Source organism: Notamacropus eugenii, chromosome 7 (assembly GCF_028372415.1).
Source record: "Notamacropus eugenii isolate mMacEug1 chromosome 7, mMacEug1.pri_v2, whole genome shotgun sequence".
In the NCBI taxonomy this organism is placed as follows: Eukaryota; Metazoa; Chordata; class Mammalia; order Diprotodontia; family Macropodidae; genus Notamacropus; species Notamacropus eugenii.
In genome coordinates, this window is record NC_092878.1 from 105,797,907 (window position 1) to 106,086,264 (window position 288,358).

General features: G+C 38.3%; 1 protein-coding gene across 3 annotated transcripts; it reads right to left on the minus strand.

The window, feature by feature from the left end:
* Positions 1–20,511: 20,511 nt before the first annotated feature.
* On the minus strand, positions 20,512–188,387 carry FAT1 (FAT atypical cadherin 1). Of its 3 annotated transcripts, none has more exons than XM_072625188.1 (28): positions 187,834–188,387; positions 167,408–170,694; positions 115,323–115,637; positions 85,558–85,619; positions 81,604–81,933; positions 80,942–81,152; positions 76,954–77,093; positions 70,219–70,494; positions 69,924–70,134; positions 61,557–65,624; positions 60,705–60,901; positions 57,409–57,562; positions 56,237–56,470; positions 53,927–54,316; positions 50,442–50,656; positions 49,476–49,613; positions 47,870–48,013; positions 45,915–46,112; positions 44,135–44,936; positions 43,839–43,970; positions 43,589–43,746; positions 41,403–41,865; positions 38,564–38,717; positions 38,250–38,360; positions 33,393–34,024; positions 30,208–30,345; positions 23,202–23,237; positions 20,512–21,998 (listed from the first exon to the last, which is right to left on the minus strand). In XM_072625188.1, the coding sequence occupies exons 2-28, from the start codon at positions 170,673–170,675 to the stop codon at positions 21,370–21,372; spliced, it is 13,806 nt and encodes a 4,601-aa protein (XP_072481289.1). In that variant the 5' UTR covers positions 170,676–170,694; positions 187,834–188,387; the 3' UTR covers positions 20,512–21,369. The 3 variants fall into 3 exon arrangements, with proteins under 3 accessions (XP_072481289.1, XP_072481290.1, XP_072481291.1); XM_072625189.1 differs by lacking the exon at positions 187,834–188,387 and adding an exon at positions 184,812–185,029; XM_072625190.1 differs by lacking the exon at positions 23,202–23,237.
* Positions 188,388–288,358: the final 99,971 nt, after the last annotated feature.

Sequence of the window (288,358 nt, forward strand, 5' to 3'; positions counted from 1 at the left end):
TGCATTAATTACTAGAATATTGACACAAATGGTGATTTTCTTAGAAGAAATACTTGTCATTACTTTCAAGTATCTCATTCTATTTGCAACAGAGGCCAGAGACTGCTTTTGAGAGAATTAAATTCTGATGAGCAACTCTCTCTAGGTTGCTGAGCTAATTGAAATGCAACCTGATGAAGAGCCATTAAAACTCCGTGGAACACCAGATAGTACAAGTAAAAGCATCCTGACTTGACCTCCGAAAGACATGTCTACGTTCAACATAGTCATTTGTTTAGGAAATGGAATGAGAAAGCAATGACTGCACACATTTTAAGGGGGAAACACAATATTTTGCTCAATAAATTTTATTTTGATACCTCAAACGTTAAATTGGTGGAAATGGATTGTACTGCTGGACCAATGGTGCAAAATTGAATAATACCTTTTTATCAGAGCCTGAATAGGAATGCACTTTCTAGGAATTTTAGGGGGGAAGTCCCAGTCACTTATTTATGGGAACAGCATTATATAAAGTATAGTAAATACAGTCTCAAACTGCCCCCTTCCACCCTGACAGAATGTAAGTGCCCTGAGGAGAGAGATTATTACTCTTTTTTCCCCTCAGAATCCTGAGCACTTGGCACAGTGGTTTGCACCTATTAGATGCTTAGTAAATGTTTTTTTTTTTAATTGTATTTCCTGTGGATTATTACTATTTACCATTCTATTGAACAGAATACTCAATAAACCAAGTCTTCAGCCTAGTAACAATAAAATGATAGTTAATGCTCTTAAATACCCTTCAGCACCACAAGATACTTAAATATGTTCAGAATCATCAAAGATTAAATTGTATTTAGTATAGTTTAAATGGTAAGGGTATATAGGAATTTGCTCTGGTCTCACTTGCAGAGGTATCCCAGTTTCATCTCTCCCTCAGGGTTGCATATAATTGAGGAGTTGTGGCAATATTTTCTTTAATGCTATCTGCTCCAGGCCTCATTATGGTGTGTTCGGTTCCATTTAACCAATTAGCATCAGTCAGCTTTGATAAAAGAGTATTTACTTCGAAGATTCAGCAAGAGAAGTACAAACATTTATCCCCAGAACCTGGAAAGCATATTCTTCTCTATAGAACCTTAACTCTAGGAAAGAGCCCATTCAGACTTAATGGTCTCATTCCTGAGGGCTATGCTGGACTGTGTGGATGCAAAATTTGGCATAGTTTTTACTCCTGGCCTTCCTGGTGGTTCACTTTTCTGACCTCTTGAAGCTCACAAGGTCACAGCCATTTCCGATATCTATCACCTGAAGTGGTAAAGAACAAAGCAAGATGAAGACTTGAGGTCCACAGCCATTAAATACACATTGGCCTCAATTGGGCATAGCCTCAAGCTTCTTCTCTATTAAAGCATTGACCCTGTTCTCATATTGGAACAAAGCCAGACAGGATGTAGTCACATCAAAAGGACTGGCTCTGGAAGGTCTTTGTAAGCACCCTAGTGCTGGCTACGTAGCCATCATATAGCAATCAAACCAGAACCAATTCTAGTAGGTCTGAGCAGCTACACATCTCCCCAAAGCATTCCTGTTACATGTCATCACACGTCTTTGGAATCAGACTCTTTGGCTTCTTTCCTGTGAGAATTTCATGCTAATATCTCCCCTATTCCATGTATATTGCTCTAGTCTGTTAAATGTAATGGTCACCTATCCATGGGAATACATTAGTGTCATCATCCCTGGTTGTGATCAAAGATAAGAGAGTTTGGGGACCTGCATCTAGCCATGTGTGTCTCAGGGCTAAAGGAGCTGCACTTTGAGATAATGAAGTGGGCTCATATTGACTCATGTGGAACAAGCACAAATGATGACTCAGCAGATGTTTAAAAGGACACAACTCTGTTCCCATCCTCGACTCCCCTTGCTTCATCCCCCAGCTTTTTCCCCCCTTTACAGCTGTTAATTCTGCCAGGACTATATGAGACACTTCCTGAGATATGTGACATTTTTATTATTTTTTATTTAATCTGATTCTTCAATTTTTGCTAGCAGCCATACTCCAATACACCAATGACTCTGAGATCGCCAGCACTCTAGTGATGAAACTTAACAGGAAGACTGGACCAATGGATCTGTGATCTCACTGACATGGCTATTTCATCCATATCACAAACCATCCCATTATTTGACATTCATGCACATAGATCATTATTTGAAATATACTATAGGCTACTTGAATCCACCTTGAATCGTTCCATTATCCTTTGGGTCACTCATGATTTGATTTTGATGTTTCAAGATTTGCAATCAAAAAATATTGCTAGACAAGTGTTTCATTTAAAAATCAATGTCTTACTAAGGAAGAAAATGGCAAATGTTGAAGGGGGGTGTGGGAAGACAGGAACATTTATTCACTGTTAGTGGAACTAAGAATTGGTCCCACTGTTCTGGAAAGCAAATTGGAACTATATTTCTTTAAGTCGTTAACATTAGTCTAATTAATTTCCTTAAGTCATTAAACATTTTGATCCAGAAATACTATTATCTAAAAATATTATATTATATTATATCATATTATATGATATCATATCACATCATATTACATTGTCATGCTAATGTTACATCATATTATGTCATATACAATATTATACCATATTCTATCATATTATATTAATTATATCATTTCATGTCACATTATGTTACATTGTTGCATTGCATTATACCATATCATATTATATAGTCATGTTATGTTATATTATGTCATATTATGTCATATTATACGATATACTATATTAATTATATCATATCATGTCACATTACATTGTTGCATTATATCATATCATATCATATATCATGTCATATATCATATCATATCATGTGATATTTTTATATAATTTAAAAGCCAGGGAATAAGGACAAGTTATACCTTATAAAACTGTTGAAAGACATAAATTGCTAGACTGTAACTTAGAGGAAATTATGAGATAGATTATGCAAATTTACTTTCATACCTATGAAAAACTGCATAACAAAAAATAACGTGTCTAGAATATTATCATTCTTTGCCCTTTGTTCTCAAAGAGGACCATGATATGAAGAAGGAAATGTTATGATTTGCAAGTTAATTGGATTTAAGTGAGGGAGAGCTATGCAAAGTCACCTGCCTTACTTTCTCCTCCAGAGTCATCTGGTTCCAGTGGCAAGCTATATAGATCAGGATGACCAGGTAGTGCAGTGGATAGAACACAGGAAGACCTGAGTTCAAGTCTGTCTCCTGGCACTTACCAGCTAGATGACCCTGGGCAATTCTAGAATAAGTCATAATTATTTGCATCAACTCTTTCTGATGGAAGTCTAACATCTAGGATTTTATCAGAGACTGACAGACTTGTAATAGTAAAAGTCATTCTCCAATCAGTAAATTATTTTAGGTTATAAATAGGTAATTGTCAAGAAAAGAAATGCAAAATCTTAGCAAACACAAGAAAAAATGTTCAAAATCTGTAATGAACAGAGAAATGGTCATTGAACCCATTCTGAAATTCCATCTGACACTAACAAAATTGGCAAATATAATAAAATATGACAGAATCAATGCATGAATGACTCTAATAAAACAGGTTCACCCTTATGGGGAAGCAATATTGAATAACACACAAAAAGTTATGAAAATGTTCATGCTCTTTGACCTGGTTTTATACCCCCAGGATGCTATTGACAGGAAGAAAAGGTCTATCTACAAATTTTTTTCCTAATAGAACTATATATAATACCAAAACCTGGAATCAAGCTCGGTGTTCAACCCCTGGGAACTTGTTGAACAGATGATGGCCCATGAATGTCATAGAATATTATTGTATAAAAATGGAAAGATTTTATGAAATTACATGGAGTGATGAACATTGAATAATTCTAATGTAATCTAATTAAGACAATAAAATGACATAAATATGTTACATACGCAGAAAAGATGGCAAAAAAGGATCATAGAAACAAGAAGAAATGTAGTGATACTACTGAATTATGGTCAATATCTCTATCCTTTGGGCTGAGGTGAAGCTCTTATTTTTTTTTTCAAAGAGTGAAGGTTTTTGCTATATTTGTTCCTAGAAACCAACACAATAGCAGGTGTAATCATTCACAGTCTCTTCAGGGAGGGTCTCATTTTGTTTATTTCTCATTAACAACACCTATTTAAAACATAAGTTGAATGTAACTACTCTCTAGAGAAGATTTGTGAGACTTATCATCAGATTTCTTTTTCCTTTCAGATAGTGCTGCCTTAGTAGCAACACAAGGTCCATATCCTTTAGACACTAAAGGAATGAATTAGGCTTTAGCAGTTTAGCTATAGAATTCTCCTAACTGCAGTATCTATCTCTGAGAAAAGGAATGTTTTCAGGAATCATCTCTTTCTAGTGGTCAGTAACTGGACTGCCAAGCTCTCTAGCTCATGAGGCAAATGCTAAAGGTTAAAAAATCCATCTCAGAATCATCATCTTCACCTATGCTCAGGGAAAAGCTCAAAGCAGAAGAGAGAGAAACTTGATGCTCTCTAGGTGAGAACACAATCTTGTTTCCATATATATAAGTAACTGCTGTTACTAGAGAGGAGGAGAAAAAATAATCCACTTTTCACTTTACGCAGGGAAGTCCAAGGGAGAACTGCTAGAACCCTGGGAGATGTACTCAAAAGGAGAGAGAGAAGAAGACTTTGTCCTCTCTCTTTAAAGTGTTCTGAGTGAGAGACTCTTTCTGGCTTTGTCACAGATCATCATTAACATGTACCATCTCCTCTGTGCTATAGTATTCAAGGGACCAAGCAGGAGCGCTGACACATTATTCCTCATACTATATACATTCCCGTCTTTAAAAAATAATAGGATGCCAATCAGTAATATAATATCCTTCAGTATATTAGAGAGTGACTTGAAAGAGTTAATATAGCTCTTTTAGGTACTTCCTTTATAAAGAGGTAGAAAAAAATATCTTAACATCTGCCTCAATTTTCCCCAGCAGAGGAATGGTAGTTCTACTTTTCCATGATAACTTTTTTCCTATTTAGTTTTGTCTCCCAAATTAAATCTCCCTTTCCTGTTTGATGGAAAGAATTCCTTATTTCAGAAACAGACTTAAGAAAATATAAAACAAATTGAGTAAAACCGAAATGAAGACCGAAAAATTCAATTATTTCTTGCCTAGCATATATTTTTCTAATGCGTATTCAATACATAAATCTCTCTTCTCTCTTAAATGCAGCCATCCTTTCCTGAGCTAGCAGGAAATTAATGTCTCCAATAACAAGAAATGGCCCTCACATACAAACACATTTCAGAGAATGGTAGAGTGCAAATGAATTCTCTCTTACCCATCATTAAAAGGCAGCAGCATCCAAGTGAAGTGCCATTTAGAAATCCTCTGGAAAAGGCAGTGTCAGAGCATACTGCTTGAACCTTTGGAAGGTATTTTAGTTGGGTAGTTAACTAGACAAAAATGAACTCAGGGAGGACTCAGAGGTCATTCTGACTTTCCTGAGTTTGACTACATGTGGAGTTGGCTACAAGAGATGAAGAACTTTATTTCCTCAATCTTTGAAAAGGTGGACCATATAATAGCCGAGTGCCCACCGAATGTGGGCAGTTCCATAATTTCAATTCTAAAAAATGCCCATGGTAGTTGATGTTCTTTGAAGGCAGTAGTAATTTCCAATCCTCATTTTAAGACACTGCAATAAGAGACTTCCCTCCTGAAAGAGATCTTAGAGGTAATTTAATCCAATCCCTACCAAAAATGTGAAAGGCAATCTCTCTATTTGAAGACTCCCTGTGATGTGGAGCTCACTACCTTCCAAGACATCTCATTCCACTTTAAGACAGCTCTAACTGTTAGAATCTAATTCCTTAAATTAGCCTGAAATCCAACTCACTGTAAATTGTACCCTATTCTGTTTTTCCTTCAGGGGCAAGCAGAACAAGAATAATCTTTCATTCATGTGACAATTCTTCAAATATTTAAAGATGAACTGGCTATTTATGGGCTGTCCCTCCCAAACCCTCCCCCTCCCACACCAAAATAATATTCTATGCATGCATCCAGGTTTTTCAACCAATACTAGTATGGCATAATTTTGTTTCTTTCACTATCTTGGTCATCCAATCATCTCATTCAGATTTGCTCCAATTTTCCAATGCCTTTCCTAAAGTTTGGCCCCCTCAAGCTAGACAAAATCTTACAGAAGTGCTATGACCCAGACACAATACCTAACTCATTCTGAAAATGATCCATCTAGTAATGCAGCAAACGCATACTGAGATCTTTTCCCTACTATATTCATGTCATTTCTTCCTGTTCAGGAAGTACTTTTTCACCTCTAAAATGTTTCTTTTCTCTTCTTACCAACAATCTAAACTGCAATACCTAGAACTAAACACAGTACTTCAGCTATGGTTAAACCAAGGTAGAATACAATGGAAGTATTCTTTCCCTCATTCTAGACATCATGGCTCTCTCATATCTAGCATAGCAATAGCTTTTTAATGGGTCACACCACTGACCCATATTGGGTCAGGATCTCAATCCTGTAAAACTCTCAGGTCATTTCTCGGCATCTTCTTTCCCTTCAGCTCTTTTCCATCTCTCAAACTGTCTGAGCATCATCACTTTCCTGCTTTCCTCCAGTCACGGGAGAAAAAAAATAAGCTTATTACTAAACACTAAAGGAAAGCCTCTTATTTTCAAGTCTCCTGGTCTCCTAACTGTAACAGTCATCCCCTCTATCACGAGTTTTCATTCTCTCTCTTACCTGTGTCTCTTTCTTGCTGGCATATAAATATGCTGGGTGGCGCAGTGGATAGGGCATCAGGACTGGAGTCAGGAAGACCTAAATTCAAAACTAGCCTCAGATACTTACTTGCTTAGTGTCCCTGGGCAAGTGACTTAGCCTCTGTTTGCCTCAGTTGCCCCATCTGTAAAACTGGGATAATAATAACTCCTACCTCACAGCTTTATTGTGAGACTCAAATAAGATAATCACTTAGCATGGTGCCTGGCATATAGTAAGCGCTACATGAATGTTGCCTCTCATGTTTCTGCAATGCAAAACAAAACAAAGAAAGCTTTTCCTTGACTCTTCTACCTTGATCAAATATGGTCCATTCTCTCTCTCTCCCTTCACAATGAAACTTTTTGGGAAAAGTTGTCTACATAAGATATTTCTATTTCCTCACTACCCAGGGTCTTATCAAAACCTTTCAATCAATCTTTTGCCTCCACCCCTTTCTCACATTATTCAGTTCAATATTCTCCCCATCCCCATCCCCTCCAATCTTCATCCAATCCAATGTTCTCCCTCTTCCCCACACCCTCCAATCTTCATCCAATCCAATGTTCTCCCTTTCCCCCGCACCTTCCAGTGTTCAGCCTTCTTACTCTGCAGCTCCTGACAAAGTTGATCCTAAAAGATTGTCAGTCCTCATACTCTCCTGTGGTCCTTCTCACTAATTATTTTCATGTCTCTTTTGTGGACTCAATGAACAAGTATTTATTAAAGACCTACAGTTTGTCAGGGATTGTGCTACATGTGTGAGAATAAAAAAGACAAAAACAGTGTAGGTGTTTTTCAAGGGCTTGTCCTTGGCTCCAACTCATTCACTATCACAGCTCCAACTTTGTAGATTTGTGCCTCCAGGCCTGTTTTCTCTTCTGCTCTCTGCCTGGAATGCCCTCCCCCTCTATCTTCTTCTGTTAAACTCAAATTTAACCTTTAAGATATATCTCAAATGCCACCCCTTTCAGACAACATTTCCTTATTCCCTGAACTGGCATCTCAAATAGAGACTTGCTTTATATCCTATCATGCAGTTGTGTATCAATTATTTGTGCTGATGTCTTATTTTACTACTAGGTTTCAAGCTCTTGAGGGCAGGGTTAAGACCTTATTTAAACTTTTTATTGAGAGAAGTGACCATTTTTCTATTATATTAATTTATATCATTAATTCTTATTTATACTTATGTATACTTATATCATTAACATATTATCATATTAACAACCAATTATTAAATTAGGATTGAGGTTTTTCCTATCTATTTCCTCATTCAGGGAGCAGCCCCTGTAAGCCAGTTAGTCAGTCTCTGAAGTAGATGGCTGATAGATTAGATTGCCCAAATTTTCTGGGTACATGCTTTGTAGTCTTGGGTGGGACCCCATTCAACTAGAAGACATTACAAATAGACCTTAATCTAGGTGAATTATTGCACTTAGGAAATAAGCCCATGTCCTTGTAGCTTCCATCAGAGTCTAGGGAAAACCAGTTTATGGAGGAGAAAAACCAACCAGAGGGGTCTGGGTACAGATGAATTCCTTTGTCCAGATTTCTGGAGATGGTTGAATCTCATGATCAAGCCACATTCTCAGCAGGAGGAACTGAAGACTTTAGCCCACCCCCTCATTAACTATTCACAGTCTAGTTTTCACCTGTCAAGGGCACCTCCTTTGCCAAAGATATTTAAGTATTCAGGGATCTCCATGGGTTTGTCTTTGGTCATGGAGAAAGACCACTGACCTTCAATTTATTGATTATCAGCTAGACTAATTAATCAATTGATTATTAATAACCCAGAAACTACATCTCTCAGGCTTTTCATTCATCTCATTATCTTCCCTGGAACTCAGCATAGTGTTTCCAATACAGTAGAAACTTAATAAATGCTTATTGTATGACCTATAACTCAGGGCCATAGCTCTGAGGTCAAATGGACCAAATTCATCCTTGATGTCTTCTCAACAACAATAACTCTAAGCTTCACATTTTTCCTCAATGAACTTATCCCTTGGGAGCATCAGTTTCTAGCTCAATTGTCTCTAAGGATACTTAGCTCTCATACAAGCATGATGGCTAACAGTTGTGTTATTCCTCTATTCAAGAATCTCCCATGGCTCCCTACTGCCTTGAGGATATGATAGAAACTCATTAGCTTGGTATTTAAAGTCCTTTATGATCTGACTCTAGCCTATTTTTCCAGACTGATTCCACACGACCTCCTACACACATTATTTATTTATTTATTTTAGCAAAAAATGCATCTTTTTCTCACCTTAATTTCTTAGAATACCCTATTTCCTTCAGAGAAGCTAATGTGCCACCTCTCAGGAAAAGCCTTTCCTATTATTTTATTTGTCAAAGGTCTCTCTTCTCAACTGATCTTACATTTGTATGTTATATATTTATATATTGCATCCTCACAGTAGAATGTGAGCTCCTTGAAAGGACAGGCTATTTTGTCTTTGCATCTCCAGGACCTAGGCAGTACCAAGCATTTGATAGGAGCTTAAGAAATGCTTGTTGAATAAAACTGAATGCTAATTCCTAAACAGAATTAATACAAGGGTCATGTATGAGCACTTAAAAAGAAAGCCGATGGTCATATATGACTTGTATGGATTCATCAAGAATAAATTATACAAAATTAAATTTATCTAGACTATGTAAGAGTACAGTAGATAGAGCACTGGGACTGGAACCAAGAAGACCTGAGTTCAAATCTGCCCTCAGATACTTACTAGCTGTGTGTCCTCGGACAAGTCACTTAACCTCTGTCTGCCTTAGTTTCTTCATCTGTAAAATGAAGGTCATGATACGACTTACTTCCCAGGATTGTGAGGATCCAATGAGATAACTATAAAATGCTCAGCATAATACCTGGCATATAGTAGGTACTATATAAATGTTAGTTATTATTATTTCCTTTTTTTATATATCATTCAATCCAGCTCAGGTAAGTTTATAAAGACCAAATGTATCAATTGTTATTAACTGATACAAGAATTTAAAAAATATTTTTTCATATAATTTACTCTAATTTCACCTATCTGTACAAACATGTCTTAGGCACAAATAATTACAAGTGCAACTTATAATTCTGCTTTGAAATAAAAGTTTGAAGTGCACAGCAGAGAACAGAAGAAAACCTACAAGGAAGCAAAGAAAAGATGGAGAGTTTTCAACATAATGCACAGTATTTGATATATAACTTTTCTTGAAATGGAAAGTTATTGTTATATATTCTGAATCTTTCCTAGGATCTTCTATGCACATGACATTTTTCTTTTCTTATTTATATTTGTTCATAATATTCTTTTTTCTTTTTTATTATACATTCAAGTTTTAGTATTTGTCTAAAATAAAAAATAGTAAAAAAAAAATAAAAGTTTGAATCCTACTGTCTCTTGTAGGTGTACTGTGGCATCAATTGACAAAGCTTGGTGCTGGGTTCTTAAAGGTGGGTCCTTCTACTATGTTAAGCATATATGTACCAGGTACTATGAAAGGCATGGGAGATACAGAGATGGAAACAAGAAGGTCCCTACCCTCAAGGAACTTACACCCTACTAGAGAAATACCGCAGGTAGATAGATAGGAAAAAAACCAAAATATATACAAAAAAATGCAAAGTAATTTGGGGCAGGGTGGGGGAGGGAGGGTCAGGAAAAGTCTCTCATAGGATGCAGTACTTGAGTTAAGCCTTGAAGGGAGCCAGGCAAGTAGGTCAGTTTGATGAGAATACAGAGTGAAAGAGAATGTGTAAAATAAAATGGAGCCATGTTGTGAACAGGTTTAAATGTCAAGCAGAGTTATTATACTAGTAGATCAGGAAAATCCCATAGAAATAATATTAAAGGATCCATCAAAATAGATGACTAAAATAATAATTACTGCTAATGTTTATGTAATGTTTTAAAGTTTGCAGAGCACTTTACAAATATTAACTTTTTTTAACATTACAACAATCCTGGGGTACCATTATTATCTCCATTGTACAGGTGAGTAGAATGAGGCAGATGGAGATTTTGTGACTTGCCCAGGGATATACAGCTAGGATTTCAACTCAGGTCTTTCTAACTCCAGGTCCAACCTTTTACCCACTAGGTTTTACTACCTAGGCAATAAAGTCTCTCACAATGTCCTTGTGAACGGGATGAAAATATGTGCCCTGGAAGATGACAGATGAATTTGGAACTGGTAAATGGCTAGACCCAAAGAGCAACAAATGGATCAATAGAAAACAAGAAAGAACTCTCTAGGAGCATGTTCTTTCCTTATCCTTGATTGCACATTCTCTTGATCCCCTTGTGTAATCAAAACAGGTGAGCTAGTCATGTGTTGAGAGTAAGAGACAATTGCTGGATAGCCTACATGCTCCATTGACATCCTTGAGACAATAGGAGAACTCGAGGAAGACACCCATCTTGGAGTGACTTCTATGTGGTGAACTTGAGGCCCAAGCAAGAGTCTGCCAAACCTAAGCAAGCATGGATGAAGTGCGATCTGTATCACTTTCGGGATTGCCTACATAGACTCGTATGAGTGTCCTTTCACGAATATGCCTTTAAGCATAACATATTTTCCCTTTTTTCCTCAATAGTTGCCTTGTATAAGATCACGCTCGCCAATTATTTTTCTTTGGATTCCTTAGAATCACTCCTTTGCAGATGAAAGAGTCCCTTAGAGACCATTGAGTCCAACTCATTTTATTTATCTCTCTTTCTTTTTTTGAAATGAACATGGAATTTTATTTGGGACTTAAAGGAAGCCAGGGAGGTCAGGAGTAGGAGTCAAGGAAGGAGAGTGTTTTAAGTTTGAGGGACAGCCAGAGAGAATGCTCTAAGTCAAGAGATAGAGAGTTCTGTTCATGGAACAGAGAGGAGACCCAAGTCATTTGGTCTATTTTTTATTGATTTCTTTTACTTAGAGCCTTCATTTCCCTATATTTCTCTCTCCTCTCCAACTCAGAGGGTCATCCCCTATAATAAGCAATTGAAGAGAATGAAGAAAAGCATTGCAGCAAAAATATTCAACATATCATTCATGTCCAGTCACATATGCCATGCTTTACACCCACAGCTTCTTATGCAGGAAAGGGAGAAAGATGCACTCTCACATTGCTTCTTTCAGACCGCATTTGGTCACGGTAATTCCACAGCATTCAGTTTTACTTTTATTTTCTTCTTTCCATTTACTGTTGTAGTTTAGGGGTAAAATGATGTTTTCTTGGTTCTGCTTTCTTTGCTTTGCATCAGTGAAAAGTTTAGGAAATACAAGATCTTTCTTGTCCATTTATAGGCCTATGTAGCCACATGTCACTTTTTTTGCTCCAAGTTTTTTTCCCTTAGAACAGGAGCCATGCTCCCAGGTCTGAAGGCGCACAGGCATTTCAATCATGGATGTTTTGTTGCTTTGAACTCTGGCCCAGTTCATAGCTGTGGTGCATTCCATGTTGAGTCACATAGAGCCCATCAGATGCTGAACCAATTAGGCGCTAAGCACATAGATTTTCAAACTTTTTGGTGTTAAGCCAATCAGGGACCAAGTCTTTGTTATATATTTTGGGTGGTTGGTATTTTTCTTTGGGGCTCACTCATGGGAAGAATGTTCCTCTTGAGGTCTTTGTGATTTCCAGATGAGACTCTGAGTAGTTATTGTTAAGGGCTGCCCCACCTCTCCCCTATAAATGTAACTGTAAACCCAGATGTTGGTGCTCCATGGTCTGGTGATGTATGTACCTTTACTTGGTTGAGACGATCGGAACTCTGTCTATTGGATTCTTTCTTGGATACTCACTTCTCTCTACTTATACATCTTTATCTTTCTGTATTGTTTAAAGGAAGATTATTAACCCTTTTGAAGCTATCTTTCCTTTAGAAAAGCAGACCTGTGTTAGCAGCCCTCCTGTGTGCTGGTGTTATTGGTGCTACACCTCCACAGCACCTGCTAGTATCATTACAGATACAATCAGTTAATATAAACCCCCACTTGCTTCCCCATTTTCTTCATAGTTATCATTTTTTACAGCACAAGATTCCATCATATCCATATGCTAATCTGCAATTTGTGGACAGCTACATTGTTTCCAGTTATTTCCTACCACTAAAATGCTACTACTAAACGCTACTACTTAAAGGAAGACAGGGAGGTCAGCTGTAGGAATTGAGGGAGAATGTTCTAGGCATAAGGGACAGCGAGAGAGAATGCCCTAAGCCAAGGGATGGATTGTCTTATACATGGAAAAGCCAGGAGGCCAGTGGCACTGGATGGAAGAGTATGTGACAGAGTGTAAGGTGTAAGACAACTGGAAAAGTAGAAGGGAGATAGCTTATGAAAGGCTTTGAATACCAGAGTATTTGACATTTGCTCTTAGAGGCAAGTGAAGCTACTGGAATTTATTGAGTAAAGGGATGACATGATGGGACCTGCATTTTAGGAAAACCACTTCAGTGGCTGACTGGAGAATAGATTGAAGTGGGGAGAGACTTAAGGCAGGCACACCCACCAGTGGGGTATTGCAATAATCCAGGTGTGAGGTGATAATTCCCTGCACTAAAATGGTGGCAACGCCAGAGGAAAGAAGGGGGTATATTTGAAAAGGTCACACAACTAGTTAATGTCTGCAGTAGTATTTAAATCCAGGTCAATTCTGATTCCTAGGTAACTACCATATCAGCTATAACTTGGTATCTCTCCATTCAACTGAATATAATAATTTCTACCCACTTAATTTAACTGTGTACACCTTTATATTTTTTAAAATTAATTTGTTTTCAGTTTTCTACAATCACTTTCATAAGTCTTAGATTTTCTCCTTCTCCTTCTCCCTTCCCTCCCCAAGATGGCATGTAATATTATATGGATTCTACACATGCATTCTTCCTAACCACATTTGCAATCTAGTCATGTTGTATAGAAGAACTAAAATGAATGGGAGAAACCATGAGAAAAAACAAACCAGAACAAAACATAACACAAGAGAAAATATTCTGCTTCATTCTGCATTCTGGTTTCATAGTTCTTTCTCAGGATGTGGATAGCATTTTGCCTCAAGTCCTTTGGGAATATTTTAGTTCCTTGCATTGCTGTGAAGGACTGGGTCTACCAGAAAACGTCCTCAAACACTGTGGCTGTTACTGTGTACCATGTTCTCCTGCTTCTGCTCATTTTACTCAGCATTAGGTCACATAAGTCCTTCCAGGCCTCTCTGAAGTTCTCCTGTTCCTCATTTCTTATAGCACAATAGTATTCCACTACATTTATATACCACAACTTCTTCAGCCATCCCCAATTGATGGGCATCCCCTCAATTTCCAGTTCATGGTCACCACAAAGATCACTACTATAAATATTTTTGTACATGTAAGACCTTTTCTTATATTTATGATGTCTTTGGGATACAGTCCTAGAAGTGATATTGTTGGGTAAAAGAGAATGCACATTTTTGTAGCCCTTTGGGCATAGTTCCAAATTGTTCTCCAGAATGGTTGGATCAGCTCACAGCTCCACAGTGTTCTAATTCTCCCACATCTTCTCCAACATTTATCATCTTCCTGGTTCGTTATGTTAGCCAATCTGATACATGTGATGTGGTGCCTCAGAGTTGTTTTAATTTGCATCTCTCTAATCAGTGGTGATTTAGAGCATTTTTTCATATGACTATAGAGAGTTTTAATTTCTTCCTCTGAAAACTGTCTGTTCATATCCTTTGACTTTATCTATTGGGGAATAATTTGCATTCCTGTAAATTTGACTCAGTTCTCTGTATATTATAGAAATGAAGCCTTTATCACAGACACTAGTTGCAAAAATTCTTTCCCAATTTTCTGCATCCCTCCTAATCTTGGTTGCATTGGGTTTATTTGTACAAAAACTTTTCAATTTAACGTAATCAAAATTATCCATTTTGCACTTCATAATGTTCTCTGTCTCGTTTGGTCATAAATTTCTTCATTCTCCATAAATCTGACAAATACACGATTCCTTGCTCCCCTCATTTGTTTATAGTATCAATCTTTATACCTAGAATGTATCCATTTGGACTTCATTCTTGTGTACAGTGTCAGGCATTGGTCTATCCTCAGTTTCTACCACACTGTCATCCAGTTTTCCCAGCAGTTTTTGTCAAACAGTGAGTTATTATCCCAGAAGCTGGGGTCCTTGGATTTATCAAACAGTGGACTGCTATATTCATTGACTATTGTGTCTTGAGTACCTAACATTCCACTGATCTACCTCTCTATTTCTTAGCCAGTACCACACATCTTTATCTTTCAAGCATTTTTCCTTTACAAAGCACATTATTGGGTTTTGGTTTTTAACCTGGTCTTCCATTATCTTCTCATTATAGTTTACTTCATTCAAATAATAGTCACAGGTGTTTTTTTCTCACTTCCAAATTACCAAAAAAAATATGTCTTCTTTTCTTAAATTAGTACTAGATATCTACAAGTTATATTGCTCACCAAGTCTGATTTTAGTCTCTTTTCTTTTCCCAAATTTCTGGGTCTTGTTTCATTTTTTTCTTGTTTAGTCTGCAATCACCTCTCTGTAGCTGCAGTTTGTTTTGACTGAGGCAATTCCCTCTTTCTTTCAATGCCTCTTATTCCTCTACTCATCTCGGTCCAATCCTCTTCTCATTTTGTTTTATTAGTACTATGTAAACTCTCCTATATATAAAATTTTCCTACTGTATTATTTTCCTCCCTAGACCCAATGTGGCTCATGAATCCCTCTTCGTCCTTACCAGAACCTCATTGTTTGAATTATCTTCACCTGTGGTTTCCTAATTTAAAGAAAGAAGAACCTTCCTTCCTATAACTTCTAGAGAATTTACCAAACGTCTTAAGTTAGTAGCTCTACTGTTTTGGTTCCCTCAATGACCCTTAGACAAAGTTAGACTTCCCAAGGAAATAGCCTTTTCTTTTCCATTTAGAAAATCAACACTGCATTACTATCTAGCCTTTTTAAGCTACAAAAACTTATTTGCCTTTGTCAAGTTTCTCCTACATTGGATTTGCTTTTCAAAGACTCCCAACTTTGGTTTTCTCAAGAGAAACAGTTGAGAAATCAATTTTTTTTAATATTTTTTTTCTTTTTTATACCTCTATGCAATTTTACAGATATTATCCATGGATGCAAGCTATTTTCTTGTTATTACTAGATAATATTTTATTCCACATTATTGGTGAGTGGTCTTATTGTTATTTTGACTGGAGCTCCTGCTAGCATAAGTTGTCTCTTCATGGTTACTTTCACTATTTTTCTTTTTGACATAGGATCTCTGGAGCTTGGTAAGTATGTTTCTGAATACATTAAACTTTAGGCTCCTACTTGCTGGTGTCCTCACTATCCTATTGAACTATCTTCTTTCCCCCCTCCTGATTCTAATACTTCTGGGCAATTTTCTTTTGATTTTTCTAAACATGTCATAATCAAAATGTTTCCCTCATTATGTTTTTCTGGTTGTTTCTCTGGATTCTTGCCTTATGGGTCAATTAATCTCATCAAAGAAGACTTGTCTTCTTCCAAATTTGTTGTAGCTATCACTGCTTCACCACTTAATATGAGGGATAATTGAGGGAGTGGCTTAGAGTGCAGTTATGCTTGACTGTTTTGTTGTTTCTCCTAAGATACCACATACTACCAGACAATGTCTACAAATATACACAGGTATTCCTTATCCTTTTTCCCCACGTCAAACCCACCCATTCAATTATAATACTTCTTGTCTGCAAACTTCCTGACTAAATGTGCCCATCTTAATGCATGGTAGCCCTTATAGTAGGTGGTCCTTGAGCTTCTCCATCCCCTCCCCACCAACACTCATTGTGTTCATACAACCTCCTTTCTTTTTCCCATTTCATCCGCTTTATACCAGTTAGCATTTGCTCTGATTCTCTTCAGATCAAATACTCCTAGAAATAGACAACTTCTGTCCAATCAGTACTAATGACACTACTTATCCTGTACTTTCCAGAATCTTACTATTAAGTTTCCTTACAAATATTCAATGTAATGACAATGAAAATCACCTGGGAAGGCATATCAGTTACATGGGCCTAATTCAATTTCAACATTTGGAACTATCCTTGGATCACCCACAAAGTGTTGTACATATATAAATATATCAAGATATTTAAGGTAAAACTCAAGTTCTCAAAATCTTGAATTAGAGACCTCTAATCATCTCCTTCAAACTTATTCCTCTCTAGTTGTATTTGAAATTGACAAATAGATCCTTCCAGTAACAGTGTTTACATTTTCCATAATTTTCTATGATATGTGACAGAATCTGTTTTGAAAAGATATGTCTTAGAGTCTGAGCTAGGAAAATAATAATAATATTTATATAGTGCTCTGCAGTTTGCAAAGTGCTTTACAAGTGTTAACTGATTTGATCTTCACAACAAGTATGTGAGGTAGATAGGCACTATAAGTATCTCCATTTTTAAGATGAAGATATTGAGACACAGAAAGGTTAGACATGCCTGGGGTCTTACAGTTAAATGTTGGAGGAAAAACTTGAATTTAGGTCCTCCTAGTTGGAAGTCCCATGATTTAGCCACTATGCCAGAGGACTCAAGAGTATTCCAAGTTTTACTGCATGATTTTGGAAGCGTAGAATCAATGCAGTATTGAATTTCACTCTTCTGTGCTACTGCTGAATTACACAGAGAAGCTTCACTGACTGAAGCCAGTAGGGTGCTTAGTCGTTTCTGCTTCATCATATGGAAACAACCTTAAAGAGTTAAGACAGCTTTCAAAGACACCAGGGAAAAAAAGCTGACCATCTGCCTCATTTTTCCCAGCACAGGAATGATGACTCTATTTTCCTGACATACCTCCTCACATTTCATTTTTATTACCAAAACTAAATTTACTTTTCTTATTTGACAGAAAAAATCCCATATTTTAGAAATGGACTTGAGAAAATATAAAAAATAAACTGAGCAAGACCAAAATAGGGATTGAAAAGTTCAATTGTTCCTTGACTGGCACATATTTCCTAAGACATTCAATACATAAATCTCTCATCCTTCTTAAGTGGAGCCATCCTTTTCTGAGCTAGCAGGAAATTAATGTCTCCAATAACAAGAAATGGTCCTCAAATACAAACACATCTCAGAGAATGGCAAAGTGCAAATGAATTCTCTCTTACCTTTTGTTAAAAAGCAATAGCATCTAGATGAAGTGACATTTAGAAAAGAGGCAGAGGCAGAGCATGTTTGAGCCTTCGGAAGGTTTTATAGTTTGGGCAGTTAACTAGGCAAGACAAGACTGGAGGGAAACACAAAGGTCACCCCAACTTTTCTAACACTCAACAGATTGGAGAATTGGGTATATGATCAAGAACTCTGTTTTCTGTATCTTTAAAAAGATGGATCATGGAGTGGCCCTCCCCAATTCCATGTTGGTGCACAATTCCCAACGTCAGTTGGCATTCTTTGTTAATGACAAATCTCAACTCAGGTTATAAGATACCAAGTAATATTGGTAACTTCACTTATATTATCATGGTGTAAAGGTGACCCTGGGTTCTTGAAGGTCATACCTATAAGGTCTTATCAAAGTGGAAAAGCTTTTGTAAGATGACTGTTCATTAACTGTTTAGCACCTAGCATAATGCTTTATAAATGCATATATGTAAAAAAGCTTTGATTTCATCTCCCTAAAAATCTTGTGCGCTCCAAAACTCTCTCCACTAATACAGATTACACCCTTTCAATACCTGGAAAATAAGATATGCCTGCAACTCAAAGTTAAGCGTCTTGCCTAGGGTCACCCATCTATGTCAGAGACACGTCTTGAAACTTCAAACCCAGTGCTCTATCCACTGTGGCACATTGCTTTGCACACAGTAGGAGCTTAAAAAGTATTTACTGAATTTGTTGAGTATTGGCCCAGAGATCATGTTGAGAGTTTGCCTAGTATGGCTCATTCCCAGAAAGCTAGCCACCAAAAGACAAGCTTGTTTTTTTCTCCTTCAGGCATAAAGACCATTTGAATAATATATGCAAAGGCTGGAAAGAGGGAGTGGTGAAATTAATTAGTCAACAAACATTCATTATATAACTATTGTTTGCCAGGCATTCTGGATGCAAAATCAAAAATTAAACAGAGAGCATACATTCTATTGGATCATATGAATCTTTGAAGTAGAATATTTCTAATTATTCCTAGATCAGTCCCTATTAGAGTTCCATGGATATTATGAAATCCTTCACCTGTCCTTCCCCCAACCCCAATAATTTTGACGATTCTTTTAAGAGAAAAAAAAATCACATAGCTTTCCTAGGGGGAGGGTGTTGCAAATATTGACAAGATGTCTGGACCCATCTCCCTAGGGATAGGAATCATAAGCACCTTGTCTAATTTCTGGCAAGCACTGATTGAGTCTACATGAATGAAGAGATATGACAGAATTACAACTCAAAATCTCCTATTAGGAGGCACACTTATAAAGAAGTGGTGAGTTACTTGCAGGTGCTTTATCCAGGAAAGGCATCTAAGGTAGAAAAAATGGATACACTTTGACTACTGTTAGGAAATACCAACTGATCATGAGAATGAAGATATAAGTGAAGAAATTTGCTTCTACCACATTGCCGATCATCCAGAGCCATCTCCAGTCATTCCCAGAAGGCTAGAGAGGAGAAAGTGAGGCTGGTGACTTTGCACAGCTCTCCCTCATTTCAATTCAATTCACTTGCAAGTTGTGGAATCATCATCCTGATGTGATGGGCCTCTTCAAGAATGAAGGACAAACAACCTGTGAGTAGTAGGAGCTGCTCCACTAGGGACCTAACTGGCCAATTACAGCTGGGTAATGCAGTTCCTTCCCTCCTTCCTTCTGTCCACACAAGGAATCATACTTTTATCTGCCAGTGCTCTGCCCAAAGGAATGTAAATTTTGATCACCGAATCCTCACAAGATATCTTCAAGTTTATGGGGTAGATTTCTTTTTTTAAGGGACCATGTCTTACTTAAACCAAAATCACTCTGGCTCTCATTCATTGGCCAACAACAGGTCCCAGCTCAAGTCTCATTTGGTCATTGTTTGGCTCTGATGGCTAAGAGTGAGTGTAAATAGCAATCGTTTCCATTTTGGCCAGAAGCCCTGACTTTCTTCCCTTCTGATTTTTTTTTCCTAACAAGGTAAAAGAAGTCATTCTTTGCCTCATTTCTTCTTATCTAACCTTAAACACTGAATGGGTGTTGCCTCAGACAAACTAAGACCTAGGAAAGACCTTAGCTTAAAAAGTCAGAGGTCTCCCACTGCATCCTGGGCCGTCTCCAGTTGTCCTGATCTACATCTTGCCAGTGGACCCAAATGGCTCCAGAGGAGAGAATGAGGCTGATGACTTTGCACAGCTTGGTCTCAATGAAATCAAATTCACTTACAAGTCATGTCGTCATCTTCCCACGATCCTCTTTAAGAACAAAAGACCAATTACAAAAACAGCTAGACATTACTGGATAGCCTACAGCATTCTCCTAGTCCTGGGGATAGAATCATGTAGCCACATATTGCCATCTACTGGCCATCCTTGTAATAGGCTCTCCTTGGATTTAGGAAACTGAGAAAGAGTTCTTAGGGTAAGGGGGGCAGGAGCAAACAAAACTGAAAGCTAAATTGTCCATGTGAAAAGAAATCCAACTGCTAAAACCTGAAAAGGAGTGAAATACAGAGACAATAAGCAACAAAGCTAAAGTATTTTATTAATAATTTATTGTCAGTAAGAAAGACTGGCTAATGGTAGTTTTCAGTAAAAACCTTTACAAGACCATTGCAGCACAAATATACAGACACTATAAAAACTGTGTCATGGTGGTTTGGGTTCTAAACAGGTATGCAGAGGGTCCCCATTACACTTTCCAATAAGGGAAAAATGTATTTAATTCTAAAATACAGCAACCCATTTAAGACATCTCCATGTACCGTGTCTGACCTAGAAGTACCAGGTCTCCCTTCCTCCTATATACAGCTAGTATTGCAAGAATACAGTGAAATGTTTGCGTGAAGAATTGTACCACAGTGGAAATGGACATATAGCGAAAGACCGAGAATCAAAATCAGAACTCTGGGCGACGACAGAATAACACCAGTGAGAGTCGGTGGAAAATGAACTGACAAAATATCTACAAAACCTAATTAAAAATTATTAAAAACAAATATGTACATACATTTACAAAAAAAATCAGAAAAAGTTAATGTAATAAAATCTAGATGAATCATGCTAAAATGGTGATGAGGTCTGGCTGATTTTTGCTTTTATTACTTTAATATAGACAAAGGAAATAAAAAAAACCCCACATTTATTAATGGCACAGTCAATGAAAATCTTAAGTTCATCCAATCACACACAGTAGATCAGGAAATGGAACCCAGATAACGTGTGGAAATGAGCTGCTTGATCCAGGGCAGCCATGCCAGTTTTAGCTCATAGAAAACAAAGCATTCAAGCGCCGCTGCAAAGAAAATGAATTATCTTCAGGATATCGGTCTAGAATAGAAGTTCGTGAAAGTCCAGGCACTTTTTTTCCCCTAGAATGAGTGTCAGACTTCTGTATGCTGTTGTGTATCCAGTGGAGGAACGGTCACATCATCAAAATGACCATCCTCTCCACTCTCATAGTCACTCATCATGACCTCCGACTCCATTTCGCAACACGCTGACACATCAGAGCATGAAGCTGTCGAGGCGTACACAGACATGGACAAGTTGTCTACAGTGGGTGCTTCAAAGTCTCTGTTATACCCCGAAGGGTAAGGAGTGAAGGGTTCTCTACAACTACTGTTCTCTCCATTTGCTGTTTTTTGAGATTCAGACATATCTACAGGATAAAAACTGGGGAGAAACTGGTTGAAATTGAACCTCTGCCGGCTTTTCGTGGAAGAGCCCAAGCTCCGTACTGTAGCAGGCATGTCTTTGGGGGGTTGCACTGATTCAAACTGATCACTGAATTCTGGTGGCAATGGAGGGAGTTCATCAGGGGCAGGGAAATCTTCTGGAGGTGGTGGGAAGTCACTTTCAATGTCATAACCTCCTGGGTAATAGTCTGTATCGATTGCACTTGGATCTGTGTAGAGCGGGGTTTGCTCATCAATGACCTCATAATTGGGAAACTCCTGGATATCTGGCAGTGGAACACTTGGCATCCAATCGGAAGTATCCCAGTGATAACCTAGAAAGAGGAAAAATGGTACAATGTTTTAGGATTTCTTTCTTATAAACACTGAAGAAAACTAGAGACAGTGTAGTATTAAGCCATGCTGTATTTTTAGGTTAATTTGTTCAGCTGAACTGAATTCCTTGGGGACAATTTGTCCTTACCCATATACAACTGTTTCATGGTGCAAAAGCTTATATTTTCTGAAAGTTAGATTTTTATGGACATATACAACAGCCAAGCAAACCATTTTAACCTAAGTAATGGGCTCAAAATTGAATTGCGTATAAACTATTCAGAAGCAAACAAAAACCAACTGAATATGCTTACTACAAACTGCATTTTCATGTCAAGAACCCCCTTTTTTGTGAAATACATATGAGTTTAGTTTTGAACTTATTAATCTTGACAAATATTGTGTTAATATCAAGCATGAATTCTAAGTGAAATTTATTCATTAACTTAACAACATGCTTAAAAACCTTCAAGTCAATCTTTAAAATGCTAGATGCTAAAATGAAAAAATCCAAAATATGTAACATATTAAATAATGAATATTATTTTTGCACATGCATACAAGCAAGTCAGCTTTATCCCTAACCCCAGGGGTGAAAAGAATTATTCCTTTTTCATTTCTTAATAGATTGTATTTCTTTAAAGATCTTTTCCATAAAACCAGTCCGCTGTTCCCAGCTAACAGAAGCTAACAGGATTCTCCCCCTTCTTAAAACTTTCCTAGGATCTTCTAGATGAAGACACATCCATCTTCACAATCAGGAAGATAGACTTTCAAATTCTATCAGAACTCAAAGACTGGGCTTGTGGCCCTGAACAAATCATGTTTCCAGGCTTCCAGACAACTCTCTAAGTGTTCAGAGGAGAGGGATGAATTCCTAGTACTACTGAAATCACAGGTTGGACCAAAATCCCAAAATAAATGTTGTCTGGACCTCTCCTTTACCCCTGCTACAACCCTACCTAGGACTGCCTGTTTATGTGTTTATGCTGTATTACTATTAGACTATAAGCTCTTTTCATTTTTATTTAGAAAAACATGAAGAAAAGCAAGGTCATGAATGCTGTATACTTAATGAATATTACATCTACTTAATGCAGAAAATAAAGTAAAAAAAGTGAAATAAAATCAGCATTAAGGTTAAACCTTTACATAGCAAACTTTTAAAAACGTGAATTCCAATAACTGCATGCATAAGTCACCTTTTGACTTGGTGAGGTCAGGTGCAGCGAAAGACTCTTTAGACGGCAAAGTAAAAAGAGAAGAAAATATTTATAATTAGGAATCAAACAGGAAATGTAATTGAGAAGCAATAAAGACACAGTGGCTGCTGGTGGCACCAACGGGGAAACAGGGTTCCATGCGGACCCTTCATCACAAGATTCTAGTTATCCCACTGAAAGTTAGGGTTATTGCAAGAAAATTGAAGTCTTTTTGGAGGGAAGTAAGGACAATTGCTACGCAGTATAACCTCCTCCTTAAATACGTTATTTTGTTTTTCTTGTGATTGGGAATCTGCACTTGGAAGAACAAGTTTCGCTGACAGAATTGAAGAAAATGAGCCAACAAAAATCTAACCCTAAACAATTAAAATCTTACACTTAGGGCGCTGAAAACAAAATGGATATAAATTATCAGCTCTAAGTGCCTGCAGGAACACAATAATTAGCAAGGTTTTAAACTCTGCTCTTTGAAGTCATGCATAATCCCCCCCAGAGTCCAAGACAAATGAAAAACCACAAATGCACTGCCAGGGTATTCAACAAAAAGGAACAATTCTTCAGCCACCTGTGACCAACTCCAACGGTTAAATCCTGCTCATTAAAGATGGAATGTAATGGGATTTGACTGGCTTTAACATTTTTAACCAATTTCTCCGAAAATAATCTGAACAAGCTATTTTCTTTCCTCCAACCTGTAATTACACATATCCTTTGATAAGTATAAGTTGAGAAAACATGGCATGGTTGTGAGTTAAATCTGGAGCATTTTAGCAAACAGAATCCAAGGACTGGAGCCAGTCTCAATGGTCATGTATACAGTACGGCCTGTAGATTGAACAGGGATCCCTTCCTATCACATTTTTGTTAACAGATGGTTCAGAAGACCTCCAGGGGCAGAACTCACTACTGTCCAAGGATGCCCAATTCTACTTCTGGAAACCTTCAATGATTAGGACGGTTTTACTTATTTTAGGTTGAAAACTTCCTCTTTGTTGGAAGTTAGCTCCCCATAATCTATACCCTCTGGAACTAAGTCAAAAAGAGTTAATGTGGGAAAATAGAAAGAATGGTGGATTTCAAGTCAGTAGGCCTCCCCATTCTGCCACTGGTCACATGTTCTTGGGCAAATTAATCTCTGCATGGGTCTCAATCTCCTTTTCTCTAAAATGAAGGGTAGAGTGGACCCTTCCCATCGAGGTCCTTTCCAGTTCTAAATCTGTGAATCTATGACGGCCTATCAGATATCTAAAAGCCATTAGATACACCTCCCTGTCCCCAAGTTTTGCCAGGTTAAGTATTTCTGCCTCCTCTAACCAGACTGTTTTTTAAAATAATATAGACAACCATGTATTATAGCTATCTTCTGTAAAACTAAACTCATCATAACTGAAAATACTTTGGTGACCCTATGAAGGGTCTGAAAAACATTTACTGAGCACATTGCATGCCACAGAAAAAATACATTTTAGTTGTGAACTCCCAGAGGACAGGGACTGTTCTGCCTTTCTTTGTATCCCTAGGACTTAGCACCATCACTAGTATATAGTAGGAGCCTAAAAAATGCATATTGGTTTACTGGAAAAGTTGCTCGCTTTGGAGTCAGAAAACCTGAATTAAAATCCCAGCCAAGCCACTTAAACTCTGTGACCTTGGACAACTGCCTTTACCTGGCTAAGAATTAGTTTTCCCATGTATGTAATCAGGGCTTTCACTTTTTGGCACCTTTAAGGACCCTTCTAGGTCTAAGTAGGTGATCCCACCATCCTGTTACATACAAATCCTTAAATTTTAAGATAATACACAAAATGAAATCCTAGTTCAGTTTCACTTCTCTAAACTGTATTTGATATGGAGTGCTTGGCATATTCATTTGCTAAGGAATGCAAAAGAGTAGTAGATGTTGCGTGAGAATTCTAGCCAAGAGGTCTGAGGTTCAAATTCTGCCTCTGAATGATATTTTTGAAATTGTATGACTTTGGTCAAGTTGCTGAGCCTCAGCTTTTTGATTTGCAAAATGAGAATAACGATATTTGCCCAATCTATCTCATAGGGTTGTCAACCTCAAAGAGCCATGCCCAACATCAACAGTATACAAAACAAAAAGTTCAGAGACAGCCACTAGACCAAATCCGAGTTCTGTTCATTGTTTCCTTATTTAAAGAGACAAATGATCCACTAAAATATGAATGGTGCTTTTCTTAATCTGGTATACAACTAAGACCACTAGGACATGTTTTCCCACAGGAAATTAAACATCCTTGTATTTAGTACAGGGCTTAGTGCAGTGCCTGGCACACACTGGATGCTTAATAAATGTTTACTAATTGAGTGAGGAATTATAATTAGTAACTCTCATCTTAGAAACAGTGACCTTTTTTTTGACAGTCAAATTTGGCATGAAACTAGTCTATTGTGCCACACTATTTAAAAAGTCTAGAACACAAAATTCCTAAATTTAATAGAGGCTCCACAGAGCACAGACAAACTACTGCCACCAATAGGAAATGGGATTTTATATATATAGTATGTTGCTCTGCCTCAGTTCAGGGGTTGTCTACATCAGACAGGTAGGATGGTTTGGCAGAACAACACGCAGATGTTTTGGTTCTGCAACCCCTTTACATTTAATTGATTGATGACCCTCCAATGGATTCTTGTTTATATGTGGGTGATATCTACTGATATTTACCATATTAGAAATTAAAACATCTTAATATTATTATGAAAATAGTTTTGACTTCACTGATACTCCATCTTCCCACTCCACTACCCCCTGTCCTGGACCACACTTCGAGAACCCCTGGTAAAACAGACAGGGAGGTGTCGCTAGGGACCCTTACTACATCTACCGGCTGCTATCCTAGCAAACCTCTAAATCTCTCGATTCCCCACCCTTCCTCCACTCCTCCGCCCCAGATAACTGAATTACAGAGCAAGTACATTCGTAGGAGTATTTTCACACAGATGAAATCAGAAGATTGGTCCCATCCTATCCCAATCACTCCAACCAGTCTTTTGGAGACAATCTTCCTTTGGTGTTTAACAAATGGAGTCATGTTAGTGGATTTTCATGGAAATATTAACCATCCACCTTATTCTCCGATGCCAATGCCCAAGACTCCTAAACCAGAACTATCCCAGAGAAGGCCTCAGCTGCCATTTGGAAAGAAGGTAGGATGATTTTACTCCTGTTTTGGGGCTTGTGAATAAATATGTATAACAAACACATACCACAGAAAGTGAGTTTTGATTTCCTTTTTGTTTTGAGCACTCGAATTAGAGAGGTTTCTAAATGTCTTGGTACCAACCTATATGAAAAAGGAAGCCCTTTTCACTTGAATAACCAAAGAAAACAATGAGGTAACACTACACATGAAAGTGCTTCCTACAGCATTCTTACAAACATCAAAAAAATGCACATATGCAAAAAGAGGAGACAATAAGAGGCCTTTACATTTTTTGGATCATTATAGATCAACAAGGCATACAGGACTCTCCCTGTTGTATCTGAAAATGAAGCAGAATCTGTTAGGCCTGGACTGGTCCTTAGAACTTAACTAGACCAATCTCCTTAATTGTGCAGATGGAAATACTGATATCAAGAGAGAACAAGGCAGAATAAATCAATCGTAGAGACAAAGTTCTAACCTGAGTGTCCTGTTAATTTATTCATAGCCACTAAGAGAGGAAGGTGGCAGAATTTTTCTTAATCTTTCTGAAATAAAGGCTTCTGAAGACATGCTATGCTTACTGACTCCCCTTGATACATATAATACATCCAATGCAAGCAAAAAGATTTCACACGAGACACATTTTGAGGATGACTTCGTTCACATAAAGCCAATCATTAAGCAACTGTACCTATGGAGCCAGTGTAAACAATGAAAAGCGAAGCATCTATGTGTGAACGTGTACAAATAGATACCTTCTTTATCCACCATGTCAACGTCAACAACTGCATTGACAAGGTGTATTACCGTCACCAAGGAAGCTTGTAAGGGGTGCAAAAGTTAGGAAAAACTAGGGTTAGTAAAAGTATGATGAAACATGAAAAACAAACATGATTCCATCTACAAAAGATGGGTCTACCACTGCAGTCACTGTTACCTTTCATTAAAGCATAAACTTCCTAGCTTAGGTTGTTCTCTGTAAACTGCCTCCTCCATACATCTTGAGACTTCACTTTGTTCATCAATTAGATTCTGGCAAAGTTTAGTATTTCTTTTTGAGTAATAAATACAACAATGACAAATTTGAAACCTCCCACAGTTGTATCTGAACAAATGTAATACAAATGTCCAATTACTTAAAGTCAGCATAAGAATATGGTTGAGCCTTTTTTTTAACTTAAATGTCTCAAGAGCTAAACATAGCTAGTTTTAAGAGGCCATTAAATTTTTAATTCAATTCAACAAACATTTGTAAATCATCTACCATCTGCAAAGCACTCTCCTAGATGGAGGAAACACCAAGATAACTAAACAAGATCCTTGATCAGAATGGACTTACAGTTCAATAGGTGGATAACGTATTTACACAAATTAACATTTAGTGCCTTGGAGAATTCAAAAAGGCATGAGAGTTTAGGGGAAACGATATTTCACTTGTGGAGGAATGGAGAGATAACACTTGACATGGGTTTTGAAGGAAGAGAAGAATGTTAAATAATGGAGAAATAGAAAATGTTACCTGCAAGGCATGAGAGAGGGGAGGTGGTAATATGGAGGACAGACTGATGATGTGAGAGATAAGAAGCTAGTGTGTCAAGTAAGAAGACCATTAGAATTATCCAGGAGACAGAAAATACTTTAGATGGTTGGCTGCAATAGGAGTACAAAAAAGTAGGCTGTTAAAGAATCAACTGGATTGGGGTACTGACTATATATGGGATTGGAGGTGAGGGAGAGGGAAGAGTCAAATATGTTTTTGACATATAAACCTGAGTGAATAGGAGGCTCATAATAGTTTCAAAAAAATCATGAAATTATTAGGCAAATTGATAGGGTTTTTTTTGGGGGGGCAGAGTAAGTAGATGATGAGCTTATTTCAAACATGCTAATTTGGAGGTGTTGTCATGATACACAGAGATGTTTAACAGCTGCTGAACAGCTGCTGGAAACAAGAAATAAGAATTCCTCAAAAGTCAGGGAGGGAGATATAATTTTAAAAGTCACGTTCATGGAAGTGATATACAGGTGGAGGTATCTTACAGAGACCTCAGACATACAGCCCCTTAATTTTACAGATGAGGAAACTGAGGTACCAGAGGTCAAGTGAATTGTTCAAGAATACAAAGGCATTTAAGTGTAAGATCCAGGATTTAAACCAGTCCAGTTCTTCTCCGTCCAAATTTCGGACTCTTTCATGTACTAAATGCCAACATGGACTTATCCAAGAAGTCTTAGAATAAAATAAAAATCAAGTATTTTGTAAAGCATAAAAACTAAAAATGATCCTTTAAAATTTTGTATGGATAAAATTCTTATTTTACTCTATATTTGAACATATTCCTGTTTTTCATATTTAATTTTTTTCATGTTTCAATGTAGCATGGTTGGCTATCAATGCTATCCACAATGGTCAAAATCCAGATAAGCAAGCTTCTTTATCTCCTGCCTTAGAGTTCCCACGACCTTCCTTCATTACAAATCCAAAGGAACGCAGAAGCAGTTTCTTAAACTCCATTCCCAATAAGTACTAAAAGGATCCACATGGGAACTGAGGCCAAAGGAAAAGAGAAGAGGAAAAGAAACAGACAAATTCTTGTAATTCCGAGAAAAGTGTCCATGGAAGCTGACTGTGTTAGAATTTTCTATCTACTCTAAAAAGGGGACCTACTGTATTTACTGTTGGTTGATTACAAGAAAGTATCTGTCCCAGGCAAAAAAAATGCAGCCTTAGCTGCTAAGGTCAAACAAAACATTTTCTCCATGTATGTTAAGATCATACAAGAATACTATAATCAGAAATAATTTTATTCAACAATCCTTAGGGTAACAATATTAACCAATGCACAAACCAGGGACACCCAGACTCACTCAAGGTGCTCACCACTGTTATGTATGACATCTGGTGACAAATAAATCCAAATGGAAAAGGGATTTTCTATAGTTAGGGAGGTTCTATTAGATGCCCCTTTTTGAGGACATTATGCTAACTATACCAAGCCTCATAGTATACAGAGCTCCCTCAATGAGTTTCACAGCCACTCAAAAGAATCTGACCTTCTCATCTATACAGGAAGAATCAAGAAGATGAAGACTGTACATGGCCCAGATGATGATATGTAGCTGAATGTAGTCCATAGCCTCTATCAGTACATATATATTGGAGAGACACTGAAGATAGACAGTGAGCTGGTTAATGGAGAGCCTGAGTGCTGTACTGATACTCAAGAAATGTTGAAGGTCTTCAGCACCTTGGGTAGCTCCTTATGAATGGGGATTTATAGAAGGACATGAATAAGAATCAGGCATGAGTGGACAGCATGGATGATCTGTTACTGTTCTGGGTAAGGGATTTCCCCCAAAGACAAGGGGATAAATCCAATAAAGTTTTCTGAGTAAGTTTGGAAAAGCTTCATGGCTTTTTTCAAACACAAAACTGTGTTTATAAAAGTCATTTAAGCAAATGCTTGTTGAAATGAACTAAACTAACAACAAACCTGACATTTAGCTTTTGGATAAGATTTTCTATCGTGCTAATAACTCAACACTTAATTTTGGATTATTGGGGATGGGAGGAACAGTATTAACTTAGGAAAATTACTTAGGAAGTACATGCAAATTATTAAAGTCCAATTACCTGCTGAGTGTGAGTGATTTATATATTTGCTTGTAGCTAACATAAAAATGGGAGTACTCAGTTTAAGCAAGATCTTAAGGACCTTAAAAAGGTCATCCAATTCAAATATGAATAATATAAAAGAAATGAAAAACAGAGACAGCAGCAGCTAAGCAAAGTGGGAAAATTTTCTTCTACATACCATTGTCATCACATGATTCCGACTGGAAAGAGCTGAGAGATTGGACTTCCGATAAGCTTTCCCGAGCACTGTAAGGATGGGACACTTTTTCCTCTAGAGGTTTCTTTGAAATACAGGGTTCAAGCTCAACCACTTTAGCTATTGAGAAAAGTACAGGCAAACAGTGTGAACAACTTCAAAATAAACCCCAAGCTGACAATATTCCTGACAGAGATTTAGGGAGTAAGAAGGGGGAACTCTTCTCTTTAAAAATAGTCCCTGAGTGTTTGGAAACCCCGGTGGGGAATTTCCTCCACAGAGGGAAGGTTAAGTGCTATTTCTTGCATTAGAACCTTATGCTTTTAGGGATCCCTGAGCTCCTGAAGGTTCTGCCCAGGAAACACAAGTTTTCACAGGTCCTATTTAACTATCTGCTTAACTGTTCCAAATTCAGTCTGGCTAAATGTGGAGACACTCACGATCAGGCGATTAATTTTATGATTATAGTAATGAATCAAATTGTCTATTAAGGTGTGGAAGGTGTGATCTGCATGGGTAGAAAAAGAAAGCTAACCAGTAAAACCAATGATGGTTTTAAGCAATCACATTATAAGAGTCTATGTATCATAAAATATATAAAAGTGCAAATAAAAAAAATTTGGTCGTGGGGGGATAGAAGTATCCTGAATGACACCCATTAAGCCCAACATAGCTTTTTAAGAATTTGACTAAGCTAACATAAACTATTTAGATTTTCAAAAGGCAACTACCATATTATGGCACTACTTAGAAAATGTAGGACTGAACTTCATCCTTTCAAGAAAAAAAAATAATCCAACACCCAAAACAAATGCTCATCTGAATGCAGACTTCTAAAGCTTTGCAACTCACATGAGAAAACTCAAATGATTTCCGGGAGCCTTTCTTGACTGAATCCCTTCTTAACTACCCTATACATATTTGGGGAAGCTAGGTGGCACCAGGGATAGAGAATTGGGCCTGGAGTCAGGGAGACCTGAATTTAAATCCAGCCTCAGACACTTAGTAGCTGTTGGTCCTGAGCAAGTCACTTGACCTGTTTACCTCGGTTTCCTCATCTGTAAAACGGAGATAATAACAGCACCTACTTCCCACAGCTGTGGAAGATCGAATTAAATAAAAATGACAAAGTGCTTTGCATGGTGCCTAGCACACAGTAGGCACTATGAAAATGTTAGCTATGATGACGACTTGATCTACACTTTTATTCAGTTATGTTTCAGTTGTTTCAGTCATATCTGATTCTTTGTGACCCCATTTGGGGTTTTCTTGGCAAAGCTACTGTAGTGGTTTGGCATTTCCTTCTCCAGCTCATTTTACAGATGAGGGACCAAGGCAAAGAGTGACTTACCCAGGATCTGAGGTTGGATTTGAACTTATGTCCTCCATTCACATGTAGGCTATTTTAGGACAGGTCATCCCTAGTACCTAGCACAGAGCCTGGCATATATACAGCAGGTGCTTAATAAGTGCTTGTTGACTGATGGCTGAAGATGGATTTTTCAACAGGATACACTACATAATAATGATTTTGCTTCTATTTAGGTTCATTATTTTCAATGTCAGTGAACAGGAACTAACTCACGAATCACTTCTTGAGGGAAAATTTCATTGAAACCATAGGGATCAAGCAAGACCACTTCTCTGTTCAAACTTTTTAATGGTTCTCTGTTGAGAGTGAATCAACTATAAAATCCTTAGGTTGGCAACCAAGGCCCTTCATAATTTGAACTGACCACCTCCATCTTTCTTGTCTTATGTCATGTTTCATGCTCCCTATTGTACACTCCATGCTCCACTTACACTAGACATCTCCACCCTCCTCTTTTACCTCCCCTATGTTCCTGTTGCTTTTGTCTTGCTTCCTGATGCCACCAGCTGAAACTCAACTTTGTCCAGCTGGCATGCTGCCGCCTTCACAGTACTTGGTAGCACTGTTTTGCTCCTTTTCTGATGCACTTATATACTGTTTCCCTATTTTCTATCACAGTATATTTCCCATTCTCCATGTAAGTACAGACGGATAGACTGTACCTATCTATGGGGATAAGAACTGTCTCTTATCTAAACTTCATATATCGCTCAATGTGTATGTAATGCAATACTCTCTATATAGCAGGTACCTTATAATGTTTGTTGAAATCACATGTTGTCTCCTCATCCTGAAAAAAAATTTTAGTGTCTTCCTCTGGTGTAAAATATTAAATTCTTAGACTACCATCTAAGGCCAACCACAACTTGGTTTCATCTTCAATTTCTCATGTCATTTCACATTACTCAGCCTCTCACTCTTTATATTCTAGCCAGATTGGATTACCAGCCTTTTCCTGAACTTAACCATCTTATTTCCTACCTCTGTACATTTGACTTGGGTCATACTTGGAACATACTCCTTTCTCATCTTTGTCTTTTGCAGTTCCTTTCCTCCTTTAAGGTGCTACCTCATCCTTTAAGCCTTTATTGACCCTCTTGGCTGTTAGTGGACTCTCTCTTCTCAAATATCCCTTGACTACTTGCTTCATTTGATCTTTCCTTTGCTTTAACTTCACCTATTGCCTTACTTATCTAAAAATGCTGTAGAGCCTATCAGAATGTAAGTTCCTTGAGGGGAGGTAGGCTTTTCTTTTTTGTCCACATACTCACACTCTTTGCACAATTCACTGGTTATTCAGTCATGGAGCCAACAAGCATATATTAAGTGCCTACTATATGCCAGGCATTGGAAATGCTACAAAGGCAAAAAAATAGTCTCTCCTTGCAAGGAGCTCACAATTTAATGAAGGAGACAACATGCAAACAACTGTGTATACACACACACACACACGTGTGTGTGTGTGCCATGTAAATGGAAGGTAATCTCAGAAGTTCTACTGGGATGATGAGGGGGGAATGAGCCAGGGAGCAGGAAAGACTTCCTGTAGAATGTTGTATCTCAGCTGACTCTTGAAGGAAGCCAAGGAAACTGGAAGGAGCAGAGGGAATGATAAGTACAGAGGAAAACCAGTGCAAATGCACAGTCAGGAGATGAGAGGTTAGTATGGAACACTACCAACTACCAATAGTGAGCTGTTGGCTTGATTTGACCTTTCATACGATTAAAAACCTGGTTAATCTCAGGGATATTTTATTTAGGAGGAAAAAAAAAAAGAGAGGGGAGGTTTTCTTACTGTCATAATCAAAATCCCAGTTGGGTTTCTGAATCGAGTCACTGTCTGAAGGAGAGTTTGAAGGAGGTGGGGGAGGCAAATTGGGTGCGACGCTGCAGACGGCCACGGCTTTTCGATGTCCATGCATAGAATCTGGGTTGAAGGTACTAAATTCAGGATGTTCTGGAATGGCAGATCCTTCAAAGGAATTTCGGTCAAGATTGTTCCTGGAATCACTTGGAATGCTTGGTGTGTAAGAGATAGGGCGGACAGGCACCTGGGGCGGTACATCTGAGTAAATGTTCTTATTGAGTTTTGAATCAAAATATGGCCTTTGTAAGAAAGCTGCCGTGGGTCCCAAATGTTTGTCTTCAGGTTCCGCTGGGTGCTTCTTCTTTTTACGAATCATTTTGCGGCAGACAACAAATATTACCACTAGTAGAAATATGCCTACAATGAACACAATGATTCCTATCCCTTCAGCTAATCCAATATTCCATGGAGTAGACACATACTTATTGGGAAGTGAGTCTTCACAGTGCTTTCCTCGATAGTCAAGGCTACAGTTACAGCGATAGGAGCCATGGGTGTTCTCACAAAGAGCCCCATTATGGCAAGGGTTAACAGCACACTCATCAATATCGCTTTGACACCTGTCAGAAAACAAGTCAAGAACACAAAACCAATGACCACAAACCTGAGGATTTTTAGTGATGACTGAACCTCAAAAAACTCTTCCTTTCTTGGAGAATTCATTTCTAAAATCATATTTTTTTTTGTTTTTTTGAGAATATGCTGAAGAAAAGGCCGAATTTCTAATCTGTCCTTAATTTACTTAGATATTGAATTTAAATGTAAAAACTGAATAACTCAAACATACCTATTGGTTATAACAAAGAGGGGGATTTAGTCCATTTTTGAGCCCTATATTTAGGTTTTGGTTTTTTTTGCCTATTAGAACCTGTAATCGCATTAGTATATAGAACACTGATGAGGACATTCCCTACCCACCAAGACAAATCAACAACTCTTCCTGAATTTATCACCAGAGTTTTCTGTGTGACTTACATAGCTTTTATGTGTCAGACGTGCATCATGAACCCATGTTTTCTAAGCTTTGAAGCTGGCTCTCAATCCACTATGACACTCTGCTTTTCTCTATGACATGATAAACTATATAAAATATTGAATGAACTTACCCTTTTACTTGAAACAAGGGCTAATCCAGAATAGGAAGGCATAGGGAAGAACAGATGGCCAAGGCTGAATGGGCTCTTTTGACTGAGTAGATAACTTTTTATTAAGAGAACTCCAAAGTTAGGAAGCGTTCCCAATTCAATTTATTTTGTTTTAGAGAATATCTATTTTTTAAAAAATCATCAGTGTGGAAAATAGTTTGCAACAGAGCCTTAATGGTGAAATAACAGAATTTGGTGTCCAAGAACCCGGGTTCAAGTTCTAGATTAATCATCTGAACTTGGGCAAGTGGGTTTCAATTTCCTATAAAATGGGGGTGGGGGAGAGTGTCAGACTGGATGATCTTTACAGTCCTGTCTAGCTCTAAATCCTATAGACTGTTTAAAAATCGTTCGTATACAGATCACATTTCTCAGATTCAAGAGACTCAATGAATCACATGAAACTCAAAGGCTCAAATGAACTTTCTTGGTTTGCTAAGCTACTAAGTATTCAGAGATTTGGACTACACATCCTGATGTTTATGCCTGGAACATTTCCAGTATTTGGATTAAAATGGCTCTTCAAGTGCTCTGGCAACAGAGTAAGTTATATTGAAAAAAAACAAGGTAACGATGAAATCATTTCAACACTAAAAAAGTCACTCTCAATTAGGTTTTCTTGCTCTAACGCTTTAGGAACACACCGAATACTTCAATCACCCCAAAATTCAGTCCCTTCTCACTTTTTGCTAAATATGGTGAGCAAAAAGACTGTGGTGAACAATTTTTTTTCTTAGAAGTAGCTTTCATCGCTTTTTAATGTGGTCAAAGAAAGAAGCCACTTTACGTAATGCTTTGAGTCTAAGAATATCAAAGTCCCGTTCCAAAACTTGCAATGAGTCCTAGTTACTTACAGGAGAATAAAGCCCAAACTTACTTTACTGTGACATTCAAAGTCCTTTGCAATCTGGTCCAACCTTACATAAACCCTCCTCTCCTGCCAGACTATTTGATTGACTCTTTTGTGTACATAATAACCTGCTTCCTCCCAGTTCCATAACTGTTCTCATGCCTTCTTTATTTCTAAACAAATGCTAGCTATTCCCCAATTGATAAATGGTCAAAGGATATGAACAGGCAATTTTCAGAGGAAGAAATTAAAGATATCTATAATCATATGAAAAAATGCTCTAAATCACTATTGATTAGAGAGATGCAAATCAAAACAACTCTTGAGGTACCACATCACACCTATAAGATTGGCAAACATGACAGAACAAGAAAATGATAAATGCTGGAGAGGATGTGGGAGAGAGTTGGAACACTAATTCATTGTTGGTGGAGCTGCGAGCACATCCAACCATTCTGGATAACAATTTGGAACTATGCCCAAAGGGCTACAAAAATGTGCATACCCTTTGACCCAGCAATATCACTACTAGGACTATATCCCCAAGAGATCATAAAAATGGGAAAGGGTCCCACATGTACAAAAATATTTATAGCAGCACTCTATGTAGTTGCCAAAAACTGGAAGTCAAGGGGATGTCCATCAATTGGGGAATGGCTGAATCAATTATGGTATATGAATGTAATGGAGTACTATTGTGCCATAAGAAATGATGAACAAGAAGACTTCAGAGAGTCCTGGAAGGACTTATATGACCTGATGCTGAGTGAAAGGAGAAGAACCAGGAGAACTTTGTGCACAGCAATGACCACAGTGTGCGAGAGTTTTTTCTGGTAGACTTGGAATTTTGTAATAACGCAAAAACTTCTTATAAAAAAAAAATCCCAAAGGTGGTTCTCAAGGCAAAATGCCTTCCACACTCAGAGAAAGAAATATGGAAGTCATTCACAAAATGTAGCAGATCATGTTTGTGTATGTGTAAGTTTTTGTGTATCATGTTTTGATTTGTTATATGATTTCTTTCATTTATTTTAGTCTGACTACATAGCATGACTATAGTGAAAATATACTCAATAGGAAAGTATATGTAGAATCTATACAGAATTGTATGCAGTCGTGGGGAGGGAGGGGGGTAGCGGGGGGTAGCTGTGGGGGGGATAAAATCTCAATTGTATGGCAGTGATTGTTAAACATTAAAAAATAATAATAAAAAAAGAAATGATCATCATCATAAAAAAAAAAAAACAAAAAACAAATGCTAGCTATCCTTCAGGCCCACTTACGTTTCCACCTCCACCATGAAGCCTTCCCTGATGGTCCTTACCTTATTTTTTCAATTTCTGACCCTTTATCTGTCAACACCCACATGTCCATTTGGGCTTTATTTATCTCCTGCCATGAAACATCTCTTCTAATGAATGCTATGTAATTTTTCTTGTCTTCTCAACTAGGTGAGCTTTGTAAACACCCTCAAAGAAGAACTCCTATCCTTTCTGATTCTTACAGCGTTTAGCACAGGGATGTAATTTTAATAACTATCATAATTCATGATTGTGTAGTGCTTCTAAGTTTATAAAATATCTTCCTCACAACCACCCTATAAGGTGATGTTTTACCAGCCTCATTTTACAGATGAGGAAACCATGGCATAGAGAACTCCCGTAACTTTTCATGGGTGATTACACATCTTGTTAAATGTCAGATACTCAGATCTTCCTTATTCTGAAGCCAATGCTCTATATAACTAAGAGGTGCTTAATAGTTTGCTAAGTGACTACATAAAGAACTTATGCTGATTATGTGCATTAAAAGGATTAAGAAGTTATAGAATCAGGGACCATGTCCCAACCAAGAAGCAGTCTTATTAGAGCCAGCATGATGACAAAGAGCTGACATGAGTACCAAGAGGACTCAGGTCAAGGTCGACTCCCTGACACACATGGGATGTCAGACCCTTGCCAAATCACTTCTCAAGGCTTTTAGATAATGTTTTTCCCCACCTCCAACATGAGACCTTTCTTGGTCCTTCTAGCTTGTAGCATTTTTCTCTCTTAAAATGACTATATGTCTACCAATGTGTATATATTATATTACTCCAATAGAATATAAGTTCCATGAGAGTAGGAACCATTTTTATTTTGATCTTTGTGTTCATAAGGTCGAGCATATAGCCAGTCCTTAATAAATGTTAACTGAATTATTGAACTGACACAATCAGTACAATGTCACCCATAAACAGGCATCTGTGGGGCAGGGCAGACTCACTTTAGGAGATCTCTTTCCTTTGCAGACAGGGGAGCTCCTATGGTGATCATTTCTTAGCATTTCATGTTACATAACTTTCTAAGGTAATTTGTAGTGAAGGGTCCTTATTGGAAGCTCCTTTTATCAATATTATCACACGTCTAGTCCTCATTCCTAGAAGTTTTATTATACACAGTAAATGATAAATTGACAAAGAGGAAAGAAAGGTTCTTAGATCCGCTTGAATAACTTTTTCACTGAAAAAGTACCGTATTGACTGCCAATTGCACATCAATTATACATACTGAAGATGGGCTGTCCTTGACAAGTTGGTCAATTCACTTACTTTAAATCCTATCCAAACTAGTAATATGCTTAATCACACTTATTTTTTTCTTCGTATAGAAGTAGATTTTAGTAGATTATTGACTAAGTTGTCACACACTTTAATTATATGATCCAAATTAGTTAGCTTTTACTATATTTGTTAGTAGGTAGGATATTCATACAAAGCTACCAATGTAAAATGTGACTAATTTGATTCACCTTTCTCCATGAAAACCAGCTTCGCATTGACAGATAGCACCATCCAAGCTGTCAAAGCAGGTCCCACCATTTTTACATGGCTCATCTTTACAATATGGACTCAGCTGACACCTAAGAAATCATAAAACTGTATCAATAATAATATTTGTTTCAGGCTCAAAAACAAAAAGTAGCAAAAAAATCCCACAATGATGAAATGAAAATAGAAACAAACAGGAAAAACAAGAAGCAAATTTAGGGTTCAATAGCTGATGACAAAAATATCAGCGAGCACCAGAGATTTAAAACTACCAGGGAAAGAGCAGCCAGCATACCTCTGTCCAGTGTACAGGCCTCTGCACTGGCAGACAAAGTCACCATTGTCTCTAATACAAGTCCCACCATAGAGGCAAGGATTGGAGGCACACGGGTTCACACTGATGTCACAATGTGTTCCCATGTACAAGGCACTGCATTTGCAATAATAACCTACAAAAGAGAACAGAAAAATTATGCTATGATAGAATTCAAAATTTGTTAGCTTTTGCTTTCATGTGCAATTAATTTTAAAGGAAGGCTGAGGTCTGTACTTCATTATTTTAGAAAGCCTTCCTTTACCCTTATAAGTTCTCACTCATTTATGATCAATTCTTAACCATCAGAGCTATACAGAAGGGCAATGGGCTTGAGAGGTAAGGAATTCCCTAATGGAAGTCTTCAAGTGGAGGTTGGATAGAGGGAGAATTCCTGATCCATTACAGACTGGACGAAGTCGTCCCTACCAACTCTGAGATCCTTTGATTTTGATTTGTAAACCTACCTATTACAGAATTTGTGAATACACAAAGGATAGGTTATTGACCACTGTGGGGACCTCAGTGTTGGAATTCCCTCTATAGACACTGGTAACTTACTAGATCTGATATAGGAAGTTGCTGCTGTCAAAAGCAGAATCTGAACCCAGGTCTTCCTAACTCCACACTCAGCAACTCTACCAACTATGACACACCATTCCATCCTTATTTAGAATAACTACAGCAGACAGGAACTGAAGATTTAAGTCAGAAATATTTCATTATCTGTGCAAAATTTTTATCTAGAATTCTGAGACAAACCTAAAATGACCCCAAATAAAGGAAATGGCATGTGATTCTAAATCCATTACATTCACTTTTTCCCCTTTAATAACACATTTCTAAGTCCCTACGGTAAAGTGCATCAGGCACTCTTTACACTTATATGCTAGACAAATTTCAAAATAGCCATTCTAAGTTTTAGTGTAGCTTTTAGATTGTGGCTCTTCAAAGTTTCTTAAATCCATCTTTCTTTTCTATTCCCACTGGCACCAACCAAATAAAGGTCCTTCATCATACACATCAATTCAGGTAAAATTATCCTAACAAGGGCTCATATTCAATCCAAGGGAAAATGCTCCTGCCACAAGACAATATCTTTCATCAAGAAGAATGGAAGGACCACAAGATTAGGGATGGATGTCTTCAGAGGGACAGTTTGTGAACATTTAGAAAAAGAAACAATGATCACAGTGATCATCTAGAATAAGTCAGGCCAGACTTTGTTTCCGTTTTGACAGGGTTACTATTGCTAGACTGTTTGTTTGACTATCAGAATGCTTATTGATATAGTAAACCTACATCACTTCACAAAGTCTCTTATGCAATCCTTGTGGACAAGTTAGACAGATATGAGTTGGGAAATAATAAATTGGTGGATTCAAAACTGGTTAAATGATGAGACTCAAAGAGTAGTCATTCATAGATTGTTGTCAACATGGAGGTAAGTCTCTATCCATGGTTTTAGCTCTATGCTGTTTGAAATTTTCATGAATGACTTTGATAAAGGTATAAATGGCATACTAATGAAATTTGCTATCAGGGAGAGGAAACATGTTAGACAACAGAGTTGGAAGCCAAAGGATCTTCACAAGTTAGAATATAAGCAGACTCTATTGAGTTAGAATTTGATAAGAAAAAATATAAAGTATTAGACCTAGGGCTAAAACAACAACAGTAATAAATGATTAAATTACTAGATGTTGGGACCATACTTGAGGCAACCAGAAGTTAAGTTACTTGTTCAGAGTCAGACAGCCAGTAAATATCGAGGTTACATTTGAACTCAGGTCCTCCTGACTCCAGACCACTGAAGGGTCATGAATTCATTAACACTGGATTTCTTGAAGAAAACCTCTTAGAAATGTTGTAGAGGACCCAGTATTGATGACTTCTGAGCCACCTTCCATCACTTAAATGAATAAAATTTTTTTCATAAAAATGAAGAAATAATAATGGAACCATGTCAATTATTTATTAAAACTCATTTCTTAACCTGAAAAAGAAATCTTTTCTCTATTATTTTTGTAATAATTAACTATATTTTACCCTCAATGTGGTTGTGTAATAGTCTATGTCATCAAATCTGAATTCATTAACCTGACTTTCTTACCACTACAATAGGGAATCTCAATTTTTTCATGCAGGGCAGAAGCTGCACTCTATCACTGTCCTTTTAAAGTCTATTTTGAGATTCTGGCTTTTGGTCAGCTAAATATTGCCCAGGAAGACAAATGACCCATTCCTCCCATTCCCTACTTCTAGCAACCAGCCGATGGGCACCACAGCAGTGACAAAAGGGATTCAGCAACTGTTGCAAATTCAAACGTTCACATGCTGCAGTGGAGGCTGCAGCAGTCCTTGTTCATGGTTCCATTGGCTTACACACCAGTGTTCCAAGGAAAAGCTGGAATCTATTATCAGTGTGTGGGCTCAGTTCCAACTTTTCCTTTGGCACTGAGCTTTGGGGGAATTTCAAGGTCAATTATGCTTTTGGTGTCTTCCACACTGGAAGGCAGGTGTTGAAGTATGTCCCTTCTGCCTTCCCCCAGCATGTGACTGAGACTTAGCAACAGATGCTCAGCTAACAGATCAGCATCTGTTTCTTAAGCCCACTTGCCAAGAAGAATTCTAAGATCCGTAAAATCTGAGTGGCAAACATTCCACCATTAGATGTATGCACTGGCTGAATTCTTGTACTGAACTGTGATTTGGCTAAGTAGAGCGAGCAAATAAAAAAAGTGATATAGGGACTTGTCCTAAACAGCGTGTTTGTGTGCCACGAGTAGAATTTCAGAAAAAAAAATACAATAAAACATACCTCCACTAGGTGAGGGGTTACAAATGCCTCCATTCTGGCAGGGACTACTAGAGCAGTCTTCAATGGCCATCAACAAACATCCAGGGGACACATCAACATATTCCTCAATGTGGGCATAGCTCCTTGGCTTGCTGGTTAAAGGAAGTTCTTGACCATTCAAATAAATTGAGTCCATACAGCCTCTGAAACCATTGTTGACTTGAGGGTTTCTACCAGGCCTTGCTTCTTGCTGACGAATATGGCCTCCAAAAAACACATGATTATCCAGGTTCAGTGTCTTCAGGGTCCCTGGAGCCGTTCCTGATGCTGTATGTACCCTGTCTAGAACGAGCCGGGCATAGTTCCCGTTCACTTCAAGGGACACAGAATGCCACTGCCCATCATTTATTTGAATGCTTTGAACAGAGACAATTCCAGGTCCGCTTCCACAGTCAAATTTGTACTGAAGTCTCCCATTGTGAATCTGCAATGAAAGACCACTATTAACATTCACCTTACTCTTTTGGAATTTTCAACTACTCCCTTCCCTTTTCCCCTATCAAGGCTCTACAGGAAATATTCAGATATTTACATAAGAGTGAGAGACTAGGGGGAAGAAAAACATTTTTGAATTTAAGTACTACGGATGGATAGCATACAGTAGTCATTTAATAAATACTTGCTGAGTAAATGAATGAAGGGATTTGATCATACAGTAGTTCTTTTAGGAATCTAAACACTAATAATCTAAACAAATTATTCCTCCAGACAGTGTTTAAGAATAATCAATAATTGTATACCGTTACAGTTAAAGTACACATTTCAGCTAACATCAGTGTTAGTCTGATGTTAAAACACTGGTCATTGTCATTTTAAAGAGAAGAGACTCTTTCAGTGATAAATGGTTTGAATTCCAATAGCTTTAGGTCCAGATATGAAGGATAAGTTCTCAGTCCTCAAGATTTAATTCTTGCTGTTCAGTTGCTTTTCAGACTCTACATGATACCACTTTGGGTTTGTTTTTTTTTTCACAAAGATACTAGAGTGGTTTGCCATTTCCTTCACCTGGTTTTACAGCTGAGGAAACTGAGGCAAATAAGGTTAAGTGACTTCCCCAGGGTCACACAACTAATAATTTTCTGAGGCAGATTTGACCTCAGGTCCTCCTAACTCCAGGACTAACACTATATCCACTGTACCACCTAGCTGCCCCTTAATGTTTTTTAGCTCCTGAAATCCAGTCCTAATCTTCCCTAGGCTGGAAGTATAATAACCACTCATAGCCCCAAACCCAGTATGGATTGACACAAAAACTTTATGTTATATTTTTCCAACTCGGGCTGGTTCTTCCCTCCTTAGGCAGCCTGGTGGCCATTCATCCCCAAGAGATGTTACCATATTGATGCCAGACTCATTGAGGACCCCCATGCAGTTTCAGTCCTACTGCAGCTCAGAAGCCCTGACCTCAATCCACCCTCCTCCTGAACACCAGGCAGCAGAGACTACTACAGATGCATACTACAATGGCCCAGCTCAAGATTTAATATCAATGGAGTCTATCACTATCAAGTGATGCCGATGTATGCTAATGTTATTATGCTCAGTCATGTTCAACTCTTTGTCACTCCAGGAACCACGCTACATGGGTTTTCTTGGCAAAGATATGGAGTAGTTTGCCATTTCCTTCTCTGCATACTTACGTAATTAGAAACAATATATTTATACTTTAAAATGTCAAAATAAATTCTTAATAAATTACATTGCAACATCTATAAGTGCAAAGAAATGAAGACTCATTTTCCTATCTGTGTCTGCACTAATATGTTACTTAAATGTGGGATTTCATATTTCTCAAATAGTGATAATTAAAAATTTTATTCAAGAGAACATCTGGGATAATAGTTGAAAAAGCATTGGTGATGGAGTCTGAAGGTCTGAGTTCTATCTCTTGACAGTTACCAAACCAGTGTGAACTGTGGGCGAGTCAACTAACTTCTCTAGGGCTTATCTTCTTCCTCTATTAAATGCAAATAGTAACTCTTGCACTACCTACCTTACAAGGGCAGCAGAAAGAAATTTGTAAACTATAAATCAGGGATAAAGGCAAACTGTTACTATCACTATTACTGTTGGTGCTGTTGTTGAGAAAAGAAAATGGCCAGACCAAGACATAGAATTCTTGAATTAGGGAAAAGTTATGTGTGTACCTCTAAAATACTGTAGTCTGTTCCCCGAGCATACATAACGACTGCATGAGTGGAATAAGTCCTTAGCCTCATGGTGAGTTTCATTTCTAATTTGTTTTCATTTTCCATCAGACGGTATTTGACAAAACTATTCCCCGTAAATGTTACCGAAGAGCCAACTGTGAATCACAAAGAAACAAAGATGAGAAGCAAAGGGAAAAAAAAATCAAGGGCCAGTTTGTGCTTTGAAATACAGTAAGTGAAATCTCACCTGGGCACTGGCCAAATTTACCACCTGGGCACACACATGTATACTTTTCTTCTTCTGGATCAGCAATACATTCAGTTCCTTCAGGGCATGGATTGCTTTCACATCCATGATCAACCAGTGGGCATTTCCCTTCTGGGGACAGGGAAGGATAGAAAGAAAGGATTCTTTTAGTTACAGGCATTTCCATGGAAGTGGTAAGTCTGATGTCCCCTTCTCCCACTGTCCATACTGATACACACAGTTGGATACACACATACGTGCAATAGTGATACTGATTTTGTGAGACATTTTCTTACCTCTACAAAGACACACAGCTGTTCGGTGGTGACGGGGACTGACAAAGCTCAGCCTAGCAGTGCTATGAGTTGACATGACATTATCATCCAGAGTCACCTTTTCATCACAGAATTTTGATGGACAGTCCAGACCTGCACACTGCTTGTGGAAGACTTCCAAGATCCTCACGCCAATGATTTCTTCAATGTCAGCCACAGATGAGTTTATCTTGTGTAAGAGAGCTTTCATTGAGACATGGGAACTACCAGATTTCTCAATAAGCAATAAAACATCCAGGTTTGACTGAGGCTCTGAGGGCTGCAAACTCACCACCTGTATGTCGTTTCTCCTCACACCCAGGATATTCCGCAAAGCCCTCTGGAAGTTACGCCAATAATCTCCGACAAACTCTTCTGGGGTGAGGTTGGCAAAGCGGAGAGCAATGGTGTGGTTGAGCATTTCTTGTGTGATCTGCCTGATGTGCACCATGATGTCGGCCATGGTAGTGAATTTTCCATCAGTCACTGAGACATTAAGGAGGTACTGTCCCATGTCTAGCTTTTTGTGGGCTATCAGTTTACCACCTGTGCTGGAGACGGAGAAGAGCTTGTCCATTCTGGGATCAAGACTGTATGTTAAGGTGTCATAGACATCTTGGTCTGTTGCATGGATCTTCCCAATGACACCACCTGAATATTCTTCCCCAAAAGTGGTAATGAAAATCTCCAGTGGCAAAATGGCAGGGGGATAGATGCTTTCCTCAATAACCCTAATGTCGATATATGCCAAAGAAGACAACTGAGGTTTTCCATTGTCTGCCACCTAAAAGCAAAAGGCAAAGTCACTACTCTGATTGTTGCCAAGCTTTTTAATAGAAACTTCCAATAACCAAGAGGTTCCTAGCTCCTCTCAGTTGGACTATCTTATGAAACCCATGGACCCTTTCTTAAAATAATGGTTTTAAATGCATAAAGTAAAATGAGATTAGAAAGGAAATCAATTTTATTGAAATAAAAATATCAAAATATTGAAAAAATAAGCTTGGAGATCCCACATTAAAAATTTCTGACATAACCCAGTGGATTCTAAGCAGCTAGAAAGTACAATGGACAGAATACTGCTCTTGGGAGTCAGAAAGACCTGGTTTCAAATCATGCCTCAGACACTCACCAGTTGTGTGACTCTGAACAAGTCACAATCTTTCAACCTCAATTTCTTCATCTGTAAAATTGGTAGAAGAATAGCACCTACCTTACAGAATTCTTGCAAGGACCCAAGGAGATAATATATGCAAAATGTTGTAAAATATGTAAACAGGAAAGTGCTATATAAATGCCAGCTTTTCTTATTTTAAAACAAAATCATAAGCAAGCTTTCTCATACTTCATTTCATCCTAAGAAAATCAACATTCTTTTATAGCACTTATTCTAAAGCATTCTTAAATGCAGCTCTCTTCAGATGGAAATGGGACTGCAGCAATTTGTCTACTGTGAAAATGAGGTTAGAAAAACATTACTTGAAAAAGGTAATTCTTTGTAAGAGAAGGTATTATGTGAAAATAAACAGGAGAAAATATGAAGACAAGTGACCTATGAGTTCCAGTCACCATCTTGGTAAAGGTAAGAAAATGTTCATGGTTCATGCTCAAGTGCAATTTGATCAGTTAACTAACGGGGTGGGGGGAGAGAGTGACAGGGCGGGTTAAGTGGGGATAACAGGAAGGAGTATATAGACAAGCTCTTAGAGGAAGAACACATCAGTAATCATAAAACAACCGTGAAATCAGTTAAAGGCAGTACCTTGACATGAAGTAAGTAATGATCCTTTACTTTTCTCTTTATGACAGCTGAAGTTATAAGGACTCCTTCCTGGTTAACATCAAATGCTTTCTCTTCATTTCCACTCACGATAGAAAAGAAAAAAGGTGGGCCATTATGAGAAGAATCTTTGTCTGTCACCACCAGCTGCAAGACGCTGACACCCACAGGCTTGTTTTCCTACAAAAATTTATCAAAAATCAAATATATGCAAATATTTACAAATAAATGTTAACTGAGGGCATGTGCCACACTCCATCTTGCTTACCTCTTAAATTGCCCAGCTTCCTTTAAATACAGTTCAATGTCACCTTCCACAGAAAGCTGTTCCCAACTCCCCACCCCACAGCTAGTATGCTCTACCCTGTATGTCTTCTTTGTGCCTAGTAATTACACAAGAATATCTGATCCTTGTGGGTAAGAACTGTTTTTGCCTTGCCTTGTATCCTTAACCCTTAGCACAGTGCCTGGTACATGATCAGTACTTGCTGTTTTTCCTTCATTCTTGAAGAGGACTGTGACATCAGGGACGTGGTGCCGAGACTTGCAAGAGAATTGGATTTAAGTGAGGGAGGGCTGTGCAAAGTCACCAGCCTCACTTACTCCTCTGGAGCCATCTGGGCCCAGTGACCAGATACGGGGCAGTACGACTGGAGATGGTCCAGGATACAGTAGAGGACCTAGGCCTTTACAAGTGAAGGACTTTAACAGGTCTCAGTTTGAGCAGTCAGTACTTAATAAATACCTGATAGAACGATTCAAAGTGAAAGTCCAATGGAACTGGTGAATTATTTGAACTGCTGTTCAAAATGTTTGGTCCATGAAGAACATCTATTTTTTCTTATTATTTTGAAAAGTAACTTAAAAAAAGTCACTAAATGAAAGAATTTGCTACCAGGGAGACCAGCCTAATTTGAAATACTGTTTGCACACAGTGGGCATACGATAATTATTTGTCCCTCAAGGTACTCAATACCTTTACAAACAAATGTTTCTATGCTTGCTTCAAGGACAAGAAGAAAACACAGTAGCTGTTAGAATTCATTCTGTCTCTCATTGGGCCAGAGAAGGAAAGAAATCTGGGTCAGAACCAAATGAGAAGGTCAAATCTTTGTATGGTTAAGGGGGTGGGGGCAGGGAGGCCTCAAAGGAACCTGCTTAAACTTGGGAGCATCCCTAGTAGGAGGCCTTCCCTAGCCTCATAGCACTTCACTCTCTAGCTCCCATCCCAAGCCATGAAGTCAACATCAGTGACTTAGAGACTTCTGAAAAAAAATCAATAAATTCTGTGGCTATTTGGGTATGCTTATGTATGGCCAGGTAGAACTCTAATGACGTTCTCCCACTGATATCAACCTACCAATCGATAAGTGCTTATGAATCACCAAGTGTCATGCACTGAGCTAGGGCCTGGGGATACAAGCACAAAGAATGAAATAATCCCTACTCACAAGGGACATATAAAGATGTCTACAGAATAAATGTAAAATGGATAAATACAAAGATACAAAACTGGTAAATGTGAGGTAGTCTGGGAGGGATGGCACAAACAGTAAGGGGGGAATCAGAAAAGCTTTCATGTAGAAAATGCTGCTTAAATTGAGGAGTATATTGAGAGGAAGTATATTCCAAGCATGTGGTACAGCAAGCCCAAATAAACTGAGACAGGAGGTGCAATAATGCTGGGTTAGGTTCTAGAGTGTCAATGGTACATGTAGGCTTACTATGGATTAAACACACAAACGTGTTCATATACATACAGACATGCTTATTCCCCTGAGTGTGTGTGTATGTATCTGTCTGTACCTGTGCATATATATAATGGATTCACTCACACTGGAGGTCTCAACACAAAGGTTGGATGACCACTTCTTAAGGCTATGATAGAGGGGAGTCTTTTTTTCCTTTGATTCAGGTTCAGCTCTTGGTGAGATTACCTGGAGGATCACCGAATAGTTGCCCTTTGAGAAAACTGGAGGATTGTCATTAACATCAGATACGTCGATATTCACAGTGGTTGTGTTGGCTCTGGGTGGGTTGCCATTATCAGCTGCTTGAACTCTGAGTGTGTAACCTGAAATCTTTGGAAAGACAAAGACAAAGATTTGTTTTTAAGCCAGAGGAATCTATAACCTTAATTCCCAAGTTCATATAAATGATGGAAAAGCAGACTAACAAGAATATAATTTTTTCCTCATATATGGATAATATCATCAGTCTCCAGGTTAGAAAAGTGCCATTTCAAAAGTTCATCTTTCAGTTAGTGTTTTCTCACAGAGTTATTATATACACTAGTGGAGTTCTCAGACAAGCTCACAGGGCCTATAGTAATTCCCAATGTGGCCAAAATACTTTCCATTAGGACTTTTAGGAGTAGAAAACAATACCTAACCTACAGTGAATTAAACAAAACAAACCTAACTTGATAGACGAGTCTTTAACTTAAATAAATGACCATCTTCCTTCTCCTGAGGCTCACCTCTATTTCTGGTCAATTGACCCTAGCAAAGCACCAGTTGAACAGCTAAGAATGTTTTTTTCATACTCTTTCTGGCTAAACTGCACCCAGAATTTCTCCTTCTGATTTCCCCACAAACTTTAGGCTTTGTTTATGTTACTCTCTTGTGGTCTTGCTCCTAAGACCACCTGGGAAATGAGTCAAGAGCTAAGACTTCTTTTTCCTAGTGTCCAAAGGGAGAGGAGAAGATGCGTCATTTGACTCTTCTTTGAATGCTCTACCTCTCCTTTAAATGAATGATGGGAGGGACTTAAGAGGGCTGGTCTCCAGCCCACTGATGGGACAATCTCACTCCAGTCTACCACTACATTGGCATTCATATAGACCTTTACTTCATCTCATGAACATGGATTTTAGCCATGTTTTCAATCATCACTGTCACTTTGCAGTGATTTTATTTTCCTTCCCTCCAGAAATAAAACCCTCCCTGAAACAGGTAAGCTAGAAAAAAAAAAAAGAATTGGCCAGGCATGAAAATTTATGTCCCATTCCCCACCCAGAGTTTGTCACCTTTCTTCTGAGAAAGGTTGTATGGATTCTGGGGACCATTAGTTCCCTGATATTACAAACGGAACCTGATAAAATTTTGCACCGCGAGAGTATTCTCTGCCATCTGTTCCTTTTCTAAATCTAAATTATTGCCAAAGTCCTAGCTCAAATGCCTTCTCCTCTAAGAAGCCTCCCTAGACCGCTCCATCTGAGAGTGCTCTCTCTTTCCTCTCAACTTGGAGTACTTCTCACCTACACAGGTCATTTGACAAGAAACCATCAACTACTTTATACTATTTCTTGTGCGCATCTCCACTCATTTAACTCTTGCAACTGTTACTTTTCTTGTGGTGTGATGATAATTTCTCTCCCCAACTAGACTCAAAGACTCCTGACAGCACCCAATTCCTGGAGCTTTTCACAATCCCAAGCACAGTTCCTTGCTGGTCCCTAACAAGTCTTTTTGTTGTGTGACTTTTAACCCATCCACAAAATCTATACAACAACAAACAAAAAACAACAATGGTTTCACTTACCATTTCCCGGTCTAGAAGCTGAGTCACTTTTATTTCTCCTTTTACAGGATCAATAGTAAATGGGTTGCCCTGGTTGCCATCTATGATTGAATAACGAATGCGACTGTTTGAAGGTCCATCAGCATCATCTGCCATAACCTAGAGAACAATATAACCTGTTTTAGAATTGCTCGAGATGGACTGACCACTAATCCTAAGAGAAAGCAGCTGTTTGAAACAGTACTCTCAAAGCCCCCCAACCCCTCCTTAAGATCAGTCAGTATTCCACTAGTGAATACACACACATACACACACATATATGTACGTACACACATATATACATATTATACGTATACACATGTGTGTGGATATATATACACTCACACAGACACACAAGCACACAATAGTAATAAGTTCTAGACTCATGATTTTCTTTTTAGATGGAACTCTCAGGTCAGAAGCCTCTACCAATGGTAGAGTCACCATCTTCTTTCCAACTTAAGAAGCTCAGGGACCAGAGATATGCCTTGAGCACTGAGAGGGTGATTTGTGCAGTCTGTGTCTGAGGTGAGACTCAAACCCACATCTCCCTGTTGCCAAGGCCAGCTCACTACACAATGCCCCACTTGTATACACAGTTATCCCCTTCCACATTGAGATTTTCCTCACTGTGGTTTTGACATATTGTGGATCAGCATGAGAAATTAAATGAGAATTTTGTGGGAGTTTTATGGAAAATTCAGATTTCTCTAGTATGAAGGGAGGGCCAAAAAATTTTATGTGGATTTTCAGATTACGTGGGTGCCCTAACTCCCTCAGCATGGAAGGGATAACTGTATCACTAGAGTCACATATCAGTGAAGGCACTGGCAACATTTTAGTGTCCTTATATGGGTGTGTAAGCAAGATAATCTCACAGGAATCTCATGCAAAGACAAAACAAATGAAATCAAGGAGGAAAAAAGGAAGTAAAGGCATAACGCATACCGTCACAACGGATTGCTCGAGAACGGCATCCTCACTGATCACCGCAGTATAGGTGTCCTGGCTGAAGAGTGGGGTGTTATCGTTGATATCTGTGACATTCACGTTCACTGTTGCAACATCGCTCAGAGAAGGTGTGCCTCCATCAGTGGCTTCGACTGTTAGGTAATATTCATGGGAGCTCTCATAATCCAGGCTGTCAATAATAAATATGGCTCCTATAAAGGAAACAAATATAAAACTTTTAAGTTGTTAAAGGGACAAGAGCATTCTACTAAGATGATTTTCTCTCAATCTGTGACATTTTAAACAAGCTAAAAATATTGTTACATCTTCTTTATAGAAACAAGTCTCTTCACCATGTACTTTTCATTTCCAAATACAATACTCTGAAAATATGAATCCTCCCTCCCCACTTCTTGGTCTCTCCCCTGCCTACTTTTCCCCACTATTTTCACAGCCCTACATTTCTGACTGTAAGAAAAACTCAAGTCAATCCAACAATGAATCAAGAAAGCTAGCTTGGCTGTAGCATGTAATCAACCTGGAGAGGCTGGGATCTGATAAAAAGTTGTTTCAGTGCCAAGTGTCTGCAAGAATTATGCTAAAGAACTGAGGTTAAAATCAGTCCCTATTTCTTAGCACAGTGCTTGGCACATATGGAAGGGTTTAAGGAATATTTGCTGTCAGACTGACTGACATAGACTCTGCCTTCAAGGGGAAAGAGGTTTACAAAATAAGAGGGAGGGGATAAAGTATCCATACAGATAACTAAAATACAAGGTCGAGTGTGATAAATGCCCAGGAGAGGCTAAGACAAAGGACTATATATAAAACTCTAGGGAGAAATCACTTTAGATTGAAGCAATCAGAAAAGGTTTCATAGAAGAGATGGTCCCTGAATTAGTCCTTGAAGGAAGAGAAATACTTCAACAAATTGTGATAGGATAACGGTGTATTCCTTCATCCTCTACTGCTCTGTCCCTGAGCCCAGATCACCCACAGCCCATAGCGAGGGAAAGAAGCCCACCATCAGGAGGCATTCTTCTTCCCCCCCTCCCCTGCCTCTAGATGGGGGAGGTGGAGGAAGGAGGGTTCTGTTCCCCCTCTCCCAGGCCACCCATACTCTATTTAGGTCTTAAGTGTCATAGGGTTCTCAATCTTATTTTCAATGCTCCTTTTCATCTTGTCTCCTCCTGGCTGACCACTGATCCCCCCTCCCAATCCCAATCCCCTCTTCCATCCTCATCTCTGAAGGAGGGAGCCCAGAATCCCTGCTTCCACTTGGATCTTTCGGCCCACTATCTCCTGAGCAGCAGACACGACTCTTCACACAGTCCAATAAAGGAAGCTATTATCTTTCTGAAAAGCTGGATCTCTCCAAGCCTCATCATCTGCCCTCTCTCTATGACTTCCAAAGCCTTGATTGTTGCCATAAGACCTGCCCTGGAGACGCTTGGGGCTTACCATCTATCCTATTGTGAAGCCCTGAAGAAATCACTGAAGTTTCCCAAAGCTGGAGTAATGTGATCTGAACAATGTATTAGAAAGATTATGCAGAAAATAATAAAGGACAGATTGGAGAAGGGAGAGATTGGAAGGTAGAACACCAGTGATGACAGTTAATGAGAGAAGTCATGAAGACCTAGACTAGGATACTTATAGTGGGAGGAAAAAGGAGGGGATAAAGGTGATGTCATAGAGAGGAATGGGAGCTAAATTTAGAGTCCAAGAACCTAAGTTCAAAATCTGGCTCCATTACTTACTATTTATTAACTAACAAGAGCCAGTCAACTAATGTCTCTGGCCTCCAGTTTCCTCATTTATTTTTTAAAAAAGAATAAAGAGAGTGGGGAAAGAAAGGAAGGAAGAAGAAAGGCAGGAGAGAAGGGAGGGAGAAGGAGGATGTAAAGGATAGAAGGCTGTAGGGAGGAAGGGAGAAAGGAAGGGAGAAAAGAGGTAGGAAGGGAAGGAGGGTTGGCTCAGATGACCTCTAAAGTCCCTTCCAGCCCTAAATCTATGATTCTAAGGAAACTGATAGGGATTAGAAACTGACTGGAAATAAGAATGGATGAAAAAGGAAGACTTAAAAACTATGTAGAGGTTGTGTGGCCAGGAAGTCTTTTGATTCCCTTACCTGAAATAGTGAAGTGAAAGAAAGGAGTAATTTCTTGAGGGGAAGGGTAGAATGTATGAGAGACAGTGGAGTGCAGTGGAGCCATTGGGGTGCAGAAGAAGGAGACATGATTTTGGAGTCCCAGGTTAAATTCCATCTCTCTTACCAAGTAATCAACACATTTTTATTAAGGTCCTACTATGTGCCACGTAAGGACTGGGGATACAAATACAAAGAATGAAACTCTCACTTTCTCTAGGACTCAGTTTCCTCATTTGTAAAGTAAGAGAGATGGATTAGATCATCTCTAATTTCCCTGCTGGCTTTAAATCCTCGTATCCAATATGAAACAGGCCAAGGCTACCACCTACATGAAATCTTTCCTTGTCCTCCGAGAAATTGGTTTGTACCTATTCTGTAAGTATTTGCAATTACTTCATGTAAATTTACTTCATTTACTCCAATGTTTTTCCAGACATTATGAGCAATCTTGCATTTTTGGTTCTGCCTAGCCCAGTGCCAGGCATATAGAAAGGTACTTAATTACTGCTTATTGGCTGACTGATTCTCTTAAACTTAAAAAAAAAAATGACCATATGTTTAGAGTAATAAAATTCAATTTTCATGAGGTCACATTCTGAGGACCACAGATACTTTCAGAGGATAGGTTAACTCAAGACTTCCCATCTTAATGTGTGCTGAAGCTATGCCCTCTGACGTTAGTGGCAGCCCACAAGAAAATATGATTCAGAATATTTTCAAATGCTAGAGGAAGTCCTTAAATGATAAAAGAGCATATCACTTGGAAGGAACAGTCATTTGCCTGCTACAGAAACTTAGATTATGGAGGATGAAACTGATGACTCACCAGCAAGGCTGATTTACCTATCAGATGAGTTCACTATGGAGAAAAACAGGTAGCTAAGGAGGGAAACTTCTCAATTAAGTTCTATTTCTCCAGCCCTGACTGAAAGCAACGTTGCAAAAATTTCAACTGCATAATGCTCTAACTCCAGTGACAATTAATTTTCTCAGAGGGTTGTCTTTTTTTAAGTAAATCAAATATACCAGACATATATTTTCTTTAGATTCACATAATTTAAGACTTTTAAAGGATCTTCCTGACTCCTTTTCAGCTACTACTTAGGTAAAAATAAAAATGAACAAGCTTAGTGCCTTATCTCTTTAGAATTCTCTCACACACATATGTAATTCCTATATAAATGTATAATTTGTATAAATGTTATTTATAAAATATATAATTATGTAATATATAAATGATGTATCATGTAATTTAAGAGGTCAACCCATAAGAAACCAACTATTTAGTGGACTAATCTAAAGTTTCTCTTTGTGACAGATGCTAAGATACCTGTTGTGGAATCAATCCTGAATTTCCCATGCTCATTGCCACTGATGATTGCATAAGTGATCTCCGCATTGGCTTCAATATCCCGGCTGGCTGCATATACCTGAAGAACCTCTGTTCCAACAAGGATGTCCTCAGGCACTGTGGCTCCATACTCACGATATTCGAACACAGGTGGGTTATCATTTATATCCAAAACAGAGACAACAACAGTCCCAGTAGCGGTCAGTCTCCTTGGCACACCCTGATCTACAGCTTTCAAAATCAGATTGTACACAGCCTGTAACTCTCGGTCCAAAGGCTTTTCCAATCGTATAATTCCAGATGACTCATCAATAGAGAATTGCCCATCTGCAGAGTTCACCAATGAGTAGGAAATCTTGTGATTTAATCCTAGCCAAAAATTAAAAAAAAATTATATACATAGATGTGTTTGTGTGTATATAAAAATAAAAGAACACAGAAATGTCTCCACATTTTAAGATGCTTTATTAAAGGAAGCTCTTGCTCAAAAGCCTAAGGGAAGTGGAGGACCTGGAAGATTATGCAAAAGCAAGTTGTTTTTTTTGTAAGTATGAGGAGAAAATATTTATATTAAAGTTAATCTCAGGCTTATTTTCTCTAAATTTAGAGAATTTAGAGAATCTATCCCAAAATGTTCACATGAACTATCTGGGTTCGACTTGTGGTAGATAAAGCATTCTGGGCTCATACTGGACTGATCAACCACAATTGGACACACTGTGATGTCACATTTCAAGGACAAAGGCCAACAACCAACTAGGCTTATTACACTTGTAACTACTATGACAAACCAAAGAAACAGCTTTTTGTCTTTCTGGTCAAAATTAACCAATGTTTCCTGATCTAAGAATTACAGAATACCATGAGAAAACACGTGGTTCTTTGGAAATCTGAAGGATAGTGCGGTGTCAAATTCCAAGACATAGTACAGAGCTGTCCTTATTAATTCAGTACACTAACTAATTTCACTGATGAGTAATTTGCCCTCTTTGCCATTCTTAGACACTTTAGTGCTGCATTTAAGAAACATAAAACTTTAACTTCATGTCAAAATGCTTTGAAATTAAACTGCCAGGCCCTGCAGCACTGTTCTTAAAAGATATTACAACATGCTTCATGCAATTTGATACTTCTCAAAGTCTGCTGTTGTTAAATACTGAAAGAAATCATTTGCTCCTGTCATTCTGCTATAAAAGAAACTCTGAATTCTCCATAATAACAACTCCCACTTGTATAGCGCTTTAAGGTTCTCAAAGCACTTGACATGTCATTTAGAGCTCAGGTGCAAGATGCCACCCAGGATGATGTGTCATTTTTTATAATGTTTTAAGGTTCACAAAGCACTTTTCCTCATGATGGCTCTGTGAGGCAGACAGCAAAGGCATTCTCATCTCCATTTTACAGATGATAAAACTCAGAGGAATTAAATGACTTGCTAATAGATATATTATATATATAGGGGCTGCTAGGTAGTGCAGTAGACAGAGCATCAGTGCAGGAGTCAGGAGGACCTGAGTTCAAATCTCATCTCAGACACTTGACACTCACTAGTTCTGTGATCTTGGGCAAGTCACTTAACCCCAAATGCCTCATCCTGAGTCATCTCCAGTCATCCTGATGAATATCTGGTCACTGAATTCAGATGGCTCTGGAGGAGAAGTGAGGCTGGTGACTGTTCAGCCCTCCCTCACTCAAAACAAAGTCAAGTGCAAGTCATGTCTTCATTTCTCTGACGGCATGATCTTCTTCGGAAATGAAGGATGAACACATATTATATATATGTAATGTGTAATAATAATATATATTATATACGTAACATATATATGTATATTAATATAACTAGCAAGTGGCAAGCCAGGATATATACCTAGGTCGCCCCAAGGGCAGTTCTCTTTATCATTTTTGTCTTTGTAACACAAGGACCTAGAACAATGCTTGGTCCATAGAAGATGCTTAATAAGTGTACAGTGGCTTGATTTGCCCATGGCGATAGCTAGCTAGTAATTGGAGGCAGGATTCAAATTTCTGGACTCCACGTCCAATGCATTTTGCCACTTTAGTTTCTTCACCTGAAAAGTGAAAGGGCTGGACAACCAATGAACTCCAAGGTCTCTTCAAGTTATGATCCAAGAGGGGAGAGAAGGGAATAAACATTTATTTATATAGCATCTACTACATGCCAGGTGATCTTTATTATTTAATTCTCAGAAAAACCCTGCAAAGTAAGTGTTATCATTACCCCATTTTAGAGTTGAGAAAATGGAGGCAAAGAAAAGTTAAGAGACTTACCTGCATCTGCATCAGTGGCCTGTACTCTTGTCAATGGTGTCTTGGGTTCAGTGTTTTCAAACACAGTAATGGCATAAGGCTCAGCTGAGAATTCTGGGGCATTATCATTGACATCTTCCAATGTGAAGACAACATTCATCTGGCAGAATCTCCCTCCACCATCTGTAGCCTTGACTAAAAGATTATAAACTGCTTGCTGCTCACGATCCAGGGGAGCAAATGTTTTCAATTCACCTAAAAAACAAACAATATGCACTAAAGAAAGAGACTCACTTGAAATGTGAGAAGAGATTTTTGCCATAGTCATCTATAACATTATGTCTATTCAGGATCCCCTCTTTTCCCTTTGCTTCTGCATGCATACTACCTGAATAAATGGCCTTCCTTCAGTGAACAACTTTGTCAGCGCCTGAGTGAACTGCTGCACCAGCCTGACAAGTTCCAGGTTCACAGACTGTGCCAGTTGCTAAGGATTTTAATCTTAAAGATTCAAAGCAAGAGCCTCTTACAGATTTTTCTGTAAGTAAAATGTCTATTTTCTGCCAGTAAAATATCCATATAACTTATTCAACAACCACATTTTTGCACATCATAGAATCATGAATTCCTCTAGAGAAGTCCAGATTTGTATGTTTGTGACTAGTTCTGTGAGAAAATATCTAATAAGGACAGTATTAGTGACAGACTGTTAATGGAATGCAATTTGAGAAGGTGAAGATGCCAGCAATTAAAAGCCAAATTAAACACCATTTGTTATTTTAATTCTGAGTATTCCAAATCATATGCTTATGATAGCTAATTGATGTATCATGTTTCTGCTTTGGAAAAAAAATCAAATTCAAAATAATGAAGAATTTCAGCAATAAAGGCAACAAAGAAGGAAACTTAAGGTATGACTTTTAAGTTGAAAGAAAAAAGTAACTTGATATAAAGTCAAAGAAAATTTAAATTACGGCCTCATGGAGATTTTTCTTTGTTATTTAACTGTGTTTTGTTTTTTTTTTTCTCTCCCATGGACTCTTTTAGACTTTAAAAAATGTCATTCATGTAACATCAAAAAAATACATAAAAAAACAAGAGAGTTATCAGTAGGATTGCTGAGAGTGACCTAATTAATTGTATCTGACTTTGTCAGAAGTTGCAGTTCACTTGCAGACAAGCATCATTTTTACCTGTATCTGCATTTAGTTTGAATTTTTCTGCACCAGGACCAGACAATGTGTAAGTAATTTCAGCATTGGAACGGATATCTGCATCTGTAGCAGAAACCTGCATGATCAATTTCCCAGGAACAGTATCTTCAGGAATTGTATCGGAATAGACACTCTGAAACATTTGAAAGAGAAAAAAATGAATTGGTGATATTGACCAGGGATTAGGCTCTGAGGGAAACATCTGAGCCATTTTCAGTGACAGTTCATAACATATAACGAAGAGATTTAACTGCTAAAAATCAAAATCTCTACATTTTTCTTGCTCTAGACTATTAAGCAAGTTAATTAAACATTATTATACACATGATAAACTTTATCCAATTAGGAACTACAAAACACAATAAGCAGCTAGGCAGCTTTGAGCATGATTTTTTACCAGAAGTTCAAATTTGCATTTATATTTCAGAATATATTCTGGATAGGAAGAGACAGAATGGTATAAGAGACAGAGAGCCTGCTTCATAGTCAAGGAGACCTCAGTTCAAACCCCATGTCTGACACAGATTGCTAGTGTGTGACCTGGGTAAGTCCCTTCACCTCTGGATGCCAACGCAGTCTCTCCTAAGTAGGAGGTCTCTATAATAATGAAAATACAAGTGCTACTCAAGAAAAGTTTTGGATGACCTAATTTGTTAAAGCAGTTAATTATTTAGCTTTACTCCAGTGATCTTAAAGAGAAATTTTAAGTAGGCTATCTTGTCCAAATACACAAAAATGGATAAATATTGAATTTTTACAACCATAAAAAACCCTATTTTTTTTTTATGGTTACGTACATATACACAACTAGTCATCAGTTCTAGATATTTTGGAGTTTATAGTATAAACAACATATATGCAAAGTCTAGACTTTTATGAGTTCAATTCCATAACATCAAGAAGACACTTGTAAATACTGAACATTTTCCTTTATTAAAGTGGTATCAAATGTGATAAAGCTAAAAGACACTATGAAAATGGCAGACCAAAAAAGAAAAATCCTCATTTTTGATATCTGAGGGCTTGTTCCTAGACCCACAGTCAACAACCCTACATGGCAGATTCCCATCTTCCAAGAAGCCTCGGTTTTTCTATGTACCCCATTTCCTGCCTTCAATCTGGATTACAACCTCTCCTACTCACCACCTCTGATCCCTATTTTCTAGACCTCTTCCTAGTCCCCCAGACTGTCAGACTCCTGGCCTCTAGATCTTGTCATCATCTACTTTCAACAAATTCTGCCACCAGAGTGACCACAGACAATTCACTCAAATTCTTTAGGCCTTGTTTTCCTAATCTATAAAAGGAAGGGGGTTGAACTAGAGGAATTCAAAGGTCCTTTCCCACTCCAAATGGATGATCCCATGACTTGCTACAGTCACACATCAGTAAATTTTTAAACCTGTCTCTACTACAATGCTCTTGTCAGAAGGGCTGTGTTTCATTTAATTCAATTTAACTCAGTTCATTCGTTAAACACCTATTATGTGCACTAATGTAGTAGGGCTAGGCACTCACTATGCTAAGCATTTGGTGTGCTAAGATGGAAAATAGCTGGGTGGATCACTATTCTTAAAGAATTTACAACACTCCTGGGTAGAGGTGGGGCATACCCTGGGCAGAAATTAATACTACAAAAGTCATGGTGTAAATAGAGGAAAAGGAAATATCTAGACAAAATGTTGTAGGGGAAACTGAGGAAGGGGAGGAAAGAAAGAAAGAAACAAGTACCTACTATGTGCCAGGGACTCAGCTAAGCCTTTTATGAAGACAATCTTATCTGATGCCCACCACAACCCTGGGAGATAGGTAAAATTAGTATCCTAATTTTATAGATGAGGAAACTGAGGCAAACAGTGATTAAGTGACATGCCCAGCATCACACAGGTAGTAAATGTCTCAGGATAGATTTAAACTTTCCAGGCCCAACACTCTTACTTTCAACCATCTTCAGCAATGCCCTGCCCAGAAAAAGGACTCAATTTCTGCTGAATTAATTGGAAGCAGTGAGTAACAATAATGATGAAACATGTAAAGTTTGGTTTTTTTTTTAATGTGCTGTGACCTTATTTATTTATTGCTTCACTTGATTCTCCTCCACACAGATAAATTATATATACTTAGTAAACCTCTGCTGAATAATTGGTAAGATCCAACACCGTTGTAGTCTCTGGTCTCCATCACCAGTTTCGGGTGCTGGGTTGTAGTTCTGGCATTGTCAAATATAATGGCTTGATCTTAGGGCAGAGGTGTGGAACCTGCAGGCTCAAGGCCACATGTGGCCCTCTAGATCCTCAAGTGCAGCTCTTTGACTGAATTCAAACTTCACAGTACGTATTTGTTCTATAAAACTTGGAGTCAGTCAAAAGGCCACATCCAAGGAGGGCATGCTACTCCCATTCTCTGAGACTGAGATTCCTTCTCTGTAAAATCAGGGGATTGGATTAGATGATCAATCTCTAAATTCCTTAAGGCTCTGACATGGTGATATCTATTTTTCAAAGCTAAAGAACATGTTTCAGGAGCACTTCTGAAGCATTTTCTACTCCTACCCTCCCTGTGATGTCTACCTTCTCTACTGAAAGGAGAAAAAATAAAATCTGTGATGCTAACTCTGCTAAACTAGGTGCCAGACTTAGTTCTATAATACTTTGAAAAGGCCAAGCTCTCAACAAGAATGGGTATATAGTCTCTCCACCAAAAAAGGTTCTAATCCTTCTACCACTTAGTTTACTGGTCTTCCCAAATTCTGGGCTGAAAAAGAATTCACCAGGCAGTGAACCTTTACATGGAAAACATCTCAGTTGGGGTGGTCTTCAGAGGAGAGGCACGACGATCTCAATGACCCAGACTGAAGCCGCTTTCACTTAAAGAGACCTGCCAGAGGTGATACAATACTACCGTAGACTTTGAGAACCCATTGGAATCACTTCCATTCTATGATGTACTACAAAAATAGAGGATTTCAGTGGAAGATATGCCTAAGGGCAAATCATTAACTCTTTAGGAAGCCAGATTCGGAACCTGGTGCTCAAGACTGAAGGTGGTAAACAGGCATGATAGCAGCTATCTTCTCAGATAAACCATCCAATAAATTTTACTAAATGGATTTAATTCATCTTTGAGTATAATAGAAAGAAGAAACAATTATTTATTTGGAAGGGTCAGCCCATTATAAGAAACTCCTGCTTCTTCATACTTGACTAATTCAAGGATTAAGCATAAAATTCACTTTTAGATACATGATGGATGCATCTGCCAGGTAAGTTTCATACCTTTTCACAAATGGGGCTGTTGTCATTTGCATCAAGAACTTTCACTTCCACTATGGCTTTTGAAGAAAAAGCGCCATCTGTTGCAGTGATGGTGAGAAGGTAGCTGTCTTTCTTTTCCCTATCTAGAGGTTTCTTCACATAGACTTTCCATTCATTTTGTATATTTTCCACTCCAAACTGTCCTAATGGATCTCCTCCTATATTGTCAAGAGGGAAATTATATTATTAAATTAGCTGAAATAACACATAAAACTAATTATACAGAAGGTACTCAGTTTGTTTAAAAGAACTGAAGATATTTTTGTAAATGAAAACATAAAGTATTTTTACCTTTGTGTCAAAAAAATAAATGCAGCATGAATCAACCGACATGCACTTATTTAAGTGTCTATTACATGACAGACACTCTGCTAGGTGCTGGGGGTACACATTAAAGCAAGGTTTTTAATATTTAGTGTGGTACCCAAAATGGAAGTACAAATGCTGCCAAAGATTCATTTAAGCTGCCATCTATCTGCAGTTGTGCTATTAAAAATCATCATATCATTTATTACAGGATAAGTATATGTTTCATTGAAATGTGGCAAGTAATAAAAAATGAAACACAATCTAATAAAACAAATTTGAGTCTTATACAGGCAATAAAAAATGCCATAAAAGAATCTGAAATAGAATTTAAAAGGTGTTCTTTCCAACTATTTATACTGCATTTTACAACTAAAACCTTCTCTTCACTGCCCATTTACATATAACTTATTTCTCCAGAATTTCTGATTCCTGAAAATTGTGATTCATTGGCTTTGTGAAATTCGACAGCATCTATTAAACAATTGTTTCTATTATTCTTCTTACCTGTTATGTAGTAAGTCACTTGTCTATTAATCTCTTCCGTATCAGCATCCGTGGTACTTAATATAGCAATTACACCACCAGGTGGGTCATCTTCACTCACAGTCCCTTTGTAAATTTCTGCAGTGAAGCGTGGAGGATTGTCATTCACATCAGTTACAGAAATTTCCACAACTGCTGTGGAAGACAGCTGAACCTTCTCCCCATAATCAGATGCAACCACTGTGATGTGGTATTTGTCTCTCTTTTCATGATCAAGTTCTTTAAGAGTTGTAATCCATCCAGATTCCATATCTATGGCAAAAGACTCAATGACATCCAAGCTTTGTGACTGATCTAAACTATATAGGACTTGGCCGTTGATGCCTGAATCAAGATCAGTTGCCTTAACTTGGATGACTTTACTTCCCCCTGGTAGGTTTTCAACGATAAATGCTTCATATGGATTGGACTCTAAGACTGGACTGTTATCATTAGCATCTTTCACCTGAATGCTGATGTCTACAGAAGACACAACTTCAGAATCTTCATGAGTGCTCTGGGCTACTACTGAAAACTGGTACCATTTTGTGGTCTCATGATCAAGACTCTTCTCTAGTTTCAATTTCCCACTGTGTTTGTCAATGACAAAGAACTCACCCCCATTGCTTTCAGGTGTATTACCTTTGGTTAAGCTGTATAACACAGGCCGACTATGATCTACTCTGATAACATCCATTTCGGTTCCAATAGGCAGGTCTTCTGAAACAGTGTAGGTATAAAACGGCTCTGAAAATTTGGGAAGGGGGGTTTCCGGTGGGAGGATTTTCACATAAACTGGAACAACAGATTCTTTTGGCGGAGACCCACCATCCATTGCTCTCACAAAGAAAGTGAAAACTTCATTTTCTAAGCCAACCAGGCTTTCTTTTGTTGTAATTATCCCAAATAGTTTGTTGATTTCCAAATTCTCCTGGACACTTTCAGAATCTGCTTCTATGGAATATGTGATGTCTGCATTGGATCCCTCATCAGCATCTGATGCAAGCACTTTGATGACAGATGTGCCTTTTGGGGCATCAGAGCCAATGTTCACTTTGTACTTGGTTGCTCGGAACTGAGGAGCGTTATCATTATCATCTGTAAGGATTACATTGACGGTGCAGAATGCAACCTTCCCTCCAGTATCCTTGGCCATCAGTCGAATTGCAATTACTTTTTCTCCTGCAGTTTCACGGTCAAGTTTTTCAGAGGTAAATATCTGTCCTCTCTCATTTGTGTAAAATCTGTCTTTAGCAAAGTCATTCACAATATGGTAAGTAATTTGGCCATAAATTCCAGAATCCTCATCAGTTGCTTTGACTTCAATCACCAGGGTCTGCACAGGGGCATTTTCAGCCAGTTCAACCTCATATTCATTTTGCATGAAAACAGGGCTATGCAAATTGGCTTGGATTACAGTAATCTCAACATGGGCTGAGCTCCTGAAGACTCCATCAGACACAGAAACATTAATATTGTAAAATGGCTTTAACATCTGTCGGCGCAGGTTTGAAAGGGTGATTATGCCTGTCTTGCTATCAATTGCAAAATTCTTATGCTCATTACCTGACAGAATGGAGTATTCCAGTTTGTCAATATCTGAACTATCTGCATCATGGGCTTTCACACAGGTCACAAAATGTCCATGGGGGGCTTGCTCACTTATTTTAGCTTCATAGAGGAGCTGGTCAAATGATGGCGGATTATCATTGAGATCAGTGACGTCCACTGTCACGATCATGTCACTGCTCAGTGGGGGCATGCCACTATCAACAGCCCTTACCAGCAGCTTATGCTGGTGAGTCTCCTCATAGTCCAAGGTTCTCACCAATGAAATGAGGCCACTACTGCTATCTATGTGGAAATGGTCAGGATTCTTGCTGTGATTTCCAAACAAATGGTAAGAAATCCCCCTGTTAGGGGCAGAGTCTGAATCTGTAGCCTGAACCTGAACAACAGATGTTCCAATCACGGCTGCCTCAGACAGGGTTGTGGTATATGACTGCTGGGCAAAGACAGGAGGGTTATCATTGACGTCTTCAACTATTACGTCAACGAAGACCTCAGCATGAACCCCAGTCAAGGAGTCAGTTGCTCGAATGCTTAATTTATATGCAGGGTGAGATTCAAAATCCAAAGGAGCGATGACATTTATAACTCCAGTATTGAAGTTGATGGTAAACTGGCTGTATGGATCTCCATCTGTAATGCTGTAAAAGACCTTAAGTCCTTCGGGGCTGTTGGCTTGTACGTGGACAACTGGGCTATGCAACTGGATATTCTCAGGGATCTCAGCACTGTAGAAAGCCTTTTCAAAAATAGGCATGGCTTTGTTCATAACTGTAATTGGCACAATGACTTCAGCAGAGAAAGCTGGGTCACCGCCATCTTTGGCTACTATGGTGATGAGATATTCCTTATTTAAGGTGTCTGGCTCAAATTTCTTTTTCAAGGAGATTTCACCGGAAGGCCCAATTTGGAAGTGCTCATGGTGCTCCTTAAGGTAATAGTGCACTTCCCCATTTCTACCAATGTCTTTGTCAACAGCAGTCACACAGCGGATGACGTGTCCCACCTCAGCATCAACTTTGACAACAGCATAATAAGGAAGATTGACAAACACGGGGGCATTATCATTTTGGTCTTCTACGATGACTTTTACCACGACATGTGCCACCACCGAGGGTTTATGTTCTTCTGTTACTTCTACGACCACATCAAAAGCCTCTTGCTGCTCACGATCAAATGGTATGCCTGTGGTTGAGAGCACTCCCGATGTGTGGCTTATTTTAAATCTGCTGTCAGGGTTGAGGATGTGATAAAACAAAGGCTTATTTATTTCATTCCCAATGGTAGTAATAACAGCGATGGTTCTGGCCTCTGTAGAATTCTCCTTTACTGTGGCAGAGTAGGAGTTCTGGGTAAACTTCAGCTGACTTTCTTTGCTTTCTTTCACATTGATTTTTACAGAGGTGTGGCTTGTAAACCTGCCATCAGAAGCTCTCACTGTCAACTCATATCTGCTTCTTAATTGGGTGGTGTTTTGTATGGTTATGGCACCAGTCTTAGGATCGATTAGAAACTTCTCACCAATATTGCCTTCAGGAATGGAATACATTAACTGTGAAAAAGCAACTGAATCAGCATCTGTAGCATTTACTGTGATGACTTTTACTCCTTTGTACGTTGGCACCAAAACAGATGTTTCATATAATGTTTTGGAGAATACAGGAGGGCAATCATTAATGTCAATTACACGTATAGTCACATTGGCTGCATACTCTGCAAATAAACGTGGGGTTCCCATGTCATGGACTTGCACAGTAAATTGGAAAACGTGTGCTTCCTCATAATCCAAACTGAGTATGGTTCGAATGGCACCAGTGCTTGAGTCAATGGCAAAATATCTGTGGGCAGAAGACTCGACGATCTGATAAACAAGCAAAGCATTTGATTCCTTATCAGCATCCATAGCTCGAATGACTAATGGGACATTTTTGTCCGTTAAGACCACACTATTGATTGAGGCTGATTCACTAATGAGTCCTGTGTATTCTGCCTGCATAAAGACTGGCACATTGTCATTCTCATCCTGAAGATGCACCCAAACTGTTGTATTAGCAGACAAACCAGCCATGTTCGTTCCTTGCACTATCAGGGTGTAAAAGGGGAGAGTTTCAAAATCCAGAGATTTTTGAGTAATGATAACTCCGGAGTTGGGGTTGATATCAAATGCACCACCTATGTTTCCATCTTTTATTTCATACACCACAGATGACTGACTGTGTGCACTGACTATCCCAATAAAGCTACCAATGGAAGCAGCTTCGCTGATTTCAGCAGAATATTCTTTAGAGGTAAACCTGGGAATGGCATTATCAGAGATGGTGACAAGGATGTGCACAGAAGTCATTTCACTCATTGGAGGATTCCCTTTGTCTGTAGCTTTCACCATCAAATCATATTCTCCTTGGTTACTCTGGTCAAGCTCTTTGGCAGTCTTTATAGAACCTAAGATAGGATCTATAGTAAAGGAATTCCCAATATTCCCTGCAAAAAAAAAAGAAAAAGAAAAAAATTATTTTATGTATATCTTAGAGAAAAAGGGGAAAAGATCAAAAAGTATTTAGTGAGTGCCTACAACATGTTAGGCACTGTGCTAAGTTCTGGGGATACAAAGAAAGGCAAAAAAGCCAAAACACAACAGTTTGCATTCAGTCTCAAGAAGTTCACAGTCTGATGGAGTAAAGAATAAAGAACTTAAAAGATAAGACAAGCAGAGACATAAATATAAACATCTGAAATACAGAGTTAAAAACCAAATTGACAGAGGAATATGGTAAGCACTCAATATTGGAATAGAAGAGTCTTCCTGCTTAATTTTTAATCTACAGAAAATCTACTCAAAGTTCATTTTAAAATATCAGACACACTTTTAACACTTTCTCCATAAATTATTAATAAAATATAATATACAAAATACATACTGGGCCAAAATGACAGCCAGTCAAGCTCAGTTTTCCGCTGCCAGTGATTACCATTGGTTAGGAAGTATTCTATCTACATTATCCCTACTTTCCCAAATCTAGTACCAAACTATTCAATAATTAATCTAAACTGTTAGTGGACCTATTTATAATACAGAACTTCTTAGGACAGTAAGTTAACTTTACTATTCTCTATATAGCAAAAATTGTATTTTATTATCTTTAACATCTCTGAGTGCACTTTAGGTACAGGAATTTGAATAGATTCTGTGACCCAATAATTTAAGATAAGATGCTTATCTAAATGTAATCTGCCAATCACATTTAGAACATCCTCACACCTCGCTCTTAGTGCTAGGAATGTAGTAAGCACTCAATAAATGTGTTGATTTACTGATTATATTGTTAATTGTAGTGTTCTAACCTTGACTGTATTTAATGTAATTACATTTTCATAAAGAAATCTAACATAAAAAAATAGAGATTTAATGATATTTACAGTCTTATCACTCTAGGCAAGGTGCTGCAAAGATGTGACAATAATGAAATTGGAAATAGTTTTAAAGTATTGATCTAAACAAAATCTGTCTTATTGGAGCAAAACAAAATGAACATAATCAATCACAGGAGAAAAGCCATTTTTACATGTCTCCAGGGAAAATTCAACTAGTCACGAAAATGGTTTTTGGATAATTGTTTCTTCCCCCAGGGACTGATGTTGTACAGTCAAAAAAAAACACTGAACTCTAAGGAACTGAGCTCAAATTCTGCCTAAGGTGAGTATTATGAGTGTGATCCTAGGAAAGTCATTTGGGTAATTTTCTCAACTATGAAATGAGGCTAGACTAGATCAGGGATGCTTAACTTTGAATCACTGAACTTTTTTTTTTTAATTGGTAACTATTTCAATGTAATTGATTTCCTTTGTAATTCTCTATATTATATATTATGCATTTAAAAACCTTGTTCTGAGAAAGGGTCCACAGGTTTCACCAAGCTACCAAAGGTGTCCAGGACACAAAATATATTAAAGTTTCCTGGAAGTGGACTCTAAGATTTCTTCCATTTCTAGGTCTATGATCTTATGATTCCCCTTGAATTAGTTCAAACATTGGGCCCTTCTACTATCACCTTTTTAAAACACAAAGACCACATTCTGGATGAGAAATAGTGTGATTTAGTGAAAAACATGCTAGGACCAAGAGATACCCAGATTCAAATTCTGATACTAGTTATATGATATATTGGCACATCAGCACAACCCCTCTCAGCCTAGTTTTCTCCTCTGCATAACAAGGACCAATGTAGGTGAGATCATGTACATAAAATTCTTTGCAAAACTTAAAAGAGCTAAATAAATGCCAACTACTATTATTAAGACTTGTCTTCTGAAAATTACTGAGTGCTACAAGATGTGTATCAGAAGTGGGTGGTTATGAATAAAACCTTTATGTGAATGGAATAAAATAGATTTTTATCATACAAATGATGCCAACAGATACATACGAAAATTTCAGCTACAATTTAAATAGCAGCTGCTTCCTAGAAAGTAGCTGCGTAGGCCTATGAGAATAACTTTTATATTATCAAATCTATAACAATGACTTTTTCTAAAATGATGTTCAAATTATGCATGAGTAGGTTGCTGATTTATTATCTTTTTCTATTAACTGTGACTTTGGATAAAGTTCCAGTCTTAGAATACCAGATTACTAATCCTATCAGCCACTGCAAACATCTAAAGAATGTGCTTGCCATATGTTTCGGCACCAGCCATCATATTTGAACCTCCCAGTTGTTAACAATTATGCAAAAACAAAGCCAAGGAAAAGTTTAACATTTACTCCTACAAAAATTCAGTCTGTTTGTGTTTGTGTCCAAATTTTTCTACTGGAATGTTAAGGAATGCACCAGAGGAATGCTGGTCCTAGACTTTGGTCTAGGTGCTACACTTTTGGAAGGCTGAAGCCAACTTGTCTTAACTCAAAGGCACTGATTCTAAAGTATAATAAATTTTTAAAATTCCACTGAAGGATCACTATTACCCTTCTTAGGAGTAATGCTTTCTATTTTAAGTGTTTGAGAATATAAAGAAGAACTGGTCTTTAAGCAGATTAAGTAATAAAGTCTCCCCCCAAAAAATTAAAAAAGATAAGGATTTTGTTATGATCCTTGACTCCCATTTACTTAAATTTTGATTATATGATCTGCAGGTAAGGCCTCTGTCCCAATTATGCCTTAGGCCTAGGAAAAATGTAGAAATACAAAATATGGATAGGTATTAACTTAGAAGGAATGCTCAGGAAAAGGGACCCCCAATATTCCACCATCACTGTAAGAGGGGGAATGATTAGGGAGAAAGAACTCTCTTCTTCTCAAGCTCCAAAATGAGTATAAGTAAAGTAACCAGCTGCTGTTAACTTAAGAGTGGCTCTGAGGGAAACAAATTGCCAAGAAAAGTATGTTTTCTTGATACTTTCTTCATTTTCTCATAGTGCTTGGAAAGTGGAATCAGCATGAACATATAAATTCAAAAGCCATCCCTAATGAGCCCTAAAATGTGGGTTTTATCCTATTACCCGTATCTGGGTAACCCCATCATCTCTGTCCCTGCCTCAATTAGAGGTGACTGCGAATACCCTGAACCGCTAATGCCAGTGTGACTAGGAGGCTCTGAGCCCCTGCATCATTTTATTAAATGTTCTTTAAGAAAGTGGGAAAGACTCTTCTTCTACAGGCTTTTAATCATCCCTCTCTTTCTTTGAATAAGTCAATAAATAGCTGAACATAAAATTCTCTAATCTCCGAGGTTTTAAATAAACATCATGGCTATGCTCCTCAGTAACAGTGTCCCAACAATAAAACAGTTCAATAACTCTTTACAATATATCAACTCTGGAAAAGATCGCAGCCAAAGTCCCATTACTGTGTTTCAAATAAGATAATGTCTTCAAAGCATAATGCTTAAAGCGACATGGAACAGAGCCGGGACTATAATTTCATTCGTGTAACGAACTTGCTGCCCTCTACCAATTCTGATACGATTTCTGTTCTATTATTTATTTAGTTATCTGAGGCCCGGAGAGGTCTCCGGGACTTCCCAGTCAGTATATGTCTGTGGGCATGATTTGAACCCAAGATTTCTTAACTCTGAAGGCAGTTCACTATCAGGTACACCATGCTGCTTTTCAAAGACTTCAAGTATTAAAAGCTTAAAGCTGCACTAAGACTTTTAGCACACCTTTTCAAAGCAACTGTTACTGGATTATGAGAAACTCAGTGGCCCAGGACCACCCATACCCAGCAGGCAGAGGGCATACACTCTTTGCTAGGAGCATCAGTGCTCACTGACCTTTCTCAGCAGCCACTCTGACCTTCCAGACTCCAAACTATGAGGCAATATGCTGCTTGCTCCTCCTTGCCAACCTCACTGGAATTAACTCCTTTCCTGAACTAGCTATGCTGTATATTTTACTGTCTTCCTTCCTTTACTGGACTTGCTTGTGGACCCAAATGATTTACTGTGCCAAGGAATTTCCATCTTAGTCACACTCCCTTTCCTAGTCAATCAAGAAAAAATTAAGCGTCTACTATGTGCCACACACTGTGCCAAGTGCTGGGGATACAACAAAAGGCAAAAGAGAGTCCCTGCACTTGATGAGTTCAGTCTAATCAGCCTTATCATTATCTAACTTCTAGCATGATATTCAGACCTTGATGGCTTCTGGGAGGTCTAGGCATGATATCAATCTCAGATCTGTGATTTAAACGCTTTTCATAAAGTGGAAGTAAATAAGATGTTGGGGGTGCCAGTCCAATGAACTTAAGTACAAAAGAAATCTTTAGGTCACTGTAAACATACCTGATTCAATAGAATACAAAACTTCAGCATTTTTTCCTTTATCCTTATCTAGGGCTGTAACCTGTAATACAACAGATCCCACGGCAGCTGACTCATAAACCCGCCCTTGGTAGGAGGAGCTGGTGAACCAAGGGGCATGGTCATTCATGTCACTGACATTGACGATGACTCTGGCAAAGCTGCGCTTGACAGGCACATCTTGGTCTCTCACCTAAAACAATCAGTAACAGCTGTTAGAGATGTCATAACAACATACACATCTGTACCAGGGATAGAAGAAAGCTTGAAGACTCACCATCACAGTGAGAACGTGCTGGTGAGCAGCCTCATGATCAAGTTTCTCAGTTGTATAAAGTGAGCCAGTTGCCGGATCAAGACGGAATTTCTTGAGGCTCAGGGGGTCAGTACTACTTTGCAAAGTATAGATCAATTTGTTTTTTTCATCCTTATCCGTAGCGCTGATTTGCAAAATCTCTGTATCAGGCACTGTGTCTTCTGGAATGAGGACTTCATATTTTGACTTGGAAAACTGAGGGCGGTGGTCATTTGTATCAATCACTTTGATGAGCACCTGGAATTTAAATATGAACAATCTGAGTAACACTATTATGCTTAAAGAATAAAGAAAAGAGCAGAACCAGGAGAACACTGCACAGTAGCAGTAATACTGTAACGATGGTCAGCCACGACAGACTCAGCTACTCTGATCAAGATGATGATCCAAGAAAACTGCAAAAGACCCATGATGAAAACTGCCATCCACCTCCAGAGAGAGAACTGATGAACTCTGAAGCATTCTTTTTTCACTTTATTTTTCTTGCCTTTTTTTTCAACATGACTAATATGGAAATATGCTTTGCATGTACAATGGATACCATGCTGCTTGCCTTTTCAATGGGAGAGAAAAGTACTGGAAGGAGGTAAAGAATATGGAACTCAAAATTTCAAAAAAATGAATGCTAAAAATAAACAAAAAAGAATAAGGAAAAAATAAAGTATAAGCAACAAAATCCATTTTCTTATGAAAACAAATAAAATACATGAGATGCTCCTGCTGGGATGCCAACTCCAAACTCAATAAATGTTGGCAGAAAAAAAATCTGAATTAACTACTTGAGTATAACTAAGTTTAATTTTCCCAGTGTGAGAGTTAAAGTCACATTTTAGAGAGAGAGGTAACCTGAAAATTAGGAAAATTTGAGTTCAGCTTCTACATGGGATAATTACTGACTGTGTTGTCCTGGACAAATCTCTTAATCTGTCAGGATCACAGGCAGCTCTCTAGGGTTGCAGAAAAGGCATTTGTCAGCCTTGGTAGAGGGAGTTTCTTTACTAGGAGCTCCCTAGACCAATGAAATCATGGGTATAGTCAAAATTTAAAATCTCTTCCCAAATATTTCTAGAAATCACAGTTAACTGTGGGAAGTTTCAAAGACAGAAGGGTCAATGTTCTCTGTCAAGAACAGCCAAGCTACTATACCTGAATGAGAACATAATTCATATTCATATAGTGCTTTTAAGGTGAGCAAAGTTCACTCTTCACAACAATTCTAAGAAGGAATGCAAGCGTTGCTACTCCCATCTCAGAGGTGAGAAAATAGAGGGCCCAAGTAGTTGGTTAAATGACTTGCTCATGGTCTCAGAATCCCAGAAGCATGATTCAAATTCTGGTGCAAAGTCCACTATATACCATGCTACCTTCTTGTAGAATAAACCATAAGCCTTAAGACAAGTTTCAGCATTTGAATATATATTTTAAAAAACGGCCACTTATTTTTCAATCTCTGTCTCTATTTTTAACCACAAATAAAAACTAGTTTACTAATCTCTACAATGAACAATGACGTTTTTATAAAAGGAATTCCAAATAGATTTTTAAAAAGTTATCATAATTAAACTAAACTAATTGTGGCAATAACCTTAAAAGCTAATGAAGCCATAGGGAGAAAAAATTCTTGTAAGAACAAAAACAGCTGCTGTGAAATCAATACAGCCTTGTGCTAAATTAAGGGAAGCATTTAACTCTGGAGATGGGAAATTATTTGTAGAGTGAGGAGGTACATGGGGCAAGGAAATGAGAGACAGATTTGCTAATGAAATCAATTCAAAGAATATTATGGAAAGAATCCCATTACAAGCACCCATTTTCTCAGTAAAAGCAGAATGATCATGGGGGTTTTGTAAGTGAAGTACATGAAATCTAGACTGTTAGAATTCAAATGTCGGAAAATGTTTACACAAACATCCATTCACACAAAATATTTTTATTAGTTATTATTAAATTTCTAATACAGATACCTTTCTTAATAGAATAATGTGTTCCAGAAAGGTTGATTGTAAATCAAATTGTTTTTTTTTCCCCAATGACTTCCATCATGAAATGAGAAATACATTTTATTGTGGACATTTTTATCCTAAGAATATATTTTCTAAATCACACTTAAGACTGTAAAATGCATTCTAAAATCATGTATGCTAAAGGCAAAAATAATTTCCATTAATTATTTATTAAGTACTTGTCTTTCCCTTAGTATATCAGAATTTAGGTTTTGGTATAGGATTTTGTTTTGAGCATTTATTAAGAAAAGGGGTCCTACAAGTCTTTTTCATCTCATTTGTTGTCAAGCCTGGCACCTGGTAGGTTCTAAAGGTTTTCTGACTGATTGAGCCACATATCACCTTCCTGTGCATCCCCAACTTGCTCAGATGATTTTGGGGGGGGGGGTAATCAAGGGTTTCCATCCATCATTGTTGCCTATGTTATGGTCTTTTGGGTTCCTGATAGCATCATCCAAAGGTGTGAGGAACCTGGGGACTCGAGGCCACATGTGCCCTTTTGACTGAGTCCAAGTTTTACAGAACAAATCTTTTCATTAAGGGGAATTGTTCTGTGAAGTTTGGATTCAGTCAAAGGGCCGCACTACAGGGCTAAGTATGGCCTTGAGGTCGTAGGTTCCCCACCCTGATCTGAAGTGTCAGCTATGTATACCAGGTCCTTATTATGCCCAAATCAGTAAGCATACTATTTATGCTAAAATAATAGTTGGCATTTCCCTACATTTAAAGATTTGTTAAGCATGGTACATACATTATCTCATCTGACCCTTACAATACTGAGGTGCTATTAATATTATCATTATCGTTGCTATTTCCATTCTACAGATGAAGAAATCAAGGCTCAGTGTGATTAAGTGATTTTCCTGGTCACACTGCTAAGAAGTGTTCGAGGAAGGACTCGAAACTGTCCTACTGTTCTTTTCACTACAACATGATGCCTCATCCAGATCATAGATGAAAAATGCCCAACAGAAGAGGGTCAAGACCAGAGCCCTGCAGCACTCTCTCTTCAGAGAGGTTACACTTTGACTGGGGTGATCACACATAGCCAAGGAAAGTGACTGTGATCGAAGGTTATCATAAATGCTATGGATCCAGAGAGGGCAGAGATCACAGGGGGCTGGAAGAAAAGCAGTCTCCTAGAAGAGACAGGACCCAAACTGATTAGGGTTGGGATAGGCAAGGGGGGGTGGGTAGGGGTGTGTGAGTGTGTGTGGGTGTCAGTGTGTGTGAGTGTGTGTGCATGTGAATGTGTGCATGTGAATGTGTGCGTGTGTGCATGCACGCACTCTCTGGCCTCTCCACAGCTTCAGTAAGACCTTTGCTAACTAGCACTTTCTCCTTCCAATTCCACTTCTGGAACCATGAGCAAATCAAATCTTATTGATCCTACCTTGCCCATGTCCATTTGCTCCTTTATGGCTCCGCTTGCCATCACGTCCTACCCTTTGCATTTGTACCCCACTGCTTAAAGCAGAATTGTCACATTCTAAGAGCCTAACTATTCATCCCCTTCCCCCATTCATCCAATCGTTCGGGAAGAATTACAACACCACTGTTAGGAAAGGGGAAACAGGTGGCCTGGGCCCTGAGGGCCTGACCTCCAAGTCAGCCCATTAAACACCACCAGGTGCAGCCAAGAATTTAACTTTCAGGAACTTTCTTCTCTGTCTGTGACCTACACCTCCAGCTTACCCTCCTCCTCTCAGCCACCCTGGTTCTGACCTTCAGTGTTCCAGAATTTAGCTCAGCAAACCTGACTCTCCCTTCTCCTGCATTCCGGAATTTGCCCTGACAAATGACTTTTTTTTTTTCACATTTACTGAATCTGCACTCCAATTCCACAGGGTCTTATCTGTTTCCGAACTCAACCTAGTGACTTAACCCCAAACTCATAACTGCTCTTCCTTTGCTGGCTGATTTCATTCGCAACTTTGATTTGTCTATCTGTAACATGTGGCACAACAGGTAGGGCCCAAGTTTCCTTTTCTGACAGATCTGTACCCCAAAGTTACAGATCATAAATATGGAAATGAAACAGAAATCCCTATGCAAGAAATTACCAACCCTTGGGTCTAGCGCCATGACAAGGACAGAGGCCGTGAGGGTTCTACTTAGGCTCTATCTCTGTCTGCATCTTCAAAAAATGTTTTCTTTTTACATTTAAGCTTTTCCCTACACCATCTAAAAGTGCATTTATTTAGCAGTGCTGTTAGCGATTAGTAGCTCATGGAGTGCAGTTAAGGGGTTCTACTACTGGACCTCTTTATTATCCCTCATAAGATTGTTGTGATGAGAGCTAGTGGCCACACTACAGGGCCCCATAAACGGATCGTTTTCATATTTCATTTACTGCACTAAAGCATGGATTCCTAAATACTGGATTTTCTCCACATCGGGGTACACCACCTGCAGGTCATATAATATTCAAGACTCTTTAAACTATTTATTTCCTTATAAAACTTTTAAGCAATTTTGTTCTAATAGATGCACTGGGGAATTATTTTTCTTGATCAAGTTGTTGTTATTTTTGTTTTTCCTAAAGATTTTAGTTCCATGAAAACCACTTTATTCTGCTGCCCTCGATGTAGCACAGAGCAACAATTATTGGAAAAAATGAATATTTAATCCTGATCAGTATTTATCCTGGTCACTGTCAAACGGGCCCCAAAGCAGAATACTTCTATTAATTCTGCACAAATTCAGAATGGATATCCTGTGACTAAGGTGGAATGAAATAACCACAATTAGTTTTAAATGACCATATGTAATAACCCTTCTCATTGAAAACAGATTATCCAGAAAGTACTACATGTGACTGCATCCTCAAAAAAACCCAAACCCCCCAAAACAGCAACAAATTGTTCATGTGGTAGCAGACTCAATAAGAAAATAAATAAATCTTTCTTATTTAAGGTCAGAACAGAATGATTTAAAGCCAGAACACTGCAATCTAAAAGAATTTCATTCTCTGACATTTGCTTTTTTTTTAATGTTCTTCCTCCCCAGTCATTTCCAAGACTGTCAAACATCAGTACAAAAGGCTCCAGTCTGTTTGTTCTGTGTGTACATCATGCATTTGTGATTTAGCTACATATAAATTTAAAAGCTTTCCCACATACTGCCTGGTTATTTTTCCGCAAGTAATTTAGATAAAGCCATGACAATTAAATTATTTGCAGATGTGCACGGCCCGTAGCTATAGTACAAAGTCTCTAATATCAAAGTTAATAGAAAACATCATTTTTGTATAATGGAAATATTTTAGGCTTATTATTTTTAAACCAAAGCATTCCTAATTGGTACAACTTCTAAACAGTTTGCCTTCTTTTCAACTTGCAACACACTGTGTCATTGTGTACTTTCCTAGTTATCTTGATTTCCATGGATGAACAAGACATACTGTAGATTACTAGCATTCTTTTTATCTGCCACAAGGCCTAGCTCCTTATTTTAAGGATAGTGGGGGCTGAACAAATATTTGTTGTATGGATAGATTGATGGATGTCTTAGAGACTGATGGATGTCTTAGAGCTATACTACCCAGAAAAATGAAGGTGTAATAAAGTACACTGGACAGGGATGGATGGAGTAACCATATAACTCCATAAATCCATAGATGGAGCCACGACCATAATAACAACAGCCAGCATTTATATACCTCTTGCTATATGCCAGGTACTGCGCTAAGTCTTTATAAATATCTCATTGGATACAATCATATACAAATATAACTGTATAAGCATATTTGCTTTTGGACTGATTTCTGTGTATATGGAGATAGTTATATTAACCTACAGCTATATTTATCTATATAACTAAATAGCTATATACATTAATATTTATGTGTATTCTTAGAAGGGGAGGGGATGGAAGGAGGAGGAGTGAAATGTACATATTTCAGAAAGAATATGAAATAAGACCATTTCTTGGGCATAAGCCAGAATCTTTAAGATTATATATTGCTGTCATTATTGTTTTTGCAACAGGATAGGAAATTAAAACTTCAGAAAGACATTTTAAAAAGAGGGGGGAAGCTTTAGCATTTTTGGTTTCTTTTCTAAAGATATCTTGGTATAGGTAACAATAATTAAAAGATAGTATTTTGATGTTTTAAAGGTGTATATCATTCTAGCGTACCAAAAAATACCAACTGGCATGAAATAAAGTTTGGTTGTTCATTCATTCTTTTGTCTGTTTATTCAGGGCTGGGTGTCCTATCTCTCCCTAGGCTTGGAAGTGCAGCAGTTATTCAAGGACCAGACCCACTGAAGACTGGCAGGAAGCATTGGCTTGTTCTGTGTCTGATGTGGGCTGCTCTATCCCTCCCACCTTAGGCAGTCGGGTAGTCCTCCTCTCCTGAAGGCTCATCACATGGGTGATAGCCTTAGTTCTGAAATCCAACTGGCTTTCGCCCTTCTGTAGCTCCAAACTCAGTTTAACTGATCTAGCATCCTGAACCTGCACAGTAACAAGATCCACAGGTATAGACCAACAAACAATGTTTATAATGTAAATCAATTGCCTACTTTACATCATTTCCTTACTGAATGAAAATATTATAATCTACCAAGATTACTTAATATCAGAATCAATCTCCTCTGTTTTATATGGACATTACTTAGGAATATGACATTCACAGATCTGGAAAGGAACAATCTTCTTTCAACAATCACACTAGTAATTCAATTACCTGAGTGACGATGACTGTGGTTCCATCTGTTGCCTCCACTGTCAGGTTGTAGTTTGATTTTTGCTCTGCATCAAGAGGTCTGGCAACAATGATGGTGCCAGTGCCCTTGTCCACATCAAATCGGCTGTCGTAGTTGCCACCTTGTTTAAAATAGTGGAAAGATAAGTGTAAAGAAACAGTTGTCTGGTCTCATAGAATTTCTCTCTCTCTGTCTCTCTCACATACACTCACACACACACAACAGTGAATTTGTGAATTCTGGTACTTAATGGAGATGAAACAAATCTTTCAAACACACTGCTGGACTGGTTGACCTGACATCCTTTCCTATGAGGAGACTCTATGATTCTATAACTCCTAATTGGTTATAGAAATATACACAATTTATCCGGGCATTTAAGGTTTTCTATAATTTGGTTCAGACCTACATTTCTCACTTTATCTCATATTACTGTAGCCACTATATAAATATCCATCTCACATTCTCTTTCTGATCTCTTCCTTTTTGAGGACTTTGCTCAAGTTATCCTCCAAGTGTAGAAGGTTGGGACTGAACCATTTAAATCTAGACAGGTCATCTTCAACTTTCAAAACACTAGAGTGGCCACTGTGACAACAGCTGGGTACTAACTGGTAAGGAATTTGCTTTGACAAAAAGTGGTTCAGAGACTAGTATAGGTTGTGAGAGGAATGGAAATGAGAGTAAAGTGAAAGAAAAATTTTAAAATGGGAGAAATCCTGGAAACGGCAAGCAAGAGTGCTTTATACGTGACTAAAATCTTTTCTGGATGTAATTCATTTTATTACATTTCAGGTCTTCCAAACGTCCCTTGGAATTATTGGTCAATAACCACATTGAAACATCAATCAATGACAAGAATCAGTCATTTAAGATTTGAACTGCTCATAATAATAACTATGATGGTAGGAAGCAGATATTTCTAACAGGATAAGCCTGTTAATACAGTTAATGTTGATAAATATTGGTCCCTGAATTTAACAATGAATAATTTCCCCATTTTAAACATTGTCTAACCAATGTTAGATGAAACAAAAGCTATTTGTCCTAAATTGCACTTTCTTCAAATATGTCTCCAGTTATAATATCCATCCTTCATACGTGGGCATACAAACTTAAGGTCTTGCAAAATTAAATTTGGGGATTTCATTGAAATTTCACTGTTTATAACTATGAGATGAAACGAGATGGAAGTCGAAGAAATACTGCCAGACATAATCCAATGCAACGAGGACAAGAAGTAGCTTCTAATTTATGTTTGTAATCATTCAAGTTCATGTCTGAAATGGAAGACTATGCTTATGTAATGAAAGGAAAAAAGAATGAAGACAACCATCCCCCCCTGAAAATAAATGATTTCTACACCATAATTATTTTAGATCTCATAATCCAGTAATAAATTATGTGATCTCAGCAGATACCTTCTGCTGTACAGTTCAGGTCACAAGCCATCTGAAAGATGTAAAAAACTTCTCTAGCAAGACTGTCTCCTGGCACAGCCAAAAAGAAGCAAACAAGCGTGAAAGGCAAGCAGAGAACATGTGGGAAAGCAATCCAGTTAATTCAAACTGCAAGAAAGGAGAGTAGTGCAATGAGATCTGCACAACAGAAGCCCAAAGACTTAGCCATGGGACAGTACAGTAATAGTCCAACCGCCCTACTGCAATTATTAAACAATTCATTAAGTAACTGACTTTTTTTCCCTTATAACTAAACTACTTGTTAATACGACTAAGGATAAACGTTAACAACTTTCTACAATGGCCAGGGTAGGCAAAACAGTAGACCGCTATTCTCCGAGTTGAAGGCGCAGAGTCTAGATTGGGGAGTGGTTCATGTGCCTCAACTTCCTGCAGTGATGGGTCCGGAGGGTTTGGCCCTCCCCCACGGATTCCTACAAGCAGCCCCCTGAATGGCCAGTCATATGTGCTGCTAATCATCAGAATGTCAATGTCATCAAAAGACAATGTACTTTCAGGGGAAAAAAGTGAGTTGTCATCTACCTTAAGTAGCCAAGACACCTTGTATACACATCTTTCACTGTCTGAGAGCTTTTGTCTTAGTAACAGGAAAGAAAAGACGCTAGCGTAAGCAAATTTGTTCCTTTACATTTACAAAAAACAACAATAACTCGGAAATGATGAATTAGGATAATTTTAGTGACCTGTGTAGACAGGTAAACTACTTGCAGGATGACTTTAGTGAGCTGTATATTAATGTCAAGAAGAATGTGGCTCAAAACTCCTAGAAAGTCTGCAACTCTTTGTTATGCAGCATACTTCTTAGTCTATTCATATATGCAATAATTCACATTTCAAAATTATAATAATACAAAGGCATAATATTATTCTCTCATATATACATATATAATATTGGCTCTCATATACGGAAGGGGAAAGAGAGAGAGAAGGAGAGATGGGGAGGTGGAGAGAGGGAAGAAAGGAAGAGGACGGGGAAGGGGCAGAAGAGATATACACATTTTGGCCATGATGTCAATTTAATCAGCAAAACTTCTCCTGATGAAGAATGGCAATTTTTCTGTAACTCAGAGACCTAAATGGCCTGGGGCATGGACATTAAGCACTTGGCCAAAGTAACCCTGCTAACATGCATCAAAGACAGGAAAAGAACTCAGAACATCCTAAGTTGAAGGCCAGTCCCTTTACCATGCCACAAACATTGCCTTTCATGTTTTAAGGTGCCCAGGGCCTTAAGGTTTATGATGCACCTTTTTCATAATAGGTATGTAAGGTGTGCACATATTCATGCTCATTTGTTGATGAGGAAAGCAGGTGAAAAAGATCTGCCAAGGTCCCAGAGCTAGTAAGCAAGAGGTAGTATATGTACTGTTATACCCATTTTACAGACAAAACTGAGGCTCAAATAAGTGAAGACTTGCCAAAGCCATATAGCTCATAAGTGATGGAATGGAAATCTAATCCAGAGTATTTTGTTTGATTCAGTAGTCATACTGGCCTAGAGGCAGCTGGTGCTGCAGTGGATGGAATACAGGGTCTGGAGTAAGGAAGACCCAAGTTCAAATCTGGCCTCATACATTTAGTAGAGTTGTGTGATCCTGGGCAAGTCACTTAATCTTGTCTGACTCAGTTTTTTCATCTGTAAAATGAGCTAGAAAAGGAAATAGCAAACCACTCCAGTATCTTTGCCAAGAAAACTCCAAATGGGGTCACAAAAGAGTCAATCAGAACTGAAAAATAAATGTTTATTCCCTTGTCCTCCCTTCCCCTTTTTCATTTAAATTTCTTTCCTTAGACAGATTCCCAAAACTTCAGTAGCAGCAGGGCCACTACCAACAATTTTAGTACAGAAGCTCATCCCACACTCATAGTACTAACAACTGATGGTAAGCCACCTCACTGGGCAGAAAGTAGGAATTTATGGTTCCTCGTTCAGTCATGTTCAACTGTTCATGACCCCATTAGGGTTTTCCTGGCAAAGATATCTGAATGGTTTGCCATTTCCTTCTCCAGTTCATCTGACAGATGAGGAAACTGAGGCAAACAGGGTTAAGTGACTTGTCCAGGGTCACATAGCTAGTAAGCATCTGAGGCCAGATCTGAACTCAGGAAGAGGCCCAACACTGTACCAACTAGCTTCCCTAAGAATTTATAATCTTGGCTATAAGCTTTCAAATAAAAAAAGTTTTTAAAAAAGAGAGAAATTCAGCAGGGAAAAAGTTAGTTTTAACATCACAGATTTGCTGAATTATTAACATTTGCTGGGGAAACTCACAACATAATTTATATGCCCTTTTGAAAAAAATTTATTGATTTATTGCCAGACATTTTAGAATAAAAAGTTGCAGTATGGAAGGAAATTCTTTCTGTCTCTCCTTGCAGACTTTATTTGAGGCCAATGAGCTAACAGAAATGGAGTACAATAACGAGAAAAACCAGATCTAGTTCTATGAAGTTCAATCTATGAAATCCCAATTGAAGGCGTTCTTACCAATGATGTCAAACCAAAGGGGTATGCCAAGCGGTTCAACAGAAATCACCCCAATCATGTGAGCAACTGGATCACTCTCCATTACAGTGAAAGAAAAATAAGGTTCTTCAAAGGAAATTGGCTCAGGGGATGGTTTAGGCTTGGATATCCATTCAATATGAAGCCGGGCAGTTGAAGACTTTTGAGGGCGACCATTATCAACAGCTTTAATCTACAAAATTCAGGGCAAGGGGAGGGGAAGGAAAGAAAAAAATATATATTTATATATAACTTAAAAATGACAATCATTAACAAAATCAATGTTCCGCAACTTTCTTTCCATTAATTAAAGCTATGGTTGGCTAAGTTTCATAATGAGTTTAAACTCAAGAGTTTACTACTTGTGTCTGCTTACCATATGTCTAAAGCTTGATAAGAAGATAAAGTCCTGGATTAAATGAACTTAGTACAAGGAACAAGAAGAAGAAATCATAATTGAAAAGAAGAAAAAAAAGCAACTCATGTTTCTGATACATTATCAGGCAGCATCTGATGTTAGCTAGGACTCAAAACTGAAGTCCCTGATATGAAAGAGCAAACAGGTAAACAGAATAAACTAGATGAAGCCTGTTCTAATAGCTGCATAGTGTAAAAAGGAAGGTAAGACAAATATTCTGACTCACCGAAAGAATATCATATTCTCGTGCTCCTGAAAATTTCTTAGAAGAAACAACTCCAGTTTTTGGTTCAATGAAGAATTTGCCATGCTCATCTCCATCTTCAATGCTATAGGAGATCTCTGCATTGGGACCTTCATCTTTGTCTGTAGCTATCACCCGATAGATGGGTTCCCGTCTGGCACTTCTCTCACGTTCTGGTTTATCCCGTTCTGGGAGTCGGATTTTGTAGAATTTCTGTAAGAACTGAGGCTTGTTGTCATTCTCATCGAGGATTTTCACGATCACTCTTGCGATGGTTGACTTTGGAGGAGTACCATCATCTGTCACTGTCACCTGTTTTTTAAAGGGAAAAAAAAAGGAAAAGAAGTCAATCCTCACCTTAGATAAATAGAATAACTCTAAAAAGTGAATTTCTGTTTTAGGCAGAATATCACTCCTTCAAAGGAGATGTCAACACAGGAATGTTCTTAAACAGAGGACAGGGACCGTAATGGTATATTAGGAAGTACTGGCATAAAGAATGGATTGGGTAGAAGAGGAACTGAAAGCATGAAATACATCCACATAGTTTATTTTTAATATCAGGACCTTCAACTATATGCCACAGTTATCGTAAAGTAGCCCTTAAAAAAATTAAACCAATCAGTTTGCTATTCTGTACCTTAGTCTTATCATTTTAGTTTCCATGAGTATAACAGAAAGATTTTGGAGGAAAAAATTCTCACTTAGTTTTTGTTTTAGCAGTAACCCCTTAATATGTTTCAATCTATTACCTTCTCAGAAGATAATGTTTGCTTAATTTTCTTTGCACAGAAATATTTCCCTTCCTGTCTCCGATCAGGAAAGGATCACATACTCCAATATTAAAAGATATAATTTAACATGGAATGTGAAATCTAAGAGAATCTTAATGGGAATGAAATTTCAACTAGGTACGAAAATGTTTTCTTTTCTATGTCCTCCAAAGAACCTCACCTAAGTATGAGTACCATGGCAGTCCTCAAGAATATTGAGAGGAGATTATTAGAGGTGCACATGGAAATAAAATTATGCTCCCTTTGGGTTGGGAAGAAATTTTAGTAAAAGGAGGCAATGGCCTTGATATAACTCATTTTTCTCCCTTTTCTATTTTTCTAGAATAGATCACTTGAAAGGGATCACATACTTTTGGAGAATTAAAACAGCTAATTAATAATAATGTATATTGATATGGCACTTAAGGTTTTACAAAGCCCTTTACATGTATTATCTCCTTTGATCTCCAGAAGAATTCTGAGAGAACTCCAACGAGAAAATATTTGTAAAGTGCCTGGCACATAGGAGTAGCTTAATTCATTCTTCCTTCTTCCCTCCCTCCTTTCCTTCCTAACAGAATAATTGCTGACCTGCATTAGTAAAGTTCATTCATTACAACACAGGTCTTGTCTCTCCTCTAAATGAACAAGAAATAAGTGAATTTATAGAATATGTTTCTTTATCTTTTTAGACGTTTATTGCTTGATTATTGGCTACCAAGTAATTGGCATTCCCCCTACAATCACAACTGATAAAATCACCTAAGGTATGGAAAGATTCTAATCTACACCAGTGAAGTATGCAGTCATACCGATTAAATGATTCTGGAAGCATTAAACATTGATATCAAAATCATAAATTGCATTTATTTGCCTTGCAGGTTGATCTGTAATTTTTAGTAACAAATTCTATGACTCCATAAGTTTTAAATCTTCCATGGAGAGGTAGCAACCACAGTATGATGGTTCAAGATCTGTTCTAAGAGACAGTTCAAGTCTTCGGTTGTAGAAATACTGCTTTTGTTACTCTGTGCCAAAGATATTTTAGTGCCTTGGGCAACTTTCTCACACCCTAAGTTGTAGATCAGTTGCAGATCAACACACTGGGAGGGGGAGTTTCGGTGACATTAACTAGTCATGGAACCTTAGAAAAGAACCATCTCTCAACCTGTTTTTCCATTTGTAAAATGGGGATAATAATACCACTTACCTCCCAGGGTTCTTATGAGGATCACATAATCTTTACTGCTACATAAATACATGCAAATCTTTACTGCTATATAAATAATTATGATTATTAGGATTATTTTATCAAGATAGAAAGGCTTGGAGTATGGGCAAAGTGATGCACTATTTATGTCTGCTGACTACAGACTAGCAAAGATACATTTGGTGAGGCTTATCACCATTTTGGTTACAGAGCAAGAGATATTTTTTGCCACAGAAACTCCTAGAGATAATCTACTAGGTTTCAGAGGGAGTAGATAACTGCATCCATGGACAATATACCTGCAGGACTAAAATTATAGACACTTAAAATATTAGTTCCAATAACCAGCAGAGAATCTAGTCTACCACGGGCTACAAGAAATCTCCACCAGGGAGACCATAAAATCAATTGCAATGATGGTTCAATAACCAAAGACCAAAAACAATTATGCAGTTTCTGTAAACAGAGTACCATAGATCAGAAGGAAAGAAATAGGGATGCTTCCATAAGGAAAGATAGAGAATTATTAACAGAGAGTTCTGCTTCTCCACTTGGGGACCAGAACCTCCAAAGCAGATGCAGTCAGTTTCCAAGGAGGTTGAACACGCAATTTGTTCGGAACAGCGGAGATCTGAAAAGGTGTTTGGCTTTAACAAACCAAAAGCTTTTTGAATGGAATGAAAATGTCTTCTTCACCTAGTAAGCATTCCCCCTTTCTTCCTCCACACTTTTTTATCTGCTGTGATAAAAGAAAATGAAATGCAAAAATGTCTTCCCTCTTCCCTGAGCTGAAGGATTATGTGGGACATCAGTTACTATAGGAAGACAGATAAGATGGAACTTACTACTACTCTATATTCTTACGCAATCTCTTCCTCTTCCCTTATCTTCTACCAGATTAGTTTTGGGAACTGTTCAACTCAACACACAGACACAGACACACACATGAGGAATGCAAGGAGCCATGTTCAGTGCAACAAAAGACAGAATGCTACTCTGTGGAAGAGGACAGGGTTGTCCCAGGCCTGCCCTAGGAAGACATTCCATGCTGAAATAATTCTACTGCGGTAGTCATCAAAAACCACGAAATTATCACATTTTTTTAAAAGGGAGGAAGAAGGGGTAAAAATGAAATGGATACAGAGTACTTAAAACACACATAATTATTAAATGTTTATAGGCTTCAGAATGACGGACACCAGTGGAAGATCCATTTACACAAACAATTGACAAATGTACTCAAACAGTCATTCTTTTCCATGTATGACTGGGCTGGAGAAATAGATTTACTTTGCTCTGTCTCTTGCATCTGCTTTCCTTCTTCTTCTTGGTCTCTTCTCACTTTGCCCCTGACCTTATTCTCCATTTCTACTTTGGCCTCTCGTATCAGGATTTGTTTCATAAGGCAATGAGATGTCCCAGTGTCCAGGGAGCTACATCTGGAGTCAAAACAATCTCAGTTCAAATCTGGCCTCAGACATTTAACTAGCTGTGTGACTCTGGGGAAGTTGTTTTCACCTCTGTATGCCTCAGTTTCCTTGTCTGTAAAGTGGAAATAATCACAGCACCAAGCTCCCAGGGTTGTTGTGAGGATAAAAAAATAAGATAATATTTGTAAAGTACTTTGCAGATATGCTTGTTCTTGCAATTATTAATTCTTACCTAGTTATTCTGTGTTTTGTACATTCAACTCTGGCCCCTTCTGGGGCTAGTTTTTACAACCTAGGACCTTGGCTGAAGATAAACCCACCATAACTGCTAAGTGATAAGCTGTTAAAGGTTGTTAAATTAACACTGAGGAGGCAGAACCCTTTGGAGATTATAAACCTTCCCACAACGGACTACATACATTGACCAACTTCTTTGTTTGCCAGACAACTGATAACTCCAGCACAAAAGTCATATGAGCTTCCTCCTTTCATTTTTTTAAGAAAAAAGAAACAAAATGCTTACTTCTAGTATGTGTTCGTCTTGTTGTTCTCGGTCTAATTTTCTCGATGTGGTTGTGATGAGACCTATGAATGACAAATAACTCGTTAGCCCTCAGAGATAAAAGCAAGGTTACTGCAAATTGATCAGGGGCTCCTGAAACAGTGGGGGGAAGACTATTATCCCAAACTTTAACCTATTTTTCAATGGAAACCTTAACAAGCAAAGAAATAGGAACCAAGAAGAGCCATGTCCAGGATCCCAGGGAGATAATTTTGTTTGCTGGATAATCCTACACTTCACTGTTGGTAACAGCTCTCCTCAAAGGTTGGGGAAGATAGGTAAAAGGGTGGGGGGGAGGAAAAAGCCTCATTTGCTGATTTTGGCAGTTACGACAATAGTTAGTAGGAGCAAAGATTGGAAATAATCCCTAAAAATCTACAGGCATAGGAATAAAACAAGTTATTAAAATAAAGCCTGGGTGTAACCATATGGGATTTCATTTATTACTCTTAGTATCCCTTAATTTCCACAAAATTTATTAAGAAGTGATGGAAATAAGGATTTACATTATGCATGATACAATCAAAAAGCATTACTACTTATCACTGTCCACCACTCATTGCCTTCCACAACCTGGCGGTATCTTATTTTTCCAGACTTTCTTCCAGTTTGTTGCTTCTACTACTTCTACTAACTCCTTTCTACACCCCAAACATGCCCTGAAATTTCCTACTTCCATGCCTTTGTTCATACTAATCCCAGTGTTTTCAACATTCTCCCTCCCCTTCTTCTGAATTCCTGGGCATCCTTTAATGACCAACTCAGATAGACATTTCCTCCATGAAGCCTTCCCTCAATTGTCCCCACAACCCCAACTCTGCTGCAGCAAAGACTTTTACATCTCAAATAGCTTTTCCTTCTTTATCTCTGTAATATACTTATCATGCAATATTATGTATTATAGTTTTCTAGGTTTGTGTCCTATCTTATTCCTGTGACAATAAAAGCTTCATTAAAGTAGGAACTATGTTTGGACCATATCTCATCTAAATGTTACATCTCCTCCAGTGCAAAGTACAGAACCGTGCACTGAATGTCTGTCCAAATGAACTGTGGCAGAATTAAACATTATTAGTTAAGACCTTATTCTTGCAGTGACACCTAAAGAAAATCACAGAACACCACAAACTGAAAAACCATCACTGAAGGTGAATAAACGGTGATGACAAGACATACTGGCCAGAAGAAGGGTGCCATTATTTCCAGTGAGGCTGTGCAGACATGAAATGACATAAAAAGATGTCATCCAGGAAGTGTATGACCAGGAAAGATGGTAGGTCTTTCATACAGTGAGAACAAGGAAAAACCTCAGAGAAATAACCTAACTGCTGTACTAAGAAGCATGGAAAATTAAGGAGGAGGTAGAGGTAGGGGACAAAAAACCCTAGAAGGAATCCAATAGAATGTGTAGATCCTTTATGGATTACTTTGAGGATGTAGCAGAAAAGCACTTCAGAGAATGAAGGGGAACAGATAAGTTTCAATCCCTATCTTAACTGATGACCACTGATTGTCCCTCATGTCCTCTGCACTCCAGCTAAGCCACACACACACCCTTTGAAATTCCAGTCAGATGAGTCCATTTTCTCTTCATTATCCCATGGCATTCAATCTCCAGCCTCCAAGACCTTGTATAGGGAGCCTGAGAATGTCCTCCCTCCTCCTTTCTACCTTTTGAAAATGCTAGCTCCCTTCAAGGCTCAGTTTCAATACCACCTCCTACACAAGGAAGGCCTTTCTAGACCTCCCCCCCTTTCTGGTATGCCACCCTCACCCCACAAACTACAATTCTTTAGTGTTTATCTGTATTTGTTTTACTTCCTTTGATACTATTTCTCCCCATTATCATGGAAGATCCTTGAGGGGATAGTCTGTTTAATTTCTGTCTTTGTCTGTGCAGTGCCTGATACCACCCAGAAGGTTTTTCAGGAATATATGTTAAACTGAATTGGTTTTTAAAAATCAAGTATTAAAGTGTTGATTAAGTACCTGCTCTAAAAGTCATGGTCCCTGATGATGTTCAAAAACCTCCATTTCTTTGGCCACATTCCCCAAGATTTAGCCTTAACAACTCCCCTAAAACTTCACTTTTTCTTAGTCACTATGTAAGTCAAAGTCATCAACATGATTACCAGACTCTGGAAGAAGAATCAACAATTCAGAAATTTTAAATATTCTACTTACTAACAATAAGTCTCTTTATATGGACTGTGTATATGTAGGGTGTCCATAAAGTCTTTTAAGCAATTAAATCTTAAACCTTCACGAAGATTTTGGAAACACTCCACATGGGAGAAGTAGAAAAACTTGTTGAGGTTGCTTGAATTCTAGCCTGGGGTCAGGCTTAGCAACCAGTAACCTTGGATTAACAAATGGATCAAGGGTAAACAGGACTTCTGAAACTGGAAAGACCTCTACAGGAGTCACAGAGGTGACAAAATTTAGTACAGGTCAGCCTGACTTCAGAAAGGAGTCCTTGGGGAACAAATAAAAAACTGCCGTTGTGTCCTCCTGCACTGAAAGCAATGGAAGGAAGATGGTTCTGGCTGAGATGAAGGATCTCATTGTTACAAGTTGGCAGGATCTGTTTTTCTCAAGGGTGGGGAAGTGAGCTCAGCCAGCATGGCTAGATATGTAGCTCTAGGCTTAATCTGGGGCATACTTCATCATCCCTAAACTTTCAGGGGCTGGATTTATGTCTGAACTTGGCAGCACATTGATGGCATCACAACCTCAAGCTGAAAGACTTGGAAATATCTGAGTTGCTGGGCCATGGCTCCCAGAGAAATCCCAGAAGGACACACAGAGGCATGCTACTGTACTGCTTTCCTGATGCTAAGCTGGCTCCCCAGCTGGCTCTTTAAACATCACAGCAACAGACATTAGAATCTAAGCTCCTTGAACACCACAGGCACTACATGAATACTTAATGATATTCTATCTCCAGTACTCCTTCAGCTTAAGTAACCATATCCCTACAGAAGCATCATCAAGAACCATCACTTGTATTTCTAAATGGGAGGGTCTACCAGGCCTACAAGATAATCTCCCTCCATGCTGAAAATCAGAGTTTTATGATCTGTGAGGGCTAGAGGGTGATTGGTGTGTAGGCCCCAAACCCCCAAAGAATACTCCTGGGGCTGGTCTTCACTGACCTTGTAGTCATCTGCATCATCACTAAGAGGTTCTGGTGGTTCTAGGCCACTAATAATCATTTGATCCTCACAACACACGTGCAAGCGTATGATTCCCATTTTACAGATGGTAAAAGGCCCTGAGAAGTCTTATTCTTACTGCTATCCATGTCTGTTCTGAGGATGTGGACCTCTAAGTTAACCCTTCTGGTTTAAAGGTTCAATGTGTGTGTGTGAGCATGGTACTAGACCTACAGTCAGGAAGACCTGACAGCTGTGTGACTCGGGCAAATCTCAAAGCCTCAGAAGCAGGTAGGTGGCACAGTGGATGGAACCTTGGGCCTGGAGTCAAGAAGACCTGAGTTAAAATTTGATCTTGAGACGCTCACTGTGTGAGCCCAGACAAATCATTTAGCCTATGTTTGCCTCAGTTTCTTCAACTGTAAAGTAGGGATATTAGCACTCAGGGTGGTTGTGAGGATCAAATGAGAGAATATTTATAAAGCACCTAGCAGGCACACAGTGGGTGCTACATAACTGCTTATTCCCTTTCTTCTCAATTTCTTCATCTGGAAAATGGGAATAATACACTTTGCAGTGTTACAATGAGGATCCAATGGCTATTACAGTTTTAGGGCTTCACCCAGAAAGAAAAATTAGGAATAATTCAATCAAATCCTTAGGTCACCCCAACGTTCATAAAACCCCCCTTCTATTTGCTAATTTCATGACTCCTCAAAAAGTTCTTCTTTACAAATTCATAAATGCCTCATAGTGGAATTCAGAGCTGCCTCTGGAGGTAGTCATTGCCATTACTTTACTCAAATAATTTTAGGACAAATGAAGGAAGATTGCTATTCTTCCTTTGCAAAAATTACTTGTCTTTGCACTGCAGTGGAAACCTCACAGTGAGAAAGGGGAAAGGACTGTTCTGCTTCGGTGTATTAAAATACCAGCACACAAACCTTAACCTGTGACAAGGCAGACCTTAGAAAAGAACTCTTCCACAGCAGAAAGCAAAAGAGAACTTACAAGGAAGCAAACAAGCATGTGCAGCTCTGAATATAATGCATGGTATTTATTATATAGGCTTTCTTGACAAAGAAATTTATTGCTACATATTTTGATCCTATGTTCTGCTGTGCGCATGGCAATGCTTTTTTTTCCCTCTTTTCTTATTTTGTATTTAAGTTTGTTGTTCTTTTTTCTTTTCTTATTGTGCATTTAAGTTTAAAATAAATTCATTTAAAAAAGAAAAGAACTGTTCTGTTCCATCGAGGAGAGAACTTTGTATTCTCCATAAATATTACTTTTTGGGAGTAGGGCTACTGATTTTAAATTTTATCCAATAAAATTGCATAATTTATTGTGTACATTGCATATAATAAAATAATGATAAAGCTGTCCCTGTCTCCTCTGTTAGGGATACACGGCATTCCTAAAATCTTAATGCAGTTTTAAGTTATTCGAATTTAGGAAGACAAGAAAAGAGAGACTTTGGGGGTGGGGGAGACATGCTAGTTCAGCTTTTTCTCCGGCTCCTCTACTTCATTCCTGGTACCTCTTTTCATCTGTCCATTCCCTAAGAAAGGCTGGACGCTGGCTCTCCAGGACTTTCTGTCCAGGAAAGTAGCCACCATAACAAGAACACGTTGCTACTTGCCATGGAACTTCCTACAGGAGAACTGTATCGCATGCCCTGCAATCTGTAGGACTCTATACCTCATCTGCCAAATGACTTCCTTCAGATCTTTATTAAGAAGGCTTTAAGCACATGGTTAGAGATGTTGATATCCACTTTGTAGGAAAGAGATAAGGGATCATTAACCCCTTGAAGGATACTTCAAAGTCGTTCAAGCTAATTCAGAAGAGGGAGCTCTGTCAACAGAGAAAAGACACTTACTTTTTGGAGATGCAGAAAAGTTCATAACGACACATGGTGGCATAATAACATGCTTCATTACAACTACCAGTAAAAAAAAAAAAATAATAACCAAACTTCATAAATTTTTCTGTCCAAAATAAAATTGGGGAGGTTGGGCTAGGGAGGAGGAAATAGAGAAGGTCATCCCAGATCTGCCTGTGAGGAAAACTAGCAGTGTGGAAACTCCTTCTATCAACAAGAGCAGCAATTCTCGCTCTAATTTAGAGTCTTAGCGTCTTGGGATACCTAAGACTTGCCCAGCACCATAAAGCAGATGTACATCAGAGGCCACAACCACGTCTTGCTGACTCCAGAGTAGGTCCTCTACTGTCTGGGACACATTTCCCATCTAAAGAGCACTTTAAATTCCTCAAATGGCTTTAAACATAGGCACATGAATTTGGCAGATGAAGAAATGAGCTTAGAACTGACATGATTTGTGTGTTCCCAAGACTTGTGTAATCATATCAAAGGAAAATCCCCGTACATTAGCTTCCAATTGTAATTTCAAGCTAATCTGCAATTGTTCCTGGTTTCCAAAAGGTAAAACAATCTTTTGCTAACATGACCAACGTCAAAATGTGTTTAATAAGAATGTATGTGTAGAACCCATTATAAGATTGCATGCCGTCTTAGGGAGGAAATGGGAAATGAGGGGGAGAAAATCTAAGTCTTATAGAATTGATTGTAGAAAACTGAAAACAAATGAATAAAAAAGAATCTTTTGTAGTTCGCTTTATTTCTGAATTATGCCGTCTATGAAATAACTCAATGTCCTTGAAGTAACTCAAGTGTCTGTCCCTTGCAGCTTGAGAGTTCGAAAGGTTAAAATTAAAAGTTATAAAGTATAACATATCTGCCACAAGCAAAAAAAAAGGGCATATGCAAGTGTTTCTTTGCTGTTAACTATGTTAATTTCCCTTTTCAGCCAGAACCTTTGAAATTAAAATTGAAAACCTAAAGACTGACTTCCATGGCTGAGAAAAATATGATTCCACTCTCTAAATCAATAGCAATTTGAATTCTGTGGAATTGGGATGTGAACCTTCTTGGCAATTAGAAACTCCGGTTTTCCCCTGCGGCCCTGTGACAAATGCATGTGTCGTTGGGAGGGGGAGAAGAGACATCACTAGGATTTCGTGAAAATCGCTAAAAGGGAGGCAACCACAAACACTTTAATATCACTGGAGTTCTTTTGAACAGATTCCGTTCAAAGCGGAGTAATAGCTAGCTTTTGCCATAAGCCATCACTCACTAATACTTTATTATGTAGCATTTTTGTAAGGAGATGTCTAGATTTTATAGAATGATGAAATGGATGAATAACAGAGCTAAAAAAGATGTTATCTAGTCTAGGGGTTCCCAAAGTGGAGTACGTGCGCTACTGTGGGGGGGGTGGGTATGAGAACCTTGTCAAGCAGGTATGGGGAACAATAAATAATTTCATTCTCTACTGATGTGGGTATTGGGGATGGGTATGAACTGGAGTAGGAAGGGGGGGGAGAACAGAGTGGAGCAAGGGCTCCTCCCCCTGCCTTGCAGGCAATCACATTGTAATATATCTCAAAATTTTGAAAGTAACAATTGAAGGAATCATTCCTAGTGTAACTAGGTGGTGAAACGAAGAGAAAACAGTGGAACTGGAATTAGAAAGAACTGGGTTCAAATCTGGCCTCAGACCCTAACTAACTGTGTGACACTGGGTAAGTCATTTAACCTGTTTGCCTAGGTTTCCTTACCTGCTGAATGGGGATGATAACAGTATCTCCCTCACAGGGTCATTCTGAGGATCAAATTGAAATATCTGTAAAATGCTTAGCACGGTGCCTAGTATACAGTAGGCACCATATAAAAGTTTATTCCCTTCCATTTCTTCCCCTAATGACCAAAAACCAAACAAGGCTTGGATGTGAAATTCAACCAACACGTTAAAACCTTTTTTTTTTTTGGACAGCGCTAGAAACAAAATCATCAAAAATGACCCAGTGAAAGATGGGCTAATTGAACTCTGAAATAAACAGAAACAATTATTTTGTAATCGGCAAAGTCACAAATTGAGAAGCAGGTGCCATTCATTCATACTCAATTAATCCCTGTGAATCAGCAGTGGGGAAGTGGATAAGGAATCAAAGAGAAAAACTATAGTTCAAAACTTAACTCAGGCATTGACTCAGCTTGTGTAAATTTACTCAGGTAAGTCATTTAACCTCTCTCAGCCTCAATTTTCTCATCTGAAAAATAGGAGTGACAACGGAACCTTTTTTCCCTGGGTTATTGTGAACATTAGTAAAATAACATCTGTACAGCCCTTTGCAAACCTTAAAGCACTTTATAAATAAATCCACTAATGAGGATTCTCCGACCTGTGCTCAATCAAATGCAAAGTAAGAAGCCAAACAGACACTTTTAGAAAACAACTGTACCAAGAATAAAATTGTTGGCTAACAAGAATAAGAATTAAGGGTCACACTAATTTATGACTGTTTTGATAAACATTTCACAACTTGTTAATATTAAAAAATGCTATGTGCTAAATAAAGTTTTATTTATGAAAATTTAATCTCTTACTTTTATTTCTTATGTGTATATGCATGGTGAACTCTAGGATTTATTTATATCCATAGTGAATACAAGAAATAGGAGGACTTACTAAAAGCCAAGAGAGAAGAAAGACCAAAAAGTTTGGAAATTCATGATACCATCCAACTACTTCATTTGGAATGAGATGCTTCAAAGGCAATTAAAATGCTAATGAAAAACAACAAAGTGAACTATCTCCAGGATCTGCAAAACTGGGAAAGTTTAACGCAGAATGAATCTATATATGTGGAGGAGGGAGCATAACACACACGCACACACAATCTGTGTGTTCACAGACTGCAATGATTTCAGCCAATATTTTATATGGCATGAAAATAGCCTGGTTAAAAGCAAGGGCAATAACACACTAGGGAAAAATAAGATGCATAAAAAACTGGAAAAGAAAACAGTCCTCAGATTGGAGAGAAAATTGTATTCATATGTGCAGCCTAGCATGGCAGCAAACACAACTGGAGGCTTTACACAATACATTTAGAAGGGTCTATGCAGATATGGGGGTGATCAGTCAGTGAACAAGCATTTATTTAGCATTTACTTTGTGCCAGGCACAGTACCAGGCACTGAGGAGGTAAAGAGAGGCAAAAACAAAGAAACCAATAAACAAGTCCTACCGTCCTTTACTTGCCCTTACAGCCCTACAAGTCTCAAGGAGCTCGCAATCTAATCAAGAAGATATAAGCAATAAGATATATACACACACACACACACACACACACACACACACACACACACACACAAGAGTTAAGCTCAGAGGGGAGGCCTTAAGGTGGGTTCAGTTTCATGGCAAAGGCTCCTAGCAGAAGATAGGACTGAAGCTGAGTCCTGTAGGAAGCCAAGGTGGGCAACCAAGCAAGCCTGTCTTCTGGACTTCTGATCTGCAAGTCAAACTGCATTGCTTTGGGAGCACATCCCTATGCCTACAACCATAATGTAGCAAATGGTCCAAGTAAGACTCAAATCTACACCTTCCTACTTTCTTACTAAAGTCTAATGATTCTCTCCCCTCCTCCCCCAACTACATGACACGATTCCCTTTTTAGCATCACAGCAGTTACAATATATACATTCTCTTTCCCTGGTGAGGCTTGTGAAACTCTGTAGACTTTCACCAGCAAATTCTGTTTATAAAATACAACAAATGCCTCCAGACTTTCTCCCCAGAGGCCTAAGGGGAAAAAAAAAAACCTCCAGTGTCTGAGAGAAGTGATCATTCTCTACCTCTGTTTCTATCTTAACTGTTTTAAGGGGCTAAAGAGAAATTTGCTTACTCATTAACTACAGTTCACAACCTCTTGCAAAGACCCAAGAATTTGAGCTGCATAAAACCTCTTACTGTAAAATCATTTCTTTAGAACACCACCAAAATTCTGCTTACATCTAGCCATTTCGTGTGAAACTAAAACTTAATGGGGTCAGTGAAAGTGTCTATGAGTATTGTTGGACCTGTCATGGCATATCATATGCTTACAAGATCAAAAGGTCACTACATTCATTCATTCTTTTCATTCATTCATTCAACAAGACACTATTTTGATGAAGCAAACCGTTCCTCTGAAAGAGCTTTCCATGGGAAGCTAGGAGAATAAAACCCAACCACTGCCATCCACTATATATATATCTCAATGATCTGACTGACTTCAATTTCAGACCCGAATTTAGATGGCTTCTAAGGTCCCACCTTTGAACTCTAAATCTATGATCCTATGATTCACACAATGTTTTTCAAATGGCATTATATAATCTTATGCAGTTCTCAAAATAACTTTTGGAGATAGATGGGAAAATTATTATTTCTACTTTACAGATCAGGAAACTGGGGCTCAGATCTGAGGGTAGTATACTCCTCAACTCGGGAAGACTCAATGGCTCCCCATTGCCTTTAAGATAAAATATGAACTTCTGCTTTAGGCATTTCAGCTCATTATTACTTTATATCATGCACTGAACCCTCCAGACAAAGTGGTCTGTTTTCCATTCCCTCTACTGATTATTCCATCTCCCCTACCTCAATGCCTCAAGACCTCACTTGGCTAAAAAGCTTTCCCTCTGCACCTTCACCACTTGGAGATTCTAGGTCTCTCCAACAGTTAGCTTAAGATCTCCCCTTCCTCAGGAATTGTTTCCTGATCTCCTCAGGGTCTTAGAATCACCTTCCTAAACCACTATGTATTTATCTTGTCCACAGACTACACTTGCAACCATATTATATATCATCCTGGTAGAACGGGTGCCCCTTAAAGCAGGGACTATCTCATTTATATCCCCAGCACATAGTGGACCCTAAATAAGTGCCTACTAACTGACTGACATGTGAAATGACTTGTCCAAGAGGTCACAGATTGAGCAGCAGAGCTTAGATCTCCACACATCTTCTGAATTTAAGGGCAGTACAATTTTCATTATGTCACACTACTTCCCAATGACAGACAATAATTCATAGTTCTGCATCATGGTTAAGAAAGAGAAACATTAAAAGGCTGTATCAATATTTTCCACTTTTCTTCCAATACTGAAAATCTTTTTCCAGTTACTATGCTCAGTCAACTGAAAGAATGCCCTCCCTCCCAACCACATAGTCCTGTAAAATTTCAGATTTAATAATCATATTATTTGGAGAATAGTTAGGCAAACAGTCTATATGAACCTTTATTTCAGCCATTTTATTGATTTCTTTGAAGGGAGTCCTTCAATATATTATCTATTTTCTATAACAGGCAAGCATAGAAAGTTTATGGCACCTACACCCTATTTATTCAAATGGTTTAAGAACTTTAGTCCTGACATTTAAACATTATTTGGCAAAAAGAATGTATTTTGTTTTTGTTGTAGGCACCTTCAAGACAGGTATGATTTCATCAGGGCTCATTGTTACTCCGATCTGTCTATCTGGGAAGTGGTTTTATCTTATTTGAACGCTTCTACCTTGGCTGAGATGACTCCCAGGGTATCCATCATACCTTATGAAGAAGTGACATCAGTGACAATTACAGTAAAAGAATGATAATACCACTGAGTACAACTGTAAAAATGTATACTTGAAGCACTGTGGGGAGAGGTATTACTCCAATAAACAACCAAAAGCCATGGGTGAAAGATGAAGAAATGTTTTTGTTCCTGAAAAGCTAACCTATTTTGTTAACTACTATAAGATGGCAGGAATTTCCTCGAAGAAGTGAAAAAGAGAGGGTCAATACTTAGTCATGTGAGTAAAGTTAAAACATTTCAGAAAATTAAGAGTGGCATACGTGAAGCTGTTTTGAAAAAACTTCTTCCTTTGTCCTGGATCTGAATTTTAACAAACTGTCATATAGGCTGCTATTTATTTTTAACTTCTAGGTCCAATAAAACCAATTTTCTCTTCTTAAATAGGAAGAAAAGCTCAGTTACTATTTTAATATTTGTGCTGAATACTATCTTCCTGAAATACAATATGGATTACTTTTACTATTGTCTAAAATTTGGATTATTATTTTTTGGGGGGAAGGGAAGAGGTAATCATGGTTAAGTGGCTTGTCCAGGGTCACACAGCTAGTCAGTATCTAAGGCTGGATTTGAACTCAGGTCATCCTGACTCCAGGGCCAGTACTCTTATTCTTTGAGCCCCTTTTGTTAATGCACCTAAAAAAGAAATGACTGCAAGGGAACAAGCATTTTTTAAGCACCTTCTAGGTGCAAGGTACTATGTTAAGTGCTTTACAGACATTGTGGCACATGATATGCCTTTAAGAACCTGAAGGCTACCTAGTGGAAGGGATTTGTTGTTGTGCCAAAGCAGAGCAGAACCAAGAATGATGAATGAAAACTGCAAAGAGGCAACAGGCTGGAAGTTGGGAAAATCTCCCAACAGTGAGAACGGGGGCCTCAAGATGAGTACTCCCTCCTGGGAGGTCTGCAAACCAGGGCGGAATGATCGCTCCACTTGTATGTTTGTTAGGTTACAGGAGAAGTCCTTTCAGACAAGGGATGTACTGAAGGGCTACTTGCTGGTCCCTTCCAACTGTACCTTTTGTAATTCAGTGACCATCTAAGACACGTATGCAACATGTGCTTCGAAAGACACAAGCCCAGGCAAGGAAAGACATAGGAAGGCTAGATGGAATCCTGAGAGACTGAACAAAGTATCCACAGCCCAAAGAGGTGGCCAGGATATCTGTTTTATTAACTTTTATTCATAGGAAGTCCTAAAATCCCAGACAATCTGCCCAGTTACTTCTTTAATTGGAGAATGATTCACCACAATCCTCCTAAATATAAATGAAAGGTGCCGTATAATAAGAAATTAACACAGTCTTAAAAAAGAAAAGAAATCCCAGTACAGTAAGCTCCCAATTTAACTGACAAACAATTTCAAAAGAATAATATTCATTGTATCATTTAGTCCCCAAGATAGCTCAGAAAGCACAAAGTTCAAAAAGGGATGGGTTTTTTTTTTTTTAAATGTCCGGCTCCTGAGGCCAAAGCAAATAAATTCAGTTCTGAGAGCAAGGCTGACTCAGCAGATAACACCCTGAATACTAACTAAATACTGGCTGAGTCAGGATCAGCCTTCTCACAAACAAGAGCAGGCAGTTTCCCCGATCTCCTGACCACCTCGGGTTTGGGAACACAATTTGGAAAAGTCTTTATGGGAGGAGTCATAAATGGTGGGCCTCTCTCTAAATATTATGACCTCAGGAAATGTAAATTCAAACAATTTACAAAAATAACTTAGTGTTCATTATGTACACGGTCTTATTATGTATAAGTCCTACTAAATACCCTCAGAGCTAAGACAGGTGCCATATATGAGATAGAGTTATCTAAGCCTTATCATCGGAGAATCTCCAAATATAGAAATACTGACTCTGAGAAGATGAGGACGGTGCCAAGTATAGCCACAAGAGAGGTTTAAACACAGGCATGTATGCATAGAGCCTCCTCCTCCCCTGCCCTAAACTGTTTTCCCAAGATTCAAAATACCAGGAAAAAAGGGGGGGTTGGGGTGGGAAGAGGAATGTCCACGTCTGAGTATCCAGGCAGGGCAGGTCTTCCCTTTTGGAACAATAAAGACTCACCTAGGGTCCTGCTTTTCTAAAACAATTAAAAATCATCCCAGCGTCCAAAATTATAAACCAGTGTAATAGCAGCAGAAAGAACTCCTGATCCCACAAGAACAGCAGCCTTGTGCGGCTGAAGCCTGCTTAGCACTGTCCCACAGTGCTGTGGACCCTGCTCTGTGTTTCACCATTACCCTCTAGCCACCACGCTGGGTGCTAGGGGTATACAGATGAACAATACTCAAGACCCTGTCCCCAAGGAACTTACAATCCTTAGGAAGCATAATTGAAAGCTGGTCATACATTAAACCTTAAGGGGAGCCCAGAACAACATTAAAATACAAACTTCATCAGGGGCTCAAAGTCTAAAATAAATCAGATTGTGGTCAAAAATAAATTTAACTATCTCCCTGTAGAGTTTAGTTTGGTTGCCATGGGAATCCATGATGTTGGGAATATTTGTGTGAGGAGTACCAGAAAAAAAAAAAAAAGATAAAACTGCAGGCATAAAAGCCATAGAATTTTAGAGAGGGGGGTGAAGTGAGGGGGTGGGGGGATTTAGGGGGTGGGGATGGGAGGGTGAGGGGGTGAAGGAGTGGGGGTGGACAAGGTCTCAGAAGCCATCTGGCTTCACCCCTCCTTCAAGATATAAAGAAACTCATGTTTAGGGAGGTTAATGGCCTGCCTGTCAAAGGTCATACAACTAGTTGGGAGGAGAGCTAGAAAACACAAATTACTAAATATTCTACCTTTGAAAGCTACATTAGAAACTAATACATCTGATCTGAATCAAACTAGAATAACACTGTAATTCTATGGTCACAGTACTCCTATTTAGGCAAAGATTGCAATGAAAACACCACTGTTCTCTATGACAGTGGTTTCTTCTTCCTCAGATCTTTGGCTGACTTTGTCCTTTGGATCTGTGCCGAAAAAGCTTAGTAGAATAAAAAATATTCTCACTGTTAGACTGTCTGCCATAACCTGTGTTAAATCTCAGCAGAGGATATGAGACTAGGGGCAAGAGGAACAGAGGACGGAACAGATGGGCTAAAGAGGAGAAGAAAGGAGGGAAGGATCATTTCTGTTCCCTTTTTTTCTGATTGCCCTTTTGGAGAACTGAGGAAAGAAGGCTAAAGTCATTCTTCTCCTCCCCCAACCTTTCACTGGATTAAGTACTTAGTTACTACATGCTCTGCACTGTGCCTGGTGCTATGAAGGCAGTAAAGCAACATAAGGTAGTTCCCCATCCAGAGTGGACTAAGGACTGAATTTCTATCACAGAGCAGGCAGGGTAACTGTCCACAATGTTAAACTATGACAGATTTTCAAACTTCAAACTTTCAAATCTAATTTTTTTTTTTTTTAAGAAAAGTACAAGTTACCCCTTGGGCTATATCACTATAGACAACTTCCACTCAGGGCTATTAAGACTGTTACATCTTAAAGATGGGAATTTTATATATCCATAGATACTTGAGGGAGTTCTGCCTGGCCCCTCTGGTCTTATCTTAGAATCTGCTTGTGACTGGAATCTAGACAGCTGTTGTTTGCTCTTGAAGTTTAAAGCCAAAACAGGGGTTCTATTCAAAGAACCTTATAAATCCCAAACTCACTTTATGGAGAAAGAAACTGAGGCCTAGATAAGCCACATGACTTGCCTAGAGTGCCCAGGCCAGCGATGATACCACTTGGTCTCCTGAAATGAAGCCTTTGACTATGGCACGCTCACTCTCCTTGAAAACATAAGGCATTCAGAATAATCCAAGGACAAAATTGGCCAAGTCCACTCGGTGGGGAGTTAGGAGCATTTCATCACAATGCCTCCACAACTTCTACAGGTATCAGTTACAGCTCCCTGCTGAGATTTTTCCTACAAGGCTATTTCTAGATTTTCTCACATCTTATGTTGCACCCAAGAAAACTCTCTTAACATTGTATCATCTTCCAATATGAAATAAGCTCCTTGAGGTCACTGGCTATGTTACTTTGCACTACCAGCCTCAAACACAAGGCCTGGTGCAAGATTAGGAAAAACGTTTGCTACTGTTGAAAGAAATGCCAAGGGGGTCCTGGAGGGGCACTTGCATTAGCTTTTATAGCTAAATTTCAGGCCTTTCCAGGAATGTGAACATTCCTGAAAAGTAAATACAGATAAATGTTCATATAACTTCAAAAACAGATCATGAGTCAGGAAACAATAGGAACTTATTTGAAAATATGAATCACCATCACTGTAAAACCACAGGGCCTTTATTTCCTTCCTTCCTTGATATGTAAGATTACCGGAAATCCTCGGAAGTCATTTGCAGCTATCGCTATTTCCCAACGTGCTTTATTCATTTGCTATTTCAGCCACAAGGTAATTTCTATGTGCTCAAAACAGGGAAAACTGGTTGTAAACGGATACAGGACTACAGCATGGTTGATTAGATTACCTAGTCTACATGCTGGCTATTAGCATTTTATGACCCTACAACGTCTTCAGGACTGCATTAATCTATGGACAAACAATACAATATATCAAAAGTTACCGACAATCTATCTAATAGTATAGTTTAGCACTAAGGGCACAATAATTCCCTTGTTAAATAAAGTATCTACTATTTTTTTTATGTTAAAATAGTTTGGGGATATTATATAAAGGTATTCTTGACAAATGTCATAAAGAGTAAAGAAATGAAACAGCAACCTGAGTTTAAAAATCTGGCCCTAAGGGCAACTAGGTGGTACTTGGATAGAACACTGACCCTGGAGTCAGGAGGACTCGAGTTCAAATTCAGTCTCATAATACACACACACACACACACACACACACACACACACACACACACACACACACACACACACACACACACTCTAAAAGGAATGTGTGCTGACAGATTGGTCTCTTTTAAGAAAATATTCTGCTCATCCTCAAAGAGATGTGCCTTATCAAACTTACATGACTGCAATTTTAAAATGTACTTAGTGAATGCTTATAAAAACCTTAAAAAAAAGAACTTGCAGAAATCAATGATTGAAAAGGAAAAATTAAATATTTTAGGGAGCTGGGGGGTAGATTCAGAAGTGAAATGACTGCTAGAAGAGAAAATGCATAATAATTTTGAGATTTCATTATTTCTTAATTAGTAAGTATCTGAAAATACAATTATGATAAAATTTTGACAAGAGTCAACATAAAATAAGACTTATGTTTATATATTATCTCATTATTTGAGATTATACTTTGAAATGAGAAAAATATTCAGTATTATAATTAGAGATGATTTAGTCAAATACCAAGGGCAAGAATCCTTTAACCTATAGACCAGATAGATTCCAGCAAAATACATTTTCATTCATTACCATATCTATTTTTCTTGGCTTCTATTTTTTAAAAAATATGAGTAAAATTCCAACAAACTTCAGGTAAGGAACTGTTAACATGAGTAAGGAGAAAGAGAGAGTTTAGACCTGAAAGTCTTTCCAAGATCTGAAAAGAGGCTTTCACCAAGCCTGAACATTCAGCTTTTTTAGATTAACATGACTTGTCTACACTTCACTGGCACAACCTTAGAGATCCTGCAATGTTAATGTAAGGTTAATGGTGGGTGGGGGGAAGAGTTAAAGATCTTCCCTGCCCATTAATAGGCCTCAGGTGAAACCATTAAAGGAAGCTTGATTAGGGGAGATTTGTTTTGTAGGAAGGCCCACACCTTTGGTTTCTAATGAGGCACTGGGTCACCAGGGTCTTGCCCAGATAAGACTTTCACTTCTCTCTGGTAACTATGTATGTATGTAATGGTCAGATAGTTGGATCTGTCTGTTGACCTGTGATGTATGTATTGCTGATGGTCAGACAGTTGGAAGCTCTGTCTGTTGATCTTTATTTCCCTGCTTGTATTTTCTCTGTTGGTATATGTGATTAAAGAAGATTGTTGACCACTCAAAAGTTGCTTTCCTTTTAGAAAAACAGATCTAAGAACCTGTGCAGCAGGCCTTCCTGTGTATGCCAGGATGCTTACTGATACAGAGCCCAGGATGGGTCATGTCCACACCATGGAAGAACACGGACTGGGGGTGCTTTGGCAATTTAGCAGAAGGTCACAAGATCAGAGATTTAGAATTAGAAGGAGTGTTAGAAGTAATTGAATCCAGTCAGCATTTTACAGACAGAGAAATAGAAGCCCACACTGAAGCCACTTGCTCAGGATCACATAGACAGTAATAAGTGCTTGAAGTAGGATTCAAATCCAGGTCTAAGTACTAGAAAGTACAACACTTTCTCTAGTACTCCCTGCTGGTCTCTATACCCAATATATGACACACAGTTTGTAATTTTATACACAGGCAGCATGGAACAGTGGTTAGAAAACAAGCCCTGGAGCCAGGAAGAGCTGGGTTCAAGTCCTCCTTTTGAACCCTTACTGACTGTGTGACTCTGGGCAAGTTACTGAACCTCTCAGTACTCTAGGCCTATGGTGTCAAACATGGTAGAAACAGGACCTGTTAAATCATACATAAAGATCACTGTGTATAAAATGCAATATGGTCTATATTTTATTGTATTTTTTAGTTTAGTTTTTTAAGCATTTCACAATTAAGTTTTAATCTGGTTTGCACAGCAAGCAGCAATGTTGTGGGCCACACAGGACTCCTCTGCTCTAGGCAATTCTCTAAGACTACAATTTGCATAGAGAGTGTTGACCTGCATTGAAAGAAGTTTCTTCTTTGGAGATTGCCTATACCAAAGAAATCGCAATTCCAGCATCTGGGGGAGTCCCTAAACACACATCCCTAGGTATCTGCAGTGTGTAGGTGATTTGTGTTTTAAAATTTGGGTCCTTCTAAAGTGAGAATCAAGAAGACTGCACATTCCTAAGCAACACAGACTTTGGAAATTATCTACCAACTATTATTTACATATATGTATATATATGCATACATATATATACACATATGTATATATATGTATGCATATATATACATATATATATAATATATAAATATTACATGCCACTGCCAAGGTAAATTCAAACTGATAATATGGTCCTTTTTTTGGTGGGGGAGGAGAGAATGACATTTTACAATAATGAACTGAGTTGGTTTCAATTGCTCTTAGCTAAAGCAGCCTGACAGTTTCCAGAGGCCCTATCTGTTCAAGGCTCCCTTTACCTTCTTGTCCTTGACACAGACTCCACAGTACAAGGCTGCTTCTTGACCAGAAAGTCATTTAAAGCTCCAGTTGACAATTTAACACACCCAGTTTGTTTCTCTCATTTTCTTGAACTTTTGGAAACTTGGATGTTAATGAAGGTTAAAATTATAAATTATTACTAGAAGCTTTTATGGAAATGTGGATCGTCACCAAAAGACTCATAGCAAAAGTTGATAGTCAAAACTCCATAGGCTGTTCACCACAAAGAAAAACCTAAATTCTGTTATGTGTGTTCATACAGATGAGTCAGAAAGACTTGGGCTCCTGTCCCACCACAGTCACAAATTATGTGACTTAGCCAAGTCACTCTATCTCTTGTGCCTCTCTCCAAGGCCAGAATACATTTATTTACACGTGCCGGGAGATACATAGAGCGCTAGACTTGGAGTCTGTGAGATTCAAGTTTGAATCCTGCCTCAGACACTTACTAAATATGTTGCTCAGGACAAATCACTTAAAACACTCTGAACCTCAGTTTCCTCATCCATCAAATGAAGCTAATAACAGCACCAGCACCTCAGGGATACTGTGAGGATGAAATGAAATAAGACGTGAAATGTTTCAAAATCTTAAAGTGCTATAATAAATACCAGCTATTATTATTAAGTAACAGAACCCTTGCAAGTTTGTATTTTTAGAGGGTATTTCCTCCCTGGAAGTTCTCAGACTAATTAAATCACAGCTAAACACACAAATACACAGACACAGAACTGTGAGCTCATGTATCTTCCAAATCTGTCTGGGAGTCAGGAAGATATATAAATCCTCGCATCTTTTAGTAGTAACACTTCTAACACTAACCAAAATACTTAAATACATACACATACTCTCTAACTAGCTAGATCCATTCAAAGTTATAACCTAAAACTTAGGTTTTTCCAAGAGCCAGGTTCAAACCATCATCAGAAACTCTTGTTTCCTCTTCAATTTATTTTCTCCCTCTACTTTAAACTTGAAAAATGCTGTATGGGAATTCCTGTCCCCTTTTTTCTCAAATTGGTGTGATTAGTCTGACTTCTGGGTGAGTGCTACACATAATAAACACTTAATTAATGTTTGCTGAATTCAATTCAGGCTTATCTACCAAAGAAGAGAAAGTGTTCCAGGTGATTAAAATTCTCATAAGGAAATTGTTATTCATACAAATGGAAAGGTAAAGCCTAAAGTCTTCAGTCTAACATTCAAGATTTTTCATTAAATCCCCCGCCCCCCCCACAACTCTTACCAACTTCCCCTCCATGATGCAGTCTCATTATGCCTACAAAGTTGCCCCTTTTTGGATAAAGCTTTCTGTCTCTTGTCCACTGATCTATGATCAACTCTTGTCTTTAAAACTAATTCAGTACCTGTCGCTGGTCAATGCTGGTCAAAGAAATCAAGCCTGGGCTTTCCAATTTCTTTGTACTGATGTAAAGTTGGTATATTAGATTCTCTTGTACTAGTTTTTACTCTCTAGAATGTGTGTGTGTGAATATGATAGTTGACACATAGCTACCTTCTGAAATATACTTATTTCGAAATCCCCCAGGACATCACACAGTGGTGTGAAATACCTCAAGAGATAGATTCAGGAAACATTTTGCTCCAGAACACTGGGTTTACATATACAAATGACGAGCTAGAATTCCAACCTAAGATTTCACTCTAGTTCCTTCATCAAATTTTATTCATGCAAGAAGCACATATTTCATCTGGATCTACTAAAATCTAATAATTTTACCCTGTTTATGCAGTTGTTAAGAACAAACCACAATAGGTTAATGTTACATTGAATTTGCACATTCCAAAGATTTGCCGAGAAAACGCTATGTGTTCCTTCTAGAATCAATAAACTACAGGTGCAAGAAATGCAAATTCATTTTCCTGCCTTCCCTCTTGGATTATCCCCACTTTATTCAGGCTGTATATCATTAGTACAGAGCTGTTTCCACACTGTCTCCCTCATTAGCCTGTGAGTTCCTCAGTACAATAGCTAGCCCGTAGCAGGTGCTTAATAAATACCTGTTGACTGAATGCCAAAGGAGAAAACGCCTTTCAACCTTCTAGCTTCTCTGAAGGAAAAGGAAGTTGCCCTTAAAAGAATGTAGGAAAACATGCCTCTCATAGAAAAAAAGAAAAGACAAAAAAAGATGCATAGGTGAATCCAAGCCCCGTAACATGGAGAAGAAAGGCAAGAAAACAAATTGCTAGACAATTTCAGTTATGTCAAAGATTCCAGAGTCTTCAAAGGGAGAAAGAAACTAGACCTTCCAAATGAAAAGCATTTTTCTGTGCTCCATGGGGACTCGAGGAGAGAGGACATCCACTACTGAGCACAGGACGCCACATCCTTGATGACGGCAACTCCTTGCTGAGGACGACATATGTCACCGTGACATGAATAACAGAGAAACATGCTGTCTTCCTGGGGCAGCTTCTTAAGGGAAACTTGTCAACCTAATAACAATACCGAATTTGGATGAATCAAACACCAAAAAAGAACCTATAAAAGTTAGGGATTAGGAAAGAATCTTACAGTAGGAAACTGTAGACATAAAGGGGAAAGGTGGTATTTTCAGCACTTACTGCTGATTGAAGGTACAAACTTTAAAAGATAGAGGGAAGTAGATACAGGAAGCAAGTATTTAGCTAAGAAGACAGTGATAAAGGCAGGGGATTTGGATCTGTGAACTAGGTTAAGGTAGAGGGATGATAGGTTTTCGTATCTAATGTAAGGATATGATAAAATATATTTGCTTGAAGTCTTATGCCTCTATCTAGAGGAATTTAAACTGAAATTGGGGGAGAGACAGATGAAACAGCCCATATTCAATTACTAAGCCAGATACCACAGGGAGAAGCAGATATGATATAGGAAGAAAGACCACAGTGAAGGTATCACCGAAGTCACAAGAGACAATTTTCAGGTGGAGGGAAAGTAGTAATCCCCATGATTTCAGATGCATTGATGTGAATGTCCCTACTATGAGCAGTAAACAAAATAAGAGATCTTAATACACTGAGACTCATGATTGGAAAACAGCATTAGAATACTACATTTTATTCAAATGAAACTCATTAGACAAAAGACTGTATCCCAAGTCAGATGAAGAAGGAAGTCTAGACATCCTAGAGAAGAGAAGACTTTAGAAGAATTAAACGACTGTTTTCAGATAACTGAGAAGCTGTCACATGAAATGTTTTACTCTGCTTGGCTGCACAGGGAAGAACTTTGAACAATGTATGGAATAAGTAAGAAGACAAATTTAAGCTTTTGAAGTCAGTAAAAATTTCCAAACAATTATCCAAAAGTGGAAAGGGCCATCTTGGAAGGCAGTTGGCTCTCCTTAATTGGACGTTTTCAAGAGAGGGTTAGGCGACAACATGTTGGAAATGCTGCACAGGTTCATTTATGAGGATGGATTAGGCCTGCTCAGGGTTACAGACTATGGCTCCTATATCTCCTGTGGTTTGCAGACTGTCGGACTAGTGGATGGCCTAGATGTTTTAGCTCTAAATATCAGTGGTTGTCTAGCAGTTGCACTGTCCACAAAGGAGGTGTATTTCTTGTATGTAAAATGGGAAATAAGAGTGGCAGAGAGCATTTTGAGAGGACCTGAAGGAGTAAGAAACAGGAGCAAGTGTCTTAGGAGCATCCTGTCTACCACACCTGGCCAAAAGGAACAGAAGCAGTGCCATTGAGACATATATTTGTTAAATTCCTACTAGGTACTAGAGAACATGCTAAGCCTGAGGGAGAGGGGGAGAGGGCAAGAGGGATCATTCTTGGCATGAGCAGCAGCAGGGGAAAAGGCACAGAGATGGGAGATGGAGGGTCAAAATGTGAAGAACAACATTCGGGCCAGGATAGCTTGGGGAACAGTGTGTGGAGTGAAGTAATGTATAAAAATAAGAGAAAAGTAGAAAGGCGCCAGGATGGAAAGAGCTTTAAAAGACAGAAAAGTAAACAGGGAGTCAATAGAGTTTATTGAAAATGGGGCAGCTGGGCTGCTATTGTCAGATGTGAAGATACGATAGCATGAGGCTTTAGGAAAACCACTTTAGAGGCTGTGTGTAAGATAAGCAGGGAGAGATAGGGCAGGGTGACCAAACAAGAGGCTATTTCAATAATTTAGGCAGGAGGTGGTAAGGGGCTGAACTAGGGTGCTGGCTGTGAGTAAAGAGGCAGAGTTGTAAACAAGATATATTGTAAAGAAAGAAACGATAAGAAACAGTAAATTACCGGATATGGAGGATGACTGAGAGCCAGGAGTCAAGGATGACACTGCAGCTGCGAACCTGGATGACTCGGAAAGCGTAAGTTTGAAGAAAAAGATAATGAGGTGTTTCAGACATGTTGAATCTGAAACGCCATGACTGAGAACATCCTATGAGTACTTTGTGAAATGGGACTGGAGCTGAGAAGAGAGAAATAGGCTGAAACTAAATATCTGGGGGTCATTAATGGATAGACAAAGAAGACTAGGAAAGAGCTCCACCTACAGTGGATGGATCTGACATAGCTGATGGTCCAGCAAAGGAGATAGAGAACCTAGAAAGAGCAGATTATAAAGGTGACTCAACTAGAGCAGTAATGAGAAACTCTGACCAGCCAGACATTGGCCAACACTTCTCCACTAAGAAAAGAAAGAAAGCACAGCAGCTAAGAAATTATTCACTTGCCCTGGCTTCATCTTCAGAAGAAAGGATACAAGAGCACTGCTATTCTGGAACTGATCGTAACTAACAAGCAGGAGAACAATGTTGGAAGGAAGTGACCACACCATCTTAGAAGTTAGGACAGGTGAGCAGGGATTTGTCACTGCTATTCAGTCATTTCAGTTGTGTCCAACTCTTTGTAACCCCATTTGGGGTTTTCCTGGCACCTTCTCCAGCTCATTTTGCAGATGAGGAAACTAAGGCAAACAGGATTAGGTTACTTGCTCAGGATTGCACCACTAGTCAGTGTTTGAGTCCAGATTTGAACTCAGGTCTTCCTAACTCTAGGCTAGGCACTCTATTTACTGTGCCACCTAGCTGCCCAAGATGAGATACTGGAAATAGCACAAAATTTTTATTGGTGGTGGCAATGATGATGGTTCAGTCATTTTTTCATTTGTGTCTGACTACTCATGACCTCATTTGGGGTTTTCTTGGCAAAGATACTGGAGTGGTTTGCCATTTCCTTCTCAAGCTCATTTTGGAGATGAGGAAACTGAGGCAAACAGGGTTAAGTGACTTACCCAAAGTCACACAGCTAGTAAATATCTGAGGCCAGATTTCAACTCAAGAAGACTCTTCCTGACTCCAGGCCTGGAACTCTATCTACTGAGTCACCTAACTGCCCTGTTTACCCAAGCCTTTGAGATGACAGATTTCAAAGTTCTTGTGGTAGGATCCTGTGGTCTTAGATTCTACAAGGGAAGCCAGCTCAAGCTAGACAGAAAAGCTCTCAAAAAATAAAATAATTGTTAAATTAATAAAACAAAGAGTCACAAACACAAATGTTTCCAACAAGGAAGAAAAAGGAATCAGTCTAAAGAGACCTTCTTACACAAGGGATCACACAGATTATTTAAGATGTTTAAAAGATATATACATTAAGAGAAGCAGCAAGGTGCATAGGAGAGACAGTAGGCCTTCAGGCCACAGATCCAAAACTACTGGCTTCATCTCTCAGTGCCCTAGGTAGCTCTTTAAGACCTTAAATTGCAGACTGGCAAAAACAGAGTTTCTACATCTAAGAATTCTCTACTGTAATGAAGTCAAGAGTCCAGTCTCTCTTCTAGTACTTCCACAGAGTACATGGAAAAAAAGGTGGAGAACTAAGGAGACGCCAGATCCTCTAACCACAAAGTCAGGAAGGCGAAAGGCAGCATTAGTGGAGGGCTGTAAGCAAGGGAAATAAAGGTCTTTCTGGATGATAAAGGATGAGGATGAGAAGATAATAAGAGAAAAAAGGTAGAATATCCAAAATCTCATTCTGCTTCTGTTTTCCCTACTAAGAATTCATCTGCAGGCTGAGAAAGAGAGATAAAATATTGTCAATAATACTGAAATCCTAAGGTAAACAAAGAGATGGTGAGTACCTAGGCATGTCTTCAGTGGATTTATTTAAATTTACTAGGTCTGGATGATTTCTCCAAGGTGGTGAAAAGTACTGAAGAGGGCAACACTAAATTGTTCTTGTTCACATTTGAAAAACATGGAGTATGGAAGATGTGCCCAAAGATGGGAAATGAGCAGATGTCTCACTGGATTGTAAGAAGGGGAAGAACATAGATGCCTCAACCTATGGACTGAAGAATCTGACGTTGGTTTCTGGCAAAAATTTCAGAATACCTGTGTTAAGGGGCCGATAAGGAGCAACTGGAAAGGGATAGAATATTTCCTTTTTTTGGCAGGGTGACTAGACTACTAAATTAAGAGAATACTATTGATAAAGTCTGCCCAGATTTCAGCAGAGCATTTGAGAAGTTTCTTATAATATCTTTTTGGACAAAAGGGAAAGACACAGGCTAGACAGTAATAAGGATGAAGGTAGCTCTAGAAGTGTCTGAATGCATCATTAATCAATGATTAATAGATTGCTGTTCATTTGGAGAGCATTCTCTAGTGGACTGCTGCTGGGCTGTCTTGGGCCCTGATCTGCTCAGCACTTTTCATTAACGATTTGATTGGAGGCATGAATGTTTACAAGATTTCTCACCAGCTGCAACAAAAAGCTAAATAAAGTTGATGAAAGATGTGGGATTTTAAAAGATTTATCCAACTAGATAATAAGTCAAATCCAATTAGATGAAAACTAATAGGGGTCAATCATTCCACAAGAAGGCTTTCTCAAGCACTCATTAGGCATAAGTACTGGAGACTCCAACAAAAAGTGAAAGCAGTTCCTGACCTCAAGGAGTTTATATTCTAATGAGGGAGAAAATAAGTGTATCAATAGGTACAGACAAGATACATACAGAGTAGATTGGAAGGTAATTTCAGAGGGTAAGACATGACTAGCTGGGGAGAGCAGGAAGGACCTCCTTCAAAGAGTAGCATTTGAGTTGAATCTTGAAAGATGCCGACATTCTAGGAAATGAAGATGTTGGAGGGTATAGTAAAAGGGACAGTTGGAGCAAAGGCAAGGAGATGAGGAAGGAGGAATGTGTGTAAAGCATGGTAAGTAGGTGAGGGCATGGGGCAGCAATGAAAGACTACATATCTGAACTTGCGTATCCCTGACTCCAGCGCCAGTACTTTGAGAAAATTTGACAGTATTTCTATCTAAGTTCATATATGAAAAGAAAGACAACTGGACTGAGAGAATCAGGAGATGCTGGTTTTAGTCTTGGCTTTGCCATTAGCTTGCTACTTAATTTGGATTATAAGACTTCAACCTCTCAGGATTTCAGTTTCTTCATCCATAAAAAGGAAACTTTGAGATGCTCTGTACGGGTCTTTTATTTTTTTTTTTTTTTATAAAATGCTAGGATTTAGATATGATTTCTTCCCAAGAAGTGAAGAAATGTTGTAATGATAATTACAATCCAGTGATTTCCTCCCTAAGGTAGTAACTGAGATGACCAAGTTGTTTCATGATCAATTAACTAACCACACTTTCTTTGGCAATGGTTCTTTGTTGTGTTTTGTGGGGTTTTTTTTTTTTAGTTTTTTTGTTTTGTTTTGACCATCCTGCTACTATCACCTTCCACCTGATTACTGACCACATTTCAGTATTAGACGTAAGACTTCCTTGGTTTTCAAAGAACACAAACTTCTGATGTTCATAAAACTTTATGGAGGTAGAGACCACTAACTAATTTAAACATGGAGGGGTGGAGGTGGGAACCATTACCATATCCTTTGCTGGATCGTTCAGGATCTCTTAAAAGTGAGACACGGTGAAACTATTTCTCGTATGCCACTGAAGTATCCCTAAGTAGAAACATGTTTCTTCTTTATTATTTCACTAAAAACAAACTGGATTTAAGAAAGCTAAGTGCTTTCTAGCCTTAGTATGGTTGATAAATAATAAAGTCAACCTTGGAAATATAATACACAGCTTTCACTAACAGGTATTTCAATGTAACTGTGATGTTCTTCTCCACTCTCACTTACCTAAAGATTGGGGGAAAAAACAAAGCCCGTCTGTGAAAGCTAACAAATTACTTCCCCTGCTGTCTTTCCAGCCACTTGCATTTGCTTTCTATTTCAAAGTTAGCCTGTTCACTCCTGGGGAAGATTTGTTCCCACTGAAGTTAGTGTTTTCGAATTCTCAGGAGGAAGTTTTCTCTTGAGAGTTGTTAAAATGTAGATACTCAAAAGGAGTGGCCGAGCCAACATAAATCAAGTGTCTATTCAAAGGCATGACAACACAGAGGAGCTGCCACCATTTTACAGGGACCCTGGGGACAATGGAAGTTTCCTAGTTCTCCCTGGCAATCCTAGCCAAAAGACTTGAATTTCTTTGCTTCCTCCTCCTTTTCCTTCAGGAGGGTATATTAGGCAACCACTGTGTAGTTTTAGGAAAAACTTTGAATATATAACACTAGCCCATCCCCCTAGGTAACTCACACTAATCTGAAAGAAGGGAAGTGAGATGCATGGAAAATGTAACATCACTGGGTTAGTAGTAAACAAACCTGAATGGGGGAAATAATTATTTCTCTTGTTTTATCTCAAGGTCTTTCCCTGTAATTTCTCTTCCTTGACTCAAAAAAGCCACCATCCTTCTTCCGTAAAATTCCTTCCAAACACCTGGTCATCTTTCCATACTCATTTCCCCACAATGAACCTATAAAGCACTCGTCATCTAATCTTGAAAAACAATTAGAGTACAAAGTCTGCCTCTATACAGTGAAACCTGGTATACATCTATGCTGCTAAAAGCAGCAGAGCTTTAGTGAATGTTTTTCCCCTAACGACTGGTTTTTCTTTCTCTATTGGCACCTGGGTCTCAGTTTCTTCATCTGAAAAATGAGAGGACTAGACTACATTGGCCTCTGAAGTTCCTTCCAGCTTTAGCTCTATGACCTCAGGAGAAATAATAAGCCCTCTTTTGTGTGCCTACTGTGCTCTACCCCCAAAAAAGTTAGGAGTCTCCCAGGCTGTAAAGTCCTTAACGTGGGATTTTAAAAACCTACAAAAACTACGGCAATTCTGAGGCATCAAAGGACTAGTAACAAAGTGGGAACCTATCCATTGTAATGGCTGGACTGGAGTGTATAAATATGAGGGAATATTATCATGCAGTAAGAAATGAGGAATTCAGAGAAAAATAGAAAGATGTTTATGAACGGATGCAGAATGAGATGAGAACCAGAGCACATAAAACTAGTACAACAAAGTACAGAAATGAACAAACAAACAAAAACAAGGCCTGAGTAACTGTAAACCAATAACGGTCCTAGAAAACGGGTCATAAAACATACCGCCCTCCTCTCAGCAAAGAGCCTAGCAACTGGCAAGGACAACATGCTGTCAGCCTTAGTCGCGGTATTGCCTATCAGGCTGTATTCACTGAATTATTCCTTCTTTTTCAAGGAAGAAATCAAATGGTGTGTGTACATTACCTAAAAATAATGGCAATGTCAAAACCAAGATATATCCACCATAAAATTTATCTTTTAAAATGTCAATAATTATTCATTTAAAATGAGTCTAAATCCATGGTTGCTACTGTGGTTTTGGGTTCCGATTTTAAATAACAATGAATTAAAAATCCAATAGGAGGAGGAAAAACTTCCCAAAAATTTTTCTAGAAAATATTCTTAACCTATGCTGCTTGTACATGACCTTTAAGGGCTGGGTTAGAACAAAGCCTTGGGGAATATGCAGCCCTTAGCATACTTCATGGGTTACAACTAAATCTGTCACGTGATCTAAGAAATAGTCAAACCTAATGTTAGGGAAGATCTCCATATTTTCAGATGAAACTAATCAACATGCACCAGATCTGAATTTAGGCTCTTCCCAGAGAGACACAGGCAACATGGAAAAGGATGTTGTACTAATATCAATTATTCACATACAGATATTTCTCATTTTAGGTAAATTCGCAGCACACAAAATTCAACTTTACAAAAGAATTGTAAAAGAAATTTACATTACAAAAAACCCCTCTGATAACTTGTACAATACTGTGCTCTCGCTCTCTCTCCTCCCTTTCTCCCTCTCTCTCTCTCTCTCCCCCTTCTTCTCTCTATGTTTCTCTCTCACTCTCTCTCCAAACTCATTGACCTTTCCATAATGCCAGCTAGGTGGCATAGTGGACAGAGATCTGGAACAAGAGTCAGGAAGACCTGAGTTCAAATTAGACACTCACTAACTGTGTGACCCTAGGCATGTCACATAACATCTGCCTGCCTCAGTTTCCTCAACTGTAAAATGGGGACAATAACAGCACCTACCTCACAGGGTGTTTGTGAGGATCAAATGAGATAATACTTCACTCAACTCAGTGCATGGCACACAGTAGGTACTACATAAATGTTTATTCTTCTCTTTCCATTACCACCTCCTGTCTCTCTCTGTAAGATACTTTCTAGTTCTGACATCTTGCTTCTGGGCAAAATAGGCAGACTAAGCAAAAACCTCCTGAGTCTGTAAAAAGTGAATAGTCAAATGAAATGGCAGCAGATTGCTTGTCCATCTCTATCAGACGTTTTCAAATGGCCTTACTCTGAAGGCCTCAGGACAATGTGGCAAGGACTTTCCAATAAACATCATATTTCATATCTAATCTACTAGGAGGCTGCATGAGGCTCCCTGAAAGACAGGAGATGATGCCATGTGGACTGGAACAGTGACGCCAACCAAGCTGTTCAGTGCTTAGATCTACTGAAGGTAATTAATCTGTTAACTAATGTTTTTTTTCCTTCTTTCTACAAATAAATTCTGATATCCATTGTCACGTCACAGTATGTGGTTAACATTTCTGGACAGATGGGTGAAATAACACAAGAGCAGAAGTGGGAAGTCTTTCTCCCCCTTTTCTCATCCCCAAATCTATGCTGACTGTGCAAAAAGGAGGAGGCTCTGTAGCCTGCTGTGAGCTGATGGGCAAACCGACAAAATCCAAAGAACAACATGACCAAGCTAGATACACTTCCTCCAGAGGATAGAGGCTGGATCTTGGAGTTCATCAGTATAAGCAATGATGAGGAGGAAATCTCCACCTATTCTATTCTGCAACTTATATTCTTAGCTACTTAGGACATGGAGAAGCTATGGGATTTTGCATAGAGTCACAAAGCTAATATGAGTGAAAAGAAGGACTCCTTGACTCCAAGTCTGCCTTGGTACCCACATTAGAGATAAATCCTACAAACAGCAACAGGCTCCAAGTCAGAAGATAAAATGTTTTCAGCTGAAAGTACAATTCCCCTAATAAGAAATGTTATAAGCTTTATAGAAAGAGTGACCCTTGGGTATTCAAGAGGATGGTGAAACTGTCAGCTGTCACTGAAAGAACCCTATGACTGTCAAATCTCTCTGCCTGTTCCCCTCTCAGACCACACCCCAACACAAAGTTCTTTGTGATCTTAAAGTTTCCCATAAGTAAATTAAAGTTTATCCCCTTTCTTTTTACTACACTTGGCAGGGAGCAGGGACAGGAAAAGTAAGGAATGATAAGGCAGACAATCAAGGTTCGAATTCTACTTCTGATAGCTTTAAGACTGAAGTCAACCATTTAACCCCTCTTTGAGTCATAACTTCCTCTGCCATTAAAAAAGTGAACAAGACTTTCTCGGTGTCCATCAGAGATGCATACTGTGACTATTTAGGTAATGCATGGAAAAGTACTTCCTACTTTTAAGGCACTGCATCAAAATGTGTTAAAAATCACTATCTGTACATACCTGTTTTGGGATGTATTGAAAAAAAGCCTTGTGGGTTTCCACTCGTTATTTTGTAGGTCAGCTTGTCACTGGAGCTAGAATCTGGATCAAAAGCTTCAATCTGCACAACAGACACATCCTTGGGCGAATTTTCCATGACTTCTGGATAATAAACCGGCTCCGATGTCTGGGGTGCATTGTCATTAACATCCTCAACTTCGATATAGATCTCAGTGAATGATGAAAGAGGCACAACACCCTGGTCTGTTGCAAAGACTGTCAGCCAGTAATGGGAGACAGTCTCACGATCCAACTTTTCTGCAGTCTCTATGACACCTGGAGAGAAAACAGAGAAGAAATATTCTGAATAGAAAGTCAGCCAGCAACCTTTACTCACCACTTCAAAAAAGTTTTACAATGGGATGGTTTTACAAATGGATCACAAATGTGTTTATTGCTTAGGGCTGAGGGAAACAGAAGTGAGCGAGACAGCCTTTGTAGGTTTTCATTCGGTACACCAATTCTGCAGTAGGCAGAACTGTAACATGAAGCCCTGAATAAAATATAATTAACATGCCATCATAAAACATCCTAGCCTTTCCTAATGATAGGGAAATTAATAAATGCAGTAATGTACCTATAATAGGGGAAGGAAATCTTCAATTAGGGGACCACAAACTACACAGGAATGAAAGTTGAAAAAAGTCATAGAGGACATAATTCCAGTAATAATTACTTATAGCTACATCGCAAATTTCGCTCTACAAAGTTTTTCTTCCCTCAGAGCAGTTCAAAAACAAGTCTTATTGTTCCCATTTCACAGGACATAAAAAGTGAGACAGGCTGGCACTGTGTAGAGAGTCAGTCTTAAAGGCAGGAAGAATTGTGTTTAAGACCTGAAACATACTGACTTTACAATGCAGCTCAAGTCACTGAATATCTCAGTGAGTGTCATGGATGACTCAGTAACTCTAGAGACAGTACAGGTCTCAATTACACTAAGAATTCTGAGACAGCCTGTGTAAATTAAAAAGAAGGTGTTCACTGACTGGCACAGATGGAGGTTCCCTGAATCTGGAAAAACACAGGTCCACTACTCCTGTCCCCACAGATGAGGAAACAAAAAGTGAGAGGAAAAGTGCTTTCTTCATGACCACATATTTAATAAATGTTGGTGGCAGGATTGGAATTTTATATCAAAGCTCCCCTCTGCCACTCTAAGAGGACTCAAGATTCTATGTCTGGAGGAACAATCCAGAGGTAGAGCACAGCTGCAATAGAAACAGCTTGAAAAGAGTACTGGGCTTGGGTTCAAATCCTGCCCACTTGCTCTGTGATCTCAGCCAAGTTGATCACCTGACTGAATATGATGGTTTCATTACTTGAGAAAATAGCACTAAATATATTTATACTACTGATAGTAAAGTAAACGAGACAAATATATAAAGTATACTATAAGACATAAAGGGAAGGGGAAGAAAGAGCTGACATATGGTTATAAAGACCATGTCTCACTTTTTATGTCTTGTGAAATGGGGAAAATAAGACTGGTTTTAGATCTACTCTGAGGGGGGAAAACCTTTGTAAAGCAAAATCTGCGACGTAGCTGTAAGTAATTATTATTGGAATGTATGTCATCTATGTCTTTTTTCAACTTTCATTTGTGTGCAGTGTGTGGTCCCCTAATTGAAGATTTCCTTCCCTTATATTATAGGTATATCACTGCATTTATTAATTTCTCTATCATTAGGAAAGGCTAGGATGTTTTATGATAGCATGTTAAAGAGCTGATATATGGTTATAAAGACCAATGACGAAGAGACTAAACCAAAGAGAACAGCCCTGTATCCCAGGGGGAGTCAAACAGCTACCAGCATCTCAACGATGTCATCCCCAAAGGCAGACACCATCTGTTAATTTCCTATTGCTTCTATAACCTTCTCCTAACAGGTTAATGTGCTAAAGATGCAATTTGTTTTTAAGTTCTCTCCATATCATTCACAGTAAGAACATCTGAAGATCTAAACTGTCAATGCCTCCTCTTCCCCAAAGCCTTCCCCTCCTACCATGTCCCCCACAGTTAAAAATGCAGCAAGGGATGCTGGGACAGGGATCCCAAGTTGTCACGTAGGTACCCTGAAAGATTCCTCTTAGGCTGCAGTGTTATTTAAAAGTATCTTCAATTATGTTCAGAAAATGCAGTACTTTCTCACTATAAAAGCAAGTATAAGTAATTCCAAAATAATTAAATTAACTTGATGGAAAAGGCATTATTTCTCAGCATTAGCACTGCGTGTTTATAAAAAATCCTTTTAATCTCTGTCAGGACTCCATGAAAGGCCAAGCCTTCTATCTCTGCTTTATTCAGAACTCCTTGGCACCTGTAAAGCCCTGCCTTACTTGGCCTGCTGGCACACAACTAGGAAACGTTACCTTCCCAGATGCAGAAGGTAGCATAATCCCAGAACAAAGAACAGGCAGACTCTTGCCTATGATCAACAGCCACAGCCAATAGGACCAATCTGTCCCGGGCTCCGAAACCAAAATGCCTACTGGAACTCCCACTACCCAAATGTTCTGGCCTGCCCTGGGCTGCTTTCTTGGAACCCAAACCTGGCCAGCATACTTAAATGCCAGCTACCCTGTGTGCCCTGATCTACCTGTTCTAGGCTCCCTGACTTTGTACTCAGTCCTATCTGGCATTAGGCATTTGTGTGACTCTCGGCTAGATTACTAACCTTCTTCTCAGTGACTCTTTCTTTTCCAAAATGCTCCATTTCCATCAACATTCTATGACCATACCAGACTGCTTATCCTTATCTCTCACAGCTGGTTGTGTAGTAAACTGCTTACTAATCCTAAAAGTGATCATCTTCTAGATCTAATGGGCTAGACTCCCAATTTAATGCACTCCCGACCCTTACACATCAGCATTTTTTTCAGCATGGAACCCTAGCATGTGCAACAAGGGTATTATAACCCCTGGAGTTAAGAGGTCAGTGAACTTTCAAAACCATTTTGACAATTGTATTTCAATATCAATGGTTTCTGCTGTAATCCTCTGCATTTTATTTTGAGCATTTAAAAACATTATTCTTAGATAGCATCTGTAGATTCACTAGATTGTCAAAAGCATCCATTTCTCCCTCCCTCTCGTCTCTCTCTCTTTCTCTCACCTACCCTCCCCCCTCCACCCCAATACACATACCCACCCACAGATAAGAATCCATGCTTCTAGGGGGAAAAACTCATCATCCATGTCACAATCACCAGTTCCAACCCTCAAATCTATCCCTCTGAGATATAGTATTCATAGTATTGTGAAATGAACTCTGGACTATTTTAATTACTAAATGGCTGAAATTAGGCCTCAGTTCCTGAGAAAGTTAGTAAACCTCTTTATAACTTTTCAAAAAAATCTATTGTTAAATGACTAACTTGGAAACAAGAAAGTAATGAGGGAGGAGGAGAATGAAACACAATTATTTAGAAGTATAATCATATTTTTTCACTAATTATTATCAGTCTCTAAAGAAAGAAAGGGCAGCTAGGTGGTACAGTGGATAGAACATAGACTCATCTTGCTGAATTCAAATATGGCCTGACCTTGCTAGCTGGACAAGTCACTTAACCTTGTTTGCCTCAGTTTCCTCATCTGTCCAATGAGCTAGAGGAGGAAATGGTAAACCACTCTAGTATCTTTGGGGTCACAAAGAGTGGGACAGGGCAGAAATGACTACGCCACAACAAAAGAAAAGAAAGGTATTATCATGTCTCCCTTAGAGATGGTGAAACAATCTCCAATGACCAAAGAATCAGGGAATAGTAGATTTAGAGCAGAGGATTTTAACCTTCACTTTTTTTATATCCTACTCCTCTGGCATTCTGGCATACAGACTTCCCACAATTTAAATGCACAAAATAAAATACAAAGGATTACACAGGAAATCAATTAAATTGAAATCATTATTGAAAAAGAAATTTAAGCAAGTTCACAGACACACTCCCCCCACCCCCCGCCCCCCCAAGTTAAGAACCTTTGATTTGGAGTAAGAAGAGACCTTAGCAGCCAACCAGCCCAACTTCCTCAAACTGCACAAAGAGAACTGAGGGAGGTCCAGGAAAGTGACCTGACTTGCCCAGGGCCACAGAGCGAGTAAGTGTTTGAGGCAGGATTTGAACTCAGGTTTTCCTGATGCCAAATCCAACATGTAATCTATTCTGTACTGCCTCTCAGAAGCAGCATAACCCAATCTGAAAAATAACCAGTCTGTCTGCCCTAGTCTAAAAGTGCCAGAGCAAAACTTGAGCCCTGCCAACTTGTATTTTTTTACCCTGAACGGTATGAACAGTACTGAGTGGTGCAAAGTCATGGATTTCGGAAAAGATTACCTTTTTACCTTACTTTAACTTCACTTTGCTTCAGTCTCCTCAACTGTAAAATGAGAGGGCTGAACTAGGATTCCTCTAAAGTCATTTCCAGCTCTAAACCTACGATTCTGGAATAAGAAAATTGTCCTTTTTTAAATGTCCTTTAGCGTGTAAACAGACATGTACATAGTCACTCCTCACAATAAAGTCACCCCAGTCAACTACATTAGGGAACTCAGAGAAAAGTAATAAAGAATTTATTTCTCTCCAAAAAAAATGAGGTGGATGAAATAGATGAGATTTTCTAAACATCAAAACGAAGGATACAGAAGCATAATAAATGAACATGTTAGTCTGAGTTCTTTGCAAGGCCCCAACAATATCATATGATTTGTTTGACAGGGAAGGTATTACAAATTGTCCAAGAAGACGGAGGATGTGGATTCTTCCATTTCTTCTCCTCTTGAAGACCAGTCCTCTAATTGCTTATGTTACCAGCCATTTTTTGTTTCTCATCACCCTAAAAAAATGGCTTGTTATTAGCATACGTATCAATAGCTCACAAGAAAGAAAATCTTATCCAATTATGATAAAAAGATGTATATTTCACTCATATTTTTCAAATTAGAGATACATGCCTACATTCAAACACATGTTAACAGATATGCATATGTATGCAATATTGGTCTCTCACTGAGAGTTGGGAGACTTGGGGTTTTTCTGTCTTTTATGAAATTCTGTATTGTGGTGCAGTGGAAAGACGATCAGAGAAGAGAATGAGAATGAGGTATGTATTCCTTGTCTCGGCAGAAAGGTGAAGGATCACAGAATAAAATGGATTACAGAGGAAACTGATTAAATTGAAATACTTATTTAAACAAATTAAAGTAAGTTTAGACTCCCCCAGGTTAAGAAACCTTGATTTAGAGCAAGAAGAGATCTTAGTAGCTAACTAGCCCAACTTACTCAGACTGCATCAGAGTGAACCAAGGAAAGCCCATGGAAGTGAACTGATTTGCCCAGGGTCACAAAACTAGGATGTGGACCACTGTACATACCTAGATTCAGATCTCATGTTTGTTGGGTTTTCTTTGTCTTCCTTTGTTACACAGATTAAGGGAGAGGGAAAGGGAGAAGAATCAATGTCTGGGGGACACTGGGGAAGTAAATAGACACAAATTTAAAATGCATCAATGAAACTTTTTTTTTTAAATGAAACAATCAAAAAGAGCCCTCTATGTTGTCAGGCACTGGGGAGATACAGATAAAATATAAAACAGTCTCTGGCTCTCCAGAATCAAAGGTAAGATAACAACAGTAGCAGAATACAAATGCCAACGCATCCTCAGGCTGATAAGGTTGTTAGAAGACGATGGACAGAAGCCTGCTGGGGCCCTAACAAGATTCTAGGTTTGGTGGATAGGAGGAATTTGTACTTCCAAGATGGAAGAGTCTACTCAAAGTTGGAAACATACAGGCTCCTAGCCATAAATGATTAGGAAATTTACCTTCTGCTCCAGAATCATTCAACAAATAAACATTCATCCGTTAAGTGTCTATGTATAAAAGACTGTATAACATCCTGGGTACAAAGGTAAAAATAAATCAACAAGAAGACCTTATATCCTTACCCAAGGAGCTTACATTCTATGGAGAAGATGTACTACATGCACAGGTAAACAAAGTATAAGTAAATACAAATATATGGCACCTATTCCTAAGTTAAGATGGGGGGGAGGGGAAGGAGAAGAAGGAGAAAAGAAGACTTTACTAACTTGAGGGAGCAGGACAGGTCCCATGCAGCAGGTGGCACCTGAGTTGTGCTCTGAGGAAAGCAAGAGCTTCTATAAAAGTGAAGGAGTGCACGGAGAACCATGTGACCAAAGCTATGGAGGTGGGGTGGAGTGTTGCATATGTGGAGCCATATAAAGTTTGACCTGAACAAAGAGTACACGAAATAGGAACAGAAAGGGATATAGAAGGTTGAATGCGGGGAGCTTTAGATGTCTGGCTAAGGATTCTGTATTTTATCCTAGGAGTAACATAGAGTCAGTGAAGATATCTTAATAGTGGTAACATGATCATATCACCATTTTAGGCATGTCAATTTGGCAATTCACAGACAATGGGCCAGAGGCAGAAGAGAAAAGAGCCACAGAGGTCAATCACAAGTCTACTGAAATAGTCCCAGTAAGAGGTGATGAGGGCCCAAAGGCTACACGAATGGAAGGGGAAGCTGTAGAAACAAATCAATAAGAGGTGGCGATGACTGGATATGTTTAGGGAAGGAGAGAGAAAGACCAAGGGTAAGTGCAAGGTTATGAGCCAAGAAGGCTAAAGGAATGGTACGACTCCATTCTAGCCCCATTTGTGTTTATCTCAATCTAGGATTCTTCTTTTCTCCTGACTCCTTTCATTTACACCATCTTAGACACATACTCTCCATCATTATTTTCATACAGACCCTGCTTTAAATTCCACTTCTCTCTCTCTCTCTCTCTCTCTCTCTCTCTCTCTCTCTCTCTCTCTCTCTCACACACACACATACACACACACACACACACCCATCTGCCACTCTCATTCTTTGATATGTATCTTCTACACCTATGAGCATCTAGGCACTCTTCCTCTCTCTCCTGCCTCCTTCCTCTCCAAGTCTGCAGCTTTCCTTCTCTGACCTCTTTTCTGTTTCTATCTATATCTCTTCATTATTCATTCCTCTGACATTTCTGAGGCAGAAGCTAATCAGGGTGAGACTGAGTTGATGGAAAGTTTGGGCTGAGAAGTACAGGAAGAGACTTGAGACAAAAGTCTGGACAGGGCTGAATGGAGTTAGAAGTTCAAGGCCCAGGCAGAGTAAAAGCCTGAATCATCAAAGTACAAGGAGTTGTCCGCAGAAAAGAGAAAATGACAGGAAAACATGGTGGAGGGAGGTAAAGGGAAATAGTCTCATTCTTGGAAAGAGAGGTGTCAATGGTGGAAAATTACACGTAGGCTATACTGTGCCCACGAAAGAAAAATTTGGTTCAACCTATTATATGAATAGGATTATATTATCAAAAATTCCAATAGAACTAGCTTTGTGATTCTAAAGTTACAACAGTGGCATTTGGCAAGAGGTGGGTAGGGAGGAAACGACTAATATAACATGAGGAAATAATTTTAAAGAAGCACAAAATCTTGAATTATTAAGCAAGAATGCTTCTCATTCCAAACATACTGTTCAGGATTTCAAGACCACCACCAGATGTCACTATGGAAACTCACTGGAAATGCATCAGAAACAGAACTAGAACTGAGGGGAAAACAAACACACAGTACAATTTAAAATAGAACTTCATCTATGCCAACACACTTGAAAGCTGAATTCATCACACGTTTTCTTTCTAGAAGGATTCATTAATGCCAGTATTACAAAACCAGGGTATTAAATGTAGGTTGATGTTGTTTTCCCAGTCTGGATATCAGCACAGTTGTATATACAACAGTATAAAGCTGGTCGCACAAATAAATGATTCAACAGGAACACACAAGGTTCTAAGAATAAATCATTCTACCACTGACTATTGTTGACTAATGGTGCTGATAACTTGTATACAGCCCACCCAATAGGAAAATGGACTAAGCTTCATGCTTATGCAAAGGATCACAAACTAGGTTTAATTATAAAATCCCAGCTTAGCTACACAACTTCAATACAACTAAAATTTCTTTTGTAAAGAACTGAGATGAAGCAGCTGCCAAAAAAAAAATTTTTTTTTCTACTGCTTTCAATCTCGGAAAGACTGCGAGAAATGGAGTGTGGAGCCTTGGGTTCAAATTCCAGCTCTGATACTGAGTAGCTATATGATCCTGGAAAAGTTATTCAATAGCTCTACACATCAATTTCCTCACCTGTAAAATGGGTGTTAACAATATCTGACTAGCTCAAAGGACTGTTCTGAGTAAAAGACTCTGAAAATACAGTCACAAAAATGTGAACCTAACTACTTTTCTAAGAAATTATTACAATGGCCACAACAAGACCAGAAAATGCCTCAACCACAAAGTATTCATTTTCCTTGCCAAATAGAAAGAGACAAGTTAGAGTCAAGGTCACAAGCTCACTGGCTAAACATTCTGAAGGAGGGTAATCCTGATGAAAGATTAGGAGCAGTATCAACTCATAAAACATCAGACAGCTGTGGGAGGGGAAAATAAGAAAGCAGAAAGCTTGGTGAGAGACTTAAATAAACCAGATTACTCCCCAAAGCATTTAGACATGAAACTGGAAGGAAAACCAATGGCCACAGAAAGGAAGAGATAAGCCAGTATTTCTGAGGCTTAGTTTCATTATACAGTGACAGTGGAATGGCTGCATTTGGATATTCACCTTGGTATGTGAGAAAACCAGATGAGAAAGTAGAAAGAAGTAAAGTCCTGATGGGAAGAGGGGTTGTGAAACAAATACATAAAGAAGATTACTACACAATTTTATAAGAACTCAGATATGAATTTTTAAGATAGTCCAAAGAGAGAAAGATTACAAAAGAATGGGGAAAAGATATATAGATATCTAGCTTTATTTATAGAGAAAGGGTGAAAGGGACAGGTGGAGGAAGGGAAGGAATGAGGACAAAGAAGAGAAGGGGATCAAGATGGGAGAAAGAGGGAGAATATCAAAGATCCAGAGACAGAAAGAATCTTAGATCATCTGGTTTAACCCCTTCAATTTAACAAATGAGGAAAGGTGACTTGCTCCAATGTCACATAAGTAGGAAGGGTCAGAAAGTGACAAATAAACTGAGGTGGAAAAGATATGAGTGACTAATAACCTTTATATTTACCATTTCAACTCCATAATAATCTTTTTGAAAATGATCTCTGTTCATATCAAAAATGGAAGTACAAGACAAGGCCCAGCAGACTTTCACAGATCACAAGTTTACAAAAGATCACATCTTCATAGTTACATAATTGACTGTGCTGTGGAAAATGATGAAGGAGACAGTTTCAGAGAAACCTGGAAAGACTTGTATAAACTGATACAGAATAAAGTGAATAGAACCCAGGGGGAAGGGGGGGAATTGATACAATTTATGGCAACAATACAAGATGTTCCAAAGTCTAAGTGCAGTCTTAAGCTGTTCAATTTCAAAATGACACTAAGACTTTTCAGACACCTATACTACGTGAAGACTAAAACCTCTGAAAGACTTAGGAATTCTGATCAATGGCATGCCCAACCAAAGGACTCGTGATGAACCACACTAACCCATGTCCTGATAAGACATTCAGAGTATAGTTTGAGATATAATTTTTAGACATGTGGCCATTGTGGGAATTTGTTTTAACTATGCATATAACAGGGCTTTCTTTCTCTCTTTCAGAGATGGAGAAAATAAAAGGGAAAAAGGAGGAAAATGATTAAGAACTTTCTTAATATAAATATATATACACATATATATAAAATATAGGAACTAGTTTTATTTATTGTTTACTAATTACAAAAAAAAAACAACTTTTGAATCATGGGTAGCAGTGGGGGTGTGGAACCCAGACCAAACTGCTCTCCTCCAACATCTCCATTTCACATCCTGAGATCATAAAGATTTCTTGACAGAAGAAACTCCAGACATAATCTTGTTCAATAATCCTTTCATTACCGGGAGCAAATGAAACATAAAATAGGGAATCATGCGCTTGCCAAAGGTGTGCTCACTAGTATCATAAAAGAAGTCCTACACAAAGTCTAAGGGAATAAAGATCTTCCTAGAGATCTCAAGTTTCTCCAGGTGAGAGGTTCTTACCCTTTTGTTGTGATATAAAGCCGTTTGGCAGTTTTGTGAAGCCTACAGGCCCCAATTCAGAAAAAAAATGCTTTTAATGCACAAAGAAAATACATAAAATTACAAAGGAAATCAATGAAATTGAAATAAAGATCTTGTCTTACTCAAGTTCACCGACCCTTTGAAATCTATCCACTGATCCCTAGTGGGGAGGAGATGAAGAGTACAGATCTCAGCTTAAAAACCCTTGCTCAAAATATTCCCATTACCGAACGACAAAGTAATTGTACTAAGGTCCAGAACACTACAGGGTATCCTCAACAGTGTCCATAACCACTAATGATAGAAAAAGAAAAAAAAACTGAGTGGGTAAAGAATACCTAGGGCCAGAGTTTAAGGACTTCTGAGTGGCAACACCATGGATTACCATTCCGGCTCAGAATGAAGGAAGGAAATGGGGTGGACTGAATTTGGAGAATTAGTTTTTCAATAAGTTTGAGTTTATTTTTGCCACAAAAACCCACCTTCTTAAAATTCATATTTTCCTGGTAATACTTTCTGGCTATGAACTATGGATCACAGCGTGTCAGCAGAATTATAACTCCAAGTAACTGAAAAATGCAGTTGGTATAGATACAAGGGCAGCCTATTACTAAGGGTTCTTTTTTTCATTCAATAAATCATTTATTAAGTAGCACCAACTACGTGTCTGGCACTCTGTTGGGTGCTAGGGATATAAAAACAGTAACAAAATAGTCCCTGATCGCAAGGAGTTTCCATTCTACTAGAAGAAACCTATACACAAGAAATAATGTAACCTCTGTCTTCAGGAACATCACGAGAAGGTTGCTCATGTACTTAAGAATGAGGGATAACTGAGGTACGGTACTAGTATACAGAGAAAATCTTAAAAGAGCAGGAGGTATATCTTTTGACCCAGAGATTTCACTGCTAGGAATATGCCCCATGGCAGGGGGGGGGGGGTGTCACTGAATAACCAAAAGCTCTTATATATACCAACACAGGCACATTAGCACTTTTTGTAGTAGTGAGGAACAGGAAACAAAAGTAAATGCCCTTTCAATTGGGGAGTGACTGAACAAACTGTGGTCCATGAATACAATGGGACACTACTGAGCTGTAAGAAAGGAGAGGCATATGAAGACTTACCTGCACTGATAGAAAGGCAAATATGATGAGCCAGGAAAACAAGGTACCCAAAGACTACAACAGTTTCAATGGGAAACAGCCAAGTATAGAGAACAAACTTGGCTGGAATGAGATGGAAGGCATTTCTCCTCCATCCTTTACAGAGGTGGGGACAAAGGAAAGGGAGCCTACAAGTGTGGAACACCAAAGATGTTTTTCCCTAATGTGACTGGCTTTACTGACTTTTTAATCCTCTCATTCCTTTTTTTTTTTTTTTTTTTTTTTTTAAGCTTTATAAGGAATGGCTCTCTAGGAGTGGAAGTATGGATAGGGGGAGACATCTAGATGATGAAAAAAGAAACGAGATCAATAAAAATCTACTATTAAAAAAACTAGAAGAAGATCTCCAGAATCATAATTTCATGACAAGATGAAGTAGGATTACAACTAGAAGCCTTAAAACCATTTTTCTTTTTGGAAGTTTCCGTTTTATTTTATTTTTATTTGCTTCATGAGTTTTGGAGCTAACCTTACTGCTAAAAAAAATCAAAGCAGGGAAAAAGTGTTGGCTGAACAACCCCATTCCCACCTCCAGCAAAGATGTGGCCATTGGAACGCTCTTGTCATACAATCTAATAGAATCATAGAATTAGGGCTGAAAGGGACCTTAAAGATAGTAAAGTTCAATATCCCCATTTCACAGATGAGGAAACAGGCAAAAAAGTAAAACTTGCCTAAGATAACCTAGGTACCAAGCAGCAGGGAACTCAAGTCCTCCTGAATCCAGCAGTCTGTACCATGTTCCTGTACCATGGTGCTTCCATGGATTTTTTTTTTAATGTGAGCTTAAAGCTTTGTGAGAATAATCAAAACATACCAAATATGCTTGAATAATTTCATTAACTCAAAGGCAATATTTTAAAAGTCTATACACTTGTCTTCTAGGAGTCTACAAGCCAAGAAACTGCCTGAAGCATTTCTATTACAAAGTGTGTTCTAAAACAGAAACCATACACAAGGCACATTCAATCATGAGAAAAGGTGAAAAGTGAACCCCCTGATATAGGAAGGAAGTATTTCCTCTATGAGTGGAGGAGGCTAGTCTCTACTGAATCTGTTTCTTTTTAGTCTAGGATGGATCTCTCCTTTGGGCATATGAGCTCTTTCGCAAAGGAAAGCAATGTCTACTGCTCCAGACATAGAAAATCCACTTTTCATGAGTCAGGAAAAAAAATCCCTGGTTTTCTAGTGGATTCATAAAGGACAGCATTCCTAATACCGCCATACCATTTACAAAAGGTCACATAATAAGATGAGGTCACAGCTAAAATCAGAAAATAGACAATATCCAAATGTGATCAGCAACTTTGGACATTATACTTTTTGGTTGACTCCAGCTTCTTTCTTTCCTATTATTATGAGTTTTTTAGGACATCAGAAGTGTTTGTTGAGCCTGGCAAAGATATAAATTATGCTTTAAAACGACTACATTAAAAAAAAAAAAAACTTTACATTTAACCTATTATATAGTATCAACAGAATACAGGGCAAACTCATGGAAAAATCTCTGTCCAGAGTGCTAAAGGATAGAAAGAGAATTGGGAAGTTGGAATTTGCAGACCTGCATTTGAAATCTTACTCTCTCTGAATCTTGGTATCATCATCTGAAATACAGGGACAGATAATAATTTTGCATATCTAAAAGTGCCAAGTAAATACTGGTTGCCAGCAAAAGACTTTTAAGATTCAGCTAAGTAGTACTTACTTTCATGTTCCTCCTCCACCAGGCTGTTACTTGTTAATACCTTTTAGGACAAGGTGCCACAGTGGTCCAACCTTAATTCTATGACAAATTATCTGTGTGACCTTGGGCAAGTCACTTTACATATGAAGAAACTCAGACTGGAAAGTCAAATGAGTTAAAATTCTATGCCCTTTATTATATATTTTAAATGAACAGCAAGTTGTACACAATAGATTTGCAGTTTCATATATAATCTTTTGTTCCTATTCTACTACGTTATGGAAATGCTTGTTTTATTTCTTAAAATTCAGAATAAAATAAACAAAATGAACTCTACATCCTAAAAAATATTATAGGCATTTAAAAGTAATCATTTTAGGACTAAAGATGTAAATCAGCTAAAAGCCATAATCAGAAAGAATAATTAGCAAATTTCTAGGTTATAGTTATGTCTAAATCTTTATTTTGAAAATAACTGTTACCTTAAGTACATTCTTTTAACCTAATGAGCTCTATTTAGGGAGGTGAGGAGCGGGAGGGAGAAGAGAATGTTCAGTAAGATAGGTTCCCTGGTGTGAAAAGTAAATTTTATGATCAAGTGAGGTAATATTTGTAAAGCACTTAGCAAAGTGCCTAGCACAGAGCAGGCACTTCATGAAAGGTGCTCCTTTCCCTTTCCTTAAAATGAATACATGTGTTCATTTTCTTCTAATCAATTAACAAACACCTGAGTGGACGTTATGTGCTAGCCTGTGTCAGATACTGTCGAGACAATGAAAGAATGGGGGGAGGGAGAGAGAAGGGGGGGGGGGGAAGAGAGAGAGAGAGAGAGAGAGAGAGAGAGAGAGAGAGAGAGAGAGAGATGGATAGAGGAAGGAAGGAAGGAAGGAAGGAGGGAGGTAATTCCTGCTCGCAAGCTTTTGTTACAATACATGCATGACTATGAGGATATTCCAAATAAATGCATGCAAAACAAGTGTAAAATAAACTTATCGTCTCTATATTTAATATATTCCATTTGGTCAAGGATGTCCTATAAATGCCAATTTTACCCAATTAACAAATAAAAATGCTCATAATAGTGACAGTGCTTCCAATTCACGAGGATGAACCTAGAGGTAAGACAGTTTATCAACTCCCTAAATGTCTTTCTATTTAATCAACTCACTTTGAAATGAATAATATAAGTAAAAATGCTATCTTTCAATATTGAAGAGCCACGATTTCATCCCTCTGGGTACCTGCCGCCACCTTCACAGAACATACCCTGCCCACGCTGTATCAGACAGCACCTTTTATGAAACATGATGGCCTCAAACCAGAAGAAAACGCAAACAGCAAAGCTTTCATTATGGGGCTGATCTTCTAAGGACAAGCCTCTCTGAATTCAGGGTAATCGACCCTCAAAATAAGAGTCCATCCCACATGGTAGTCCTACTCCATGCATCTCCATCTTGGGGGTCCATGAGCACAATGTTTTGCTGTAACCCAAGGTTATAGCCATATCAATCATATCACAATGACGCATCAGAAAATGACTTTCCTGGAAGAGAAATGCTCCCAGGCCTTTAGGTGCACGCATTTTCACAAGTAGATATCTTTGTTCAGTCATTTTCAGTCGTATTCAACTCTTCATGACCCCCATTTGGGGTTTTCTTGGCAAAGATATTGGAGTGGTTTTCCACTCCCTTCTCTAGCATTATAAATGAGAAAACTGAGGCAAACAGAGTTAAGTGACTAACCCAGGGTCACAAAGCTAATAAGGTCTGAGGCTGGATTTGAACTCAAGAAGATGAGTCTTCCTGATTCCAGGCCTGGCACTCTATTCACCAAGCCACCTAGTTGGCCCCGTAAGTAGATCAGATTTTTGTGGTGAAAAAAAATATTTAAAAGGTACATCTATAAACACACATTCAAGAAAACACATTCATTGCAGTGTTTATCATTTAAGTATTTTTTATACTGTGGTAAAAGTTATTTTCATAGGACCTTTAATTTTTTCGACTATAGGCACTATTGCTGCTTCAGTATGCTCTCAGTCATTGTTATTAACTTGAGAGGCATCCTGGTCTCTTGTTGATATATACACAATACAGTCTCACTTAATCAGTTTAGATCTCCAGTTATCTAGAACATTTTGCTAGACAAGCTTGGAAATACACACTGTTTTACCACCATCACTGGGAGTGGTAGGAAACACAGTAGATACAGTAGGAATCAGGAAGATCTGAGATACTTGCTTGAGATAAAAGCCATGTGATCTTGGGCAAGTCATTAACCTCCCTAGGTCTCAGTTTCCATACAGGGTTAATAATAGCACCTCAGCAAAACTTAAAAGTGTTCTATGAATACTAGCTCTTATTTATTCTTCTTCAACTGAAGGGACTGCAGAATTTTCACTGAGTCTGTTCATTCAAAAAATTCAGGTAACACAAGGAATGAGCCTGAAACAATCCCCTGTGGGAGCATCCATATCTTGTTACGTCTCTGGAGAGCCTCTGAAATGGTGCCTTACACATAGAAAGTACCCATAGGAGAAAAAACCAAGCCTTTAGCCTGAGAGAGTAATCCCTCAATTTTCATACATTTAAATTGTGGGAATCCTTGCGGATGGATAAGGTCATACTGTCCAGGCTGTCTACAGGACTGAGTGTTCTCTAGCGTCAGGCTGCCCTAGCCAACAGCATTCTGCGGCTCCCTGCTGGGTCACCTGCAGCTCAGTTCAGCTTTGTTCTGACGGAATTAACTGCCCTCTGCAATGCCTTTTCACCTGAAGTCCTGCTTTTGTAGAGCCAATTAATCACCACAGGCACAGTATGTCTAAGCTTGATGTAAAAACAATTGTACAGATTCCAAATCATGAGAAGCACAGCATCTCAGATGCTAACATGAGACGGTTACTCAGGACGTAGTCTGGCTTCTGTTTCATGAGCTACTACTACTTTGCACAGTTTCTTTGATGGTGAAAATACAAATGGTTCCTAAGAAAAAAAATTCATTCAACATGACTAATGTGAAAATATGCTTAATAGAAATGTATATGTAGCACCAATATTGGATTGCATGCTGTCTTGGAGAGGGGAAAGGGGAAGGAGGTGGAGAAAATTTAAAACAGAGAAGTGAATGTTGAAAACTAAAAATAAATAAATTTATTAATTAAAAACTGGAAAAAAATCCTCCAATGAGAACCCAACATTAAGAACATAGTTTTTCAGACTTTCTTACTGCAGCTGAGAGGAAATACTTAATTCACTTTTGCATGTTAAAGGAATTCTTCTGTAACTCAACTCTGAGGTCCAAAGACCCTTATGGCAATGTCTCGAAGTTAGGAGAGTCCTGTTTCATCTCTCAGTCTCTCATTCTAGTTTGAAAATGTGGCCAAGTGAAAGTGAACAACTCTATAATCTGGACACTTTCTATGTTGATAAGTGGTTACAAGCAGAGAGGCATGGTGAATTAAAAGCTAACCAGGAAGAATCAGGTTGAAATCTAGCTTCTGACTCTGGCTATACAAAGACTCTGATCAAAAACTGGCTTGGCAGAAGGAATCCTGTCGACCAGAAGCTCTCTAAATCAATGGTTCACAGGTCCAGTCCCTACCCTTCTAAATAACTAAAGTATTACAAATATGGACACTAGGTAATAAAATAACGCTTTTCAATTTTAATCCATCCAAAAGGCTGTCTCATATATGCCAATTTCATCCAATTAACAAATGCTCAAATGATAATACTCCCAATGATCTTCCATGAGAGAGCTTATCCATGAGAATTCTCATTAAAGATATTAATGACTCTATGATGGAAATCAAAACCTGCAATCACTTCTCAACAAAGCATGAAAATGTAGTTTAGCAGAGCTTGCCCTGAAAGTGACACTCTTTGCAAAGCAAGGAAAATCTCTGGTCTGAAACATGATGCCTGAAATCTGATTACGAACTTAATTAATTTACATTCTAATAAGCCAGGCAAATCAAAAAGCTTCCTCAGCTAATTTTCAAGTCATTGCAACAATGTTATATAACATAATCACTAATGTAAAGAGTTAGTGGACATAAATTTTAATTAAATATGGCTTTCAATAAAGAGCTAATTCAAATAATGAAAAAGAAAAAGAATGATTCTTAAGTAAGCGGCTTCCCCTTCAGCAGCTAGTGTAGAACCAGCACACAGGCTTGATGAGAAGGAGCCAGGGACTTCCTAGCACCTCCAGCACGTAATCCACTACATATACAAATGATTTTGCATGTCAGATTGTTAGGTTGCAATCCCCATTCCTACCACAACACCTTTAAATCTTAAAAATCAGTATTTCATGATGAAAGCATATTAAAGACTTAATGCTGTTAGCTTACAGAAAGATGGTACCTAACAAGAACGCATAGAAATTCCAAAAGACTTTTCGGATTTGTGTTTTCTGATCATTGTTACACACACACACACACACACACACACACACACACACATACAGAGATCTGTGTTTTCACTGGTATAAGACTCCCAATTAAGAAACTGTCTTTCACCAATAAAGATCTGTATGTGTTTTGCAACTTAGTCTTGACACTTGTCTGCGCACTGACAAGTTAACTAACTGGCCCAAAATCACACAGCCAGAATGCATCAGCTATAGATTTTGAACTCAGACAAAACTTCTGATAAGGATCTGTTCTCTTCCTCCCACTCCTTCTCACACCTTCCTCACCAGGTCTCTTGCTAGACTACAGTTTGAAATGAATTGGCCGGATCCTAAACAATCTTTTTGCTAGTAACGACTCAAATTTATGAAGTGCTTTAAGATTTGTAAAACTAGGATCCACCTTCAATCTACAGAGAATGCAACAGTCCCAGCCTGTTAGTTGTCTATGGTGATTAAGTGCTAGAAGGAGGTGAAATGTTGGTCTCCAAGTCAAGGCATCTTTTCTTTCAATAAACCAAGTTCCCTGGAGAAGGATGGACAGAGATTGTCATTGTTCACAGGATCTGGCCATTTACAGAGCACAAAAACATACTCAATCTAAAATATGTCACAATCACAAATGTTAAATAAGCTTTTCCCCAACACTGCATGTTTGATTGTCATGAGGAATGGCTACAAAAGGGAAAGAAAGTGGAGGGGAATGTCCCATCTCCAATCCATTAATTCTGCAGCATGCTGTAGCTGCTCAGTCTCTAAATCTAAGAGTATAGACATGGTACCTTTTTCCTCATCCACTGCAGAATTCCCTTCGCTAAAAAGAAAAAATGCACAATCAAAAATGTGCATGTCTTTTCCTCTCTCCCAGCAGTAACGCTGGATACGGAGAGCTGCCAGGTATCCCTCCCCTCCAGGATGGAGAACCAATCACAGTCAATCATTTAACTTTGCTTTTTCACAGCTATAGACTGTATATTTTATCTATTTCTAAGCAATCATTTTGTAATTAATTGCAAGTCACTGGTGACCAGTGAAACTGAGAAGTAATCTATACATCACAAGACTTAGAGCTAGAAAGGAAACTTGAGGTCATCTAGTCCAAATCCCTTATTTTACAGAAGTGAGTCAACAAGCATTACCTAAGTACTTACTATCAGAAATTATACTTAAGCAATGAGGATACAAAGAAATGTTTAAAACAAAAAACAGGATCCTTCTTTGCTCACCAGGTGCTCATGTCTTATTGACGAGACAACATGCAAACAATTATGTACATACAAGATTTGTACATCAGAGGAAAGACACTTGGGTAGGGGGAGGCAGGCAGAGAGAGGGGAATGGATAGGGGAGAGGAGACTGGGAAAGACTTCTTACAGAAGATGGTATTCAAGCTGAATCTTGAAAGAAGCCAGGGAAGCCAGGAGGTATAGGGAAGAGAAAAAGCATTCCACATACATGGGACAACCAGCCAAAAGGCATGGAGAAGGATGGACAGTCATGTCATGAGGAATGGCCAGAAGACCATTGACATGGGTCACAATGTCTGTGTAAGGGAGTAAATGGTGAGACTAGAAAGGTTGGAATGCAGATCGAAGCATACTATTTTCTTATTTTTTTCTTGTTTTTTTTTTTCCCTTTTTTCTGATTCTTCTTTCATAACATGACTTATGTGGAAATATGTTTAATATGATCACCTAAGTATATCCTGTATAGGATGGCACGCTGTCTTGGGGAGGGGGCTAAAGGGGAAAAATTTAGAACTCAAAATCTTATAAAAATGAATCCTGAAAATCAAAAATAATTTTATATATGTATATGTATGTATGTCTATCTATCTATCTATCTATCTATCTATCTATCTATCTATCTATCGCTAGATAGAGATATACATAAAAGTGTCATCTTCATGGAAATCAACATATTACCAGGTGAACAGGAAGGAGGTAGGGAACAACAAGCACCAAAACACTAGACTTGTTAGTAAGGAGTTGTTGTTATTCAGTCGTGTCTGATTGTTTGTGACCCCATTGGGAGTTTTCTTGGCAAAGATACTAGAGTAGTTTGCCATTTGCTTCTCCAGTTCATTATACAAATGAAGAAACTGAGGCAAATAGGGTTAAGTGACTTGCCCAGGGTCACACAAGTAGTAAATATCTGAGGCCAGATTTGAACTGATGAGTATTCCTGATGCCAAGCACAGTGCTCTATCCGCTGCAGCGCCACCTAACTGCCCAGATGTCTTAAATACTTAGTAGCTGCCCAGATACTTAAATACTTAGTAGCTGTGCAATCTGAAGCTTATAATTTATCTTTGAGACTTAGCTTTCCCATCTGTAAAATAGGAGTGATGGGAATACTTGTGCTGTCTCACTTTACAGCGTTCATTATAAGAAAAGCACTCCGCAAAACATTAGGAGCTATATAAAAGTGAGTTATTTGTCTACAAAAAAAAAAAATTAATCTGAAGTGTAGAGGCTAGGGGGCAATAGCAGCTGTAAAAATAATTAAATTAAAAAAATAAAGCCCCATTTTCAAAATCATATGTTCAGAAAGATACAGTGTATAACTGTATCCTCACTTTGTACAGGGTATAATGCAAAAAAGTATGAGTGCCTATTCTGAATGACAAACACTAGGAGGTGTAGAGCATAGTACTAAGGAATATAAAAGCCAATATTAAAATGATAATATGTATAAAAAGAAGTAATTTCTTATTAAAGTCTTCTAGGCAGAGGTTCTTATAAGAAAGTTTTAAATCTTAAACCAGAAAATCCCCTCCTACCTCCTCCTCGACCTTGATCAATTAAAAAAATAAAGAAATTCCTAATAATTTCACAAACCCTTAGGGATAAAATGAAAGTTGCCCTTTTGAAACATGGGACCTTCTGTTAATTACTACTGTGTAACACTTTTGTCTAGCCCTGGAAAACTGTGAGATAACAGATTTTAAAAGTTGCATACTGTAGAATCCTCCTTCCCCAGCAAAGTTCTAGTGTTTTACTGAACGGGATTTTGTAGTTAATAGAAAAGAAAATCTAAGGCCAGGCCTTATTGATTTATACCATTTGAACTTCTATCTCAAGTACTCTGCCAAGAACTAGCTGTTAAAATCCTGTCGAAGGAAGGAAAACGGAAAACATGCAATCAATCAATACGAGTTTCTGTTGGATAGTCACCTTTACCACCGTTTCTAGTCTAAGACCCCAAAATGAAAGTCGCTCCTCACTCAGCTTCTGTGATGAAAGGAGAGTCCTGCACCCATTCCAGGTTACAGGCTGGATAACAAGGATCACTGACTTAGAATGGAAGACACCTCTGAGGTTACTGAAAACCACATCTTCATTTTCTAGATAAGAAAACTGAGGCCCCAAAAGATGCAAGAACATGCCCAAGGTCATATAGATAATAAGCTCAAGTGTACCAGAAAGCCTCCACGCCTATCTTGGAAGTTAAAAAAAAAAAAAATGAGCATGAGGCTTTTCAAGCACACCCAAAATAAAATCAACTGCTTCAAATAATTTCATTAACATGAAAGCAATACTTTAGCAGTTTATACACTGACTCACAGGAGTCTATAAACTGAGCTACTGCCTGAAGCATTTTGTATTACAAGAGTATGTTCTAGCATGAAGACAAGGCGCCATTCAATGAATAAAATGTCAGTTGAAATGACTAAACCTCATGCCAAAAGCCCTTCAAGCACTTCTTTGCTAAAGAAGGAATGGAATGAGATTCCTCCTGCTAGAGTAAAATACTCAATTGGTCATTGGATAAACAGAGCCAAGCTCCAGAATAGGCAGTGCCTCCTTAGGCCTGCTCTTATTAAGAGCCTTGGACTTAGAGGTCTTGCATTTTTCAAGGTTTCAAGTGCATCTAGTTTGCTGCAAATTGATTTATAAAACCAGGGTAACAGGAAACTGCCAAAAATAGCTCTAAGAAACAGCAAACAAACAAACACTCATGCCAACAGGAAGGCACACTGTATGCTGATCTAGTATCAGTTAGCAAAAAAGAAAAAAAAAACATATATAATTTTCTTCCAAGCCTCTGGGAGGAAAAAATGGAACTGTACCAAGTATCCCAGCCCAGCCCCCAACCCACCCAAAGGTCTTTTCTATTCACAACCATGGTCTCATCCCTCTTGACTTTGATAAACTGAAAGATTTTTTTCCCCATTTTATTTGCACAGCTGCATTAAAACACAGCAATAGGGGGAGAGGAAGAAGTTGACAGAAATGTGCTCATTTAGAGACAACATTTGGTCACTTTTTCCCATCAAATATGGCATTTGAACCTACTAGTCAAACTGGAGGGCTATCGGAGCTAGCAGGCTAAATTCAGGCCCAGTCAATTTGCAAGGCTAAGGCAGCCTGCCTTCAAATACGGAATTACTGATTTTATGCCACAGATGGTTTCATGAAAAAGTCACGAATCCTAATTGAAATGCACATTGGTAATGATCATCTGTTTCCTGCATTCAGCTCTTTACATACCAGGGTTTCCTAGAGAAGGACAGCACACACCTGTACAGAGCCACCTATAGGGTCCTGAGGTAAGAATGTAAAGGTCAACAGGCAGAAATTTAACAACAGCCTTGGAAGCTGTCGGAATGCACTCACAGGAGAACTTCTGCCTGCCTCTCCCAGGAGGGATCCTTGGACTGGTCTCAGAATAACACTAACTGCCAGTGCTTTCAATGAACAAGAAATTGTAATTCTCACAAGCAAGCCTTATCAAACTGAGCTAGGATGAGAGGACAATTTGCTCTATGATAGACTATAGACATGTTTCCAGAATATAGGACATGGTCTGTCTATGGAGAAAAGGGCTACATGTGGTAAAACCAGTCACTGACCATATTGATCAATTATGCATATGATATTGTAATGGGAGTTAAAAATCTTCCCAGCCCATTAATAGGTCTCAGGTGGGGCTATTAAGAAAAGTCTGCTTATGGGGAGGTGTGCTTGCTTGAAGGTTTTCACACCTTTTGGTAATTAGGCACTGAAGCCAGTGGGTTGTGAGGCCTCACACACACCCCTACCTGAAAACCCAGATGCTGGTGCTTCCCTCTCTGGTAACTATATATGTATGTAATGGTCAGACAGTTGGATCTGTCTGTTGATCTCTGATGTATGGCTTGCCTATGGTCAGACAGCTGGAAGACTTGTCTGCTAGTTTTTGCTATCTTCTCTGTTTGCAACTTCTGCTTACAATTTCTGTTTGTATTTTCTGTGAAGTTCAGGGTGCTGACTGTTCCCCCCCGGAACTAAGTCAATGATACATGTGTTTGATTAAAGTGATTGATGACCCCTTAAAAGCTGCTTCCCTTTTAGAAAAGCAGATCTAAGAACCTGTACCAGTATGTCATCCTAGGTATGTAGGGGTGCTTGCTGTTACAGATGTAAAGGCAATAAACAATAGAGTGTCTGCCCTGAAAGAGCTTACATCTATCAGGGGAGCCAGCATATACATACAAAATTACTTACACACACACACACACATACACACACACACACACACACACACACACAGTAATGGAGAAGAGGTGGTAACTTGGGAGGGGCAGAGGGGAAGTTCTCATGTATCTAGCAGAACTGACAAGGAAGTCAGGGGTCCAAAAAAGCAGGGGTAAAGAGAAACCATACTCTTGAACAGACAGAATGTGGGAAAAAATGGAGAAAGAACAGCAAGAAAACTACTTTGGCAGGTCCACAGAAAGAGTTATGATTAATGTATTATTGCACAATAATAACTAATGTATGATACACTGACCTTACGTATTATTATTATACATTAATGATATATTATTATTATACACTAATGATGTATTATCATACATCAATAATAATTATTGTGGCTGGAAATAGAGACTGGAGCAAGGTTGTGCAGTGCTTTAAATGACAGAAGCCTCTATATTTGGCCCTACAGGTAACAGGGAATCCACTGGTAGGAGGCTAGGGGGAGAAGGGAGTGTCACTTGGCTATTAGACTGTCATGTGCAAATACAATATGTCTAGGAACTAGCCCCATATGCTCTCTAGGTCTCTCAAAGCTTAGTGTTACTCATTTTGATAGGAAAACCTATCTCATAATACAGGAGAGTGGGGGACAGGGGCACAAGCAGGGTGGGGGGGAGGATAGAGGGGAGGGCATGGGGAGGAGAATGCAATACGAGGTCGACACTCATGGGGAGGGAAAGGACCATAAGAAAATAGAAGTAATGGGGGACAGGATAGGATGGAGGGAAATATAGTTAGTCCTATACAACACAACTAGTATGGAAATCATTTGCAAAACTAAACAGATATGGCCTATATTGAACTGCCTGTCTTCCAAGGGGAAGGGGTGGAGAGGGAGGGAGCTAAAGAAGTTGGAACTCAAAGTGTTAGGACCAAATGTAATGTTCTTACCACTGGGTAACAAGAAATACAGGTTAAGGGGTCAAGAAAGCTATCGGGCCCTACAGGACAAAAGAGAAGACGGAGACAAGGGCAGGGAGGGAGGATAGAGGAGAGAGCAGATAGGTCACAGGGGCAATTAGAAAGCTTGGGTCTGGGGGGGGGAGGGGATAAAAGGGGAGAAAATTTGTAACCCAAAATTGTGTGAAAATAAATGTTAAAAGTTAAATAAAAAAAAAGCTTAGTGTTGTTTAATAAACATTACGTATTATATTATGTGAAAAGTGATGGGGTTTCTTCACCACTGCTACCAACAACAATATTTGTATACATCAGTAACTGCCCAAGGTCACAGTCGTAAATGTTACATATGGAGTTTTCTGATCCCAGAGCTCTTCCCTCTGTACCTTTCTGACTCCACTGAGTTTTGAACATTACTTTTTTTAAAAAGTATAATAGTTTTGCTGAACACTTTCTTTCTTCTTTGATTCTTTGTTACATGGAAGTCTTCTGGGAATGGGAAAGGAGAGGGATATCTTAGTAAATGGAAGTGATTTGAAGAGAAAATATATCAATAAAATATATTTTAAAAGAAATGAAAAAGGGTTAATACAATGAGATAACCAAATGCTAGGTTACCTTTCTTTGTTCTGTTCTGTTCAAAGAGTCCTAAATGGTTTCCTGACTTGACTCTTTTGCCCTTGTTCACGCTGTTTAAATTGTTGCCAAAGTAACCTTTCTAAAGCACAACTCTGGGTTCAAGTCATTCTCCCACAAATCTGGAGCAGCTATCCTTCAAGCCACTTTGAAATGAGGCAACATAGAAACCTACCTTTTTAGTCTTCCTTAACTCCTGGCAAAACGGAGAATGATTAACCCATCCTCCCTCATCTCAACGGACTTGTCCCTAATCCTTGGGATAGATTCCCCCACTCCATTTTCCTACTGAAATCTTTCTCTCCCTGCAAGAAAAAACTCAGGTACTCTCCCAGAGCTTCACCTAACCCTAAACCTCCTTGCATTTCTCATCCCAGATATCTCCTAAGTAGTTAATCACATTCTAACTTGCGTTATAGTAATGTACACACCTCATGATGCCAACTAGACTACACAGCTTGAGTTCAAAAGCCATTTTTTAAATCTCTGTACATTCAGTGCCTAACCCGATGAACATACAGAAAAAATGTTTGCCAAATTCAACTGAACCCTACCCCACACTAGCTTCCCTTGTCCAACTCACCATTTTCAATAAATGGTACCATCATTCACCCTTACTGTCCTGGGCTTGAAAGTCTGTAATCATCTTTGGCACCTTCCTAGTCTTTATCCCTCATCTATAGCCTAAAGAAATGGGGAAAAAAAAACATACTTTCCATAAATCCCTCTAGATTTAACTCATGACTGGCCAGTCCCATTGACCACCACCACAGTTCCAGGTTGCCATCTCCTCATCCCAGGATTATTATTAGTCCATCCTAACTCATTTTATGCTTCACTTTTGCCAACTCTTTCTCTGATCTAAAATGCAGTGTGTACATAATATATATTTTTGGGAAATTCGGTGGAAATCTGACAATGTTTTAACACATTAAAACCTCATTAGCTCTGACTTAGCTCAGATGGAGGATTTGAGCTAGCTCTTGCCTTGGCTAGTTCTTCAAGCATCATCCATGGAGAAAGTGTTTATCAAGCAAATCAATAACAGAAACAAACTCACAGGAACATATTTAACCTATTTAAGAGAACACCTTCTTCCTCAGGAATTTATCAGATTAGTGGTATGCAAAAAAGAGCTGCTAATTATAAATAAGTCTTATCTACTTAGTAAAGCAGACCAAGTACACTGGGAATATTCTGTTACCAGTAGTAAGTTACAAGATATATTTAAAAAGGTCACTTAAGAAATTGCATTTCTTAAAATCAAACAAACAAAACATTTAATTCAGACTGGCTTTCCCCTTTGATTATTCCAAATTAGTGAGGTTTTACTTTGTGTAAGTATTGACTTCTGTACCCTTAGCTTCCTGTTATGATTTGAATCTATACCATGAAACCCCAGGATCACAGATCTGAAGACCAGAAATAGTACTAGAATTCCTTTGTGTATGTGTGTGTGTGTAAAATGATGTCTCTTTCCCTTTTAGTGACCTGCGGCACCTGTCCACACCTGGACATATGGATTCACAAAAAGTAGAACTGACAGTTGGCCCAGTTTCAAAAGAAGAAAATGCTACCAAGCTCCTATAGCAAACTTTGCATCATTACCATATATTTTCCAAAGCAATCAACATGCCTTTCACAAGTGAATGAACACATGTTAATCATTAACTTTGGGAGCAATAAAAAGGGGAGGGGGAGTACTTTTCAGTTCATCCCATCCTTACTGATTGAAGCACACCTTTAAAACAAAGCTCTCAACGGCGTGATAGGGGGAAGAGATTTAAACAAAAGAAGTATGGTTTCCATTTACTGCTCTACGTTCGGTTTGGACTAACTGGAAATGTCAATCTCCTGTTGCTTTGGTAACTTCTTTCATGTCTGAAATCAAGTCATAGATTTGGGAATCCAGCATTAAAAGTCCACTTGTAAGAGAAACACTGATTCTAAAAGAGAGAAAAGAAAGAAAGCTGAACCAGGACCATCCTCACTAATCCCCTGGGCAAGGAAGGTAAAGTATATGACCACTGTCCCCAAGCCAAAAATGACAGAGAAGGAACTGGGGAGCACATTCTTGTCTTATCTAGCATCACTCTGTTTCACCCCTACCTTTCTTTCATTACAGGAAGGGCAGAGCAAGGGCATTACACTTCAGATCAAACAAAACATTCCACCAGAAAGAGGTATTCACATGCCTGCTACATAGCAGATTAAGCTCTTCTCACTGGAAAAGAATGAGCAAGCTTTAAATTTCATGATGAATGAACCATGATGAATCGAGGAAGTTGACTTTTTTTTCTTTTTGGTCTTTTGGTAACAGAAAATTTTAAGTGCCCGACAATTTATCAAATCACATTTTCTGAAGGAATCAAATGTCTACTACCATTGCTGAAGATGAAAGCCAACTTCTGGGGAAATACCAGATCAAGTTCTTGGAAACTACAATAAAATACATAAATACTCACTTTTCCTTTAAAGCCTTCATTTAAAATCACTATTACTCGGATCACTAGTGATCTACTCCCAGCATGCTTTTTAGCGTGACCTTAATTCCTATCTTGGCTGAGGATTTTAGACTGAACTCCTGCCCCCTCCCCCTCACTCCAGTTAAACAACTAACTCATTGTTTCCTCTTGTTGACTTTTGAACATTTATGATTTGAACTGTATACATTATTTCAGAGCTGTATGAAATATCAATATGGGATTCTGCCACTCAAACATGCCTGCCTGATTTCCATAATATCTACATGAATCTACTGCCTACAAGAAGGGAAATCTAATGGAGGGTTGTTTTGCTGCTTCTACAAAAGGCATTTATTTTCCCCCATCCCCCATTTACAAAACCACTCATTCTCTTCATAAGAAACACCAGTGACCCTTACAGAACTCAGTATTTTCTTATAGGTCACATACATGCAAAAGTCTGCTTATATATATTCTGGAGGATCCAAATCCATTCCTAGGCACCCACAATGTAGGAAGATGCCCTCAGTGAAAACGATCTATTTTTCTTCATTTAGCAGTTTTATTTTTATTACCACAAGGTTGGTTTAAAGTAAGCTGCCCAAAACAAATTAAATTAATCAACCTCAGAGACCCACCCAAAATTCCTGGAGCTTTCCTGACTCAATTTATTAAAATCTCTAGAGCTAAGAGAGCGAACAGAACTCTGGGAAGTAAGCTTTGGGGAATACAGCCCTGAAAAGCTGGAATCAACCAACTGTTCCATTTAAACAGACAGCCATTGTCTGGTTTAGAAAAATAATAGATTTCTTACTTCCAGATGATTTATCAGCATATAGAGAATTAAAGCTGGAGCTATTCAGTGCTGCCTATTCCAGACTAGGAACTTGCAAACAAGGCACAATGTACTCAAGTGGTTACCATATTTCTTTTTATATTTCCTTCAATCCCCAAATTCTTAGGAGTCAATAAATTGGAGGTTTTCTTTTGCATAGTCCCTCTTCTAATTTACATTTAATTGGTCAATTATCTACTCAGTTTGGGAGAGGGAGAAAGATGGATGGAGGGAAGCAGAAAAAAGGAGTGTGCGTAAAGAATAATAAGTTTATTAATAAGGATTTAAGTTTGGCTGCTACAACGCAGTGGAAAGGAGAATGGTTTTAAGAGTCTGAGGACAAGAGCTCAGATCCCAACTCTGTCACTTATCTACCACCTGTGAGACTTTGGGCAAGCCATCTAATCTATCAGGGGCTGGGTCTGCTAATCTGTCAAATGAGGGGGTTGGATGAAACAATATCTAATGTCCCTTCCCAGTTCTAAATCTGTGACCTGTGACCTACAAGCTGTGTGTCAGTGGCAACCTCTCTGATTCTCAGTTTCCCCATCTGGGGATTGTAATCATTGTACCTCCCACCTTACAGCTGAGGAAACTGAGGCCCCAAGAGGTTATGACACAGCCTGTTGTTCAGATGACAGGATTCTCTGTAAACTGTAATACATTCTACAAATTCAAGCTATTATTAACCTCCATTAAAGCTTTAGTCCGATGCCTGATTGTGCCATGGAGGTAACCTTTAATTCCTGAAGGCTGTTGGTGGAACAGAATCTGTGAAAGGTCCTACCAAGCTGGAAAGGTTTCAAGAATGGTCTTGGCAACAGATGGTCTGTCTCTTGTCCAAAGACAAGCCTGGTTCATTTTGGAAAGGTTCCTCACCAGAAGGTTGGTCACCAGGTGATTCTCTTTTTCAGTCATAGCAACCCATGAAAGGGATCAGCTAAGGCTGGTTGGGAACAGGGTGTTACAATCTTCTTATTGGCAGAAAAGGAACCAACCAAAAAAATCAAGAGTCTACAAATGATCATCATCATGATAATCAGTTTCCATAAAATTGTGATTATCCTTCAGTCACAGGATGTATTATTAACATAATATAACATATTTGATAAAGAAAGATGCCTTTCCCCCAAGAATGACATGAAATCATCTCATAAATCTCAATAGAATTGTTTCTTAAAACTGATGCCATTTAGACCTAATTTGGTTAAAGGTAACAGTCTCAAATGAAAATCAAATTACTAATATAAAACTTTAAAGTGTTACATTATGAGGAAATGCAACTGAGGCAGACTATAGGCATATAATGTTTCATATATTACCAGATGCTGTATCAGTTAGTTTTGTTTCATTGTTTTGTTACAAGGGAAAGCTCACTTGATAGGAAAGGGTGCTATATACATAAATGACCTTTTTTAAGCCTCAATAAAGCTTTTATTTTTAAAAGGTGTTTAATATAATATATGATAAATAGATACTCAATGGTAGATAGAAATGAATGAATGTTCTTCAGTTCACTATTCACCTTGGAAATGCTAGACTTGAAGTCAGTAAGATCAGTAAGATCAGAGTTCAAATTCTACCTAACCCTTACCAGCTATAGAATCAGGGACAAATTACTTAACCGCATTCAGCCTCAGTTTCCTCCTACATAAAACAGTTATGCCTACAGTACAAATAACTGAGAAGGAGCTTCGCATAATTGGGTAGGCTCAGATTCAGGACAAGGTTCAACATGCACATGCAAAGGACTTCATAGTATCTAATGCCCTCAGACAACCCTCAGGGACTGTACGTTGTGTTGGTAGAGGGGAGTTTTCTTTACTGGGATGACTATATCATAATGAAATCATGGGACCAGTTCCCCAGCCAAAAAACAAAACAAGCAAAAAAAAATAAAAAGCAGTATTACCCCACAGAGTTACTGGGAGGTTCACTTGAGATGATGGACAGATATGTAGAGGACTTCCCAAATTTCAGAGCATTATAGATGTTAGTTTTCATTATCGTTAGTATCCTGATTGTTATGGGGAAAGTGTCAGTCAGGAAAGGCTTCATCGAAGTTGGACCTTGCAGGAAAGGAGAGACGGAAACTAGGGACAGAGAAAGGACTGGAATGAATGAATGTGTGAGGAACCACAGAGAGAGAAAACAGACATGAAGATTGGGGGGATGGGGGAAAGTAGTTCATTGTGGCTGGTATGTGGAATAAATGAAAGGATGTGGGATGAAGTTGCTTTTTAAGAAGCCTGAAACTGCTTTCTTCTCCCAGACAAATAAACCTTGAGCTATGCTATGAGGAAACTAAACATGAAAGAAGGAAGGATCAACAGATATTGATTTAAGAACTCATTTCTTTATGTAATGAATATAATGGGGGATTATTTTTAAAAAACAAAACTAGAATTTTAAACCAATTTTGAAAAAATCTACTTCTTTCTTAACCTCAAAATTAAAAAAACTAAATTGGGTTTTATTCTCTGTTAATTAGGTTCCAATACTGTAACTGTTTAAATCTTCAAAGAAAGAATAACCATTACGTAATTATTTCCAAGCTCCCCTTCTCTGACCTTAATGGGGACTTCAAAAGCTAAGCAGATGCCACAGTAGGAAATAAATCTGCAACTCAACAGATGCACCCACAGCGATATGGCAAGATGTACCTTCCATGGCTTTTGGTAATCACCTCCTTTTATTATTCCTCGCTTCGTAAGGGCTTTTCTACTCAGAGAGGCCTGCAGAAGTTACTGGGCTCTTAATATGTCCTCAGCTGCCTGAATTGACTCCTGTTTAGAAAGTAATCTGGAAACCACGTGTGGCTGTTTCACACCCAGTTTCCATAACCCTCCTGCAGTGAAATGGCCCCTAGGCAACTCTTGTTTCCAGCAGACCAGGCAGTGACCTAATCAATAAGGTTCAAAATAAGACAATCCCCACATTCAAAAGCCAAGCAAAAATGGGGGCAAGGGGGATTTCAAGCTCTTTGTGGAAGGCTATTTACCTGTCAATGCGACAGTTGGCCCAGCAGGAGAGTTTGTTAAAGTTCTCAAATGACATCAGCAGATGCCCTTACCAGCATCTGATGCAAAATAAACTATTTGCTAAAGACTACTTTCAACTTCATAAGGAACGTTTTCTTTTTTAGCTCTAATTAGATTGAAGAAAAAAATGTACATACAACACCTGTGTAACCCAAGAGAAGCATTGGATGAATCAATTTAACGTGAGTTGTTGAACTATGTCCTCTGTATTCCATGACCAGAAATCCGGCCCTCTGGAGATGAATTTTTACAGATCAAAGAAAAAACTACCTACTGTGGCACAGAGGGGTTTCAACTTGTACAGCAGAGGCAGAACCTCTGGGTCAGAAGATATGGGTTCAAATCCCACCACAGATACTCAATGGCTACATGACCTTGGGCAAGTCACAGATTCCAAGTGTAAAATCCAAGGGTGGCCCACAGAGCCTCTGAGGTCCCTTCTATGGGTCAATGCACTAATGAAACTGTGGATTTTTAAAAGTTTTGAAAAAAAACATGCATTAAAACCTAGAAATGATGCAAAGGAAATCAATAGGGCTGAACAAACTACACCTCCCCAAATCTATACATGCAGAGTCTTTCTAAAAACTTAATACTTTAGATTCTAAATGTTAATGAAATGGATTCCAGAAAGTTAAGAAATGCAGAAGCAATTATTATGATTCAGAAACAAAGGAAAAAACAACTAGCAACCTGCTTATACTTTTTTTTTTTTAAGGCAATCAGGATTAAGTGATTTGCCTAGGGTCACATAGCTAGTAAGTGTCTGAGGTCACATTTGAACTCAAGTCCTCCTGACTCAAGGGTAGGTACTCTATCCACTGTGCCACCTAGCTGCCCCTCTGCTTTTGTTCTAACAGCCAAAATAATGACAGAGTGGGAGAAGAGAATGGATCTGAATTTGCATCATACAGGCTAGTCCCAGAGGACAACCTCCACACATGTAATAATGATTTAACTGTTTTGAATCAGACCAGATCTCTTGAAAAAGGCTTAAAAAAATTTAAGGATATCATACATATTTCCAGAAAGCAAGTTTAAGGATAGTTTAATTTGGGTAGTTTGAGAAAGGTAGACCAACTTGAGCTCAGAATTCATAGGCAATATGGTATACTGGACCCAAGATACGGTATGGGTCCCAGCTCTAATAAATACCAGCTGTGACCCTGGGTAACTTATTTAAATGATAATCCTCAGTTTCTCAATCTTTGAAAAGGGATTAGGGTTTGGACTGGTTCTTGGTGACTGTAAAAGCCTTTTCAACTTTAAGAGCCACGACGTCCCTAACTTCTAGGGTCAATCTTCTTTGAGTTACTTCCAGTTTATCCTATTTAAAGCTGGTCTGTGTGTGGTTGTTTGCATGTTGTCTCCCTCGTTAGATTGTGAGCTCCATGAAGTCAGGAACTGTCTTTTGCTTTTCTTTGTATCCAAAGAGCTTAGCACAATGACTGGCACAGAACAGGTTGTGATGGGACCTGTGGTTTTCTGCTGTGTTTTCTTGACCCTGACAGACCATCCTCTTCCCACAAACTGACTGGCCTCAGCTTCCTGGTCTTCAGCATAAAAGGAGGACTTCTCAGACTTGAGGGGTGCCCAAAACCACGAATTCTGCCAAACCCTGATGACTGATTGATCAGACTTCTTTCCAGATGGAGACGAAGGTGCCTCATCCCGAGCCACAGCATATCCTAGCTGGGTGAAGTAACCCCCCTCCTTTGTTAAATGTGTTCAGTGACTTGGAAGCATTATATTTCATCCCCAAACTGAACCTGAACTAAAGGTACTGGCTGTAGCACAGTACCGACAACCCTGGTGTTTAATAAGTGCTTACTGATTGACTCACAAATGAAATCAAGAAGCAATCTGCTTTAAAAAAAAAAAAAGTTCCATGACTTATGAAAATGTGTAATTTTATTAAGAATATTTTATCCTGTAGAAAAAACCATACCATTCATTTCCTCCAAAGTCTGCTCAAAGCTATAACAGCACTGCAGCTAAAAACCAAAAAAAAGGGGGGGAGGGGATTTAAAATTAGCCTTTGCACTGTTTACAGTCACCCACTTTTTTAAAGTTTTTTAAAACATACAGCAGTGCAAGAGCCCAGTGTCAAATAATTACCAAACTTGTTTCCCTCTTGCTCTGACACTCCTTTCTAATCAGAAGAAACTGCCTCCCTGTAATATTCTGAAGGCCATGCCAGGACTCCAGCAATCAGCATCTTTGACAAAGCTGCTTTCTGCAGCGCTAGCAGAAAGGGCTTCGAAAGTACTCGCTGAAAGTCATTAAACACAATATCTGGCACCCAGACAACACAGAACTCAATATGCAATATTACTGAAACCACACCCCCCACCCCCATTTTACCACAAACCAGTTGGGAATTATTTCCCTTTCAGATATAAACTGGAACTGTGGAGGATATAGGGTGGGTGTTGTTACCACCTGCTGAAGAGTCTCTGGGGATTAATGCAGGAGCTCCATTACTGAATGAATGAACTACACCTGGCACACCATGTGGATTTCCCAAAAAAGGCTGTGTAGAGTTTAGGTGACTGAGTCCATCTGCCTGTGTTTGGACCAAGGACTGGCCCATCAGAATCAGGGTCACCACTGTCTTACCTTCTGATGCCCTAGACAGTACCAGGGAAGTTAGGGAAAATGGAGGAACTTAAGGGGAAAGAGAATGTGTTCAATCTGGGACATGTTGAGGTTAACATGTCTAAAAGACATTTAGCTATTTTTTTTTTTTTAGCATTTTGGTTGGGAAATAACAACCCCCAAATGATATCCTCCAATATTTAACCATATAAAAAAGAAGGTATTTAAAATATTTGGAAGTTATTAAATTATGATTACTTCAATTTTATTTTCTTACTTTTGTCAAATTTCACTATTTTATTAGATTCAATGGGATAAGTAAACTGACTGTCTTAGGACAGTCAGTATTAAGAATCTTCACAGTGATGACTAGTATGAAATAGTACATAGTGTTCATGGCTACAAATCAAATGCAGTATAGTTCTTCCTTCAAAGAAGACTGTAACTGAACAGAAATAGATGGAAAATGATCAAGTACAGAATAGTTCTCTAGGTCAATTACTTTTTTTCCAATGAAAAAACTACATAATGATTCATCATCCATATTAATCCAATAATCTCAGAGTATTTATTTGATTATCAGGGTTAAAAGTTTCTTCTATGTCTAAGTAATTCTCTTTAAAAAAAAAAACCAAACACCTCTTGGAACTCAAATCTTACATAGTAAACATTAAGAGAACGACCCCCCACTCAAGCCCCCATCCAGCTCCCAAGCCAAAATGACTCATTTTAATACTAAAAGCCATGGTAAATACTTAAAGTATTTCAAACATCCTTGAAATATCTTACTCGGTTCTTACCTTTTACATATTGGTCTATCCAAAGAAAAGTTTTAATACAGAATTTAAATGTATAACCAGGAATCTGAATTATTTTTTGCAGTTAGTCTATATGATGAAGCCCCAGCATATCTCAGGATACTTTCTAATTCTGAGGAATGGGATTTATAACTGTTACTCTCTTGGTTACAGCCATCATTCATCTTGAATGCTCAGGTTCATTAATTACTTATGAAAGCAAAGAACCTGGCAAGAGCATCTGTAGGTTGTTTCCCTCAAAGAATATACTACATGTCAATATATACAATATGCATATTTCAATATACACTTTCCCTCTAAGAGCTTGATTTCATGGTATGAATTAATTTTCTGTTGGAAAACACATTCTGACAATGAATGGTCACTAATCTGTTTCAAGAGAAAAAGAGAGGGAGGGAGGGAGCGAGGAAGGAAGGAAGGAAGGAAGGAAGGAAGGAAGGAAGGAAGGAAAAGATTTGAATGCGGTCTCCAGCAGACAATTTCAATTCTAGTGATGTTTTTCTAAGCTACTAAATATTAAATTATTCATTACCAAGATATTTATTTTATACCCTGCATCTGTGATACAACTTAATTTCCTCTATTTTGCTCCATGAATGACCTGACTTTCCCCTGTCCTTATCCATGCAGAGATTCTTCAGGCCCTTAAGGCCCCCAGACCAACTGGGTTTCATCAATGTATTCTTTCAAGATAAGTGTTACACGGGCAAACTCATTAGAAAAAGATGCTACATTAGAGATACCACTCCCAGTGTTTCCAGACAATATCATCAGTCCATTTACTAACCCAATGAAGTGAGGCCATTTACTAACCCAATGAAGTGAGGTCTCTGTTTCACTTCCCCTAATTTTGCTTTGACTCCTAAGCTTTCTCTTTAAAAAATCTATCTGGGCTTGTCCTATTTAACTGGTTCACAAGATCACACACTATAATTTAGAAGACTTTTGAGGCCACCTACTCCAGTCCTTGAGGCCCAGAGAGGTAAACTCAGAGCTAGTAAGTACCAGAGCAGGATATGAAACCAATGTTTTCTCACTATCTAAACCGAACCATGGGGTCTGCTTGCTCCAAAGTGTAATAAGACTTGACTGATCAACTCTGGCTCCCTATTCAATAAATAATTCACAATAAATCTTCAGATTTCATTTGTGGTTCCAAAGACCAACTTGATACCAAGAGCTGGTTATAGGACCAAAGCTTCATAGAATTTAGCACTAGAAGGCACCCTGCAGATCATCTGGTCCAATTCCTCATTTTACAGATGAGAAACTGGTCTCCTTGACTTGAGAAGTTAAGTGTCTTGCATGCCACACATGTTGGTAAGGAAAATGGGTCAGTCAACTGTGTATGGCTCACTCTCGCCTACACATTCTTTCACACACACACACACACACACACACACACATTTTCTTGTTTGTGTGTAGACACAAACTGTCTCTTTCCAATTAAATTTATTATAAAAGTGGGGAGAGGCAATAGGAAATAGAGAACAGGCCTTGGAACCAGAAGTCCTGAGTTCAAATCAAGTCTCTGGTACATATTGGCTGAGTTGATCCCAGTCAAATCACATCTCTCAGTGTTCTAGGCAACCCAAAGGCTAGAGAAAGTTTCAGTCAGCACCGGTGGAGGGATTTGAAATGAAAAACAATGAAATCACAGGTTTAGTTCCTACAGATATTCTGATATGAGTAGAAAAGTTGGAGATGAATGATCATACACAGTACATGAGAAACAATGGGAAGAATTCTGCAGAGCTTTGGAGTCCAAAGATATGAGTTCAAATCCCAGTTCTGCCACAACTACTTCTGTGACCATAAGGAAGAAATTTAATCTCTCTGGGATGTTTACTCTTCTATAAAAGCGGATGGACTAGATGAAAGGTGTCAAATTCAAGACCACTACAGAACCAGATCAAAATGTAATTAGGAAATGTTTGACAAAATAAATAAAAATACAACACAGATAATGTTAATTCATGGTTTTCTAAATCATTATGCTCTGCAGGGATCTGCTTCTACTTGAGTTTGACAATGCTGACAACCTCTAATAACTCTTCCATAGATCAATAATCCTATGATGTCTATAATTGACAGAACAATTAGTAATATTTATTCCTGCAGTTCACTTTTCATCTCATTCCACTGATTTTTCCAAAGTCTGTCTTCCCTAGAGCAGGGAAATGGAGGGACTGACATTTGAAGCTAAACCCACTAAATAGAAAGGTATCAGAAAATAGAGGCGAAACACCTGAAAGTTAAAGACCAAGAATAGTGCCTTCCTAAATTCACAGAGAATTTAAGTTTCTAAAGCATCTTTCCCTATATTGTCTCATTTGCTCCACACAACAACTCTGTGAAAATGTGAGGGTTCACTTTTATCCTCATTTAAAGACTAGAAAACAGAGACTCTAAGAGTTTCACTGGCTTAACAAAGTCCCTACAGTAAGTGGAAAAGGCAAGAGGTGAATTAAGGTCATATGATTTTCTAACCTGGTTCTCTTTTCATCCAACACAATGGGCTGCCACAAGTCCCCCCCCCCCCCTTATTGCTGATCACAATCTGCTAAAGCCAAGACATGTGGTTTTCAAGACTCTTCTCATTGCATACAACTGGGATTCCCAATGCCCATTCCATTTTGCAACAGAAAATGGATGGGTATCCTTGATTATATTATTTGTGGTTACAGAAACTTCATGTATAACCTATAGAGTTACCATAAGGTAACTTATTTGCACAACAGCCTATCTGAAGCTTTTAGATTCTTGGGCATAATTCACCACTTTAGTAAGCTGGAAAACCTTGCACTGTACCCACCTTGCCACCTATATGTACCCACATCAAAGTTTTCATAGTACTTCAATGACATATTTTATTGACTTTCTTCACCACCCACACTGACAAAACTCCTGATTTAGCCACTGGGTATGTCCATTTATTTGATTTCATTTATTCAGCCTCCATAATGCCCTTCATCCCCTCTCTGAAGCCCAAAGCTCCTTCCCCACCCCCACACCCCATAATGTAGCCCTCCATCTAAACACACAAGGAAAATTTTAGCAAAGATCTTATGAAAGTTATCCCTTCATGCATGGTAACCTCACAATGTGGAAAAATCTGCATAAATATTTTTGGCCTTCCCTTCATACCGGAGAAGTTTGAATTGATTTTTGCCTTTTAGGGGGTGTTTACAGCACCTTATTGTAAAATTTGGGTTAAGTGTTTGGTCGCAGGTTCTCAGTCATCTGGGGCCTTTGTGTCTCATCTGCAGTTTCTGCAAAACTCCCCCAAAATTCCTATTTAATTTCTTACCCACGACATATCAAAACTGCAATGGGGAAAGTAACAATGTGGAAGAGATAACTGTAGTTACATTATACTGCTGCTACTAATATCACTATGGATACTCCCTATGCATAGGTTTAAGAAAGGATGATTCAGAAGTGTAGGATTGATTTACAAACAGAGGAAAATACAAAAATAGCAGAAGGGATGGGGGGGCAAGAATACATTCTGCATTCACCCACTTAAAAGAAGTAAAAATTTTTCACTTTAAGTTGGCATTATCCTGCTTCATCTGAAGTCTGTTCACTGATTCTTCTCTCTCCCTATCTCCCCACCCCCCAGTTAGAGAAAAAGTAATGTGGAACCTGATTATAACAGGGACCACTTTTATAAGCAAATAGCAGCAATCCATTAAAACTGCTGACATATTTAAAATATACCCAGGATATCTGCATGTGCTCAATTTAACCCAGGAAACCCAGGAAAGTCTCAAATAATACTTCTGTGAATCTCTGGAGGTAATTCTTTATTTTAATTTTTATGAGGTTCATGAATAAAGACAAACGTAATTCTGAAAATTAGAAACAGGTCCTTCTAGTCTGAAGGTCTGTTTTTGTTGTGGTTTGATTTTTGGGGTTTTTTTTTTGCCCAAGACATGAACATTTTCTCCAAATGATATGTTTAAAAATTAAAGTACTGCAGGGAGTTTTAAGAGAAGTTTAAGTTCCATATACAAACATAACTAAAGCCTAAGTTCTGCAGCAAAATCAAAAGAAATAAATTTTCAATGAGAGATATGAACTTGGATATCCCACAAGAAGGGATCAAAACATGGTCCGTTCCAGTGACACCCAGTAACTCCACAGCAACAGACTTTAGGATTTTCATGCTAAATCTAATGAATTACATATCTTTTAGGAAAACTATTCTTCAAAAGTAAAAGACATTTGTAGGAGAAATTATTCTGAGAAAAGGGTAATTTATTTGCTTGAAGGTAATAAAGTATCTTTGCTGTTGTGTCATTTCTACTTTAAGGCTAAACAAATCCCTATACCTCTAGAAGTTGGGAAAGTGAAACAGTAGTCTATCTACTTAAAGGTGAAGAAAAAAACCCTACACCAAGACCCTCAATAGCACTTACTCCACAACACACCTGGAAGGGGAGGCTCTGGGACACCAGGCAGAGCCATCTTGGAAGCTGCTTGAGAGCTAAGAAAAGCTAAGAAAAGGATAATGAATTCACAGTTACTGATACATAGTGTTAACATTATTATCATTAGTACTATTAATATTCCTGAAGATGGTATATCAAACACACTGCTAAAGGTGGAGATCAGTTTGCAGGATCCAGAGTCTAGGCACCAGTTACCCATCAACCAAGGAATCCCCAACATGTCACGGTGTAATGAGGATGCTACATCTTAGGTCTCAATATTTTCCTTCACATACACTTTGTGTCTGTCTAGTTTGTATCACTTCTGGTCCTGTCCTTTTCATAATCATCTTTCCTATCCACCTTAAGTCTCCAGAACACCTAGAGACATGGGAGAAATTATGACTGCGGATATTATTTCTCATTAAAGATTCAAAATAACAACACCTCCATCCCCTCTGCATCACCTACCTTGGATGTTTTAACACCTTGGTACATTCACTATTTAGTCATTTCAATAATGTCAGACTCTTTGTGAGCCCATTTGGGATTTCTTGACAAAGATACTAGAGCAGTTTGCCATTTCTGTCTCCTGCTCATTTTACATATGAGGAAACTGAGGCAAGTAGGGTTAAGAGACTTGCCCAGGATTACACAAATCCTAATTGTCTGAGGACAGATTTGAACTCATGAAGATGAGTATTCCTGATTCTAAGTTCAGTGCTCTATCTATTTCACCAATATACATTCATCTTCCTCCTTAGAATGTGAGCTCAGTGAGAGTAAGAGGGGCTTCATCCTTTGTATTTGTACAGTGCCTAGCACATTGTAAATGCTTAATAAGGACCAGATGATGGAAATGATTGCCAGGTTGATTTCAGGGTACAACCCAATATGGCCAGAATGCAATGTATATGAAGGGAAATAATACTAAATGAGGCTGGAAAGGTAGCTCACAGCCAAACTTAGATGGACTTCAAATATCAAACTTGGTAGTTTGTATTTTATGGTAAAGGAAACAAAGTCAATGGAAAGTTTAAAGCAGACTTCAGTGGAAGAAGGTTGTTTTTGGCAGCTTAGGAAAGGACAAATTTGATAAGAGGAAAGACTTGGGAGGTGGACAGGATGGAGAAGCGGGTATAATGTGCAGAGAAGTCTAACTGGTACTGGTAGAAGCTTATTAATATACTCTAGTCCAGATGTGACCTCGTGACAATGTGAGTGCAAAGAAAACAAAGGTGAGAGATGCACAGTGGTAGACTTGAATAGACTTGGACAACAGACTGGACCTCAAGGCAGAAGGGATAGGAAAGAGTCAGAAAGAATTCTGAGGTTTTGATTCTGGATAATGGGATGATGGTGATGCCATCAACAGAAATAGCAAAGACTGAAAGACAAAATATTTAACTATGCAGTCTAGAATTTAAAATGTTGAAAGGAATTCACAGTTTACCAGAATTGATAAGTCCATTAGGCATAAACATGAGATCTATATTATCAATAGACAATTCTTTCCAATAGATTTAATGGTAAGATTCAAGTTTAATTTTATTCTGAATCAAATTACATTCTACTAAATACATGAAAAGGTGGAAATTATTTAGACTTCCCACAATATTAGACTTCCTCATCTACTAGATAAGGTTTCCTTGGTTTAAAAAAAAAGTGTCTTGATTTCTAAACTCTAAAAAAAATAATAATTCCCATTACTATATCCCAATAAAAAATTGATAATTGTGTCCAAACATTCAGGTCATCATTTTCCATTCTAGAAAATGTAGGTACTTTTCATCTGGTCAATAGATTTTTTAAAAAGAAAAAAAAAATGGAAAATATTATTTACCTGATATATTTTAAATGCTACATGATTGAGAATATAATGGTAGATTATCCTTATAAACCTATTTTAAAGTCATTATAAGTTAGTTCATTGGCCAAAAATATCTGCAGCCTGAGATAACAAAAAAAACACATAGTCCAAATATAAGAGTAGGTAGAGAATGCATTTACAAAACTAAACAAAAGCTGGGAGGGAATTTATTATGTAGGCATGTCTGTAGAGAATAGGTTGCTTCTGCAACTGACTGTATACTATAGATAAAAATAATTCCATAATACATTTCTTTCAGTTTAATATAATCTCCCACTTGGAGAATTAGTTTATTTAAATTATTTCAGGCAGTGTCACATATTATAATGAAGAGTAGTCTTAAAAGGTGGGCAAGTTTCACTCAAAATAATAACGGTCCCTTCTTTGAGCTGGTGTGGGCCAACCACAAACTAAGATGCTTTGTTTATTAAACTCCATAATCCCCTTTTTCTGAAGTCTCTTGAATCAAGATTGTTTTAGTCTGTCAACACAGCTCTGCTACTAGAAATCTCAGTTTTCTGACAGATCCTATTACTGGAATAAAGTGAAATGAATGTTAGCTAAGTAGCTGGGAGAGTTTCCATAGTAAACTGGTTAGAGTCTAATCCCGAACTGGAGAACAATTTCGAATCTAAAGAAACAGATATTGTTTGCCATACATGGACTGTTGTCTTAAATGCTTTAGGAGAGTTAAAAGGACAATCCCAGGAATTAGAGGTAAAAAGATCTGGGGCCATAATTTAACCTGGGAAGTTTGGAGACAGGTATCATTTTGAATGGGTGTTCCTCCCATTTAAAAAAAACATTTCCAAGTAAATATGTCTGTGCTCCACAGAAGAATAATTTTAGGCCTTCCATTTGACCATTTAAAAGAACAGTCACATGCATATCCCATTTGTATCCCCCCCAAAACTGCTGACTTTCTTCCACTGACACTGTCTGCCAGGCTCTGAGAGAAGTGACAACAGCTGAACCCCAACTGTGGAAGGAGAATCCTGGATAATAAAGTAAAGGGCAGCAGGGCTGGGTGGTGGGAAAAGACTTAGATAATCAGCCTTGACATTGCAAGGATGCTTCTTTAAGTAATGGAAAGTGGGAATATTCAGTTCAAGCATCCTCTCTGATGTTGCCAGAATAACCCCCAGCTGTTTCACGGGGCTACGTAGCTAAAAGCAAAGCCATTTGTTTCTATTACCACATTTGATAGAAAACTCTGAAAGTGATAGCCAGACATCCCCTGAACCATACAGGGGTGGAGAACCTGTGGCTTCAAGGCCACATGTGGCCCTCTAGGTCCTCATCTGTGGCCCTCTGAGTGAATCCAACCTTCGCAGAACAAATTCCCTTAAATAAAAGGCCAAAAGGCTGCACCTGAAGACCAAGAAGGCCACATGAGGCTCGGAGGCCGCAGGTTCCACAACCTTGGTCTAGTACAATATTACCAAGGTAACTAACTTCTTTCAGTGCAAATTATGGTATGACTTTTGGATTCTCTCACACACTCACACACATACCTACCTCTCTCTCTCTCTCTCTCTCTCTCTCTCTCTCTCTCTCTCAAGTATCTTCAAGTATCTACTGGCCAGAATCCCAAATGCATGCATACTCTTTCAGGTTTGATGTAAATATTTAATTGTTTAAATAACCAGTCTTCCCATCTGGAAGATTACACACTGAAATTTTAAGTTGGGCAGTGGAGTTTTTTCCAAAGTGCACACTATCAGAATAGTGCATAAACTGGCTGGTGTTGGGGAGGAACCCTGGGGAAAGGGAGTCATAGAAATTGAAGCCACTCACCAAACCAACTTATCAATGAGCACACCATGTGATGACCCTTTAAGGTTACATGTAAGATTTTGTTTTTTAGTAAATCTTACTGAGAAAACTGAAAATACTTGGGCTATGATTCATTCAAACAGCAAGAGCAAACTACATTGTAAAAGACTGGCAGACTATACGAATATAGGAGGCAGCTAAGCAGCTTAGTGGATAGAGCCCTGGGCCTGGAGTCAGGAAGACCTGAATTCAAAGTCAACCTGAGACACTTTAGTAGCTGTGTGTTTCTGGACAAGTCACCTAACCCTGTTTGCCTTAATCCACTGGAGAAGGAAATGACAAACTGCTCCAGTATCTTTGCCATGAAAAACCCTTTGGATGGTATCGGCCCACTACAGTTCACATGCCTGAACAAGGCAACCCCAAATACAAATATGCCACTTGCAGGTTTATGAAGCCACACATTACAAACTAGCTTCTTTGTCACAGCTGCCAGACAGTCTGATAACATCTGTGAAAAGAAGACAAATCTGAGAAACTAGAGTTTGGACAAGTCTCAATGTATGTAGACAGGTCCTGATATCAAGTAAACATAAATTAGTTGAAAGGAAGAAAGAAAAAAATTGACCTGAACAATGAAATGACTCCAAATTTGTGAATGGCAAAGTTTGATTTGTTTTGGGTTTTTTTTGATTTTGGACAATGCCTATTGGTATATGGGATTCCTGGTGAGAAAACTCCCTCTACCAATGCAGAATCAGCAACTGTTCTGTCTGCATTAATAGTCAGAGCAAGTGAGAGATTAAGTGAGGTGCTTTGTTATACAGACTGCCTACTTCAGAGGTAGGACATGAACTCAGATCTTCCAAACTTGGAGGCTGACTCTTTAGTCACAATACCAGATGGCCTTAGTAGTAAATACTGACATGAATGCCCACAACTTATGAACAGGTTAGTCCTCAGTACTTATCAATTCAAATGGCAAACCTCTTTTAGGGGTGTGCAGGGAATCCCTGAGGAATTCCAAGAGAGATAACAGTATTTAAAGGATGCTTCCTAGGTTCTGCTCTCACTGGGAGTCAAGTGGCCTGTGTCAGGCATGATGGCACCAGAACAGGCAAAGCAGCAAAGAGGGCAAAGCCATATGCTTAGCTACAATCCCTGATTGGTGCATGCTGGGTGTGTTTGTTGTTGAATGGATGGTTGGCACAGCTGTGCCCAGAGGCACATACATTCCTTGAGTGGCAGGGGGCAGAACACATTTTCAGGGAGAAATAATGCTATATAAATGGTGCTTAAGTTCCCAAGCTAGTTCATAAACAACTAATTAACTCATGAAGTAGCAAAATCATGGGAAAACCCATAGAAATGTAATGAACAAAAGAAGGAAAAATGTTAAGAAAAAAGGAAGTGAAACAGTAAAACAGGGATCAGGAGAAAAATCACAGAGGGCAGTGATATCAGGTAGGTCCAATCAAAGGACATAGAGAAGATGGATTTCCAGATATCATGAGTGAAATAAACTTCTATGGGCAAGCTGGGGCTACTCACTTTAAAACACTATTACTATAAGACTATATGCTATGGATTTCAGATTACCTTTTAGACCATAACCCATTTGTAACCTGAGGGCTTCCTGGATGGCATGGGGAACTACAAGGGTTTAACAGGAAGACTGTGTCTTTAAAAACCTACAAAAATAGGAAGGAAAATCAGTGCCACTCTTAGCTTGATAACTTCAATAAACTCAACAGAAGAGAAGTTTTCTATGTATCACAATTATTCTTATTAATAATATCTACTTAATAATGATAACAATCAGTTCATTTTTTCCCTTAAGTAAAAGCACTACCTGGTTGCCTCAGATCTTCTCTCCTAAAAACTGGTAAGATTAAGTCATTCTGAGAGACAACATAGGCAAGCAGTAACCAAGGGGCAGAGAATCACCTTCCCTGAGATCTGGGGCTGGAATCCAAACTTCTTAACCATTAGCCTAATCCAGGGCAACAGAAGGCTTCCAACCCCTCCCCTCCTGCTACTCCCACAGGCCAGAAACCACAAGGCAGGCTTCCCAAAAGCCCTTGGGGGTGGGGGGATCCTGAAAGCCAGCTCGGCCAAGCCATATTAAATTTATTCCTATTCCAACCCTCAGAAGGGTCACACACAGGTAGACAAAAACCATCATTTTACAAAAACTACTACCTTTCTGTGAAAAGATTGGGCTCATGATGCTGTTTCATTTTTTCTTTTTCAGATCTAATGGTCAGTTAATCCTCAAAGCACCACTTGTTAGGCATCATAAGGAAAGCTAAGCAGAAGTCCAAGCTCCATCTTCTTTTAGAACAAAGTCAACTTTCCTGAGGTTCTCTAATGAGATCCTACTCTCACCACAAAACTCTAACTTCAGGGAGGACTTTTTTCCTTTCCCTGGGGAGGCCATTATCTCTTGGGGGACAGGGAGAAAAAAGAAGCATTTCCTATGCTCAGTGACTCTGCAGGGTTGCTTTCTTAAGGAGAAAAGGCAGGTTTCTCCTCCAGAAAAGAGCAAGAAATGCCTTCAAGATCTAACTCCTGCCAAAACCAGTGCTTTTTATTCTCACTGGAGCTGATGTCTGAGTTTCTTTCTTTCTTTCTTTCCTCTCTCAGGCTTTCCTAGGAACAGAACAGAAAAGCAGGAGCCGGACAGCAGCAGCTGCCAGGGAGGGGAGAAGACAGAAATACAAAAGCCCTTTCAGCAACAAATTTCTTAACTCCCCTAACTGGGCCCCCCACCAGTATCTGTTTAAGTTCCTAGCTGCCAGGAATTCTGGGCCGGCCTCAATAGAGGTAATTTGGTCCCACCACAGTCTACCACACTTCTAAAGGGCAGTCACTATTTTTTTTTAAAAGTTCTATTTCTCCCATTATGGTAATATTCCTGTGTGCATGAACTATCCAGTCCCATTAGAAGTTTCAACCATATTCATACAACTCTAAAACACCCTCTCAAAAATTTCCATGGTAATATAAATGAATGTTACTGGATATGTAAAGATGATTTTACATAAAATAAATGTATGTCCTTAAACTGAATGAATTATTGGTTAAAAATAGGGCAGATCAATAAAAGATTGCTTATTAGACTTCTGGGGATTATTACTATCTAACCAGCTCTAAATGGACCCCAAATCCCTAATGAATAACTGAAGTCAGCTCCAAACCAGTTTTACTGAGCTAACTCTCTGTTTTAAAGTCATCCCCTCCTAACAGGCCCTAGCCTGATGTGGTCTTCGGCTAACAGTACTAGGGTGATGACTTATGTTCAAAAATGCCACAATAAGCCATCGAAAGGAGTTAATTTTTTGGAAAAAGTTTCCCAAAGTTTGCGTAATTTTTGGAAGATGAAAACCTATACCAGCTAAGAATCCAATCACAAAACAAAACTGAAGGCCAAGAGTAAGCAGAAAATGTAAATAAGAGCATTTAACAGCAATCCACTTATTAGGGAGGCAAATAAGCTAAGCACTTCAGAATTCTCCATACAACTCCCTTCACAGTTCATCTGAAGTGGTAGCTCTTACAAGAGGCCATTTCTGATCTCCCCAATGATCAGTGCTATCCTCACCCATCCCTACCCCCTCACTACTTTGTATTTATTTTCCATATAGGTATAATAAGTGTGGCAGCTAAATGGCATGCAAGTCAGAGTTAAAAATCTAGCTGGACAAATCACTTAATTTTTAGGCCCAGTTTCCTCAATGGTAAAATGAGGAAAATTTAACAACATAGTTATTGTGAGGATCAAATAAGGTTATTTGTAAGAGCACTTGAAAAAGTACCTGACATATAGTAGGGGCTTTATAAATGTTTATTCTCTTCCCTTTCCCTTGTGTACACATTATTTTTCCTCCTTAAAAGCAGGGGATATTTAGTTTTGTCTTTATAGATGCTTAATAAATCAGTCAATAAGCATTTTATTAAGCACCTACTATGTGCTGGGCACTGTGCTAAGTGCCAAGGGTTCAAACAAAGACAAAAAAGTCCCTGATCTCAGAAAACTCACCATCTGACAGGGGAAACAACATGCAAACAACTACGTGCAATCAAGTTATAGACAGGATAAAGTGGAGAAAAACAACAGAGGGAAGGCACTAGAATTTAGGGATGCTTTCTATACAAGGAGGCATTTTAGTATTTGAGCTAGAACCTGAAGGAAGAATGAGAAGTCACAAAGCAGAGATGGGGACAGGAAGTTCCAGGTACAGGGAAAGAGTCAGTGAAAATGCAGAGTCAGGAAATGGATATGTACCAGGAACCACCAGGAGAAGCGTGTCACTGGATCTCAGAGTCTGAGGGGGGGAGGAGGAAAAGGAAGACTGAAAAGGCAGAAAGGGGTCAGGCAATGAAAGGCTTGATATGCCAAAAAGCATTTTCTATTTGCCCTCCTCACCCTTTCCTCCAAGACAGGGAGCCAGTAGACTATGTATTGAGAGCGAAATGGTGAGAACCACCCTTAGGAAGATCACTTTGATAGTTGTGGGGAGAGCCTCAAAGCAGAGAGACCAACCAGAAGGCTCTATCAACAGTCCAAGTAAGTTGTGATGACTGCCTGCCCAGAAGTGTGGCCCAGTGTCAGAGAAGACCAGGGGTGTAGAGGAAATCCACAGGTCTTGGCTTTCATTGAATTGGATTCCCCAGATACTAACACACACCTCCACCACCACCACACACACAAAATGACCTTGTATTTATACATATATATATATATATATATATATATATATATATATATATATATATGTATATATATGTCTATTCTTAAATGTGTAAGTGTTCTTTCTTCAGGTAAAATACATGCTTCTTGAAGTGAAGGAGTTTCATTTATCTTTGAATCCCTGATGCTTTATGTTCAATAGCAGATGATTAACAAATGTTTATTAACTGACTGAAATAATTCTTCCATTTTTGAGAAATTAGTTAAAAGACGAAAGTTGAGATGACCGTACACTGTAATGACTAACAAGGATATCTAACCATCTACTAAGACAACCTTGCTACATTTTATTTCACCAATGTATACAAGTCACTTCCACGACTCCACTCAGCCTCCCTTAGATGCTCACTTTGAGGCGCTTCCGAATAAATTTGAAATGGGAGGTGAATACTATAATCTGTCAGGCAGACCAAAGACCTAAATTTGAGAGTTCTCATGTTTTAAAGATCCTTCATTTACCTTTTTTTAAATCCACTTTATAAAATTGACAATAGAGCTTTTAAAGAGGAGAGACAAAGGGGGTGTAACTTAATTATAGCTCTGAAGGCAGATTCTTCAGTGGGAGTGAATATCATTTCATTCAACATCTGACTGTCCAAACAATATTACTGGTAACATTTTGTTCTCACCAGCTTCAAATGGCAAAGTTATTAGTGATCATAGATTTGTACAAACAGCTTACTAATATCCACAGGACACTTAAAGAAACGTAAATCATAAAGCAAGGATTATTGGTTGAGTCAAAAATGACTATCATACCTATACTGTAAGTAATTACAGGATACTCCCTAGGAGTCCAATTAGGTCTCTGCTTTGTTTTCCAATGTGCAAAATCTTAAACTAATAGGACAGGCCAAGATCTCCCACTGCATCCAGAGCCATCTGCATTCATTCTGGTCTATGTCTTGCCACTGGGCCCAGATGGCTCCAGAGGAGAAAGTGAGGCTGGTGACTTTGCACAGCCCTGCCTCACTTAAATCCAACTCACTGATATGTCATGATCCTCTTCCAGAATGAAGGACAAACAGCAAACCTATAAATAAACCTGTAACAGCAAACTTATAACCTATAAGCTCAATTTAAAATTTCAACACATGAATATTTGTTTTTATTGTTCATCATAGGTCAATCCTTCCATTGTCTGTACCTTTGCAAAAACAGGCGTAGATACAGTTTTTCAAATCCTATTGACTCTTTCAGGCTCCATCATGGTATTTTTAAAACCACTGATTAGCTCCCATTCATCCTGCAGATGCAGATATCTTGCTTATACACAGGAGTTTGCACACTGTCTCCCCCACAAGACTGTGAGCTTCCTGAGGGCAAGCACTGTCTTTTTTTTTTTTTTTTTTAACATTTCTTTGTATCCCCCAGCACCTGGCACTGTGCACAGATACACAGTAGTTGCTTAATTAAAAGTGCTGACTCTGAAAAAATGCACTTGGGAGGCTAGGTGCTTTTGAAACTTAAGTATAAAGATTTTAGCAGAAGGAAAGGGAATTTTAAAAATATGTAACACGCTTAAATCACTCAGGTTGCCACTGATTTTCTTCTTTTTTAATATGTACATAAATACTGTAACTGCTATCAGTGCTGCTACTGGTGTGCAGAATGTACTATGATGCATTCAATTAATTAATTCATCAACATGCTCAAAAACAAGCATTTATGAAGCACCTACTGCATGCCAGGCATTGTGCCAGGCATTAGAAATGCAAATAAAATAAACGTCTACATGGAAGAAATGTACTGTGCTACTGTCCCATTTTTTTTGTAACTCATCATTCTATTTTGGCAGGAGTTCATAACCTAGAGTTTATGAACTTGTTAAAAAAAATGTGATAACTGTATTTCAATGCCACTGCTTTCCTTTGTAATCCTATGTATTTTGTGAACTTTACCACACCATTCTGAAAAGTTCAGAGGCTTTGCTAGATAGCCTGGCAGAGAGGTTCAAGACACAAAAAGAGTTAGGACCCTCTGTTTTAAGTCCAAGTCTAAGGGCAGAGGCCAAATACATCTTAGTTGGTATGCTTATTTTCAAGGTCAAAGTAGTTCTGATGAGGCTCTGCATTTTAGATCAGATGTTCTGAAAGCCCACATCTTCAAATAACCAAAGAATATTTGAGGTAGAAGGGAGAAGATTAAAGAGAAGGTGGAATCCAGAGAGTCAGTAACTAACTGTTCAACAAAGAGACTGAATCTGCCAAGAGACAGAAAAAGTTCAATTTACATTGGTGGTGTTTTTTTTTTTTCCTAGTGCTCTTGCTTTCCCTTCTTTCCCTCTTCCTGGCCTGAATTACCTCTTTCTACTCAATCATATTCAAAACAGAAATTAGAGTCAGGCATACCCCCAAAGTCACAGAGGCAATTATACCTAATGTTAGTGTTTCCACAGCACAAAAGCAAATGTCTGTACCTCCTGGCAGATGAGATGATGACATGGAAGAATTCTCTAAAATATCTTAGGCTACTGATTTTACCATCTCCAGAAATGTAATCCTAATGCAGACATGGTCAAAATGCAAATAGGTTTCATGTGACTGTCTAACATAATCAAAAGGTGCCTACGTTTGCCAGCACGGATGAAGAAACTTCTCCGCCATTACTAAAACTTCTCCACCATTAGCACTGGGTGACCTTTTCTCTTCTCTGGGGCTCAGTTTCCCCACATATAAAATGAGTGGGTTGGACTAAGTGAACACTAGGGTTTTTCTGCAGTTTTAATGTCATGATCCTATAAAAGGGAATAACAACAGGACCTGTGCTTCTATTAGCATAAAGAGGTGAGGAAACTCCCTCTGCCAATGGAGGCTGGAACATTTTCTGCATTTTATAGTCTTAGAGAGAGTTACCTAAAACAGTGAGAACAAGTGACTTCCCTACAGAACCAGGACTTGAACTTAGGCCTTAGCATCAAGACATGCTTGTAATTCACTATTTTTCTGCTTCTCTTAAACCTCAGAGTGAATGTAAATAGCAACGGTTCCTGTTTTGGCTAGAAACCCTGAGGGTCTTCCCCTCCCAGTTTGATTGGGTTTTTTTAGGTCAAAGAGGCCATCCTTTGCCTCATTTCTTTCCTATCCTTAATCACTGAAGGGGTACTGCCTCAGTCAAACTAAAACCTGTTAAAGACAGGCCAAGATCTCCCACTGCATCCAGAGCCATCTGCATTCATTCTGATCTATGTCTTGCCACTGGGCCCAGATGGCTCCAGAGGAGAAAGTGGGGCTGGTGACTTTGCACAGCCCTGCCTCACTTAAATCCAACTCACTGGTATGTCATGATCCTCTTCCAGAATGAAAGACAAACACAAAACCTATAAACAGCTTAATTTAAAATTTCAACACATGAATGTTTGCTTTTATTGATCATCACAGGTCAATCCTTCCATTGTCTGTACCTTTGCAAAAGCAGGTGTAGATACAGTTTTTCAAAACCTATTGACTATTTCAGGCTCCATCATGGTATTTTTAAAACCACTGTTTTGGTTTTTTGTTGTTGTTTGGGGTTGTCTTTTATGTTTGCTTTCTTGCAGTAGGAATTTCTCAGTCCCTTCAATTTATACAAGAAAAGTAGTAGTTCTAAATTATCCTTTATAAAACAGCAATAAAAATAGTCCAAGCTTGAAAGAGCAAACTGAAAAGACACTACTTGTGTAATTGAAACTGCTCTGAGAGCCCAAATTAGGTCTTGATTCTATTTTTTACTTAGCTCTTAACTCTGGCCAAGCTCTTTAAATGCTTTCAGTACTAATTCTGGAACTAGTATTATATAAAGATGCATTAAAGCTCTGAGATACTTCTTATAAAGGGAAAATATATGTCAGAAATAACTGTTCTTATGAATAATCAAGAAAAGCCAAGTTAAAATTGTGATCTTTTCCTGGGAACTTTGGGGGTGTTTTCTATTTTGACGTTCTTACAAAACCATTGCCAGTTTTAAACCATTCACATGAGAGGATACAAATACTGTACAAATGAGCTTGTTTTTGTTTTTAATTATTCATCTCATCATGGAGACATCCCTTTTACTCAGACATCATAGGTTTTTTTGGACTGGAGCTATACCAGCTGAAAAAATTTGGTCCATTGGAAAAATGACATTTTGCTAGGTAAAATCTAATCAAAATATAGTAGAAACCATTAGAACATTGATGTCGGAGAAAAAGATAACTTTTTTGGATTCTGGTAAGAAAGATACATTACATTATTCTATGCACCGGGAGAAGGAAACAGTAAGGTTCATCTATAACCAAATGAATCAGAAAAAAAAATGTCCCTTTCAGAATGGGAAAATTTATCAAGAGAATATCTAAAATAAGTGGGAACTTATAAATGCATACAGATCCAAGGCCAATATGGTCTGAGGTTACAAAACTCTCTTCCATAATTCTCCAAGTTTTCTGAATCAAGGAAACTCAAAGCCAGAGTATGAAATACACTACAAATGCCTCACCGAGCCATTCTCATGGTTTATTCTATAGGACCATGATGATATAGGTCAAAGAATAATTAAATTAGTTATATTTTGGGTTCCTTCCCTCTAGCACACTCTATCATGAAGGCTATACTGAATAATTCTGCATTTGTGTTTTGGGTAGGTATGGAATTTCTCATTCAGTCTTAAAAGAAAATCTAAAAAAAAACCCAACAATAACCTATCTTCCCTTTTGCAATGATACTACTGAAAAAAATTTCAAAGTCCTTCTTACACTTGGCAGTACCGCAGTAATTATACCTCTGATGCTCTGATAAGAACATGTACACATTATCTAAAGGGGGTCACAATTCTTCCCTACTAGTTTATTTTAGGTGCATCTCCCTTTGCCAGTTTTAATGGCAAACACAAATATATACCCTTTCTACAACAACTGTAAAAAAAAAATCCTTATCAAGCTAAGGGATAAGCCCTAATATGCACATATATAAAGAAAACATCCCCAACACTTAAGCAGAAAGTAAACTTCTTTTCCTGTTTCTAATTGAGTAAAAATAGTAAGGGGTCTTACCTTTCTCTTCATCTATTTTGAAAATGCCAACACCAGAGCCATCTCTTATGGAGTAACGAATCTCCCCATCCCGTCCTGTATCCTCATCATGAGCAGACACTGTCATCACAGATGTACCAATAGGAACATCCTCTTTGACTAAGCCTTTATCCACAAAGCTAGAAAACAGTGGTGGATGTAGGTTCTCATTGACATCAATAACCTCAACTTCCACATAACAAGTAGAGGAAAGGGAAATTGGTTTTCCTTTGTCTTTGGCCCTGATGGTCAGATTATAAACTTGTTTCTTCTCAAAGTCCAGCTGCTGTACAATACGAATTGCTCCACTGAGTTTGTCAACATCAAAATTTCCATCTCCATTGTCAATAAGGCTGTATCTCACTTGACTTGACTGACCAAAATCAGGATCATAGGCCTCTAGCCACATAATGATAGTTCCTTCTGGAAGATCCTCTCGAACTTTCACAAGGTAATTAGATGGAATAAATCTAGGGGGATTGTCATTCACATCTTCTAATGTTACTTTCAAAAGCACCGTTGAAAATAATTGAGGTTCTACTTTAGCCTGATCCCTGGCTTCAACCTTTAAGAAATGAACATGCTGTATTTCCCGATCCAAAGGTCCCACAACTTTAACAATACCTGTCTCACTGTCAATTGAAAATTTGTCTGTGTCCGTAAGGAGATAATATTTCACTTCTCCATTCAGTCCTAGGTCTTTATCTACAGCTTCAATCTGGATGATTTCACTATACAGCTCCCTGTCTTCACTCACCTCAACAAAATAGTTATCTTGTAAAAATTCTGGTTTATTATCATTGGCATCCAAAACTCTGATGTCTAGAAGACGCCAAGCAGCTTTCTGTGGTATCCCAAGGTCATAGACAGTAATATTCAGAGTATATTTTTCTGTTGTCTCTCGGTCAAGGGGAGATAAAACTTTGAGCATCCCTGTTTCCATATCAATAATAAAACAGCTATCATCATTTCCCCCAGAAATAGCATAGACCAGTTTACTATTAAAACCACTGTCAAGATCAGTAGCATTCATGAGTATGATGTTGGAACCCAGAGGGTAATTTTCTTTTACCTCAATACTAGTGGGAAGACTACCACTAAACTGTGGTGCATGAGCATTGATGGAATGTGTATCAAAGAAAACATCTTCAACTTCTCCTCGGTTGTGTAATCTGTTGGCCTGCAGAAGCTTCTCGGCTAGCATTTTGGCCACACCAGTCTCTTGACAATGCAGGTTCACAGGTTTGCGACTGGCAGCCACAGTGATATTGATGTACAATGGTGTTGCGAAATTTTCCCCATCAGTAGCCGTTATTCTCAGACTATGGAAAGACACCTTGGCTCCTAAACCCTCAACTAGAGAGTGCTTCAGTGAAAGGACCCCAGAGCTGGGATTTAAGTTAAATAAATCTAGTTCATTTCCAGCTTCAATCTGATATCTTACCAATTGAAGTTCATCAGCATCAATTGCAGAAACTGTAGTTATCTGTTCCCCCACACCCAGGTCCCTTGGGATTGTTCCCTCACAATTTATTTTCTCAAACAATGGGGTGTTGTCATTCAAGTTGTTTAGAGTGAGTGTGACAAGGGCTTCAACTTCTCTCCTATAAGGTAAGCCCCAATCCGATGCTCTTATTCTCAGGGTATAAACTCGTGGCATCAGTTCATAATCCAAGTCCTCTGAAGTACTCACAGCACCAGTAAAATGGTTAATGACAAATGGCACATGATTTAGGTTGGCAATGCTGTAGGTGACGTAGCCATTCTCACCCTCATCTGGGTCGATAGCACTTACATTCAGGACACTTGTCCCTACTGGTACATTTTCATCAAAGGATGTTTTGTAGGATGTCTGAGTAAATTCAGGGGGGTTGCTGTTCGTGCTTAAGACTTTCACCAAGACTTTGGTGGAGGCTTTCCTATCACTGGTGGTGACATCAAGTTCAAAATGTGATGCTTGCTGAGTCCTGACTGGTTCTAAAATCGTAATGAGACCTGTATGGGGATTAATATGGAACTTTCCATTGCCAGGAGTACTTTTAAAAATATACTTTAAGTGTGAATAATGAGGTATGGCTTTTACCATGACCAAAGGAGTGTTGGGAGGGGCAAATTCACTGATTTCTGCTCTATAAATATCCTTTTCAAACTGGACTGGTCCTGCCTTGAACCGTGGAGATGCCAAATGAATTACTTTTACAGATGAGAACTGTGGAGGGTTTCCTTTATCTTTAGCCTGGAGGGTGAGATTGTACCCAAAGGGGTGGCTCTCCCAGTCCACATTACCAACAGTTTTGATTTTATATTCCTTACTTCCTGGAAAAGATCTCACTGTTCGAAATTGCTGAAGGGGGTCCCCCGCCACAATGCTTAAAGAAGCTATTTCCCCATTGGGACCTTGGTCATTGTCCTCCACTGTCACAACTGCGTAAGTAGGATCCTTCTCCTGTTCTGATGGGGAGAGTGTCACTGCTGTTATCACAGGGGCATACTCGTTGGCCTGTTCTACATGAACAGTCAGTCGGGCCATGCTACTGATACCACTGCTGCCATACAATTTCATTCCACGGTCCACAGCAAGGATTTCCATCTCATATAGTTTAGTCTCTGCATAGTCCAGCCTGCCAGTTAAAACCACCACACCACTAGTTGGGTGGATGGCAAACATATCTGTTCTTTCTTTGAAACTGTAGTAAAATTCTCCATTGGTTCCTATATCAGCATCTGTGGCACTGACTCTTGCGATGCTGGTCCTGATCATTGTATTTTCAGGAAGAGAAACACTGTAAGATGTTGGAGAAAACAAAGGTCTTAAGTCATTTGTATCCAGTACCTGTACCCTAATTTTGGTGCGGGCTTCAGCATTGCTATGTTTTTCCACTGCTTTCACAGTCAAGGTATAATGATCTTTAACTTCTCTGTTAAGAATAGCCGTATTACCTCCTTTGGTCCTTATTCTTAGAAAGCAAAAATCCCCAAGAATATGTTCTTCGGCTTTGAACAGGTTCTCATTGTCCCCTGAAATAATTTTGTACCGTAATTCCCATGAGGGATTTGTGAGATAAATGCCCATCTTTATGGGATGCCCAACATAAGTCTTGGCTGCAGAATTTTCATATATGGTGACATTGTATTGAAATTGTGTAAACTGGATTATTTCAGAAGTCTGTTCAGTTCTTTGGCTTCCTTCAGCGTTTCCAAAATGCTGGAGGAGAATTAGGTGTAAAAGCATGGCCAAATGTCTACCCATGGTGTTAACAACCAGGAACCTGCAATGAAGAAAATAAATATAAATCAGGACTTTGTAAAAAAGAAACCACAGCAATGCTTTCCTGGTTCTCTTCACATTTGAATGGCATATTCCCCTTTGTAGAGAGAAATATACCTCCATATAAATCTCAAAATGGGTCTCTTTACCATTTCAGAACCAAAGAGAACTCAGCAGGCATCAAAATTTGAAGATGATGTCACAACCAGTGATAGGAGGGTCACAGAGGCCAGCCCCTAATTTTACAGAGGAAGAAAATAAGACCCAAAACTACAGATGGATGTTGTAAACTTTAACTGCTTTTATAAAAAAAAAAAACTAGATTAAAATGACCTACTAAAAACCTGCAAAATCTTCAGACTTGAATTATCCAATCAAATAAGTCATATGACCACAGATCTAGAGTTGGAGGGACCTTAATTCCAACACCTTCGTTTTACAAATGAGGAGACTGAGGGTGACGCTATAGCCCAAACAGACAGTAATTGGTGGAGCCAGATTCAAAATCCAGGACTCCAAACCTAGGATTCCTTGGCTTAAGCCTTTGTCAATTATGGTAACTATAGATATGCAACCAGAAGGGACTTCAGAGGCCCTGTGCGATAGTACAATTTTACAAATGAAGAAACTGAGGCTCAGGGCTTTAGTAATTTAACCAAGGTCACACAGGTTCTATTATATGAATCATAAAGGCAAGAAGCAAATGTCCATCTTCTAACACAGAGATGGTGGACTGAATAAGCAGAATGTGAGACATTTTTAGACATGGTCAATATGGAAACTTGTTTTGCTTTACTATGCATACTTATTACAAAGGTTTTATTTTTCTCTCCTACACCACAACCCTCCACACCTCCTTGGGGTGAGGAGTAGTAGATGAAAAGGAAAGATAAAATTCTTGCCAAATGAAAAATAAAATTTCATTACAAATTCTAAAAGACTAACAATTAACTGTTAAAATAAATCATCTGCATTACACATTTTGAAATAAATGGTCACAAATGTCATAAATTCAAACTTAAATTATTATCGTCACAACACATAAAGAGATCAAAGATTTAACCAGCTAGACTAACGTAGAAATCAGTCTAAACAGTGGGGTTTTTTTCCTACTAACTGCTTCAAAGTGAATAGTCTGCCATAATGATAGGTCATAAAATTCTCTCAAATTTCATCCTAATTTTTATTGGAAGGATTAACCTCACTCTGTACAGAATATGTGTGTTTATTTTCTCATTTGCTGCCATATAAATGTTTGAAGACACTTAAATTATATCACCCAGCCTATACAAAGGGTAATTTCTAAACTACTGACAGAACAGGCCAAATGTCATAAAAACTCACAGTAAAAGAGAAAAAGGGCAAAGGCATGCCCAGCAGAGGAGGGGGTTAGTGAGAGCAAACAGCTCCCCTCAGGTCACAGATGCAAATCCAGTCAACAGTAAGCTACTGTTCACCAGGCTCCTTATCATCAATCAATATTGTGGGAGGCAATGTGTTTGGAGCTGGGGACCCAAAGACCTGTTAGACACACATTTCACCTATATTTACCATCTGTTTAGGGAGGCAAGGCATTTATTCACTTGTGGAAAAATCATGTAGTAAATGCCTACTATGTTTCAGGCACTATGATAAGCTCGTACACACATTTTTAAAAAGTAACCACATAAAAGTCGTGTCAAATGAATGGGAGACAGGCACTGGTACATAAGGATTCATTTAGAGAAAGGCAGAGACAAAGACACAAAGACCCATAAAGGAGAGCAGACCATCCCTCAGGGGCTTAGGAGAAAGTTAAGATTTTAGACAAAGCAAAGGGAAGAAAGCAGGAAGTTGTTTCAGGTGGTGGAAAAGCCACGAACCACCCAGGTGGGACAGGGGTTATTTCAGGACGCCTTTTCAAAAATACAAGGATGTTCTTCCTGGAAGGCAACACATTTTGGAAGACAACATGTTTCTTCTTTTAAAGAACAAATCCTATCATTCACTGAGTTCTTTTTTCTTCTCTCCCACCTCCCCCCCTAAAAAAACCCCACCACCCACCAGGACAAGGTCATGATGCCTAAAGAAGGCAAGAATCTTCTTCTAAATTAATAATTAAGTGGGAAGGTCAAGGTTGGATTTTTGTGAAAGGTAAATGAAGGTAAATGAAATATCTCAGGATATGTTCAAAAGTCTTGCTGAAATTATGATTTTTTGGTATAATTTATGTGTTTAAGGTTGTATTCTCTAAGTTTATTCCATTAGTTATTTCCACAGGAGCGGGGAAAATGGACCAGAGAATTGGATAGAATTACCTCAAGACAGCAAGACTCTCTAAATAGAGGATAACCTGCAGTTGAAAGAACGTGCAATACCATTTATGTAGATTAAAAACTCCATACTTGAGTCAGGGCATTAAAAGCACTCATTTCTCCTTAACAAGATGAAGAAAACAACTGAGTGGACAATTTCCACCTAAAATTGCATGTATAAATATCTCAATGTGTCCATAGCACTAAAAGTCAGTGCAATTCAAAAACACATTAGAACTGTGTTCCAGAAGCTGTCATAAAGGATTCCAGTCATTTTTATTCATTCAATTAAAATTCTAAACATATATTAAGCACCAACAGTGTGCAGAGAACTGTGCAAGTTTGGGATGAGACACAGCTTCCCATCTCATAGAGAGCTTAGAGTTGAGCAAAATGTCAGCAATAGAAGAAAAAAAATTAAATATGACCTTTTTTCAAATTCTTAAAGCAAATAAGATGTCTTATAGGGCAGAGTATTTTGTAAAGTACAAGGCTTTTAAAGGGGAGCTTTTCTATGGGGAGTTGTTTTAGGTTACAACACTTGACCTACCATTTCTTAGGAGATTGTCAGTGAGGGTTACTTTCAAAGTCACTCCTCAACTCCCTGACAGTTTGATGGGTCTGGGAGGTCACCTCTCCAGCCTATACAGTGCTTTTCCCTACTGCCTAAGGGCTGCTACTGGTGCTGCTGGCCCAACCCAGAGACCCCTGCTGCTGCAGCCAAAGCACCCAATGACACCAGGAGCTCTCACTGCTGTAGGGGATCCCTGGAGCCAACATCAGAGCTTCCTTACTTCTGTAAGAAAGGAGAAGGATGTGTCTGTTTTAGTTAAGCTAGAGACTGGGAACCTATATTCCATTGTAGTGGTTAGATCCATCCACAATATGGACTAGCTTAGGGACTTCACCACCAATCTGTTGGTGTGACACTTTTTATGGAATTCAACTTAGTTGTCAATGCAGTAGTGAGGGCAAGAGCGGATCTGTAAATCAAAAAAAGAGGGGTTCTGTTCCCAGCTCTACACTGCCCAGTGGGACTTTGGGGCAAGTCATTTTACCCCTTTCACTTTCCTGATCAGTAAATAAGGAGATCCAACCAGATCATCTCCACATTACCTGTGACCCTACCATCCTATGGAACGACTCTGTGACTGGCTATGTGATTCTGGGCCAATTAATGTTTCCAAACTTCAATTTCCCTGTCTGTAAAATGAAAGTTTGGACTAGATGAGCTAAAGCCCATGATTTATACAACTACTCACATGAGAAAACATATTCTGACTTCCACACTATTTATTTACCAAGATACTTTTGGAGCACAATCATTCAGAAATTGAGGTATGTCTGAAATTCTGAAATTAACTTACAAAAGTGACTAAATTAAATTGCTAGAAAGTATACCTATATGTTTGACTTGAATGTCCATGTGACCAGAATAAACTCTCAATTGCTGTTTCTTCACTCACTAAATTCTATTGAGAGTCTCTGGTGACCCTGAGCAAGTCACTTAAACCTAATTGCCTGGCAAAAAAAAAAGTCTCTGTTTGTCTTGTGGCCTCATGTAACCACTGTGGTAAATTCAGGTTCTATAAAAATTATAATGATTAATATCTAGACTGTTATACTTGAAGTCTACAAAATAGAGAATCATAAAAAATGAGAGAATGGCATTCATATGCCATGCTTTATCAGAGTTCATTACAGAGCGTATTACCTAAAGTTCATCCTTATCAAAACAAATGCCAAAAATATTTCAGCTGGAGCTGTATACTTTGATATTTCAAACATAACAACATCTTGAGGGCTCAATAAGTTTAGGATTTCTTGCCATTTACCATTCAACAAAGCCAAATAAAGATTGTTTACTTAATTCAACCTCTTGAGAAGATAGCCTTAGGTTCAAACATTAAATTCTAATAGAAATTGAATATTAATATACATATATTCATTTGCCATAAAGACTTCTGTACACAAAACTCTAATCAACTATTAAGAGACTAATCTTCAGTAAACAGAAATAGTCCCAGATCTAGGCAGGCTTAGCATAAACTTTAATATTTAAATTTAAACCTTTCAAATTCAAAATTCTGCACATTTTATACAGAAGAGAAAGAACTTTGCTAAATTCTTGGGAACTTGATTTTGCATATTGCCTTAATACTGTGCTTTGTATATTTATCACCAAGTTCAAAGTATTTTACATATGCTATTAATCAACTCTAGATTTTGTATTAAAGGGGAAAAAAATATTGGACTTCCATTCTTGTGCATACAAAATTACTAAAGCTTGAACTAGAAACACCTTCATATCTTCTAACCTACTGTTCTCTTTCCTATGCCCCAGTTCTTATATTAATTATTCACAAATATAATATACAATGTAAAAAAGTGCAAATTTTTCCTTTCGAACTTTTAAAAATGTCTGCTAACCAATTCTAAAGATTTTTAAGATAATTGAGGAAAAAACTGCTAAACTTTTACTATACTATAAAATTCAAAAGCGTCATCATAGGGTCCGACAGGGATATATACATGGGACTAAACATGAATTCAAAGTTAAAATGACTACTATTTCCATAAAGGGCCAAGATCTGCAGTTTCACTGTTATAGGGAGCTCTGGATAAGAAAAATCCTTTTATCAGATCAGGTCAGTACTTTCTCTACAACTTACAGTCTTAGAGAATAGCCAAGAATACAAAGAGATTTAATGACTTGCCTAGTGTTACACAGCAAGCATCTGTGAGAAGCATGACTGGAACCCAGATCAGTCCTCCTTGCTTTGAGACTGGAATGCTCTCCACTATAGCTGCCTCTCACCATTTCACACACACACACACACACACACACACACACACACACACGTATGTATATATGTTATATATACATACACATGTGTATATGTTCATATACACTTATATGTATCATTAAGAGATGTAATATAGACTTCTATTGTATATTATTGTTGAATGACCAAGTTACACGGTTGTATTCCTGTAACTAGAGGTTACTAGAGGTTAGTATGACCCATTTTAATGTCCTTCTAATACAGGAGAAACAAGAAAAAGCTTTACATTGTTGCTTTCTGGAGAGCGCCTGTTCTCTGACTTGTTATCAGTTCTCATCCTCTTAAACCTTTGCAGAATTGACTCAGTACTTTCTCTTCATCAACTTCTATGCTACTTTATTCTCCAGGTTCTCTTGCTATGTCTCAGTTGCTAACTCTCTGTTCTCCCTTTGCCTCCTATTATAAAACTGTCCCTAAGACCTTTTCTCTCCATGTATTAATTCCCTTACAATTTTTATCCACGTCCCAAAGTTAACTACAACCTTCTCCATCTCTAGTCGTCCTGATCCATATCTGGCCACTGGACCCATATGACTAGGAGAAACTGAGGTTGGTGACTCTGCATAGCCCTCCCTCACTTAACTCCGATTCATTTGCATGTCACAGCATCATCTTCCTGATGTCATGGTCCTCTTGGATAACAAAGGACGAAAAAAATTCCCTTCTATGTAAGTGAATCCCAAATCCTTTATCTCCAACCCAATCTCTTGCCTAAGTTTCTGGGTACACTATGCCCGGAGTCAGGAAAATCCAATTTCAAACCCAGCCTCAGACACCTATTGGCTATGTGACCTTGGGCAAGTCACTTAACCCATTTGCCTCAGTTTCCTCAACCATAAAATGAGGGTAATAATAGTGACTACCCCCCAGGGTTATTCTGAGGGTTAAATCAAATAATATTTGTAAAATGTTTCGCACAGTGCCTACCATATAGTAGGTATTATATAAATATCCATCATATATGTTATATAGATAAATTACATATAATATGTTATATACAATATATATTAATATTATACAATATACAATTATATTAGGGTTAGCAATATATAATATAACATAACATAATAATGTACATATTTATGTGAACTATATAAATACCTACAAATACTTATAATCGCTGTCATCATCATCGAGACCACTCATCATTCCATCCAAGAGAAAGGGAAGTTAAAGGTGTGGAACAGATTTTAGGGAAGAGATGAGCAGTTAAGAAGTTGCTCATACTTGGGAACAGGCTGAGTTGGCTGGGCTGGTGAGATATGCAGATAGATAAGAGATCAACAAGAATTACAGGAGTGAAATTCTTTTAAAAAAAAAGTTGGGGGTGGACTTAAAAGTTTGGGAGTCATCTGCATAGACATCATAAACTGAAAGCCAGAGAGGCTGATGAGATCACCAAGGGAAAAGGCAGAAAGCAGGGCAAGGGTCAAAACCTAGGGAAACATTCTTGTTTACAAAACGAGAAGACGTCAAACAGTCCATCAGGGAAACTAGGAGGTGCCACAGATGCCAGAGGAGGAAACAAGATCAAGAATTTCTAACCACCTTATCAAATACTATAGGGAGAGAACACCAAGGTCAAGGGACGGCATTTTCTGGTTGTTTTTCTTGTCTGACTAGGATCATTTGAGATCCTCTGCAGTCTGGCTCCAAACTACCTTTCCAGGCTTATCTCTTATTTCTTACTCCCTTGTAAGAGAAAAGCTATCTACTCTAGCCAGACTGGTCTGCCCCAAAACTCCAAAAAATGTCCTGAATTTTCTCACTTCCACCACTTTGCCATTCCTTTCTTTTGTCTACAATGCCCTGGTCCATTTTTGCTAAAAATCCTACCCATCCTTCAAGGCTTATTTTCTGTATGAAACACTGTGATCATCCTAAACAGATGTGGTCTTACCCTCCCTGAAACCCTCACGCACTTATCTGTAACAATCATTTGGCATTCATTCAACTGTTATCTCAAATTAGAACAGTTCCTGTCTTATCTTGGGTACTCAACACTGAGCTGACCACAGAGTGCAGATCATATCTTATTTAGCTGTGTATCTCCTTCATTCCCCCAGTACAAATACCTGCAGAATGAATGGGTTAGCGAGAGAGATGCTGCTCTTTATGTCTCCATACCACCATCCCCTGAAGGCCACTTTTCCTTGCAGCTAGTAACAATGTTTCAATCAAAATGTGCAGTCCATCAATTCTAAGGATTATTTGGTTCAATCTTTCCCTCATCACTTCCTTTCTTTCCACTCCCAAGGAAATCCTGGCCTTGAGCTGTTCCCCCACCCAACCAACTGTGGTTCCTGCACACCTGAAATGGACTCTTAGTGATTAATTTCTACAACCAACCCATAAATGTAGCTGAAATGCTGTAAATTTATACTCAAAATAGGAGGAAACAACCACTACAAAGAAATCCTTCTCATTCTTCAATGTTCAACTTAACTCTTACATCCTCCAGCAAGCCACTCTGATAACCTCAGCTGGAAGTAATCTCCTTTCCTCCAATTTCCCAAAACATTCTGAATTAACTTTTCTTTTACATTTAACTAATTTATAGATATTTATGTAATATTATGATTTATATTACTCTGCCTCACTTAAACCCAATTCACACACAAGTCATCACCCAGTGATGTCATTGGTCCTCTGCAGAAAAATGAATATACAAAAATATTAGAGGTGGTGCTTTAAATGCTTCATTTCCTCCCCCATTAGATTATAAAATTCTTGAGGGAAGAGTCAAAACAGAAAAAGAAATTATCCCTAATTAACACTGAGGCTAAAATTTTAAGGAAGGAGGAGCTACACATGATTTTATCTTGATATTCCCAGTGGTGTTTAGTTTATTTTATTGTTACTAAGCTGAATTAAGCTCTAGGAGAAGGAAGGTTATTGATGTATTTTCCTAGTTTTTTAAAAAAAAATCAGTAGACACATATTATTTTGTGTTGGAATTTTTAAAATGATTATTAAATATTTCCATGTACCAATACCTTCCACATGTTGATCTTTTAAGATAATACTGTATACTGTTCATATACAACAGCTGGCTTAGCCATTCCCCTGTTCTTGTGCATTTGGCTTATTTTTAAATGTTTCACTACTACAAACAGTGCTATAGCGTAGGATTTCAGACAGGCTTGGTTCTTTTTTTTTTCTGTTCTATTGAATTGCAAAAATTGCAGTTGTTGCATTCTCCCATTTTCATTAGAAACAATACAGCATTATGGGATGGCTGTGGAAAATAATCACCATTTTACAATATTGCTTTTATGGGGAAATACATTCAGAGTTCTAAACAATTGGGTTCCAAAAGATGGAGCCTTAATTTGGAAACTAAAGACTTCCACATATGCATCTCTGTTCCCTGACAATAGCAATGTGTGATTTTTGTCATTTGCAAACTCTAAAGTATGGGTGTATGTGAAGCTGCTGGTGGAATCTCTCTCCTTACTTTGGTCATACCTCAACAGACATCTGAAGTCTTACAACTAAACAACAGCGATATACATAAATCCAAGACTCAAATGGGAGAAAACGGGGGAAAAAGAGTACAGAATCTAAATTACATTTCCTCAAACGGGTGAGCATGTTATCACTAGAGGAAAATACCCGTGACAACTGGACAAAGAGAACAATGTCTTTTCTGTTTTGGGATTTTGTTTTGGTCTTTGGTGTAAATAATCTCCCTCTACTCATGAAATCAGCATCTACTCTAAAACTTAGAGCCATAGTGCTACTTGAGACAGAGAAGTACCGAGCACTTAGCACAGTGCCTGGCAAACAGTAGGCACTTAATAAATGTTTACTGATTGAATGACCTGCCCAGAGTAAAGCTGCACTACATCAGATCTACAGTTTGAATCCAGGTTCTCCTGACCACCACCACAGGCTGCCTCTCTATTGCTCTGAAATTATGAAATATATATGTATATATATACATATATATTTCAAGAATTTAGCAGATTCTGTTCTCCCCAGTGCCAAAGGCTGCATATGCAAATTATTCAGTTAACTAAAGTTGAAAAAAAAATACAGTTTGGAGTCATCACTTGGCATAACTTGGCCAAAAAACCCTTTCTCCTGAACTATCTCAAGGCCAAACTCTATCCTTAGTTTCAGTAATATTTGACAAGTAAAAGAATATTATTGTATTATTAGCAATAATAATAGCTCACACTTACATACTGGTTTAAGATCAACCCTGAAGAAGTACATCATGCAGTTATTAATATTCCCATTATAGAGGAAGAAACTGTAAACCAACCTACCAACCTAGTGAGACAGTAATTAAGTAGCAAAGCAAAGACTTTTCTAGAAGCTTGGAAAGAGTACTCGATTTGAAAACAGAGGCACTTCGTTGGAGTCCTGGTTTGCCCCTCACTATCTTTGACTCTTCAGTCAAATCACTTAATTTCTCTGGGCTTCAGCTTTCTCATCTGTAAAATGGGAGGAAGGGGAGAAGAAAAACCTTCCATGCCTAGAACTGTGATCCAAGTATTCTATGAACTAGGTGATCTCTAAGGTGTCTCTCAGCTCTGGGTTCAGATCTGCCCCACTGGTGAGAAGACAGAACTATTCAACTCTTGACTCTGAGTCTAACACTTCATCAACTCTCTCAATCAAACCACTACTAAATGATCTGCAGAAATAAGGGTCTAAATGTGATCTTAGGCAAAATATTCCTCTGCCCTCTTCAACTCAGATTCTTTATAAAGTCTGTATGTGTGTCTGTATATACACATACACATATATATGTTTATATGTTAAATTCTTATATATGATATAACTGTCATATATAATGTATTTTGTTACATGTGATAATATATAATACACAATGTATTTTACATATTATACAATATTTGATATAATTATGTATAATCTTTTACATATTAAATAATTTATGATATATAATTATCCTATAATGTGTTTATATATTGTATATGTTTCTTTACATATTATAATATCAATATTTTATAAAATGAAAGGGTTGGACTTGACCTCTAAGGTCCCCATCAGTTTTCATATCATGTCTTCATTCTGGAGTAGTCCTATATAACAGGCACAGTCCAAATAAGGCTAAAGAATAAAATTAAAAACACTAATTGCGTCGTTTAACATTCATAAACTAGAGAGTTGCAGAAGAACATAGACTAAGAACAGCAAGTTCTAACTATTTTCCACAGTGCGGTTTAAAGATTTGTGGCCTTTGTTCAGGTTGTTTCATACCTATCTAGATAAAGGTTCAATATATATGTCAACTAATCTTCACAGAATGTTTACCGCAGGCACTGTACAAGATACTCCATGAGTTATTTTGTAATTCTTTATGTACAATAATTCATCTCACTAAGCACCTCACTTCCTACACAAGGTAAAAATCATGTTATTTACTACTGCAGTAGATAATTCTAATATTTTTTTCAATGTTAATAAATCTTTAAAAATATGGATTTTTATTAAAATCAAATTACAAGGATGACACATAAATACAGTATGGTATAGCAAAGAGGTATCAAATATGTGGCAACATGAGGCCCACAACACTCCAATGTACCAACAGAACCAGATTAAAAAGTAACTGAGAAACATTTAACAAAATAAATAAAAATATAATAAAAGATAGATGTTATATCTTTAAACTAAGTAAAACAATTAAGAGATGTTAACAGAGATGATCATTTTAAAATTTCAACAACAAAATTTAATTATACTTAAAAAAAACTTTAATTATACTTTAAAAAAGCTTAATATACAGCCTGCAGAGATCTCTAAGGAAAGTCCCCATGGCCACTTTTTATTTGAGTTTGCTACCACTGCTGTAGTAGATAAGTCAGTCTAGAAGGGCAGAAGATCTGAATACAAGTCCTGCTCAGGATGCCAGATATGTTTCATTGTTAATTGTTTCCCCAGAACCTAGCCATGGTGCACAGAATACACTTTAGGATACTTGCTAAATGAATGCATACTAGCTGTAAGACCCAGAGCTGATGGTTTTACCTGTTGCTGTCCCAGGCAACTCCGGAAAACAAATTACAGATGAGCTGTCAGATCTGTATTAGTAGAGGGAGAGTTCCCTAAATCATGGGTCTGGACAAAATAGAGACAGGATTTCATTATTCTTGATTCCAAAAGTGTATGTTAAATTGTTCATTTTTCTCCACCAAAATCCTATTCTAATAACACAAAGTAGGCACTTAATACATTTTTATTTGACTTGTCAACTAAATGACAAAATAAATGTTCTATTGACATTATGTCATGTAGGGTTCTTAGATTTCAAAGATCATTGTAGAAGAGTGAATCGCTACTGGCTGCCCTCTCCAAGCTGGAAAGATTCTGGAGGACCAACAGACTGTGAATTGATTTTTAGAGGATCCATCTAATTAAGTGCCAGGTGACTCATACTTTAGAAGGGTGGCTATCAGATGATGAATTTGACCATGTGAAACCATGAACTTGTCAACTGAATGAACTCTGAAGCAACTGTAGTCTGTATCCTTGGAGGAAAAACCCGTAGATGAAAACAGGGGTCTAATGTAGTGCAGTTTAAGATAGATTAAAACTCAATGTAACATATAAACTGATGAGAAACAGTAAAATAGCTAGAGTTGGCCTCTGTCAGGAAGACTCAGATTGGCTAGGTGGCCCTGGGCAAGTGTCTGAGGTTGTAAATTATAGAGCAAGTGGTGATTACTAAAGATAGCTTAGTTCCTAGGGATTTCTTTATCAATGAAATCTCAATTGCAGTCTATCCAAAGAAAAAAAATCTCACATTTAAATAACACTAATAATTTACAGTGACTCTGCTTACAAGAATTTAGTGTGGTAGGTATTATCATCCCTAAGTGAAGAAATATGAGGCTCACAGACTTTATATGAAGTCCTAAAATCTAGAGATACTAAGTATCAAAGGTAGAATCTAAATCCAGAGCAACTTAATTCCAAGCCAAGTCCAATACCTTATCTACAAAGCTAGGATGCTAAGCGGTATTTTCTCTAAAACACCAACGGGTAAAATGGCCTCAAACTTCCCTAATTAGCTTCTAAGAAATTTTAAGAGTTAGAGAGGGCTTTATAAATCACCTATTCTATCCTATCATTTTACAGATGAGTAAAGTGAGGTATTGGATTAAGTAACTTAATTAAAGGCATAGAGTCACTGAAGGGTAAAGCCTCCAATCCTGGTCCAATCCTGGTTCCACAGAGTCAAGATGAGAATTGATCCATGCCTTTTTCACTTCAAATTCTGCCCTCCTTCCTCTACCACATGCTGTCTCTTATTATAATATCCACAATAAAAAAAAAATGGCTATGCAATCCTTAAACCCGGGCGGAACTCTACTGTCAGTAGAAAAATTCACATTCCATGAAAATGAATTAATTTTTTTTCCTATAAAGTTGCATCATTCTTCCAGCTCAAGGCAAAATGAATTTATGGGTACTATAGCTCCTCAGTACTGAAAGCACTGGAAAAGTTTTCCTCCTTCTACCCTCCACTGAAAACAACTTTTCCTTTAAAAAAAAAAAACTTAATTCTGAGAGGAAACCAATCAGCATCATGAAAAGCACCGGTGACTCCAGAAGAAAAGTCTAAGTTAACCTTCAAAGAAATCCTGAAACAAATAACTTCAGGTACGTTCCCACTCCCACAAAAGGTTGAGACCAAACTACCCAATTTGAGAACACGCAGCTTTTCCAACCACCAGGTCAGTGCAATTTACAAGGCTCCCAACTAAACTCGGACCGCTCACCGCTTTCAAGGACCTACAACTCCGGGTGGCCATTGGCCCGAGAGAACTGCAAACTCCTTCCTCTCTCTGCCCGGGACTACGTGCTCCCCTTCTCCTCTTAAAAGAATGCTAGTTTTTGTTTTTTAAATTAAACCGGAAGAGGAGTTAACATTCATTAAGCAACAGAAGTTTTTTCAACCCACCAGAACACACGAAACTAAAAAAAAAAATTGATGCAGACTTAAAGAGAGAGAGAGAGAGAGAGAGAGAGAGAGAGAGAGAGAGAGAGAGAGAGAGAGAGAGAGAGAGAGAGAGTGTGTGTGTGTGTGTGTGTGTGTGTGTGTGTGTGTGTGTGTGTGTGTGTGTGTGTGTGTGTGTGTGTGTGTGTGTGTGTGTGTGTGTGTGTGTGTGTGTGTGTGTGTGTGTCTCCCGGGATGCCCAATTTCTACCGGCAAGAAGTGAACTTTTAAGAGAGAACAGCTTGGGGGAATGGGGGAGGGGGGCAGGTAGCAGCAGCTCCTCGCAAGGCTCGGATTGGAAAGCGATCTTTCAGTCTCCAGGGCTTTGATTTCACTCAGTGGAGGCTCCAGGACAATAGCTCTGTCTCCGCAGCAGCCGCCACAGAGAGCATCCTACCTGTAAGCCCCCTTCCCACCCCCGCTGCACTCCTACCCCCCCTTCCCACCCACTCTACTCTAGGTAACATTTGTTGTCTTCGCGTGAATTTCATGTACATTGTAATATCGATATCTACTGCTCTTTGGGGGATCTGCTTGTTTCATTGTACATCATTTACTACAAAGTTTAACACACACACGCACGCACGCACGCACACACACTCACTCTCTCTCCCCTTATTTCTCCCTGCGTGCCTCTATCTACCCACCCTGGCCAGTGGGCATTCCCCAGAGCAGGGAGAAGCGGTCCAAAGCCTAGCCGAGGTGGGGGTTCCCGGCTCCCCACTCTCTGGCCAAGGCTCATTCCGGGGTTCCTTCCCCCCTTTCAACTTTCCGCAGGCAGAGCCTCCGCGTCGCTCCATTCCCTCCCCCGTAACCCTAGTTCTTGGGGTCCGGCTCCGGGGGCAGCAGCCGCGAGGGCGGGCGGGCGCACAGAAGGTCTCCCGGGCGCAGGCTCCAGCTCCCTTCTCGCGCCCTCCGCCTCCATTCCGGAGAATGCTCCGGACCAACTTTCCTGGAAAGTTTGCAGCAGCAGCCCAGGGACCCCCAGCCCTCCTCGGCTCACCTTCAGGCTGCCGTGATGCCAGGGCAAGGTCTGCTGCGGAACCCAGCCAGGCGGTCGCGGTCTGGCATGGTCTCCGTCGGTCCCAGCCAGCCCGTCCCCCTTTCTTCCCCTCGCTGTTCCCCACCAGCTCCCCCAGGCTCCCTCGACTCGCAGTCGTCGCCACTCTCTCAGGAGCCCGGGAGCCCTCTCACGCTCTCGAGGTGCCGGAGGGAGATCCCTCCGCCTGCTGCAACTTACACGCGTGCCGGCGCTCGTTTCTGTGGCATGAAAAAAAATTAAACCACACACTTTCCCAGACTCCGGGACTCTGAACCATATGGCTCCTAAATGATTATACCCTGCAGATCAAAGATCCACGCTCTTGCTTTTATAGAAACACATTCACTAGGGGGAAGGGACAAGCAAGCATTTAGGGGCTTTCTCTTTTTTTAATCCACCCTCCTAAGAACGGTTTTGAATGCCGTAATACTGGTTGGACTTTAACAAACAATTTAAAATGCACACCAGTATTTTTGTCTGGGAAATTTTAAACTAGTCTTAAGGAAGGAAAGCCTTCTATGGGTCCTTTCTACGTTTGCAATTCTCCAACCGATAAAGTCTACAAATCAGACGTCTCTACCCTTCTCTTCAAACTTACAAGTCCATCGTTTTATAAATGTAGCAGATTCTTCCACACAAACTAGAATCAAATAGTGCTCCGAGTGGGGGAAATGGTAGTTTAGGATAAAGCCTAGATTCAAATTTGCCTAAACCTACCACGAGGGCAAACTGAAGCGCTCAACAGCCAAGCGAGGACCTAACCAAGCCAAATATTTAAGGAAAAACATCAACTTCACAAGTCCAAGACAGCAATCAAAGCCAGCGCGTCGTTTAAAATTCAAGGCGGGGGGAGGGGGGAAGGGTATGGGTTTGGGGGGATGGAGGGGTAAGTGAAGAGGAGGTGAGGCATAAGAGCGGCAGGGACAGGAGCAGAAGAAGAGGGAGGAAGAGAAGAGAGGGGGAAAGGTAAAGAAACGGAGACAGTGACAATCAGAGACACCAGAAAAATATGAAAATCCAACCGGAAGCTAAAAGATAGCGACTAGGAAGTCCACCGAGAATAGAGAGGTCTCGGATGATTCTCAACTCCAGTAACTTCATTCTAGCTCACAGAATGCTGCAGTTATACTTCACAGTGTTCCTTCATATTCGTAATCCCATCTTTTACAGAAGAAATATTTCCCAATGCGTTCTATCAGAAGTAGATGTATCTCAAACCAGTCTTTGAGACTCAGTTTCCCCATCTCTAAAATGAAGATGTTGGGCTAGTATTTCTCAGGTCCTTTTCCAGTTATTATTCTATTAATGTTGGAAGACTGAACAATTATGGATGTATGGATGGGGTCTCTCAAAGGAGGGTAAGGCTTATTTCAGAAAGTTAGGGAACATCTACCCACCGTGGTAAGGACAAAGAAGATTGGTTTCTCTAGGAGAGAGCTGGGGAGAAAGAGGGCTTTAAGGAAGAGAACCCTACCGCAGGCTGGAAGAGGAGGCAAGAATATTTCCCTGTATAAGAAAGGCAGGTTCCCCGGTTCAAAGTTTATCCATCCAGTCACCGTCTCCTCAATGACCTTAACACGGTAGACTAAGAATGTAGATTTGTGGGAAAGGGGAAAATATGAGAAGTCCAGAATGTTTATGGCATTAAACTGAACACTGCATTTTCCTCAGCCACTAGTAACCCACCACTTGTGATCGCACTGGAGAGAGCACGCAAGCACACAGACACATACATACACAGACACACACACACACAGTCTCTCACCACTATTATACAGATTTAACCGTGGCTCCTCTGAACAAACCTCTCCAGATCAATTTGATTTATATACCAGACCACAAACATAGGATACCTGACTGAAAGAAAGCCAATGTGTTTGTTGCAGCATTAAACAGCATGTACAAATTACAATCACAATTCTCAGTTTCGAAACTGAATGCTGCACCCGCCTCCCCAATACTCTCGGTAAATAGCAAAGAAGCACTGGTAAGATCAATGATCCCAAAGAATTCCTTGGAGTAACTGCTATTTATTCATAAATAATGGCGCATAATCAGAGTGAAACATTTTGCTTGGGAATTCCTATTTGCCAAGCTACCAAAGAAACCAGATTGCCCGGCAGGGTTTAGGGGTCATCATCCCCAGGAAATGAGGTAAAGCCAGAAATTACAGAGCGGCACATTTTATAGACATTGGCGCTGCCACGTTTGGGTATTTTGAATTGATCCGTTATCCCAAACGCCAGGAGGATCAATCAGGGGTGGTTTTATCTATCACCAAAATCCCAACATTTGAGACCTAGGGATCAAAATAATCCCATTAAGTCCCCAAGCTTGTCTTTGAAACGTAGAGTTAAGTAGTTTCTGACAATACGATAAAAGAGGGATGTCATACCAGTAGGTGCCTACATCTTCAGCCCTCAACCACCGCTTTACATCCAAAGCCAGCCTGCTCTGACTCACAAATGCGGTTAGAAAACAAGAATAAAGAAGATAGCGTAGAGACGAGCAGGTGAGGTAGGGTGGGGTGGAAACTGGTGGACAAGAGGATGGGCGACCGCCTTCCACCACGTCCCCAGAGCGTCGGGACACTACCAAAGTTTGCTGTCTGCGCAAGGAAAAGCCGCAAGAAGTCGCCTTACCCGCCTGCATTTACTAGAGGGCGCTGAATCCCAATATATCACCTGGTACCCCTTCCTTGTTCTTCCCAGGGCACCATTTCTATAACAAGTTACACTCAAAAATAATGCAAAAGCAGCATATCTTTGCAAGTTTTTTTTAATTGTCCCGTATTTTATGCATTTTAGAGCTACTCGTACACATTTTTACCTACGTGTCTTAGGTGTAGGTAATGCGCACCTACTTTTTGGTGCATTTGGATAAATGAAGGAAGATAGTCTCTAAAATTCAGCGATCATTTTAAACTGCAAAAAAAAACAGAGAAAAGAAACAGAAAAATAGAAGAATTAAACATTGTACTCACCAGGCCGGCAGAAGCCTCCACGCTCCACTTTAGAAGTCTCTAACAGCTCCGTTAATCCACCCTCCCCACGGTTTGATTGAAAAAACCCCAAAGCCCAGAAAACCCCGTCGAAAGTCCCAACTTTTCCCTTTCCTTCCGTTCTTCAGCATTTCCCCAACGAAAATGAGACCCGCTGCTGCTCCCCGCATCCAGGCAGCCGCATTGCCGAAGACTTCGAGCCGATCTCAAAAGTTGAGCAGGAAAAAGGAGACGAAAAGAGAGAGAACTGGAGCAAATAATGGACGAGAGGAAACCCAAGTTGTTCAGGACTTGTCCAGGCAAAGAGTGCGGAGCGTGGAGTTGAGTTGCAGCAGAGAGCTGCGGCGGATCAGTGACTCCGGCTTCCTTTCTCACTCACTCCCTCTTGGACTTGGCTCAATGGAAAGGGGGTGGGGGGTTGGGGGGGTAAGGGAGAAAGGGGAGGGACTAGGGTGGGGAATTTGGTGACGTCACCTCCCCTCCTTCTCTCTTTCCCTCCCTCCCTCCCCCACACCTCTGAACAGTTGGGATTCTCCAGCGGTGCGGGCCACAGCAGTGGAGGCTGCAGCGGTGGCGCCAGCAGCTGGATGGCTGTCTGTCTGTCTTGCCTGCCTGCCTACCTGCCCCGTCTCTCCCGGTCTTCATCAGCAGAGGAAGCCTTCTGTTTTCCTCCCCTCCAACACTCCCTCTCTCCTCTTGGCGGTGCCCCTGGAGCACCTGAGTGGGAGCCTCCCTCCTTTTTCAGCAAGCCCCAGGGCACCGTTTCTCAAGCCTGCGACTGCAGGTGATGGTCTTCCTCCTCTCTGCAGCCGAGGATTAGCTGCAACATGTTGCTAGTCCAATTCCTGCAAGGTTCGTGAATAAGAATCTTGGCGTACTGAATTGCTTGCTAGTCATTGACTTTCTCCTTTAACCCCCCCCCCCCAACTTTGACTCGGTTGCAGATTAAGATACTTTTATGTCTGTAGGCTGTTTCTCGAGCTGACTTCGCAGTAAAGCACCTACCTTTATTTTACTTTCAAATGCCATTTTATAAAATATACTCGGGAGATACATCCGAGTTTATTTCTTTGGGGAAATGGATTTCTCCTTTTTGTTTTTCTTCCACTTCATCTATAGTGAAATTTGCTGATATCTCAGCACAAATCCACACAAGGAACAGAGAATCTTAGGTTTGTAAGAGACAGACAGTAGAAATGTCCAATTCATCTTCAGTTTCAGTTCAACACACATGCATTAAGTGCTGACTATATGCAGTTGCCTGTTCTCTAAGGAGATACAAACATGATCGAGGTTGGAGATAGGACATAAGCATAGATACTCATTTAAAATAATAAACGTTAAGTTCATCAATAGAGTGCAGAACAAATACTGTTTGAGTTCTCATGGAAAATAGTCATCAACTGTTGGGGATAAGAGACGGCACAGGTGACATCTGAGAGGGGCTTAAAGGCTGGGGGGGAGGAATTAAGGGGAGGAGGGAAAGTGAACCCTGGAGCTGAGAGGGAAAATTTCCTGAGCTAAAGCAAGTGGTCAGGAAAATACAGGGTTTGTTAGGGAGACAGTTCATTCTGCAGCATATCTGACACATGGTCATCCAACCTTGCTCTCCTCCAAGGGAAACCCCATCACTTTCACCAGGGGACAATTCATTTCCCTGATGCAAGACTTTTTCCTTTAAAAGTTCTTCCTTAAATTGAGCTAAAACCTTTCTCTTTTTAGATACCACTCTCATAACCAAAACAGAACAAACTCTTCCTGTTCCTCTTCCTGACAACCTTTTAAATCCTTTGAAGATAGCTATCACTTATTCTTTGGTCCTCCAGGCTAAACATCCCCAGCTCAGGGTCAGTCTGAGTGTTACAGATTTTCCTCAAGAAAAGATATCAGGGGTCTTGGTTTTTGGTTTGTGCATTTATCTGCTGTATCTTCCCTGATGATATAATTGTTCATAGAGAAAATGTGCATGGGATCCTGGAGCACACTTGGTAGGATTCTGGGTCGGATTCTCCACTAGAACTGAAAGGAAGGGGAAACTGAGGACTGACTTAAAACACAAAGATGTTGCTTTTTTCTGACCACACACACACACACACACACACACACACACACACACACACACACCAGATTCTCTCCAGAGGAGGTGCTTTCTTCAGAAAGTGCTGAGTGGTTTTAGCGCACCAGTGCAATATAAACCACAAAATAAACATAGCCACTGTGGCAGATGAATCAGTCTATATAATGATAATTACTCTGGCAAAATTTAAAGGATGCAAAAAATCCTCCCCAAAGTAAAATATCACCTTACCTGTTTGAAATTCCCATTAGTCACTCCCTCCAGTGGCTGTTGCCTCTAGAAGGTCACTATTAAAAACACCCTGTTACCAGGGCAGGGAGAGGTAACTCATTAATGCAGTTTATCCATTCTTAAAACTTATCAGGTTAGCTAGTGGTCAAGGCCCTAAGGGAATCAGACATAAATCCTCTTTTTGGGATTCAAAGCCTTTCATAACCTACCTGCCCCCTACCTTTTCAGTCTTCTTAAACTTTACTCCCCACTATGTACTCTTCCATCCAGTGACATTGGCCTTATTGCTCTTCCTAAAACAAGATGCTTTATTGATGTTTCTGAATATTTTCTCTGGCTGTCCCTCCAGCCTGGAATGCTCTCCCTCCTCATCTTTACCTACTGACTTTCTTGACTTCCTCAAGTACCAACTAAAAATCTCATCTTCTACAAGGAGCTTTTCCCAATCCCTCTGAATCCTAATGCCTTCCCCCTTTTAATCATTCCCTATTTTTCTTGTATGCAGCTTGTTTACATGTATTTTTTGTTTGTCTACTCATTAGATTGTGAGTTCTTTGAGGACAGGGAATGTCTTTTGTCTCTTTTTGTATCCCCAGTGTTTGCATATTTCCTGGCACATAGTAGGTGCTTAATAAATGTTTAGTGACTGATCGATTGAATTGAATTGAGAAGGCTGTATTAGATTACAAATTTGTTGAAAGTACTAGTCACTTAAAAAAAAAAAAACTTAGGGGAACTTCCCAAGATGGCAATGTGAGTACAAGAGAAAGCTAGGTTCCTAGGAACATTTCCTCTCCTCCCAAATCCCAAAGGGCCAACAAAAAGGCACAGAATTGCGAAAAGAAACTAATATTTAGAAACTATTTTTAAAATGCTTCCCTGAATATCTTAAAAAAATCTGAAGCAAATACAATTCTAATACAAGTTTTAAAAGACTTTGCAACTAAGTGAAAGAATAGCTTGTTAGACTTTTGCTTTCCTTGTACATCCAAAGTAAACAAAAGCTTAATATGGAGAACACTTGTTCATTTCACCTTGTACTGCCTCCAGTGAGAATAAGAGAACAGATCACTGTGAAGCTTATTTTAGTTTATGCATCAACATTTGTTAGAGGTTGAGAGGAAACAGAGAAAATCCATTATACATTTGATGAAATCCTTTGAATTAAATGGATATGATATTCAACAGTTTTATTATAAAAATGGGGGAAAATAGGCATGGCAAAAAAAAAAAATGTTAAAAATATAAATGGAGACCAAAGAATGAAAGAGTTCAAGGTCTTGTAGACCATGCAAAAAAACTCATATTTATCTATTATTAGTACTCTCTTCAAGAGTTATGAGGGTTTGAACATAGTTGATTTAGAGCAACATCATTAAAAATGGAATTAAGTGTATGTTAACAGAAACCACCGAGTACATTTTAGCAATAATTTATTAATTAGTCATTGGTATCCAATCAGATCATTGGTTGATTAGAACAAGGGTCTATACCAATCACCAAATTAGATGAAAAGCTAGAGATCAAAAGAAAACATTGACTATCGTCACACAATTTCAACTTACTCTGCTTAAGCAAAATGCTGACTCTCAAAGTCTAAAATAGATGAGAGTACATGAGAATAGAAACATGAACTCTTACTATTTCTTAGAGTAGTTTAATTATAAATTTAATTATAAAATAATACAACAAAAAAAGAGTTCAAATGAGTTTCCCTTCTCCCACACTTCCCCCAATGCCGTAGTACAGAAAAATCTTGCTGAAAGACCAGGGCAAAAAAGAACAATAACAGTTTAGAGTACAAGTTCATGTGAAAAACAAAGAGTAAAAAACCTTTGAAGAAATACGAGGCTAGAGAGCTTAGGTTATTGTTGTTCAGTTGTATCTGATTCTTTCTGACCCCACTTGGGAGTTTTCTTGGCAAAGATACTCAACGGGTTTGCCATTTCCTCCTCCAGCTCATTTGACAGATGAGGTAACTGAGGCAAACAGGGTTAAGTGATTTGCCCAGGGTCACACAGATAATAAGTTTCTGAGGCTGGGTTTGAACTTAGGTCTTCCTGACTCCAGGTCCAAAGCTCTAGTTGCTTCAAATGTTTGGAAGACTTTGGACTTGATCTCTAATGTTTCATCCAGCTCTGTGTTATCATAAAAGGATTTCTTGATGTAAACTGAAGAGGGAGGATAAACTGATGTGAAATATCACAAAGCAGCCAGCATTTCAGTAGCACTTCATTCTCACTGATAACAATGGTAGAACCAATGTATTTGGACTGTACCATCTCAATATCTGATGCGATTTGTGAGGAAATGACAATGCCAAGCAAGAGGGTGAATTTGGGAAGACAGACTGAAATAAACATGTAACTTAAGGAAGTTAAGTCTATATAAAAGAAATCTGTAGCTTGACACACTTCTAAAAGCGTTTAAGAACTAGTTCTCAATGTATTACAAAGAGAAGAATATTTCTTTTAAAAAATAAATTTTTATTGATTTTAAATCATCTACATTTCATATAATATCTCCTTCCCTCCTGTAGTACCATTGTTGATAACAAAGAAAAGGTAGAAGAAATTAATTAGTCATTGTTATCCAATCAGATCACTGGTTGATTAGAACAAGGTCTATGCCAATAAGTAAATCAGAAGAAAGGCTACAGATCAAAAGAAAACATTGGCTATCATCACACAAGAAGAAAAAGTAAAAGAAAAACAGTTCAACAAAATCACCCAACACATTCAAAAAGTCTATCATTATCTGTAATTTTCCACTCCCATAGTCTATATCTACAAAGAAGAGAGGGAAGTGCATTCTCATATCTCTCCTTTGAGGTCATTCTTAATCATTATCTACAGGATGTATTTCAGATGATCATTGTGCTTCTCGACTGTAGCAAGAGGAATTGAATACAATATTCCAGATGTAGTCTGAAGAAGACTAAGTTCAACAGGACCATCACCACCCCAGTTAAGAACATCATGCCTCTCACATAAATTGAGTTGACTGCAATGACACACTATTGACTGCTATGAAGCTTTAAGTCCACTAAAGCCCTCAGTCCTTTTTCCTGTAAACTGTTGTCTAGTCTATGCCTCTCCCATTCTATATTTGTAAAGTTAATTTACAAAAAAAATGAAAGAACTTGACATTTATCCTAATTAAATTTTATCTTGTTTAATTCAGGCCAGTACTCTAGACTATAAATATCTTTTATGATCCTGATTCTGTCATCCATCACATTAACTATCCATCCCAGTTGTTTGTAATCTTAAGTATTAGTAAATATACACCATCTATGCTTTCATTCAACTCTTTGAGGAGCCTATTCAATAGCACAGTGCCAAGGACAAATTCCTAAATGTTAGTCAACAATGTATTGAAGATACATCTCTCAATGTTAGTCAAGAATATGATATGGCTATAAATAAATAAAGCTTCTCTGAGGAGTACCTAGCAAATGACCGTGCAAGACATGAAAAGAGCACTAGCTATGACAGTTATCTTAAGAGTCATTAGCAGGAATGACAAGGGATGAAGAATCTCACTTCTTACAAGGATAGAAGGTAAGGCAATGTTTACAGTGATGAGCCAAAAGGTTGTGTTTCTACCAGTGTCATGTAAGAGCTGTGTACACAAAGTAAAAATTGTTCACTTTCCTAGAAGAGACCTTGAAAGAATCGGAATGATTCTCCACTCAACCATGGAAACAGTGCTTCAAAGAGAAAGCACAGAATAAAAAGCAGTTGAGAAGACAGAGGAAGAGGAAAAGAATGTGACAAAGAAACAAGTCAAGTATTTACTACATACATACTATGTGCCAGTCAAAGAAAAGGAGGGGAAGAAGAGGGAGAACTTAGAGTTACATGGTTGATGTAAACCTTGTCCCATAAAAAGACAGATGGACCCTCTGAAAGAGTAACTTATTGTACTCCAAGGAATGATCATGTGAATTCATGGGGGCAACTAATAGAATAGTCAGTCATCCAGGAATGGTGACAGGAAGAAAAACAACTCCTAATAAAGAGTATTTGATTGACTATTTATTAATCTAATATAAATAATGTAGATGTCTTTTATTTTCATAAGGCACATATCCAGACATATCAAATAGCTTTCTCATACTTGTCAAACACAGTGACCTCTACCTACACCTGGTGACTCACATGGTCCAAATGATGTCACCAGAAGTAGCTGAGAAAGCATTTCTAGGGGTTTGGGGATCCAGGGCAAGAAACCGCAAACCTTAAGGATGCATGATATGTTCATTCAAAGATACTGCCACTTGAAGAGGTATTTTCATCACTGCTGCCAGTGATAAGACAAGGGCAGATTTGGGATGAGAACAGCTATTTAAGAAAATGGTGTGTAGGGATAGGGTGCACCTAACAGACTGGTTTAAAAAAATTGCTTGTACCCTTGCAAATCTGACGAAAAATGTTTTAAATGGAAAAAACAGAGAGGAGGAGAAAATTACCCATGTATATCGGCCAAGCTTAATGCCACAGAAACTAAAAGAGTCAGTATTAGAAAAGGAATATTAGTAGAGAGAACATGTAATTCACAATAGAATTATCACAGAAAGAAAACTACTAATACAATCTGTGGCTTCAGATATTTGTAGAGAAGGGCACAATGTATGAGCAAGAAATAGCTGCATCAAAGATCCTAATACAAAGAGACAATTTTAACTTTGGGCGAATCATTGAACCTTGGTGGGATGGGACCTATGCCTGGATTTTGGCTATGGAAGGGCATACCTTATTTTTTTAATTTTCTGTATGTGTTTTGTTTTATATTTTGAACATTTACACATTATCCCCATTCTGTGAGAAGTCTCTTGTAGTAAAGTAAAACAATTAAGCAAAACTACAGTGATCTCCTTTGAAAGTTCATGCTACGTTCCACATCTGTAGTGGATTCCCTTAACAGAAATCTATTTTATCTCTTTCCCACCACACTGAAAAAAGGAGAAAACAAAAACAAATTCCTTGTGATAAATATCAATATTCAAGCAAAATAAATTCTTTCATTGGCTGTCTCTAAATATATGTATATATGCATGAATGCATGTATGTGTATGTATGCATGTTTGCATGTATGTGTGTGTATCATTCTAAATCCTAAATCATAGCCCCTCTTTCAGGAGATGTATAGTATATTGTATCTTCTGGTCTCCGGAATAATAAATTGTTGTTGCATGAATCAGAGCTCTTATGGCTTTTAAGGTTGCCTTTACTGTGTTGTTATTGTATGAATTGTTCTCCTTGTTCTAGTCATTGCATTCTCCATCAGTTTACAAGGACCTCAAAATCATTAGTTTTTATAATGTTAATGTTTTAAATTGCTTTCCTGATTGTGCTTACTTCACTCTGAATCAGTTCATACAAGTCTTTCCATTTCTATGAAATCTTCTATTTCCTCATTCCGTAGATCACAATATTTCATCACATTCCTATACCAGAATTTATTTAGGCATGCCTTTAATTTCCAAGTATTTTTGCCACCACACAAAAAAGAGCTGCTATAATTATTTTTATATATATAGGACCTTTTTCTCCTTCTTTTATCTCTTTTGGGTAGAGGCTAACAGGGGTATAGTAGAGTCATGTACAATTTAGTAACTTTTTGTATATAATTCCAAATTTATTTTCAGTATGATTGTACCCATTCATATGTCCTCTAATGGTGCATTCATTAATGTGGCTATTTTTCCACCTCTTATGACATTTAACATTTTATTTTTTTTCCTCAATGCCACTCTAATGCGTGTAAAGTGGAATCTCAGAATGGTTTAATTTACTTTTCTCTAATTAGTAGTAATTTGGAGCATTTCCCCCCACTATTAAGGGAAAATGTCTCCATAATGAAAAGGATAGAACAAAAGAGGTTGTCAGAGAATTGAAACCCAAATACCCAGTTTAGATCAATGAGTTCAGGTCACCAGACCCAAAAGATCAACATCCCTGAGTAATGAGTTATTTCAGACAGCTGATATTCAGAATTTGCAAGGAACTGATTCAGATTAAAAAGAATCAGAGGAATAGAGATGCTATGAAAAATAATCACTTGCAAAAATGTTTAAAATGATTGATAATCAAAGTAATACTAACCAAAACAATTGTTATATCTGACTTCTTGTGATGTCATTTGGGGTTTTCCTGGAAAAGACACTGGAGTGGTTTGCATTTCTTTCTCTGGCTCATTTTACAGATGAGGAAGCTGAGACAAACAGTTAAGTGATTTACCCAGGCAGCTTGTAAATGTTTAAAGCTCGATTTGAACTCGTGAAGATAAGTTTTCCTGACTTCAGGCTCAGCGTTCCAGCTACCCAACTAAAACAACAGTACCATACTAATTCATAGTCATCAGGTGAGTTAGCATACAAAAAAGCACAAAATTCTTGTGGAAATAGATATTTCATTTCAATTCATTGATGGTAGAATTGAAAGTTATCTAATCATTTTGGTTATAGACAACAAAATAATTTGGCAATATATCTCATGAATTATAAATCAGATTCCTCTGTGTGTAATGATCTTCCATTGTAATGTATTGACATATATTTCCCCTAATCAAGGAGGGGAAAAAATGAACTATTTAAATATAACAGTCATAGTAGTTAGTAGCAGCAGTAATATTATCTCATATTTATGCCTTTTTATCGCTTCCAAATTGCATTCCTCACAACAACCCCTCTGAAAAACATAATGAATTTAATTTTATACCTATTTGACAGATAAAGAAACTGAGGATCAGAGCAGTTAAATAACTAGCCTCTAGTTATACAGTTAGTAAGGATAAAACTGGCATTCAAACTCAGGACTCCAGGCTCCAAATTCAGGGATCTATTCAGTCTGTCTGCACAAATGATATTTATAGCTGTGTTACTTTTAGAGGCAATGAGGCAGAGTGGAGAGATAATTGGCCTAGAACCAACAACTGGGAAGACTTGAGTTCTTTGAACTGTGTGACCCTATATAAGGCAGTTATTCTCTTAGTACAATAATATTAATAATAACAACTGCCATTTAGGTTGTGTTTTAAGACTTTAGTGCTTTACATTTATCATCTCAATTGATCTTCCAAGCAACTCTCTAAGGATTTAAATTGGAGGGAGGGTTATGTAGATAGGTAGTATAGCATATATAATATATAGAGTATATAGAGTATAGTAGTATAGTAGAAAGAGGTTGGGACCTCGAGTCAGAAAGGCTTGAGTATCAATCTTGTCTCCAACATATACTAGCTGTGTTCTTGGGCAAAAACTTAAAACAAAATCTATATGCTTGAGTTGAGGGCAACTGACAGTCCTCAAACTTATGTGAGTTAGGAGGACGTCTACCCCAGGCATGTGAAGATCTCTTACCAGTGGAATGGATAGAATGAGCAGAAAAGAACATTTTTTTCCAGTGGCTGTGAAGGCAGCTGAAGCAGGCGCTGTGAAATGCTTAAAGCTTGGTCAGACATCAAAGACACCAAGGTCATCCATTTCATCCCAGGCTATCACCACTTGTCTTGATTTCCATCTTGCCACTGGACTTCAATGACTCTCCAAGAGAGAGTGAGGCTGATGACTTTGTGCAGCTCTGCCTCACTTAAATCCAATTCACTTGCAAGTCAAGACAATACCCTGTGATGTCATTGGTCCTTTTCAAAAATGAAGAACAAGCAACATCAACTATTGCTTCTACCAGATAACACTTTAAGGTTTACAAAGGATTTTATACTCATTATCTCATTTGATCCTCCCAGTACTATTCTTATCCAGTTTTAATAGACAAGGAAATTGAAGCAAATAGTCCTAATGTCACTTGCTAAAGGTCACACAGCTAGTAAATATCTGGGGCTTCAATTGCATTCAAATCTCCCTGATTCCATGTCTAGTGCTCTGTCCTCTGTCCACTGTGACCATAGCCCCATTAAAAGTAACAAATATGAAGAGTTTTAAGAAGTATGAAAAATAGCTTGGAATAGCTTAAAACAGAAATAGAAATTGGAGAAGTGGATACACAATATTGATGACTATGTGTAACAAAAATATATAAGGTTAAGGGAACTGGATAAATAAAGGGAATGAAAGGGGAAAAAGGGAATAAAGTGAACATTCTCGCTATTAATTTTTAAAGAATTGTAAATAGCTTTGAATGATGTTTCCTATTGGTAGGTTGTGTTTTTCAAAAGTAGAATGAAATTTCCAGAACAAGAGTACAAGCTATAGAGTTCAAGAAAGAACAGTAGCAATGATGAATGGGTGAGAAACATAACTAAGGACTGAAATGAAATGCGTTTTCGTTATTTATACCAATAAAGAGAAGGCTAACATGGCTTCATAACTGGCTTCAAGCTATTCTTTCTAGTTTTGTAGAGAAATGAAGCAGAAAAAATTCAGCTTTAAGTAGGAATCAAAATATATAAATAGGACCAGAAAAACAGCAAGGTAAGTGAAGTCAATCTTGGAGGCTCCAATGTTATTTTACACACCGGTTTCTTTCCCCACTCTCTTATGCCCCCGGATACCCACGGCCTTTATGCCTCCTCTGACTTCACTTTGTCCCCTACTTCAGAAGATCTCCAGACATCCCTCTATATTTTTGCCTCCCTGCTGTATTCTGAATTTCATGGCCTCAAGACTCAACCCCAATAGTCAGCTAAGTGCTACAGAGGATAAAGTTCTGAGCCTCAAGTCAAGAAGATCTGAGTTTGAATCTTGCCTGACTGAGGTTCTTACTAGTGGTGTGATCTTGGGCAAATTATTTAACCTCTCTCTACCTGCCTCAGTTTCCTCATCTATAAAATTGGGATGACATTAGCACGTACCCATTGTGAGGACCAATGAGGTAATATTTGTACAGCACTTTGGAAACTTCAAAGCTATAAGATGCTAGCTATTATTCTCATTGTTACTACCACTATGCTAATGACTAGTCATATGCAAGCCTCATCGCTTCCTGAGTAACATGAATGGATCATTTTTAGTTATGAAGAAGCATAGGTTTAATATTAAAAAGACACTTCAAGTGAAGACATTTGTTAAGTGATTTATTTTGTTCTGGGTGTTACCCATGTTAATGATGATGATGATGATAAAAGGTGGTCTCTGTCCTCAAGGAGCTTACAATCTAACAGGGTAAGACAGTACATAAAAAGAAATTGAAAACAGGGTGAAGGAGGGAAGATGGAGAGAGAGGCGCTGATGGACCAGTTCAGATGAGCTCAATAAGATGGTAAATGAAGAGATGATGGACCTAGGCACCCTCCTTCAATGGAGGTTTCACGAGGAACTCTCTACCCTCCAACCTCAGAGAGGGGGGGAAGGTCCCCTGAGACAGAGGGAATTTAGGAGGTATGAATTACAGCACTGAAAGAAATTGGAAGGGACCTAGTCACATAGTCCAATAAACCATTTAACAGATGTGTTCTAAACACAATACCTTTATCAAAAATAACATCAGGTACCATGGTCCACCAGGATGGGCAGGGGAGTCTTTTGGTGATCAAGGTCAGTCACACACCAGCTGGTATTTTGACTTCTCAGCTAAAATCAAATATGAAGACAAAGAGAATGCATGTGTCAGAAAGTTTGGGCACATAGTTCCTTTGTTGCAAATGATTGCTCTCTGGTTTCCTTGCCCAGGATCACACAGTGGGTGCAGTAGCTTCCTATTGCTTATGGAATAAAATATAAATTTATCAGTTTAGCTTTTAAAACTTTATATGACTTAGCCATAATTTATCTTTCCAGACTCAGTAGACATTTTCTCCCGCTTCTGCACTCTTCAAGCTGGCAATTTTCACCTGTTTATTCCTCACTTTCAAGACTCCATCTGTCATCTCCATGCCTTTGCATACCTGGATTCCATACCAGAAACAGATTCCCTGCTTAACTCTATCTCCTACAGGCACTCTCTTCCTTAAAGATGTAGCTGTTACCATTTTCTACACCAAGCCTTTCCTGATCCACTCAATTGTTAATATTCTTCCTCCCAGACTAAAACTCTGAGAGTCTTCCCCCTTTCCCCAGATTGATTCTTTAGTGAAGGCAAATTAGACCACCTTTTGCCTCAATTCTTACCTAGCCTTTAATTACTGAATGAGCATTGTCTCAGACCAGCTGAGAACTGGGAAAGATCTTAGCTTAAAAAGACCAAGGTCTCCCAAGGTTTCTGGGACCATCACCAGTCATCCTGACCTATGTCTTTCCACTGGACTCTGATGACTCTGGAAGAGAGTATGAGATTGATGACTGATTACTCTGCCTCACTTAAATCCCATTCACTTGCAAGTCAAGACATCACCCTCCTGATGTCATTGGTCCTTTTTGAAGATGAAAGAAAAGCAATAACAATAATCCTCCCAAACTACCTTGTGTATAGATGTATTTTTGTAGCATTGATGTATTAATTTTATGTTTATGATGTGTGTTGTGTGCCGGAGGATGTCTTCCCCCATTAGAATGTAACGTAGGAATTGTTTCATTCTTGGCATTTTCATCCCCAGTGCTTAGTGTAGTGCCTGGAACATCGTAAGTGCTTGTTAAATACTTTATTCACTGATTGATTGACGAATTTATCACCTTCATCAATGAATAGACACCAGAGTTTACTAACGTGGTGACCAGTTGTGTGTTGTATATTTGAAGTTTGTTGAAGTTTCATACTTTGCACAACATCTCATGACTAACAATTTTGACATTTTGATGGGATGGGACATCATGGCCATCACCTAGTGGCCAGCTTGCTTTTGATGCGTTGCTTTGTACTAAGCTAAGCTGGTCCTTGGATAGCAGACAGGCTGTCTCTGGGATCATACTGGGAGCCTTTCCTGCTTGGTAGAATTTGCCAGAGCTTATGTTGCACTGGCATAGCATTTGAGAACCCAGGGTCACCTCCACGCCCAATGGGGTATCAAATAGGACCTTGGTGGAGGAATTAATAATTCTGAATTTTTAAAAATTATGAGTAGTCAACCACTATGACTTACACAACATATTTTCCTTGTCTTCCTGAGTTGCCAAGGTCTTTTAAAATAAATTACTTCAAAATTTCCAAAACCGTCTGCTTACTTCTCTCCCCTTCCTCACTATTTTTCATGAGTACCATCAAACATGATTTCAGAAGAAAAATTACTCGTTTATAGCTGTTGCTGTCTCTCCTCAGTTGCAGAAGATACTTATGGAATGGGGAGCAGCTGCAGAACTTGTAAAAAGACCACATCAACAGCTGGGCTACAGGAAATTCACCTCTTCCATCCAGAATGACAGCATGTAAAGCTTTTCTAGTCTGGTCTCTCTCCAGTTCTGTTTTGGGGCTCTGCAGATCCCTGATCTCAAGCAAGCTGGCATTTAAGAGTTTCTGTTTATATATTTATCATGGTAGAGCTAAGTCTCTTTGATATCTGGGTATAGAATCTTCTCTCATCCCTCCTTGTGAGTATGAACTGTGGACTGTACTATGGGAGACAAGTTTTATATTTTATATTTCCAGAGAAGAGGGAATCCCTTCTGGATTTTCATTTGTTCATGCTGGAGGAATTAGGAAACAGGCTTGAGCCTGTTAAGTTATCTACAGTTTGTAGCCAGGGAGAAGAGATGACCTCAGGTTAATCTGTAGGACTGAAATTTGAAAATCTGTGGCTTGATACTCTGACAGCTTTCCCTAGGACTTCCTGTGAGAATGACAAAGATTATTTCTTCTTCCCCTCCTCTAGCAGCTAGGACAGTTGGTCACATAGGAGAGTGAGATGTGTTTACTGAGATCAGTCTAAGATGGGCTCACAAAGTCATAGTAATCTGTTCTTCCTTTTCTCCCCCTTTTCTCTAAGGACAGGTGGCTGAACAAAGATCTTGAGACATGGATTTTCTGAATCTGAAGGGATACTTCAGGAATTCCTAAGTTCCTTGGTTATAGCTGGCTGACCTGCAGGAGGTGTTTCCTGCATCTGTTACAACACTTCTGAGAGGAGAATATAGCCTTTGACAGAATGATGAGCAAACCCAAGTCAGGCTCTGGCTTGCCAGAGGACAGGGAATTTGAGGAAGTTGTTTGCACAGTGCAAAACCTAGGTGAAGGTCAAATGCTTGTTCAGCAGTCCAACAAAGTGTTTCATATTTTTATGTTTCAAAAGTATCAGCCTCTTGGGAAAGTATAGGCATTATGACTTTCTGATGAATGTCTTAAGTATTTATCAAGGCATAATTGTAGATCTTTTGTGTTTTAATTACTTCTTTTGTGGAAATACAGAGATGTCTTATACCCATCTACTTTATAAATTGAATAAGCTTTCTAGAAGGGATGATGTTACTCCCTTTTGGGAAAATTTTGGACATGATCCAAACTTAAACTTTATTTAATTCTCCTCTGGAGTAGGGGGCATAATGAACCAGAAAATATAAAAATATCCTGACTTCTTCTGGAGAGCAGACTCCCATAGGACTGGGCTCAGTCTGCATGAATCCACAGAGGGTCCCCTTAGTGAAAGAGACTTTCCTTTGCCCCCCAGTCTGTGAGTCTTTCCATATATAATATATATGTAAGCACATATGTGTATATGTGTACACACATGTGTACATATATATGTCTGAGTGTTTGTATTATAGTTCAATTTAGTATGAAACTCATGACTTAGAACTCTCTTGCCTGGCTTTCAAGATACTTCACAATGTGACTTCACTCCACCTTCCCAGATTTACCTAAAACGACTACTACCCACTAGCCATTTTATGTTCCAACCAAACTTGATTCTGTCTCCTAAACAGAATCTGCCTTTGTTCATAATTTCCCCCATACCTCTCTTCACATTTAAATTTCTTCCCGTCCTTCAAAGCCCAGTTCAAATGTCACGTGAAGCCCCACTATTATTCACATTTCCCTCCTCAGATTTCACAAAACATTTTGTTTTGAACTTCAATAATTCCTTTAATAATAACTAACACAGATAATCATTTCATTCCATGTTCACAATAACCCAGTATCGTAATTGTCCCCATTTTAAAGATGAGGAAACTGAGACTGAGAGAAGTTAGGTGACCTTCCTAGGGTCACGCAACTCTAAGAGTTTGAGGTAGGATGCAAATTCAAGTCTTCCTGATTCTAAGGTCAGCTCTCAATCTACTACCACACCTAGCAGGCTTATCATTAATTATTGTTTATTATAAATGTTTAAGTATATTCAATGTGATATTTGAGGAGATAAAATTAATACTCAAGACGATGGTGTATGGAAAGGTAGCAGGATTAGTCTAGATCAATACAGAAGAAAACCATACTAAAGGTGACACAATTTTAAAACAAATTGGGGATTTATTTCCAAGCTATTTTATATGAGAAGAATTCATAAGAATAGAAAAGAATATGGACAGGAGAACTACAAAAAGGGGACTGAGAAGATATCAGCAACAATTGATTCCATATTCTTGCTTTTTCATCTCTATTAAACCTCCATGAGAATGAACTATGCATGTATCCAAAGACTCCTGATGAAACAAGAGAAGGGGACAGTCCATTTCAGTCCATTTTCTGTAGTAACTCACATAACTGAATCAAAGATAGAGATAATATAAGATTTCACTGTTTATTGTTTCTTGATTACCAAAAAATCTATGTAATTCAGTAGAATAAAATGGAGCCTTAAAGTCTTTCTTCCAACAAAGGGTAACTCGTGAATATATTAAGACAATACAAAGCATTTGTGATAGACAAGGCTATAGAGATAATTTTGTTCAGAGGTCTTTGGGGTAGCAACATCAATGGCATATGCCTGGTAATGTTCTGGAGGAGGCTTTGTGCAGAGTCCAAGAGGAAGAGGGAGTTTCTTTTCAAATACTTCTGCTTGTACATGATATTGTTTTGATCACAATATGCCCTGGAACACTACAGTATGTATAGGCAGTCTATGGTTTATAGGCAGTTATAAAGTACAGTAAATAGAGTCCGTGAGACCTCCATTCAAATATAGGTTTAGATGCTTACTAGCTGTAGAACCTTGAGCAAGTCATTTAACCTCTCTTTGCCTCAGTTTCCTGAACTGTAAAATGGAGATAATAATAGCACCTACTTCCCAGAATTGTTGTGAGGATCAAATGAGAGAATATTTGTTAAGTGTATGGTCCATATCAGGCACTATATTAAAAATTAGTTGTTATTGTCATTAGTGTCTTCCTCAATGACATCTATGAATCCTTAAGAGAAACTGAATGACTATTCAACACATGAAAAAAGAAGTGGGTGAAATATGAATATTGCCCATTTTGTGACATGTGGTTGAATGGGAAACATTGATTTAGTCCATTAGGGTATATATCTTGGGAAAGGATCGAAGATGGACATTGACTTGGACTCAGAATTGAATAGGAGGAAGGGAATAAGTTGGATTGAACTTGGGAAACTGATCCCAAACTTCTACTGTTGTAAAAGCTCTTCTTTATAATATTAATATTCTCATGGTGATTCTATAAGGTTCTGATCATGGACATTCCAGTCATGGGACAATCAAAATTATAGTTGACTCAAAGAACAACAGAAATATGGGTGGTGAGTATTAACAGCATGTTCTCGAATATGATTTACACCCAAGAAGTAGTAGTAAAGATAGTTGTCATAGTGGATGGAGCACTGGACTTGGAGTCAGAAAGACCTGACTTTAAATCCTGCCTCAGATGTTTATTAGTTGTGTGACCCTGGGCAATTCTCTAAACCTCTCTCTGGTTCAGTTTCCTCAACTATATAATGGCGATAATTTTGTTATTGTTGAGTTGTTTCAGTCATGTCTGAGTCTTTGTAACCCTATCTGGGATTTTCTTGGCAATGATACTAGAGTGGTTTGGAATTTCTTTCTCCAACTCATTTTACAGATGAGGAACTGAGTCCAACAAGGTTTAATGACTTGCCCAGGGTCACACAGCTATAAGTGTCTGAGGCTGGATTTGAACTCATGAAGATGAATTTTCCCGATTCCAAGCCCAGTTCTCTATCCACTGGGCCACTTAGCTTCCCCTAACAGGCATAATAATAGTACCTAGCTCACAGGGTTATTGTGAGGCTCAACATGCAAACCACTTTGCAACACTTTGCAAATTTCAAAGAATTATGTACATTCTAGTTTTTTATTATTATCACCATCACTATTATTAATGATTGGAAAAGGAGGTGGGCCAGTCATATAGTGATAGTCTAGCACCTAGACAGTCAGAATCCTATACTGGTCCAGTCCACAAGGTGATTTCTTTAGAGAGGACTTGTGGAAAAGTGTGGACAAGAATTGCACAAGATGAGGAGTACAAGGTGAAAAGGGTGTCCATATCAGTGAGATCATGGATATATCAGAATATCAAAATACTGAAGATTATTTATCATTTTCCTTCTAGTCTGTACAGTAAATAGAGTGCTGGGCTTGGAGTCAGGAAAACCTGAGTTCAAATTCAGACTCAGACATGTACTACCTATGTGCCCCTGGGCAAGTACCTTAACCTTGGTTTGCCTCAGTTATTTGATCTGTAAAATAGGGATACTAATAACACCTATTTCTCAAGGTGTTATAAGGATCAAATGAGATAATATTTGTAAAGCCTGTGACATAGTGCTTGGCACATAGTAGCTGTTATATGAATGTTAGCTATGATTAGTAGTAGTAAGATTGATGATATGAAGCAGTATGGTGTAATGGTTATAGCACTGGGCTTATCATCAAGAAGTCATCAGTTAGACTCTCTCTTCTCACACTACTACTTGTAGGATCCTGGGCAAGTCATTTAATCTCTCTGAGCCTCAGTTTTGTAAAACAGGGACAATAATACCTATAGTACCAACCTCACAGGGTTATGATAGAAGATAAACCAGACAATGTCTACAAAGCACTTTGGAAACCTTAAAGTCTATATAAATAGAGTTATTGAGTACCTTTATTATGTTATAGTGGATAGAATATTGGCCAAGGAGTCAGAAAGTGACAGTTTCCTATCTATCTGACTTTAGGTAAATTACTTTGTCTCCCTGGGTCTCAGTTTCCTCATCTGTAAAATGAAATGAGTCCAACTAGATGTCTTCTAGCTCTACATCTATGATACCAAGTTGCAAAAGTATCCATTTGCACATGGAGGGAGTTTCCAGATTGAGAATTCTCCATAGTAATGAAATTACAGGTCCAGAATTCCCTTCTCTCAAAAAAAAAAATAGTTAAAGTTTCTTTAGGATAGAAATACTGTCATGTAAAACTTCTTATCTCCCACTGGGCCTAGGATAATTTTGAATTCAGAATTTCAAGGGCCATTATTTCCTGGGGCTTTTCAGCTGTGTGGTTTCTATCCTTATATGTAGGATCAATAGTGTAAGCCTTGGGTACTTTTGGTTCAGATCTGCCCAGAGGAAGAGGTTTCTTGAAATCTTTTACTGATTTTTGAAGATATGATTCCAATTCTCCCCTTATTAACTTGGGAAGTTGTAAGAAATAGGTCTTCCTGAGGACTAAGGATTACAAAGTCTTCCTTCGCCCTCCTCTCTCCTACCCTAATCTCCCACCTATTGCTGTGGGTCACAAAGGCAATGCATTCATGCTGTGTAGGACAAGAAAGTGCATACCCCTTTTAAAAAGGAGGCTGAAGAATCAGCAAAGCCCAGAGTACAAAAGCACTGTCAGAGCAGAATTCTGCTCATTCCATTTTCCAGTGGTTTATCAGGAAGGAAACAATTTCTTTAATTCTGATCCTCTTTTTGTTCCCAAGGGGTAATGTTGCAGATGATGGGCATGTTGGAATATATGAGTAGAATCATAGATCTGGTTCAACCTGTTTTGTTTTACTGAGACAAAAACAGGCCTAAGTGACTTGACCAAGGTTGTTGCATTTGTCCTTCGTTTTCAAAGAGGATCATGACATCGGAGAAATGATGACATGACTTGTAGTTGACTGTGATTTGAGTGGGAGGGAGGAGGGTTGACCAAGGTAGCACAGCTGGGTAGTGACAGGACTGAGATTTGAATGTCTTCCGATTCCAAAACCATTCTTTCCCCAGACCCTTACTCCTCCCAGTAGTCTAACAATTTTATGACAGACACTTCACTAAATTTCAAGAATTTCATTTCCCTTCTATCTTTCTTTTTGCCTTTTCTCATATATTACTACTACTGTCAGTATTTCTTTATCTCTGCAATCTTTTCTTTTCACCCCTCTTTATTTATTCTCTTAAAAGTAGTGATCATGACCTTCACCTGTAGAATATTCTCTAGGGTCAATGCTTTTGGCTACCTGTCCCTCACTCCTAGACTTGGCATGGTTCCCTGGATTTGAAAGTATTAATGCTTCTCTTACATAGAAACTATAGAGGATCTAGATGTGTTCCAGTCCCATTTTGGAAAGGCACTCAAAAAGGACTATTTTATGATAACTTAGTTGAGAATACATCCACTATACCCTTTTATAGAGGACAGGAAAACTGAAGGACAAAGAGTTTCAGATAGTACAAAATGTATATTGGTCAAATACTGTACAATTTTATGAGTGGTATTACAAGACCAGTGCATTAGTGCATCTTCATTAGCAAAGATTATTAGGTCCTCAGTTAATTCATGGGGCAACACTGGTCCTTTAGACATGATCCCTGACTATAGAATGGATAAAAGACAAATAGAAGCAACATAAATGCACATAAGTGTAAGTAGGATACACAGACATGTACAATAGTACTAAAGCTGTACAAATACTCACAGTAGATAGTTGACCAACAATGTGCATAACCTTGCTGACAACATTTTTCTCTTGCACTTATTATGTAATACTGTAAATTATGGTTTGAGTCCTTTCTCCCCTGCTAGATCACAAATCCCCTGAAGTTTGGACGCGTAAGATCCAAACTTTGTATTCTCTCAAAAATCCTGGGTCATCTCTAGTTGTCCTGATTAATATCTGGACACTAGACACAGATGACTCTAGAGGAGAAGGTGAGATTGGTGACCTTGTGCAGCCCTCCCTCACTTAAATCAAAGTCAACTGCAAGTTGACAAGTCATCATCTCCCTGATATCATGGTCCTCCTCAAAAAGGAAGGACAAACACAACATTGCCAACAAATAGAAGGCTCAAAAACAAAGGGCATGCTTAAATAATGTTTGTCGCGTGAATGTTGAATATTAACAAATAGACATTTGTTCAGTAATCAATAGATGATGTTCAATGATCAAAAGATAAACTCTATACAATATTTGGACATAAGAATAAAATGCAATTACTTTCTCTCAAATGGATACATAAAAGTTAGCAACAGTTTCTCAAATACACGTCTCTTTTCCCTTTTCCCCTCTCAATGGGAAAATTCTCTTCATAAAGAGTTTAGATTGGATTTTCCCTTTATATGTGGGAAAAGCAGCTAGTATCATGGAGTAACACATTACTCAATAAATGTTTGTTGTTTTTGGAAAAAAAACATCCACAATGTTTCGCATGACTACACATGTATAACTTATAACCTATATTGAATTGCTTGTCTTCTCAATGGGGCAGTGTGAGGAAGAAAGGAGAGAATTTGGAACTCAAAGTTTTAAAAACAATTGTTTTTACATGTAACTGGGGGAAAAATACTAAGTAAAAATAGAAAAATACACAAACAATTCCATAATTCAATTCAACCATTGTTTATGAGAGAGACATGGCATGGTGAATAGAAAGCCAGCTTTGGAGGCAAAAAGAAGTGGGTTCAGATCTTACCTTTGACATATACTTACTGCCTGTGCACCCCTGGACTAGTAATTTAACCCTTCACTGCCTCCAACTAAGTCTTTAAGACAAGTTGCAGAAAAGTTGCTGATCTGCTGATGAAATCTCAAGTCTAGTCTTAAAAAAATAAAAAGAGTACAAGGCATTCTGTTAAGTGTTTGGGACATAAAGTTTTGTTTGTTTTTTAAATGAGAGTCCTTGCCATAGTAAAGCTTATATTCTACTGGATAGTGCATAGCAAGTATATAGGTAATTATCACATAAGATAAGGTGCTGCGGGCTTGAGGGGACAATTCAGAATTTTTTTAAGCTTTAATTTTTTTAAATTTATGGAATAAAACAAGCATTTCTGTAACATAATATGATAAAAAGATGATTGCACATGACACTTAAAATCCCTTATGTACAATTTGCTATTCCTTTTAAATATGTAATTCAAATAATTCAAATTAAGTAGACAGGAAATTTGAAGGAGGGAGAACCCTTTTGGGGGGAGGAGGTTAAGGAAGGCTTCCTGGATAGGATCACACCTGAGTTAAGTCTTTAAAAAAATAGAAGGATTCTTAAAGATGAAGAGTAAGGGATGGCTTAGGCTCAGAGGCAGAAGATGGCACGCATGTTGAGTTTGGGGCAGAGTATAGTCCAGTCTGGCTGGAATATAGAACGTGAGGGAGTAATTTGAAATTAGGCTATAAAGGTGAACTGAAGTCATGGGGAGTTGGGGAGTGGGAGGAGAGACACGGTTAAATACCAAAGTGATTATTTTCTATTTTATCTTATAGGCAGATCACCACAACAAAGCAAATATTGCAATAAAGCAAGTCACATAAATGTTTTGGATTCCCAGTACATATAAAAGTTATGTTTATATCATACTGTTGCCTAATGAGTGTAGTATTATGTCTAAAAAACCAATATACATACCTTAATTAAAAATACCTTATTGCTAAAAAAAATACTATCACCTGAGCCTTCAGTGAGTCAGTCTTTTTGCTGGTGGAGGGTCTTGCCTCCATGTTGATGACTACTGACTGATCAGGGTGCTGGTTGCTGAAGGTTGGGGTGGCTGGGGCAATTTCTTAAAATGAAACAACAATGAAGTTTACTTTCACTTGAACACTTAGTGGCCACTGTAGGGTTATTAAATGGCCTAATTTCAATATTGTTATGTCTCAGGGATAGAGAGTCCCTAGGAGGGGGAGAGAGACAAAGGATGGAGGACAGCCAGAGCAGCCAGAACATGTACAACATTTAAACATCATCTTATAAAGGTACTGTTTGTGGCACCCCAAAATAATTACAATAGTAACATAAAAGATCACTGATCACAGATCATTATAGCAGATGTAATAATAATGAAAATGTTTCCAATATTGTGAGAATTACCAAAATGTGACACACAGACACAATATGAGCATGGGCTGTTGGAAAAATGGTGCTGATAGACTCGCTAGATTCAGCGTTGCCACAAGTCTTCCATTTTGTAAAACAAAACAAAAAAACCCACAACATCTGCCAAATGCATTTAAGTGAAGCACGATAAAATGAGTTATGCGTACATTTACAAAAGTTCAAGTGAGAGGAGATGGGAGCCTAAACGAGGGCAGTGGCAGATTGGATGGAAAAAAGGGATTTGAATTGTGGTGGTGGTGGTAGAATTTGGCAACATTGAGGTTAGTCTGTCAAAAATTACCAGTTGAGGCAATTTGTATGATGCTTTTTCCCTTTTCAAGATAGTTAGAATAATTTCCTTCCATGTCTTATGGTAGGGCTTGCAGATCATTATGTACTTCTTTAATGCCTGGAAAAGAGGCATCAGCTATTATTTATAAATATAAAAGCCTTCGGCCTTTTCTACAAAGTTCAAACAGTTCAAAACAGACAACACTGCCCTTGTTCTATCATAGTGAGAAATGTACAACCAGATACATACAACTTATTAATTAATCTCTGTTTCATCAAAAGATTATCCTCACTCCAAAATTGTGAGCACTTTTTTTTTTTACTTACTTCTCAAGAGCTTAGTTCAGAAGAAAATAGACTCCCAGAAGTAATTTCTTAAAGGCCTCCTAGTTGATGCTAACTTCACCCAGTCTGAAATATTAACAGGGTATAAAAACACTCAGTGGGAGTTTCTACTCTCAGCAAATCCGCATTTGGAATTTGTTTTTTTTTCTGCTCTCTTGGTTGCCAATTGCCCTTCCCTAGCCAAAAAAATGAAATCAGCTTACGTTGACATTGTCCTACCATAACCAAATCTTGTCTTTGCATTTGAAATAGAACTATCACAAAATTTGTGCCAAAATAGGAAATAATCATGAGCCCTTTGTTTGGTTAGATTTCATGTTGTTTTTTAGGAGTGAAGCTGTTTTGCCTTTCTCTTCTCTGATTTTACTAGTTGCAGATTTTTTCTCCCAGAGAGACTTGTTCTCCTGCTACTGTTTGTGTGTGTGTGTGTGTGTGTGTGTATGTATGTGTGTGTTCCCCTCATTTCCATTTCTCTGCAGCAAAGTTACACAATTCCACTGCTTTTCTACTCTTCTACTATCTTCCTGGAAGTGCAGGGCAACAAGGAATACTAATCTACCTGCACACCCTTTGTCATTAATCAAGAATATGAGACCCTTGCAGAATGCCATTTGTAATTTTTACTGGACAGGACTCTCTGGTTGTGGCAATGGGGAAAGTATAGCACTTGCTGAGGAAGATATAAACAGAGAGAATAGTGTTTAGATGGGGGCAAAAAAGAGGCTCTCCATTTAACTCATCGAAATGGACTCAGTGGATGAGATTTCCTATGGGCATCTCAAATCCCCCAATGGAGATTTCAAAATGAAAGATGTCTTTGATCAATACCTTTTCTGTTCTAGAGTCTCCTGTGCCTTTTTAGTCAAGTTGGTAAGCATTTATGAAGCACCTACTGTTTGCCAGGCACTGTGTTAAGTTCTTGGGATTCAAAGAAAAGGCAAAAAACCAGGCTCTGCCTTCAAGTCAAATGGGGAGCGGATGGCAGAGGGAAGGGGTCCAACATACAAACAAAAAGGTGCAAACGATCCATAAAGGATAAAGTGGAGAAAATTACACACGGAAATTAAGGGGGGTCAGGAAAGACTTCTCACGGAAGGTGACTTTTAAACTGAGAATAGAAGAAAGTCCGGATGTCAAGGTGAGGACACTGAGCATTCCAGGCACAGGTGACAACCAGTGAAAATTGTATAGAATTGGGTAATGGAGCATCTTGTTCTAGGAACAGCAAAAATGCCAGTGTCACTGATCGCAGGGTATGGAGAGAGGAATACAGTGGTAGGAGGGGGCCAGATGATGAAAGATTTTGAAAAACAAACTGAAAATTTTTACCTTTGACCCTGGAGATAATAGGGAACCACTCTGTTTTATTGAAAAAAGGAGTGACATGGTCAGACCTGTATTTTAGGAAGTTCAGTTTGACGGCTGAGTGGAGGATGGACCAGAGTAGGGAGAGACTTGAGGCAAGATGCCCAAGCAGAGGCTTGTTGCAATAGCCCAGGCATGAGGTGATGAAAGCCTGAACCAGAGTGATGTCAGTGTCAGAAGAGACAAGGTACCTGCGTAAAGGAATCATTTTAAATAACAGGATTTGGCAACAGATTGGACAGGGGTAGGAGTGAGGGGCTGAGGATGACACTGAAGCTGCACATCTGAGTGACTGAGAGGACTGAGGTACCCTTATGATTATCATTATAAATCTTTGATTTTTCCCCCTTTCCTATGTTGTATATTTATTAGAAGGATATACATTTAGACTTATGCTATTCACAATGTCAATAAACAACAATGATGATGATATGTCAACAACTGAAATGTCTGGAGTGTTTTAAGGTTTGTAAATTATCTTCTTGCTTGAAGATTTAGGTGGGAAGGAGGACAAAAAAGGTTTGGCATTCAATAAAACCCCTTCTCTGAATAATGTTTTTAAGTGCATTAAATAAATACATAGGGTGATAAAACAATTTATGTTGAAATACAATTATCAAAAAATTATAAAAAATAAGTTCACAGACTCCTGAAATTTGGTTAAGAATTCCTCTTTTAGGCTGTGTATATTTTAGAACCAAGTTTGCTTCAAGTCTCCTATTTTTTTAATGCAGTTGAAAAATTATACTTGAAAGTATAGATTTAACTGAATGTCACACACAATTGGTAATTTGCAGTGCTGACTGAAGAGGTGTGCAATTAGCCAGCTATGCCACCATTACCTTAAAATCTTTGCTGGGATGTCAGCTCACTACTGATTCATCCGCTGGTGGGTGAGATAGTTGGAACTCTGAGTGAATTTTGGCTCAGTTTTGTTAGATGATGTCACTTAACAAATATGTGATTCAAGATAGAGAATTACATTAAATTATTTGCAATTATACTCTAAACCTGATTCATTTCATGCAAAAACATGGCATTTAAGGCTTATGCCACATTGTGTATAACTCAGTCTATACTAATGTTATTGATATTGATCAGACTTTTCATCACACCCTCCTTGAGAGATGTGTTGAATTATTGTGCTGTGGAACAAAGCTGGTCATCACTTCATCTGAAATGATTTGTATACATAACATGCCTATGGCCTTTCATTTCATTTTTCTGGTTCACTTACACAATGAATATTTAAGCCACCCACTACCAATCACCAGATTTCTGAGATGTTCAAATGAGTAATACAAGATTAGCTTGCTTCTCCTCCATTAAAACTGTGTCAGGAATTTAAAAGCAACATGATGTGACTGAAAGAATATAGACTATGTGGTCAGAAGACCTTTATAAATCTTAGATTTGGAAGTAGTCCAATACATACTGGAGCTACAATGAATAATTGGTCCAAATTATATCACTTGGTCCAAAGTGATATAAATCCAAATTAAATTTTCAGAGGAAGGGGGATGTTGAAAGACCCTAGAGGCTGCCTCCTAGGCTTTCTTTGAGACCTGGCAGGGCTAGCTAGGCTTAGGAGAAGCAAACTCATTGGATGTATTTACCAGAGGGGAGAGAACATCTGTTACCAAGCTTCCTATTTTAAATAATTACACTTGTTAAATAGTCTAGTTATTTCTGCTCTTTTGAAGGACTACAAGTGCTTTTAGCACACACCCTGAGTCAAAATTTCAGTTACTCTGCCTTAGCTTTGTCACCTTAATTTTTATTCTATTTTTCTCCACTCCTCTACTGAGAGTCATAGTTTTTAATAGAGTTATAGAAGAAAGAAAAAGTTCAATAAGTATATGTGATCTTCAACATTCAGAGCCCCCCACCTCTGCAAAGGAGGCAGCCAGTTACATTTTGTCATCACTCCTTTGGGACCAAATTGGAAAAATCATGGAAACATACATGGAAAGACTTGAAACAAAATAACAAAGAGCGAAATGAACAAAACCAAGAGAACACTGTATACAGTAACAGCAATGTTGTTTTAAGAATGACTTTGAGGAAATAAGTTGTTTTTTCTATTATAAATATGCAAATTAAAAATAAAGGACTTATAAGGAAAAATGCTATATGCATCCAGAGAAATAACTGATGAATAGAAGTATGTATAGAATGGTTTTAAATACATACACACACCTACATATATATATATATATACACACATATATATATACACACACACATATATACATATATTGTATATTATACATATATACATACATATCTCTATCTATTCATCTATCTATATATATGTTTATGTCCAATGGTAGCCAAGAAGGAGGAAAAAAAAGGGAAAAAACTTATATGATAACTATTATATCTTTAAAAGGAATAGTAAGGTGTACATAATAGATTTGCAGTTTCTGTACAATCATCCTTTTTATTACACCATATTATGGAAATGCTTGTTTTATCCCATAAATTAAAAATAAATTTAAAAAATAATTACATTGGATCAGTCTTTTTGTTGTTGCTGCTGTTATGGTGATGCTGCTGCTTTTCATTATTAATAATTATAAGAGAGAAAAGTCTCAGTCATCTGTAAACACTGGACTAAGACATTCTGGTGGCCAGTTTATATCTGGGTTTTACTACCTCAAATCTAGCCTCCACACCTTTGTCAAAAAAAATATTCCCAACGCTGAGGTCTAGGTCAGTCATTCTCTGCTCAAAAATCTAAAATCACAAATTTAAAACATCTGCAACCTGGCCTTCAAGTTCCCTTACATTTTTGCTCAAAGTGGATAGAAATCCAGCCTCAGAACCAGGAAGACCTGGGGACTTTCCAGGAGTTCCTATCTCTGCTCACATGCTTTGTCCTACCAGAAGTCCTTTGACTTAAACTCACTTCCAACCTCCATAAGACTGCACAAGCTGCCTTCAGACCTGTGTGTTCCATGTTCCTTCCCACCCTCATCCCACAGGGATGATAGGATCAGGCCAATTACTTATTTAGATATAGTTTTTATTTTTTTAAAGAAAATGTGAGATAGATGATTTGATTATTTTTCATAGTTGATATGGTTACAGGAAGAAACTAGCCGATAAAAGAACTAATGAGGTGGCAATGTGTTAGCAAGGTGCTAAATCCCTGGGATCCCTTTTCAAAGTGTTCACACCTATCTCTGAGGAATTAAGGAGAGCAGCCTAATTGAATGAGCAAAAAATCGATGGACTTTTGAAGGGCTTTAAATAGATAAACCCTGAACAAATTGGGAAGTTTGAAGGAGTATAAGCTGGGGGCTGCATGTATAGTAGACCCCTGAAAGGTGAGGGGAGGAGAGGAAGAAATTACTCTCTCTTCTCCCTCCACAGTCTCTGCCATGTGGTTCTGAAAAAGAGCCAGTCAACCAATCCTCTGGGGATACAAATTGTAAAATGAAAATTTGGGGAATAAGTAGTCCACAAGTGCTTCATGTATTTGAATTGTTTTTTGAATTTACCAAATTCTTTGTGATGCAGGTTTCTAAAGTTGTGTTATAATTTTAAAATTTACAAAAAAACCAGTCCTTAAAATAATATTCATAAATATTCAATAATTACAACAAACATTTCAAACTTGTAGATTTTAACCAATTATTTAAGAATCACTTTAAATTATTAAACTCATTGCTGTTTTCTTAACAAAGCTGTTAAATAATGATAGAACAACAATGCCTTATATTTTTATAGCACTTTGAGTTGCTCAAAGTGCTTTCATAATCCCTTATTTCAGTTTATATCTCTACCTTTTGATAGGAGATTGCCCCAACTTTCCAGATGAGGAAACTGAGTCCCAGAATTAAATGATCTGCTCAAGGTCACAGTACTTCATTTCTTGCAGCAGCTAGGTGGTGCAGTGGATAGAGCACCAGGGCAGGAGTCAGGAGGACCTGAGTTCAAATCTCACCTCAGACACTTGACACTCACTAGCTGTGTGACCTTGGGCAAGTCACTTAACCCCAAATGCATCATCCTGGGTCATCTCCAGTCATCCTGATGAATATCTGGTCACTGGATTCAGATGGCTCTGGAGGAGAAGTGAGGCTGGTGACCTGCACAGCCCTCTCTCATTAAAAAAATAAAGGCAAGTGCAAGTCATGTCATCATCTCTGATTGCATGGTCTTCTTCGGCAACAAAAGACGAACGCACACGCTTCACTTCTTAATCTTGCCCACTTTTCCTTTTGTGTGATCAGAGTATTTTAAATTTAGACTTTAAGGGCTTGGTAAATGACAAATCAAAGCCTGGAATCCACACCTACTGATTTCCTATGCTCTTTTCTAGTCCTGCTGGAAAACAAAGTCAGACAGTTTTTGACATCTGAAACCCCAGGACCTTATGGCCCCATATTTGTCTTTTGATATAAAATGGTAACTATGTCATTTATCTTTAGCACTCTGACATAATAGACATTTAATAAGTCTATGCTGAATTTTAAGTTGTTTGCTATTGTCTACAACAGTCTTTTATTTTTGACAATTAATCCTAATGCCCTTAACAAGATCATTCTTCCATGAGGTTTATTTAACTCAGGTGTTGTCTCCTCTTCAAAGTCTTTCCTCATCATTTCAGTTTTGTCTCCTTCCTCAAATTTTCCAGAAGCACCATATCTCCATCTCTCCTTTGCCCTAACACAATAGATATTTTACTATATTAATCTGGGAACATGCTGTATCCCTACCTCCAGTAGAATGTAATAATAGTCCTTGTGGGAAGAAGCCATGTCTTAAAACAACAACAAAATCTTAATATTCTGGGTCTTTGCTCAGTACCCTGCATATAGAAGATACTTAATGAATATTGGCTTTTGCGCTAAAATGATTTGAAGTATTTCCTAAATTAATTGAGTCCTACAGCCCAATTAGTCCTCAGTTCTTGTTATTTGTCCTTTGTTCTCAAAGAAGACCATGACATCAGGAAGGTGGTGCTATGACTTGCAACTGAACTGGATTTAAGTGAGGCAGGGCTGTGCAAAGTCATTAGCCTCATTTTCTCCTCCAGAGTCATCTGGGTCCAATGGCAAGACAGAGATCAGAATGACCAGAGATTACTCTGGATACAACGGGAGACCTTGGTCTTTTTAAGCTAAGGTCTTTCCCAGGTTTTAGTTTGACTAAGGCAATGCCCATTCAGGTAAGAAATGAGACAAAAATGACATTTTTTTACCTAGTCAAACAAAAAATCAATCTAGGAGGGAGAGACCCTCAGGATTTCTGGCCAAAATAGAAACACTTGCTATTTACATTTACTCTGAGCCATCAGGGCCCAAACAATGACCAGGTGGGGCTTGGCCTAGGACTTATTGGTGGCCAATCAGGTTTAAGCCATGGTCCTTAAGAAGGAAATGTAACCCCAAATGTAAAACCCAAGATATCTCTCCTCCCCCCTCTCTTTTCCATTTCCTCCCCTCTTCCCCTCCTCTTCTCTTCATTTCCTTCTCCTCCTCCTCCCCTCCCCTCTCCTTTCATCTCTTCTCCTCTCCTCTTGTCTCTCCACCTCATTTTTTACCCAGCCTTAATCACTAAATGGGCATTACCTCAGTCATATTGAGACCTGGGGAAGACCTTTTAAGCTAAGGTCTCCCATTGCATCCAGAGCCATGTCCAATTGACCTGATCTATATCTTTCCATTGGGCCCAGATGATTCTGGAGGAGAAAGTGAGGCTGGTAACTTTGCACAGAACTCCCTCACTTAAATCCAATTCATTGAGAGTCATAGCACCACCTTTCTGAAGTCATAGCCCTCTTCTTTGAGAATCATCACTTAGGGAGGGAGGGAAGAGGAAAAGTGAGGTAAAGTCATTTATTCTCATGTAGAATAAGAAGAACCCTGGTTTTGGAGTCTTCAGACCTGGGTTCAGATGCTTTTGACACTTCAAGCTAATGTTTATACAGAACTTGAAGATTTGCAAAACACTTTACATATGCTGTCTCATTTGATCTTCACAGCAACCTTGTGATGGAGGTGTTATTATCATTCTCATTTCACAGATGAGGAAACTTATGAGGAGGCTTATGGTCATGAACCATTTATTAAGCACCTACTATATGCCAGGTCTTGTCTCTGGGGAAACAAAGAAAGGTAAAAACACACAGTCCAGGCTTTTAAGGAACTAATGGGGAGACAAAATGGAAACAAGGCAAAGTAGGGTAATGAGATAGTAAACAGAAGAAAGGCAGTAGAATTAAGAGGGTCAAAAAAGACTTCTTATAGAAGCTAGGAGACAGAGATAAGGAGAGAGAGATGAAGTGACTTGTGTAGTGCAGGGGTGTGCTATATTCAGCCAGCTCAGATGAGTCTAGACAGCTGATTGTTAAATATTCGGTGTGAACCTTTTCAGCTTGGAAATTGGCAAACTCTAGAATTAAGGGTTTGCTTTATTGTTTCCTTTTTGTTTGCCTAGACTTAACAAAATGGAGAAAACGTAAATAAGTAGATTAAGTTTCAAAATGTTTTGAGAACTTTTTTTTCAGCATTTACCAGCACAACTCTACCAGGGTCTGATGGAGAATTCATACTCAGTTTTTCCTGTTTTACAAGCCTAGCACACTCTCTGTTGCACCAACTAGGAGTTCTATGTGACCTTGGGCAAGTCATAACCTCCTTGCACCTATTTTCCTCATTTATAAAATGAAGGAGTTGAACAAAATGACCTTTGAGGTCCCAGAATTCCTCCTTTAAATCTATGCTCTTATGAACTAATGATGACTGTCTACTAAGCATGGAGGAGTTGTGGTCTTTGTTAGTGACTGGAATGGTCGCAAATAGAATACAGATTCCTGAAACATTCAAGAACGTGTGTTCAGAACACTGTGCTAGAAACTAGAGGAGATTCAAAGATAGGTCACATATGGCCCTTGTCTCTCTGGAGCTCAAAGCAGAAGAAATAGAACATCTATGCAAATTACCAGTTATCCCTTCCACATTGTGGGGATTAGGACCTTGGCTCCCCCTCACTCTGGAAAATCCGTGTAAAAGTTTTTGGCCCACCCTTCATATCAGAGAAATCTGAATTTTTTTCTTTTTCTTTTGTGGAGTGTTTATATAAAATTTGGGTTAAGTATCTGGTCATAGGCTATATGTAGGTCAACGTTAATTTAAAATACCAGCCCATGTGTGGTGTCTGCTGGCCTTTGAATTCTTTTCACAAATTTTAAATTTTTACTCTTTTTAACTTTAAAAAAGGAATTGTGTATATTCGTGATATTAAAAGATAAAGTATGTTGATATCATGCAATACAACACATATATTTTATGCATTTCTGAGTTTCTAGACTTTTTCTCGGCTGGCCTGTGAGCATCGTCAGCAGCTTCTGCAAAACTCCCCCCAAATTCCCCACTTAATTTCTTATGCCGACCCACAATATATTCAAACTGGGATTGGGGAAGTCATGATATAGAAGGGATAACTGCATAATGAAAAATAAAACTTGTGAAGTCCATGGGAAAGGCAGGGACAAAGGTTTACCACAGAGCCCCAGAAGAAAAGATTGCTTCCTTATTGGTAGAAATGGGAAGTCTGCCTCCTTCTACATGTTAAACTATAATAAGCTTTCTTCCATAGATCTGAGTCTTTAAACTATCTTTAGCCCTGTTAACAGTGCTTCTGATATGGCTATTTGAATGCAAATTACCCAGATAATGAACTCTTGTAAAAATGTTCATTTCAAGACCAATATTGTAGTGCTCTGTTCCCAGGGACTTTCTCACCTAAATGAGATCATACAAATGTCAACAGTTATAAAAGAAAAACATAAATCAAAGTAGAATCTTCCTTTGAATTAATAGCTCAGGCTCATCACATCAATCAGAATTATTTACAAATGTGTCAGTGATCAAGGCTCTACTTCTTTCGTTCCTCCTTATAAGTTTATACAAGATGCCAAGAATCTGGCATCTACTTGGTCAGGAATTTTATTCTTTAAAAAAAAAATGTGGCTTGAGATTGATTTGAAAACCCTAGTATCCTGAACTTAGTCTTTTTGAATTGTCAACCCTGGCTTTTGAACGCTTGCTTTCATCTGACTGCCATTAACAACATGTCCTCCATAAACAGGAGTTTTCCATGACTCATATTTGAATTTTCATTACCCTAGAACTCAGAGAGATGTAAGATGGGTGGAGTAATTACCAATGGGTAATTATCCTGTGATAAGGCCCGGAAGAATGTTGTGGCCAGGGGTGCTGGCTAAGAAAAGCTTGAGATACCAAAGACAAGTGATTTGGAGATAAAGCATTTGGAGAAAGGGGTGTTGGGGGGAAGGGAAGGATCCAGAAAGCAAAAAAATGCTCCCATCACAAGCATACAAGGAAGCAGCTTATGCTACTGTAATTATTATTCTAAGGGTTTTCTACCCACCACTGTAGGTTATCAATTTAAAGAAATCCCTGAAGATTTCCAGTTCCAATCAACCCAGTTTATGGAGGAGGAAATTGAGATTTAGGAAAATGAAATAATTTCTAGTAAGTGGTAAGGCAAGATTTAAACTTAGTTCCTCTGACTTCAGATCCAGCAGTTCTTTCACTGGACCAAATCTCTGCTCATTAGTCATTTATCCTGGTGCTATAGTCATCATAACAGTGATCTAGGCTGTTGGCAAAACGTTTCCTGAGACTTTTGAGTTGAAAGGTATTAGAGATCATTTATCAGAGTTTCTTAACCTGGGGCCTGTGCACTTAATTAAAAAATGATATTTAATGTTTCAAATTTTGTTCATATAATTCAATCCTATATAGGAACTGACAATTTTCATAATTTTGTTGTTGTTCAGTCATTTCAGTCATGTCTGACTCTTCAGGACTCCATTTGGGATTTTCTTGGCAAAAATACTGGAGTGGTTTGCCATTTCCTTCATCAGTTCATTTTACAGATGAGGAAAGTGAGGCACACAAGGTTAAGTGACTTGCCCACATAGCTAGTAAGTGTCTGAGGTTGGATTTGAAGTCAGGTATTCCTGACTCCAGGCCTAGTACTCTACCCATGTCACCACTTAGCTGCCCAATTTTAATAATAATAATTAGTTAATATAGTATAAAATTTGATAGTGCAATGTAATTAATTCCCTTTGAACACCTATGCATCTTATTTTCTGCATTTAAACAAAATCTTGGGAAGTCATCCACAGGTTGCACCTAATTGCCAAGGAGCAGACAACATAGAAACAACTGAAAAGGCTAGGATTTAATCCAACCATCTCATTGTACATATGATGAGATTCATGCGCAAGCTGGGGAAGTGATTTGCTCATGGTCACACAGCAAAGCTTGGAATTCAATCCCCGTCCACATCAATCGTCCAGATATTCATTCTACATGGTGCTGAACAGCCCATATGACCAGGATTTGAGGATTTGAGTGGACTTAGCTGAGATTTTCCATTGGCTTCACTGCCGTAATAAGCATGTTCACTGAGTAGATTAGCACAGTCTCAGCAAGGGGGAGGAACGTTATGGGAGTGGAACAGTATCTTTCATAATGTTTCATTAGAAAGTCTTTAGCCCCAGCAAGTTTAGGCTTGTAACTAATCAATGATGTAGGAATTTAGAGACATTCGAAGACAAAGAAAAAAATAGTGAAACAAATTTTGGCTTTAATATTTTAAAACCATTTGGCTTCATTGGCTAGCATTCTTCCTTGACTGATGCAGACTAATTTTGCCCCAAGGCCCTCATAAATGGTCTTTGAGAATTCCTGTGGCTCACCTGGTGATGAGGCTCTCTCAGCCAGAGCAACAGGTATATCTCCCATCCCCTGGCCCCAACTGGAAACATATTCAGCTAATAATAATAGTTAACATATAAAACGGGCAGTTAGGTGACTCAATGGATAGAGTACCAAGGCTGGAGTCAGGAAGCCCTGACTTCAAATTCAGGCTCAGACATGTAGTTATATGACTCTGGGTAAGTCAATTCCCCCTGTTTTCCTCAGTTTCCTCATCTGTAAAGTGAGCTGGAGAAGGTAATGGCAAACCACTCCAGTATCTTTACCTCCCAAATGGGGTTACAAAGCATTGGACAGGGGTGAAAAACAACAAACATATGAAACATCTTATCACCTTTGATCCTCAGAACAACACTGTGAAGTAGGTGTTATTATTTCCACTTTACAGATAAGGAACCTGAAGTTGAGAATGGTTAATTGACTTACCCAGGGTCACACAGCTAACATGTATCTGACATCTGAGCTTTTGAACTCAGGTCTTCTTGAATTCTGGTCCAGCAATCTATCTTCTTCACCCTTTTGCCTTTGATGCCTCCATGGGTATGACCTGTCAGAAGGAAGAGAAATAAGTGTTGTCCAAAAGCATGAGTTCAACTGGCCTGATTTGTTAAATACAGGAAAGAAGACCATTCAGCCCAGGCTATTCTCTGTATCTGTGTTCACACACTAAGCAGGAGAAGTACATTTTGTATTACTTTCTAAGTGATCTCTTAAGTGTCTTAGTGATAGTATCTAATTTCCTACCATTTTTTTAGTAAGTCAAGGAGATCTGGAGAAAGGATGACTGGGATGAGTGGGCAGATGGAAGAGGGGGCAAATCATTTTCTTGAATATGCAGATTCTCCCTGCTGCCATTTGGAGAACAAAATCCTGGGAGTTGACAGGGGAGGGAGAAAATGGAAGGTTTGAGAATGGAGCATCAAGTGGAAAAACTGGTTTTTCTGGTATACCAGTATTCATAGCTGCTTTCCTGCTAATTGCTGGGGCATCCTCAGTTTCTTCTCTAAGGGTCTTAATGATCAAAAAGATTTTGAGTTGAATTTAAAGACCATTTTTGGGAGGTCCAAACTTCTCCCCTATTTTGAAGCTGAGGAAACTGAGGTCCAGAAAAGTTAAATGAGTTTCATTCAATAAACATTTAGTAAACACCTACTATGTGCCAGACATGGTGCTAGACATTGTACATATAATGAAAAATATGGCTGTCTCAGACCTCAAGAAGTTTATATTATTAGGGGGAAACAAGTACCCAGAGAAGTAAATGCAAAAGATATATTAAATAAATACAAAATTAATTTGGTATGCAATGGAAACTGGGAGAATTCAGAAAAATCTCTTTACCTAAAGTCACTCAGGTAGTTAAGCAACTGACGTAGGATGAGAATCCAAGTCCATTGATTCCAGATCTATTTCCTTTTGGTGAATTTGGAATAAGTTACTCTGATTGCACCATAGAAGGTTAGGGATGAAAATCTTTATGTCTACACCCCATGGCAAGAAGTGGAAAATTATGCTTATGGGAATACAAGACAAAGACTTGATACTGTAAGATACTTATAAAATGCTATATCTATAAAAGAAAAACATAAAATTATTAAGAGCTCACTTCAGATGAAAAAGCCAGGGGATACAAGGAAAAGAGCATTGGGCTTGGAGTCAGAGAACCTGTGTTCAAGTTACGTCTCTGCAATTTTCTACCTTGGTGACCTTGGGCAGGTCACTTGGCTTCTGTTTAGCTCAGTTTCCTCATGTGTAAGATGGGCATGATCATAGCTCTTACCTTCTGGAGTTGTTGTGGGGCTCAAACAAGATAATAATTGTGTAGTGCTTAGCATGATGTCTGTACTATGCTTTGTTGCTTAGTGATGTACAACTCTCCTTGATCCCATTGGGGGTTTTCTTGGCAAAGATGCTCTTTCCTTTCTCCACTCCTTTTACAGATGAGGAACGGAGGCAAACAGGGTTGGGTGATTTGCCCAGTGTCACCCAGTATCTGAACCTAGGTCCTCCTGACGGCAGGCTGGGCATTTTGTCCACTTTACCTCCTAGCTTCCCCTATATAAATATTAGCTATTGTTATTATTTAGCCATTTTAGGCTTCAGTTTCCTCCTGTGTAAAGTTAAGGGGTTGGACCTCTTGGACTCTAAAGGCCCTTCTACATCTCCATCTAAGGTCCTTCTATGATTTTGCAAGTAATGCGAGAACCCATCAAGGGCGAATGAATTGCCTGACTTCTAACATCTGGAGGGACTGACCTTCACATTAGAAAATCATGTATTAGGGTCTAAAATAAAATATTTTTCTTAATATGAGAGGTTAACTCAAGGCACTTTTTTGAGGTATAAGATTATTCCTTAAATTTTTCAAGAAGTGTAATGAGTCAATAGGAGAAACAATAGGGTATAGTGGATAGAGGGATGGTCTAGGGTTCAAGTCTTATCTCTGACCCATACTTGCAGGGTGATCATAGATAAGTCCTTTAACTTCTTGACCCTCTAAGATTATGAGCTGGAGGAGAGTTGCCTGTATGGATCAGGTTGAGTGATAGCCACACTGGCAGTTCTCTGGACTACACAGCTATCTCTTCCACATCCTGGGGGTTAGAGGAGCCATCACCCCTCTACCACACCTCAGAAACCTGGAAAAAACTCATAAAATTTTTTGGCCTTACTTTCCTAGCAGAGAAGAAATAAGTCTGAATTTTTATGGTATTAAAAAATAAAACATTTTGATATCATACAATAGTATACATATATTTTATGCATTTCTGAGTTTCTAAAGGTTTTCTCTATTGTTTGCTGACCTTTGTGTGCCATCCGTGGCTTCTGCAAAACTCCCCAAATTCCTATTTAATCTCATGCTGACCCACTATCTATTGAAGCCATGATGAGGAAAGTCACAATATGAAAGGGATAATTGTACTCAGTTTTCTCATCTGTAAAATGGGGTTAATAAAAGTACTTACCTCATGCAATTGTTTGAAGATCAAATGAAATAACATGATGATACTTTGAATTACTAATCCAGACTCTGCTCCCACTCCCCCCTCAAAAAAAAAAGATTCAATGCAGATAGCGTCAGAGACTGGAAGGTGAACAAATTTGCCAGCAAAAGACAGTTGAAAGAATACTAGCATTGGAAACAGGAAATCTGGGGCCAAATCCTACCTTGATATTTACTACCTGTGTGAACTTGTACATATCACTTGACATCCATAAGACTCAGTCTCTTTATCTGTAAACTGAGGGGGAGTAGGCTAGGAGAGCCTTTCCAAGGTCTAGATTTGTGATCCTAGAGCCTCATGGGTTGTGGTTGACCCCAACCAAACTGAAGAGCAATTCTGACCCTGATTCTAAGCAGTAGACTTTTACAGAACCTTCGGTAAACTAGAAGGTGGTAAGGAGTGTGGATAATAGCAGGTTCCCTATTAGGCTGTGAGGCAGACTATTGATTGAATGTTTACAATTTTAAGGCCCCCAATTTTAGTTCTCATACAAACATCAACCCACCCATTTTTCACATACACAGTGTTGTTTATTACTAGTCATCAAGGATGGGAGGAATCTGTTTGTTAAAGCTGCAGAATGACAGAAATTATATCTCTCTACGAAATAAATCCTATAGGGAATATAAACAAATTTATTTTTTGGGGGGGAGGGAGAACAGGATGTTACAGTGGAAAGAACCTCCTAGCTCTGGAACCAGAAGACCTGAGCTTGAAAGCTAACTCCCTTGAGCCTCAGTTTCTATCATGCGTAAAATGTGGCACCTGTATGGTCCCTTCTGTTTCAGATTCATGATCCTGTGATTCTATCACTGTCTCTCATGAGGCACCAAGGCGGCACGGTGGATAACATGTTGGGCATGGAGTTAGAAAGATCTCAGTTCCAATCCTGACTTGGAAGCTTACTAGCTGTGTGACCCTGGGTAAGTCAATTAATTTCTCTGTGCCTTAATGTCTCTGTCTGTAAAATAAACCCTCCTCCCCCTTTCAGCTTCTTTTTGTGCATTGTCATCCCTTATTAGATTGTAAGTTCCTTGAAGGCAGGGACTTTCTTTTCCATATTTGTATCCCCATCACTTTATACAGTGCCTGGCACTTTTTTGTTCGATCATTTTTTAGTTGTGCCTGACTCTTTGTGATCCCATTTGGGGTTTTCTTGGCAGAGATTCTAGAGTGGTTTGCCATTTCCTTCTCCAGGTTTTTTGACATATGAGGAAACTAAGGTAAACAAGGTGAAATGATTTGCCCCACACAACTATCAAATTCCTGAGGTCAGATTTGAACTCAGGAAAATGAACCTTCCTAATTCCAGCCCTGGTACTCTGTCCACTGAGTTACCTAGGTAACTCATAGTAGGTGTTTCTAAAATGTTTATTGACTACTAACTACTAACAGAGTTGGACTTGATGGCTTCCAAATCTCCTCTAGTTTTAAATCTCTGACCCTGTGATTTCAAATGATTAACTATAACTGACACTTTTCAAAGAATTATAAGTAAAAAGGAGAGAAACCTGAGCTCTAAATTTACTGAGACCAGTAAAATTTAAATTTGGGAGCTCTTAGGGAGAATCAAGATGGTATCTGTGCTGCTAGTGCCTTCTGTATTGGACTAGATGCTCTGGTGAAATAGTGAGGATTATAGGGGAGCTATTAGAATGCAGACATGTTGCTTTGCTTAAAGTAATGTGACCATGAAAAATACAAACTCTGCTGTTATAGTTCACAGTGCATTTTAAGAAGCATAATTCAGTTATTAAAATCCCAAAGGCATCTGACAAAAAGCAACAGTGTGGGTGGCTGATTAATATTTTGTGTTTGTCATTAGCAACTAACCAGGTCAATATGTGAAGATGTTCCGAAAGAAACAACACATTCAAACCAGATTTTTAAAAAATCATGTGATTTCCTTGGGATATTTCATGAAGGAAAAAAATGTCTATATCAAAGCTTTTATGAGGAAAAAAATCTTGTCAAATTTGCTAAAATAATTTTTCTTTTTTTGGGAGGTGGTTAATTAGACCTGCTATTTTATTGGTATAAAGAGCCCCCAGTGAAGATCCTCTATCAATGCCAATTACCACCTTTCTGAAGCATATCAGCTTAGAGTGTCATCCGGGCAAGTGACTTGTCCAGGATCATCGAATCAGTAATTGTCAGAGGTTACATTTGAATCCAGGTCTTTGACTCTAAGACTAGCTCCTTTTTTTTTTTTCACTGCTTCACATCTAAGCAATATCTCAATTCACTATTTCAAGGACCCATGATTTTGGGACTATGGACACTTCTACTCATACAGAGTGTAAATTATCCCATACATTAATCATCAGTCATCATGAGCTGAGTAGGTTTGTGATGTCTGTTAACTGATAAGGCCAGTTGTGTGGTGCGAAGCCGCTCTAGATTTGGTGAGTTTGATTTTCAGAGGAGAGACACAGATAGTGTGTATTGTTGGCCCTGTACTTGAAGCCTTTCCAATTTAGAAGGACCTGCCAACATTTGTGCTCTGCTCTCATAGCCTTGGGGAACTGTTTTCCATTGTCTTGTCATGGTGGAGGATGCAGGTAGTATCTGTCACTCACACTTAATGGGATATAGTAGAAAAATTTAGGAAGGGGGGCAGCTTGTTAAGTTGGCATATTTTATTGTGTGTGCATACATAGAATGTATATATATATATGTAAAATGTGTATTTACATAATTTAAAATTTTAGAAAGAGGATTGCCTTATTAATTTGATGTTTCAATATGCACATACACACATCCAGGGAGAGATGAGAATATATACATATGCAAATATATGTGTGCCATATATATATGTATATATATATACATGTGTGTGTGTGATAAATAAGATTGGAACATATGCAACATATATCTATAAGATTATATATATGATATACAAGATCAGAATATATACGTATATAATGTACTAAAATGGGTGTATTTGTAATACCTCCCACATATATACACTGAAATGTATCAAGTTAGTTTAAAATTTTAGAAAAAGCAGTGCCTTTTAGTTTGGCATGTTTTAATATACACATACACATATACTGGTGGAGATGATATATTGTATGTATAGACACGTGTGTCTATCATATATGTATATATACATACATAGCTATAAGATTTGTATGTGTGATATACTAAAATGTATGTATTTGTAATTACATACAAATATACACTAAAACATGTCAAGCTAACAAGGTATCCCTCTTCCTAAAATTTTAAATTATATATTTAATATATATTTAAATTATATAAATATATGCTTTAAAGGGACATTTATCCCTTAAAAAGTATCTTTATTGCAGAAGGTCATGCAAAAGAATTTGTCAAGGCTTGAACTCAGTTCAGCTATCTCTTATAGCTTTCATTGTACTATACTCTTACTCTACTACCCCCGGTCTGCTCTACTTCTCACATGGAGATATGGATTTCATTTTATCACTTTACACTCTTATTCTGAAAATGAGGACTTTTTTTGCATAGATTATTTTTCCTTTGAGAAACAAGCAGCTTTTTCTAAGTCCTTAATTACTCAAGTTGCCTTGCCTAGGAACTTTTCCTTCTTTTTTCCCCAGACTGATTAATCAGCAGAAACTTCAGAAATGTAATTTCTCTACTTAATATGTGTCCTTCCTTCTTTCCTCAGTGGACTAAGTATTTATCAGCTTGTGGCTGTTACACCTAAGGTTTTTTCTGGTTCTAAATCCTTAAGCAAACTATGAAGTTTATGGCTAGAAATCACCATCCCTATTTTTTTCCTCCATCATAGATTTTAATTAATTAGTTATTAATAAAATTCAACAAATATGTACTTAATAATATTAGCTACCATTTATAATAATAACATAATGATAGCTAGCACTATGTGGTTTACAAAGTGCTTTATAAATATTATGTCATTTGATCCTTGCAATAACCTGGGGAGGTATGGATGATCATTCCCATTTTATAGATAAAGAAACTGAGTCAAAGAAAGGTCCAATGATTTGCCCAACTAGTAAGTGCTTGAGGCAGGATTTTAATTCAGGTCTTTCGGACCCCAGGCCCAGTGGTTCATCCACTGTGCCACCTTGATGCCCATTTGTTAAGTATTTCCTAGATGTTCAACAAAATTACTTTTCTCCTTAGATGGCTAGGTAAAGAGTCTTTCATCACCTCTCAATGAATTTGTATTCTAGCAGAATGAGAAGTATGTATCTAAATAGGTAATGCAAGATATACATTGTTAGATGGACAGTAGCCTTAGAGTAGTTAGATGGACAGTAACCTCAGAGTGGAAGGCTCCAGCAGCTGGGAACTCTGGGAAAGACTGACTGCAGAAGGTGATGTTTGATCAGAATCTTGAAGAAAGTAGAACTGAAGAGCAAGAACATTCCAGGCGTGGGGGCCAGCCAATTGAAAAGGAATGGAGTGAGGAGATAAAAGTGTGAACAGCTAATAAGTCAGTGCAGCTGAATCCCAGAGTGCCTCCAGGGGAGCAAAGTGTCTGAAGACTGGAAAGACAGATAAGGCTCTGGTTGTGGAGAACTTTGGACAACTAGAATTTTGCCTTGGGGTGCTTAGACCATTCCAGTGCTCAGCATCAGGCTGCCATCTCCAGGTCCTGTTGCTGTAGCATCACTATTTTAGGTCTCATTTTACCTGGACTATTACCTAAACTGCCATACTTCTTTCTCCCTATGTCCTACCCACCTACATTTGACCAACATGAAATAATTATTAATCATAGCTCTATTAACTAACATCCTTGTAGTGTGACAAATGAAGTCATTATCAAAAATCTTAATTTTGATTATTCCAAGAAAGACATCTTCCTTTAAGAAGAAATAATAAAGCTTGCTAGGTATATAATTCAAAGGTTCATTCTGAACTGTGTCTTGGCCACCTAGGCAGAACAGAGATTGGTTACCACAGTTTATCTCCCTTCTTCATTTAACTGGATCTTTAAAAACAGCTTCTTGAAGTGAAATACACTTCACTGATTCTCATAATTCTTTCAGGCTCCAAGCTTAGTTCTGACCATAAGGCTAGCAGATGGGCTGAATGTATAGAATGTTATACTTCTTGGGTTTAAATTCTCTTGTCTGTTAATTGTGGCCCTGAAGACTTCTTGTCACAAAAGCAAAATTTCACAACACCAAACCTAGCCTAGTGACATCCAGATTGGTGGGTCCAGACTCCAAGCATAGTATTTTGCACATGAGGCCAACAGATGGGCCCAGTGCTACAGAAGGCCAATAGCTAAAGTTTGTAACCACTTATTGAGACTCTGAAATCTCTCTAAATGAAAAAAAAAAACCAACACCCTATTTTCTCATTTTTATAACCCTAACTCATCCTTGGTGCCTTCCCAGTATAAGTCAATAATTAGATAGGAAGCCAATAGAAGAGCAGTTTTATGAGATCCATTACCAACTTGACAACAGATTAAAAACCTTTTGCCACAGACTTCTTGTGGTCAGCTCATTGACATAATCCTCACCTTTGCCTAAGGCTACATAAATAGTTGTATTGAAAGTAAGGAAATGTTCCAGTTTTCAGGAAAGGAGAAAGAAGATGTTTCATACTAGAATCCAATGAGCTTGAGGTTGAATCTTAGTAAAAATCTAATACATCTTATTAAAGGGATCATTTGTGAATACTTAGAAATGGAGTAGGTAATCACTAATAACCACTAAAAGCTCCTTAAGAGCAAGTTAGAGTAATCTAATCTAATTTTGTTGTTGTTGAAAAGGTTACTGGATAGATAGCAGTGAAGAACAGGATAGTAGAGACAGATCTCATCACTTCAGAATTTCTCATGCTAAAGACAAAATAAAGGAGAAGAGAATTGAGTGAGAGTTTTAACAGGGGTACTCTATTGATTTGCTGACCAAATCCAAAGAGAGTCCATTACAAGAAGAGATAACGGCCTCAAGTAAGATTATCAATGGAATGACACAGGATTCTGTACTTGTCTCTGTACTGCCTGAGATTTTTTTTTGCTCTAATAATTTGGATTGACCTTGTTGCAAGCAATGTTTATCAAATTTTCAGATTATGGAGTGATAAGTAATATACCAGACAATGGAACTGTCATTTAGAAAAACTTTCAACAGCTTAGAATGGTTGAGTGAGGCTGACAAAATGCAATGTAATGGGGATAAATGGAAAATCCTGCATTTGGGTTCAAAAATCAATTTTACAAGTAAAGGATGAAAATATCTAAGTAGAATATAAATTCCTTTTGAATTGAGATTGTTTTTCTCTTTGTATTCAGCACGGCCCCTAGCTAGGTACCGCCCCCAGCCCCAGTCCCAGTTTCCTCATATTCCTCACAGAATCAGCACGTGTCCATGTACTTAACCACAATCACATCCATCTAGTCTCAGACAGGACCACAATAGCCAGCCAATCAGAAAGTAGCATCACCAGGATGCCTAAGCAGAATGTGAACTCCAAAACAATAGAAGGGACTTTCCTCAAGCAGCACTTGGGTAGTAATAGCAAAAGCTGTCCTTTAGGTGCACTTTTTATTATAGAGAGGCTTTTTTATTATAACATCTTTATCATGCATACATTCCTCCCAAATAGATTTCTCTATATACTTTATGGGAAATTGTATGCACAGTTCCACTGAGGCTGGGACCTCTCCCCTATTGCCCAATCCATTGACAAACCCTTCCTGCCTTTTTAATATTCATGTATTTTGAAATGATGTAGCTGCATCTTTTGCTCTATAAAAATCCCTGTCTTACTTTCACTAAGCCACCAGTTCCTTCTTGGAACTCAGCCTGCTTCCTGAGAGGGGTAATTCTCTATAAATGCCTTGCTTGGGTTGGAGATGGTCTGAGTCTGTGAATTCTTTCAAGATGATTCTTTCAACACACCATGAATCCACAACAGCTTCTACAAAGAGAAACAAACCCTACAGATTCTACTGAACCAAAAAGCCCAATCAATATAAGTAAGTCAGCATCATAATTTAAGAGCCAAAAGAATTAGGGAAATCTTCATCTACATTAACTTCTAGATTATTGCATTCAGTTCTGGGCACCGTTTTTAGAAACCACTTTTAAAAGTAGCTAGAGTGGATCCAGAAGACAATAATGGAACACCCGAGGGCCATAGATTTAGAGCTCGAAGGAAACTTGAGGACTAGCGATTACCTAAAATCCTACTGGTAGTATTTGATAGAGTATTTAATTCTTGAGTGTTCTCTCCACTGTACCTAGCCATACCATGTGAAGATTTCTTGAATAAATTGAGAATATTTATCCTGGAGAAGGGAAAACTTTAGAGACCATGATAACTAGCTTCAAGTATTTGAAGGATTGCCATGTGTAAAAGAAGTTAGAGTCTTTCTCCTTTGGTGTAGAGAGAAGTAGGATCAAGCCATAGAAACTGGCAGCTAGCCAGATTTAGGCTGGGTTCAAGGAAACACTTCTTAACAATTACAAAAAGAATTCCCAAGCCTTTCTGTATTCTGGACCTTTTTGACAGGCTGGCGAAACCTATGGACTCCTTCTCCGAATAAGGTATTTAAATGCACACAGTAAAACACATAAGGTTACATAGGAAATTGATTATATAGAAATATTTTTTCAAAATATGTTTAGAAACAAATTCTCTGGCTCTTGGTTAAGAATCCCTGATAGAGTTATCCCCTGTGTGGAATGGACTGCCATATACATATACACATGTACAAATACATACATATATACACATGTACACATATATACACATGTGTACACACATGCATACATACATTTGTGTATGTGTGTGCATATATACATATTCATATATCCATCCATCCATACACATACCTACCCACATACACACATGTATTCTCCTTTACTGGAAATCTTCAAGTTGAGCATCATGGCAGATGGAATTCAAGATTTGGGTATGGCATGCACCTATAAGGTCCCTTCCCACGCTAAGATACCATCAATCCTTTATTTTTTTCCCCCAGTTCCAGTGACAACAATTAGAATATAATGATAATAACGAGGGGGAGGATAAACACTCAGTTACATAGTGTTATGAGATTAGTAAAATATTGCCCATATACATATATGTATCTATATAATCTTCATTTGATCCTCACAACAAACCTGTGAAGTAGGTTCTGTTATTATTTTATAATAGGGATTGGTTTTTGATGGATTCTAATATCATAAATAAGGAAACTGAGGCTGAGAGAGGTTGAATGACTTGGTCAGGATGACATTGATCATAAATGTCTGAGATAGGATACAAAGTCAGTTCTCCTGATTACAAGTTCAGGGATCTGTCCACTGCTACAGTTGGTAAGTTCTTATTAAGTGCCTACTATGTGATAAACATTGTGGTAGGTTCTGGAGACACAAGCAAAGGTTAAAAAAAACCAAGGACAGTCCCTGCTCTCAAGGAGCTCACAGTCCAGAGGAGGAGACAGTATACAAACAGCTACATACAAATAAGCTATATACAGGATAAATTGGAAATAATCGACAGAGAGAAGGCACTAGAATTAATAGGCTTTAGGAAGGGCTTCCTGTAGATAGTGGGATTGTGGCTGGGATTCCACCTCATTCTCAGTTTTATTTGCAGAGTTGTATCTAGCTTACCAAGCCCAGTGGATTTTTTCACAAGAAGAAAAGCAAACAAGTGATCTTCAGCATGGATTGAGCATCCTTATATACTCCTTTGGGGAAAAAATCCTTATAACAAATATTTAACTCATCTTAATAAGCATAATTAGAGCTTTCCAAAAGTAGAATCAGTAGTGGCCTCAAGAGGTAATGAATTCTATGTTACCGAAGGTCTTCGGAAGGATGCTAGGTAATAGATTGTCGGGGATGTCAGAGAGAAGATTTTTACTCAATAAAGGATTGAGAAGGACTTCTTTGACTCTTTCCAACTCCGAGTCTGAGATTTTGTGAAAACGTGGCAAATAAAATTATATGTGTGCTTACAGCTTATTTTAAACTTTCCCAGGAAGCCAGATCTCTTTCCTAAAATTCCTTCCACCAATTTGCTTAGGGGACAGGCTCTCATATTCTCTCTGTTGTATCTTTTACTCTCAGATATTTCAAATTCCTGTATAGCCTCCAGATTTTATCACATGCCCAGAAGTTGCTGGGAGAGGAATTTGGATGACTTCTAAGGGCAATGTTTTCTTCCCCAATTCCATTCTCTAAAGCTGTATCCATCCACCGTGTACTGTAGATACGGGGAAACTCTTGCCATGTGTAGTGGTCCTGGGCCTTGAACTCTGTTCTAAATTCCCATCTGTTCCCAAAATTATTTATAAAAATCACACCACCAACAACATTCCTGGATGGATAAATTGGAGTTCAGTATTACTGATTGCAATCTCTGGGCCTCATGCTTTCTCACCTTGTCTGATTCTTATCTACGTAAGCTTGGACTATTGGACTTGGAGTCATGAATATCTGAGTTTAACTTCTGCCTCAGACTCTTAGAAGTTGTGTGACCCTGGACAAGTTACCTACTTCACCTCTAACAGCTTTCATTTCCTTATCTATGAAATGGGGGTAATAATAACACCTTCCTCATAGGATTGTTAGAAGGTACTTTGCAAACCTTAGGGTACTATATAAATGTGGTGATGATGATGATGGTGGTGGTGGTGATACTTTTCTGTATATCTCTGCGGGGCATCTATTCAATGTATTGGAAGCCTTCCTTGGGCTTTTTTCCTCCTTAAACAACATTAGCTCACCTGTGGATAGTGCTTTAAGATTTACAATGCTTTTTCCCTTACAGCATTCCTATGAGATCCAAGGTGAAGATTTGAAATTTTAGACAAAGTATTTCTGTGCTTATCATACTAGTTTTTCATTTTCTATGCAAAAAAAAAAATATCCATTTATGCAAAGAGCCAAAATGACGTAATATTTTCCTTGTTTAATCCCTTAATTAGAAACCAAAGACATTCTTGGAGCCATTATCAAAATATTAATTCAACATTGAATTGATTTTAATTGGCACCTTTGTCCACGGTGTGTTGACAAAAAGACACCTTCGTGGCGCACATGCTAATGCCGTACTTTTTGCAGTAATTGTAGGTTGCTCATTTCAGTTTGCTGTGGTTCACAGGATTCTAGACTTAGTGCTGGATGGGGCCTTGGAAGTTTTTAAGGACTGTTGTGTGTGAGAAAAGAAAGGTATCCAGAGAAATTCTCCCAACCTGATGACTGGTTACAGAAGGGCAAGTGAAAGCAAGCCTGGGCAGTCTTTTCTAGGCTGGATTCATGCTTGTCTTGGGCAGTGGGGGAGAGACTATCACTTACCTTCTCCCCAGAAGAGGTGTCTCAGTAAGGCAGGGCCTCAGTGAGGATGGATCAGAAAGATGGGGTGGTAAAGGCCCTTGTTTTTGATGACTCCTCAGGATGTGCTCCCTGCTTTGGCTGCTTTCTGGATGATTTCTTTGATAAAAAAGAAAAATAAATCTCATGGAAGTAGCATAATTAGAAAGTAAGAGAAAGAGGAGAGGAGGGAGAAGGTGGTTTCTCTGAGCTGTTGTTTCTAGGGAAGATGTGTTTCCTCGACTGAAAGATGACTTTGGGGGTTTTGGAGAAGAAAATTAGTTTCATATAAAATCTTTTTTGTGTGTGTGAGGTAATTGGGCTTAAGGGACTTGCCCAGGGTCACATAGCTAGAAAGTATCAACTGTCTGAGGCTGGATTTGAACTCAGACTCTCGTGACTGCAGGACTGATGCTCTATCTACCATGCTGTCTAGCTTCCCCCAAAGTTGAAGATAAATAATCACCACAAACCTCCTTGATTCCTCATTTCTCTTTGTTCCCCATCTTTCTCCTATCTTAGAGTTCATATTGGGAAAAAACCCTAAAATATATCTCTAAGTTAAAACCATAAAAACTTAAATTCTGCAAAAGTCTGGAAATGGTAACCTGTTTATAAACATAGCTTAGATACTGAATTTCATTTTAGATACTGAGTCAAAACTTAAGATACTGTGACCTATGAAAGCCATAATAAGAATATTATGACCCATATGTGACCGGCCCATGATCCATACACAAGCTTATGTTTAGGCATAACATTGGCTAAACTCCCAAGCTCATTACTAAGCAGAAAATCAAAAATATTCACCAATCAGTAGTGATGTATTCTTTAACTCCTCCTGCCATCGCTTATTTTATATAATTACCACAGGGATTTTGGGGGTTGTTTAACATGGATCCACTAAACTGTCTGGCTGCTGCCCCAGACCAAAGATTGGCCCTATTAGTAAGAATCCATGATCGTTGATTAAACTATTACCTATAATCATTTCTATGACCTCTTTCTTTGGTATCAAAAGAACACCCTATGATTATGGGGGAGGTCTAGGATCTCCCAGCCAGGAAAATTCTGGACCCCATTCCAAAATCTTGTTCAGGGCTTTCCATGGGCAAATTTGTCATTGGGGTTCATAGATCTAGAATTGGAAGAGACCTCAGGGGCCATCTGTTTGGTCCAAATCCTCCCATTTTCTAGTTGGAAAAAAATGAGGCCCAACGTTGATAAAATGACTGGACTGAGGTCACAGTGGGCAGTAAACATCAGAGATTGACTTTGAACGCAGTTCCCATAAGTCAGTGCCAGTGTTCTGTCATTCTCTCCCCCAACCCAGTTCCTACCCTCACTGCAATTCAGTAGCTCTTTCCAGTTCTCCCCATCAAAATCTGTTCTCAGGAAAAGAACTGATATCAGTCATTATATCCTGATGTGAACTCAGTTCAAAGTATCACCTCTCTCAAGGTTATTTGTGCATTCCTTATCCTGAATGGACTGTGGCCTGGTATTGAAATATCAAGTTTTACACAATATTTGGGAGAAATATATTTTTTTCTTTAGGAAGGAAGAGGGGAGAAGGAGTGATAAGGAAGGGGAACTTCTGATGATGAAAAAGTAGCTGACATTCATGCAATATTTTTAGTTTTATGGAACATTTTCCATAGAGCATATAATTTAATCCTCACAAAAACCCTTAGAAGTAGATATGGCATATATATCTAAGGAGATGCAAAACTAATTAAATATTAGAGACTTCCATAAAACACATCTTCTAACTCTAAGACTTTTTTCATCCATTATGCCATACTGCCTCTCAACAATGTCATATTTCTATAACATTTGCTAGTTTACAATATGCTTTCACAAATATCTCATTTGATCTCAACAGCTCAGGCAGATGAGGTAGATGCAATTTAGGTGGGAAGAGATAACGGAGTCAAGATAGTGGAAGGGCCAGACAACGTTGTCTTAGGAAGATTCTGAAGATTACCTGACAGGATAAGGTACCACACACTGAGGTCCTTACTCAAATTAAGCTGCCAGGCATCCAAACTCTGCTTCAGAGAGCGCAATTCCAATGGGATGGCCACATTGTTCTAATGCAAAATGTATGCTTGCCAAAAAGACTATTTTATGAAGAACTCACCCAGGGCAACCATTTACATGATGGTCAGAAGAAGCAATACAGGGACACTCTTAAGGTCTCACTTAAGAACTTTAGAATATGGGAGGCACTGGCACAGGATTGCTCAGTGTGGTGTGCCCACATCAGAGAAATTGCTGTGCCCTATGAGCAAAGCAGAATTGAAACAGCTCAAAAGATACACAGGATGTGCAAATTTAGAGGATCCACCCCAAATGTTCACATGGACTACTTGTGTCCGATCTGTGGTAGAGCATTCCAAGCTCGTATTGGTCTGATCAGCCACAGTTGGATACACTGAAACTTGACTCTAGCATAGTGATGCCATTTTGTCCTCTTCTAGAACAAAGGACAACAACCAACCAACCACTCAGACCTCAGTTTCCTCATTTGTAAAATGAGTAAGTTGTACTAGTTGGATGATCTCTATAAATTCATCAATTCAAGGACTTGAACTTATATTTTCTTGGTAAGGCAAGCATTGCCCTTTATTATGCTAGGACATACCCATTCCTGGATCAAGATATCAAGCTAGAAGCCAGGACTACAGGACTCAAATATATAACCAGTAAGATCCTGATTTAATGTGATTATTGCAGTGGAAGGGCAGTTAGAAGTTATCTCCTCCAACACAAAAGTTCTAACTGGTGCATATTCAACAAGTATGAGGGGAAACCCATTACCCTTTCAGGTAGCTCATTTGGCTTTTAGATAGTAAGTCTTTTTTTTCTTATATCAATCCCAGATCTACTTACTGGAGAAGGAAATGGCAAGCCCCTTTACCCAGAAAACTTCAAATGGAGACATGAAAAGTCAGACACAACTGAAATGACTGAACAACAACCAAGAAATCTATTTCTTGAGAACGTCAACCCATCCACCCCTTGCTTCCAATTTGGTCTTCTGGTTCCAAGAAGAACAAACCTAATTCCCTTTCCAGGTAAAAGCTATTCAGATATATGAAGACAGCTATTGTATATCCTCTGAGTCATCTCCTTTCTAGGTTTAAGGATCCCTAGTTCCTTCAACTAATCTTCACATGGCATGTTCAAGGCAATTCAACTTATTAATCAGTCTCTAGACACTGTCTGGTTCATCATCGTCCTTCCAAACACAATTTGATTTGACCAGGACAGAACACAGAGACTTCACTACTTCTTTCCATGAAGCCTAAGAAGGTTTTTTGAAGGCTGTATCAAATTGCAGGCTTATTTCAAGCGTGTAATCCCCAGATTTTTTTTTTTTAAAGACAAATAGCTATCTTGCCATGCCTTCTTCAGCTTGTATTGGTGAAGTTGATCTCATGAACCCAAGTGTACAATTTCATATTTATCCCTACTAAATTCCATCTTCTTAGATATGGCCCGAATGTTATCTAGGCTGTTGAAATCTTTTTGATCTTTACTCTGCGATCTAGTAGGTCAACTATGTCTCTTGTCATCTGTAAATCTGGCAAGCACAAGCTATTGATGTCACTATCCAAGTTATTGATTTAAAAAAATAATTTAAGCGGCACAAGGCCGAACTTAGATCTCTACGTCACTTCGCTGGAGATCTTCCAGTAAGATATCAAACCATTACTGTCCCTCATTTGAATGGGAGATCCTTCAGGGAAGGGATTGTCTTTTGCCTCTTTTTTTGGCATCTCCATTTCTTAGTACAATGCCTGGCATGTAGCAGGAGTTTAATAAGTCTTTATTTATTGACTGACTGATAATTACTCACTCACTGGTTCTTACCATCCAAGGTATTCTGAATCTATTTACTAGCAATATGGTCAAACCCACTCCTCCCCATCTTATCCATAAGGATAACATGAAAGATGACCAAATCTTTGCTGACATCAAGTGTACTCACAGCATTCCTTTAATTGACCAATCTAGTAATCTTATCAACAAAGGCATTAAGTTATTGTATTATAATAATAAAATATGAGATTATACTTTTAAAATGATGAAATATTATAACATACTATTATAATAATAAAATATTATGATTTACCATTATAATAAGATATGATAATATAATAAATCAATATAATATAATACAATATCATAAGATATTGATGAAGCTCCTTTCTTTCCTAGGTGCTCCCTAACTATCCCTTTGCTAATAAATTCTAGCATTTTGGAAGGATTTGAAGCCAACTCAGAGGCTTAAAGTTTTCAAACTCCCTTATTGTTCCCACTTGCCCCAACTTTTTTATGAAAAACTGGACATTCACTCTTCTTCTACACTGTTAGACCTCTTACATTCCAGCAGCAGCGACAAACTCAAGTTGAACCAGAAAGCCACAAGTTAGCATTATCTATGTTTTATTGTATTTTTATTTTTTTTTTTGTTCAACATTTCCTAATTATATCTTAATCTGGTTCAGGTCAAACTTGAGAGTTTTGTGGTCTAGGAGTTTGACACCTCTGCTCCATAGCTTGTTGAAAGATCACTCACAATGGCTCAGCAATCACAACTATCAATCCTTTCAGAACTCAAAAATGTAGTACATCTGAGCTTAAAGTGAATTGAATTCTTAATGAATTATTATTGAAAAATAATGATAGTTGGCATTTATGCAGTGCTTACTATATGCCAGTCACTGTGCTAAATGTTTTACAAATATTATCTCATTTTATCCTCACAACAACCCTGAGAGATAGGTGCTATTATTAACTTTTTACAGATGAGAAAACTGAGGCAAATAGAAGTCAAGTGACTTATTTAGGGTCACAAAGCCACTTAGTATCTGAGACTGCTCTATCCACTGTGCATTATGTTTGGATAGATACTTCCTTACTCTTTTCTTACTTATCTAGGGATTATTTTAACCCATCTATCTCCTTGGGTCTTTGCAGTATCATAATTAGGAATTCTTTTATCTAGAGAGAGTTAAATATTTTTTTTCCTGAGAAACGGAGATTGGAGCATCATGAGATATGGGGAATAAAGCTTCCCCTAACTCTGTGGAAAGGAAGTATCTGCCTTTCTGGGGAAAAATACCAACTTCACCCTTTTGCCCTGGAAGTCATCACCTAAAGAAAAATCTGTGCTGATTCTACCCTAGTTATAGATCTGTGTCTCTGCTATTCAGTCCTGTCTAGATTTCTTTTATCCCATTTTCATTCTCTCCATATACCTCCCTGGACTAGCCTGTCATAGAATTTCATTACTTCTACTATTTCTATTTCCCCATTGGTATATGAAGTCTTTTTTCCCTTGGCAGTACAGAAAAAAGTACCAAAAAGAGTATGGGTCTGAGAGGGACATGATGAAGTTTACATATGAGTCTTTTATAACACTGCCTTAACATGGAGCCATTCTCCCAGATAAGGATCTCTTTGAGAGAGTGAGATGAAAGGCACCATAAAACTTAAATCGTTTTCTTTTGTTGTAACTTCCATGCAGACATTTGTCTGTGCCATAAAGTAACTTATCAATCTTAGAAAGGGGCAAAGGTACCCAGAGATTGATGTCCCTGAAAGTGCTATTGAGGGTTAAAGCAGCCTTTGCAAAGGCTTTGAACCAAAACCTGTGCCAACAGCAAGCTTGCCAGGGCAGATCCCAGCTTTATGGGGCATGAACTTGCACTTCTGTAATGGCAGGTCCCCTGTGGGCATATGCCAAGTGCAATACCATCGGCTACCAATGTGGATGCAGGGCTCCAAGGCCGGCATCCATTTTCTTAGCAGTTCACCTAATCTGCTTGTCTGTGGAGACTCCTGGCAAATCCTGTTTAAGTATGTACAAGGAAAAAATAAAGATCGGGATAAGAAATGGACCTGTGATTTCCTTGGTAATAGAGAACTCCTGGATGTGGAAAATCCCCAGTGCAAGCTCAAGAAAAAAACAAGTTAAAACCCAAATTGGGGAAGCAAAGTCAGATCAAAGAGTTTAAGGAAAGAATTAAATTCTAAACATGACCTAGCAGAGGCTGAATACATCATAATTGACACTAAAGGAAAAATCTGTAACACATTTCTCAAATATGCTTTGTTGTATTTCTCTCTATAACTGGACTCCATTCAATACTGCCCTTAAAAAAGTTTATCCCTGAGCAAACTTGGTTTGCCAGAGGCTTGTCTTTCTAGCTATTGTTTTTGTGAAGGTTTTTTTCAATAAAAAACCCAACTAAGTGGTTCAAAAATATCCATATTATTGAGTAATAAGCATATGCTCCAGATTTATTATAAATGGGATTGACATAACATTAATATGCCTCCCATCCCCCATGCTTTCCTGTCTCTAAATAAAGCCTGTGCATGTTCCTTGGCAGCTTCAGCAACGCCTGGGCACACTTTTGTAGAATAAGAACATTTTGCCTATTGTTAGGGAATGATATTTATTCAAGTAATCTCACACAGACATGAGCTCAGCAGCAGAGTATGCACAGGTGATACTGAGACTCAGGAGCAGAAACAGAGAAGGGTTTGCTCCAGCCCCCATAGCAATGTGTTTTTCTTTCTTTCTTTCTTTTTTTTCTTTTTTGATCTTCACATGGAGGATAATTCACTTAAAGTCTTCAAGGAGGGAGAAATAGCTTGGTAGCGGGGAAATAAAGAGGGTGTAAGCTCCTTTCGATCAGGAGAAGATTCATTTTTATCTTTGCCACCTCCAATCTAGCACAGTGCCCACCACATAGTAGGCGCTTAGTAAATGGGGCAGCTAGGTGGCACAGTGGATTGGGTGCTGGACATGGATTCTGGAAGACCTGAGTTCAAACTTGACTTCAAGCACTTACTAACTTGTACAACCCTGAGCAAGTCATTTTGTTTGCCTCAGTTTCCTCATCTGTTTAATGGGAATAAAAGCATTCATTTCCCAGAATTGTTGTGAGGATCAAATGAGATGATATCATAAAACACTTGGCACAATACCTGGTATATAGTAAGCGATATATAAATGTTAACTATTATCACTGCACATTTGTTGAGTGACTGATTGAAAGAAAGATGATATAAAGGAAATACTGTTGGAAAGACAGAAAGAGTGAGGAGAGGCATAGGATGGAACGCACAAGGTTAGAGTAGTGACTTGCCCATGGATATACAAGTCAGTACCGTTAAAAAAAATTATTAATAGTAAAAAATGAATAATGGACACCAGAAGTGACATTAAGTCTGGTTATGTTACTCTAAGACATATGTTATTCTTGCCTCTACTTTTTATTAATTATATGATCTTGGACATTCCACTTAACTTCTCTTAGGTTCAGTCTTCTGACCTGTAAAATATGAACAACATTCTCTCTATCAACCTAAGCAAAAATACTGATTTTACTAATCAAAGGAATTAATGTCACTTCTGTTATCCATTATTCATTTTTCACTATGAACAAGTTATTTAAACAGGTCAAGATTGAGTTATTTCATTGCATGCCATATATTTTTTTCATTATAATTTCTTCTATTCTATAATGGTAATGTTCTTGGGGAAGTGTAATGAAAAGGCTTATCCCTTTCTTTTCTTCTTTTTCCTCCCCCCCACCCTCTTCTCCATGCACTTTAGAAGAAGAGCCAGCATCTTCTCCTTCCTATAGACCATGATGACACCATTAATTGACTGCTGCACCAGAAGTATACAGACATAATTAAGAGGCAATCACTACCCAAAAGGCCTTTCTTTCTTGTTAGCCTTAAACTGAGGCTTAAATAATTCTGTCACATAATGAGAAGACAGGACTCATTGGAAAAGACCATGATGTTGGGAAAGATTGAAGCCAAAAGGAAAAGAGAATGACCAGGGACAAGATGGATAGAGAGTATCATGGAAACAATGAACATGAACTTGGACAGTCTGTGAGAGATGGTGGATGATAGAAAGGCCTATGATCCATGGGTCATGAAGAGTTGTTCACAACTGAACAACTTAAGGTATGAGAATGAAGCCCTCTTAGCTCCATCCAAATTCTTTACTATGCTTATTGACAAAATGGACATTACTCTCTCAATAGTAATTATACTATGATTATTGGCAATAATTTGCATTATTATCCAAATAGTAATTATGATTATTGGCAATATTGAGTATTCCTATTCTAAAGGTAATGCTATTATTAGTAGTAGTAATGACGGACTTTAACACTTTATGACATTTCCTTTGATTTCCTAGGCCCTGTGAGCTCGGCCTCCTAGGCAACCCTGAGCCTGGGATGCAGTCTCCTCTTTGTGTCTCCTCTCCTGAGTACCTGAGGAGTGAGGTATTGGTTACTGGATCAAGTACAACAGTGAGAGTGGCAGGAGCAAAGTCAGGGAGCAAGGGCTGGGAGAGTGTCACCTATGGAGAAAGAACTATGGGAAAAAAAAGATCTCATCTGATGTCAATAAAGCTGTCCTCAGCGGAGGTTAAATGAAAAATATCTAAGAAGAAATCCTGTTGCAAATATCCCAGTGAGGCTTGACTATTACTATCTTAACTGATTATGATCATTGCAGAATCATTTCCATTTTCTACTAAGCATTTCATTTTCTGTGTTGGGAAGAAAACCGTTTCATCTGATTCATGTTACCTTAATTTTATTGATTTGAGGACAAAGAGCTAAAAAGAGGAAGAGAGATGTTGCTTAGGAATCTGAGGTGGGGTTGGGTTTGAAATTCTGGAACCCTCATATGACTATTATGAAGAAAGACAACCCTGGAGCAATAAATCCAGGGCAAACTGTGAGGGCAGATAAATACAGAGATTGGGGAAAGTTGCCAATGCCTATGGCATCAGTCCAGCATGATCTAGTATCATATTTCTTTTTTGTCTTTGTATACTTAGCCCTTTAGTGCAGTGCCTAACACATAGTAGGTAGTTGGAAATTCTGTTATTGTTTGAGTCATCAACACTAATTTTAGGGATAAGTTTAGCTGAACTAAAAAGTACTCTAGCATTTAGTCAATGAACATTTGATTTACTTACCAAGTACAGAGAGACAGTGGCCAAAGATATCTCTGATTTTGGATTCAGTTAAATCCTGATTGGTGCCAATAATGAAGTAGTAGCATGTATTTGAATTCACATTATTTGAAATTATGATTATGCAAAATATGCTAGTTGGTTCCAGCCTAATGGAAATATGAAATGCAAATTTGAATAATGCTACTACTTCATGAGATTCATTATTTGAACTTAATTGGGAGCTAGCTACATAAACTAATTTGTAAAATCTTATGAATAAGGATGATAGAAGATTATGAACTGTATTACATCATAAAACAAAGAGGTGGAGTAGAGAGATGAGAGACCCGATTAAGCATAGTTACCCTGAGGATATTTGAGGATGAAAATATAAGGAGGACAACAAGCAGGAAAAAAATGGAAAAGATCTGCAAAGATTTTAATTAAAAAAACTACTTTCCTCAAAAAGGACAAGAGAGCCCATACTTGGGCTCATACTTGATAGCTCCAGATGTACTTGATTCTATCAGGAGGCAGAAAGGACACTAAAAAGACTGAGGAATAAAACAGTTGGATTACACTAGGAGTGAGGAACCTGTACTCTTGAGGTCACATGTGATCCTCTAGGTCCTCAAGTGGGACCCTTTGATTGAATCCAAACTTTACAGAACAAATCACCTTAATAAAAGGATGTGTTCTGCAAACCTTGGATTCAGTGAAAAGGTGTAAAAGGCCACATGTGACTCAAGGCTATAGGTTCTCCACCCTTGGATTAGACCATACGTTCACTGAAGAAGTCTATATTGGAGGAGATCCAGTTGTGAGAGCATTAAGGGGTCAATTTATGTGGTATCAAAAGGAGGATAGGATATCAAAAATATGGGAGGAAAATAATAAAGACAATTTAGATCTAGTTAGTGTTGAAAAAAGCAATTGAGAAAACATCAACAGCTACTGACATATGTGTCTTCTTTCCCATCCATACAAAACATTAATGAGAGTCATATACACATGCACTGAGGGTATTCTAGATACAGGTTTTAATAGTGAAATAAGTAAGCTCTCATCATCTCAAAATTAACTGAAAGATGTCAAAAATGCAAGATAAGATCTCAACAACTTTGTCAATTGTTGATTCTTTAGATTAAAACAGTTAAGATGTTTTTTAATGTCTATCCATCATATATCAAAGTAATTTAAGATTTCTTGAAACAAAGAACAATGAAAATAACATTGTTCAAGTATTTTCTGATCACAAACCTCAGATGAGACAAAACAGAGAGACGTGTTTGCCAAATATTTTTGTGACTCTGATGGAGAAGATATACAGCAAAATTCAAGTTGAAGAAGGATTCCTGAGACTATGAAGATTTCCTGGAAGCTCTTGTTTGTAAATGACAATGCTGATTGTATCAAGCTCTAAAACACTGAGGAGTCTCCTAAAAGATATCTCTAAATACTTGAGACAGTTTAGCCTGACAATCTACACAGGAAAAAAAAAGTGGCTGAAGAATGTCTATTACTCAGATTATAACATATATCTGGATAGAAAATTTATAGAGCTTGCCCATTTGTATATATGTGTACATGTACATACATACACACATACATACATATACCTATCTATATTTACATATACACACACTTGCCCTTTGGTATATGTGCATGTGTATGTATATATGCATATATGTATATGCACACACACACACATACATATGCGTCTCAGATAGACAGTACAAATGGATACTTAATTGGCTCCAGAATTAAACAAGAGGAGAGCAGACTGTATTTCCTTTGAGAAACTCCAAAATTCAGCTTTAATGGTCCCAGATTTCTTCCAGAAACAAAGGCTGACCTTTTTAATACCAGTATCTTACCAATGTAGGCTTATGACTATAAGAATAGAAGAATTATGAAATGAACTGAAAGAAAAAATGAACATCACACAATCAACACTAAAGAGGTACAATGGTAAGTGTGGACAGGCTACAGCATACAACCAAAAGAGAAGAGTAAAAGACATTAACAGGGAAATATATGATAGGAAAAAAAGTCTTATCATGTGATGAGGGTATGGGATGATAGGTAGATAGCTCTACTGTTCTCCTGGTGTTATGGTGATATCAGGAAAAGGTAAGGATCACCTGCAGCACATTAAGTGGTTGAATCATCTATGGTGAACTTATGAGAGGACATATATAAGAGTCATATCAAAGGGACAGTTATAGAAGGGTTGTATTTTGCATCACAGGAAGGAACACTGAAATCATTGATATTGCTTCATTGTCTATGGTACCTTTCAGCAAGATGTAGTTTCCTTCCTTATCTTTTTAAATTAGGTCTATTTTTGATTTTACTTTGAATGAGATCAGGATTGCTACCCCTGCTTTTCTTTTCTTTTTTTTTTTTACTTCAGCTGAAGCATATGAGATTCTGCTCCAGCCCCTTACTTTTACTCTGTGTGTGTCTCTCTGTTTCAAGTGTGTTTCTTGTAAATAGGATTCTGGTTTTTGATCCACTCTGCTATCCTCTTCCATTTTATGGGAGAGTTCATCCCTTTTATATTACAGTTATGATTACTACCTGTGTATTTCCCTCCATCCTATTCTTCCTCCTCTCTCTCTCTCTCTCTCTCTCTCTCTCTGTCTTTTCACCCTTTCCCTTTCCAGTGTTTTGCTTCTGTCTACTACCTCTCCTGATCTGCCTTCCTTCTGTCAGTCCCCCCTCCCCCACTTGATATCCTCCCCTTCTACTTTCCTGTTAGATAAGATAGATTTCTATATTTAACTAACTGTGTATATTATTCCCTCTTTGATCCAATGCTGATGAGAGTAAGGTTCAAGTGATGTTCATCACTCACCTTCCCATCTCCCTCTTTACCATAATAATAGGTTTTTAGAGCTTCTTCATGTGAAATAATTTACCCCATTCTACTTTTCCCTTCCTTTTGCATCCACTGTACTTCTCTTTCTTATCCCTTATTTTTTATGTCTTTCTCTCAAATTCACCTTATACCCATACCTTCTATCAATGTGTATGCTTTCTAGCTGTACTTTTAGTGACACAATGTTTAAGAATTACAAATATCATCTTCCCATATAGGAAAGTAAATAGTTTAGCTTTATTGAATCCCTTGTGTTTTCTTTGCCCTTTTAACCTGCTTATGCTTCTCTTTGGTCTTGATATTGGGGGTCATTTCTTTGGTTTAGTTCTGGTCTTCTTCTTATGAAAGCATGAAATCCTTCTGTTTTGCTGAATGACCATTTTTTCTCTTGATGTATTATGCTTAATTTTGCCAGGTAAGTAATTCTTGGTTGTAGTCCTAGCTCCTTTGGCTTACAGAATTTCATGTTCCATGATCTTTGGTCCTTTAATGTAGCAGCTACCAAGTCCTATGCAATCCTGATTGTGACTCCCTGATATTTGAATTGTTTCTTTCTGGCCATCTGTAGTATTTTTTCTTTGACCTCGTAGTTCTGAAATTTGTCTATAATGTTTCTTGGAACTTCTATTTTGGGATCCTTTCCTGATGTCCATCAATTGGAGAATGTCTGAACAAGTTGTGGCATATGATTGTGATGAATACTACTGTGCTGTAGGGTTATCTCTAAAGTTCTGAGTTACAGATGACTCCTCAATCTGCTTTTTTGCAAGGAGTTTCCACACATGGAATTCCTTACATGGATGAGAGCAGAGGTCAAACCCCCATTCCCCAAATACCTTGTACATCTATTTCCGAGCCTCAAATAGGATAGACATACATACTTAGGAAAAGTCTCAGCACTGTAGAAATGAAAATTAGTCCCTATAACAAGATAAAGTCAAAATGGGTACACAATTTAGGTATAAAGGATGATACTATAAGCAAACTGGGAGAACAAGGAATAGTTTACCTGTCAGATTTATGGAGAATGGAAGAATTTATGACCAAACAAGAGACGGAGAACATTATGAAATGCAAAATGGATAATTTTTATTACATTAATTGAAAAATTTTTGCACAAAGTCAATGTAACCAAGATTAGAAGGGAAGCAGAAAGCTGGGAAACAATTTTTACACCCAGTGCCTCTGATAAAGGTCTCATTTCTAAAATATATAGAGAACTGAGTCAGATTTATAAGAATACAAGTCATTCCCTAATTGATAAATGATCAAAAGATATGAATAGGCGGTTTTCAGATGAAGAAATTGAATCTATCTATAGTCATATGAAAAAAATGTTCTAAATCACTATTGATTAGAGAAATGCAAATCAAAACAACTCTGAGGTACAACATCATGCCTATCAGATTGACCAACATGATAAAACAGGAAAATGATAAATGTTGGAAAAGATGTGGGAAAATCGGAACACTAATGCATTATTGGTGGACTTGTAAACTGATCCAATCATTCTGAAGAGCAATTTGGAACTATGACCAAAGGACTATAAAACCATGCATATTCTTTGACTCAGTAATGCCACTTCTAAGTCTGTATTCCAAAGAGATCATAAAAATGGGAAAGTACCCACATATACAAAAACATTTATAACAGCTCTTTATGTGATGGCCAGGAATTAGAAATTGAGGGGATGCCCATTAATTTGGGAATGACTGAACAAGTTATGGTGTATGAATGTAATGGAATACTATTGTTCCGTAAGAAATGATGAGCAGGCAGACTTCAGAAAAACCTTGAAAGACTTACACGAAGTGATACTGAATGAAGTGAGCAGTACTGGAAGAACATTTTACACAGTAACAGCAACATTGTGTGATGACTAGCTTTGATAGACTTACATCTGTTTAGCAATGAAGGATTTAAAGCAACTCCAAATGACTCATGATGGAAAATACTATTCACATCCAACAAAACAAAACAAAAAACTATGGACTTTAAATGTAAATTGAAGCATATTATTTTCACTTTCTTTCTTTCATTTCTTTTTTCTTATGGTTTCTCTCATTAGTTCTAATTCTTCTTTACAACATGACTAATGTGAAAATATGTTTAATATAAATGTATATGTAGAGCCTGTATCAGATTGCATGCTGTCTTGTGGTGGTGGGAGGGGAAGGATGGCGAGAAAATTTGGAGCTCAAAGTCTTATGGAAGTAAATGGTAAAAACTAAAAATAAATAAATTTTTTTTTAAAAAAAGGGAATTAGTACTGTTTCGTGCTTACAGAAGACTATCAGAGAATGTTAGTAACTTCCTTACTTGTCACAAAACCTAGAATTTTCAGAGCCTAAGGCTCAAAATTAGATCTCTGTACTCTGGTGCCCTGCTCAGGAATAGGTTTTAGATACTGTATTTTCATCATAGCCACTGGGATCTTTTAGAAAACAAACATTTATATTGATGAATCTGAGAGTTTAGGCTGATCTTTGTTCGCTAATACAGAGTTCTCTTGGAAATTTTTAAAGCGATGTCAGAGGAAATGCACTGGCAAGTTGGGGGTTTTGCTTTAATAATTAATACAAACAAGATTACTCCCAAATATTTGATATATTGTACCAGAGAGGAAAATGTAATCCCTGGTTTTATGTAAGTTAAATGGAAGGGAGAAAATAGTGCAATCTACATTTGGTGCAATGTGCAATTTGCAGGTAGAGAAAATGAAACAAATTGTAATCATATAAATCTTGATCTGCAGAATAGCTGGACATGTATTGAGATGAAATAAAAGCTGTTAACTGAATGTTTATGGACTGGTCTACCCTTGTACATACCTAGTTGGTGAGAATGGCATCTTTTATTCTCAGATCTCTTCCCCATTTGGATTCTGAGATGTTGTAGTTTTAAGGTTTAAGCATGGAATATACAAACATTCCCAAGTAGTTTAAGAATTAGAAGTGATAGGAATTCCAGACATCAACCAAGTCAACTTTCTTATTTTACAGATGAGGATACTGAACATTAGAGAAATGCTGAAAATATATTTTAAAGGGAAAAAGGAAAAGGAAAAAAAATCCAAGGCAATTACATTTTGACCCAATCACTGATTTTGCAGACATTTTTGTATGCTGTGTGAGACTTCCATTTCAATCATGTTGAAAGAACCATACTCAGCATGATAGATTTAGAATCGAAGGGGACACCAAAAGAAGCCTGGTTTAACTCCTTTATTTTACAGGTGTGGGAACTGAATCTTGGCTAAGTGGCCTGTTTAATGGGACATAGTAGCAAGTGCCAGATTCAGGATTTAAAGTCAAGTCCTCTGACTTTCCAGTGCATAGATGTCTGCTCTTGGAGTCAGTCCTGAGTTCAAGTCCCATAACTGGCTTGTGATCATGGACAACTCACCTTAATTTTCAGTGCTCCAGGTGTCTCTTTAAAATTATAAATTATAAAATTATAAACAGAGAAGTTGCCAAACAATGTTTGTGGAAGGAGTTTCCATATTAAGACTTCTGGATACTGATTGGAGTATCATAGATCAACATCTCAGAGTGACCCTAGAGGTCATATAGTCCTATTCTCTCATTTTATAGATAAGGAATCCGAGGCACAGGTGACTTGTCCATGGCACTCTGCTCAGGTGGAGTTGGGATTTGAATCTAGTTTCTCTGACTGTAGAGGAGGATATCTTTTTTCTGTCTCATAGCTTCCTGGGTTCCCCACCCCCCTCCCCACCCTGCTTTTCTCTCTCTCTTGAATTGAAAAAAAAAAGGATTATAAATCCTAAATACTAATAATGAGTAGGCAAATGTTTAGAAAAAAATAAGAATTTTCGAGTTTTAATGAAAGAAAAAGATATCTGTGAGAGGAATCATGGGATACACATTTAAAGAGAAGTTGGGCAGGTTTATTTACATTAAAATGAGAGATAACTGCTACAAATCAATATTTGATTGATAGTTAAGCCCTAAGCAATGGAAATATCTGGAGCAGGATGAGATGGACCTTGAGATGTGATTGGTATCTGGCTATTTGAATGCTTCCAACTTCACAGGGTTGCCATGTCGTAAGTACTGGGCAAGCCTTAAAACCCTTGGGAATGACCAACTATTATTTTAAAGCAAATTAAAGCTGTGCAGAAAAAAGATCACAAAATTGCTTAAGGGGGTTCCTCCACTGAAACTTTCCCCTAAAAGTCGGATAATGGGTATGGAAATAAACCATTTGATTTTTGAAAGTGGCTACATTGGCTAGAACATTCGTTTGAATTAAGCAAGGAGTTCTTTTTCCTCTGGGCTGAAAAGGACTGGGGCAATTCTGGGAAAGGAGAAATTGACTCTGATTTGAAGGTTTGAGGTCTCCAATTATTATAAAATATGATTCTTCCTTATGAAACTTGCAGGAGAGTGTACCAGGCAGTAAACCATTCTCAATTATTTATTATTTTTTTAACCCCCCTGGTATTTTGGCTTCCCATTTCTGCTTTTACAAACATTATCTTTATGATGGAATGTATCTGTTTTTATTTTAGTGGATCATGTCATCCAGGATGTATACATTACCATGCCTACACAAATGAACTGTGTTGAGGTAAGATGCTTTGGGCTATTCCTGGTGTCCCTCGGTATCCTTAAGAAATGAAAAAGAATTAGAATAAATCAGCTGAAGGGATAAATGGATAAAGATTTACACATGTAATCTTCTTGTTTTTGTTAACCCACAGTTTATACAACTGCCAGCAAAGGCAGAGTCTTGAAATTTCAGGGTTTAGATTAGGTGGACAGGGAAGCAGCTTAGCCAGTCAGAGATTAGCTGGGCACTGCTCTGCTTTCCCTCTACAATAAGCTCACAAGCAAGGGGGGGACTTTTGAACAGCACTGAGAGGCAGTTTTATTCAGTTTAAAGAACAGATGACTTGAGGTCAAAGGATGGGGGTCAAACCTTGGCTCTTACACTTCAATCGCTTAACCCCTCTGAACCTTAATATATTCATTTAAGATAAATCACAGACTTTGAACTGGAAAGGACTTCAGAGGTTCAGTCCAACCCTTTCATTTTACATACAAAGGAACTGAGACCTAGATTGGTGAAGCAACTTGTCCAAGGTCAAGAGACTAATCAAGGTCACAGGCAGTAAACGCCAAGAGCAAAATTTGAACATAGGTCTTCTAAGAGTCCAATACTCTGCATTTTCATGATAATACAAGTCTTACTTATAGGGTTTTGGGGAGCATCAAATTACATGGAAGGGAGTGGTGTTCTCTGTAACTGTAGAGTGCTATTGCAATATAATCAATCAATCAAAAAGCATTAATAAAGTGCCCACTCTGTGCTGAGGAGTAAAAATACTCTATCCATCACATGTCTATGAAAGATTAATATGCAAAGTGTTCAAGTCAGTCCAGAAATGGATGTACAAAAGCAAGTACAGTGCCCTCCCTGAGGATGCCAAGAGACACTCCTTATCGAGCAGAAACCTTCAGTCCCCAATGGTTAGTAATGTTTGCAAGTGGCTTAATGACTCACCCCCAGGGAGTTCCACCCTCCTCCATCAAACACAAGAGAGAATCTGCCAGCCTGGAGAAGTTGATAAAGATCTGCTAAGTAAACTCCAAACTTCTCTTGTTGCTGAGATGACTGAAGCTGTTGATAGGAGACATCTTGCTTTTAACTTCTCACAGACAAGACCCTTAATCAGGACAGGATGAAACTGACAAGATCAATGTCATTCACACACAGAAGTGGCTTTGCAGGTGGATGTCTTGCCTTCCATTTCTCAGTGGGGGAAGAAATGTCTCTATACAGCTTTAAATAACTGGGCTCTAGGAAGGATGGAATTGCAGGTTTAGTTGTTACACAAGTTGTAAGTCCCCTTTTCTTTTTTTTTTTTTTTCTTTCCAGTACAATGTAGGGATATAATCTGGCTAGGCTGATCGGCTGGGATAGACAAGACTCTAAAATTCATTATTCATCTATTTTGAGCTATTTGTCTCAGAGACTAACACCATGCATGCACTGGTTTGTGGCACAAGAGATTTCAGCACTTCTTGGAATAAGTAACGAGACAGGCATAGAGTTAGAATGCAAGGAGTGGAAAGTCCTCGGAGTTAGGAAATTACGGGTTCAAGTCTCACCTTGTGAGAATGTGGGCAAAGGCCCTCTCAGGGCCCCAGGCAGCCTTTATGTTGCTGAGCAGGTGCTGATCTGCATTAGTAAAGGGGGTTTTCTTCATGGAGAGATTCCACTACCAATGAAGTCACAGGAACAGGCACAAATCCCTGATCTAAAATGGGGTGAATTAAGTAGGGGAGGAAATAAACTGTTGCAATAGCTTCTTATCAACCGACATTTCTGTCTTGAGTCTTAACTATTCCACCTATCAGACTTGCGTAAGGGAGCTGTAACAAAGATAAGGAACCAGGACTTTGACTATAGCACTGGTGTTTCTGAAAGTCAGAGGGGCACTTTTCTGGTCTACTAGTTCTATCTCTAGCAGCAATAGCTCTACACCCTTGCCAATCCCTCCTCCTTGTTATCTTTTCTCCTCCTCTCACCATCATTAGAATGAAGAGAGGGCCTATCCTGTTAATTTGTCTTTGTAACCCAAGTGCATAGCATAGTTTCTCATAATGCAACAACAATAATAACTAACATTTATAAAATGCTTACTATGTTCCAGACACTTAACAACTGTTAGCTCATTTGATCCTCACAGCACCCTGTGAGGTAAGTGCTATTATTACCCCCATTTTGTAGATGAGGAAATGGAGGCAAACAGGATTAAATGACTTGTGCAGAGTGCTTGTAATTGGAAACTAGATTTCAACTCAGGTCCCAGTGCTCTGTCCACTGTACCACTGAGTTTGCCCTTCACATATAGTAAGCAGTTAACCAACGTTTTATCATCTATCTATCTACCTATCATCTATTGACATATCTATCTACATATCTATCATCTATCTATTTATCTATCATCTGTCTATTATCTATCATTTTGCTGTTATCTGTCATCTGTCTATCACCTATCATCTATCTATTTATCTATTGTCTGTCTATCATCAGTCTATTTATCTAACATCTACCTGTCTATCATCTATCATATATCTGTTATCTGTAATCCATCTATTGATCTGTTATTTATCATCTATTACCTATCTATCATTTATCTACATATTTATCACCTATCTGTCTGTCTTTCTATCATCTCTCTATCTATCTAACTATCCATCCATCCATCCATCCATCCATCCATCCATCCATCCATCTATCTATCTATCTACCTTTTTTTTAGCAGAATTCTTCCTTAATTAATGCAGCAGCCTACTCACACCATATTCAACTTCTGTATTGCTTTTTGGGCAACCTACACCTTTCATTCTTTGGGTACTGTAGAATTATATGAAGTCCAAATATCACTTAAAACAGCATCACTCAAAGAATACTGATGTTACAAATATAGGCCCTTGTTTCAGGGAGAAGCTTGTGATCATGAAAAGTATTGCACAATTACAAAAAGGCAATCCAGGCTGCTCTTCTCTTCCATTTAATCCTGAATTCAGTTCATTATCCATCTGTATCCAAGATGTATATATATATATGTGCATATACACAAACACATACACACACATACACACACATACATACATATATACGTACACATACTGTGTGTTCGTCCTTCATTGCTGAAGAAGACCATGCCATCAGAGAAATGATGACATGACTTGCACTTGAATTTGTTTTAAGTGAGGTAGGCCTGTGTAGGTCACCAGCCTCACTTCTCCTCCAGAGCCATCTGAATCCAGTGACCAGATGTTCATCAGGATGACTGGAGATGACCCAGGATGAGGCAATTGGGGTTAAGTGACTTGCCCAAGGTCACACAGCTAGTGAGTGTCAAGTGTCTGAGGTGAGATTTGAACTCAGGTCCTCCTGACTCCTGCACTGGTGCTCTATCCACTGTACCACCCAGCTGCCCCTATACATACACATACATACATACTGATGGATCAGCTTTGTGGTTTTTTCATTCAGCTGTATATTATCTAATCTCAACAAGTGATATTTTCACACACTTGGTTTTTCTGTGTGAGTGGTTAAATTGGATTCTTTTGAGTGATTATGTATCTCACTTAGGAAACTCTTCAGTGTTTCAGGATTTGGTGAAATCAGAATGATGCAATAGACATCATTCTGAATGACTTTATTATCTATAGATAATTAGCTCTTATTTGTGAATCCTTCACTGTATCCCCTCATGGCAAATGCCTTAGTTGAGTTCATCTCTCCGCTTTATGATTCTCTTGATAATAATAGTGAGTGATCAACAAGGCTCTTTCCCATCTCTTTTGGAATTCTATGATTCTAACATATGAATGGAAGATACCTTGTGGGAGGAGGGCATTGAAGGTAACATTTTATTCAGCTAAAGCAAATACTTTTGTAAATTCAATAAACAATGGGTTATTGCATTCTCTATAATTTTCAGTCATTTATAGGACTTTAAACATATGACTTCTTTAGTATATTGCTAGATAAACTTACTTATTCCATTTTATATTTTCACCAAAGTATACGTCATATGTCTTCATACCTTTACATGTGCTTAAATTGTTCTCCTAAAGAATCTGTAAGTGGCCGTAGGAAGGTACATGTGCTAGTTAGTAGTTACTGACATTTTCTTGATCTTTTTTCTGGTTGATAGCAATGCTTGAAATTTTCCCCAAATATTCTATATCCTCCCCTCTTCTAAATGTCTTGAACACATATCTTTACAGAACTTAAATATGTTATCTTCAAATATCTTAGACATCAGACATGACTAATGGGAAAAGTCAGGGATTTGCTTTTTAAAAATTGCTTCTTTATAAAGTGGAAGGAAGAGTTTAATTTAAAATTTCATTTTTAATTTTTAAATTTAAATTAATTTAAAATTTCATTTAAAAAACATTATTCAGAAAATTAAAATAATAAACTAAAAAAATATAATGCATTGAATTTGTGTATGTGACAATGTGTGATATTTATTCATCATATCCAGAGCCTGCTGAATTCAATATGTCCAGAATAGAACTTATTAGCTTTCTCTCTAACCTCTCCCCACCCCCTAATTTCCCTTTTATTGTAGAAGGCAACACCATCTTCCCAGTCCCCCAGGTTTACAACTTAGCAGTCGTTCTGAATTCCTTGCTGTCTCTCAGCCCCATATCCAAGCTGTTGCCAAGGTCTGTCATTTTATCTTTGCTACTTTTCTGTTATATGCCCCCTTCTCTCCTCTGGTACTGCTGCCGTTCTGGTATAGGCCCTCCTAACTTCATGCCTGGATTATTGTAATTGCCTGCTGGGAGAGTCTGCCTGCTTTGAGTCTCTCCCCACTCCAGTTCACCCTCCATTCAACCAGTAAAGTGATTTTCCTAAAGCACAGGTCAGATCATGCCGAGATCCCCACCCCTCCCTCTGTCCCCACACAATAAACTTTAGTCCCTCTAGGATCAAATATAAAATACTCTATTTGGCATTCAAAGCCCTTCATAACCTAGGCCCCTCCTACCTTTCCCATCTTCCTATATCTTACTCCACTAACACAGACTCCTCAATCTAGTGACACTGGTCTCCTGGCTGTTTCACAAACAATACACTCCATCTCTCCACTCCAGGAATTTTCTTTGGCTCTCTTCTATGCCTGGAACATTGTCCTTCCTCCTCTTTGACTACTGGCCTCCTTGATTCTTTTAAAGTCTCACCTAAAATCTCATCTTTTTACTGGAGGCCTTCCACAATCCTTAATTCTAGTGCTTTGTCTCTGTTCATTATTCCTATTTATCCTGTATATAGCTTGCTTTGTGTATATTTGCATGTCGGCTCCCCCATTAAATTGGAAGTTTCTTGAGGACAGGGACTGTAGTAAGTGCTTAAAAAATATTTATTGCTTGAAATTATTCAGGACATATAGGAATGAAGCTCCTGTGTATTCTACATCTTTGGCTTTTTACTTATCTTTAGGAATAATTGTCTTATATGCACCAGATATTTAATAATTGTTTTGAAAGCCTGAAAGCTCTATGGAAATGTGAGCTGTTATTAATCAGTTTTGGGTTGTTGTAGAAACTGGAGCATTGGTGTGACTTCATGGGGTTCAGCTTTGCCCTGATTTCATACTAACCAAACACCAATTCTGTTACTTCTCTCTTTGATGCTCAGCATGGGTGAAAATCTCTAACATGCCTAGTGGTTTACATCAGTTTTCCACTTTTCTAGGGGTTATGCAGTGAATTGGGAGGTGCATTAAACCGATCTAAGGAGAAGAACCATAATTTTTGCTCTGTGTAAATGTGTGTAACTCAATTATTAAGGTTTTATAGATCCTGGGGGATTGGTTGATCTCTAACAGCTACATAGTCAGTAGAGATTTTTTTGCTTTTTTTGTTTATTTGTTTGTTTTCATTTTTTCTCTAAGCAACCTAAAGATCTCTGCCATTCAATGACCTATGAGAAAAGGGAAACTCAGGAAATTAATTACATTATGTTTTTTATTCATCCCATGGGTGCGTAGCAAACCTGTAATTATCCTGGATCCCATAGCTTTGCCTAAATCTCTCTCTCCTCCCCTCACTCACAAACATGGGAAATAGCCTGCTGCTCAGTGACTCAGGAACTGGAGAAGCAGGTAGCTCAGTAGCTTGTGATAAAAAAATAAAAAATCTGAAGTTCCTACATATTCAGTTACTAAATGTTCCTTTTCCCAATCCTGATGCAACAGAAAGAACGCTGAAACAGTCAGAGGACTGGGATTTGTATCACCTGAACCTTGATTGCTGTGTGACTTGGGGTCTTCTCAACCATAAAATGATGGGTTTGGACTGGATGACCTCTAAGTGCCCTCCTGATTCTAGTTCTAAGATCTCATATTTTTCCTTCCATCCAGATTACATGGTATACTTTGATGAATTTTTTTATGCCTTCAGACCATCTTTGAATGTTCGGTTGATTTATCCTTACTTCAGTGCTATCCCTGATTTCATTTTGGGGGCTACCCAAAGCACCAATTATAACCCCTCCATACATTAGGAGATTTTCCTCATGATTCATTAGATTGTAAGCTCATTGAGAATAGGAACTGTTTTATTCTTTCTTTGTATCCTAGAACTTAGCACAGTACCTGGCACATCATAGGAGATTAATAAAGCTTGACTTGATGTCTTCCCTGATGGGGAAAAAATTACTTAGTGACCATTTTTCTGCTGATGAATCTTTAGGGACTGGCTAGACTGATCCTTAGGTATCAGACACATAGCTTATTTATACATGATTGTTTGCACAGTGTAAGTACAATTAGATTGTGAACTCCAGGGCAAGAACTATTTTTTGACTTTTTTTGTATTCTTAGTGCTTAGCACAATGCCTGTTATCTTTTTGTTGTTCTTCAATGGTTTTTGGTTGTATCTGACTCTTTGTGACCCCATTTGGGGTTTTCTTGGTAAAGATATTGGAGTGATTTGCCATTTCCTTCTCCAGTTCATTTTACAGAAAACAAAACTGAGGCAAACAGGGTTAAGTGACTTGCCCAGGGTCACACAAACAGTAAGTGTCTGAGGCTGGATTTGAACTCAGGTCTTCTTGCCTCCAGGTCCAGCAGTCTATCCATGGTGCCAGCTAGGTGCCCTGGCTGGTGTCTAGTAGGTGATTTTAAAGAACTTATTGACTGAATGACTATCACTTAATGAATTCTCAACATCATTTTAGCTTGCTAGCACCTGAAGATTTTTAGTTTTATTGATATGACTTTCAGTTGCCACTGTCTCATAAAGAAGAGAATTTTTATAGATAAGCCTGATTTCAGGGGCATAAAAATGTTAGAAAATTAGCACATGCTCATCAGAGATCTAAAACTATTGCTGGATTCTGCCCTAGTCAGACTCTGTGTCCCATATTTTTAGGACACTTATTGATAACTAATGGCTATGAAGAGGAGAGAGATGAAAATGTCTGCAGCACTGAAGACTGCCATACAGAGATGGACTGAGGAAACTAGGGAGGGTTAGCATGGGTGGGGATACATGGGAGTTGGTTTCAAATATTTGGAGGGCACATATGAGGAAAAAAGGATAGACTGATGATGTCTGGCTAAAAAGAAGTGAAGAGAGGTGAAGAGTGATAGTATTTTGTTGACTAGAAGGGAAAATATTATAACAAATTAAAGCTACTGAAAAATGGAGAGAGGCAGCTGTGGCAGGAAGTAGTGACTTCTCTTCACTTGAGATCTTTAATCGTTGGCTGGGTGACCCATTGCTAGACATATTGGAGAGGATATCCCTGTTTAAGTATGAGATAGACTGAACAACCTCTCGATTCCCTTTAAACTCTGAGATTCTATGATTGTAGGACATTGCGAGAGAGAGAGAGAGAGAGAGAGAGAGAGAGAGAGAGAGACAGAGACAGAGACAGAGAGACAGAGAGACAGAGAGAGACAGAGACAGAGACAGATAGAGAGACAGAAAGAGACAGAGACAGAGAGAGATAGAGAGACAGAAAGAGACAAGAGACAGAGAAACAAAGACAGGCAGAGATAGAAAGACAGAGAGAGCTAAAAAATACTTATAGCAATCATATATATCCATACACTCATATATGGATGTATATGGACATGCATTTATACATGTATATATGTATACACACACACATATATATTTTCACATGGCACATGCCGTTATGATTATTCTCGTCTGACAGAGAAGGCAATATGTTTGAAAGAAGTTATATAAATAGGACATCAAAAAGAATATGTGGCTTTGATCTTACTTTTAATTAATTGCACCAGGGGAAGATTTAGATCATACAAGTGTGGGGTAGTAAGTGTTGCTTGTGTAAATAATTAATAAGCATGTATGAACCATTATGCTTTTATCTGTCCTTTCAAGAGCAAAATCAGACACCTACAATTCAACCAGCTGGAAATAATCTGTCAGCTAACCTTGCTTTGTAAAAAATTTACTGTTTGGGGACATTTTCTCAAGTCAGAGAATCTCAAAGTTGGAAGGGTCCTCCAAAGATATCCAGAAGTTTATGCCTCCCTGACCAAGAATCCCTTCACAACAGCCCTAATAAGTTTTCAATCAACCTTTGAATGAAGACTTCCCCTTCCCCCCTGTAAGTGATGAAGAACCTGCTAATTCCTGATACAACAATTTCCATTTGGGGACAATGTAATTATGAATTTTATCCTTTGTATTGAACAGAAATCTCCTGTGATGTAATATCTACCCTGTATTCCTAATGTTGTCCTTTGGGACAAATGATTAAAAAAAAGATCTAAGTCCTTCTTTCATATGGGAGACTTTCAAATATTTGATAATAGCTGTCATATCCTTCTCTAGGTTCTTCACTTCTTTAGATTAAACATTCTTAATTCCTTTAATCCATCTTTAGATCTCATGGTTTCCAGTAGCGTGGTTATCTTGGTCATCATACCTTGAAACACCCTACAGCTTGTCAACGTCCTATCTCCCACTGAACGTAGTCCTCCAGAGGCAGTTCGATAAGAGCAGAGAACATTGGCTCTAACACATCTGTCATTTGGGATGCTTTTTCCTCTCAAAATGTAGCCCAAGACTACATTACTTTCTTTGACTGTCATGTTACATTGTTGACTTGTATTTGACCCCCTTTCTGTAATTTACCATAGTGGATTACAGAATCTAAAGATATTCTTTTTGGAAGAATGTTAACTGATTTACATTACTATGACATAACAGATTATAAATAATGTCTAGTCATTGTCTGTAACTCAGGAAGGTTTAAGCAGCCACTTTTACTCCTATAAGATGGGAAAAATGTGTCGAGTGTTTTTGGTAACTTCCCACTAAACCAGTCTGTGTGTAATTTTGTTCCCAGAGAAAGAGAGTAACTTTTCTTTTCCTCCACATATGAGAAGACTACTGTTCCTCAATTTCCCATCTCTGTGCCTTTGCACTGCTTTCCTCCATGATCTCCAGCATATCCTAATCACTTCTGTTTCATAAAAGCCCCCATTTCTTTCAAAACTGAGCTCAAATGCTGCTTGATTTGCATTTATAGAGGGAGTTTCTTCATCTAGGGTTTGCTCGTTTCAGTGAAGTTATAGGTCCACTTCCTATTCCTATTCTATCCACTAGGGAGGAGATAATTTCATTAATAATTATAATTATTGAATTAGAATATTATGAATACTAGAATATAAAATTATGCTAAGATGAAATTATAATAATAGTTAGCACTTACGCAACGATTTGAAGTTTGCACTTAATATGTGTTATTTGATCCTTACTACAACTTTTTTGTTGTTATTATCCTCATTTTACAGATAGAAAAATTAAAGCTTTAAGGTTAAGTAACTTGACCAGGATCACAACTAGTATGTGAGGAAAGAACTGAATTTAGCTTCAGGGTAGATCACATAACTCTGCTGGTAGCTGTCATGATTAGTCAGAGAGAGTTCATAGTCCAGAGGAAAGGTGTGGCCCAAGGTAATACAGAAAAAGAATATGGTGGGGCTGACTCACACCATGCCTGATAGAATTCTTCTGCTTAGGCCATCAGGGTTGCAATAAACCAGGTGTTTAGGAGAATATAAGAAAGGGTGGGGAAGCTCCTCTGCTCATTAGGATGTGTACTACTGAGGTAGTAGAACAATTAACTCAGCTTGATTCTAGAGAACACTACCATCATAGTCATCTTTCCAGAGACTATGAAGATGGGAAATCTGAGAAATGAAGGGAACTGGCACTTCTCATCTAAAGTTTTTCGAGTTCTCCTTGGTTTTGGAAAACTGACAAATTCTTCACCCTGACCCACTCCTACAAAGAGGAAAGGAGACTTTTTGACCTTGGAGATGGTGGCAGAGAATAGATGGGATCCTAGACGATCTCAGAGCCCAGGGTAGCCCAGCCTGGATCCTTATACTGAGCTTTTCCAGGATAGGTTGAGCCTTGAGTTGATTATCTGTCCTCCTCAGCCAGAAGGAGAAAATCTCTGTGCAGTAACACATGGTCATGCAGAGAAAGGACGGTTCATGGGGAGAGGCCTGTATCTGTTAGCTCTACAGGGAGTTTTACTTGGATTTTCTTGTATGTGTAGTACTATATTGACATTCAAACACTCATTCAAATCTATTACAATTCTACTTACTTGAAACCAAGCACTGATATAAGGGAAAAGACCCTAAGGGAAAGGAGATTTAAATTACTGAGGATTTATAAATACACTTGGAGCAGCCAGTGTAAACTACCTGGGGGCTTGAGACTCACACATTTAAAAGACATAAGAGTTTATTTGAGAGAGAACATATCTTCAGACCAGATACTCTTGGCCTATGTCAGCAAGTAACCACTGTGTTTATGTGGAAGGGAATGATGCAGCCTGAGATAATACAATTGAAAAGAAAGCTGTGTCCCCTTGAAGGGAGAGAGACTGAGGTCCTCAGAAAGCATCCACTAGACTGAGCTCCTAGAAAGAGAACTAGTTTTTGTCCTTTTATTTTTTCACCCCTAGACTTTAGTAGAGTGCCTGGTTCATAGTAGAACTTCATTAATATTTACTGATTGATGGGAATGAGCTGCCAGGGAAGTCCTACCCATGCTGAGGGTGCAAGCTACGGAATGATTGAGAGCTCAGCCCCCTCCTTGTCAGCACCATCTGCTGGCTGTCGTATGGATGCATGTCTATTATCAACAACTGAGCTCTCACTTGTGTGTAGAAATTATTTTGTCCATCTCGGTTTTTAACTCCTTACTGCATTCACCATAATGACAGTTCTAAACTTAGTTTCTTCAAGTTCCCTATAGCATCCTTGCTAACTCCCCCTCCCTCAAAAGATTAATAATTTACTTTACACAAAACCATCAAGGAGGTCACTTAACTTCCTTTCTCTCGACCAGAAAACTGTACAATTCACTTATTCTGTACTCACTCTTTTCAATCTCCTCTTCAAAAACTTCCCTTCTCTAATCCCTTTACTATGGTAAAAGCGAGAAAAAAAAATATGATAAATAAAACCGAGAGACAGAGATGGAGACAGACAGAGAGGGAGAGACATAGAAAGACAGACAGAAATTCAAACAAGAAATATAAAGACAGACTTGGAGACAGAGAGAAAAATAGAGATACAAAGAGACAGAGATACAGACACAGAGAGGGACAGACAGGATAGATAGAGACAGACAGGAAGACACAGGTTGAGGGGAATGAGAGCTAAGCCTTGTCTATGGAGTAGAGACCTTGATTCTGTCACCTTCTAGGACCTTGCTTTTTCATTCATTCATTCATTGACTATTCACTTAACAAGAATATTTCACAGACATTTATTAAACATTTACTATTATCCAGGCATTAGGTCAGGTGCTGGAGATACAAAGATAAAGTGGAAGGATTCTTCCCCTGAAGAAGGTTATCCTCCAATGGAGTTGTGGGGGGGAAAGGGTGGGTATATGCAAGAAAATAATGCAAAGTAAATTGAGGAGAAAGAGAGCATTAACCATTGTAAAAGTCTCATGGGAGAGTGAGACCTGAGTCTGAAAGAATTCTGAAAGGCAAGATTGAGTATCGGCTGTGGATTTCAACTGCAGTACAGTTAAATGTGTGGAGGTAGCAGTGCAATGTTAAGTTTAAGAACATCTAGTAGTTCAGTTTGGATGGACCATAAGGTATTATAGGATAAGACCAGTATGATAGGTTGGAGCATAATTGTAAAGGGCCTTAGATGCTGAATTGAAGTTTTCATTTTATGCTGTAGCAATAGGGAGCCAGGGAAGTCTAAGGGAGAGTTCCTGAGTGTCTGAACTAGGACAATGACTAAATTAGTGGAGAGATATGAGAAATGTTGTGGAGGGAGATTTGGAAACTGATTGGATTCAGGGGTGAAAAGAATCAAGGATGACGCTAAGCTTACAAACCTGATGTCTAGGACACTGGTGGAGGGTTGAAGGAAATGGGCCATCAGCTGTTAGGAGCTGGTGTGGATAGAAGAGCAAACAGTCTAGTTGGACACAGGAGAGTCAAGACATAGATCAGGATGGAAAGAACAAGTAGAGAGGTGTGGCGATGGTGTTCCTGGACATAGGATTTGAGCTTAGACCATGATTCCCTAGAGCTGAAATGATGACTTTCAGCTATTCTTCAGTCTGTAGAAAGGTTTCCAAGAAAGAAACACCCCAATGTAGATCACTTGTACCCTAACCATTTACCACTGAGGCCTGGAGGTCTTTAAAGGGACTTCTATGACTTCCTTTCTCCAATCTCTTTGATCTTTCAACTCCCTTTGAAGTGTGGAAGATAGTAACCATTGGGTACAGAGAGTGTTTTTTATTGCTTCATATCCTGTTTTTTATTTGTTGTTTCATATCTGAAATGATTTTATTTTGTGGTTTTGTTTTCCTTAGAATGATCTAGCAACAAAGTAAATAATTAAATGGGGTTTGGGCTCTGATTGGAGCACTTAATTACTCCTAAACCTCAGAGTAGTCAAAGGTTGCCATATGACTAATAGGGGAATCATGAAAAGTTTTATGAAGTAGATAGCTTTGAAAGGATGGTAAAAATTTAACAGCTGAAAAGAGAAGGGGCAAAGACATGGAGGTGGTAAAATGCAGACTATGTTGGGGAGACAAAATATAGCCCAGCTTGGTGGGAACACAAACTAGGTGAAGGGGGGTAATATGAAATGTTTGATCCACAAGGAATCTTACGTTTCCTCTACCAATATTTTCCTTTTACAGGGAAGAAACTGAAGTCCTGAGACAGAATGTGATTTGCTCACCATTCCACATCTAGTGAGTAGCAGAACTGACAATTTCAGGTGCCTGATATAAAAGCTGTTCAGTCATTTCAGTTGCGTTGGACTCTTCATGATCCCATGTAAGATTTTCTTGGCAGAGCTATCAGAATGGTTCACCATTTTCTTCTCCACCTCATTTTACAGATGAGGAAACTGAGACAAATAGGGTTAAAGTGACTTTCCTAGGGTCACACAGTCACTAAGTGTCTGCGGCCTGATTTGATTGATGAGTCTTCCTGATTTCAGTTCTGACACTCTATCAAAAAGGCAATAAGTATTTATCAAACTTGTACTATGTACCAGGCACTGTGCCCAGTACTGGGGATGCAGATATAAGGAAAAATAAAGCCAGTCCCTGGCGTCAAGTAGCTTATGAGGGAAGAGAGCACATAAATGGGAGTTGGGGTTGGGAGAATTGGGGGGAGAAGGTCCCCACATGGAGGAATAGTGGTGGGAGTTTAAAGTGCAGCTGGGAAAGGAAGCATGACCAGCCTGGGCCGCTCCCCCCATGGAGGCCCTGCCTCACAAGTGAGAGAAGAGGGATATGACCCATGGTGAGAAGGACCCAAGAGTTTAGGCAGAAGCTGCAATACAAGGGGGAGAGTGGGTGAGGAAGTAAAGATGTCAAGATTAGATTATTCTTCCAAAAAGTTTGTCATTGGAAAGAGAGAGTATGGTGATTTAGGCAGTCAGCAGGGTGAAGGAAAGTCAATTCTCTAGAATCAGGTTGACCAGCAGAGGAGGTAAGAAGCCAAGGGCCAGGAAGATTGAAGACATAATAGAGAAGATTACAGTTGTGTTATTCCTTCATCCTAAGACCCATACTGTGTGGAGAGTTCAAACTGGTTTTCCTGGTGTTCAGGGTTTTTCACAATCTGATGAAACCCTGAGGCCTAAGGTGGGGAAGAAGAAGGAAGGCCATTCTGAGATGAGAGGTGAATTTTAATTGAAACCCTCCAGATTTCTATTCTGTTCCTTTCATTTGTGCCTCAGTGTTCATACATCAGAGGGAACTACAGGTAGCAGTGGATAGCATGATGGGTCTGGTGTCAAGAAGACTCATCTTCATGGTTCAAATCTGGTCTCAGACACTTATTAGCTTTGTGACTCTGGGCAAGTCACTTAACCCTATTTGCCTCAGTTTCCTCATCTATAAAATGAGCTGGAGAAGGAAATGTTGAACCACTCTAGTCTCTTTGCCAAGAAAACCCCCAGTGGAATCAGGATGAGTTAGACACAGCTAAACAGCAAAGAAACAATAACGACCTTTTCTAAGTCACTCTTTGCCTTTTTTACAATTTCCCGCAGGATTTGACTCTATTGAATAACTCCTCCTTCTTGAAGCTTTCTTGGCTCCTGGGACATTCCACTATTTTATTTCTCCTTTTCCACGATTTTTTAAAGTTTCTTTTCCTTCCCAGCTATTAAACATTAGCCTTCTACAAGGTTCTCTCTCTAGCCCTCTTCACTTCATTCTTTGCCCTTTCTTTTTTGGCAGTCTCATTCATTCCCATGGCCTCAACTATGACCTCTATGTGGATAATTCCCAAATAGGCCCTGATCTCACTCCCAAGCACTAGTCTTGAATTTCCAGCCACCTCATCGATCACAGGATTGAGAACTACGAGGGACATTAGAGATCATCTACACAACCCACTGACTTTACAGAGGGAAAAAAAAATAACATGTCCAGAAATAATTTGTAATTTGCAAAATCTCAGGGGTAGCCAGTCAAACTTGAACGCAGATCCTTTGACTTCAAATTAATCCTGTCCTTTTCCCACTACATTACCTCTTTGAGGTTTTGCCAGGACCTGGATATGAACACTTTTCCAAACAGAACTTATTATCTTGCTCTTATCCCCAAAAGATAGTAGTAGTATATAGTACATAGTAGTAGTATACAGTATATAGTAGCAGCTCCTCCCTACATTCCAATATTTATGAAAGAAGGAACCATTTTTCTAATGGCATAGTTTCAAAGTCTCACAGTCCCCTATCATTTCAGATTTACCACCAGGTTTGGACTTCCTTGATCTCTAAATCTGAGGGTTTTCTCCTTCCAGACTGATTCTTTTATGAAGGCAAACTAGCACATCTTTTGCCTCAATTCTTATCTACTCTTTAATTACTGAATGGGCATTGTCTCCAATAAACTGAGACCTGGGAAAGACTTTAGCTTAAAAAGGCCAAGGTCTCCCACTAGATCTGGGACCATTGCCAGTTGGCTTGACATATGTCTTGCTGGACTCTGATGACTGTGGAGGACAGAGTGAGGCTGATGACTTTGCACAGCCCTGCCTCACTTAAATCCAATTCACTTTCAAGACGATATCACCCTTCTGAGGTCATTGGTTCTCTTTGAGACTAAAGGCAATCAATAACAACAACACTTGGACAGAGACATAATTCTATTTCTAGGACCTAGAGGTCACAGGGTGTGGAGGATAGAAGGAAATGGGTTTTGGACCTAGGCTTGAATTCTGCCTCTGCCATTAACTATGTGGCCATGGACCAATTATTTCACCTCTCTTACTCACCATATTTTGGGGGCAAGAGTGAAATAGATAACTTGGCAACAGAGAGCCAGCTAGTAAGAAAAAGGGAGAAGTTGAAGATGGTACCTAGTTTTTGAACCTGAGGGACCGGGAGGATGGTGTGGGATATGATACTAGTTCACTTTCAGTTCATGAGTCTATGAAATTTGGGTTCCTTGAGTTGTGCCTAAACTCAATCTAAATTCCTTTAAAAGAAAATCTCATTTTTATTTTTTAAATAAAGTTACATTTTATACCACAGTATGTCTGCCCTTCTCTAAGCAATAAACCATCTTTAGTTACAAATATTACCAAAAAAAAAAAAAAGGGAGAAGAAATTCAGCAAAACTAGCTCACTGACCCTGTCAGACAGTATAGTATATTCAGCATTCAGCACCTATGATCTTCTACCTCTGTGATGAATGGAGGGATATTAATTTTGTTAACCCTTTTTTGGGTCTTAAAGCTGAAGTCATAATAAGATAAATTCAGTTCTTTCCTCCCTTTCTCTTACCGCCCCCTTCCTTCCTTCCCTCCTTTTTCCTTCCTTCCTTTTTTCCCTCCTTTTTATATTGTTATAATCTATGATATGACATAGTTTTATTATATTATTATTAAATGTAACTTTATATTATATAGTTACATATTTGTGTATATGAATTTCCCAGTTCTGCTTATTTTATTCTGTCATATGTCTTCCATTGCTTATATGAATTCTTCATTATCACCTTTTCCTATTGCACCCTTAATTTCCTATGAGTTGAATGAGTTTTTTGGTGACGTGGGCAGCATGCCACCTCTTCCTAGGGTTTTAGTTTCCTCTCCTGTAGAGCTGTGCAGCTAAATGTTTAACAACTGGTTCTTCAAGCAAACCTCTAATGTCCCTTTGATTTCTAACCTTATGTTTTGAGCATTTTTTGAAGAGAAGCAGTTGGTTTCCGGTCCCCTCCCCACAAACATCTCTTGGTTTGCTATAAGGATCACCCCTTTGTCTCTGCTCCCCAGAAATAATCTTCACAGATGCCAAATGTCAAATAACTAGTACCTAGTTATCCAGGATAATTAGGTAATATAGTAAACTACCAAATGGCCTGATTCCTGAGGATGGGGAGGAAATGGGATAGAGACAGTGACCCAGCAGTAGCCTTTTGGTATCCCAGAGTCTTTCCTCTTGGAGTATAGTTGCTCCCTCCGCAGCTGAGACCTATCTCTGTGCCCTTTGCCAAGGATGCTGTTTGCAGTACTTACCTCAGGAGCAAATATTTCCAGTTCTGCTCTGGGACTGACCTTTCTATAGCATACAAATAAGTGCAGAGAATGAATAAAGGTGAAAAAGCTGTTGTTGCAATAATGTAACGTCTGTTTTGTTGTGGTGCATTAGCAAGACGGTTTTCACAATTTCCAGGCAAATTTCTGAAAAGGAAATAATCAGTTGAGCATGTGTTGGCAACATAGAGTGAATCTGTATAAATCAAAGTGAGAACACCTCTGTTTAGACTTTAAATTCTTCTGGAAGTTGATTATGAGGAGGGAAATTCTTAAAAGAATCAGGAGACAATATCCAGCAGAAGGCAAATTGATACATAAAAACCCAGTCATTACAGTTCTCTAGGGACAAAGAAGAGTCAGGCAAATCCTTGAGAAATAAAACATCCTTCATCTCCATTAAGGAGATCCACAATTAAACAACAGCATTCTTTCCTTATGATTACACAGTTTCCTTCATCTTCTACTTTTTTTTAACTAAACAAAACCATTTCATAGATTCCTAGCTAAAGAAAACTGGACATTGGAAAGGTTTTTTTTTTATATATAAATTAGAAAAACAGATGTATTTTATGACTTTTATTTTGCCACTTGAATTTTTTATCAGCTTAGTGTGAGCTACCTTTTTCTGAAGCCCTCCTCCAATATCTCATTTTGACCTAGAACTCTTGGATGATAAATAAATAAACGAATGAATATTTGCAATAAATGTTTTCAAAGTTTACTTTAATTTGAAATTAAATTTAATGTTTACAAAATACATATGTTATTTCATTTGATCCTCAAAGCAGCTTACCAGTGGGTGCTATTATTATCATACCTATTTTACAGATGAGGAAGACAGGGTCAGTGGGTTGCCACTGGCAAGTCCTGCCCACCTGGGAAGGCACTGCGTCTAGACTGACTGCTGTGCAAGGATTATGTGTTCAAATGATAAGAGTACTGGAAATTCTCTTGGAGGTCATCTACTCTAACTCCTTCATTTTGCAAATGAGGAAATTGAGGTCCAGAGAGACTAAATGACTTTCCTAGGATCACATGGGAAGTAAGTGGTGGAATCAAGATTTGAACCCATATTCTCTGATTCCAAATCCACCACTCTTTGCATTGTTCCATACTGCCTCTCAGTCTAGTTAAGTTTAGAGAGACTCCTTGCCAAAAGAGTTGTCACCAAGAAATGAATGAATTTTTTTAGCCATATAAGACAGTCTCTGTGAAGAGGTCTACTAAGATATGGAAAAATTGTGCTATGCATTGCAGATGAATTAGTGGATTTTTTGGCATATTGAGATCTGAGAATAAATCATAGATTTCATAGCACCACAATCTGCTTAGGTGTTAGGTAAAAAGAGTAATATAACAAACAGAAATCCAGTAGTTCATTTCCTTGGGGAAAATTTCTATTGGCATGGTTAGGATCAAGAGATTGTTCCACTGGAAAGAAAATATATTTATACATGCACATATGTATATCAAATGCTCTCTATATTTTTAACATAAAATTTTTCATCTTGCTTTGAATGTGATACATATTCCAGTCAACATTTGGTTGAATGATTCTGGATCATTTACTTGGAAGTAATTCCAATTTCCTGAATCAAACTAGATTTTATATTATTGTCTGTTCTCTGTAATCATCCCTCTGTTCCCAATTGCTTATTTAAAAAAATCTTAAAAAAACAAGTTTAACTGATACCATTTTTTTTTGCATTAAAATAATTACTGGACCTACTCTCCTACCCCTAACCTGGAATTGATGCTTCCCTTTTAATGAAAACAAAAATAAATAAGTAAGCAAAAATTGCCAAAGTGACCAAAACTGATGGTAGTGGGAGCATCTTATCTGCCCCTGTTTTCTCTTGTTTTTATGATGTAAAGAGAGAAATTTATTATCTATTTTCCAAGGTGAAGATTAGTCTTCACAGAGTCCCACTTCCTTTTAATGTTCTTTTCATTTATATTATTATAATCATTCTGCTGTTTGGCTTATTTCACTCTGAATCTGTTCAACTCAGCTTTCCTAGGTTTCTTTGAATTCCTCACATTAATCATTACTTACAATGCACCAAATACTCCCTTCAATTCATATACCATATTTTTTTCAGTCATTCAACCATCAAGGGGTACTCACTTTGTTTCTAATCTTTGTCACCACAAAAATGCTGCTATGAATAGTTTGATGTATATCAGAACATTTTATCCTTTTTGCTTGTGTTTTTTTTAATCTCTTTGGAGTATATGCATATTTGTGGAATCCCTAGTTCAAAATATTAGAAATAGCTTAAGTGATTTTTTCTTGTATGGTTGTTTTCCATAATGGTTAGACCAATTCACAGCTTTGTAAATAGTGTATTAGTGTGCCTTTAATTCCATAGACCTTCTACACTGACTTTTTCTTTTCCTTTCCTTTCCTTCCTTCCTTCCTTCCTTCCTTCCTTCCTTCCTTCCTTCCTTCCTTCCTTCCTTCCTTCCTTCCTTCCCTCCCTCCTCTCATTCTTTCTTTCCTCTCTTTCTTTCTCCTTCCCTTCCCTTCTTTCCCCACTTTCTTCCCCCTTCCTTCTTCTTCCCTTACCTCCTTTCCTTATCCCTCCTTTCTTTCTTTTGTGTCATTTTCTTCTAATGGGTTGGATTTGAGGTCAAATCTCAGTTATTTCAATTTGTAATATCCTACAATTATTGATTTCTGGTGTCTTTTCATTTGCTTGTTAATAGTGTATAATTCTCCCTCTGAAAACTATTTAAAAAGTTATAGCAAAGAACTGAAAATCAAGGGTGTGCCATCAACTGGGAAATGGCTAAAAAACACCTCCCTTATGTGAATCTTATGGAATAATATTGTACAGTTAAATGACAAATATGTGTAATCTAGGGAAACTTGGGAAGACTTATAAGAACTAATACAGAATATAAGAGCGGTATCAAAAGAATGATATATATTGTTCATTATAATAATGTAAAGGAAACTCTTACTAAAGAAAGTCCAATTGAATAACTAAAAAGTAATAATGGCCCCAGGGTATAAGCAATGAAATATACTTCTCTCTTCATAGCCCAGAGGCAGGGGACTACTAGGGCATAATTTTATAAACATTCACAGATGTGTTTATTTAATGGTTTTTAAAATATATATATACATACATATAATTTATTTATTTTTCAGTTTTCAACATTCATTTCCACAAGAATTTGAATTCCAAATTTTCTCCCCATCTCTCCCCACCCCTCACCCCAGGACAGCATGCACCCCATCCACCCCTTCCTCCAGTCTGTCCTGCCTTCTATTACCCACCCTTCTTCCATCCTCCTCCCCTTTGTTTTTCTGCAGGGCAAAAAAAAGATTTCTATACCCCATTGCCTGTTCATCTTATTTTCCAGTTGAAAGCAAAAAAAAACTTTTAACATTCATTTTTTAAAACTTTGAGTTCCATATTTTCTCCTTTCTTCCCTCCCCACCCATCTTCATTGAGTAAGTAAGCAGTTCGATATAGGTAGTACATATGTAGCCATGCAAAACACTTCCATAATAATTATGTTGCAAAAGACTAACCACATTATCCTCTGTCCCGTCCTGCCCTCCATTTATTCCATTCTCTCCCTTGACCTGTCCCTACACAATAGTGTTTGCTTCTGATTGTCCCTTTCCCCAATTTACTGTCCCTTCTATTATCCTCCCTCTCCTATCCCCTTCCCCCTCAGCCTTCCTGCAGGCTAAAATAGATTTCCATACCCAATTGAATGTGGTATTCCTTCCTTAAGCCCAATCACAGGAGTGTAAGGCTCACTTATTCCCTTTCATTTGCCCCCTCCTCCTCTCTATTGTAAAAGCTCTTTTTTGTATCTTTTATATGAGATGATTTGCTACCTTCTACCTTTCCCTTTCTCTTACTCCTAGTACATTCTACTCAACCAGTAAATTTTATTTTTTTAGGTATTCTCCCTTCACATTCAGTTCACCCTGTGCCCTCTGTCTTTGTGTGTGTGTGTGTGTGTGTGTGTGTGTGTGTGTGTGTGTGTGAGTATACATATATATGTGTGGGTCAGAGACCACTGACTCAAATAAAAATCAGAGACTTCTTAAGGCAGAAGCAAAACAAGATTTTATTACAATCTCGCGAGAAAGGGCATCTCCTCTCTGATAAATAATCAGGAGAGTGAGGCAATTACAGAAGGCAAATGTAGAGATTATATAGCCCTAACGCAGATCCCACCCCCACAACCCGCATTGGCCTTTTACTCCCATTGGCTGGGAGGCAGTCTTACAATCTAAACTCAATAGTCTACCCTGTGAATAGAGGACAGGGTAGCAGTGTAATAAATGATAGGCATTACATTGATGTAGATGTTGATGTGCCAACCCAAGGGGGTATTATGTTATGCTGATATGGCAACCCAAGGGGGGTTGTGTTGTGGCAACCCAAGGGGAGGGGGTTGACGTTTCATATTTCCAAAAGTCACATGATTTCTGGGAAACCGAAACTTCGGCCTAACCATCTATTAAAAGTCTTGTTAAGCACTAACTTCATTCCATGAACATATATATGTATATGCAAACACACATATGTGTGTGCATGTATGTATGTATGTGTGTGTGTATATATATACACACACATCCATATACTTATACATACCTACATTTATACATAGACATGTATAATATACACATACATACATACATACATAATTTTATATATATACATATATATATATACATATATATATATTCCCATTAACTACCCTAATACTGAAAAAGATCTCTTGAGTTACAAATATCATTTTTCCATGTAGGAATGTAAAAGGTTCAACTTCAACAAGTTCCTTATAGCTTCTTTCCTGTCTATCTTATTGTGCTTCTCTTGTATTTGAAAGTCAAATTTTCTATTCAGTTCTGATCTTTTCAACAAGAATGCTTGGAAGTTCTCTATTTCATTGAAATTCCATTTTTTTCCCTGAAGTACTATACTCAGTTTTGCTAGGTAGGTGATTCTTGGTTTTAATCCTAGCTCCTTTGACCTCTGGAATATCATATTCCAAGACCTTAGATCCCTTAGTGTAGAAGCTGCTAAATCCTGTGATATACTAATTGTATTACCACAATACTTGAATTGTTTCTTTTTGGCTACTTGTAATATTTTCTCCTTGACCTGGGAACTCTTGAACTTGGCTATAATATTACCAGTTTTTCTTCTGGGGTCTCTTTCAGGAGTTGATCAATGAATTCTTTCTATTTCTATTTTACCCTCTGGTTCTATAATATCAGGGCAGTTTTCCTTGATAATTTCTTGGAAGATGATGTCTAGGCTCTTTATTTGATCATGGTTCTCAGGTAGAGCAATAATTTTTAAATTATCTCTCATGGATCTATTTTCTAGGTCGGTTGTCTTTCCAATGAGATATTTTCACAATGTCTTCTATTTTTTCATTCTTTTGATTTTGTTTTATAATTTCTTGATTTCTCATAAAGTCATTAGTTTCTATCTATTCCATTTTAATTTTCAAGGACTTATTTTCTTCAGTGAGATTTTGGACCCCCTTTTCCATTTACCCAATTCTGCTTTTTAAGACATTCTTCTCCTCATTGGCTTTTTAGACCTTTTTTGCCATTTATGTTAGACTATTTTTAAAGGTGTTATTTTCTTCAGCATTTTTCTGGGTCTCCTTTAGCAAGCTGTTGACTCGTTTTTCATGATTTTTTTTTGCATCACTCTAATTTCTCTTCTCAATTTTTCCTCTTCCTCTCTTACTTGATTTTCAAAATCCTTTTACACCTCTTTCATGGCCTGAGACCATTTCATATTTTTTTGGAGGCTTTGGATGTAGAAGACTTGACCTTGCTGTCTTCCTCCAGTTGTATGCTTTGGTCTTCCTCATCTGAAAGGATGGAAGAAAATACCTTTTGGCCAAGAAAGTAATCTTCTATGGTCTTATTTTTCCCCCTTTTGGGCATTTTCCCAGTCAATTACTTGATTTTTTAGCCTTTGTCAAGTGGAGGGTATACTACCCCAGCCTTCAGAGATTTTGTGTAGCTGTTCTCCCAGCTATCTCTAGGGATAGAGATGGCCTGTGCTGTGGTCTGTGAGCAACCACAGGCACTCTTTTCTGCCCTAGAACTGCAAGTAGGATTCCCTTTCCACAGCCACTACCAGCTCTGCCACACCAGTGCTCCTCCTTATCCCAGGACCGCCACTCAGGACTGAGACCCAGATCAGCTGCTTAATTCCTCCATCCTCTGCATGTTGAGAGCTCCAGAACTGGCTATAAGACAGTGACTGCAATGGTATTGGGACTGGGGCTGGAGTCTGACCAATCTCCTGCCCTCCCCCTCACCCAGGTGAAAGAGCTTTCTTCATGAACTTTGAAGCTGTCTTTGACGTTTAAGGAATCTGGAAACAGCAGCAGTTGCCTGTGCTTCAGTGCTCTGAAGCCTCCTGGAGTCCCATCTGTGCTGGTGTGGCCCACACTGGGCTGTGCTCTGCTCTGAGTCTGGTACAATAGACCTTTCCTGTTAGCCTTCCAGGTTGTCTTGGGCAGCAAATCTCTTTCACTCTGTCACTTTGTGTTTTCCGCTGCTCTAGAATTTGTTTAGAGTCACTTTTCACAGGTAATTTAAGGGCTTTGATGGGGAGAGCTTAAGTAGGTCCAGGATTCTACTCTTCCATCCTGGATCTGCCCCTAATTGTTTTTCTTTTAAAAGAAGATTCAATTAAAGGGTGCTGGAGAAGAGTATACACACACACACACACACACACACTCACACACACACATACACACACACATATATACATATATACACACACATATATACATACATATATATATTTAAGAAATGACTGTGATGTAAGACAAAAGAGAGATAAAAATTCATTTTTGAAAAAGAAAGCTATTTTTTTAAACCCTGTGATTACATTTATGTAAGTTCCCTACAGATCTTGGATATGGAGCTTTAGTTAGTGATATTTGATGCAAAAGTATTTTTTTACTTAATAATTGCTTTTCTTGTTTTGTACACATTGATTTTGTTCTTAGAAAGATTTAAAAAATCTGATGTAATTGAATGTTCTATTTTGGATTTTATTATCACCTTTATTTCTTATTTGATTAAGAATTATCTCTGAAACTACAGTGATTTTGAAAAAAATTCTAGTCTCTAATTTTTAAAATGATTTATATTTATGTTAGGTTTCATACTTAGCATTTGGTACTTAGCATTTATTGTAAGATACTGATCTAAACCTAATTGCTGCCAAACTACTTTTCTGTTTTCCCAAAAGTTCTTGTAAAATCAGATGTCCTTACCCCAGTTACCACTTGGTTTTTTGGATAATAACTCCCATTTCTTAGGGCTCTACAGTTTCAAAACACTTAACATATATAATTTCATTTGATGGTAACCAGGTCTTTCTGAGGCTGTAACGAACCATTTCACTTTGCCTTCTGGAGCTCAGAATGATCCTTCCATGCTTCTAAATGATCAGTATATTTTTTTCATCTATATTCTGTGTTTTGGCCTTTTGGGTTAATCAGATTGTAGCTTTTTTGAGGGGAGATAATCATGGACAGGGAAATATTACAGTAACTCTTCCTCTCCTGAGATGGAACTTGCTTTTGTTTCCACCATTTTACTTCCATTGACATAATTTCTACACAAAGAAAATCATGGAGATAGAAAGTTTATCTGCCAGGGATATCCAGGACATCATCAACTTCCCTCTTTTCCTCAGTGATAATGATAAGCTATCTGAAGGAAATTGTTATAGAGGATGCTTATATAATTTCAAAACTCTTAAAAAATCCAGTAATGGCAAAATACATACAGTGCTAGTATTAGCATCATAAAGAGTTGGGTTCAAATCCTTCCTCTGTGTGAACGTAGGGAAGTTATTTAACTCTTATGTATCCTAGGAAATGAATTCCCTGGGACTTATGTGCTATGCAGAAATCTTGAAGTGGTGAAGGGAGTTACCATACTTGGATTTCCTCCATGCTTTTAGGGAAAAAAATCCAAAGTCCTCTGGATATTCACAGGTTTACAAAATGCTTTCCTCATAACAGCTTTGTGAAATAGATACCATATGTATTATTATCTCAAATTTACAGATGAAAAAGTTGAGGATTAGAGGAAGCTAACATGCATTATTCAGGTCATACAAGGAAAATATCAGAAATGGCGGATAAACTTGTCTGCTAACTTTAAGACTGAGCCTTTCATTCTGACAAGAATTTCCCCCAGAGTTTCCCTGCTGTAGAGGTGAATCCACACCACTCATCTGTGATTTGAGTGACTGCTGTATGGCTGAAGTATCTGTTAGCATCAGGAGTAGGCCATTAGACTTTCATTGGGACCATGGTTGAAAGTCTAGCATTTAGGCCTTCTAGATCATGAACAGAATGACTCATACAGTAGACCAGGGGTAGGGAACCCATGACCTTCAGATCACATTTGGCACTGTAAGTCCTCAAGTGTGTCCCTTTGACAAGGATTTGTTTTGTGAAGTTTGGATTTAGTCAAAGGGCTGCACTTGTGGACCTAAAGGGCCACATGTGGCCTGGAGGCTGCAGGTTCCCCACCCCTGCACTAAATTTAGGATATTTCAATGCTTAGCCAGGAAAGCATTTAAATAGTTAATAAATCAGTGAACGTATTAATATTTCCACTCAAGTTCTTTTGCACAAGACCCTTCAAAGTGCCCAATGTCAACTATATGCCTAATTAAGAAAGAGAATTATATGAGATAAGAAAATTTAACATCAGCAGATAAGAAAAATAAGAAAAAACGAGAGGTTGAGAACAACAGTGACCTGAGAATTGGTCACTGAGTCAGGAAGACCTGGTTTTGAGTTCTGTCTCTGACATGCATACCAGCTATGTGAGGCATTCAACTTCTTTATATATTCAGAAAACTCTCTAGGATTATAAATGGTAGAACAGTTACCAATCTACATTGGTAGAGGCCATTTCCTCACCAGGAATTCCTTAGATTGGTGAAATATAGGTATGACCCCCCCCCCCGCCAAAGAAATGCATAAACTAATAAACAAATATTGCTCTAACAAAAACAAGAATGCTTTGTGTAGAGTCTCTTTTTTCCTTCTCATCTTTTTTTGTGGGATGATCTTTTTGTCTCCCCTCTGATGACTTCACTACATGACTTCATGCTTCCTCTCTTGGACACAGCTGCTTGAGACCAACAGTAATTCTTCAGAGGTCTTTGTGCCAATCATCTTTTACACCTATCCTAGCTTGTCTTGCCCACATGTTGAGTTGCCTCCTCTCAAAGGTTGTTCTACTTACACAAAGACCAAATGTTTGCCATTTTCCTGTTTGGCTTCCCTCCTGCCTTTGAGGACTCTTGCAGTCTCTTCCCCTAACTGATCCAAATAGTTTATTTTTCTCTGAAGAAGAAAAAAAAATGGCATACCTAGTTTGTCTTGTCTAAGCCTGCCTCTTTTTCCGTGAACAGTACTCTGATTGTTAACGGAGGTTGACGTTTCTACATGTCTCTTTAAAGACATGAACCGCAGTATTTAATGTGGGGAGACAACTGGGCCAACAGCTCAGGAAATGGAGAACATTAGTGAAATTCCTTTCATTAAAAGGAGCAAATCAGGAAGAAACAGTAGGTATGTCATTTTGATTTAATTATCCTGACAGAGAAGTCCTGCCTAGAATTAGAGAATCTGTTATCACTTCATTAAAACCAAGCTTAAGTATAATGACCCATTCCAAGCAACCTCCTGTGTTTACAGGAGCTCCATGGATGACACCTTGGAGACAAAATGCACCCACTGCCAGTTTCTGGATCTCTTGCTTAATTTAGTGCCATGTGTTCCCCAAGGGCTAGCAGATTTTCTCCCCTCTTTAATTAGATAATTGAATTTGAGGATCTCCCCTGCCTTATTTTCTTAGCTTTACGGACCTAGAAGACCATATATATTTTCTCTCCATCCCTTTTCACATCCTCTACTTAGTTCCCTTGGCACCCATCTTTTACTTTTTTTCTCAATTAAAAAAATTATGTAAGAAAATCAAAAAGCTTATGATTTCCTTCCTTGAAGGAAAGGCTAAGGATTAGCCTTTGAGGGTTTTAGTCTTTTCCCCTTTTAATTGAAGTAGTGTGCTAAGTAAACTCCCTGTGAAGGGATGATTATTTATTGCTTACTATTACAAGCATTAATACGAATAAAACCATGTCTGGCTATTGGAAAGCAGCCTGTCATTTATCCATGCCACAAATGGTACCCTGAGCACGTAATGCCGCCTAATGAAAGAACGACTTGGCTAACACTCCTAGACACAGCTCTGGATCACTGTCTCACAGCAGTTTTTAATCCAGTTACAAAGCTGTGTTTTCCAGTTAGCAAGAAAGATATCAGTCCTCTGGTGGCAATAACTTGATTACAAACTTTCCAACAGTGAAGGAGATCAGAAACATTAACAAGGATGGGTAGATCACTGTGCTGTCTGAACTAGGGGTGTTTGGCAGTTTAATGCCACATGATATTTCTAGATCCCAGCATCTTCAATCAAACTCACCTGGCCTATGTCTCTCAGCTGATAGAGGTGGAAGGGACCTTGTAGATGATCCAGGGATGGGGAAGCTGTGGCCTTGAGGTCACGTGTGGCCTTCTATATCGTTGGGTGCAGCCTTTTGACTTAAGTCCAAGCTTTACAGAGCACATCCTTTTACTAAGGGGATTTGTTTGGTGAAGTTTGGATTCAGTTAAAAGGCCACACTTGAGGACCTAGATGGCCACATGTGACCTCAAAGCCACAGGTTCCCAGACCCTGAATTCTAATCTAATCCTTTCATTTTATAGAGGAGGAAAATGAGGCCCAGGATGGTGAAGTGACTTACCCAAAGTCACAGTGCAAGTTAGTGGTAGAGCTGGGATTTGAAGGGATGGGAGGGGAAGTGTCTCCTGACTCCCAGCCCAGTTCCATTATACCATAATTTACCTATTAGATAGCTTATCTGAAAACCTAAGCAGCTGGGTTGTAAATGCTGATTATGATCTTGATAAGATCTCTATTTTAAAAAAAAGAAAAGCTTGAACTGGTGAGTAAGATAGAGGGGTCTCAGTTACCTGGCAATATTACAGAGCAAAATACGTTTTTGGGGGGAGAAGGTGGGAAGAGGACCTTTCAGCACTCTCACATCAGACCATGTGGGTGATCCAAGAAGCACCATATCATAGCATGATCTTGTTGAGTTCAGTCGAGCTTAGGGCATGGGATAACACTGTACAAATAGGAGCTTCAGGTCTTCATTTCTCAGGTGAAACTCACTGACTGTGTGACATTTTCTAGTCCCTCAACTTCAGCTGCCTCATCTATAAAATGGGAATGATAATATTCTTTACCTGATGGAAGAAATCACCTGATCCAGGTGACTCCTTGGGATCTCTTCTCAATCAATAAGCATTTATTAAACCCCCTGCTACATACTAAGCACTAAGCTAAGCCTCCTAGATCAAAGATCAATGATTCCATTAACTCCTGATAATGATTCTTTGCTTTTTTTTAAGCTCTCAGTGAGAGGAATTCTGTGGTTGGTAGCAACTGCCCCTCACTTCTTTATTCCTGAACGGTTTACGCTGAACGCAAGATTTTGTGTTGAGGAATGCATAATTCAGCACTGCATGTCTGTGAGGAGTAAATTATTGATGTAAAATAAAATAATGGTTTTGAAGGCAAATGTTTCTTTTAACATAAATTACATACCTACTTCCCCAAGCCTTTGGAAAATTTAAAGTATATGAAAATATAATAGCGGTCACAGTATCTAGAAATAGAGAGAAAAAAAGAAGACTGGGAAATAATAATAACAACCAACAAAAACGAATACTAGCCTTTATATAGCACTCTGTGATTTGCAAAACACTTTACATTATTGTCTCCTTCTAGACTCACTGACAAAAAGCGCTATTATTTTTCCCAGTTTTATAGGTGAGGAAACTGAGGTAAAGTGATTAACCAAGGTTTCACAGCTAGCAAGTGTCTGAAGCAAGAACTGGACTGAAGTTTTCTTCCCTCTAAATTTACATCTCTACCGACTGCCACTTAACTGCCCATTGATGGAACAGGGCTAAAGGTCATATTGGCAATGAATATAACTCAGTTTCTTTTTCAGGAGACACTACCATATTTACTAAATATTTTAATGTATAAGAATAACTCCTAAAGTTAAAAAAAAGGTCTTCACTTAAATTGGGGTTGACACACACTGTGTATGGTGGAATGCTGCTATTCCTTAATTTAGCTAACTGGCTGAAACAGTTATCAAGGGAGTTGAGGAAATTCATTGACCTACATGCTGAGTTTAGATGAAAACCTATGTTCTTTTGCAGAAAATTTAGGTTGGTCCATATGTTTAATTGCAATTACATATCCTAGTCACAAATGATGAAGTTCTAGAAATAGCCAAGAAGAGAAGGGGCTAAGGAAGCAAGGTGGCATAGTTGATAGGTCAGGACTTGGAGTCAGGAAGATTTGAGTTTTGGGGTGTTTTTGGAGGAGGGAGGGGAGGCAATCAGTGCTAAATGATTTGCCCAAGTAAGTGTCAATTGTGTGAGATCTACCTGACTCCAGGAGGGGTGCTCAATTCACTATGCCGTAGCTGCTCTAAAGATTTGAGTTTTTAATCCAGTCTCAGATATTTACTAACTGTGTGACACCGGGCAAGTCACTTAACCCTTGTTTGCTTAATTTACTAGAGAAGGAAATGTCCAACCACTTCAGTGTCTTTGTGTAGAAAATCTCATGTACATCTATGAAAACTGAGGTCCGCAGACGTGAAGTGACTTGCCCAAAGTTAAACAATTAGTTTACACAAACCTATCTTCAAATGTGCAGCTTATGAAATGTAGCTACCTATTCACTCCTTTTACAAATTATAGGCAATTTCAGTTCTTTGTCATCACATAGAGAGCCGCTATAAACATTTTAGAACATATGGGGGTAGGAAAGAAAAAGGCGGAGAAATTTAAGTGATAATTTTTATATATTTAAAAGAATTTTCAAGTTGTACACTATAGATTTGCAGTTTCACGTGCAGTCTTCTTTTTTTATTGTACTATGCTAGAGAAATGCTTGTTTTATCCTATAAATTAAAAAAACTAATTAATTAATTTAATTAAAAATAAGGCAATTTATTTGATAATTTTTTTTATATATTTAAAGGATTATCAAGCTGTATACTGTCGATTTGCAGTTTCGTGTGTGATCTTTTTTTTTTATTAAGCTATGTTATAGAAATGTTGTTTTATCCCATAAATTAAAAATATTACAATCTGGGCAGTAGTAGATAAAGGGATGGATTTGGAGTCAGGAAGACCAACGTATAAAGCTAGCCTTCAATGCTTACCAGCTGTGTAGCCCTGGACAAATTACTTCAGCTCCAGAAGCCTCAGTTTCTTCATTTGTCAAATGAGAAAATTGTACTAGATATCCTTTGAGGTCCTTTTAACTCTCAGTCTATGATCCTGAATCATCCATCGTGATCTCCTCTGGTAGCGTGCCCAAGTGGGATCAAGTTAAAATGATTGTCAAGGGTGGCTATGAAATTAATCACAGAAGGGAAACTCGAGAGGGTATTTGCAGAAGAAGAGAGGGACTGACCATATACATAACAGACTCAGGTCTTTTTTAAGCGTCATTCTCATCAGCTGCCTCTGAGTCACTGATTGCTGTAGGCTTTTAGTCCATGGAGCTGTAGCTGGGGCCAAAGTTCAGGCAACTTGAGGCCCCCCTCCTCAGCTCCCCAGGAGGTTTCTGGTTAACAGCCTCATGGGCACAGACTCCATGTCAATAAGATGCTATGCTTGCTTTCACTGAAGGTGAGAGTTGTCTGGGAAAAGTGGAACAAATATAAAATGAATTATTCCGACTTTTTGTTCACATTCCAAACAACTTAGATAAGAAACAGTTCAGAAAGAATGAGCCCAGGCGGCTCTGTCTGCCAGATACAATGGTGGCCATATAATGGACCATGCTTTCCATTTGAAAACCAATCTTTCAACCATGTTCATCTGTGTCAATACCTTTAATGCCTAAAGCAATGAAGAGGGCGGAGGGAGAGAAAAGAAACCCATTCTGGAGGGAGACTGGACAGCTGTTATTTTTTGTTAAGGATATTAGAGTTTATAAAAAAGTGCTCAGAAAAGAAAGGAATGTTTATATGCACATTCTTCACAGATGAAACTTTTAAGAAAGGCTCCCTGCTAAAAACCCTGTAAATATGAATGAACAGAAACAGATGATGGCATTAAAGACGATTGTATATTATCAGGAACTCCAGGAAATATTTCTTTTTAAAACATAGACTATATTCTCACAAGCCAGAAAAGTTCCAAACAAAAGTTGATATTCTTGCCCCTAACTTTTTCCCTTGAAGAAACGTTGAATCATATACTTTGGATGTCGATGCAAATTATGTCATTGATGGGCCCACACACTGGGTAGGGCTGGCCCCTTTTTTAATCTAAGGCTATAGCTGAGATGATCTCTTCACTAATCCTAAAGCTAAACCTTTCTAATTATTCCTTGATATTTCATGTTGGCAATCAGGAATGGAAAATAATGATAGCTGATATCTATTTATTGACTGATTAATTATTATTTTTATTTTTGCATCACCATTTCCCTCTTTCCTCCCCTACCCAGAGACATCCTCCTGTAACAAGGAATAAAAATGAGAGAGAAAAAAGTCATTTAGTAAAACTACTCAACACATCAACTGAATCTTTCACTATATATGCAACATCATATCCATGTCACTCACCTTTGCAAAGAGGGGAGAGAAATGTATTTTCTCATCTCTTTTGGGGGGCCATATTTATTCATTATAATTGCAAAGCATCCAGCTTTGATTTCTATAGTCATTCTTTTCATTTACATCATTCTAGTCATTCTGTATATTATTTTCTCATTTTGCTTTTGTCAATGGCTTCATAAAAGACTTCTCATGGTTCATGCATTGACCTCTGGACTTTGAGTTAGGAAGACTTGAGTTAAAATCCATCCTTACACACTCACCAGTTGTGTGACCCTAGGAATGTCACTTAAACTCTGTCTACCTCAGTTTTCTCATCTGTAAAATGGGGATAGTAGCAGTACTTACTTTGTTGTGAGGATCAAATGACATAAGATTTGTAAATCTCTTAGTATAATGCCCAGCATGTAGTAGGTGCTTAATAAGTAGTTGTTCCCCATAATCTCACATCTATGAATTGTGGTTAGGATAAAATGAGTATTTATGAAGCACTTTACAAACTTTAAAGCACTATACAAAAGGGACTATTGTGATTATTAATTATGATATAACATTATTTTATTATTAGACAATATAATATTAAAATAATATTTTACTAAACTAATATTAATAATAACTTCTTACAGCATAGTTACACTTAACTTACTTCATGTACTTCAACTTAAAACTAAAACCAAACAACCTATTTCGCAATCAATGGGCAATTGCACTATTTCCAGTTCTTTACAACTACAAAAAATGATGTTCTAACTATTTTGGTGTACAATGGAGCCTTTTTCTTCATCTCTTTGACCTCCCTGAGGTATTTGTCTAGCAGTAGAATCTTTGGATTAAAGAATATGGACAGTTTCACTTTCTTATGTAGCTGATAATTATAGAGTTTATCCCAAAAGAATGTTATATCCATTACTTTGAATGAAGTTCATAACCTCCCTTTTAGGGAGGTAGTGCCAGCGATCAAATCATGTCTCTAGGGTTATTTCCCTTTGAATTTTAAATTATCTCACTTTTAAAATAGTAAATAATACTAGTGCTTCAAGTGCGTGCTTGTCATGAGGAAAATACATAGTAAAGTACGTAGTAAATAAATTTGAATTATAACCATTTCTTATACAACTTGTCCAAGATCGCATAGCTAATGAACCAGTACTTCTCCCAACTAGCCAATCAATCAATCCATTACAAAGCATTTATTAAGTGCCACTTTGCTAGACAAGACTGTAACAGCTTCAGCCCTCAGGGAGATGACATTCTATTCTAAGTCCTGGGTTTATCAATTCTACCTCACTGAAACATTCTTTGCCACATTCAGGTTCTCCTGGGAGAGGATTTAGTATCTTATGCCAAAGTAATTAATCAATCATCAAGCATTTATTAAGCACCTACTATGTGTCAGGCACTAGGTTAAGCTTAGGGTACAAAGATATAAATCAAGCAGTCTCTGCCCTCAAGGAATTCAAGAACCAGACGTGTCATAAGTGAAAGGGCATCCTTTGGTTGTCTACTTCTCCACATGTAGAGTCTGTAGAGATGTCTGCATTTCTAAAATAACAGGATTTTGTACCCTGAAGAAAATCCAATTGTTTTTTCAGACATCTGTCTTGGTTTCCAGGTGTTATTTATTGTTTTAATGTTGGCAGAAATATGCATGGTGTGAGTAAAAAAAAAATCACAGACTGATCTATTATGAAAATAAGTCCAAGATTTATGATATTCACTCTCCCAAGTCCAGCACTTCGATAACTTGGCTTATGTTCTTCTTTTTTTTCCTTCCTCGCTACGTGAGATTATTTAGCTTAAGGCTCCTATGCAAGGTTAAATTGATCTCTGAGAACTTCCAATAACAATTTTTAAAGGACATGACTCCAAAGGCAGCATTTCCAACTGAACGACTTAGTTTATATCTGCTAATTTAATATCACAAACTACTTTCCTTAGCCCAGTAATTTATTTCTTAACAGGAGACAAATGAAGGGCAAGGAATGTGCTAAGTGAAATGGTGCCAGCCTTGTTGGACTATTCTGGAATCAGTCACATTATACAGTATATCAAGAAAGTAATAGAGACTGTGACTGACTAAGAAGTAGCCCTCTGTTGAGGTAAGAGTGTATCTTACTAACCTTCACTCAGCACTTACCCTCATAGATCTCAGTAATACAAGAACAATTAACTGAATTAGATATTCACACTTCATTAACAATACTGGATAAGATGAGCTATCTCCTCATCCATTGTCTGCCTTGAAAGTTTCCTTGAAACTGATGTCAATTTTTCTGTATTGTCCTCTTGGGCTATTAGGCTGTGTCCAATTTTCTCCTTCTGACATTTCAAGGGATACTGTGTCAGTACTGACTTCCCTAACTTTGTGTCACTTTTTTAAAATTAAATTTTATTTTTTTAATTAGCAAGCATTTTTTTTTCTCCTTTTCAACCTTTGACTTTCAACCTTTCTGCCACATAAACAGAAAAACAAAACTCTTATAATAAATTCCCATATTGACAATGTCCAATATCAAGTATTTCATTCTGGATATGTAGTCCATCACCTCTGTATCAGAAGGTGATGAATTCATTATTATCCTTTATATATTATTATTAATGAATCTTCATTACTTTTCCTCTGGAATCATGATTGATCTTACAGTTGATCAAAATTGTTACATCTATCAAAATTATCTGTCTTTATACCACTGTGATTGTATAAATTTTTCTCTGTGTTCACTTCACTTCACTATATATTAGCTTATACAAGTCTTCCCAAGTATCTCTGAAACTTTTTCTTTTGATATTTCTTAAAGCACTTGTTAAAATGTTGTTTTCCTGAGATCAAGAGAAGAGCCATAGAAATTCTTGTTCTTAAAAACATGTCTCTTGTTCTTAAATGTCTGATTGATTTATGCTTTTGTATCCTCAGTTTATCCCAGTACCTGGGCATAGTAGGTGCTTAATAAATGTTTAGTGCTTGAGTAATTAACTAACATTAATTTGGCATGTTACCAAAACAGTGAAAAAAACAGTCATCTCCAAGGAGAATCTGATTCTGGCATCACTGTGATGGAATGATAAATCCTAGACTTGGAATAGAAAATAATTTCCTTGAGAGATTGTGACATTTTTAGTCTTTCCATTTCCATTCTCTAAATCTTCTTCAGAAGAGATAAAAGCATAACTGAGTATGAGCCAAGCCAAGTGTATGGTCCCATAAACCTCAGTTTTCTTCCTAGCTATACGTTGGTTGTCCCCTTCACTGAAAACCTACTTTGATACTTCATTGGGTTCTTAAAAACTACATTAACTTTGAGGTATCATCTCATACCTATCAGATTGGCTGATAAGATAGAAAAGGAAAATGATGAATGTTGGAGAAGATACAGGGAAAATTGGGATACTAATGCACTGTTGGTGGAGGTCCATTCTGGAGAGCAATTTGGAACTATGCCCAAAGGACTATAAAATTGTGCAAGTATACTCTTTGACCTAACAATACCACTATGAAGTTTGTATCCCAAAGAGACCACAAAAAGGGGTAAAGGACTTACATGTACAAAAATGTTTATAGCAGCTCTTTTTTGTAGTGGCAAAGAATTGGAAATTGAGGAGATGTCCAACAATTGGGCGGTGGCTGAACAAGTTGTGGTATATGATTGTAATGAAACACTATTGGATTAAACACTATGTTAGCAGGGTACAACTTCTCTCAGTTCTACCAATCTGGAAAACCTTTTAGCTTAGGTTCAGTGATGAACTGTCTATAGACTAGAAGGTTAGCCATGAATGAGTTGATTAATTTTTTTGCTTGCAGAAAATTGTAAAGACTATGCTTCTGAGCAGAGTTATAGTCTCTGTTGATAAGAGGGGCACCTTCCCTCCTGGATCTTTGAAATACTGAACCACATCTACATAGTGTAGTGCCAATGCAATATCTGCACTACCCACAGCAGCCATGAATATCCCAGTGCAATTCTAAATCGTGAAATGCAACAGACTCTCCACAGGGAAGACAGAAGCAAAACATTTATTCAAACACCAGAAAGCCAAATCCATCATAGTAACAAAGAAATCTATATGTAGTAACAATGCAGAGGGAAACCTCAAGCCTTCCCTCTATTAGGCTTCCCACAAACCAGCTCCCTTAAACAAATCACAAACAAGCTCTCCCACTCACACTAATTGCTGTCTACATCCTTCCTAGCTCTGATGGCTCTCTGACCAACTTCCTCTCAGTTCTGCTCGAGCTCTGCCCCTTCCTTTTCCACCCCTTCCTGTGACTTGATTTATGTGGCTCAGGCTTCCAAGTGACTCAAGCAGGTCACATGTGACTATTGATGGATATTCATTATTTCCTATTAATGGATATACATTTATTGTATTAAAATACATTATTTCCTATTGATGGATATACATTAATTCCATTAAAAAATACACATGGTAAACAGGTAGAGAGAGAAGAATGTGTTTAGGGAATCAAAGCATGGGACCATCTAAGGATGTCTCGAATACAAAAGTGGAAAAACATCCCTGAAAAAATGCAGCTTTTGGAGGGCAGAGGCTGTTTCATTTTGTCTTCGAATTGCCACCATCTAGGAGAGCACTTGGCATATGGTAGATGCTTAATTGAGATCTATCAAAGGTATTCCAGAATAAGTCTGACATCATTTTGAAGAATTTTTTCTGAAATGCCTACTTGAAATTTTTTTTAAACATGCCTTTACAAGTATCCCCTATTTATTATTATTTTATATCATGATCCTCTTGGAGAG

What these genes read in the sequence shown, in the direction of transcription:
- FAT1 (XM_072625188.1), bottom strand. Translation starts at nt 170,675, where the DNA reads ATGGGTAGACATTTGGCCATGCTTTTACACCTAATTCTCCTCCAGCAT. An exon ending in GGCCACTGATGCAGATGCAG is followed by an intron (nt 54,317 to 56,236) that starts GTAAGTCTCTTA and finishes ATTTTTGGCTAG; the next exon opens with GATTAAATCACAAGATTTCC. An exon ending in ACTATTCGGTGATCCTCCAG is followed by an intron (nt 46,113 to 47,869) that starts GTAATCTCACCA and finishes AAATTTTTGTAG; the next exon opens with GAAAACAAGCCTGTGGGTGT.